This window comes from Trachurus trachurus (genome assembly GCF_905171665.1).
Source record: "Trachurus trachurus genome assembly, chromosome: 21".
Taxonomy (NCBI): Eukaryota; Metazoa; Chordata; class Actinopteri; order Carangiformes; family Carangidae; genus Trachurus; species Trachurus trachurus.
Window position 1 is genome coordinate 15,804,268 of NC_139899.1, and position 280,707 is coordinate 16,084,974.

At 40.8% G+C, this 280,707-nt stretch overlaps 23 protein-coding genes across 28 annotated transcripts; 15 read left to right on the top strand and 8 right to left on the bottom strand.

The window, feature by feature from the left end:
* Positions 1 to 32,391: 32,391 nt before the first annotated feature.
* Positions 32,392 to 33,387, top strand: b3galt1b (UDP-Gal:betaGlcNAc beta 1,3-galactosyltransferase, polypeptide 1b; the record flags this gene model as incomplete). Its single annotated transcript, XM_083996503.1, has 1 exon — positions 32,392 to 33,387. Exon 1 carries the CDS (start codon positions 32,401 to 32,403, stop codon positions 33,385 to 33,387), a length of 987 nt encoding a protein of 328 aa, XP_083852629.1. The 5' UTR covers positions 32,392 to 32,400.
* A 3,088-nt stretch (positions 33,388 to 36,475) lies between these two features.
* Positions 36,476 to 59,126, bottom strand: stk39 (serine threonine kinase 39; the record flags this gene model as incomplete). The annotated part of the gene is made up of 18 exons (XM_083996667.1): positions 36,476 to 36,664; positions 40,734 to 40,798; positions 41,175 to 41,243; positions 41,445 to 41,497; positions 47,504 to 47,565; positions 48,313 to 48,369; positions 48,817 to 48,846; positions 49,427 to 49,549; positions 52,596 to 52,661; positions 53,185 to 53,233; positions 53,381 to 53,514; positions 53,865 to 53,966; positions 54,215 to 54,324; positions 55,369 to 55,424; positions 55,943 to 56,081; positions 56,639 to 56,747; positions 57,035 to 57,147; positions 59,021 to 59,126. The coding sequence occupies 18 exons, from the start codon at positions 59,124 to 59,126 to the stop codon at positions 36,590 to 36,592; spliced, it is 1,518 nt and encodes a 505-aa protein (XP_083852793.1). The 3' UTR covers positions 36,476 to 36,589.
* Positions 59,127 to 61,125: 1,999 nt separating this feature from the next.
* On the top strand, positions 61,126 to 77,791 carry cers6 (ceramide synthase 6). The gene is made up of 11 exons (XM_083996324.1): positions 61,126 to 61,522; positions 62,357 to 62,462; positions 62,567 to 62,697; positions 68,369 to 68,426; positions 70,586 to 70,636; positions 70,764 to 70,856; positions 73,257 to 73,385; positions 73,667 to 73,773; positions 75,317 to 75,473; positions 75,653 to 75,676; positions 76,856 to 77,791. The coding sequence occupies exons 1-11, from the start codon at positions 61,353 to 61,355 to the stop codon at positions 77,012 to 77,014; spliced, it is 1,185 nt and encodes a 394-aa protein (XP_083852450.1). The 5' UTR covers positions 61,126 to 61,352; the 3' UTR covers positions 77,015 to 77,791.
* Positions 77,792 to 79,140: 1,349 nt separating this feature from the next.
* On the top strand, positions 79,141 to 84,545 carry nostrin (nitric oxide synthase trafficking; the record flags this gene model as incomplete). Its single annotated transcript, XM_083996543.1, has 16 exons — positions 79,141 to 79,236; positions 79,436 to 79,521; positions 79,623 to 79,706; positions 79,929 to 79,991; positions 80,092 to 80,173; positions 80,257 to 80,319; positions 81,066 to 81,164; positions 81,297 to 81,422; positions 81,967 to 82,065; positions 82,143 to 82,268; positions 82,739 to 82,847; positions 82,993 to 83,081; positions 83,192 to 83,317; positions 83,873 to 84,131; positions 84,232 to 84,321; positions 84,409 to 84,545. 16 exons carry the CDS (start codon positions 79,141 to 79,143, stop codon positions 84,543 to 84,545), a joined length of 1,734 nt encoding a protein of 577 aa, XP_083852669.1.
* Positions 84,546 to 84,918: 373 nt separating this feature from the next.
* spc25 (SPC25 component of NDC80 kinetochore complex) lies at positions 84,919 to 91,521 on the bottom strand. Its single transcript, XM_083996314.1, has 7 exons — positions 91,487 to 91,521; positions 90,230 to 90,404; positions 89,765 to 89,830; positions 89,356 to 89,502; positions 89,083 to 89,208; positions 87,354 to 87,449; positions 84,919 to 85,455 (listed from the first exon to the last, which is right to left on the bottom strand). The coding sequence occupies exons 2-7, from the start codon at positions 90,381 to 90,383 to the stop codon at positions 85,331 to 85,333; spliced, it is 714 nt and encodes a 237-aa protein (XP_083852440.1). The 5' UTR covers positions 90,384 to 90,404; positions 91,487 to 91,521; the 3' UTR covers positions 84,919 to 85,330.
* A 636-nt stretch (positions 91,522 to 92,157) lies between these two features.
* On the top strand, positions 92,158 to 93,908 carry LOC311004799 (glucose-6-phosphatase 2-like; the record flags this gene model as incomplete). Its single annotated transcript, XM_083996968.1, has 5 exons — positions 92,158 to 92,721; positions 92,803 to 92,916; positions 92,988 to 93,098; positions 93,182 to 93,303; positions 93,397 to 93,908. The coding sequence occupies exons 1-5, from the start codon at positions 92,504 to 92,506 to the stop codon at positions 93,906 to 93,908; spliced, it is 1,077 nt and encodes a 358-aa protein (XP_083853094.1). The 5' UTR covers positions 92,158 to 92,503.
* A 1,533-nt stretch (positions 93,909 to 95,441) lies between these two features.
* On the bottom strand, positions 95,442 to 103,216 carry abcb11a (ATP-binding cassette, sub-family B (MDR/TAP), member 11a; the record flags this gene model as incomplete). Its single annotated transcript, XM_083996970.1, has 27 exons — positions 95,442 to 95,695; positions 95,765 to 95,911; positions 96,567 to 96,773; positions 96,867 to 97,064; positions 97,157 to 97,313; positions 97,433 to 97,674; positions 97,792 to 97,995; positions 98,085 to 98,246; positions 98,358 to 98,462; positions 98,553 to 98,717; positions 98,807 to 98,915; positions 99,021 to 99,102; positions 99,445 to 99,634; positions 99,736 to 99,906; positions 100,010 to 100,213; positions 100,294 to 100,419; positions 100,502 to 100,612; positions 100,731 to 100,844; positions 100,935 to 101,109; positions 101,204 to 101,328; positions 101,925 to 102,096; positions 102,191 to 102,324; positions 102,417 to 102,501; positions 102,589 to 102,833; positions 102,929 to 102,977; positions 103,084 to 103,096; positions 103,192 to 103,216. 27 exons carry the CDS (start codon positions 103,214 to 103,216, stop codon positions 95,495 to 95,497), a joined length of 3,918 nt encoding a protein of 1,305 aa, XP_083853096.1. The 3' UTR covers positions 95,442 to 95,494.
* A 5,812-nt stretch (positions 103,217 to 109,028) lies between these two features.
* Positions 109,029 to 111,822, top strand: dhrs9 (dehydrogenase/reductase (SDR family) member 9). Its single transcript, XM_083997356.1, has 5 exons — positions 109,029 to 109,155; positions 110,181 to 110,497; positions 110,579 to 110,837; positions 110,924 to 111,087; positions 111,273 to 111,822. Exons 2-5 carry the CDS (start codon positions 110,185 to 110,187, stop codon positions 111,494 to 111,496), a joined length of 960 nt encoding a protein of 319 aa, XP_083853482.1. The 5' UTR covers positions 109,029 to 109,155; positions 110,181 to 110,184; the 3' UTR covers positions 111,497 to 111,822.
* A 142-nt stretch (positions 111,823 to 111,964) lies between these two features.
* Positions 111,965 to 116,828, top strand: rdh1 (retinol dehydrogenase 1). 3 transcript variants are annotated; one of them, XM_083997355.1, is made up of 7 exons: positions 112,393 to 112,422; positions 112,603 to 112,692; positions 113,329 to 113,364; positions 113,498 to 113,828; positions 115,086 to 115,344; positions 116,121 to 116,284; positions 116,375 to 116,825. In XM_083997355.1, exons 3-7 carry the CDS (start codon positions 113,347 to 113,349, stop codon positions 116,599 to 116,601), a joined length of 999 nt encoding a protein of 332 aa, XP_083853481.1. In that variant the 5' UTR covers positions 112,393 to 112,422; positions 112,603 to 112,692; positions 113,329 to 113,346; the 3' UTR covers positions 116,602 to 116,825. The 3 variants fall into 3 exon arrangements, with proteins under 3 accessions (XP_083853479.1, XP_083853480.1, XP_083853481.1); XM_083997353.1 differs by lacking the exon at positions 112,603 to 112,692 and having other exon boundaries at positions 111,965 to 112,422; positions 116,375 to 116,828; XM_083997354.1 differs by lacking the exons at positions 112,393 to 112,422; positions 112,603 to 112,692 and adding an exon at positions 111,965 to 112,153 and having other exon boundaries at positions 116,375 to 116,824.
* Positions 116,829 to 116,999: 171 nt separating this feature from the next.
* lrp2a (low density lipoprotein receptor-related protein 2a) lies at positions 117,000 to 161,957 on the bottom strand. 2 transcript variants are annotated; one of them, XM_083997351.1, is made up of 79 exons: positions 161,849 to 161,957; positions 157,023 to 157,130; positions 156,408 to 156,530; positions 155,919 to 156,035; positions 155,398 to 155,508; positions 155,179 to 155,292; positions 154,940 to 155,056; positions 154,204 to 154,347; positions 153,979 to 154,098; positions 153,322 to 153,450; positions 152,686 to 152,855; positions 151,131 to 151,354; positions 150,471 to 150,677; positions 150,116 to 150,318; positions 149,768 to 149,908; positions 149,403 to 149,606; positions 148,616 to 148,808; positions 147,788 to 147,913; positions 147,487 to 147,617; positions 147,159 to 147,296; positions 146,788 to 147,069; positions 146,419 to 146,658; positions 145,964 to 146,083; positions 145,316 to 145,432; positions 144,784 to 145,164; positions 144,419 to 144,433; positions 143,779 to 144,027; positions 142,951 to 143,162; positions 142,646 to 142,830; positions 142,316 to 142,544; positions 141,985 to 142,162; positions 141,641 to 141,769; positions 140,637 to 140,803; positions 140,247 to 140,390; positions 139,935 to 140,044; positions 139,380 to 139,557; positions 139,052 to 139,265; positions 138,706 to 138,945; positions 138,351 to 138,539; positions 137,066 to 137,998; positions 136,801 to 136,966; positions 136,308 to 136,466; positions 135,898 to 136,187; positions 135,590 to 135,790; positions 134,853 to 135,095; positions 134,639 to 134,764; positions 133,821 to 133,940; positions 133,058 to 133,189; positions 132,195 to 132,396; positions 131,796 to 132,091; positions 130,551 to 131,217; positions 129,767 to 129,937; positions 129,446 to 129,669; positions 129,089 to 129,266; positions 128,353 to 128,549; positions 127,949 to 128,194; positions 127,625 to 127,753; positions 125,281 to 125,400; positions 124,519 to 124,635; positions 124,010 to 124,126; positions 123,768 to 123,905; positions 123,539 to 123,661; positions 123,277 to 123,405; positions 122,867 to 122,998; positions 122,612 to 122,743; positions 122,344 to 122,487; positions 122,082 to 122,247; positions 121,863 to 121,991; positions 121,524 to 121,747; positions 121,221 to 121,400; positions 120,846 to 120,965; positions 120,565 to 120,655; positions 120,331 to 120,398; positions 119,495 to 119,612; positions 119,277 to 119,397; positions 118,975 to 119,085; positions 118,111 to 118,230; positions 117,943 to 118,014; positions 117,000 to 117,841 (listed from the first exon to the last, which is right to left on the bottom strand). In XM_083997351.1, exons 1-79 carry the CDS (start codon positions 161,916 to 161,918, stop codon positions 117,668 to 117,670), a joined length of 13,995 nt encoding a protein of 4,664 aa, XP_083853477.1. In that variant the 5' UTR covers positions 161,919 to 161,957; the 3' UTR covers positions 117,000 to 117,667. The 2 variants fall into 2 exon arrangements, with proteins under 2 accessions (XP_083853477.1, XP_083853478.1); XM_083997352.1 differs by lacking the exon at positions 144,419 to 144,433.
* A 1,741-nt stretch (positions 161,958 to 163,698) lies between these two features.
* On the top strand, positions 163,699 to 165,368 carry LOC311004802 (coiled-coil domain-containing protein 89; the record flags this gene model as incomplete). Its single annotated transcript, XM_083996971.1, has 6 exons — positions 163,699 to 164,189; positions 164,452 to 164,603; positions 164,689 to 164,825; positions 164,919 to 164,995; positions 165,087 to 165,186; positions 165,282 to 165,368. 6 exons carry the CDS (start codon positions 163,699 to 163,701, stop codon positions 165,366 to 165,368), a joined length of 1,044 nt encoding a protein of 347 aa, XP_083853097.1.
* Positions 165,369 to 165,504: 136 nt separating this feature from the next.
* Positions 165,505 to 168,802, bottom strand: LOC311004421 (ATP synthase subunit beta, mitochondrial-like). The gene is made up of 10 exons (XM_083996486.1): positions 168,630 to 168,802; positions 167,970 to 168,143; positions 167,687 to 167,861; positions 167,231 to 167,352; positions 166,951 to 167,135; positions 166,661 to 166,819; positions 166,431 to 166,553; positions 166,125 to 166,337; positions 165,849 to 166,050; positions 165,505 to 165,758 (listed from the first exon to the last, which is right to left on the bottom strand). Exons 1-10 carry the CDS (start codon positions 168,733 to 168,735, stop codon positions 165,661 to 165,663), a joined length of 1,557 nt encoding a protein of 518 aa, XP_083852612.1. The 5' UTR covers positions 168,736 to 168,802; the 3' UTR covers positions 165,505 to 165,660.
* A 3,596-nt stretch (positions 168,803 to 172,398) lies between these two features.
* col28a2a (collagen, type XXVIII, alpha 2a) lies at positions 172,399 to 187,190 on the top strand (the record flags this gene model as incomplete). Its single annotated transcript, XM_083996972.1, has 35 exons — positions 172,399 to 172,543; positions 172,849 to 173,423; positions 173,966 to 173,986; positions 174,132 to 174,191; positions 175,320 to 175,373; positions 176,275 to 176,319; positions 176,412 to 176,438; positions 176,523 to 176,567; positions 176,675 to 176,719; positions 176,876 to 176,929; positions 177,950 to 178,018; positions 178,159 to 178,227; positions 178,382 to 178,450; positions 180,368 to 180,436; positions 180,856 to 180,924; positions 181,045 to 181,113; positions 181,364 to 181,432; positions 181,534 to 181,605; positions 181,761 to 181,829; positions 181,919 to 181,990; positions 182,662 to 182,730; positions 182,851 to 182,919; positions 183,019 to 183,087; positions 183,182 to 183,250; positions 183,338 to 183,406; positions 183,547 to 183,615; positions 183,837 to 183,905; positions 183,995 to 184,075; positions 184,443 to 184,478; positions 184,563 to 184,599; positions 185,053 to 185,610; positions 185,720 to 186,105; positions 186,224 to 186,488; positions 186,904 to 187,095; positions 187,183 to 187,190. 35 exons carry the CDS (start codon positions 172,399 to 172,401, stop codon positions 187,188 to 187,190), a joined length of 3,813 nt encoding a protein of 1,270 aa, XP_083853098.1.
* Positions 187,191 to 191,753: 4,563 nt separating this feature from the next.
* Positions 191,754 to 195,249, top strand: bbs5 (Bardet-Biedl syndrome 5). The gene is made up of 12 exons (XM_083996307.1): positions 191,754 to 191,882; positions 192,055 to 192,137; positions 192,228 to 192,293; positions 192,731 to 192,780; positions 193,106 to 193,233; positions 193,335 to 193,470; positions 193,676 to 193,771; positions 194,056 to 194,118; positions 194,223 to 194,357; positions 194,530 to 194,613; positions 194,944 to 194,967; positions 195,046 to 195,249. The coding sequence occupies exons 1-12, from the start codon at positions 191,821 to 191,823 to the stop codon at positions 195,145 to 195,147; spliced, it is 1,029 nt and encodes a 342-aa protein (XP_083852433.1). The 5' UTR covers positions 191,754 to 191,820; the 3' UTR covers positions 195,148 to 195,249.
* Positions 195,250 to 196,053: 804 nt separating this feature from the next.
* On the top strand, positions 196,054 to 198,844 carry klhl41a (kelch-like family member 41a; the record flags this gene model as incomplete). Its single annotated transcript, XM_083997461.1, has 6 exons — positions 196,054 to 197,139; positions 197,219 to 197,376; positions 197,481 to 197,588; positions 197,687 to 197,872; positions 198,349 to 198,495; positions 198,612 to 198,844. The coding sequence occupies 6 exons, from the start codon at positions 196,054 to 196,056 to the stop codon at positions 198,721 to 198,723; spliced, it is 1,797 nt and encodes a 598-aa protein (XP_083853587.1). The 3' UTR covers positions 198,724 to 198,844.
* Positions 198,845 to 200,690: 1,846 nt separating this feature from the next.
* Positions 200,691 to 205,838, bottom strand: fastkd1 (FAST kinase domains 1). Its single transcript, XM_083996181.1, has 15 exons — positions 205,557 to 205,838; positions 204,917 to 205,421; positions 204,762 to 204,830; positions 204,267 to 204,392; positions 203,787 to 204,185; positions 203,574 to 203,684; positions 203,006 to 203,137; positions 202,423 to 202,909; positions 202,224 to 202,338; positions 201,999 to 202,127; positions 201,740 to 201,871; positions 201,544 to 201,657; positions 201,162 to 201,306; positions 200,945 to 201,059; positions 200,691 to 200,842 (listed from the first exon to the last, which is right to left on the bottom strand). Exons 2-15 carry the CDS (start codon positions 205,249 to 205,251, stop codon positions 200,747 to 200,749), a joined length of 2,505 nt encoding a protein of 834 aa, XP_083852307.1. The 5' UTR covers positions 205,252 to 205,421; positions 205,557 to 205,838; the 3' UTR covers positions 200,691 to 200,746.
* An 800-nt stretch (positions 205,839 to 206,638) lies between these two features.
* Positions 206,639 to 211,212, top strand: ppig (peptidylprolyl isomerase G (cyclophilin G)). Of its 2 annotated transcripts, XM_083996141.1 has the most exons (14): positions 206,639 to 206,743; positions 207,223 to 207,306; positions 207,624 to 207,698; positions 207,790 to 207,897; positions 208,013 to 208,057; positions 208,143 to 208,230; positions 208,349 to 208,378; positions 208,487 to 208,626; positions 208,719 to 208,896; positions 208,992 to 209,180; positions 209,286 to 209,376; positions 209,504 to 209,643; positions 209,960 to 210,780; positions 210,811 to 211,212. In XM_083996141.1, the coding sequence occupies exons 2-14, from the start codon at positions 207,246 to 207,248 to the stop codon at positions 210,939 to 210,941; spliced, it is 2,097 nt and encodes a 698-aa protein (XP_083852267.1). In that variant the 5' UTR covers positions 206,639 to 206,743; positions 207,223 to 207,245; the 3' UTR covers positions 210,942 to 211,212. The 2 variants fall into 2 exon arrangements, with proteins under 2 accessions (XP_083852267.1, XP_083852266.1); XM_083996140.1 differs by having other exon boundaries at positions 209,960 to 211,212.
* A 1,812-nt stretch (positions 211,213 to 213,024) lies between these two features.
* Positions 213,025 to 216,340, bottom strand: cfap210 (cilia and flagella associated protein 210; the record flags this gene model as incomplete). The annotated part of the gene is made up of 9 exons (XM_083996973.1): positions 213,025 to 213,381; positions 213,496 to 213,660; positions 213,756 to 213,948; positions 214,032 to 214,171; positions 214,252 to 214,408; positions 214,536 to 214,741; positions 214,820 to 214,993; positions 215,121 to 215,329; positions 216,292 to 216,340. 9 exons carry the CDS (start codon positions 216,338 to 216,340, stop codon positions 213,025 to 213,027), a joined length of 1,650 nt encoding a protein of 549 aa, XP_083853099.1.
* A 1,755-nt stretch (positions 216,341 to 218,095) lies between these two features.
* phgdh (phosphoglycerate dehydrogenase) lies at positions 218,096 to 224,354 on the top strand (the record flags this gene model as incomplete). Its single annotated transcript, XM_083996283.1, has 12 exons — positions 218,096 to 218,328; positions 219,433 to 219,584; positions 219,680 to 219,745; positions 219,841 to 219,895; positions 220,089 to 220,187; positions 220,300 to 220,432; positions 220,560 to 220,708; positions 221,101 to 221,253; positions 222,682 to 222,820; positions 223,033 to 223,160; positions 223,248 to 223,470; positions 224,200 to 224,354. Exons 1-12 carry the CDS (start codon positions 218,191 to 218,193, stop codon positions 224,352 to 224,354), a joined length of 1,590 nt encoding a protein of 529 aa, XP_083852409.1. The 5' UTR covers positions 218,096 to 218,190.
* A 1,731-nt stretch (positions 224,355 to 226,085) lies between these two features.
* Positions 226,086 to 229,857, top strand: klhl23 (kelch-like family member 23). The gene is made up of 4 exons (XM_083996186.1): positions 226,086 to 226,224; positions 226,443 to 227,675; positions 228,550 to 228,702; positions 228,798 to 229,857. The coding sequence occupies exons 2-4, from the start codon at positions 226,451 to 226,453 to the stop codon at positions 229,106 to 229,108; spliced, it is 1,689 nt and encodes a 562-aa protein (XP_083852312.1). The 5' UTR covers positions 226,086 to 226,224; positions 226,443 to 226,450; the 3' UTR covers positions 229,109 to 229,857.
* Positions 229,858 to 230,754: 897 nt separating this feature from the next.
* On the top strand, positions 230,755 to 235,492 carry ssb (small RNA binding exonuclease protection factor La). Its single transcript, XM_083996172.1, has 12 exons — positions 230,755 to 230,859; positions 232,024 to 232,087; positions 232,172 to 232,275; positions 233,299 to 233,473; positions 233,643 to 233,750; positions 233,847 to 233,950; positions 234,319 to 234,390; positions 234,477 to 234,519; positions 234,619 to 234,759; positions 234,852 to 235,038; positions 235,134 to 235,256; positions 235,349 to 235,492. The coding sequence occupies exons 2-12, from the start codon at positions 232,031 to 232,033 to the stop codon at positions 235,426 to 235,428; spliced, it is 1,194 nt and encodes a 397-aa protein (XP_083852298.1). The 5' UTR covers positions 230,755 to 230,859; positions 232,024 to 232,030; the 3' UTR covers positions 235,429 to 235,492.
* On the bottom strand, positions 235,450 to 237,714 carry mettl5 (methyltransferase 5, N6-adenosine). The gene is made up of 7 exons (XM_083996173.1): positions 237,554 to 237,714; positions 237,348 to 237,462; positions 236,850 to 237,034; positions 236,241 to 236,323; positions 236,109 to 236,160; positions 235,984 to 236,033; positions 235,450 to 235,565 (listed from the first exon to the last, which is right to left on the bottom strand). The coding sequence occupies exons 1-7, from the start codon at positions 237,651 to 237,653 to the stop codon at positions 235,524 to 235,526; spliced, it is 627 nt and encodes a 208-aa protein (XP_083852299.1). The 5' UTR covers positions 237,654 to 237,714; the 3' UTR covers positions 235,450 to 235,523.
* An 818-nt stretch (positions 237,715 to 238,532) lies between these two features.
* On the top strand, positions 238,533 to 275,390 carry ubr3 (ubiquitin protein ligase E3 component n-recognin 3). 2 transcript variants are annotated; one of them, XM_083996742.1, is made up of 40 exons: positions 238,533 to 238,976; positions 240,299 to 240,438; positions 240,772 to 240,924; positions 241,303 to 241,458; positions 242,008 to 242,048; positions 242,191 to 242,257; positions 242,340 to 242,470; positions 242,652 to 242,880; positions 244,025 to 244,204; positions 245,087 to 245,220; positions 245,382 to 245,468; positions 245,553 to 245,618; positions 245,712 to 245,801; positions 245,899 to 246,027; positions 246,178 to 246,230; positions 246,339 to 246,472; positions 246,829 to 246,914; positions 246,999 to 247,140; positions 248,228 to 248,324; positions 249,380 to 249,521; positions 249,796 to 249,900; positions 249,977 to 250,147; positions 251,357 to 251,389; positions 252,222 to 252,667; positions 254,083 to 254,171; positions 256,126 to 256,275; positions 257,303 to 257,436; positions 257,907 to 258,017; positions 258,316 to 258,516; positions 259,526 to 259,662; positions 263,337 to 263,422; positions 266,699 to 266,804; positions 268,579 to 268,679; positions 269,826 to 269,950; positions 271,901 to 272,008; positions 272,256 to 272,381; positions 272,525 to 272,704; positions 273,354 to 273,563; positions 273,701 to 273,840; positions 274,346 to 275,390. In XM_083996742.1, exons 1-40 carry the CDS (start codon positions 238,543 to 238,545, stop codon positions 274,461 to 274,463), a joined length of 5,568 nt encoding a protein of 1,855 aa, XP_083852868.1. In that variant the 5' UTR covers positions 238,533 to 238,542; the 3' UTR covers positions 274,464 to 275,390. The 2 variants fall into 2 exon arrangements, with proteins under 2 accessions (XP_083852868.1, XP_083852869.1); XM_083996743.1 differs by lacking the exon at positions 251,357 to 251,389.
* The last annotated feature ends 5,317 nt before the right edge of the window (positions 275,391 to 280,707 follow it).

A 280,707-nucleotide genomic window follows, 5' to 3' on the forward strand; every position in this document is an offset into this window, starting at 1 on the left:
CTGATAGTCGAAATATAGAAAAAGAAAATAGAATGAAATAATGGAATCTCATCATGAAAGGTAAAAACAGATAAAACTGTATTAAATGGACAGGTTATGTAACATTTTAGTCATATTGACAAGGGCTTGTATTCAGCATCACTTTGTACTTTATTATACATTACTTTTTATTCCTAACAGCACAGTGCTATATATCTTCAGACATTACATTAGCATGTCACAACAATCCACCAGCTTCATTCAAGTGAAAGTCTGACAAAAGGAACAAGACGTACACATTCAACGTTCCTATGCCATCGCTTCTCGTGAGTGTCCTCTCTCTAATGATGTCTGACAGGGACAGGTTGAAAGATAAAGGTTAATCACTCTGTGTGTAAGTGCTCAAGGACCCAAATCCTTTCTGCAGAGGCGTCCTTTGTATTCTGAAGGAGTACCTGCAGCTCCTCGTTTCCCTCTGTAATTGCTTTGAAGAAGGGCAATGTTTCAGGACAAAATATAGATAAAGGATATTTTGTTGGGTTTGTGACGGCCTCCTCATTAAAGCCTTTTCTCTCAAGTATTCCCACTCTCTCATCTGTTTTGTTCATTCAGTAATTCCCCTAACAACAGGGGTTGCAAGTATAACTTATTATTTTTCTATATTTATTTATATACATAAAATAATAATTCAGCTATAGAATGTCATGAAATAAGATGTTCAGTATAAGATCTTAACAAAACAGCATTCTTAGCTTCAAACCTTTTCAAAATAAAGTTAGTAAATGATAAAGAAGAATAAAGTACACTGAAATCTCTTAATGCAAACAAGACATACATCTCTGTCGACTAAATTACCTACATGCAGAGGCAATCTCAGGTGTCAGTGAGAGGAAAAAGGTAAATTATTGGTCCTTTATCAGAGGTGGGTTTAGGACTCTCACTGCAATCCATCATTTGCGTCGCACAGCGCTCCAAACAAATGTGTTTTTACTGCTCACATTTTGTGCAGTGTGATGCACCCAATAATTGCTCTCTTTGATTTATTACGATTAAATGTAGTCTGTCATGAAAGTCTTTGTTTTGTTTGAACTGGAAAAAATACTGAAGTAGAACAGCGTTCAGTCGAGTGCTTTCTTTAGCCAAAGCTAAAGACTAAAGAATGTGATGTGTTTTTTCTTCCTGGTGACCTGATGTGACAAAACATAACATTTTAGTCTTTAGTTTTCATGGAAGAAAGCAACTACTACTGATTGCCATTTATTGTGTGGCTCTATTTATTGTCTTCAAAACACAAGACAAGTGAGATAATAATATCAGAATCATACAGCTATATGGATGCTGGTGTCAGATCCACTTATACTTACTATTAATTATGTTCAACCCTGTGTGTAATGTGGATTCAGAATTTCCTCCCACCAGATCAGGATCATTATCTGGACTCAGATCTCAACACCATACATTTGTTTTACATCAAGGCCCATGTATCATTTCCAGAGGAACTGACAAAAATGCCAAAAAAAAATGCCTTATACAGTACAAGAAAGTAGAAAAAAGAAAAAGAAAATCCCTCCTTTAAATTGGCACCAAACTTGGTGAAAGGCTGTGCATTTCATTATCAACATGATTTTCAGCAACATGTTGTTATTTGAACAAGCAAGTCGAAGTAAACAAATAACTGTAACTGTAGATCCATGTATATAGTACACTACAGTGTGTTTTTCTGAGATATGAAGCTCTCGGGGCATATTATTGCTTATGAGCTTTTGTCTTAATTGCAGTACAGCCTCGCAGAAACATGAATAAACATTCATCCTAAACAAAGCATGAGCTGCATTTCTCTATAATATTCCAACTTCTTTTGTTTTGTTTTTGTTGGTTTGGTTTTTATTTTGCAATCTGGACACACAGTTTGGAATAAAACATTTTGTGAGATGAAAGGGAGATATCGTGAAAGCATCCATTTACACCTCAAGGAACTGACTTAAAGCAAACCTGCCAGCCATCGCTCAGATTGTGATGTTGAAAAGTGCCATAAAAGATATTAAGTCTCCGGTTTACATTGCAGCGTACGCAGAGGAGCCTGTAGCTACATTTCCTATTTTTCACACTAATCAGCTGACAGGATGACACTGTATAGGTTTGGATGTAGCAAGACAGATTTTTTTATTTCGTTTTTGAAGATTTTCTGCAGCGTCTTGCATATGCTGTGCTATCCAATTTGTCTCATGACTGAACTACATTAAATCTGCCAAGACATTATTACAGACAGTAACTATGATGAATCCAGTTCTGTAATTACTCTGCAGTTCTCTTTCATTCACCATCGACTGTCAGTAGCAGTTATCATCTGCATAATGAGACACTGTTTTGGACAACGTATAGTGGCTCTATAGAGGATTGTGGAAGCGTAATTGTATAATCATAATTTACCAAAGCAATCTTTCATCACTTTGTGTCTGCCCCGCCTTGAATAACAGGGAAAATCTGAGAGTCTGACAGGTTAAAGATTTGGCTTATGATTTTGTTGAGGTCAAATTATGAGTGAAAAAGGCCACGACTCATCCGTAGGCAAAATACTTCTACTAAAAGAGGTGCTGGAGCTGAACTATGAAACTTAGAAAACAACAAAATAGCAACCGCACACTCAAAACACAGTGCATACTGTATATCAATTTATTGCAAGCTTTCAGTCATTGTGACCTTCTTCAGGCATACAAGACAAGTGAATGTAGCTGTACATGAGGGAATGCAGCTGTACATAACCCCTATGTACAGCTACATTCACTTGTCTTGTATGCCTGAAGAATGTTACAGTGACCGAAAGCTTGCAATAAATTGATATATGAACAGTGTTTTGAGTGTGTGGTTGCTATTTTGTAGATTTTTTTTATGTGCATTCATACTCCATGGATAATATTAAAAGTTATTGAAGCCATCTCTCTCTGCTCCGCGATTCATTTATAAAGATGTTGGCTTGGACAGCTCCATCTGCCTTTCAGTGATTGTTTTTGGCTTGTTTAATAAACCTACTAACACAGTAAACCTCCCTATTGGCAGAGAATAGATTCAATAGAAATGGAACTAAAGCAAGTCTAACAACATGTGTAACAGTCTGTTGTTTTGGCAGACTTCATTTGAGCATTTTATATTGTGGAGAGTTGGGAAAAAACAGTAGATCTAAAACTTACTCCTTTATGTTTTTTTTTTTTTTTAATTCAATCCAGGATGTGAAAGTGACAACATGTGGTTATTCATGGAGTTTATGTGCAGGACTGTTTCTTGGCGGGCAACCAGCTTTATTTCCAGGAAGTCACTTCAGCTGGACAAGAAATAGTCACACACATACAACACCGCATAAACCAAACCATTTTTACACAGCTCACCCAAAAAAGGAGTTGGAGGACCACTTATTTGGGAGATGCCACTCCAAACACCGCATGTTAACTCCAACAGATCTTGTCCAGGTTTAATGCCTCTCTCCCCTGCAGGTGGAGGAAATTGATTTTGTTTTTAACAGCACCAACAACTGTGGGTGACAGACAGTGCTGGGAATGTATTCTCTTACTGAGCAGTTTGAATAGTACGGTCTATCTACACCAACAAAGTGGCCATGTTCCTTTTGGCAGTGACGATCTGACACCAACAGTGGCTTCATTTTTTAGGATGGTCCTGACAGGATTGTTCACAGAGCTGATGCTACCATCACAGATAATATGTACCTTGATCCAGCTGTGTGAGGCGGGAGGGATTGTTTGGTGTGAGGTAGAGTCTGTCTTTCATTGTAGCGAGCAGAAAGATAGAGCGCCAGAGAATATGGATTGAGTTGTGTTCATGTCTGGGCCAAGTGTTGTGTAGAGCTGGAGAGATGAGTGTAGAGGCTCAATAGCACAGTGACTGGACCTGAATCGTCTTGTCTTTTCATAAATTTGTCCATTTGTGGTTAAGTTAGCCTAGGTACAGTAACACAACTTAGGGTAACCTACTGCCAATGGAGGATAAATAAATATGATATATTGTCACACTGCTGTTAAAGGTAGGGTTGGAGATCCTGGAAAACCGGTTCTAGCAGGCCACATTTTCAGTGGAAGTGAAAAGTCCAAGCCTCTTTCCTCAGACTTCTCTCTAAAGCCACGCCTCCAGAGCTCAGGAGCACGCAGCGCTTGTACAGTACATACAGCATTGGGTTCACATCAAGGTGAAGCCTCGCTACACATGGTAGTACCGCAGAAAGCCGCGTAGCTCAAATTAGGATTACCATGGGTCGCCTTCGCGGTACGACACTGCGCAGCATCGCAAACTTTCCTCCAGCTTTTTCTCATGGCTCATTCACGTGAAAGAAAACACTTGACATCATAATAAACTGCCCAACATACAGTTTAAAGCTACATTGTCACCTACCAGACTGCAGTGTGGTACATTGTATCACTGGCGTTGTCTTTTCCGCGGTCGTTACTCGTTGAAGACTCTGATCATGCGCGTAATTAGTGTAGGAAAAGCGCTACGCACCGAGGAGGGAGAGACAGAGGCAGCAGCTTGATTGACACATCACGATCCAATCATCGAGAATGTCGCGTTCAACATGATTGGATGGTGTTTTATTCATATATTTATTAATTTTTGTGAAAAAGCATTAAATTACTTGCAATCGGGTGTGGAGAGGATTTCAAGCAATTCATTAAAAAATGCCACAGAATAAGATCCCCAACCCTACCTTTAATTTAAATTAATTCAAATTTGGTTCCTCGCAAAAAACACCACGACACAAACTGTTGTCCCCATTGACCCAATCATGTCTTCTTCTGACTTCCTGCATGAGTATACAGCATCATATTATACATTGTTTCACTAGTTAGGAAAACGTTTAAACAAACAACCGATGGCACCAATGGTGATGTTTTTGTTTGTTGGGATTATCTTTTCCAGCCATGATAATATTATCACAACAGAATGTAATAGTGGCTGCTGTCTGAGCTTGACAAGAACAGATTGACAGGTAAATTTGCTGTCAATTAAAACTGTGAAGAATAATAAATGGGTAAATAAGGGAGTAAACAGAGTGAAATAGAAATAAGCATGCTAATTGAATTTGATGCACCAACTCAGACTGTTATCTAGTTAAAATCCACAATGCATGTATTTGTGTCGAGTAACTCTTTTTATAAAAGAAAATGCCCATTCTATGAGAGACTGAAAAAGGTTTGTACCCACTTATGGTATATTCAGTATATCATGCTCTCAGTGCTGCAAAACTACAATACAACATAAAATACACAAAGTCCCAGAGTAAATTAAATACATAATTGGCCATAAATAGACAGTAGATGTTGGCAGATTGTCTGGTCATTGTGACTGACCCTGGCTTGAGAAACATCCAGACTGAGTGAGTACAGCCTGAATAGAAAACAATCTGCCAAACAATCTGTCCTTGAGGACTCAAGGAGAGTTGGAAACAGAGTGGTACTTCCTTTTTACACTAAACAGAATCCAAATTAACTTCAGCATTAATTACAAGTATATATAGAAACCTGCTGTTTTGTCTCTTCTTGGGAACATTAGTTGCTCATTCTGTGATTACACATCTAGCTGCTGGATTGAATGCCTTCCTCTGAGCGAGGAGGCAGATTCTCACAATTTAATTCACTGTAAAATGTTCTAATAGTTTTTGTAATAACTTTGTGCCGTTATTTGATTTCATTTTTATTTTGGACGGATCCTACCTGCCCCAAATTACTCTTTGCATAGTCACCAATTTCAAAGCCAGCATTTCATATTTATCAGCTGAATACATCCAACCATATGCCAGGTCAGAGTCACAGTGTCTCTAGAGGATCTTAAATTCTCTGTGCTCAGTGGAAGTATATTTTAGCTGTCCCTGTGGGCAAGCTCAGATGTGCAGCCAAACTGCCAAATGAAAACAAATGGCTGTGTGTATTTTCAAGTTCAAAGAATGTTTCAGTCAATTCAGGCTCTTTAAAGGAATAGAAAGTACACTTAAGTGGAAATACACTAGTTTGTTGCCTTGACTCATCATCATCATCATGAAGTTAATGTTGATTGTGCTTTGTAAGGACTGAAATGACACCGACCATGTTTGTAATTATAAGGCTCAGTTTCACTATGCAACCCTGAGTATGAAATCTACTGGGAAAATGAAGGCTTGCACAAAAGTATTGCATCTGCTATTGTGCAGCCGAAACAGGAAGAGGATAGTATAACCAGCCATAGATGATGGAACAACCAGAGTAACTGTAGAAGTTTACCTGGCAACAGGTAAGAGAGCTCAGTTTTCACAGGAGGTGAAGACAAAGAAAATAACCCAAGGTCCAAAAAAAAGGCAGTCACCCAACGGAGAGAGCCCTGAGACCTGAGAGGTCTCAAAACCGATATTCAATTGGCAGTGTTATTCTGCCTTTATCAGCACCGAGATCATTGTTTTTAATTGGGCTTCCTATGGTCGTGTCATTCATTGGACAGCTTGGCTGATAGTGGTAACCATGTTGCTAACACGTATTAAATGATGAATTTTACTCCACCTCTCCACTGGCATCATTCTCTCTCATTCAAAGCGCTGATCATTTGATGTTTTGTATTGAAAGTAGGCTCCAAGGAAAATGGAAAGCAACTCTGTCTTTTTGGCATTGGGTGTGGAGGAGACACGTGCTTATTTAGAAACATGTTCATATCTTACATGGTTGAGAATCTGAGTTTTGATTTTCTGCACAGTGGTGTGCCTGTATTTGTTCTCTTTTTAAGCCACATAGCAGCATTGTCTTTCATTTCTGACATAAAACCACATTTCTCTGAACCTGAAGCATTGGCATTTGATGAATAGCACACTGTTATTCTGTTCTGCATGTTATTTCTCTTGGCAATGGTTCTGTGGGCTCCTCTTTTTTTTAAAGTCTGAAACTTTCTTTTGCCCTGCTGTGATGGATATAGATTTAATTCTTCCGTGCCAGCACACCCAGACTTATGGACTTTTTACATGGCAAAATATCAAAGATTTGTTTATTTGGAAGAAGGTGAGCAAAGGTGAAAGAGATACTGTACCCTCACTTTGCCAAAATGTTTATTGTAAAGCCAGCCACTATTGACACAGTAAATATACACAGCTGATGTGCTAAATAATCACACATCCTTTTACAAATACATGTAATACAACATTTACAAATAAATGCTATGCGTTTTATTTGAGGGAAAAGTCTGATGACTTAATTTCATGGCAAGTCATCTTATAGCTGCTTAGTCATTTCACTCAAAACAACAGACAGGAATTTTATGGTGACACTAGAGGAAATGTTAGAGGATCACAAAAGACTTAACCATTTATTTTCTGGGAAACATGAATGACTATAACACATTTCATTATCATCCATTAATGAAATGAGTCTGAATCACTACCAGGAAATGACAGTGAGCCTTAAAGGGGCTGATAGGCTGATAGAGCTGGAATAACTACTGTAAGCTAAGCCTGTGCATATTCTCATTCATCCAGGTCATAGTTATCTCAAAGCAATTTCAATCGAACGCAACTGGACTTGGTTATTTGTCTTGGAAGATGTTTCACCTGTCATCCAAGAGGCTTCATCAGTTCCTGCTCGCATCTGACCAGCCTGGGACTGGTCCCTGGTTACTGTAAGCTAACCAGTCGGTGGCTAGCTCATAGCCTAGTACTAATATTGAACTGATGGGTTAAATTTATAGATTTACATACATTATAATGATCTTTAATTTATGAAATCCATTAAAATTAAATGGATTTATGCAGTTATGTTTTCATAGGTACTTAATGCCGGCTCCTTTTAGGTTCTCTCTCTCTAGCTTTGTGTCTGGATGTGGCTGTGGGTCAAAGCATTCAGTCATCATAAAGGGCATCCAGAGGTCATTTCACTGCAGACCTTTCACAGAGTTTAATGTGTGTTGCATTTGGAAACAGCTGTTGGCTCAGCATATTAACAATTTTTTTTGTATGCTGTGTTTTCATGTCCTTGGTGCTAGAAATGTGGTATTATGGTAATTTACTCTCTATTTGCACGCCACTTAGCAGACTGAGGCTCCCAGCCAAAATGGCTTAGTGGACGCATATATTATTACTGTGTATGCACTTTTGACTTAAAGCATAATAGCCACAATTCCCAACAGCTGACAGCACCAAATATCAACAGCAGAAGGTTTATACATCAACTAGGCTGAAAATATAAATAAAGCGCAGAGACCTATTCATGGGTTCTGTCACTTTCAATTTGAGTTGAAGGCTTTGTGTGCGTTTGTGCCTTTATATTTCAGGTGAAAGAAAATAGAATAGAACACATGGATTTGGTGCAACATTTACCACGTCTTTCTCCCCTTTTCTTTTCATTCATCATCTTAGGCTACTGTGTCCACAGCACTTCAGATGGCGCACGTGTTCTCTCTGATGATGTGGACATAAAATCACCTTCATTCGCTACATCACAGAGAATAAAGACAGTATTGATTTTACTTAAAATTGTGTAGCTTGCGGTTGTTTTTCATGATAGAAGTGACACACTGCATTTGCTGATATCAACTATAGAAATCAAAACTCTTATCTGTTTTATTTTTCTGAATATCCTTGGAGAATTAGTTTGAATGTTGGATCTCCGCTATGGAAGTCATCATCTTTTTAAAAGCAGAAGAGCTCCTCAGCAGTTTCATTAATAAGGTTTTTGCCTTGAAAAAGTATACGTGGAAGGTTCTTCGTGACTATTAATCTCAATTTCTTTACAGTATGTTTTGTATTTTATCTCTTGCAGTCATACATCTGAATTCTCCATTTACTTTCCACTCTCTGAAACAGTCTTTGTCACTTCACGTGGCACTGATGTACTATGTCAGAGCAATTGAAACTTTCTTTTTTTTTTGGGGGGGGGGGGGGGGGGGGGGGGGGTCTCTCTAGAGACACATGTTGGCTTTCGCCATCCTGCACCTGTAATAGGAGCCCTGGAGCTGCATATTTCCCATTAGCCCTCCCCATGCCCTGCTTCCAGTGGTGCTGAGTCTCTCAAACACCCCCTGTTGGCTCTCTGCGTCATGCTTGCACAAACACATGCCCTGGTTGCATGATGCAACACTTTAGAGGTACGTACTAGGATTTTTAGAGGGGTAGCAAGAAAAGCTGGATAATCACCATGTGTGTCCCACTTTTTATCTACCTTCTTTTTATCTACCTTCATTTGATGATCAATGGAGAGACTAAAGGTCTGAGTCTGTGACAGAGGGACTCATGGTGGCCAGCAGTAATTGTGTTTGCCTCTGTTTTAACTTGTATCATAAATTATCCAGAGTGCTTTGCTGATGAAAAGAGGCTAGAGGCTAGAAGAGGCAGATTTTTACAACTGGGACAAGCAGAGGAAATGGGCTTTTCCTTCAGTTCTGTGTGTTGACTCTGGATCCCAACATATTGAATTTGAATGCATATTTCATGACACAGCTTTGGGAGTGAGGCAGAAGGGAGCGCGATGAATCGAAGAGAACCTGCGCTTTTTGAGAGGCGCACACACACAGAGAGACACGGCGCATTATCGCAAAAGAAACTTGCAGCTTGCATTTTCACGTGCTGTGTGATTGTGTCTGTGTGTGGGATCATATGGTAATACAAAAAAAAAAGAAAAACACTTCTGTGTGGCCTCTCTGTGCATGTGTGGGTGCACAATGTGACATCAGACTCTGCATTCACACTTCATTTCTTTGTCTAGTTGTTTAACACAAGTGCAGCGCAATACAACTGGTCAAGAACATGTGTCACAGTGAAGTGTTTTAGATGACGGTTTGGTGATCCTCTTCACATTAGGATTCAGGCAGATGTGTCTATGAGGTTGAGGGGAAAGCTGCAGCCTGTCAGATAATGAGACAAAAATGCCAGATTCCCCTGCATAATGAATCATCATTAATGCTGATGTTACTACCGAAGGGAAAGGCAGCGGTGACAGAGAGGTTATGTTTGACTGTTTGCATTTACTGTGGTTGTGCATTTGAAGCGATGACGAGAGGAAAATCTTTACGATGGTGTGCAGAGATGAGCAAACTCTAGTCTGTAGAATGGAAGCTTAATTACTTCCTGTCACGTGTGCCGGTCCCGCAGCTGCTTTAACACACATCTTCCGATACGTCAATGCCTGACTTTATAAACCACACATTAAGAGACCCCCTATTAACCTGGAGATGAGAGTCATTAGGAACATGTCTGGTACATTGAATAAATAACCTTTTTGCCTTTACTATTCCCAGCATGCATATAAAATGAATAACAGCCAGACAGGCAAAGTGAAGTTATCTGTAGCATACTGTGTTGAGAAAATGTTACACTACCTCACAGTGTTTTAAAACTGCACTGTGACATTAGACTTGAAGCAACCTCTGCACCGTTAACGCCCACCATTATCAGTATCTTGCTTTATTCTTCCATTAAAGCCTCTAGGTCTTTCAATTTTAATCTATTTGTGTACCAGATGAGCAGCAGCCAAACAGCTCCTGCACCAGGAAGCATCTGCCTTGTGGAAAAAGTGTTTTGAAAAATCACTGCCAACTTCAAAGATGATGTCTGATTCTCCCATATGACCGCAGGGGTGGGATCCATTTCATACACAGTGGAAAAGCACATGGTCCATTTTGCCACCCGAGCTGTGATGAGGCAGGTCGCACAGTGCTTTCACGGCCATCTGGACAAAATAACCCACCAACTCTTCAACAGTGGAGTACACAGAGGCTACGGATGTATATTGTTCATTTAGCATTGAATATAGAAATTAAATATAGATACAATATTACTGTAGAAGGATAAGGATATACCACTAATAAGAGGATTTGTTCATTTGAAAATGATTTGACCCTCTGGATAAGGTAAAACTTTCTGTACTCCATCGTCTATTGAGCGAAACAGTTTAAAAAACATGAAAGAATTGTGCAGTGGAGCTTAGCTTTAGCAGAGAACTGAAGTCACGCTTGCATTCCTTTTTCATTTTTCTCACAGCAGACATTTTGATTTGCCCTATAGCAGGAAAAACCACAGGTGAAACAAATTTCGCTAACAACAGCTTAATTCCATAAAGTGACCCAGTAAGCTGTGACAGCTAGTGTGACAGAGAGAATGCGTGCACGGTGCCAAAACTGTGAAACTATAGCTCACCTAAATGGAAAACATGGCCATTATTGATGATATCAATTACACCTGTGCTTTTACCACTGCGTGACAAGAAGCTCTGTTATATTTATGTCGAACAATCACCAGCTCATTCATAAGCTCGGCCACAAGCTGGCTAATAAGGTGCAATCATATTCATACAGTGCACAGCGCAGCCATTACAACCTGACAAACCAGATTTCACTTCCCATTTCACTTCGGCCTCCTCCCGACACGGAGCTGTCGACTTGGTGCTCATCTGATTTAACTCTGACACAAAAAATCCGCAACGCTCGCCAATGTCCAGCCAGTTTGAGAGACACAGTGCAATTGACCTTTCATTCAGGAAACGCTGATTGCCAATGGGTTTCTTTTAGAGCTGCATGGTTAAAATACTACAAGCAGCAGAGATGGAGGGAGGGGGGAGGGAGGCTGCAGTTAGCACAAAGGCAGCCACGGAGGTTAATGACAGTAAAGTGTTTGATTAGAAGCTGCACAATTAACAACTTTGTGGACTGCTGTCATTTACGCTGTTTATGGTCACAATCCTACCCCTGTTGATACCTTCAACTTTTTCCTGCCGCAGCTCCTCGCACCACATCATCTTCCTGATGAGCTGAGATTTTGGTTTTAGTTGACTTCACTAAGATTAAATGTGGTTGTTATGGAGGGATTAGTCTTCCCAGCAGAGCAGAGCCCTTTCTACCAAATCTAACTGTGCCACCACTGCTATAAACCATCACAACAGTGGCATAAGCATCTATGAATGTTTATCTTAAGTACTGGGATAGGGAGCTCTTTCATAATTTTGACATGGTTGTGGCATCATAATGGACACAAATCTATAGTACTATCATGATGTGGGGTGCTGGCATAGAAGTGTAATTTTAATCACATGTTCCACACTCACTGCTATAATGTATGATCATGACTTATCTCAGACAACAAGGTGGTCCATGTACTGTAAGTTTGGCAGTAATTCATTCTGTACACTCCCAGTCTTGTCATGGCACATTAACGCGTCCTACAAGCATTAGCATTCAGGTGCATGTGGTTTCAAGAGATTCCTGCAGTATCTGTCCATGTGCATTCACAGTTGTGTATCTGAGGCCTTGTTTGGGAAGTTGTGAGCTCAGAGACTCGCTACATTGTTTTGATGTTCTACAGCCCTACACTAACGATAATACAGCGATATTATTCATCATACAGCCAATGACGACAGACACTTCTTGTCAATGCTTAAATTTCATTTGAGGAGATAAAAGCTGAGATACTTCAACAAATATGTTTTCGTTCTGTTCTGCATGTCTATAGCAAACTATTTTGTAAGGACGAAACACTTGACATTGCAGATTTAGAAAAGCTCATTCAACTGACTCACACTGAACAGATTTTATTTTGTAAATACAGAGAATGTGCAGAGGTATTTGATTTCCAGGCTCTGACCTTCTCACTCTTCATAAGCAAACACCAAACTCTGTAGAAAAAAGAAAACATTCCTTAAGCTAATACACAATATGCACACTACAACTGTCTCCTACAGAGCAAGTCTGCAGGGATCCATGTTGGAGACCCCCCTTCCAAAACAATAACACGTTCGAGAAATGCACCTCAATGAATTCATCTCCTAGTGTGCACGAAGCAATATGAAGGCGTCATAATGTACATGCAGCAGCAGCAGTGTGCATTCAGAAATTATCAGCCAGCAGAGGACAAGACATAAGAGATCAGCTTCAGTGCAGTAAAACAGCCAGCAGCACTGACAGTATTAAATCTTATTGATTTCCATGTTTGTGTTGCCAAGCACAAGAACACCAACGGAGCCAAGACAACACTTTAACTAACTATTATACTTAATTACTTAACTTTGCGAAGATGTGACATTAACAAGCCGCTGGCAGATAGAAGTATTTTCGATTTGGCTTCAAGTGTATATTTAAGGCAGGCAGCCTGACATGACAAAAGGACATCAGCAAATGTTGACAGCAGGGGGAACATCATAAAACATTGTTGTTTCCAACTCAGACTCAGGCTGAGGCAACATGCTGTGGCTGGTTAGCAACGGCTAGTTTTTGGGAAGGCTTAGTGACTGTTGTGGTGAGTTTTACATTCCCACTGACATAGTATGGATATAGATATAGATATGATATAGATATAGATATAGATATGATATAGATATAGATATAGATATAGATATAGATACACTCTACTATATACTTGTGGAAAATTTGGTTATGCCTTATTACAACATTACATTTCCACCACACACTAATCAAAGTTTGCAGACAAGGTGCATCCTGTTGAAAATAATATCCATGACTAATCTAAATGTTTCGAACACCTGTTTTCCCACCTCATGAGATGTTTATTTTGTGGTTCTAGGAAACAGAGGAAATGATAGTTTCCGTCATTCAGCATCAGGGAAGATTGTGACTTTCACACTCTTTGCTCTGTTTTTTGATTGCAGTGGTGCAGTGACAGGCGCTATAGAAATGACCCATAATTCCCATTTACTGTAGCACTCATTGTTCCTGTGGCGACTGCTTCCTGTTTCATCTTGTTCTGAAATGAAACTCGAAAGGCATTTGGGGAATGACACTCTTTTTTTTTCTTTTGGACTGCATGCTGTTTTATTTCTACTGCAAGTAAAAATGTTTGGCTTCAGCTATAAATTCAAAACATGGGAGACGTCATTAAGAGATTACTGGCTTTAGGTTGTTTGGGACATTTCTTTCTCAACAAGTTACAATCAGGTTGTCAAGGGGATCTTCACTCTGAGGATGATGCAGCTTCCTCATTTTGTCTACATTTCACATTTCACTCAGCTCATCCCTTTCTGTCGCACAAACCAACACAAAATCATCTTTACTCATCCAGTGCTGACATTTTCATTTTGCATGTAATCCATCTCATATCTTCATTGCAGATGATTTTTGTGCAAAAGGAACATTTTAAGATGGCAAACTGATAGCTGGTTTTATGGCTTCTAGCAATAAAAAAGACACATTTCTCTCTCTTTTTTTTGCCTTTTAATCATGAGTAATTCACAAGCTCATTGAGTGCCTTCCAGTCTCCCACACATCAAAGCTCCAATAGGTATCTTGGAGATTACTGAAGTGTACTTTGCATTTCTGTTTTTTTATACGGGAAGCACTATTTCCTACATTGCTCACTACTTCTGAGGAGAGGTATGATGAGGAAAAACACCTTCAAATAGGTCAGCAGAGAGACCAATCAGCCGCATCACCATCTGTCCCTCTAATGACTACCTGGCTGCTCTGTGATGTGACACGGTTGGCTGGAGAGGCTCCTTAGCAAACATCTTCTCATTAAGTCTGTGCATTTCTTCTCAACTCTGTGCAACGGCTGGCACGTGATCAGGCCCAACACACAAAAATGTACATTTATTGTGTCCCTTCATCAACCGGAAAGAAGGAGGTAATGACTTTTTAGTATGTATACAATTAAAAAAGCACAGCATCTTTATTGCCTTCAGTTCATTTAATAAAATTGGAATACATTCCTGAACTGCAGTCTCATTACCTTCAGATGACAATTTTTGCCAACACAGATTAGGGGAGACTGGGGACAGTTGCAACACTTTTTACATTTTTCTCAGTTACTCAGAGACTATTTGGACTAGGCTCACCAAACTTTTATAGATTAAACATACATTTGTCAGCTAATTAGTCATACCATTTAAAGATGGTTACATATAACACATCAATCACAATATTCATTTGAATGGAAGAATCCAGACGTTGCAACTGACCCCAAACGTGGGGACAGTTGCAACACGGATAAGGGACGGTTGCAACATTAAACATACATTAAATTTCACTAATTAACTTTAGATTTTTGTCTCAATAAGCATAGCATTCCTAAAATATGCATTGTCTTACAATAATACTATTATTTAGTTATTTAGTAATATTTATCAGAGAACAGTTGGAGTTTTGTTTTGCGTGGAACATAGCCCTTGAGTCAATGTGCAGAGGTTAACAGTAATAAAACTCAATAGCTTAGTGTGAGACAAGAAGAATGGAACTATTTGCAATACAAAAAACTTGTATAAACATGTACTCTACTTTTGGATGATTTATTCACTGTATGACATCAAATAAATGTACTTGTGGCTACTTCTGTCCCATAGAATAAGATACAACTAGGCTTTAGATACAAATTGCATATTTCATTATAGGAAGTTATCTGGGGAATTATTTTGAAATCGTCTCTCATGGTTTAATATAATTGACTGTTCTGTTCATCATGAGGAATAAAATACATATAGGGCCGGATTTACTAAGATCCCAGATAACGGGCGCTATATTGTTTGCGCCCTCTAAAATATTGCGTGTTTGGTTAGTGCACGCAAAACAGGTGATCTACTAAGAGTAACACGCTAAATGAAAACACGTGCAAACCGCAATATGTAAATGAGGGTTTTGCGCGTGGTAAGAGCTGGACGGACGAAGGGACAGAATGACATTTGATCCGATGCATATGACAGCATGTGTGTTTATCTCTCTCGCGCTCTGTTTAGATAAATAAACACAAATCGCTACAGGGCCCAACTCGTCATATACTGACGAACAGGCAGCAGCTGCAGCGACAATCACACACCTATAATGCGTGTGTGCCGCCCATGATCGAGTGGATTAATAGAGAGCTCAGGTGGGACACACGGATCTAAACGCTCTGACCACTGACCAGGGGGATCAAAGGCGAGTGAAGGCAGCGGTGACGTCTCAGTCCGGGACCGGGACTGAGAGACGGAGCTGAGCAGCCAGGTGAGAGGAGAGGAGGGGAGAGGAGAGGAGCGCACTGCAGGACAGACGTGCCCCGTGCGTAACGGCGCGTAAATGACTTTTAACACGGCTGAAAAACTGTTACAGATTTACCCAGACGTGAGGAAATGCAGAGATGTAAGATCATGAGGCTCTGACAGGTATCAAATCAATAAACGCATACGTTTTGGCAAAGTTGTATCAGTTAGTACATGCTTTCAGACGTGGTAAATAAAGAGGCAAAAACAGCCACCGCAATCTCTTCCTGGTTTGGTAAATCACATTGCGTGCGCTAAATGAATCGATTTGCATCTACTCCTCCCAGTATTTTGCGTGTTCTGGCAGAAACGCCCATATTTACATATTCATCAAGGCAAACACGCTAAATGGATTGCACGTGCTATTTTGCCCATTTGAGAGACGCAATCCTCGGTGCGTCCGGTTAGTAGATCAGGTTCCACGTGTGTTTGCGCGTGCAATCACGTTTGCACACGTTTTAATACACGCAAACCTTTAGTAAATCCGGCCCATAGTGTGTAATGTTTCATTTTATACATTTGCATTTGCATAGTGCTTCCATATTCAAATGGCAGCTGTTGCAACCGTCCCCACCCTGTCAGCCATGACACAACATCATATACTAGCTAGACATAATGACACTGACACATGCTAACTATGTCATTTGATAGTCAACAAAACAGTGATTCAAACTAGGTAGGTTTGGATTCATTCATACAAAAGGTCAGGACAGTATGACAAACAGCTCAAGAAAAAAGCTACTTTCATACCCTTAAAACAACTTTGTCTCAGTACAAGCAGGAGCAGATGCTGAATATGTCTTTTCTATTCTTGGTGGGTAGAGGGTCTAACTGTGAATGTGCAGTGTGAGTGTCATCATCACGTCAGCATGTTTCTGATTGGAGAAATAAGGCTTGTTGCAACCGTCCCTTGTTGCAACTGTCCCCAGTCTCCCCTCTGCTTCAAGATTTTTATAATCTGTTCTTTTCTTACAATGTTATTTTACCTATCTATTTTATTGACTGATTGTGGGTCTGAGTTGTATTGACATGCAAGAAGAAAGTATTTTTTATCAGTTCTTATTATATAAGGTACACTACCTTACTACGCTAAACTATTAGCTGATGTATGTATATCTAATACACAACTGCTGCAATACTGTAAAACCTAGCTTTTTACGCTTGTAATATTTTGTTTTGTTCAAGAAAAAAACGTTTAGGAGATTAAAGTTTAAGGTTTTTTCACATTGTGTGATGTAATACTGGTGGGCGTTTCTATTATTTTGTCTACTCTCAAGGATAAAATGAGAAGGACGCAACGTTAGTAGAACGATTAAACAAGGCTTAATAAACAGAATGTGTCCTGCTGAAGAAATAATTCATGGCCTTGTCTATGGCAGCGGGCGATAAGAGCTTTTCATATAGGTACAAAGGTTCACACTAAAAGCTGATAGATCTCAGTAAACCTTTCAGGCCGGTTATTTTATGATTCTGCTCCTTTCCTGTCAGTATTGCCATAGCAACACACCTTTAACTATAATGAACTATATAATGAAGATGTAGGCAGATCCAAGCATTTTATCTGAACATACTGACTAGATGATTTTGTTAAGATTTTTCCAAGCCACTTAGTCATGATGCTCCCAACTTTTTGGAGGCGATGACCAAAGTCTCTGCCTAGTCCTTGGCACTAACATGAATGCAGGGATAGGACATTAAGTTCTAAACGTAAAGTGAAAGAGAACAACTAAAGTTGGACTTCTTTCCCCTGCAGTGTAACATTTATACATGTCAGAGAAAAGGCCCAAAGTTTGGTCCTTGAGGACCTTGGAGTTGCAGAGGCTGATTATTCTGCTGCTGGCTGTTGAGGCCAAGAGAGACATCGAGGTCCTTCCTTGTTTTGTTGCGGGTTTCATCTGGGTGCTGCATTTTCTTCCCCCACTTATTAGTAAAATATTTCTCTTGAATAATAAATTGCTTGTGGTGGTGGTTCCCACTGGGACAAATCCATTCATGGGGTCCAAAATCCATGGCAGCACTCCTGTGTATCAAAATATCAGACATATTTTAGATGCTAGCCCAGTAAGTCCTAGTTTACCTCTGCTGCATGACTGACAGTGTGTGACTGACTGGTGTTGCTGCACGATGGACGATTAGTTGTCGTGTTAGTTTGGTATTGAAATCCATTTTTTGTCCATGATAATGACTAGCATGCAAACGATACATGTTTGTTTCTGAGGTGGAAAAGTTTGAGTGAATAATTTGCGTTGATGGAAGACATGTCAAAGCTTAGCTGAGGCTGATAATGTCTGGGAGCCTATGTGCCAGGGCCGATGCCCGGATAGCTCCAATCCAATTTATCCGCTGGCTGTGTGCTAATGCCAGGAATCCAGGGCACTCTCTGTAACACTGAACACATCACTCAAAGTTGTGTTTGTCTGACATTTGAGAACTGCTTCGTACATGTGCAGTTGGCATTTTGTGTAAGATAATCTGCATAATAACTTCTATCCAGAAGCTCCGAAAAGCCTCACCTGTGTCATTATTTTCTTTATTTGAAGCAGGGGGTCCAGAGTTAAATCTTCAAAATCTTCAAAGGGTGTCAGTCATGTTTGGAATAAATTATAAGGCCTGCAAAACACCCCTCTCTACTCCACTTTATTCACTCAGATTCACAGGATAAAGCTGCTGTTATAGTATGTTTTTCTTATTGTTAACTAATCTCATGCGTAGCCTAAAACCAATGATGTTAGGTAATTTCTTAAAACTACTAAGCAGTGTAAATGTTACTCAAAACACAAACAAATTCACATTTTGTGGCTTAGTTGGTAAATTTGGCATTTGTGGTAGAGAAAATGATAGGAAGTCTTGAGTCAAATGAAACTACAGTGCCCATGTCCACAGTAATGAAGGAACATGTCATTGTTAATGTGTTTTTTGATCATTTTTTTGACCAAAACTGATGTGTCTGCCACAAAAGAATAGGCTACATCAGGCTCTGACTACACATGGAAAACTAGTCAGTAGAATCAGTTCACTGCCGCAAGTGGACTAGACATGGACTACAGAGTACTGAGGGCTTATCATTTAATTGGTCAAACTACTCAGCATTTATCCAGTAGACAGTAAATAGGAATTAAAGGGTGAATAGCTTGCAAATATAGTTCCAAGTCCCCACAGTTATTCAAATAGCCTCGAGACTTTCTTGTATAATATAATACCAGCTCACTATAGAAGCTCTGCAGCTCAGTTGGGGGAAAAAGTGCAATAAATGTTTTGAATGTGAAAGAAAATCTTACCTTAAAGCTACAGCAGTACGTGCACATGTCTGTTTAGGCCTGAAATGCTTTGTCGCTCTGGAACAGACCAGTCAGTCAAGTAGAGTCCTCGTTATTCCATACTCTGTCATATGCATCAAACTCATTTAGGGGCCAGAGCTCTAAACCCCTGCTGTGGTTTACACACTTGTATATCAATTCATCGGGTATTCACTTAATCCTGGAGTTTGATTGCATTTAGACCCATGAATCTGTTGTATGTGGTGACCTGCCATCTGGTTGGCAGCATTTCCTGCAGTACTGTCAGCCCTGTAGGGATAATTTGCTAAGACAATGTAACCTGTGGTCACAACTGTGGCATACAGAAGAGGACATGGTGTTTCATCAAAACATTTCAGAATAAAATCTTCTTTTTTTCTGTTGGAGGGACAGTGACCAGGGCTGTAGAGAGGAATCAGAGGTTTAGAGTTTGATTGCTGCTCTGTGCAGTGTCACATCCTGTTTAATTTAGTGTCTTGGCCTCAGTAATGAGGGCCCTTCACATCATATTACTTGGGACAAGACACAGAAACACACAGGACAGGACTGGATCCACAGGACACAGGAAAAAAGGAGACACTGTCGTTACCAGCGCGCTGACAGTATTTTCTTTAGAAGTGAGTCGCTTAGGTTTTCCACACTCTTCCTTGGAGATTATTCTTGAATATACCACAACAAAGGAAATACTTCAATTTCTTGTGGACTTGTTGAATGTCTTTTGAAATAAAGAGCCACACTTTTGAGGGAAAGTCCAGGGAAACTACAGCATCCCTCTGTACTTCTGTAACATCTTATAAACACTGCAAAATACACTTCCACTATCTAAAACAGCAACTTAAAAGACTGCAAATAAGATATTTTTTTCTTCTTTTTACTCAAGGATTCAAGGATGCATGAACAAATAAATTCCATTTTGAGGGATAAAATGATCAATGAAAAGAAGGTTGTGCTTCCATTTTTTCAAGCACAGTAATGGCTGTTTGTTGCTTTGTCTGCCAGACACATTTAAGCTCAGTTTTTGAGTGCCTCTGCTCCCTGTGGGGTAGTTTACTGCGAGGAATCATTTGTTGGACAGCACATAGAAATATGCCTCTGGTCCAAACAGTAAATGGCCACTGCAGGAAACATTTATATGGAAAAATCACTCATTTCTGCGAGGAACGCCTGAAGAGTTCATGGACAATTCTGAGAAGATGAGTGTAGCGGAGAGAGGGAAGTGTGGGAGAAAAAGTCAAACAAATTCTTTTTAAACCGTCAGGAGCAGCAGGAGCTTCAGACATGTGTATTGATGTTCGATTGAGAATAGAGATGAGCCTATACATGTGCATGCAGTAGGATATCTACAGCTTTCCTAGAACCTATAGAGAGACATATATTAGCCACTGCTCTTAGGTTTACTTGTAAGTGACCATAACACTCCTGACAACTACCTAAACACCTAAAGAAGTAGCAACCTCTTTCCCTTCATTACAGACCTCTAAATATGTTAATATCAATCACAATCAATCACATTTTCTCCTTTTTTTTTGGAGAAATTACTTCAGCCAGACGTTTTGAGACTATTGAGCTCTACAAGCCCTTAAATATACATTACACAATATACCTGTATTTTATCTCTACATCTTTTTCTATCAGCAAAACTAGCACAGTTGTTGGTATCTAAAAGTAGTATCTATCTATCTATCTATCTATCTATCTATCTATCTATCTATCTATCTATCTATCTATCTATCTATCTATCTATCTATCTATCTATCTATCTATCTATCTATCTATCTATCTATCTATCAGATCAACATTCAGATCGTTAATTACATCATACACCGCTCAGGCATAACATTATGACTATTATTGTGTTGCTCCCCCTTTTGCTGCCAAATACACAACAAATTGTGATGTGCACTGTGTATTCTGACACCTTTCTATCAGAACCAGCATTACAGTAACTTCTTCAGGAATTTGAGCAACAGTAGCTCGTCTGTTGGATCGGACCACACGGGCCAGCCTTTGCTCTCCACGTATATCAATGAGCCTTGGCAGCCCTGGACCCTGTTCCTGTGACCACATTTGATAGATACTGACCACTGCAGACTGGGAACACCCCACAAAAGCTGCAGTTTTTGAGATGCTCTGACCCAGTTGTCTAGCCATCACAGTTTGGCCCTTGTCAAACTCGCTCAAATCCTTTCGCTTGCCAATTTTTCCTGCATTTTACACATCAACTTTGAGGACAAAATGTTGCCTAATCCAAACACTAACAGGTGCCATGATAAAGTGTTATTCAGTGTTATTCACTTCACCTGTCAATGGTCATGATGCCTGATCGGTGTATATTCCAGTTTTGTCTCTAATTATAATGTTTTTACTATAGAGATACAGATTATAAATTAGCGATCTCATGTTTTAATTAGCAGTTAATGAACAGATCAATTATCCACTGTTTTCAGCTGTACAGAGATACAGTATGTAGGCAATAGCACATTTTAGTTCTTAGAGGGGTTGATCTGATTGATGCAGGCCAGTGGACTTCATCATTTCACGAAGCTTTCCTAACTCAAGCACTTTAATTAACTGTATCATTATTATGTGGGGATATTTCCATCGAATCAGCTATATGAAGGCCATGTGTAATAAATTGCATAATCCTTTTTTACACTCTTCAGAGTGTTATAAATTGAGAAATGAGTATTAGTCATCAGCTTGTTTTGTCACTTGGTAGACAGTTGCTGTGTTATGCTGGTAATAAGGAAGAAGTTTTATTTTATTTCTCACACTTCTTGACACTTTTCCAGCACTTCTGTCCAATAACTATCCATCAGGCCGGCAGCGTGGAATGATAATCCATGTCTGGGATATTTCACAGACTTCAGACTCTCAATCCAGGATTACAGTAATAAAGAAAAGTTTAAAAGTAGCTCTTGCAGGCTGTGATTGTTTTTCCAAAGTAGCTCATCAAAAAATTGCAGTGGTGGCTGATTGTGTCCTTAATGGGCATCAAGGTGGGCATTTTTATTCTGCGAGCATGCAGTTTGCAACACAAGGTGCCATTGGGGAAGGGCCGGGGAGAAAAAAAAAAGAGTAGTGGATACCTGGCAGCGTCTGTTGAGGTATGAAGAATGCAGCCATCATCTCAGCAGGGTGCCAGCTTCCTGTTTGTCTGCAGATCTGCTTTGAAAACATCCAGCTCCCCCTACTTCAGGGCTAATACTTTTCAGACACATGTGATGGCAGCAAGGCGACACGGTCCACAACTGTAACAGAATCTAGATTGACTCTACCTGTCAACTACCAGTGAAACCGGCAAATTAATCTCTATGTTTCACCCCTAGTGACGTATTTACACACTCTGCTGTGCCCAGGATTAAAATTAACAAGAACAGTTTTACCAGCAAGTCGTAAATAGGATCACCTCCTCTTCAAAACTGCATGTTCTGTTTGTCCTCAGGTGATGAACAATTGAATGTATTTTAATTAGGAACCCAGTCCTGTTCAAAGTATAACATAACAAACACATAGCATGTTTATGGAGGAAGAGTCTTGGGTACGGATAATATTGCTTAATGTTTATTCCACCATGCAGTTTTTTAAATCTGTTTCTCCAGTTCCAGAATCAAAAGTTGGAGACATACAGTATAAGTTGTTTGAATAAATTACACTGAGTTCTTAAAACATCAAATTTGCCCCTCAATGCCCTACAGTCTTTACATTACAGATTCCATGGATTTACATATTCTTGTTTTTGTCAGCGACTGTTATACTTCTGTGGCAGACATAATCAACAATTGTGATACTAGTAGTTTAATTGTAATGGTGTTGGTGTAACGAAGGGTCCGGGTGCACTCACTCACCCATAAAAGACGTGCAAACCCGACTGCCAAGCGATCATTGATCTCTTGGCAAAACGGTTAGCATCGTCGCCACCGTGCGGGAGACCAGGGTTCGAACCCCACCTGGAGCAGTCCGTACCGAAACACAACGCAGAGGGCCAGACATGGGCTACATTGGGATTTCAAACAACATTAGACGGTATTACTGTAGTTATAATTAGGTATACCTGATAAACTGGCAGTTCAAGCAATTTCTAATTAAAGAACAATACAAAAATGCAGGCATAACTATAAGCACTGTAAATATGTCCTGTCATGTCATTTATGTTACCATTATATTATTAAAATTTGTATCAAAGGCAATAATGTTTTTTAACCGTCCTTAACCATGTGATGTGATCGAGTGCTAAATCATAACCACGACAAAAGCAGAAGTTGTAGCTTACAAATAAACATTTCCTGACAGTCCAGAAACACATTTAATGTTTCTTCTTTATGTTGATCTAAATTATGTTGTGTTTTTATATATAGTATATATACTGTATATACTGTATGTGTATATATATATACAGTATGTATATATGTATATATATATACGTATATACTGTATATATATATATATATAAATGATGATATTTACTCTGCAGGCCTGTCATGTCTTCTTGTGGTTGGCAAGTTATGACTGGACAATCACTGCTTAGTCACTTCTATCTAATTTCTTACATTTTACTGCACCCTCTAGTTAATTAAAATTAGCCATGCACTGCCTTTATATTACAGTATATGATTATGAACTGCCATTTCCTCTTGATTTAAAGTATAATTGTGCTTGTGATAATGAAACCTGAATGACTCTCCACCATCAACCCCTGTGTAGGATTATTTTACACTTCACTTCCTCAAGGAAAAACTGTTTGTACCTATTATAAATCTAATCCTGCATTTTCTGGTACACTGTACAGCAGAAAGTGGTCTTCCACCCAAGCGTATGTGTTGAAGAGCAGCATTCAGATAGCCTATCAACATGTATACATTGTATTCATTTTCTGTAAGACGTGGTGACACTCAAGGGAGTAAAGTGCGATTTTAGTTTTATGTTTTTCAATCTATCAAAAGTTTTCATTCAGCCTAATGTAGCTTTACTCATTTAATTGCTGTATAGATTTTTCCCCCAGTGTTTGGTTTGATATTATAGCAGAATGCTATTCAGATCAAGCCCTAAGAATAAAATATGTAAATGACAATATTCCCCTAATGTTTCAGTCAGGGAGCAATATAAAGGAGAGGAGTCTATGGAAAATGGAAGAACTGATCCTTTTCATCTGGTATAGGATTTCACACCTCAGAGGCAAGCTCTCACTGATGCAGAACATTATTAAACTGCTAATGTGGGTAGGTTATGCTGTGTATATGTCTCTATCAGAAGATTGTATCCTCATGTTGTTGTTTCAAGGACTGGATAAGAAGCAACAGACATTTTGCATCTTAAATGAACAATATTTCATATTCATATTCACAAGTTCAATGAAGGAAGTAAAGTTTGAAGAAGTTGTAACTTCAAGAAGTAACTTTCTAGTGATTATTTTATGTGTGTTTGTAAAAACCATCTCAGAAATCAAAGTATAACATTTTATTATGCCATAATATATCTGGAGGGTACATAAATATAGATTAAGAAATGTATAATTTGTATAAGTAGAGACTATTCGTCAATTCTTCATTCAATATTATTTTAAAAATGCAACGAATTCATATGAAATGTTATATAATCCTCCTTGCCGTTTATTGGAGGTCGTTTTAATTTCATTTCAGCAGTTCTTATTGTAAAATTTCCTTTTTCTAAAGTCAATTGTTATTTCACAAAGACATTTTTCCTATGACTGTTCAATTTCATGATGATAGTTTGCATTGCACCACAGAGTCTCGACAGACAAAGCAGCAGCCATTCATACAAGTGGGTGTTGCTTCAGTCTGAATTAGTGGACAAAAACTTTGGAGGTCACTGAATTGATTCCACTTTCATTTATACAACATCTTGGGTACCCATGGCAACTAGGGGAAATAGACCTACTGTATCAAAGAGTAACGGGCACAGCTCAGAAAAAAGTAAATAATGACGCACAGTAAGTGTCTCTCCAGTCTAATACGTGAAAGGGATGTGTGGCATTACTCAGAGGAAGCGTGTGTTTACTCAGTTGATATACTGAAGCAATCTGAGCGTCTAGAACAACAGATCTTATGGTGCACAATGGTCTTTCTGGAGAGGAGCATTTGTGCAGACAGAGTGATGTGCAAGCTTTACAGCCTTGTTTGTGGGTAAGGGATCTGGCACTATAGTTGAGAAAATGTCTTTCCAACTGGGCTTTTTGTTTGATTTATGTTTTCTAATAGGGCACCGGCAAGATTGGTTCATAAAATGTAGAGAGGTTCAAGTAAATGTTATGAAAAACATCTTTTAATAGCTCTGAAACTGTGCAGACGGTCACTTTCCTTTCTTCTTCAAGGTCACTTCAATCTCAGCTATAAGCTTGCAAATGTGGCCCTCAGCAACACAGTGCTGAGCAGGGGGATTTGAGACTTTGCCACTCGCTGTGTTTCAATTTTCATATCATTTTTCCACACATCTACACTCCGTCAGGCGATCTAGTCATCAGTGTTTCATGTCACTCAAAGACATGCATGCTGTGGGCGCGACCCATGCTAAGATCTGCATCTTAAATAGAGACTCTGCGAACAAGAGTCAACAGGAATCCAAAATCTCATACATTGCATTGATCACCAAATGCTGCAGAGGTGTTTCCATGAAAACAGCATGGTGCAGCTACACTGTGGTCATCATGCAGGGAGCAAATGCAAGGTGTGTGTCATTAAAAAGAATATTTTTAACTAAATTCATGCCAGTAGTGTGTTGTGTGATTAAATATATAAACCAGCAATATTCAAAGTGTGTGTGTCAAATAAAAGCTACGGTAATCAATTCGAGTTTTTTTTGCCACATGGCGCTCCCCAGTAAGCTTTGTATCGGGCAGTTAATTCAATCAGGTAATCTATTAGTTCAGAGAGGCTGCTATTGGTTAAACACTTAAGAGACCTGTCTATACATGGTCAGGGGCCCATGAATCAAAACATTTTTGTTGTGTGCAGAGGAGGGCATAATGGCTGTTTTTAGAAACCGGTCCTCCAAACAGTCAACCCAGAGGCTTAGAGAAAGAAATGTCACATCCTGATGAATGGCTGTCTTTGTGCTTTGTTCCCTCTGCAAGTTTACCTCTTGGTATATAATAAATCATGATAAATGAGGTCTCTGTTGGTAGCATGGGATAATTATGCCCCCGTTTAATTCCCTACCCTGCCGTGTTTTGTACTTTGCTTCATGTCCTGCATGTCCAGTGCTCAGAGGTCTGACCATTTGCACCTGTCCCCCTCCTTACAGACTGCATTTTACCATATTTTACTATCCTTTCTGCTAGTCACCACCAGCCCAGTCACACTGAGCAGGGGATTTTATGACCGAGTCTCAGTGTGACATCCAGCATTATGGAGGCTGATTGGAATAATAGCTCTGCAAAGGTCTGGCAGCCGGCCTGCAGGTTCTCCCCAATGTTACAGCCAGCTAACCATATCGAGGCTTCAACACACACACACACACAGAGAACCAGAGGCTGTCTGAGTTTTACCAGGTGGTGGATATGAGTTGACAACAAAAGTCACTGCCAGGTGCACATTTAATGAGCCGTTTAACAAATTGGGGTCAAAAGAGCATTTTCCTTTTTTGTTTGATGGATTTCTGACAGATGGTTTACATATTTCAAGTTCAGTACTCCAAAACAAATGCATTGACCCAGTAGTGGAGGGTTGTTAAACATTATCATCTCGACAGCCATGCTGAGTTACTCTAACCTATCTAGGTCGTAGTTACTTTTATTACACCATTACACCAAAAACGCATTTGGAAAAAAATCTTTGCTGTATTTGATGGTTTTGAGGTCAGATGTTACTTGGGAAACTGTTTCTCAGTGAAGGGGCAGCAGAGCAGAAAGCATCGTTATGCCGAATCTTTTCCACAGTTCAACCTGAACATCAGTAAATGGCAACCCCTTTGGCACCCTCTCATGCCCCCTGTATTTTCTACATCTCAGTGCTTTAAAAGAGCTATTTGTGGGTTTTGCTACAGTATTTCCACATGGGCAAAGTTTGCATTAACAGCTCTACATCAGTCTAGAAGAAATGTTGCATACCTTTCATTCCCATTATTCAGGAACTGTCTCAAGCATGTAGCTGAGAAGCATGTAGCTGAGAAAAGGATTTCAGTAATTAATTGTTAAATTAAAAAACAAAATTTGTTAATTCCACGCTCATGTGATGTTGATCTAATAATAATTAGCATTAAATAACTATTAAATGATATGTGATGGAATCTAAACTCAAATTTTAAATTAATCTTTTGATGTGTTCATGCATGTTTTACCATTGATTTATCAATTTAACAACCCACCCTGGAAGAAAAAAAATCTAAAGTGGTATCTAAAAATTGGCAAGTGTGTAGTTAGCATGCTTACCAGCTAACCACAGCCCTTTCCATCTCAGTTTACAGCAGTGAGTCACAGATAGATTCCCATCCTCCCTGAAGACATAGCACTTTTCAGAGAGTGTATTCTAACCTATTTTATTATCAAGACACAGATGGCTGAAGTTCTACAAGTGACATCTCCACCACCTTCAGAAAACTGACAAATATCCCCACAAGGACTGATGTGCTGTCACACAGTCCAGTGGCAAAGAGGCCCGTTTAATATCTCAATGTGTAAAACAAAACACACACACAAACATTTCATGTTGACTATCTATCGTGCGCTTTCTGTCACTTTGTTCAAGCTTCAATTTGTCAGCACATGAGAAACAGCTGTTTTCAGAAAGCGGTGCAACAGGACATTGAGTAATCCACTTCAGTTTTGCTTCTACGCACAAGAGCATCCCCAGTTCATTCTGAACTTCTTCATGACAGACGTTCGCAAGCTGTAAAATGCATTTTCCTCTGTATCAGTCAGAGTCAGGGACACATTTAGTAGTCTGTTTAATCTGGTGGTGGAGACGCACATGAGACCCAGATGAGAAGTGTTTGTTCTGAAAAGCCACTGGAGGTTATGTTTTACAGACTGCCAGCCAAATGCACTGTCACATAAACTTTGCCTCAGTTGTGTCAATGTGTGACAATGTGGGACACAGTGATTGCTTGCTACCAGCTGGCCCTGGTTTCTGTGCACTTCGCCATGTTGTACACATGTACACACAGCATGTGGCTTACGTTTGTGTAGGTTTTTTTTTTGTTACCGTGTTACTAATCTAAAAGCAAACAGCCATTGCTTGTTCCGTCCCTGTTATTCTGTCTCCCCTCCACCTGACCCTCCTCCCTCCTCTGCTATTATAAAATATTGGCGTCTGGGTTTCTCTTGCACCTGAGTAAACTGTTGTTAATAACGATCGTTTGCTTTTCCAAATCCTATGAGATCTAACAGTAATTTCGCAGGAAGAGAGCTCGGATATTGTGAGCAAGTACTCTCAACATAAGAGTTTTACTGAAAGACTCGAGGGGAAAAATGGTTCAGCAGAAAATAGACTGAGAAGCAACACAATTTGTAAGACAGTCTTAAACTGATCATCTACTGCCAGAAAATCTATTCTGGAGCCAACACAAATAAACAGTATAGATGCTGTCACAATGTAAGATAGGGCAGTATGTTTTTCATTAAAAGGTGTATGATTGGAGAAAAGCACTGTTCTAAGTGTGTGCATGTTTCTTGTTGCTAATGTCATGTCCTTTAGTCTAACAGGGTACCTTTGTGTACAATGTTGGTATATGCTGCAGGTAATTGCACTCCATGCGTCAATTCAAATCATGTTATTATGGCTTCATTTGTCTGCTCAAAGTGGATTTCGCTACTCTTCAGCTTTGAAGATGGATATGCAGACTTTTATTGCATTATGGCCATTCCCTTGTGAAGTGCATCGTCTGATCTGCCGTCACAGGATGAGGAAGAAAAGTCACTGGGTGCTTCAAAAGCCGGGATACATGATCTGCATGCTAACGTGCCACTGTAGGTGCTCAGCCACCTGTGCAAAGCCACAAACAAATGCTGCGCCGGTCTCCGTGCTGCAGAATGACTGTTCAAGAAACAGACATGCCAAATTTCTGTCAGCTCAGAGGCAGACAGTGCAGCAATGCAGCACTGAACAAACTGGGGGGAAGGAAAAAAAAATAAAACACCCCAGGGGAGAAGCATATCATGGCACGGTGTTCCCTTTGTGCCACCATATCACACTGTCATGCAGAATGCTGCCAACCCCACAGCTCCTTTGTGCCACAGAACAAGAGCTTCTTCCCTTTTTTTTTGGTTTGAGTTTAAAAGGGTATTTGTCTCCTCTTGTAAAATGTCAGCCTGCGCATGAGAACCATGTATCACATTTTTTACATTGTGACTCAAAGCATTTAACTGAGTAATGATTTAACAGAAATAAGGAAAATGAACATATTAAAGTGCTGTATTTAAGTACAAATTTGAAGTACCACTTCCATTTCTATCAATCAAAGTTAAATATTATACTTTCTGCTACACAACACTTGATTGACTTCACTTGATTTACTTGATCATGAAGAAATTAAACCAACGATGTTCAGTCTTTAAAGGGACAACGAGGAGTTTGTTTTTTGTTATAAAAAAGTCTCATATTACGTAATGTGGATGAATCTACCAACACTTACCAACACTTGTTAAAGGGACAACGAGGAGTTTCGGAAAAGCGAAGTGTTTTCACACTACATTTATGAGCCTCCGCGCGCACCGTACATTTCTTTGACCGGGCGCAAGACGGACTCATGTTTTCATTCATCAATAATTAAAGTCAGAGGTTCAGAGAGGTTCACATACCACCGTAGTTCCGACCATAAACGGCGATGCGGCTGCGTTATTCTCATGATTCGCCACGAAGGAAACGCTGGTCGGCTCGACCAGCATTTCCGCCACCACTAATAATAACAAAATAACGATAGAGACAGAACGATGTATTTATCGAAAATGGGCCCATTAACAAGTGTGGGTAGCGGAGATTCATCCACATTAACGTGAGACTTTTTTATAACCGAATAGAAACTCCTCGTTGTCCCTTTAATGGGTCCATTTTCGATAAATGTATCGTTTTGTCTTTATCGTTATTTTGTTATTATTATTAGCGGTCGGCTCGCCCAGCATTTCCGGACGCTGCCCGGTGGGTCTTGGGAATAACATATGGTCGGAACTATGACGGTATCTGATCGTTTGAACCTTCGCTTTCGTCCGTCTTGCGCCGGTCCTAGAATTTCACCATGCGGGCGGAGGCTCATGGGAAATGTAGTGTGAAAACACTTTGCTTTCCAAAACTCCTCGTTGTCCCTTTAAAATTGCCTCCAATTTAATCAACTACAATAGTGAAGTAAAGACATTAAAGCAGAAGTAAGCGGAATATTTATGTTAATATAAGTCTTAAATAGTTATATCTTCCGACGGCAATCACTTCTATAGAGTGTTGGGTCCGAAACACGGGTCTGTCAGTCACTCTGCTCTGCTGTAAGCCGAGGAGAAAACTTTCCTTGTATCCTACAACCTTTATCCAATGAGGAGAGAGAACGGCATAAAGGGGCGGTCCTCTCTGTGTGTGCAGCCAAGGGATGCGCGTGAATGTGGTGACGTAGGGACGAGGGCGGGGACTGCTAACTCCATCTGCTGACAGAAAGTTAGCCAAAACGACCAGATCGCTTACTTCTGCTTTAAAGGTGTATAGAAATGGCCGTTTGTCCTGTTTGTCGCGCCGAGTTGTCACGAGCTGCAACACGAGTTTACCCAAGTAAGGAAAACGAATTTGATTGGTCGTTATTGAGCGGGCGGGACATTCAAAGCTTGGGGCGAGACCGAGCTCCGTGTGTGTGTGCGTGTCTCAGACGTTCGAATGACGGATTACGGATTCAATATCAGTGGCTGATGAATCGTGTACAGACTGACGTATAATTTGTGCGCCTGCATTATCCAATGCGGAAAAAAAATACACACTTTCATCCCGGATTTACTCAAAAATAGAATTTTGCTCAAAGTTTGGCCTACATCGTCTGATAGATGAGTTATTACACTCATTTTATGACCCAGAGTGGGCTTAAATTCAATTTTCTTTTCTGTACACCTTTAAGTATAGACATTAATGTATCAGATATGAAAATATAATATATGAAATAACTCACAGGGTCTGTTTTTCTCCATTGAAGCAAAAACATTTTTAGAAGAAAATGCTGCAGTTTTTCACAATGCTCTGAAGAAACCATCTGCAGGATGTTGCTGTTGTTGTTACTGTGTGTCCCTCATTTTTTATTAAAATAAACTTCATTATGAACATAACCATTGAATATTCAGTGTTGCTTATCACTCAGTGTTAGACAAAAAAAAAGAAAAAGAAAATGTGAATAATCACACAGCACATTTGGCCTGTTGCAAACCAGGGATGCAGTAATGTGCACACAATCCTCACATCACAATTCATGTTGCCAGTGAATAATAACTAAACCTCTGCAATGAATAATATAAATGTGTCTGACAATGAGTCACTTCTGCTAAACGGCTAATGGCACCGCGGTCTTCCCCACATGTTTTCTCCAGTGATGAAACTTATTAGATATTGATTTCATCAGAGTCCTCTCCTTTCTCTCTTATACTGGACTCACTCAGATGGAACAAATTAATTTTAGAAATTGAAATTGTGATTATATATTTTTTTGATCCCACCATCCAAATGATAAGTTTGATACAGAGAGTGCAATGTTTTCCAGAGCGTTGGTTATTTATTGTGTACATGTAATATTATTCATGCAGCATTTCCTCATCCATTTAACTTGTAGCTGATAGTCAAGTGGATTTAATTCACGTTACATCCACTGACAACTGTATTGGTTTTTGAAAAAAAACAAACTGTGATGGTTTCTTTCATGACTGACTCAAACATTTTAGACCTGTCTTATGTATATATACACCTGCTGTGTGTGTTTATATTCATGTCATTCCTCTCTCTCTCTCTTTCAGATATAAATGGAGAAGCTCCAGTGTCCCCAGGAGAAACTGGACATCCATACCACTTTAAAGTGCTTTGCATTGAAACAGAAACAGCATCACTTCTCTCTAAAGTAATCCATTACCGACAATTAATGTCAAACTGCACAGTGGCGCAGCTTAATGCTGCCTTGCTGGGTGAAACATTGCTAATGGAAAGAAAGCCTTACATGATCCAGCTCATCAAAATACACCTAAATGCAGCATAATGCCTTCAAAAGTGTCATGTTTATACCTGCTGACAGTGGTCTGCTGGGCGAGTGCTCTCTGGTACCTGAGTATATCTCGTCCGACGTCCACTTATGTCAGCCACATGTCTGTGTCCATACGGAAGACTGTGAAACCTCACAAGAACGTCACCTTCACCAACATCCGCACCCGCCCCCTCAACCCACACACCTTTGAATTTGTGATCAACGAGCCGAAGAAGTGCGAAAGCGTCACGCCCTTCCTGGTAATCCTCATCAGCACCACTCACAAGGAGTTTGACGCCCGCCAAGCCATCCGGGAGACGTGGGGGGATGAGAGCACCTTCAGCGACATCCGCATCCTCACCGTCTTTCTGCTGGGCATCAACACCGACGCTGTCCTCAACCAGATGGTGGAGCAGGAGAGTCAGATCTTTCATGATATAGTGGTGGAGAACTTTATTGATTCTTACCACAACCTCACCCTCAAGACCATGATGGGCATGCGCTGGGTGGCCACCTTCTGCCCCAAGGCGCAGTACGTCATGAAGACAGACAGTGACATCTTCGTCAACATGGACAATCTGATATACAAGCTCCTCAAGCCCACCACCAAGCCCAGAAGAAGATATTTCACCGGCTATGTGATAAACGGTGGTCCTATTAGAGATATGCGCAGTAAGTGGTACATGTCCAGAGACTTGTACCCTGAGAACAAATACCCTCCCTTCTGCTCCGGCACAGGCTACGTGTTCTCAGCAGATGTAGCTGAGCTAATCTACAAGACTTCATTACACACAAGACTGTTGCACCTGGAGGATGTCTATGTGGGATTGTGTTTGCGTAAGCTGGGTATACACCCTTATCAGAACAGTGGTTTTAATCACTGGAAAATGGCCTACAGTCTTTGCAGGTACAGGCGGGTTATCACCGTCCACCAGATCTCCCCGGAGGAGATGCACCGCATTTGGAATGACATGTCCAGCAAGAAGCACCTGAGATGTTAGGGGACCACTGAACAACAACAAAACTTTTCTTTTCTTTTCTTTTCTTTTATTTGCCTTTTGTCCTTTTTCAGTCCTCATCATTTACACACTGATTAATGTAAAAAAAAACAACAACAAAAAAACATTGAAGGCTGCTGCAAGTCTCTATTTCATGACAGATGTTTTCATTAACACCATCTCTGTCTTTTTCTGCTGATTACACCTCATGATTGTTAATGAATGCATGGGGCTTGTAGAGCGCCTATTCTCACGCATAATTGAAATGTGGTGTTGTTATTGACAGTAATTCTGTTCTTGTGTTCTAGCTCCAGTGCGACCACATTATTGTTTAGAAGCATTAAATCAGTGAGTGTCATCCATTTGAACAGCGTGGCCTAATGGGCAGGGACAGGTTCAAGCTCTCACACTGACAAACCTTCTCCCCCTACTGAAGTGTCCTTGAGCAAGACACTGAACCTCTACAGCTCCATGGCTGCTGACTCTGCACCCTGATATTATTAGCCAAAAGAGAAGTTCTGTGCAGGAAAGTATTAAGTAACAAATCACTACATCGCAGCTATAATGTTATACATTTTATTGTATAGTATTCACAAATGAAAGAAGAGTTCCTAGGCAACAAGAATGCAAATATTAATCTGTTCCAGCAACAAATCAGCTTGTCTGTTGAGATAAAAACTACATTTACACTCGCGCTGCTCTGCCCCTCTTTGCATCCTTCTTACAGTATAATGCAAAGTCAAATACAAAGCTTACAATTAGACTATTATAAATTTCCAATCTCCTAGAGATATAACTGGTCATTTTCAATTGGTCATTTTGCCCCAGTATAGGTAATAATGAAACCACATGGCAGAAATCACCGGATGCTTCTTTAAAGACTTTGCCTGATGACGTTCTTGTTTACATATAGTCATCATAATCTCATTGCCTCTTCTGTCTGAAATACTCAGATGTATATTTGGGGTTGGTTTTTTTGTTGTTGTTTGTTTTCTTTTTCTTTTCTTTTTTAGATGCACTTTGAAATTTTCAGACTTGAGGAAGACTAATTGAGTCTCTCAGCTTCGAGCTTCTCATTACTCCTGCTGCTTATGTTCGCTGTATGTCAGCAGCTCCTCCACACATCAAGAGAAACACAGTCGTGCAACTGTAGGTGAAACTATTACTGACTGGATGTATTATCATGTGTATCTGGCGTATCAGACTGAAGCACTGCTACTGACATCACGAAAAAAAAAGTTTTTGTTTCTCAGAAATTGAGGCTTTCAATAGCCACCAGTTTCCTTTTCTTTTCTTTTTTTCAGAGGTTTTGTAGTATTATAAGCTAATGTGACATTTACTGTGAAAGCATCTATCCCGCAAGGGGTTGTTGTTATATATTGTATGTTTTTTATATTAAAAAACAAATACTTGAATAATTAAAGTTATATTACTGCTTTTACTTGTTGCCTTTTTCGGTTCTCTAAGCTATCGTCATGTTGGTTTGTTCCTTATGGGATTATTAAAAATGATGTTATGTGTGTACATGTGACATATTTGGTCACACACATGTTAAATGACAGGTTGAGGATGAAGGATTAAATGCAGTATGTCTTGCACAACTAGAAGTCAGCAAGTCAACAAATTCACTCTCTAATGTCACTTGCACAGTGCGATCCAGCTAAAGTTTTCTAACATTAGCAACCTTAGTATTTAAGTTCATATTAAATACTCAACACCTTCTTTTTTTTTAATAATAGCAATTCTTCTTTATTTGTTGCTCCTCGTCAGAAATTTGACATCAGCAGATTACAGAGAGGGAACAGGGGTAATATGCTGAAATGGTACACGTACTGTACATAGAAAACACAATAAATTACTTCTTAAAATAAAGAATTTAGTAGAAGTTAATATTTACCACCTCAATACTGAAAAATAATTTCGAGCTACTGGACTTGTTTGAACAAACAAATGGCTCGTCACCCTTTCAATAGATGCCTTTTGGTTTCATCCTCAGATGCATTGTCATACAGTACATTTTAGTAACTACTATGTTTTTTTGGGAACAAAAAAAAAATCTCTTTGTAGTGCAGCAGGACAGAGCAAGAAGATTTAACTGTTGTGTTTTTTTGTTTATTAGCCTGGCATCTGAAAACACATTTACCAGAGCAGATTACATTATAAGTACAGGTTCCGTTATGTTGTATGAGTCTGGTGACGAAAGCACACGAGTTAACTTGTCTCCAGGGGCTAAGCATCAGCTTGTCAGGGGGAGCACACACTCAGCCCAAAAAAGTGCATTGTAGCCTGTCTCATTAAGATACTTCACGTGAACTGTGCCATTGCTGGAGTAATACATTTGTGAAATGGAAATCAGCAGGTCCTGCTCTTTGTGTGGTCTCACTCTTTGACTACTTTCTTAGGCACAGAAAAATGAACAAGGCACCTCTAGCATTTTTTGAAGCATTAACACTGTCGAGAGCAGCAAATTATACACAGTAACGTCCAGGTCTCGTTTTGTTTTTCTGCACACTCAAGCAAATTTTTCCCTTCTTGTCAATGTCAAACAGGTCTTGACACAGAAATACAACTCATTTTTCTTTTTAGACATTCATTATGTTATTATGAAAATGTGCTTGTCCCCATAAATTCACTAAGTCTTACATTCTGGGTGGGTTTGGTGAGGTGTGAGTCAAAGCAAATTTGTTTTTACTGTGGCAACAAAACAGCATGAGAGAAAAAAAATATATAATATATTTTCTCATTTCAATAAATAATGAGAGCTTTTGCTGAACACAGAGGTAATGAGATGTAAAATAAAAACGAGTGAAAGAAATAAAATAAATAAAACATTCAAAGCTACATCTTAATCATCTTCTTTCACCACCTGAGTACATCTTTAGGTTCCTGGGCTGTATCCTGATCCCGGTCTGTGCACTGGGCGGTGGAATGTTGTTAAGGTTAAAGGTCAGAGGGGGCAGTGAGCAGGGAGGTCTGTGCTAAGGGAGTGAAGGCGAGGGGGGGCGGAGGCATAGCTTGGACACGTGGGAGGTGAAAGGGAGTGAGGGAGCAGGGAGGAGGTGGAGGAGGTGGGGAGGTTGGGTGAGTTTTCGAGGGGGGAAGGTGTTGGGGGAAGATGTTGCAGGAGGTGGTGGTGGTGTGTTCCTCAGTCTGTCTGCCCTGAACTGTCTCCCTTGTCTCACCTGCTTCAGGCACGAAGAGAGCATCAGCTAACGCTCAGCTGTGCAAAGCCGATCAGCTTCACCTCGTCCGGGATCTCCGTGTCGTCGCAGTTGGACGCCTAAGCAAAAGGAGTAAAGACATCAAGAGCGTCAGCGGGAAGGAACAGGTTGCATCCTGATACTCGGATCTCCATCACAGGAACTGATGGTGTAAAATCTCATGAACAGCTGCAGGACAACACCCTGGATTAATCAGGCGATTGAAAATATGGCTCTTTATTTCACAAACCGAAGCTGCTTAGTATTATTCTCATAACTCTGAAAACAACATTCAGGCACACAATCCAGTAATTATTAACTAGGACCTCAGTTCAGTCAATTCACTTAAGAAGAAAGTTATCCAGGTTCAGACAGACAGCTGTGTGCATAGGTTAAAAAGACGACCATAAGAATACACTGTCTGTAGGTGAGATGATCTCTCCCCATATCAATAACTCAGGTAATGGTTGATATCAAAAACTGATCGGACACTGCCACCCTCTTCTGTCTTTTTCCTTTAAAAATATAAACACCACTATGTCCTAACTTTGACCCATTTTGGGGGGGGCTGGTAGAAATCACTATCTTTCAAAGTTGATAGGTCTGACTTGTTAGAAAACACAATTTAATCAATTACATCTCCAGCAGAGATATGTTAAATTGGAGTTATGTTTCTGGTCAATATTAATTCTGGTCTGGTACTTCTCTGTCAGTATGTTGCCACAAACGACTGCTCCTACATTTCATCTATTATTGAATAATTTGATAATAAATGAAAGGCCAATTACATTATTTAGGGGTGTGCAAATGTTAATTGTGTTCTTCTGGAAAGTTTAGAAAATTACACGTGACCGTAAGTAAGAAAGTGGTTGGTCACATCTGGACAATAATAATCTGTTTTTAAATTAGGTCATCATTGGTGCCAATGCTGCTGCAGTGTTTGAGATAACAAATCCGCAGCAGTTCAGGAGAAAAGAAAAACTAAAATGGAAATGAAAAGATTAATTTGCAGTTGTAAAAATGGAATAAAACACATATCCTCTCCATTTCTCTTTTGACCAGGGGCTGTTTTTCATGGTTTAGACAAGCACTGTGGTTGTGATGCAACTAAAGCAAACCTACAGCATACAGTGGTATTTTTAACAATAGTTAGTGTTAGTTTAACTTGTACAGAGTGAGAAAGTTTAGTGCAGAAGAACTTGAGTGACCTGTCTGGAGACCTGGCATTAACCCCATGCAACAGCAGTTACATGATTTTGGAGCACTGAATCACAGTCATGCCTTTTCAGCGTCAGTGGCCGACCTTACTACTGCTCTTGTAGCTGAAGCGGACCAAAATCAACAGGGTTAACAAATCTGCTGGAAATGTTTCCTAGAAGAGTTGGATCTATTACAGTGTTATATTAAAGCAGATATCAGTGGAATGTTTTTGTTAATATAAGTCCTAAATAGTCCTATTTTCCGTCAGCAATCACTTACATGAAGTATTTCAGCCTAAACACGAGTCTCTCCGTCACTCTGCTCTGCTGTAACCCCAGGAGAAAATTTTCCTTGTGGGATACAAGTGTTATCCAATGAGGAGAGAGAACGGCATGAAGGGCTGTGTGTGCAGCCAAGGGATGCGCGTGAATGTGGTGACGTAGCACGAGGACCAATTGATGCCTGACAAGGGCGGGGGCTGCTAACTCATGGTGCGTTCAAAGAAACTCGTACTTTGTGTTTTTCCTTCCTGTGAAGTCATACCAGTTCGATCTGGTACGAGTTCACGGGTCGGAAGTTACGAGTGGCCGTTATAGGGAACTTTCACAGACAACAGGATGGTAAAAACACGAGCTACGGGTTACCTGGAACGCTACCAAGTCGTAGTTGTGACTTGAAGCTGTAACTTACGGTTTCAAAAGCCTGCCTTGAACGCAGCATTAGCCGAAACGGCCGTGAAGCTGATATCTGCTTTAATGTTTTGGAATGAGATGTTAGCCAATCACATATGAGAGATATTATAAGGATTATGGTCATATTTAGGTGTCCGTATACTGTGTCGACCATGAATTCTACAATCCCTCGGATGAACAGCTCTCACTGACAAAACACAATATTTATTGCACAGACAGTTCAACCTTCCAGGAACTCATCTCACCCCAATTTCTACGCTGCTCAGATGCTATTCACTGGGGCCAGGTTAGAGGCAGTGAGCATTTAGATTTGTCAGTGTTCGCTGAAAACCTCAGAGACTTCTTTTTCATTCAGCTATTCTCACCTAGACTCAGTATGAATGGGTGACCTAACCTCCCGTCCTCCAACAATTCACACCTGATTGGAGACAGAAACTCCATCTCCCGGGGGTCTGAAAGCCCTGCAGCTATCTGATCAACACGGTGGGACCGTTATTAAAACAGGTCACTTTTTGTGAGCTCACAGAGTCTATAGTGACCTCTTGTTCGGTGAAGCCATAAAGCTGCTCGAGTGCCACCCACGCTATAAACTGTCTGCGTAAAAAGATATGAATTGTTCCCTTAGTGAGGGTAATTATTCTCACTCACTGGGTTTTGTGACACTGCTGCTCATAACTCTTGGTTTAGAAAGAGAGGGGCTGAGCCACAGTGAGGATTTTACACTCCCTGCAGTAGAGTAGAGTTAATATATGGAAATGTAAGCATACGCATATATCTACATGCCCAAAACTGCCCTCACTCTGGCTCTCCAGAGATCCATCCACCTGCAACACTGAGAAGCTGCTGATAAAGCAAACATGGCAACAACAACAAAAAAGGTCAGTGTGTAGCTATAACACTGTGACCCAAATCACAGATGTTGTTTAGCCACAACAGAAATGTCAATAAAACATAATTTACATATTTTTGTAAAATTCTGAGATTGCACTATTGATTTATTAATAAATGCCAGTGTTTCTCTAATAGCCAGGCAGAGGTGACTCCTTAAAGTGGCACATGATGAATGTATCATGCAGTTACTCTCTGTCTGCTGTGATTTCAGATAATGTAATTAAATGAGCCGGGATCACACGCAGACATTACTGTACTCAAAACAAGTGACCCACAGGTGAACCGTGCAACACGCAGATAAATAAACAGCTTCCAGCTGCTTTTGTTATGATTTAACAAGGTGCATCACCGAGCGACGCCTGCAGCAAGAAAACAGCGGTGGTGCTGTTGGTTGGAAACTGTCTTTGACCTTTAAGTGTTTTCTTCATGCTGGAGATGAAGAGAGGCTGTCGGGAATCATGACACTTATCTCCATGAATGTGGCACAAAACAAAGTCAGACAATACAAGAAACAATAATAAAAACTAACAAATGGAAGCTCTGGTGCGAGGCTCATTCTTTCTGATGCGGAGCTGCTCAGCCGTAAAACATTTCAATTACATTACTACTTTTAATATCGGTTTCCTGCGGGCAGTAGCTATGTAGCAGTATTACACAGGGGAAAACAAACAGCACAAAAATACACATTGGATCACACTCACTAGTGGCAGATACTCAATCCTGGGGCTAAATGTGATGTGAAAATCCATTTTTATCAATTTGTCAAAACTGTATGAACAAGAAGCTTGTTTATAACATAACACATATTAAATATGGATCAACACAATAGTCTATGTGAATCATTTGTATTTAAATATGCAATGGCTATTATAAATTCAGTGTCTCTTACTTTAGTCTGAGCACAAACAAAACAGTTGAAATTAAAGTATGTAACAGTGAAATGAAAACATATTATTCTAAAAGTTTTTTGTGTGTTTGTTTTTAGATTTTTTTGTTTATTATTATAGCTCTCATATATGAGTGACAGTGAGTACATGCTGTGTGAAATATGGATAAAATTATGAAAATTATGATGTGACATTGCGAACATTAAAAAACAAAGAATATTGGTATTTGATGAAAGTTCTGTGTTGGTAGTTCTTCAGCCATTTAGTAACATCTCGAATCTCCTTCACCTTCTCAACACTGTAATAAATTCTCAATGACAGCCAGCCAGCCCATGTTGGAACAGTTTGGTTTGTTTGTGGCCTTTCTAATAACTCCAGCTGTCACACTACGAACTGAACCTCTCATCAGTAAGCTGTTTGCGGCTGGGCACGACAAACCCCTGAGGCTTTCGTCGGCTATCAATCATCTGGAAACTCACCAGCTTGAAGGTCAATACTTTGTAGGTAGTCGGGTCATCTACAATCTTCTGAAGGTTGGCAGCAACTGTAACAGTCACAAAAATAAACAAACAAGTTTTGTAATATGCACAGTGCATTTCAGGACATGTCAATAACACAAGAAAGCAATACTTTAGGAAATCAGTTCCTAAAGAAAGCAGCATTTAAGGTTATTGTTAGATTATCTTATCATGTAGAATCAGGTGCAATGTACTGTATTTAAGAAAAACAAGACATTTCTAGATTAAATTTGACTTATGTCAGGTTCTAGGGGCCAAATGAAATAAATGTCTGTCTGTGATTATAGCACTTTTAGTAACATCCTATCACTAACACACCATTAAGTAATGTTTTACGGTAAATGGCTTTGGGTAGGTATTCAAACAACACAATATTACGAGAACAGAGAGGTGTGACATTACCAACAACCACATCGTGTCCGTTGACCAGACCAGCCGAGAACAGTTCCTGGGAAACGCCATCAGCCGTGTCTGGTGAGGGAATAACATGACAAATATTGGGCCTGCAACAATCCACTTACCAGGTAATTGTGTTAGATATTGAATTAGATACTGTCATGAGCATCCCCGTTCACACACACTGCCATTAGCCATTACACACATAACAACTCTCACAGCCTGAAGCTGTTATCACAAAGCGTATATAGCACATTCGGATCAATTTAAGCTTACCTCGCCCTGGAGTGAATTCAAACCGGATGTCATTCAGCTCCTTTCTAGAGTTCCTGAAAGGAGAGACAAGTGGGTGTGTTTGCACATGGTAGTTAACAAAATGATGTTGTAGCTCCCTCATAAAAGCGGAAAATACATGACTGAATGGCAGAACATCAGGAGACAGGAGAGGAGACCGAGGTTGTGCAGCAGACATGAAAATGACTTATGTGACATATAGGCGAAGGGATGATAAGGTGGACAAGCAGCACAGATGGTGTGTGAACACTGGAGGAACAGCTTCACTGAGCTTGTCAAACATGGATGAAAATGAGGATGAAATTGGTGTCCTTAAAACTAAATTAATTGATTTTTATTTTTTATTTTTAACTGAGCTTATTCACTAACATCATTTTGAGCAGCATTTGTGTATTTCCCTCACTTTTTTAGCTCTATTTTGTTCTCCACCATCTCCCTAGGGAAATCTCTGGCTATTTATCTGCTCAGTGCTGCGTTACACTCACCAACTCACGGCTCACCTTATGCAGCTGACCATATGACTGGGAATTCATTATTGGTATTGAAATTAGGATTATTATGATAGTAGTGGGTATTATTACTATAGTGTATCAATCATGGTGTTTTGATATATTGTGATAGTATGCATGTATAAATTGACCTGTGTGTGTGTGTGTGTGTGTGTGTGTGTGTGTGTGTGTGTGTGTGTGTGTGTGTGTGTGTGTGTGTGTGTGTGTGTGTGTGTGTGTGTGTGTGTGTGTGTGTGTGTGTGTGTGTGTGTGTGTGTGTGTGTGTGTGTGTGTGTGTGTGTGCGTGTGCGTGTGTATATGTGTATTGTTGTTGTTATTGTTGGTAGTGTTTATTAAGTGAAGTGTAGTTACGATCGGAATGTATGACTGTATGTATTGATGTCTTAGTATATCATTGATGTTATACTGTACTTTATGTACCCTATGCACCTCAGGAAGATTAGTGGTCGCCAAGGCGGCAGCTAATGGGGATCCATCTAATAAACAACAATAAACAACTGTTGGCTAAGTTTGTTGCTCAAAGCCAACCAGGTAGCGTAAAGTGGGTTTTTAGAGATTTTCTTGCAGAAAACAATAACCAAACTCTAATGTTTTAGACAGGAGGTGAAAAACATTCAAGTCATTTTTGAATAATTGTTTAATATAAATGTAAATCTCCTTTCCACAAGTAAAAGAAAAATAATTGGATGCATAGGTCATATAAAAAGTAATGAACATTCAAATGGATTAAATTTTGTCTGTTTGAAAACATAAAACATACTGAGGTAGAGGACGGACTTGTTCATTAAAATGTTTTGGGTTTTATTATCTCAAAACACAGTGCTTCAATTTGAAGTGATACATATCCTCAACCCAAGTAAAATGGATAAAAATAAGCATGTATACATCCAGCTCATTCGATAGCATTAATAAAATGTGCCCTGGCGTCTTTGCAGAAACAACCTGCATTCATTTGCATCACAAAATCTGTCTTCGATATTTAGTATGTGACAGAGGAGTTGCCCCTGAACAACTACAGTAGGAGAGTAATTACCTTCGACAAGGAGGTTATTGTTTCCTTTGTTTTGTTTTGTACTAATTATTGGCCAAATCTGGGTAAAGGGGGGTGGATTTAGTTGCTTTTTCTTTTCTTTTCCTCCCTTAAGGTCGCCACACTGGGCATTTAGCACCATTTTCTCTCAATGTTCGTAGTAGTGTTTGGCATTGGCAGTGTTATGCATTTGTGGTCTTGTTAAACCAATAACAAGACTAGCACACAAATGAGGATTCAATATCAATGTGAGTCAACTTCAATTTCAGATTTACAGCCAAAACAAACCAAATAAAAAAAGCTTCTGATAGATAGACTTGAACAACAACATCTCCATTCCCTGCAGCGGGGGCAGAGGGGACAAACTGCCAAGCCGGTCGAGCCAACATGTGTCAGAGGATCGTAACCTTGCCCAAATAAAATGTGCCTTAACTCTGCCTCCTCCATGGATAAACAACAGTGGGTAGAGACAGACTACCTCAGCACCACGTGGGATGAGCCTTTATATAGAAGACTTTCACATGACACGTTAAAGTTAATATTACCTTGTTAAATAGGGCTCTGACCGTCCTCATGTTTTCACAGTTGCATTAACATTTCACCCACCATCATCTACACCCTGTATGTGTTTGACATGTGAGCTAACCAGCGCATGTGAAATATATATAATCCCACTGGACAGCTGAATGGCAGCTTCATGACACATTATTTTGTGACAGACTGTTTAAAAAATAAGTCTATCATTCCAGGTAGGAGCTCACGAAATATTTAGTGACATGAATAGGAAAGCGATCTCCAGAGCAATTCATTAAAATTGATTCCAGAGTTTTTGTAAGTAAATCATCATATTGTTGATCGAAACAGTTACTGACAGGAAGTGAGGAAAATGTTCAACACATGATGAGGCCAAGGCCAACAAACAACAGATGTCCTACAGTGTTATAACATACACTCATAGTGACTGACAGGCAGCCACTAAACAATACTTCACAGTGATAATTGGAAAATGAGTCACTGCTATGATGATACTGTGAAAATAGCCAAAGCTCAAATCTTAACAGTGCACATGGGCTGGATGCACATAAAAGAGAATTCAGGCAATCACTTTTATGTAGTGGTTAAATATGAGGTTCAGATATCACTCAGAAAACAGTGTGTTAGTAAAAAAAAAAAAAAAAAACGTTTTGAAAATGTCACAACTACACCTACCTGGTAAAGATTTTTTTTTTTTCTAATAATTTCTGAATGGCTTCCTGGAGCAAACTGTCTTACTTGGCTTTAATTATAAGGAAATTGAAATAGCATTCAGTGTGACTCTGCAGACAAATTAATTAATTCTAAATTATTGCTAGTGTACCCTGAAGCGTCCTTTAGGCAAAGCACATTAGGTCACCTGAATAATACATATTAAATGTTTACAATACTTACAATGTTAAATTCAATGATAAGGTTTCCATTGAGTTTTTTCTTTCAAGGAAATGAATTCCTATGTTCCCTATAATGTCTACAAAATTAATGAATCATTTTAAGCCAACTTCCTTGGATTTTGATTTTAATTAGGGGGCTTTAAAATAGAGCATTACATAATTATATTACTTGTAATTGATTCATCTCTCTTTTTTTTTTACTTTGGCTAGTCTATTATTCATTTAGTCTATATAAATGTGAGGAAATCTGTAAATGTTTCTGAGCCCAGCTGACATCCTCGCAGTTCTGGTTTTGCCCTACTAAAATTCTTAAACCTAAAAATATATAATAGGCCAAACGGAGAGAGCTGCTGACAGACTAGTGACTAGTTAAAAAAAAGCACGTTGACATGGAGATGTCACCTCAGGACCCTGTTTAGTGAACCAGTTTGCATCTGTGCTATTTGAGCTATTTGAGCTCCAATGACAAAGCACCAACAGCCAAGTATATTATGCAAAGTCTTAACGTCCTCTTTAAACTACTGACAATGCCTTTCTCAGGAGTCCTGCCTTTATGAAAAAAGGAAAGGAAGAAAAAAGATTGAACAAGTTCCAAACAAAATGTTGACATAAATCCAATCATGCTGCTGCTTTTCCCTTGTCACTGCCACTGAGGGGATCGTATTACCATAAACTCATACTAATCAGCTGTAACTCATTTATTAGTAGAGAGCGGAGACCAATTAGCTGTTTATTTTGTTCTTTCAAATGTAATGACACTGATGGATTATTATTTTACCATTACTGTATTAAAACTATTACAAATTGTAAAAGCCATTGTAAATGGTTCCATCATGGTATAATTTTGTACCTGAGAACAAACAGTCAGATCCAGGGTTATTTAACTGCTTCTTGTCGACAATGAGGACTAATGAGAAACTACTGGATTGCTCATTTTAGCCAGCCAGCTTTAAAATGATAAATGGTCACTTCAGACAAATGACCTTGACTTAGTTAAAAACCACTCTCATTATTGGTGAATTTGAGCTATCTGAAAGAAAACCTCACTGATAATTCAGTTAACAGATCCTTATTTAAAATATAAAATATTTTAAACACATGAAAATCCATCAAAATGTACCATACATCTAATATTCCAGATAAATCCTTCATTTTAATCACCCTGCTTTAGAAATACTGCTTCTTATGCAGGTCTCATACTATTCGGGAGGACCATAAATATCTCTTCTGCCCCCAAAACATAGGAACACAGCCAAAGAAAAGCCCAAAATATGAATGCAGCAGCCTCTCATCGTATAATACCCTCTGTGCTGATTCACTTTAAAACATACCAGCCAAATCCTTCTCAACACAAAAAAAGTCAATTTTCTCCAAATGAAACATTCCCTAGGGAAAACATTGCTGCAAACCTGTTTGCTCGCTCTTATTCAAAAGAAAGCAAAATGCTGCTAAAACTTGATTCTAAGTCAGTGTTACACACCATCTGTTCAGATGGGGAGAGATTTGGCCTATTATAGAGCATTTGAAGGATAAACTGTACACAAAGAGGAGCTTGATGTTATTCATCCTTTCAAAGGGTTCCTTATATCTTGCTGCTACATCAAATAAAATGTCAGCTTTCTGTCAAGTATCTTTTATAGTTATGGAAAATATAAAACAAAATACAAAATTCTCATCGTCAACACATCTTCCCCTTTAATACTGAAAGGTCTAGGTAATCCACCAGGGCAGAGAGGAGCATCTAAACCTTTGGATTTCTGTGGATAAAAAAAATACTGTTAAGCTTTTGGACTTACATCTCAGAAAGCATCCACCACATGTGTATATCTCTAATACTGAATACTTGAGCTGAAAAACCAGAGAGAGGACCTGATGCAGCGGCCACATTAAACACAGTCAGCACAGTTCTCTGTAAAGGACATTCATTCATGTAGTGCACGACTCTGCTTTGACACATTTTCACAAGCGTCTTCTTTAAGTTACCAGGACCATTTAAAGCTACATATGTCGTAACTGTACAAATGATAACCAGATTAAATCTGTTTGTCGAATTGGGAGCTAGAAAACACACAGACTGATCAAACATCACTAAACCCAAGAGCAAATTGTGAAACTGAGGAAGAGAAAAAGCCCAAACTTTTAAAACTCTCTGTCTGTTCCCTCTCTGTTGTCGCTGCCAGGTTAGAAAAATGACTCTTTACCATCCACATAAACAGTTTGCCACCTCCTGTTGTGTCCAGACCACTCTGCTTTGTTAGTCAGCACAGACGGAAATGGTTGTCTGTGCTATGCTGGACGCCTGGGGAGGAACCTTCAGATGCCTGTTCAACCAAGAGTATGCTCTGCAACCAGCTCATCTGGGAGCTACAGGCAGACTTTCAACTGGCCAAATACACACCATTGTCTGTCTGCTGCCATCTCTCTTAAACTACACCACCCCCACCCAGTTCTCTCTTTCTTCCCACTTGTGAGTTTGCATTCTGAGTAACAATGAGACGAGAAGTAAACTACATACAAATACTGAGCAAGTTCATTTTCTGATCATATCTACTGTAAAAGGTGCTAATTCTGTTGTTTTCAAACAGGGAGTATCCTATATTGATGGCATTACTCTGAATCTTTATCAATATGACGATGTGCTTAGAAACAGCACTGTGTGAAAGAGACAGGAGGTGCTACAAGTCCAAACAGTCTAAGGCAGAGGAGCAATTTGTGGATGGCAGCCAGAGACCCAGTGGAGCGTCAACACCCTCCTCCCTAAGACACAACCGGTGAGACAGAGTGAGATGAGAGGGTCCACGGACCAAACCCCTCTGACGCAGATAAATATCGGTCATTATGTGTATTAGTAAGGTGCACGTTGAGCATAAAGTGGAGAGATGATGATGATGAATCCAGAAATGTAGCTGTACTCTGAAAAATCTGCTTCACATTTCTGCTTTTTTGCTCCATGGAAACAGAGAGATCTCAACACTGCTTTTTGACCCCTCCCCTCCCCGTGCTGCCTTTTCTTCTTAAAATTGCCTGATGTGCCAGCCTATGATGGAGGACATTATCTGAAAACATCAGTCTTACCTTAGCCGTAGTACCATGTTCACAGCACCTTGAATGTATGGTGTATCCACATATGGTTCAACCTGAATGAGAGAAGAAGAAAAAATCATCTGATGGTGAGTTATTTTTCATCTTGTGTAAAAAAAAAAGATGCGAAGGTCGGGCAACAGAAATGCTCTCCACGAAGGAGAGAACTGAGCTTTGCAATAAACAAGAAGAAAGAAATAAACCACAGGTGCATATTTAGTGACCACACACTCGCCCACATGGGTGATAGTGTCAGAAAACTGTCTCCAATTTATTGCAGCAGCGGGGAAAAGTTATGAGGGGAAAAAGGAAAAGGGACGATACATTAAGGAGTATTGTGAAAGAATCTATCAACATTATCAATACCATATTACAAATTGGCTTTTTTTTCTCTACAGCGAGAAATGGATTTTGGGGGTAAGAAACGACTGCTGAGTAGCTGTCAGAGTTAATTCCCGACAGGAGCACAAGACTACACCTCAAACTGCTTTGGCTCATTTTCAAAATGACAATAGCCTTAGAAAATGGGTTACAATGGCAGAGAGTCTTTAGATGAGATACACCCAGGCTATGAGCTGGCATTGTCAGGCAGACAGCCATTTACTCTGAGTTATTACTGCTGAGAGCATCCCTCCTGGAGAAGCAGCACACACACACACACACACACAGATGCATCCACCCACGGACACACGCACACATGTACAGTTATGCACATGCATACACGTACACAAACACCAAGACAATCAGTGCGGCATCAAGGTCACTGAATCGTGACAAATGAGTGCTGCTGCTGAATCCCTCACCTCGGGATGCTGAATAGACAACCCTTCAATAGGAACATTGTTGGCATTCTCCTCATTCTAGGAGGAACAAAATGAGAGGCATAATTGCACAAATGCTATTACATCGTCTGTAAATATCAAAGAGCTCATCTTATAAAGACAACACAGGAAAGTCAATTCACAATAATCAACGAGAAGAAATTTAGTGGCCTCGTCTGACAGTTTAAAACAGGTGCTTGGCTGTTTTCATTTAAAAATAATAATAATAATTTAAAAGAAAATGTTGGTGAAACAACATTCATAATTGAGTTCATGATTCTTATACAAGCTTCAGCCTGAGTGGGCCAGTTAATTGCATTTCCAAAAATGCCCCTATGCCAAGTTATCAAATCGTACAGCAGCAGAGAGGATAAAGCCTGTGTGTGTTTATGTGTGTGTGTGTCCATGACAACTCGTTTGCACCAAAATGCTCAACTTTTTTACTGCATGTTAAGAGTTTGTGTACGAGAGGGAGGACTAACTTACATCTTTGGCCTCATCTTTGACCCTTCGTGACTGGAGGGAAAAATCAAACACACATTTACATTTTCATACTCATGAGTGCAACACAACAATAATGATTTTTTTCCGAGATAATTTACAGGAAATTAACAACACATCCTAATGAGAATACTAGAAGCAACATTTTATTTTTTAAATCATTACTTTTGGTGACATATTATTTATTGCATCACACATTAAAGCGGAGTATCTTTATCAAAGAGCCCTTTGATCATAGCTGTCTACTTCCTCCTGCCTCAAATCCTTGCAGCTATCTTCCAGCTCATTAAAGCGACCTCATGACAGGCTCTCTCAGAGATAAGCCATCTGTTATCCAAAAAGCTAACTGATCAGGGAGGGAAGGAATGTACAGGGTCAAAGACATGAGGGGAAGTTACACAACGGTTTGATTTACAGCCTAGACATGACATGCAACAATAGCAACAAACACCTCCGTAACTGGTGAATTCTCAGTTTCTATACTCGAGAATAATCTCCAACAGGCATCACAAAAGTTGTTACTGATATACACATTTGAAGTGTTTGAAGAGTGAGTGCCCCCTGCTGTGGAGGGCCTCTGTGGCGTCTCACCTACCCTGCCCTGATTGACCGCCGCCTTGCCCTCCTCGCTGCCCTCGTCCAGCTCGTCATCGCTCCACTCCCAGTCGCCATCCTCTGTCTTGTGCAAGTGGCCGCTGGAGCCCGGGACCCTCCTCACCTGGACCACGACAACACACAAGCCGGCACACTCAATATCAGTGACATCATTCAGATTTTTTTTTCAATTGAATATGTAGGTGCATTGAGCTGTAACCATGAATCCATTCAGTTTTATGGTTTGTTAGATCACTCCTTGCTGACATGTGATGAAAAGCATTAAGCCACATTCAAGTCATTTAGCCAGTTGAATACGTCTGGTATGTCAATGTGTTGTTGCTATTACGAGAAAAAAGTCTTAGTTATTGAAAGATCCTTTTGATGTTGCAAAAAGGTTTTTTTCACATTGTCATTTATAAGTAATTCATTTATTGCTACTGTAATTTATTGCTTAAAATGTCTTACAATTAACTAACATTGACAATTTTTATTGATAGATACTATGAATACATTTCATATGGACAGCAAAATCCTCCATACAAAAATATTTTCATCTCTGATGAAGACCATGAAAGAATATTTAATCTTATTTTTGTATTTCTTTTTTAAGTTACAGTATGTATACACTAGCTGCTCAGTGCTCCTATGGAAACCTTAAGGTTCAATAAAAGTATTACAATCCATTTAGAGGGCACAGCCGGGGTACAGCGCAGTGAGTAAAAGGAAAACATTGTAAATCATATGGAAAGGCAACATAAGAGAGATATCCAATGCCATTTAAACCTGGTTAAACACCAGTGGTAATATAACTGTGAATGTAACCAGCATAACAAAGCACATAATTATGGCCTTGGTAAAAGCCTGTAATTTGTTGCACTTCCACATCCTGGCAGAGCGTGTAAGACATGCAACACACGACTAGTCCAGCAGCGAGGTGAGGTGAGGCATAAGAGCACCACAGCGTTACAGAAGAGACAGCACACAGAAGTATAGGCCACTACCACCATTGTTCTCCTCAGCTCTAGACAAGGTCAAAGTTGAAGAAGCACTACCCTTCTGCTGGTGTCAGGTTTATTTTCCAAACCTGACATAGAACCAAGGCTCCCCCGCTTCTGTTCAGAGTCCTTGAGCAGAACAGACACAGATCAATGCACTCTGCAGCCATACATGATAACCTGACCAACATTCACACACACACACACACACACACATATACACGAAAAGACGCCAAATACAGAACCACCCACTGTAAATGTACAGAAACACGTGGGAACAGAAACATCTGACAGAAACATCTCATATACGGATGTAAAAAATCAGCCATTGCACAGATAAAACTGCTTCACACTCGGGTAAAATGCTCTGAGTCTTGAAATCAGGCTTCAGAAAACGCCCATGCAGAACTCCAATCAGTATCCTATCATTGCTTGTGCAGTGGACCATACATTTGAACTCAATATCAATCCCCTTCTACTTCCCCACGGTTCATTATGTAACAAATCAATGAGAGCAGCCCGTTACCTTGGCTGTAAACCACTAATGTCTAATCTTTCAACAATATTCTTATCCAGCTGCTCTATTGTGGGTGTCAGTGTGCCCTCTGCTGGCTACTCAACGCTACATGTACTTACCGTCTCTACAGAATGACTCTGCATGTAATCTATTTTAGATTCATATTTCAAATAAGTCTTTTTGGTGACAGCTGAACAGAGAATCTGCCAACTGCTTTTCATTAGTGGGAGTATTTTCAAGGAGAAGCTACGTCCCCTGTTAAAGCCCATTTAAAACAGTAAAAAGTTTTATACCAGTTGCTTGGCTTAAAGTCTCATCTCCTAAATCCCCATAGTGTTTGTTTCCTTGGAGATGGATAGCATGTGTTAACCATGACCATAGAAAGTAAAAGAAAACTCTACAGAAACACAACATGAACGACCAGGAGCAGAAGGACAAAAGAAAGCTATTCACACTCTTCCAGTGCACAGAGGCTGACAGATGTGGGCTGGTTGTATGAGGAGGAGTTGAAGGTTTGGACATACCTGTGCAAGATTTTAAGGTGAGTAAGGACACAGTAGTGTTCCCATAAAGTGGTCACAGCATCCTGAGATGACTCTCTCTGCAGTATTGCTTGTCTCTGCAAGCTCTGTTTGCTGAGCGTATAACGTAGACGATTCTTTGAGTCAAATCAGCAAAAAAAAAAAAAAAAAAAAGGCCAAGGACACTGCCTCTGAACATTTCATCCACTCAGAGTATCGGGTGAATCAGGCTGTATAGGCTCTGCATGCGGTCTAATTTTACACTTTTAACAGGAATCCACGCGTAAAAACACATGAAAGAGCATTACACAAAGTGCCTGTATTTCCATTAATATTTATCATTTGGCAAACGTCTTGCTGTGAAATGCTGTAACGCTGCAGCTCATTTAAGACCCATTTCGCATAATTTGTGTTGGAGCTGTACCGGCTAAACCTAATAGAGGAAATTCATGTAGCGTATTAGCAATGGGTGCCCTTTCAGTCAGAGTTATGTGTACTACAGTTACCACATTAACCATCAACAAACCTCAACAGCACACACTACTCCCACCATGGGTGCCCTCCTCTTTATTGATACCCTGCCGTGTTCGTGCGTAATGTTCACGTCATACACAGTAACGGCCCCGCTCTCCACCATGCCCTCCATTTGCTCCCAACTATGTCAGTGAATTTCCACCCCTCCGCTCAGCCACTGTGCCTTTCAGCAATAGCCCTCTGTTCCCATTTCTGTCCTGGCCATCCAGGCGGAGTGCTATGTGAAGCCAATATCAGCTGTGCCTGAAAATCACATTTCCTCCTAATGAACTGCAAACAACTGAGCAAGCAAAGTGAACAATATTGTGTTCATTTCTGACACCAAATGTTAACAATTCATTTAATCCGTTCGTCTTGAGTGTGCCACACGCAGAGAGCTGCGCACAACTTGAGTACATCTACACCATTTGACTCTGCAGTGGCCCTTATTTTTAAATCATATGCACAACATGACGGGGTTGAGGTGCTGCAGAGAGTCAGAGTGAATAGCTTGTGTTGACTGTAAATGCAACAATCAGTCAATCCCAGCCCTCTGCCATAATTTGTTAATGTTTAGTCAATAACAGAGTTATTTTACAGGTGGAGTTTGTGTAAACATACCTTCTTAGCTCGCTGAGAAATCTTTGGTGCACGACACAAGAGCTTTTCAACTAGATATTCTCTGTTCTGCAAGAGAAGAATCAAAATATGAATCACAGCATCATTGAAACACAGTGAACTAACATGATAGAAACATGGTAATGAGTCACAAAGAGCTCACAGAGAGCTTTAATGGCAGCCCTCAGAAATCAGTCATATAAAAGTTGTGAAGTCATTTTCTTGAAATGTTAAATGTTAGACCAGTGACTACAACGGAAACAATACAGTGAGCTTCTCCCATGTGTTCGTACTGAAATGTACACGATACAAATTTTGGAACACACTTTTAAATAATCACTATCTTTAAATTCTGAAAATCCTATGCTTGTAACTCAAAAACATCCAAAGACTCTGAATCACTGTGTCACAGAGGAATCAACTTCAACTAGACGAGGATGGAGAAATGAATTTGAGATTATGAGATTCCAAGAATATATGACCACAGTAAACAAATCAGAAAATATTAAGATATAGGGCATAACAGAGGCAGAGCAGAGATAACAAAACCAAACAAAGAGCATGAGTCAGACATGTGAGATGAAACAAATACCTTGGCCTTCTGGAAGAATTTACACTTCAAAAGCTCTGCGGCTGTCGGCCTGGAGATAAAGAAAAGTACCATTGTTGGAAAACATATCTCAGCACAGCACTCGCAGAATGTTAATCAGTTTTTTTTTTATTGATCACAAATTGCATCAGCTCTCCTCACTGAAATATTTGGCTGATATGTGGAAAGCAGAGCTAACCTTTTGGCAGGATCCTTCTGAAGGCACATAGTTATTAGCTTTCTAAACGATTTGCCGTATTTTTTTAGCATTTCCTTGTCCTCCACACCCGTCTCTAGAGTGGGTGGATCGTTCTGTAGGGTAAGCATTAAAACCTGTAAAGACAGGAAAAACAGTCAGAGCTGCTCACAAAACCCAAATAGTGTAGATGAGGAAAAGAAACTCAAAGCAGGAAACTGAAGCAGCAACGTTGTGAAAACTAAAAGTAACTAGTTCCTTTAGATTAAAGGTTGAGTCTTTTTATTAGTTGGGTGGTTAGAGCGAAAGCAAAAGTGAAAAATGTATTTTCTTGCAAATAAAGAGACAGACTTTAAGAGAATGGTTATTGAGACATTTATAGGACCCTGTTTTCTTCTTGTCTGTTCCAGTGCCAGTGAAAAATACAAGTGCCGCTCTGACACCACACTGATCAAATAACACCCAAACACACATGCAGAGGACTCACCTTCATAGGAGGGTAGCGGTGATAGGGTGCAGAGCCCGTTGCTAACTCTATGGCTGTAATTCCAAAACTCCATATGTCTGCTTTGAAATCGTAGCCTCGTACCTGTGGACACAGAGTTACAATCATCTGTAACGTCACAGGATGACGCTCAAGTCTGAGAGACTTTAAGTTAATGTGGTTAAACAAAGGACAACAGATTTATAATCAAATTAATTAGCTGTGGAATCATGTCAGATAACGCATTAGCACATGCCCCACACAAGCAAACTCTGGCAAATGCATACTATACAGGACATTAAGTAGCCCTAATAAATGTTTACAATGCTTTGTATGGACTGAGACACACTCACCTGTTCCATCACCTCTGGTGCCATCCAGCACGGTGTGCCAACAAAGGTCTTTCGTACTTTGTTTCTTGTCATATCCCCTCCTGTAGCCAGGAATGCGCTTACCCCAAAATCTAAAAGAAAATGATAAGTAACGCACCATTAAAACCTATTGTAATATGAAAAAATATGGGTTGCGATAATGTTGTACTGAATTTGTCCTCTGGTAGGGCTTTTTTAATACGCTCAGATTCTGGGTTAAACCACTTTTCCACTGACCTGTTGCTGTGGGTAAAACATCTATGTCAAAACTGTCACATTATAAATGCAAAACCAAAAATATTGTATACATTTTGGGTAAGCTAAGAAGGATATTTGCTGTAAACATCAGTCTGTTTGTGCTACTTAGATTCTTCTGATCTGTGTCTTTAGTGATACACTACTTTTTCACAGGAAATTGCTCCACCTGTTCAAGTAGCAAAAGCACAAGTGGTGTTAGTAATTTCATTAAGTCTGCCAGAAATTACAGTGATAACATGATGCTGAGTAGAGATTCTGACAGAGAAAATACATTATGCCCCATCTGGTGAAAAGAGCTGCTGGGAGTGTCAGTGAACTGCTAATTAAATGACTGCAAAAGCCTCAATCAGTGGCAGCCACTGCCAAATGAAATATTGTTAACACAGACATCACACAACCAATTCAGCTCACTGACTGATTGATAAAAGCAGTAATAGTTTATCTTTTTGTATCTGATTCCACTTCATAATGTATTCCTCCAAGTAGGTACAAGCATCTCATTTTTATACAGTGACGTGTTAAAATGTCTTACACAGAAAGCATCCGTTGTAAAATATGTAAAAAATAAAAATAAAAAAAATTATGGTTTGCATCCAGTTATTAGTCCTTACTATTAGACTAAACTGGTAGATCAACTAGCTTTAAAAAGCAGCCAGTTTCAGTGTAGGGACTGAATAATTAGATATGGAGTTATTCATCAGGCTCATGTCAGTGCTGCTTGATATATGATGACAGAAAGGGTGTAAACATGCATTACCATTCCTCTTCAACTGATACAATCTATGGATTATATGACATAATCTCAGCGTTTAGTTTCAAACCAAAGGGAGGCTTAAGAAAGTTCAGCATTACAACTTGCGGCCCAATGTTCAACACACCTGCAATCTGAACAGATCCGTCCTCTCCCAGTAGTATGTTCCCAGCTTTCACATCCCTGAGGTCAACAAAACACAGAGTCACACACCAAAGTCATGTGGAGCAGCATTGATTCTTCCGTTCGTGTGAATCTGTCCCACCGCCCACCATTATCTGGCCCTCTGCCCAAAGGGGGCCGGCTCTCACTGACCTTGAAACCCCGGAAGTTTACACATCTGGAGGTCAATATATATAATTACGTGAACAGTTTTCATTTTCATTTTTTATACTTTTAAGCCAGTTTATAAAATCTTATCCAGGGCACCTGACAATGCAGTCATTACATTACTATATTATAAGTTTCTCAATTCTCATATTATCTAATATAATAGTGAGTGGATGTGTGTCTAGTGAGTGGATGTGTGTTGTGTGTGTGGGTGCCACTGTGCTGAGCCCCCCCTTTTCTAGTGCTTTTTGGGTGCTATATATTTTCCTGCTATGCTATGTATTCTCCTCTGTGGTATGTATACAATGACAATAAAGAAACTTTGAACTTTGAACTTAATTAAAAATAAAGTCACAACAGCAACGCGTTACCTGTGAATTTGTCCATTTCTGTGCAGATAGTCCAGGCCCTCTAGGACTTCTTTTAATATAGTTGCAATGATGGGCTCATCTAGAGCTCGGTTTTTGTCCTCGTCTTTGCTTGTGTGCTTAATAATGTCCAGCATAGAGCCTGAAAAATACACCAAAGGAAGACAGAAACACTGGGTTCATTTGGCACATTTTACAGGCACAAGACAAATGAGCTGCACGGTGCAGTCATTACATGATCAATATCTGCAAGTGCAATCTATTTCAGCATCTGATAATTGTTTGTTCAGCAGTTAACCATGACAGGTACATGGCAGCACAATGAAGTAACATCACCGCTACTCTTTCTTCATGGGGGACACTCGATGAACAAAGGTGCATCATCAGACTGCAGATGTTATTTATAATGGCAGGAAACCAAGAGTGCGTTAAACCCTCTCAATAATTGATTATGATATACAGTTTGATTATTTTTTTATGCAGTTTGTTATGTATGACTGTGCTATTATTTTCATTAGAGACGATTGAAGTGTAAGTCAGTTGTAACTCAGGTAGGTGTTAACCTAGTTTCCAGCAGATCAAAGCACAGACATGAAAAAGGGCATTTACAGTGTATCATCATCACATTCACTGAGTGCCCATGCATTATTAAGACAGAGGTGGGATTAGGTTCCACGCAGGTTGGGAGGTGAAGCTTACCTCCACTCAGAAGCTTCATGACTAACCAAAGTTCATCCTTGACCACAAACGAGGTGTAGTAGGTGACAACGTTGGGATGGTAGCACTGGCTCATTGCCTGAATTTCTTTCTGTTGTGGGGGAGAAATGACAGGACATGTCACTTTTTTTATAACTTGATTTTCAACAATAGAGAGGGTGGTATATTAACATACACGTTTATGCAGCAAATTATCCAATGAAACAACCTGCACAGTGCATTATAAACATATATTTCTCATTGATAAAAGATATCAATACCAGTATGTGTTTTAGAGGTGAAGTGGTGGTAGTAGTAGTAGTAGTAGTAAGGCATGAGCGAGGTACAAAAACACTGCGCACACATGCTGTGAAAATAGCCCGTATTTATTGTACTCACCAACAGCTCATCCATGCTGGTCTGGCATTTTTCCAGGTTGATTCTCTTTATGGCCACACGCTCCTGTCTGGGGGTACAGAGGGCCGCCTGCACCACAGCTGTGGCCCCGCTGCCTGGAATCACAGCCACAACAGAGCAGTGACAAAGTAGACCGGAGCAAAGAGAGACACTCCGCTCACACACACACACATACACACAGAGCTGGAAGACAACTTTTATTTTGTTAAATGAAACATCACGGCTTTAGGCTTCACAGCCTTTCTCTCTCCTCGTGTGTGTTTTCGTGTGTTTATGTTATGGGTATTCATCCTTCATGTGTGCTGGCTGAAACATTGGACACACACCATCACATAAGCTGACTTGAAGTACGTACAGCGCCTTTTTTCTTCTTCTTCCTCTCTTTCTTCCACCCCCTCCACATGATGGCTTGTTTACTTGGTTCATTACAAATCAGGCTTCACGCTGGAGTAGTGATGTTGTTCACACCACGAAGCCGTGACACACAACATATTGCTCGCCAACTGTTAGCGGCAGATAAGGAGTGAAGAACGCGTGAGATTGGACTGTTCGCCAGTTGTTTATGAGATCAGAGGGGGGGGTCTCACTAGGTCTCCACAGTCAGCAGCAAGCAGCTGTGGTGTTACCTCTTATCAACAGTGATACAACTTATCAGCTCATCTGCACAGTACAGGCGTTTGCCAAAGTTTTCTGGCAGCTTCCTTTGGTGACTTACAATATATTTGAGATTTCCATTGTTGTTTTATTGAATAATTGATATAATGATTGACAACAACAATAAATTAAGGCTTTCTTGACTTGTGCAGATACAGTTTAAAGAAGGTTTGAAGTTTTTTAAATGTCCAAAGGAAAACAAACGTTTAAAAAAACTCAAAAAAGAAGAAAGAAAAAAAAAACTACAACCAATATCCCGAGTCTGCATAGTAGTAGTGCAAGAAAACACACATTCAGTGGGTTTACCCTAATGATAACATGCACAATACAGTCACCATTGCTTAACAAGTGAGCATGTCTAAGTTCACTGTCTGTAATGTGTCAATCAGCATTTTCACAGAATATTTATCACCAACTCACTTGTTTTATTTAAACGTTGTGGTTTGAGTTGTGGTTTGTTGGTTGGACATAATGGCCAAATTCAGAGTTTTTCCTGACAGTTAACTAAATGATTACTAGAGCAAAAATAAATCAATAGATTAATCAATAGTGAAAAGTGTTATAGTGGCAGTCCTGGTGGAAAGTAAGCCTCTCACTTTTTTAGTGTGAGTTAAATTACTTGCCATTATTCAAATTATCACATTGAATAGGCTATAAATAATAATAATAATAATAATAATAATAATAATAATAATAATAATAATAATAATAATAATAATAATAATAATAATAATAATAATAATAGCTGTGTGGTCATCAAGGTATTTTTCTGACACTGGTCAGTGGTCACTTTAAAAATGTGATCGGCTAACCACATCTGTCTGTGTGTGTGTGTGACCACAGACAACACAACTAGCAGTGATGTCTCTCCACGACCACCACAGCATCTGTGATTTCAGTCATGTCTGATGAACTGGACACGTGCCATGAGCTGGCATCGCTGGAGTAGGTCTCTATTATCCATCCGAGCCGCCGAAAAACGCACTTGGGGAATGTGACATTTCCAACACCTCCCTCCCTCCCCAGCGCAGCAGCGGCAGCGGCGGCGGCAGCAGCAGCAGCAGCAGCAGCAACCTGTATTTCAGCCTCACCTCAGCCTCGTCTGAGTCACTGACACATCTGCCGCTACAGACCGGTAGTCTCTAAAATGTGCCTGTTAACATCCGCATTGCAAAGCATTGCAGGAGGCTACTGCACACACACGAGAGAGGAGAAAAAAGCCGGTAGGCCCTCGTCGTCATTGCCAGCTGATAACCCCATGCCTCCCCATGACCACAGTGAGCGGCCAGGACGCAGCTCCCTCCCGCTACTAACCTATGACTTCCTGCAGCTCGTACGACTCCCTGGTAATTGGCCAGCTGGTTGTCAGCGCCGGTTGCGGGTGGTGGACAGGAGCCGGAGATTCGCCTTGATCCGCCATGATGATGATGATGATGCGCTAGTTAGCAGCCTCACAGATACAGAGAGGGAGACAGAGAGAGGGAGAGATGGGGGGGACGGGGAGGGAGGGAGGGAGAGAGAGAGAGGAAGAGAGAGACAGAGAGAGAGAGGGAGAGGGAGGGAGAGAGAGAGAGACAGAGAGAGAGAGAGTCAAATTTGACCTCACCTCCTCGGTACAAGTGTCAGCTGGCAGCTGCAGCAGCACAACTACCGCTAGCGATGAGCACAACCCGGAAAATAACGGACCACAGACACATGCGCGCATTCACGCGCATTCTCAAACGCATAGGCTACACACTATACACGCGACACACAAGTTGACTACACAGTGGCTGAAAATGAACAGGAAGACATTTATTGACATCACTAATATGAACTGTGAGGCGGAGAGAGGCTTCAGTTCATATCTGACAGTGTTTTCGTGTGCGTGTAATAATGTAGCGACAGTATTAGATGACTGTGTGTTGGTTGGTTTATTATCATGTAAAACGACTTGACAGCTGCTTTGTGTGATACAGTGACATGAGTGGCTGGCGGCGCTTCAATGTGTCACATGCAGTCAGAGGTGCAGATGATGTTGTCGACACTGTCCAGTAGATGGCGCCATCACATCTTCATCCAGACTGGTGACAGACGACTGGAGGACAAAGACACCACACTGAAGAACTGAGCATATGAGCATTATTTATCATAAACGATTATAGATCAGTATTTATCCCTATTATAAATGTTTTGATATGTTTTGAGAAGATATACACTTTATCTATCAAGAATAAATCACATTGTCACATTTCATGAGAAGAAAACACACAATTGCCCCAGCTTCAGGGGCAATTGTGTGTTTTTTTGGACTATGATGAGAAATGACATCTCCAGCTGTAGGATGTTGTGACTGCAAATAATTGAGACTGAGCATGATCAATAATTATATAATCACAGCTGCTTTCCCATGTGATTGATTTTAATTTATGGCCTTTTTTTGTATTTTTTTATGGCCTAATCTGTAACTATTCCTCTTGGTTTATCTTTCATAAAAACAGTGTGCCATTTATTATGTTGGCTAATAGTCGCATGGCATAAAGTCTATGTTTAGTGCTCATGAACATTGGATTACCAGTTTACACCTAAACTAATGCAGTCCATGAATTCTGCTTTATTATGCTATTTTTTGTACTTAGATTTTAATAGGACATGTTTCTAACTTTTTACTGATGTAAATGTACTGGAAAGAAAATTAGAAACACTTAGGCTATTTGCATTTTTTTTTCTATAGATTATAATTTAATGTTTTAAATACAAGGATTTTACATCTAGTTCTCTTGTTGTTTTTGTTTTGTTGTCATGGATTATTGCTCTCATTTTGTTTTTACCTATTTTTATTTCATTTAATCTGTACAAGCACAGATTGTTAAATGGAGCGCCACGGAAATAAAGTTTATTATCATCATTATTCATATTACTACTGAGAGAAGCTTGGTGTTTCTTTGGCTTAAAAGGGGGCAGTGACAACTTCATTTATCAAGTGTTACAAGGTGAGATTAATATCTAGTGATTACTTCATCAAACCTGTCAGTAGGTGGCACAGTTTACCAAGCACACGCAGCCTTCAAGCCCATTCCTACATTGTTGCTATTTTATTTGTGCATAGTCTACATTCCCCTGTTTTACCAATATTGATTAACGATCAGCTGAGGTTTGACTGTAATAAATATAGATAACAGGTGAAATGTTGTACAGCAGCAACAGTGACTGATTCCTGCCGCAATATAACAGCAGCATTTTTTCAATAACATATTAACGCAATAAACAAAACATCCTTTTCCACCACGATGGGAACCCACTCCCACTTTCAGGTTGGGCTGTGTTACTACTCTAAAAAGGGGGGGTATGTGTGGTGGGGGAGGGAGGGGGGCTGATGCAAAATAAAAGTGTTTTACCTTGATCACACCGTGGTGTAGCCCGGCACAGCGTACACCGACCGTGCTGCATGACATTTCAACGCACCAATCAGTCGCGGAGGAGCTGATTGAGTCTACTTCCCTACAGTGGAATAGCTGAGGGGAAGCGGACGGACGGCGATCGCACACGGATATCTAATCATCAGCCCCAGTCCGCGCGGTCAGATCGCCGGCGAGAGACCTCCGAGATACAGCGGGCCATCGATTGATCTTCCAACCCCGGTCACAGTGTCTGCTTGCAGGGCGAGATGGCCGGTATTTTGGCGTGGTTTTGGAACGAGAGGTTCTGGCTCCCCCATAATGTAACCTGGGCTGACTTAAAAAACACAGATGAGGCTACGTTCCCGCAAGCGGAGGACCTCTATCTGGCGTGTCCTTTAGCGTTCTGCATCTTTATGATACGACTGGTTTTCGAAAGGTGGGTCTAAAGCACACATATATAATAGCGACGATAATGCTGATAATAATAACCCAGGTGGCCGCGATACTGCTTGTTATTATGTCGATGAAATTGTTCCGTTGGATGATGCAGCAGCAGCACAGCCCCTCTGTCCATGGTCGTCAGTCTGTTACCTAAACAATGGCATCTTATCTGGTTAGCCCACAAATCACCGGGGCTGATCATCCTTCTTTCGGCAGGCCTGCAGCATTACGCGCTGTCTGCATTTGATGCATCTGTCAGTGCACACGCTGTGCAGCCAAGTTACCCTGTACCTGCCCCAACGCCGGCTACAGCTCTCTCAGCCCAAACCCAAATACCACTAAATCACTAAAGATGAAAACAGGGTGTTTTTTGTTGCCCTAGTTGCAATGGGTGCATGTTGAATCACTATACATCCGACTGTTATTGTACATCAGCAATACAGTAAGGCACAGAGTCATGATGGTCACAGCATCCTTCCTCAAGCATATGTGGGTCAGGAGTCTCTTTAGGGCATGTAGTGACTGAGGCCTTAAATTTCCCAATGAGCTGAACCCTTCTCAAGTAGTAATGTTGATTAAAAAGTGAATCTAATATTGGCCTATAGGTGTTGAGTCCATGTGGTGCTGTGTATATCTTATTCATGTCCCCATTTGGTAACTCAGATGTGCTGATGCACATGAGTAGGTGCAAATAACTGCTACTCACTGAGGATTTATGGCCATGGGGATGATTGAATGTCTCCCTAAATGTGACTAATGCCCCCTATAATTCACCTCAATGATGCTGCCTCTGTTTTGACAGAATGGTGTCTTGATCTTTCACTTGCAGGTTTATTGCAAAGCCATGTGCGATGGGCCTGAAGATCCAAGCCAACGGGCCACAGAAAGCACAACCCAACGCCATCCTGGAGAAGGTTTTCACTGCTATAACCAAGGTGGAGCATGGGTTTGCCTCGTTCTTGTTTACGTTCTGTCATACCTTTGTCTTTTGTGCTATGAATCAAAACTGCATCTAACACAAGAGAGTTTGTCTCGCCAGCACCCAGATGAGAAGAGGCTGGAGGGCCTGTCCAAGCAGCTCGACTGGGATGTGCGGACCATCCAGCGCTGGTTCAGACAGCGGCGCAACCAGGAGAAGCCCAGCACTCTCGCTCGATTCTGCGAAAGCATGTAAGGCAAATTACATTTAACACCACAACGCACACACCTAACTTACAGACTGTAGCTAAATCCAATCCATCACCCTGCCCATCATGTCTGCTTTATTGCTGTTTTGTATAATGTGGATTTATTGTTGGTTGGCAGTGCCATTCAAAGTGAAGACTGATTTAAATAGACTGCAGTGCATTAACACTTATCAATAACTAAACCATGACAGTAGTGAAAGCAGACACTGATGGTGCAGTTAAAGACAACTTTTTCCCAGCAGGTTCATTTTCATACTGTATGGAAATTAATGTTGCCCAGTGGCACACATCCCCAAACATGTTTTCCTGTAAATGGCAGCAGCAAACGACAGCTCATTTAGTTATTGCTTACTACAGTATATACACATGTGAAAAAGGGCCTCTTCACATTGATTAATGTGTCAGACCACTTGTCTAAACCCAGAAATATTCAGTTTGCAATCAAATAAAACAGTCATCACATCAGGAAGTTGTAATGTTGGTATTATTTGTTTTAAAAATGCCAGAAACTATTTATCAGAATAGTTTAACTGTTTTTTTTGTTTATTCAATTACTCATCAAGTAGTGTTTGTTGCTTTTTAAATTATTTTTAATAATCACACAAAAACAAGCAGAAATGCCTCTATAGTCCAATACCTGCCATTTAAGCAGCTACTGCAGATGTGCTTTGTTTCTGTCTGATAACATGGCTCATGAAGATTGCAACATGAACGCTGGTGCTGCTGTGGGATAATAGTCAAATGTGTCCCAGTGCGAACCAACAAACCCACTCAGGCTGTAATAGAGAACTGGCTAATCTGCAGTGTGGAGGGTTTGCCATCAGGGAGATTGTAGTTACTTAGCAGTGTGATGTTAAAGGCCAATGAGCGAGTGTGGCTGTCAGAGCACAGTCATGTCTGACACCAGTAGAGCCAATCTGGCAGTTTGAGACACAGGGAGCCTCACATCTTCTGATCTGCCCGCGGCTGCTGTTCACTCAGGAGGACAGTGTCGGCTGATTAGACCACTGGACTCCTATTAGAAACTTTGGAGAGGAATCTGAAAATGCAAACCCGTTTCCTTGTTTTCACATGAGGAGAAGGTGGATCCGTGCTCCTCTCAGAACATGTATGGGCTTTCTGAACATGCATAAATAATAAGGCCTTCATTGCGCCAAAGCTGTTATCTCCATACAGCGCGATTGACTGCGGACGACATTGGGCTTTGCAACAGTTTGGCCAGGTTGTCTGTCTCAGTTGCTTACGATGCAATTCTCCAAACAGGGTTGGCTTCGGTCCTTTAGCAGCGATTGTGCTCTAATTAGGCCCTCATGCACAGCTGTTGCAGACTGATAGCATTCTTTGTCTCTCAGTTGTCAGGATGGCTGATCTGTTGTCTGTTCTTTTCATTATGCTGACAATATGTAGCAGACACATTTGTTCAGGGAATAATGAAGACTCTGCATGGAGTTTGTTTACCAGCTATTGTTATTGCCTCTCTCTTTTCCCCAGATATACAGCAAAAAAAACAAAAAACCACTCCAACAAGTACAAGTGTGTTTTTTTTTGTGTGTGTGCTAGTAAACCCAACTCTACAGTAACCTCTGTCTCTCACAACAGAAACTGAAGTCTTTCCAAAGATTTCTTACAACAGATGTTCTGCAGTCGGAGAAAGAAACAGGTCTAGAAACAAACAGAAACAGGCTTGAGTAGTATTATTTCACCACAGACATATGAATTGTATTTGAAAGAGACCAAATTAAGATGGAGCAGTATTTGCAGTGTAGTTTTACCTGTGAATCCCTCCTCTCTTCAGTGTTCATTGGTTAGGACAGGCTGAGGCAGGATCACGCTTTGATGTCCTCAGTGGCCCCACTTGTCTCATCTCATCTTCATCTGTCCTTTCTCTTCTCCACTTTCACACTAAGAACAAAGAAAGTGTCACAAGCAGAAAATAATGCAATTCACAGCTTCTTAAGACAGAGACTGGGTATTTCCGTGAAAAGACTTTGTATCATTACATAGTTTTTTTTGTTTGTTTTTTTTTGCTTTCTACCTTTGGTCTTTGATGTATGCTAAAATGTTTTGGGGAAATATGCTTATCCCATTTCTTGCTTTAGATGAGGAGATTGATACCACTCTTGTATCTGTGCAGTGAATAGAAACTAGTGCCACCAGCACCTTAGCTTAGACAAAGTCTGCAAACAGCTGGCCTGGTTCTGTCCAAAGGTAACAGAATACATCTAACAACTCACTAATTAACACATTATATCTTACCTGTTTTAACCAAACCAAGAGAAGAAGTATAAAAGCAGTAAGCTGTGGCTGTGAGGAGTTATTTGCTGCAGTCTTTCTTGGCAGGGCTCGGTGACTCGCCTGATGTCACTGTGATGATAAGTCTGCCAAAAGTAATTATGCATGAGCAAGAAATAGCCGCGGATATATTGAGATATATTGCATAAAATATCAGAGTACTTGGCAAAATGTTTATCTAAGTTTTTTTCTGTAGTTTTCTTTTCTTTTTTTTTTGAAGTGGCTGGTCATTGCAAAAAAAAAAAAAAAATCACATTCATAATTAAAAATGAACACCCACATTATGTGATGCTCTTTTGAATCATCCATTCCTCAAACCAGGTATAAAAACAAAGTCTGCAGTAGATTCTTAAAATGAATTCAGGTACTTAACCTCAGCAGAAATATTCTATTTATAGCAGCTGAGATCAGCAATATCCTCATTACTGCTCCTCCTCTGACCAATGTGTGTGATTTTCATACCTTTCAACCAACAGACCTCCCTAGAAGAAGCTCAGCAGCAGACATCAAGCTGACAGTTAATAAGCATGTTTGTGCTCGACACATGCTTCCACTCATCCTGAGAGATGAGCCACATACACGTGTTCTTGAGAGACAGACACACCCCTGTTTTTCTTTTGAAAATTAGTCGCAGTCTTCTGGTAGGAACCACATCAGATAAATAGCTATTAACAAGCTTTTTCATGTGGGCAATTGGAAGTCATCTGCCTAGTAATCAGACTGAATTATACAAATATAAAAAGGTGAAAAGGATAGCTATTACTGCCTGAAGTGTAATAGAGGTGTTACTGCTGATTTAACAGCAAATGTGGACTATATATCACGGCTTTCTCACAACTGAATTTTGATTAAAGCCTCATGACTGATTATTGTTGAACCATCTGGAGGTAAACAGAAGCAGTCAGCTGGTGCTTAGACTACCCACCTGGAAAAGTGTCAGTGTTGAATTAAATAAGCCAGCATGGCCTTTTTTTTTATCATTTTATCCCAAAGCTAGGTGCTACACTCCGACTAAAGCCAACCCTGTTACTTAGTTTTTGATCGAATCAAAGCCGCCCCACTACAATTATTCCCTCCCTCAGGCAATGTCCTGTCTAAACAGGTACATTTAGCCTAATGGGAATCAGTGGATCTGTCTCAGTTTAAAACTCACAGTGTCATCAGATATCATGAATGATTCATGAATGTATAATCAAGCTGTTATGAAAGGATGGTGGGACTGTATGTGTCCTTATTTATACAACCTTATTCTTATCATGTCATATAAATCAAAGTTTGGTACCACAGTTACTAACCAGCATCAATTAATTACAACTATGTTTGACTAGTGGCTGATACATTGTGAGCAGAAAATAAACAATGACCTTTAAATAATTAAATGAAAAACAACTGGTCTTTACCGACATAACTCATAATTGCAAAAAAGCCATCTGTTCCTGACTTCAGAAATAAATCTATTCACAGGAAGCTGTGTGAGTCACTGTGATTGTACATATATAGCAGCGATTCAGCAGCACTTGAAAAAGACTCTTGCGTGCTTGATGAAGCAGTTGCCATGCAACAGTTTTCACCGCATGCCAGGTAGACTTGTCCAGTTAATTTGGCTTTACAATACTGTTGATCGAGCATAAAAAAGCAGTTAATGACAGCCTCAACGGGCCACATGATAACATGTTAATCATTTCTCCTCTCAGAGTAACAACTGAATATCTGGAACAGGAATCCACATGATAGACTTGCTCTGTCAGATGTGACTAAACTGAGGAGCTGATATGGATTTTTCCTGCTCTCTTTTTAAGTGTTCATGTCGTGTTGTGCTTGGAGGCCGTGGCTGTCAAAATGTGTTTGATTTGAGGTCAGCTGGAAAACAAACGCACGGCACAACCTGCAGTGCCTCATCTCACATGACAAGCTGTACAGCTTCTGTCACAGCCACAGGAGCGAGTAGTGGCTGTTTTCCACACATGTCAGAGGGATCTGGCTGTGTTTTGTTCCTCTTCAACATTTTTACTTTATGAAACTATCACACTGTATCCAGATGTGTTTCTTATACACATACAGTATATCCCTTAGAGCATATGCTTCACTGGGAACAACATTAAATCTAATTGGTGACAAATTTGTCAAATTCTGTGACAGCTCGAGAACGCACAACAGGAGGTCTCTTATTCAAGCCTGGCAGTCAAAGTAGCTTTTGTTCCCTGCATAAAGATATTTGCTTTTGTCTGATGCAATTTACAGAGTTATGCAGAAAGGGACTTGCTAGTTAGCCAGTCTTAAATCCTTCCTCCCAGTTGCTGACTGCTATGAGTTGGATATATATTCACATCTCCCTGCCCAGCAAGGCTTTGATCACTGAAGTGTCAGCTGAAGCAGATTCTTCTTTGCCTGTAAGCTCAGACCTCATGATCACTTTCCCTACTATTGTGTAGCTGTGGTTACTGTAAATGGTGTGCAGGGTTATATAAAGCACAGAGTAGGCTGGGCTGGGACTGGACACAGTGAGTGTCTCATCTTTCCCTCCGGACTTCACCAATGTGAAGTCGGTGATGTCCCATTTTTCGTGAGTCACACTAGACTGCAGATGTGGAAAAGTAAAGAGGACCTCACACCACTTTGTGTGCTGCAGTGTTCTGCAAATGACAGCAAGTAAAATCTTATTTAGAACATGTCATACCAGGTGGAAACACAATGTGAAACACTAAACATGGATAAACAAGGAAGTTGCAACCACAAAAAGTGTAGTGTAGTCAGAGGGTTCAGATTATTGTGGGACATATATTGCATGTCATCAGCATAGTTATGGTATGACACATTTTGTTTTGAATGAGTTGACCCAGTCCCAAGAACTACAAATGAAACAACAGTGGGCCTAAAATAGTCACAAAACTATAAGTATTATACAGTAAGTTGCATCAGCTTTCACATCCCCTGGTGATGTTTATGTTTTGGATTGTTCTGTATTGTTGGATTAGAGGATGTGGCGCAGCCCCATTATTCTCCAGTAATTGGTCTGAGGACATAGAAACACTTTTCTTCTCTCTCTAATCGTGTAAAGCTTTAGTTAGATTCCGGAAAAAAATGCAAAAACAAAGAGGAAAAGAAAAAGCCAATTACACGGAGAAAATGTAAACTGCAAACACAGTGCTTGTCTGAGGGGTAATGTCGTTCACCATTGCAATGTGGAGTATCGCCATGGCCTCACAAAACCATTTAGCAGCACCCAAATATACCCCAGATACTATAAAGCAAATTATTCAGATTGCAAAAAGGATACGTTTGTGGATCAACCCATGGGAGAGAGAATTAAGTGTCATTGTATGTTATTGTATATATTGAACATTCTTCTTTATTTCTTTCAGGTGGAGGTTCACCTTCTATCTATACATATTTACCTACGGAGTGCGTTTCCTTAAAAAGGTGAGTTTTACTTAGACAATTGAGCAACAGCCTTCTGTCATGACTGCTGAAGTTAGTGTGACTCATTGAGGTCTGAGGCCATTTTCTGCAGAATAGTGTGTGGACATTCACGGGCAGCATGAAAATCCTGTGGTTTATGAACAGGACGTCATGGGACTGGGAGACACAATGGAAGTTATGTTGCAAGGGACCAAGTTTATGAAGTGAATTTGCATTACAGCCCAGGACAAGTAGTGTTTTTTTAAAGAATGGATCTCAGAAGGCTCTTTCGAAGTAAAGAGGAAACTACTGACAAATAAAGCACTTGTGCTAAAAAAAAAAAGGTGGTGGGTGGAGTCTATTTCTAGATGTCATGTTTTCCCATGTCAACAATTAATTGAAATGGCGCATGATAGTGCCTGCTTGCTAAATCATAATGGCTTCACTGAGATGAGTTTATTTATCTCTTGGCAGCGACTGTATGTTGTAAATTTTACATTACAAAAAGTGTCATTGCTCAGCAAATGAGTAAAAGTGCGGTGTAGGGCTAAGTTGCTGAATGGATAAAGTAGCTCTCCTTACGCCAACAGTGACAGTGTTAACGGGTGCCCGGTGGTTAGAGAGCACGTCCCATGTAGGCATAGGCTATGCCAGAAGTGCTGATTGTTGGTTTGACTCCCGGCTCCAGTCTCTCTCCCTGCTCTCCGGTCTGTCCAATCAAATCTAGGCAAAAAATAAATAAAAACGCCCAAATGAAGTGCATAATAAATTTGACTTTAAAAAAAATCTTGATTGCATTGTAGTTAAATGACTTCAAGGCTTTGATATTAGTGACATTTGGTAGCACCAGATGTTTTAAAGTCACTGTGCTTTCCATTTAGCACATGTTTCATAAGATAGCAGGCAGTAACAGTATTGTATGTTTATAAAAAATATTTAATATTATTTGCCTACTATGAGTAGCCTACTTACCAACCAACTCCAATGCTGATGCCATTGCCTAGTATTTTACACAGCTCTTCCCCCGTGTGGGTTAGCAATTGCAGCTAACATTATCTACAGTATGCTAAATTACATAATTGCAACTCCATATTAAACTTTATCACTTATGAAACACTCTTAACCTTCCAAATTTTGGCTAATATTCACTTGGTTCATCAAAATTGTTAAAGTCCCCCCACGTTTCCATACTAAGTATATTACAGGGGATGCTGGAAGTGTTAGCTATAGTTACTGAGGAGAAACCAGTAACCTTGTGCAAGTTCAGAAACAATGGTCATTTTTCCGAATGAGCCAGTTAAATACTGAAATCTGTGGCTGAGATGAATTAATATATTTCATGCATATATTCATGAAAATCCATAATTTAGCGTAATCACCAGAGCAATAGTTGAGATAGCAGAAAGAGGAAAATCTCTCAAAGAAACAAGTTGCATGACATAGCACTTTGTGAAAATAGTTCATTCCTTGGCAGTCCCTGCTGCTGGCTGCGTTCGCCGTGGGGTTTATTAATAGAGCAGGTCTGGAGATGTAAACTCACACAGAGCGATGGGTCACTGTTTGCTCATAACACAGTCTTTAGTATAACAGTTACCATTTCACTTTTCATCCTGATATCATGTCTTCACTCAGGCCTGAACCCCTGTGGCTCCTTGGTAATCCTGCTTCCCTTTTTACATTCAAATGTGCACCGTAAAAGAAATATCTTATACATTCAGAGTTTAATAAACCACATTGATTTCGTTCAGAATCCATCAAGGGAATGATGCATTTTGCAGTGGTTACATTGATATCTGTGTGTTAAATATTGAACTCCAGCGGTATGTGTGGGAGCACAGTAGTACTGCTTTTATATTGTAGTTAATGAACCCTGTTCTTTTTATGTTTTATTGAAATGCTTTACAACTTTGTGTGAAATACACTTTTTCGGTTTGTTTTGGGTCATTGACAACATTGTCTTACTTTTATAAAACATAACCTTCTGTCAGGGTCGGGATGAAATATTTCATTGTTTTTCATAGAGCTTTTGAACTGAACTAAAACAGTACTGTCTTATGCAATCAAGTCTTCTCATGTTTTATATTTCAAATATAAAATGCTATGAAATAATCTTACACTTGTTTCATAGCTATAGGTTAAAATGCTCTGATTTTAAGCTGCTGTTTTTGTTTTTTCCTCAGACTCCGTGGTTATGGAACACTAAAGAGTGCTGGTACAACTACCCCTACCAGGTAAACGTCTTTTAACAAAGCCATTTTCATCCATCCTCAGTAATCATGATACAACTAGACAAATTGCATCACCAACACTCCTTCTCAAATATTTATTTTAACCCTGTTGCTTTGTTTGTTCATGCAGCCACTGACTGTGGACATCCATTATTACTATATACTGGAGCTGTCTTTCTACCTGTCCTTACTATTTTCGCAATTCACAGACATCAGGAGGAAGGTAAGAACAACTGCAAGTCACACCAAGACATCTCTAATAACATGGATCATTGAATGTTTGGTGAAAGATTCACTGCAGAGCAAAAAGTGACATTATTAGTCACTTTTTGTGTCTTAACCAGACAACTTTGTTCTGTTCCTGCCACTGCAGTATAACAAGGCAATGGCATCATTATCCTTTTCTCACTGTCTCTTTTCTGTCACCATGACTCTGTAAGGTTTTTGCATATGAACATTTGCTTTCTGCCTCAGTGTATTCTCACTGGTGTGTGAAATAACAAAACATTGCGAGGCTAAAAAAGGATTAGCAGTTTTTCCAACATTCAGAAATTGGATTTGCTGTCAAACTTCATAAAAAACTTTTCTCAAACTCTCAGAAACCATTGGCTGGTTTAGAGATTGTTGATTTAATTGAACGTTTTTACGTAATCCACTTAGCAAAATTCTGTACTTTTATATGGATGGCGCCATTTAATACACAGGTATATTATGGGAAAAAAATAGATATTCCAGTGGTAGGAAAACTAATAGAGAGGGCACTGTTTTTCTAATATTGAATAAATAGAACAAAATAATTCACATCCACTTGTTACATGTACTTATGTATTCATTCTGTATTATGTCCACCATACTATAAACAAGGTTTGAAAGGTCCGTGTTGGTCAGTGTTTGTAAGAGCTGAGTTTAAGTGTCAGTTTGTGCAAACATTCAAAATGGGAAACAACAAAAAGACCCAAATCTAACTTCAGCTCACATTCTTGTTTTATATAGGTGTCTATATAAATGGCGACACATGGTTAATTAAATATCAATTTGCATGCCTTCCAGCCATGCTCTTACTCCTGTCTCCTCTCCAGTCCAGCTCTGCCCTCTCCACAACACACTCCACTCACTGCACTCACAGCAGCAGCTCCCATGATGCCATGCTGTGTATGCCTTCACTCTGTCATCTTCTTTGTTGACTGTTGGCATGTTGTCTGTTTTTGTTTCTCCTTTCAGTTTTTTCATGCACAGTACTACACTGAGGAGGTCCTCTGCACCCCCTGCCAATTCCAGTATGTTCTCCCCTGCACACTCTTGCCTTGCTTTCATTCTGTATCTCGCACCATTTGCTCTTCCTTCTCATCCTCCTTCTCATTCTTTCACTAGTCTGGACTGGGTCTGGCTGCTTTGAGCTGAGACATTTCATTAGCTTAAGATGTGCTGGAAGAATGCTTCCCCATGCCACCTGTCTGCATCCGTAGTCACCTGGAGCTCCGCTCAAGCAAATCTCAAACCCAATGGTTCATACCAAGACGTGACCATATAATAATAGGACGGCTCATATATTTTTATAAAGTGATTGTTATAGTTAGAACAGCAGTGGGATGTAATACCCAGGTACTGTAGTGCTGTACTTAACTTCCTATTGTAGCGATATATCATGCATACTTTATGCTTTCATTCCACTACAGTTCAGATTGAGGTATTATATCTTCAACTGCACTGATATAGTAGGCTAGCTAGTTCCTTTACAAATTAGGATTTTACATACAAAACAAATGACAAGCTTATGAATAAAGATAATTATTAAAGACTATGTACTACGCCTGATCATTTACATCAATAAAATGCTGCTAATTCATTTTACACTAGTAATAATAATCTAACATAGAGTACAATATATAATAGTGTGACAGTGACGGGGGGCATTTTTCTGCGGTCCTATTAATACTTTAAGTAATAATCCAGTAATAGAAATTTTAATACTTTTTCAAAACATTTTCAATGCAGCGCTTCTGCTTGTGGTATTTTACTTCAGTAACTCATCTGCATGTTCCTCTTTGAGACAGTGATTTATTATTTGACAGAATGACACAGAGACAGTTTCAACAACATAGTGTGTTCAAGAAAGCTCAGACATTGAGGATGTACATGCTATTTCTATATGCAGTGATTAATCATAGCCTTTCTTAGATATCTTTTCAATTGTGTTGCCAATCACAGTGACACATGATAACCGTGCCTCAACAAAACAGAGATCGCATTTTGAAAGACATGGGTCCACGCAATAATCACATGCGCAGCTACTAGCTTGAGCGAAGCACATTTCAAGGACATGAAAAAATAAACATGGAGTGCTTCTTCTGCTCCACTGTGTTGTACAATGCCTCCCAAAATTCAGCTGATATTATTCAGCAGTGGCAGCCTTGCCATTTTGAAAATACACAATTTTCATCAGCGTAAAAACACAAGGCCACTGTGTGCGCACACAGTAGTCAAGTCCCTTTTAGTTTGTCTTTTTTTTGCACTTTACTAGAAGCCCCGGATATGTCCTGCATGCAGTGACTCAAACAGCCATGAAGCAGTATTCAAAGTGCCTTCTATAGTTGTGACATTTCCTTGGCAACTGTGTCCTCAGGATTTCCTGATCATGTTCCTGCACCACGTGGCAACAATCTCCCTCATCACCTTCTCCTACGTGAACAATATGGCACGAGTGGGGACTCTGGTCATGTGTCTCCACGATGCAGCTGACGTGCTGATAGAGGTGAGGATGGGCAGAAGAATTAAATGTTATACAGTAGATGGACAGATAGACACGTAGAGGGAAAGCTGACTGGATGTGTGGGTGGGTTGTTTTGACATCTTTATCTATATTTAAATCCAACTCTCATATGATGAGCATTGCATCAGTTTGTATCATACAGGTACATACTGTACATTGTTGCTGGAAACAAGAACTCTTTTAAATCTAATGGTGCCAGAAATGTTTGAAGCAGTTGTTTACAAGATAAAATGTGATTAATTGTATGTTTTTTCTCCCCTCAGGCTGCCAAAATGGCAAATTATGCCAAATGTCAGATTCTGTGCAATCTTCTGTTTGCAATGTTTGCAATTCTCTTCATAAGTTCCAGACTGGGAGTTTACCCCGTCTGGTAAGTGCAACTCTCCTGTGTACCATCATTAGCATCCTGCTGGTGGCTGGCTTTAGTTAACTCATGTTAACCCACCACCTACAGTACTGTTTGCACACACTGCAGTGCATAGAGACATGTAGGGTCTTAAAAGATCTGTGCAGTAGATGTCTGAGTTGTTTTGAACATGTTGGCACGCCGCAGTGTTTTTTTTATTAACTACGGTACTTTCTCTGTAACAGCTTGCAGTTCAGACACATCTCTGTGAATTTTGTTGCTAAGAAATTGTTACTATGGATACAGCAGCTTTTACTTCCCAAAGAAAGCCATACAAGTGGAGCACAGATCATTATGATTATTGCTTTATCACTGAAAACAGTGCCTAGAGTTTCAGCTGATTGTGGAAACATCAAATGGTTTTTCACACACATGACGATTATTTTGGTTGTGTTGCATGTTTTTTGGTTTTTAAATTCTTATTGCATTTATTAAACATTATACATTGTAGCCAATCTTTCAGAAAGATGTCTGTGCCAGAGAACAGAGGCAGGTTTAAATATTTTAAAACATTTATTTTGGCCTTGTTTGGTCAGACATTTAAAAGTCTAACAGCAGCTGGTGAATTACAGTTATAATGGGCAATTCTGATGAGCAGAGTTAGCCTACTGCTAATCAGTTTTAGTCCTTTAAAGTGTGAATAACAGTCATCTTAAAGTCATCAGCAGCTGTGTTATCTTTTCCTTCAGGAGTGAAGGGAGATGTGATTTAGTTTCTAAATAAGGCGCAGTGTTGTTGGCTGCTTTTCCATGAGAAACCATTGATAATTGATCAGCACAAAAAAGCTATTTTGAGGCATCTAGATCCAAGTTTGTTGTCTTAAACAAGTAGGCCAGTCATGAAGAAGCATTTGAGAAACACAGAGGTTTTCGGATTAGTTTATGTAATCCCTGAGAAGATTTTCTTTTGTTTTTTTTAAGTCATCAATCTGCTGTTGTCTGCCTTTGTTGCCACTGTAATATGATGATCCAGCACCACATTTTAGTCAGCACCCACCACAGCAGTAGTAAAGTTGTCATTACTGCAAAACTGTTGCCATGGCTCTCAGTATCTGGAGTGTGATTCACACACAGCCATTTGCAAGAATTGGCCCAGGGATAAATTTATCACATGTACTTTTGATCGTATGTCATCAAGCCAAGCACGGCATCGCTTTTTCTACTCCATTAGCCGTTTTTTATGAGAACGTCTAGACTTATTGCCGAACCATAAACAAAACACTATTTCAAATACACATCTATTTGTGCTATAAACACATCATTAAAGGTGCTCCACAAAAGACAAAGAGCTGGAGCAAGGCCCAAATCATTTCTTTTCCCTGGCTACTGTTGGCATTGCTTTTTTATATACAATATCCCCCCCACCCCACCCCACCCCACCCTACCCCACCCTACCCCACCCTACCCCACCCTACCCTCAACTCAAAGTAAGTGCTTTTAATCCTTGTGTTTTTCTAATTAAAATGTGGAGTTAATTATTTCTCTCCCCTCCTCTGTGGCTATGAAAGGATTTTAAATACCACCTTGTTTGAGAGTTGGGAGATTGTAGGGCCCTACCCGTCCTGGTGGGTCTTCAACCTGCTTCTGATCCTGCTGCAGCTTCTTCACTCCTTCTGGTCCTACCTCATAGTGAAGACGGCGTGCCGAGCCATATCTAAAGGAAAGGTGAGTCACCACAAACACACACAAACTCACACCTCCTCTTTTGAGTCTCTTCACATGAATTCTTCCATTTGTACCTGTCCTTGTATAACAGTGTGTTTAGCTGCTGCTACATCTATAAATAGGTTTAAGTGTGTTTGACTTGTTCTTTCTGTTCTCTATGTTCACCTGCAAACCTCGAGGTGGGAAAGTGGAATCCTTTACATGTAAGTAGTAGAGTTCAATCAACATGGTGCACATTGCATTTAGTCTGATGTCATGTCTCTAGCAGCCATGTATAATCATTTGCATTCCTCATTGTCCTGACTGTCAATCAGCCCTAACCTAATCAGTGTATGTTTAGCCACACTAGCAGCATGGCTTCATGGATGGCGATGTCAGTCAGTGGGATGCTCCATTGCTTTGGTGCAGACTAAAATATCTCAGCAAATATTGGAGGGACTGCCATGACATCTGGGTCCCCTCAGGAGGAAATGTAATAACTTTAGTGATGTTCTGGCTTCTTCTGTGATGCCGATATCAGGCCTTTTTTTAAAAATTCATAATAAAATACTTGCAAAATTGAAGACATTTCCACAAGCCTCAGCTGTAGTTTGTGCTTAGTGCTCTTTAGCCAGTGTTAGCATACTAACATGTTAAATAAGTAATGCTGACAGTTGCATTTAGCTTAGAGTTCAGCAGACTCTCAGTCTTGTTAAAATCTTCCATCTCATCAGTGTTTAATGGTGTTATCGGTAATTATTTGTCAATTTATTCATGAATCCTGAATTGCTTATTACATTTGGATAAATTGACACCTGGCGTGATAAATTATGTAATCTGTGGTGCTAAAAAGATTATGTGATGCTCGGAAAATGAATTGCCAAGAAGTCTGGTAAACAATTAATCATTTATACACACAAGGACTGCCAAAAATTCACAGGTAGCAGCCTCAGAAATATGAGGATTATCTGCTGTTCTTGGTTTTATTTCAGTCTAAATGGAGCATCTATGGCTTTAAACCTGCTTGTTATGTAGGATAAATAAGATCTACCTCTGGAAAGATCAAATGGGCATTTCCTTTATTTTCTTATATTTTACAAACTAAACAGTTGAGCTACCGATCAGAAAAAACTAATCAAGATTAATCAGCACTGTAAATAAACATTAGCTACAGTCCAAATAATGTTTTGTTTAGATGTCTCCATATTTAAAGTCTGCAAATTGCAAATTGATTTTATGGCTTTTGCAGCTTGTTGCTTCACATTGATTGGCAGAACAGTTCCCTGTTTGATATGCAAAAGCCAATTTGCGATGCCACCATGCATGACTGCCACAGATAATGACACAGACAAGAATTTTAATGAGAAAAATCTCATCTGCGACCATCACTCTTCCTGCCGCAGGTGTCTAAAGACGACCGCAGCGACATCGAGTCCAGCTCTGATGAGGACGACAGCCCCCCACCCAATCAGAAGCACCACAACAGTGCCACCAACGGGACCAATAAAAGTCACGGGACCAACGGCTACCTGACAGGAGCCCCCTACCCTGACGAACACTGACTAAGCTGATATCACAACACTGGAGCCATGTTACAGACACCATCCATCAATTTGTGTGTTTGCGCGTGTGTGTGTGTATTTGAGTGTGTGTTGAAGACTTGAACAACATCGCCTGTCTGGTACTGGAAGTTCTTTCAAGATATAAGTGAATGCAGATTTGGTACCAGTTTGATTCTTTACTAATTTCCTCGCGCAGTTTCGTCATCTTCATCTATATATTTGCATCAAACTGCACTCAGTGAGTTATCAAAGCACTCCAATCGGTACAGCCCACTCTCTGTTTAGCCAATGAAAGCATTCCACTTTATGGTGTAAGCATGCTACTTTAACATACAGTAGTCTGGCATACTGGGGGTGTGTTATCCTTATGTTTAAGTCTTTCTATGTTATTTATTTTTTATAAATATGTTTGCAGATGGTAGTTGGACATCTACTCTACTTTGCTGTCATCTTGAACAACGACGCAGCTGTTATTTTTTTTCACACCACACATCACGACAAGTATTAGCAAAGTGCTGAAGACCTGGGTTTACTTTCAATGCTACACCCCCAAAGATTTGCCAATAAACGATGACTGAGTTTGTCTTCACTCACAAATGGATTGTAATGTGTGAAGTTTACTCACATTAAAAAAGAAAAAAACAAACGTTCTCCACTCAAACTGTATATGAGATGTCAATAACAGTATTATGTGTGCGCATCAGATATGGCTAGATGCTGTATTCCCTATTAAAGCATTTTGTTAAGTATTCTGGTACATTTCTGGTAAGCATTTCATTAAAGGCCATTTGCTGTCTTACATGGCAGACTTGCGTTGTTTTAATTATTCAATAAAAAAAAAAGTACATGAAGATTGCAAAAATGCGTGGGTATGTTTAATATGCTTAACCACAAAACCTATTTGTCAAACTATGGTGGTGAATGATAATTTTAAAAAGAAGGAATTGCTTTTGGAAACAAACATTTAAGTGCTATAAATCATGATTCGACATTGATTATTCATGAATAAACATGTGACAATTTGCACTCTGTCTTTTTGCCATAATACATTTTTATGTGTAACGGCAACAAAAGCGATGGTGTAAATAATGAAATTAATCATGGATAAATTCCACCATGTATGCTGCTTTGTTTTCAGGGTGTATGCTGTCTCAGTGCCATACTGTAAAAAAAATGTGAGACTTGAAAAGACCTAGCCATTGCTAATGTTATTAGAGGCACAATTTCCCACTATGATAAGCACAAAAGATGTGTTTTACAAATAAATGATCACATAAACAGTCTAAATATTGACCTAGTCTAAAAGTGCATCACCAGTGGAACCATTTTATTATAAAGAAGCCTTTGTGCAGGGTTTACTGATCAGTTTGTGGTCAGAATTGAACCAGGGGCATTGCAATTATGTTACGCACCCTTAGGAGACTATAATCAAGTTTCTTATCAGCCATCATTTTTTTCATAATTGATCTGAGAAGGGGAACTTCAAGAAATGGACCTGCAGATGATTATCTCGGTTCCCCTCAGTTCTATGCTGCATTTTAGCACCTTTCAGCTTTTTGTTTTTGTTTATTTTCACCACTCTCGTGGTGTCATTTGCATCCTCAGGTTTTTTTTTTTGTGAATTAGTTCATAACAGAAAACATTATACACTACCTGCTCAGCATGCAACAGCAGACAGACTAGTCTAGCAACTGCCTGGTGAACACAGTTTCATATTGAAGAACTTAAGAACCAGATTTCCCCCCTCAGGACTAGACTGAGATGAAAACAAAGATAAAGTGTTAGATTTCCATTTATCTGACAGGCACCAAAAAGACAAATGCATGCTTCATGCTGGTCTGTGTTTTCTTTATGTGTAAATAAACAACTGTTTAAACTATTCATAAAGGGTTACCTATTACAAAGTGACACTTGCGATTGCCCCACATAACTCCACAGCCAGGCTCAGATAGGAGCATGAATGGACGTTTTGTTTTGTGTTTGTATCTTTCCCTGTTTTTACACCTGTGCCAGACCAACTTGCCATCCAGGTTCAGTTTATATTTGTAGTTCCTTTTTTTTTTTGTTCCCTCACTCTGGAATTTTCCTTTGTGTAGCGCACCGACAAAAGCTCAGGTGATTTCCGCATGAGTGACTTTGGGAGGAGGGTGGTCAAAGTTCCAGGTGCAAAGTCAACAAACCACCACAGTCTTAAGATGAGGGATCCTATCAGCACCTGCTCTGTGAGTATGTCTGCTTTTTTTTAAAAAGAAAATCTGTGTAATGGAATAAAAGTAATGTTTTATACATAATTTTGTTGGATTAGAAAAGATATGAGGCTTTAAGAAGCACATCAAACTCTGTATCTGTTTAAACTCAGTTGAATCAGACTGTTATTGCTCCAAGGCAGAAATCTCACCCAGCCTTTTCACTGTCTTTCAGTACAATCAACTGTATCAAAATGTGAAGCGATTTTCAAAAACTGGGGAGTACTTCTGCAAAGAACTGATGACAGTTTTTCAGCAAAGGTAGGTTGGGCACAGTTACGGCTTTCACACTCAGTTTTAATGACTACAGAAGTTATTGTTTGACTTAGTTATCGTCCCTTTGTGCAACCTTTTCCTGTCAGGGCTGAACTGGAACACACTTATGCTAAAGGACTGCGAAAACTTGCTGGCAAGCTGATCAAGGCCTCCAAAGAAATGTCAAACAAGTAAGGGACGGTCACGGTAGTACATTTTTAATTGCCCACCTTTTTTTTTTGTCTGTTTGGTGTTTTATGTATCATCTCCCTGGGGGCTAAGTGCCATGTGCCGTACAGAAATAATGGTATCATGGCAAACAACATGCACTGAGCAGGTTAGACATGAGCAAAACATAGTGTCAAGCTAATTAGCCCACAGCTCTAACCTTTTCCTGCTGGCTCCCCACTCAGTTCCACCTACAGCGCCTGGTGTCATGTGTCAGATGAGATGTACTCAAGAGCCGACGCCCACAGGTAGTATTCAGTCAGAGTACACCTCATAACTGTGTCTGACTGCAGATTACACACATATAAGGGAGACCTGGAGTTAAACATAGCGTTGTTCTCATTTCAGGTCGTTAGGAAATGCATTTCAACAAGAAGCAACTCTGGAAATCCGACAAGTGTTGGACGAGCATAATAAGAGGAAGAGGCCTGTATGTCATTCATTCTTTATTTTTTAATCTCAGCTCCAGCCTCCATTCATTAAATGTTTCTAACCTTAAGTATATTTCCTCAGCTTGACAGTGCAATTGAAAGAACAGGTAAACTTGTTACCGCCAACTGGACTGAGCAACTCAAGGTAAAGGATCTACTCCAAAATAAAACAAGTAGTTCAAATAGTATATGTAAGATTCAGATGTTGTGGATCTGCTGTAGAGACAATATGATCATGTTAATCCATAGATCCTTAATCTAAAATAATATCACACACAACCTATAGAGTGCATCTGTGACTTTAGAAAGGTATCTGCATACAGCATCGCAAAGTATTTATCAGCTTTAATAATGCTTCATGTTGTATTAAAACAGTGACAAGACAATGCAAGTAGGATCTAAACACAAGGTCAACAACTCTTCTGCATGACAGGCAGTAAAGTCTGTCACAAAAGGCATTACAATCAGCCATCACTGCACTTTCTGCTCATCATATTTCAGAAAGCACCATAATGTTCATGTCTTTATAACCTTTTCCTATAAAATGGTCAGACTGATCCTGATGTAAATGGGCTAACAAGGAGTTGTAATTAAATAAACATCAAACTGTTACTCCTTCTGTATGTAGCTAAGTGTGTGTCATCTATCTTCTTGTGTAACAGCTTTCGAATCTGGCAGATCAAAGTTGGGATAAAAATAACCTAACGTCTATCAAACGTCCCATGAGTTTAAAAAACTTAAATCACAAGAGAAAACTTGACAAATCCAGAGAATACAAAATACTATTGAAATTAGCTCTATTGCTGTAGTTAAGTGTTGAATCTAATCTAATGTTCACCTATTTTTCTTATAGTATCATGAATGATTTCTTCTACTTCATTTCTACGACAGTTCAAGAAGAAATTGGTGGGACTGACAAGAGAACATGAGGCTCTATTCAACTTTGTCGAGAACAATAAACAGATTTGCACAGAAAAGGAAAAACAAAAGGTACGGTATATCGTTACCCCCTAAGTTTCATCACTATTTATGTATTTTTTTTACACCCTGGGAGAGAATAGATGCTGTCTAAAAACATCAACCTGCTTACTAGAAATGCTTTTTTTCTGTTCTTGACAACAGATGCTTAACCGGCTGAGTAAATCGGCAGAGATGCAGGCGCGGGTGGATGAGGAGTACTTTAACATCAACATCGAGGGTCATCAGATGAGACTCAAGTGGGAAAACACACTGAAAAACTGCTACCAGGTGCTGGAGAACAATTTGGTGGTTCCCGTTTTGTTGGAATTCAGCTGTTCCTCTTATCCAGAGTGGCTTTTTTTTGTAAAGTGAAGAGCTACAGTAGGAGCACGGTGTGACTTGCTCAAGGACACCTCATTTATGACAAGAGCTGAACCAGTGAGCTTTTGTTTTTCAGAAAATGGTTTATAAGCACCAGGTCGCACAAGTGCTCTGTTTGGTGCAGCAAATAATGTATTCTGCGTAGCAAACTCATTCTATCCATGCATGTATTTCTAATAGCAGCAAATATATAAACTTTGTTCGAGGACGTTTTCTGTAGGACACTGAGCTGCTGGTCTGTAATCTTTTAGTTGCTGTACAATCCGTGTCACAACGACCTTGTTTGTTCCTTATTCTAATTTCGCCTCAGGTTTGTAACAATAATCCAACAGGAGGTGATATAGTATCAGGGTATTACATGCTCCACAGCGTGAATGACAAGGCCCAGGATCTGGATAAGGATTGAATGTGCATACAGAAAGTGTCATATTGCTACTTTCTGCTTTTTCAGATCATACAGGAGCTGGAGAAACAGCGTATTGAAGTTCTGTGCAACATTTTGAATAGATACAACCTCCACATGTCAAGTTGTGGGCAAACCCTCAAACATGTAAGTCATATTGACATTCATCTAAACTAAATCCAGTGATAGATATCCTAACTAATATATATCTGTGCTTCTTTTAGGGCCAAAGACAGATAGAACAGTTGGTCCAAAGGGTGGATATGGAAAAAGACATCCAAATCCTGGTGGAGGAGAACAGAACAACAGCTGAAGATAACAAAGCTGAGTTTCTGATGGCCGACTATTTTGTGAGTTTGAAGTTTTACTCTCAGAATCTGCTTTTGCATTTTGAAGAGAAATTTGACTGCAGGCCACAGACTCACTCAGTGACTCAGACAGCCACAGACATACCCAGTCATCTCTGCATGGGGTGCCTCTTTGATGAGAGCGTGGAAGCTGCACGTAGCAAAAATGTACTTGTCATTCTGCGACATAGCCCGACACAACTGCTGTTTTTTTTTTTTTTACTGCATTCTAATACCTTATATATTCACATGTTACAAATTCATGGCACTCAGGTCTAACTTGGAACAATGACAGTATAAGCTCAATTGAATTCACCAGATTTAATAAAGGTTATATAGTGCATGCAAAAATGCTGTGCAATGAGGACAATAAGATGTTATTAAAGTGTTCTTGAAATACTCTATGAACACTAATATCGCAGCCATTGGTGTGATTTTAATACAGTCATATTATATGTTTTCTGGTAAATCAGGAGGAGGACAGCAAATCACTGATGGGAAAAGATCGAAGAAGAGAGGCAATCAAACTCAAACTCCAGCGTCTGGAGGACAGCATCACAAAAACAAAGAAAGACTGTGAAGGTTAGCAGCCTATCCATTTAAATTAAATGATAATATTTCATGGAGATGGAAATTTTGTCTTTCAGTTTAACTTGTGATTCATAATAGACTATGAAATTAGGTAACTCAATTTGTTTCTATTACACCTTTGGCATTTTTGTTGCAGGAATTCAAAAACTGATAAAAATGTACGCTGAAAATCCTTCATTCTCAAACCAAAAGAACCTAGAAGAAACTGAACAGCAGCTTGATGAGGTAAACAGTATTCAGGGCGGTAGAAGGGATAGAGACTGGTGTATACACAGGTGAATATTTATTCATCACAGGTCATTTGAATTAGATACGTTTCATCTTTTTTCCTGTAGAGTACGCTCAAACTGGATCTCCTCGAGGCAACTCACTACAAACTCTCTGCATCATTGTCTGAATTAGAGGGAAAACCCAGGTCCTTTCACCGATTTAGTGACAGCATTGTGAAATGGAAAGATAAGGTAAGACTACATGTATGTGTCACCTTCAGGACATGCCGTATGGGAATATTATGTGGTAGCTTATTTTGGTTAGAACTATGTGTTTGTGATTGTTGTGTCCCTGGTTTGTATTTGCACATCAAAAGTCCTGATGGGGATATCAATAATGAAGCTCTACTTCAGCATTGAAGCTACTGGCGGCGGTGTGGCGGTGGACTGGTTGTTTTGGACAAATTGTGAGGAATCATCTGCTTATTGTGACAGTCTTTAAAACAAATTTTGTAACAGAGTTGTGGTAGTTCCCCTAAGTACCCCTCCATAAACACAACATAACTATTATTTTCTATAGGTCATATCTTCTTATTTTACATTACCTCTGGGTCTGTAATGTTACACACTTTTGCTAATTATCAGAATAGTTGCTGTTTCATTCCCTATCAATTAGTTTTTTCAGCTCTGACTGACTTGAACTGGCACCAGCTGCACAATTTAGCTGTAGTATGTTTACTTTCTTAAGAGAAATAATGCAATGATGATCAATCCCAAAATCTATTATTATTTCTATAATCTATTCAGGACTGCGAGCACAGCGTTGTTCAGCTGACCCGTCAAGTCAAACTCAGGAGGACGCGGTTCAGATCCCGCCAGTCACTGAGAGCTTCCATCATTTACAAAGGGCCGGCTCAGTTTGTGACACAACAGTCTGTGGAGACGTCAGCAGGTACCAGGGACCGGATCCCCTCCACAGCGTCAACACATGAAACTGAAGCTATAGATTCACCCGACAGCGCTGTTAATGGAGCCTTACCCCACACAGATGATGACAAAAGACAAAGTAAGACATTTTAAGAGTGCACACACAGATTTATTTTTGATAACTACATTTTCTGATATGAAAAATATGTTATGTTTTGAAAAATATCTATACTTTGCAGGTCAAACATCAGAGATGAGCAGTATAGGAAAATGCAAAGCCCTATACAGCTTCACACCTGAACAGGATGATGAACTGACATTGAAAGAAGGTAAATTGCAACTCAGTTACAGATTATTTCGAAGAGCAGCATTAGATTAGGTTTTAACTAATATAATGGTCTGTTTGTGTTTCACAGGCGATCTCCTAGACATTTACACAAGAGAGGAGAATGGATGGTGGTTTGGTAAACTTAATGGAAAGATAGGCCATTTCCCGTCAGCCTATGTCGAGGAGTTGCCTGTTTTGAACAGTGTCAAATCATCCGATGCCTGACAACAAAATCAGCAAAAATATAAATCACCCTGAATCAACAAGATTATTAATTTCTATGCTGCCAAACAATGAAATGCCAAGGGATGAAAGTCACTAATGGGATTTGTGGCTTTGGAATAGTTAATAAAAACAACAGCACTCAGTTCAACTGTCAAGATTAGATTTTTGTCATTTGTCACTTTCTTTTTTTGTACTGTTAGAATTCACACTTTGTATTTGTATTTGTATAGCTAATATTCATACCAAAGAAGTCAAACACATTAAGATTTTAATGAAATTCATTTTCTGATATTATGTTATGACTAACATAAATTAAAATGGAGCCCAGGGAAATAAAACTGTAAACTGTGCATCAAATTGTTAATAAAATGAAAAAATATATACATATGTGTGAATGATTAATTAATTAATTTATCTTTACTTTTGAAGAACATCTGGACACAGGTAGCAAAACTCATGGTTTGAAACAATGACAAATTCAATGTTAAGTAAAGCTCCAAACAAGCACATATAAGACATCAGTAATAATGCATTTAGATTAGAAATTTATTAATATAACATGCTAACTACTGTCAACAAAGTTGTATTGTAAATCCATAAGTCTGTATATACATATTGGTCTTTACAATTAGTTCTGTCAGATAATGTGTTGGTTACAGGGCTGATTACACATTAAAAACTGCTGCTGTACATTTTAAATGATTAAGAGGAATATGAACAGAACCAACAGAACATGTCCTTCTTTCTTACATTAGTCCACAGCGCAGCAAGAACTTCTTCCAACCTCAGCGGCGAGCCAGAGAGATAAACTCCTTCCTTATGCTTGCTAGGAATGCTGCTAAGTTATTGGTCTCCTGAAGTCGGCTTTCCAAGACTGGCAAACACTCAAGTGCAGGATCACTAGACACAACTGGGGAAATTAAAGATTTAGTCGCAATGCCTCTTGTGGAATATTTTTTTCAATAGCAAGTTTGAATCAACCAATCAATCTGTTTTTCTATTTGTTTTAACTTCATTCCCTCACCCATTTGTTCAAACTGAAAATGTTAATGTTTACAAACAAGTGACAAATACATAGTTGTATTTTTAAGACTAAATTATTTCCTGAGGTAATTAAGATTTTAGCAAATGTTATTCAAAAAGGAGTAGATGCTACATTTTTAAGGGCAACTTTCAGTCGTGGACTAATACACATCCGGTGCATTAATGGGTATTTACAGTAGAGTGTTCATTTTGACGAGAATGATGGCACACTGCAGGAACATTTTTTGACAACAGCGAATCTCTATGAAACAGAGAAATAAGCTACAACAGGCTTTAGATCAGAGATACTTCATGCACAGTTCCCAGCCTTAATGCGACTTGCCATGCTTTAATCTGCAACCCGCATGGCAGCAAATGATAAAGCAGGAACAGCTACAAACACTTGACCTATCCTGGCTCACACTATCCACTTCTATATTGCCAGTTTTGGCTCTATGGAGCACCACCAAAAAAAAAAAGGAAAAGCAAGCAGAGGATACTTAGATCCAACCCTTTGTCCTATTATTACACCCAGCAAAAGAAGTAAAAGCATAACACGAGTGCCAGTTTCAGATTGATGCAGTTGTCATTTTCATGTCCAGTGGCCACTTTGTAGCAAATACACTTGCACCCAGCTGAGTGTCCATGTGCATGTTGGTCATAAAAAGAGGTGTGGTCAGGTGCATTGTTGTCCCACTGCCTGGGCAATTAAAAATGGTTGCGCAACTGACCGACAAAAACCTGGTCTTAAAAGAATAGTTCACCCAAAATTCAAATTGCACTCATCTACTCACCCTCATGCCGACTAAGGACTGGGAGAAGTTTCAGAGTCCTCCGTGGCTTCTCTGAGTTACAGGGGGTCTCGGCGTAGCAGTGCATGTCAATATAACGGTTGCAAATGGATACCAACTGTCTTCTTTGGACGGACCAGGAAGAGGAGCTTCCGTTACAAACAAGCTTGAAATATAGACTTATTTAATTTTTTTCGGAACAATTTCTCATTTCGGGGCTTCAATACAAGACGGACATTACATACGAGCACTATGGAGGTATTGTATGTTTTTTGGTGTGTCTTTTTGTTACGAAGACAGTTGGTATCCATTTGCAACCGTTATATTGACATGCACTGCTACGCCGATACCCCCTGTAACTCAGAGAAGCCACGGAGGACTCTGAAACTTCTCCCAGCCCTTAGTCAACATGAGGGTGAGTAGATTTCAATTTCAATTTTGAGTGAACTATTCCTTTAAGTCAGAGGAACAATATTTCACTGTTATTTTAGGGTGCATTATTGGCACATACATTCTGTTTGTTACGTACAGGTAAAACTGTGCCACAGTGTTTCCCAATTATCAGTCTTAATTTGTTACACCACTGTTTCAAAATGAATGAAATTTACTTCTCATAGTATGATAGAAAAGAAGTCTAACTTGGTGATTTGTACCATTGTGTGTTTGTAAAATTAATAATTATAAGACAAAGTACAACCCTTAATAACCATGTGCTGTGACCATTTTTTCTGCTGCTATAATAGTGTATGTAATATGGACATGCTCTACATTAATTTGTGCCAAAAGCTTTTGATCCAGCACTTCAAACTGTTTTTGATCTAAGTTAACTGGTTTAGATACATAAACAATATGTTTAACTGATATGTTTCTCTGGTAGACAAACTGTTGTCATAGGTATATGGTGAGCTAAATTTCATTACACTGCGTAAAAGGTTTGTTAGTACGGGGCAATTTTGTGCAACACAGTGTGAGTGTTTCTGCAATTTTAACTTACTTTGGTAAGATCCTCCGTCGATCCCCATCGTAACAACATAGGCGCTGTCCAGGTCTGATGGGTTGATATTCCGAAAAATAAACTGCAGCTTCTCACCTTTAAACGGGAAACAAACACATTGTGTAAATTCCTCAGTCATATTTATTTCAACTTAGAAGACAAGACAAATACATGAATTTATTAAAATGTAGTATAGCCATTTATCCTATGTAATCTTTGCTAGTGCTCTACTATAGATTTGACGTGCAACAAAACTAGTCTGCACAGCATAAATTGCTGATCAGGGGTCTCATTTATAACCGTTGCGTACGCACAAAACGGGGCTGAAAGTGGCGTACGTGACTTTCCACGCCAAGGTTGTGATCTATAAAAAACAAACTTGACGGGAGAATGTGCGCAGCCCTAAGCAAACTCTGAGCCATGCGTACGCATGGTCTGGAGGAAAAGGGGAATTGGCGACACAGACGGTGTGGTGGTGAACTGAAGTCAGACTCAGGAAATGATGATTGAGAAGAACGATTATGTTTTTATTATCAGCCGTCACACATTTAATTTCAACCCGTATGCGTTAGATCCATGTTGCCACGGTGATTTAATTCAACAGCGTTATGTTGCATCGGACTGATGCTTCAGAAACATCTTCTTAGAATCTAACTTAAAATTCAAAATCAAAATTCCTTCTCTATATTTAATCACCACCGTCTCTCCGTCATATTGTTCACTCCCAGAGCGCAGGAGGAGGAGACGACGGCGCAGCTGCATGGAATAAATACATGGTGTAAATAACTATATGTTCCTATGATACTGTGTGAACATATGATCGAGAGTCAATTAAATCTCAAACCCTGGGAAAAAAATCCAGTAATCGTTTGCACAATTGTTACATTCTGTTTTCTTGTTATCAAGAGAAGTGTCATGTTTGATCATTCCTCAGAATGTAACTGATTCGGCTAATTATTCAAAGTTTTATCGATCAGTCTAATTACTGTAAATAATAGCTCGTGCGTAATTCTGCACCACGGCACCGCTGGAGGAGAAAGGAGGGAGAGGGAGACCATGATGAATGGTTAATAACTGGTTTCAGATTAGAACTGTTGTCATTGTTGTAACCATGTGCCGAACCGGGTCCAGCATTAGAGAGGCAGCGAAACAAAACAACACCGCGTGCGCTCCGTGCCGCTGACGCCGTTAACAGCTGCAGCAACACGTCACGTTGTCACTTTCACACCTGCAGCTAATTCACAACAGCGACAGAACAACAGCACGTCAGGCTCATTGACATGCAGATCGCATTCATGTGGTGGTTTGCATTGACCATCTACGGTTAAAACAGGGCGTGTACAGGGCGGAACGTGAAGCGGATTCAGCTGCGCACACTTGTAGGAACTCTGTGATTTATAAAGGGAAGTTTGCTTGCAAGTGTGCGTACGCAGGGTTTTATAAGTCTGAATATTTACTGGCGCACGCAAAACTTGGCTTTTGGGCGTACGTACACTTTTAGTAACGATCCCACGCACAGTTTTATAAATGAGACCCCTGTTGTATTTCTAATTAAACCACCTTGTGTTGGTTTATCAGTGGGTGTACGCCATGACTGAGCAACCTGAGGCGGCTAAAAAAAAACTGAGCTATACAGGAATTGTACCTCGTAAAGTTATCATATCAATTGTCATTAATGCATAACTACAGTAAGAAAGTATGTAAATGTACATATCAGTGTTTGACATACCTTTTACCAGTTGTGTTTTGCTGAGGATTGTTCTTATCTCCAACCCCAAATGATCCTGAAAGACGCCTCTGGCTTTCTGGAGATTTCTCAGTCTGTCCTTGTTTGCTTTATTTTGAGACTTGATTACTGAAAGAAAGGAAATTTACTAAAACAGCTGCATTCAACAGTAACAAATTAATTCTTTGATCTACCGTGTAGATCAAAGAATTAAAAAATGAATGGTGTAGATTCTACACCATTCATTTTTTTAATTTAATTAAATTTTCAACTTACAGTCTTTTCTCTTGGCTTGGTCTTCTTTAAGTCTCTCTATCTTCTGAATAATGTCATCTTTCTGCATCTCCTTCTGCTGAATCTCAGATAACACTTCAGAAATGGCGTGTTGTTTCTCTTTCAGTGATGAATTTTTGTGTTCCGAGTCTGGGGAAACAAACATTGCAACAGTCCAAGTCTATCACATAAACAATGGAGCTTTTGAAGCTGCATTACAAACTTTCATCCCAAAAAACAAGTATAGGTCTATAAAACTAGATGAATTATTCAGCACAAAACAGTTTAGTGCTGGTACAAAAATACAGAGGGTGTAGGGCTGATACCAACTGTATCAGTCGTGTTAAGTTTATATATAGCACACTATATAAGGCACAAATGCAGTGGTTTGCAGACAAATGCTGAAACTCACCTCTTTTGAATGTTTGCATCATCTCAAACAGAATCTCATCATCCTTAGATTTCTTTAAACATGCATCTGTACCAAAGGAAAATATCCATTAATATCCAAACACAATAGCAACTCTTATATCAACTAAAACAACTGCATAAACTGATAGTCAAGGCCCTCAGCACTGATTTGCTGAGTCACACTCACTATCATAAAATACTTCAAACTTGTAAACACTTTCCTGTTAAATTGGAAACAAAGACACTTGTCACACTGACACTGTAAGCCTACCGTTTAGCCATAAATAGCATCCTTATATGAATAAACAATGGCATACATTTACTCAGTGGTGTTTCTCCAGTTTTATGTAAGAACTTGGCCACTTGCAGCCATGCTTCACAGTGATTAAGAGGGCTGTCTGCACTCTTCCCCGTAACTGTGACCAACACCAAATTAAGCAATATAACACACATAAATTCAACTTACCAAGTGCTGTTTTGACAAATTGTCTATGGGACTGGCACAGCTCTGTGGTAGTATCCATTATCTCCCCAAATGTTTTAAGCTGTTTGTTGTGGATCTCCTCCATTGCACTGGTGAACCTGACACTCATGTTTGGATCAGTGATGGACGTCATCATGATGTTCAGATGTTAGACAATCTGTAATAAGAAACAAGAGACAGCACAATGCCAATGTGAACTTAGAAGAAAACACGGCTGTTTTTTGTGATTTCCCCCATTTAATGGCTGATAGGAACAGGCCAAAGTTTGAGCTTAGGTCCAGTGCCCCAAACTGCTGATCACAGCAGTTAGTGTAAATTAAAAGATGAGCGCATCTGGCTACAACAAAGTTAGGTGGTCAATAAATTATCTACTTCTACATTTGATTACATATAAACTTGCAAACATGTATGGTAACATTTATGCATAGACAGCTTACCAGAAGGCAAATTACACCAAAAAAGAATTGGTAATTCAAGTTTCATCAATAGGTGCTAGCTGATAAAAACAATACATCTCTTTAGCTTATTATTATAATGCAAGCAAAAATAGTGAGCAATCATTAAGACATAAAGGTTAACTTCAAGATCAATCAAGTTTATTTATAAAGCACAATTAAAATCAACCCAAGTTGACCAAAGTGCTGATCAAGAAGGCAGCAAACTCAAAAAGTGCTTAGGATGAAATCAGACCTGCAAACACTAGCTGGTTGTTATTATAGAGCAAAATCTTAAAAAAAAAAAATCAGTTACAGCTAATGATTAGTTAATGCTGTCAGTTATTTTTCAAGCAAAACTGCCTAAATCTGGGGGGTTTAGAGATTCTCAAATGCGATACACTGCTACAAGTCACGTCTCGCTCTGCAGAGGGTTAATGTTGTTAGTCTGGTTGCTTAGTGTGACCAAAGACGGTTTATCTTTGGTATGACAACGACTGGGGCTGGTTTTGTTAGTTATAAACCTTACGTTACTCCGCACTAATTAGCGTACACAGTGGCGAGGTCACAAGGACACAGCAGCAGTAACTCGTACAGAGCATCAGCAGTTCACAGCTTGACTAGCGTGAACCCAAAGTGGAAACATTAGCAAGTTGACGCTAACGTTAGCTTGGAAACACGAGCAGGTCGTTAGCCGGAGGTAAGTTAGCATGCGCCACGAATTAAACCAAGTACCGTTACCGTGTACCACTGACTGACTTATGAGGGGAAAAACACTTCGTTTACATGTCGACTCAATACTTACACGTCTTTGGTGCTGTCTTTAAACGCCTCCTTTTGCTTTGTGTCCTGCAGCTCACACGGTCGTTATTTTCAAAAATCGGCGGTATGAGCTGCAGGGGCGGGGTCCGCTACCGGAAATGACATCAGATTATTTTCTTCCGCTTACAAGTCAACTGTCTAAAAACAGTCAGCTTTTGTAACTCATAGGCGCCGTGTTTTCCCTGCTTTCATTTTACTCTAAATTTGTTTCTTCTAAAAAGCAGCTACGTGTCTCCCAAAGGTTAAAATACAAAAGATGAGCGTCTTATATGATCACAATGTAAAAATTTACCCCCATGTCTTTATTTGCGACACCACCATGTGGTGAGTTTTGGAAAGTTCAGGTGGGTCCATAATATGAGGAGGCCTCATGTGAGACTGTGCATGCATGGTCCCAACCAGCCAGGCACCTCAGCACCAAGTTGAAAGATAATTTGTAGCAGTATTATATCATTGCCAGTGTTATGTAAGCGGATGGTCGCAAGATGATTGTAGTTTAGTGGAAAGAAAAACAAAAAAAAACTAATGATCGGCTCCAGTCAGTATGCTCAGCTGTGGATGCCAGATGGGCTGTGTTTTTCAGTTGCAATATTATGGGTAGCCCGTTTTGTTGCTACGTTCACAGAGAATGAGAATATTAATGAGGCTGAAAGGTTACGCAGGGCACTGTCCCTTTCAGTGTGTACAATGGCTAATATTTAACAATTGTAAAAGCAATGGTCTGTAAAAGATCTAATGGCTCCACAGTCTGGGTGTAAACAGTTTTTGTAACATGTCTTAAAATGCTGAGCCCTCATGACAAGGGAACACATTATTTTATTTCTCGTGAGTCCAAATAGAAGAGCTTGAAGTTGTTGCCATGGTTCTGCCGAATGATTTATGATGCCAGGTTGAGATATAAAGCTATCTGAGGTGCGAAGAGGGTTCACGGTGCTTTTACTGGTGCAGAGAAAGCGGCTGTTGCACTTGGTTAGAGAGGCACACAGAAAAGGAGCTTCAGATGGATTTTGTGCACAGCAGCGGGGTGCTGGTTATTCAGCACCTGCAAAGCAACTACAGGGAATGTCACGACTTCCTCAACTTCATGTCCACTGTGGGTGACCCTCGTAATATTTTCTCTGTTTATTTTCCTGTCTGGTTCCATCTCAGTCACAATGTTGGCACCAAGATGATATGGGTGGCCGTTATTGGAGACTGGTTCAATCTTATTTTCAAATGGTAAGCCAACTTTCAGGTTAATATTTTAACATTTTGAGTGTTCTGTGTGTTATCATTGATCTGGTGCCTGTTTTTTTTTAGGATCCTGTTTGGCCAGCGACCTTACTGGTGGGTCCAAGAAACTCACTTCTACCACAACAATTCATTCCCACATTTGGAGCAGTTTTCCATCACGTGTGAAACAGGACCAGGTTTGTATCATGTATGCAATATATTCTAACAAATATAAAAGTGGCGCTAATGCTGATGTTTCTGTCTGCAGGTAGTCCTTCTGGTCATGCTATGGGTTCATCTTGTGTGTGGTATGTGATGATTACATCTGCTCTCAACTTCACGGGGCCTTCATCCACTGCCACATCTGTCCAGAGTTTTCAGAGGTGGGCAGTCACATTGAACCATATCAAGGTTGTATGCACTTTTCATCATTAGTGGTCGCACATAAAAATGTCTATCCTTTCAGGTTTCGTCTTCTGAAGTCTGCTCTGTGGATGGTGTTTTGGGTCATTCAGATAAATGTTTGCATCTCCAGGGTTTTTATTGCAACACATTTCCCTCATCAGGTTATCCTCGGCCTTTTAGCAGGTGAGTTCCACCTTGTATTCACAACCAGACAGCGAGTCGTATGTTGTTGTAGTTTACATTAAACTTTTTTTTTTTTTTTTTTACATCTTTCAGGTATGCTGGTTGCTGAGGTGTTTGATCACATCCCATCAGTCTACACTGCTAGTTTGAAAGTGTACCTCCAAACCAATGTTTTTCTTTTTTCTTTTGCTGTTTGCTTTTACCTACTCCTCAAACTGATGGACATTGACCTTCTGTGGTCAGTTACTAAAGCCAAGAAGTGGTGCACTAACCCGGACTGGATCCACCTCGACACCACCCCTTTTGCAGGTCTTTTTAGAAACCTTGGAGCCTTGTTTGGTCTGGGCCTGGCTGTAAACTCTGAGATGTTCACTCAGAGCTGTAAGGGCAAGAACGGCTACAAAACCAGATTTAAACTCATGTGTGTGACAGCAACTCTCACTTGTCTACAGCTGTACGATCTCATCAAAATCCCCACGCACACTGAGTTCCTGTTTTACATACTGTCCTTCTGCAAGAGTGCTTCAGTACCTCTTGGTGTGGTTGCTGTTATTCCTTACTGTGTTAATTTATTGATAGGAGATGACGACAGGAAGCTGGCTTAGATTATGGGGGAATTTTTAATGATTCATCACGTTGCTTTTCAACTAGCATTTAAGGATAGAAAATGAGTTAATTCCTGTCACCAGACAAACAGATATACATATATCACCTGTCAGACGGTCAGCCAAAGTTATTGCACAGTCTAATAAGCACTGAAACTGCAATATATGTTGAAACAAGTTATCCTACTAGTTAAATGATAAAATATTTCACGTGGTCTATTTGCGATGTACATAACCAAGTATAAGTAGAGTACTTCTCTTTTTTGTGTTAGTTTTATATGTACAGTATAACCAATTGCATGAGTGTATATGTGAATCATAACTATGACATGGAAGACTGTTGTAAATAAACATATTAAGATTTTTATCAATCTAGAATTCAGTTTTCTTATTACATTACTGTCGTTTGGGTGAGAATTTTGCCCAAATTGTTTTTCCTACAAATATGCTCAATATATATATATATATATATATATATATATATATATATATACCGTATATATATTTAGCAAAACCTTATCATGGTTATATGATGTAAAATATTTTTCAATATTTAGATTGTACTGTGATATAAAAACAATAACTCAAGATTATGGTAAAATAGCCAGTCTTGGAAAACATAACAGCAGCTCAACAACATATTCAGTTTTTTTTTGCCACATCCAATACTGTATGTGCTGTACATCAATGTATGTACATCCCGCTCTGTCCAAATCCCATGAATTTTACAGCTTGGCTTCCCAGGCAAATTCAGATATAAATCAGCCAAATGTAATGAGGTAGAACAAAGTCTCTGCTGTTACTAGATTAGGCAGTTTAGTTAAAATCACCAGCAGAACCTATTTCCTCATCTTTTCCCACTGTCTCTCGTTGCTAAGCATTCAGTGGCACCTGAAGCCTGGCACTAAATGATATAACTGTCCTAAGTGCCCAGGCTACTTGCTACTGTAAGCCATGTTTGAAGAAACATCTGTGTGTGGGTACTTTATTATCTTGGTGCTAAGAGCAAACCAACGTTGGACCACTCAGCAGACAAAACTGTAGCAACTAAGACCATAATCACATACGTTAAGTAAAATAATAAAATAAAAAAAGACAAACATTTGTTAACAAATTAGAAATTGGAAAGCAAATGCATTTTATTTACATATGTTTTTGTTCGAATAAGGACTTTTGACATGGATCCTTTGGATTTCTCAAAAATTGTATGGTACAGTTTTCCACAAATTATGCAAAGAAAGAACAATTCAAGACAGTGATCTCAGTCCAACTATAGAAAAAACTCATAAACAAATAAAAACACAATAAATTCTTCCTCCACATTATTCACAATAAACCACATACCGGTAATTACAAAAAAACACATAATTCTTACCAGAAGATGAGAACAAATTGTGTTCTATATATTCTAACCGGGAAATAAAAGTATAATTTCTTTGCATTGTGTGAAGATGCAGGATGAATTTCGTGTCTGTGTCTGTGTCTTACTGTCTGTCTCGGTGTCAATTCATTAAATGACACAACATCGATCCAATGTACAGTAAAGCCTACACAATAATCATTGACAATATGCTCATGATAGGTGCCTAGCTGATAGAAGCACCTGTTGTAACCAGTTTGTAATAGGCACCCCTCTTGGCCATCAGTTTATCATGTGTGCCTTGCTCTATGACAACTCCCTGAGACATCACTGCAATGATGTCAGCGGTCTGGATAGTAGATAGCCGGTGAGCAATGACGATGCAGGTTCGTCCTTTTCTTGCCTCGTCCAAAGCAGATTGGACAGTCTGTGGAAAAAGAAAGCTTTGTCAAAACTTTGTTTTGTGTTTAACTTATTAGAAGTAGAAATGTATCACCTTTTCACTCTCTGTGTCCAGGGCAGAGGTTGCCTCGTCTAAGAGCAGGATCTTGGGGTTCCTGACAATGGCCCGGGCGATGGCAATACGTTGTTTCTGCCCTCTTGACAACTGGGATCCCTGAGCACCGACCTGAGTCTCATATTTCTATACGTTTGTAAATGTATAGAGAGAAGTGGAGAAAGCCAAAGGTCAAAAGGTCAGCCATTGTGAGCTTATGGAAGAATTTCATTGTGGTGCCAAATACAAGTCATCTGATAAAGTTTCCATGACACAGGCCATGCAAATATGCTAAGTATTCAGCTGACAGTTAAGATTAAATGTAATACTTTAACTAGAAAACAGCGGCTGACAGAATGACCTGACCTCAGGCTCCATTTAGTGATGTTCAGGAGCTTTTACAAGTGTCAGATGATCAGAATCAGGAGATTATGGAGACATTTACTGAGCATTACTAGGATATTCCACCAATGTTGGCTTTAAACTGACTCTGACTGAAACCTGAAACATTCAAAACAGCTACTAAATGCAGCTTTGGAGGTGAAAGTGTTGTCTGTTATATTGTTAGAGCAACTCATTATGAGTCAGCTCTATCAACTCTAATGGGTTATCACGGTCAAATTAGCTTCTTTTAAAATTATGCTTGCTTTAATTTGTATTTTTGGCTGTAGTCTCTGCATATGGGGCACCTGCTTAAATTGTGTTTTAAACTAAGAGATTGACTCACGAAATGAAATACATGCCAAGGTATTAATAGCAATTCTACCAAGAACAACTGATGAACTGAAGTACTTTTACTTACATCTGGTAGCGTCATCACAAAGTCATGAAGGTAGGCTTTCTTAGCAGCTTCTACAATCTCTTCCATGCTGACAATATGTGTGTTATCTCCATACTGTATGTTCTCTGCGATACTGCAGTCAAACAGCACTGGCTCTTGGGACACAATGCCAATCTGAGCTCTTAGGAAGGGCACATTGACCGTGTGAGATGGGCGACCATCAATGAACTGAAAATGAAAGATGACAGTGTGAATGTCTTTGAAATAAGATTAAACTTGTTCTGTGGTGACCACAATGGATTCTTACATTGATCTACTCACCACTTGACCCTCGTCTGGGTCATAAAACCTTTCCAACAGTTGAACACTGGTGCTTTTCCCACAGCCACTGCTCCCAACAAACGCCAAAGTCTGACCAGGTTTCACAGACACAACCAAGTCATTCAAAACCTGGGTATCCGGCCGCGTTGGATAAGTGAACTTGCAGTGGAGGAATTCTATTTTACCTTTGAACATATCCTAAAGATGGATAACAAGTCTTAATCATTTCACCATAACAAAATTACATCATACTATGCACGATACCATCTTATTCACTGAATTGAACAAACCCATTTCTCTCCGCCTTTAAGGGTTTTGCTGTTTGCAGGAACTCTGTCCAATAGTTTGAAAAGCTGTGCAGCAGCAGTTTTGGCTTTGGCATAATCTGGGGTGAAGGAGGAAGCTTTGCCTAGTGCTGTCCCACTGATTACTATAGATGAAATCACTCTGGAGGAACACAAACAAATGATGTGATCGGTTGATGTTCGGTAATCACATCACAAAACACAAAATAGAAATCTGCAAAAGTCTGATTTCTCTAGAGGAAGAATCTTTTTTTTACCAACCTGAAAACAATCATGTATTGTAGCCCCTCAGAGCTAACCAAATACCCTCCATATCTAAATGAAGCAGCATATGCCATGAAGATAACACACTGAGCAAACCCAAAACAGATGCCATAGATGTTGGCTCTCTTTTTGGCAGATTTATATGGAGGCTCAAGTTTCTGCTCATATAATTCCACAAATGAGCTCTCTTTGGCAATGCCCGCAATTGTCCTGATGTTGGCAAGAGCTTCGCTGGATACCTGGGGGAGAGAGCGCAGATCTTGTGTAGTCTGTGACTTTTACAGAGACTTTGACAGATTTTAAGGGCTGTTAAGTTGTACAGTAAATGTTCACATAGTAGAGGAAGAGGAGCTTACCCGCCCTGCTGCTTCCATGGCCTTTTTGTCTTCATTTGCAAAACCTGTCAGCATTTTGGCTTGGAATACCCCAGATAACCCAATGAATGGCAGGAAGCACAAAATTACCAAAGTTAACTTCCAGCTGTAGTAGAAGGCAATGATGAAAGATGCTCCAATGCTGGTCAAAGAGTTAACAATCATGCCAATCTGAGAGCCCGTTGCCTGCAAAAGTTATATCACATATGAAACAACTAGACCAGAACTATGTGTTAGAAATAATGTGACATAATGCCTGTAAATGTGCTCCTTACCCCCTGGACCATGGAGGCATCAGTAGCCAGTCTGGTGGTCAGAGCTCCTGGACTGTTTAGCGGGTCATCAAACCAGCCAATCTCTTGTCTCAACATGGCCTGGAAGCCCATTTTCCTCAGACGGCGGGTCAGTAGCTCCCCAGACTTGGCAAAAGCAAAGCCCTGGGATATAAAATCTGAGTCAGTTTGAAATTGAGTCCTTTCTTATTCTTTTCATTCTTTGTCTGATGAGTATATGCACTATACATATTAACTAAAAATGCTGATGCCCACCTGTAAAAACTGTGAGAAGAAACTAGTCACAGCCACAAGGCAGAACAGAACACATATCCCATTGATTTGTTCTCTCTGTTCCTCCAAGTCGCGGATGGCAAAAGTCTGCAAACACAATGTAAATCATTAAACAGGCTACCGAAACCGGTAACAATACAGACTAAATCCATCATAAGCCTTGGGAGCAGCTCTTACACCAAGAATTTGGCTGAATAAGATAGCATATATGGGGCTGACAGAGCCGTTGACACCGGCTCCCAGCGAGCCCGCCAGCATGTAAGGCCACTCTGGTTGGTTGTACTTAAGGATGCGTAGTACTGGGGCAGGCTCTACATGTTCATCTTCATTATCTTCACATTTCTGTAAAAAAAAATGCATTAGATTTATTTGCTTCCTACTGGACAAATGGCAATTAAGTTGATGCATTAGAAAACCAATAAGGGAAGTACATATTCCAGTGTGTTCTTCATGTTCGAAATGATCCCGAGGCTGCCCGGTAATGCATCAGGGACAGAACCATTTGACAATGTGCTCTGAGATCGCAGCCGAACAGTGCTCCTGCAAGAGTGATATTAAGAGCATTACATTATTTTAATGTTGATATAATGTTTTGTTTTTTTCTACATTTTCTGGTGTGGTCTCTTTCAGCTGGATTTACTGTACCTTTTACTGGATCTGATGCTATCACGGCTAAAGTGCCTCACTTTCAGATCAAAGTCGTCTTCCTGAGCTTCACTCACTCCATCTGGTGGAAAAAGATAACAAATCAATACAACTTTAATACGAGCACTGGAGCTTCCACTGCTCTCCAACACAGACACAGGAACAACGATCAAACGCACTCTGACGGACTGCCCAGTGCCTCCTGCTGAGGGAGGAATTAGTGAGTATAAGAGAGTTAAGGTTAGGGAGTATTGTCTTTCACAGAACCTGCGTTTACAGTACTTGTTTTCTTTCTTTCATACATAGAGACTCAATAGGTCTTTTCACAATAGGGATTTTTGGTTTGTCATAGCAACCTGGCTAGAAAATGCTTGGAACATGGTTAGTAAGTAAGTAAAACTAATGCACTCTGTATCAATCTTACCATTTTTTGTGCTGGATGTGCCTTGGTTCTGCAGGGTGACCAGGGTGAAGTAGACACCTTTCTTTTCCAGTAGCTCACTGTGTGTCCCTCTCTCAACAGCCTGCCCATGCTCAAAACCAATGATGACATCTGCATTTCTAATGGTGGACAGACGGTGGGCTATAGAAATCGTTGTCCTGCCCATGTGCACCTGCACATATTCCAGTTATTAGGGCCTCATTCCACAAAACAACAATGTGTTAATCAAGTAAAGAAATGTGTTGTGTTGTATTCTGTAGCATAGTGACTCACCTTATCCAGAGCTTCCTGGACAACAGCTTCACTTTCATTGTCCAGTGCAGATGTGGCCATATCCAGCAGTAAGATCTTGGGGTTTCGGACCAGAGCTCGAGCAATGGCAATTCTCTGTTTCTGTCCTCCACTCATTTGTCCTCCACCTTCACCCACCATTGTATCAAATTTCTGGAAGATATGTCTCTTATTGGCCTCCTGGTTGGTTTCATTGATTGAGTTTTGGCAGTTTCAGAATATCACCATAAAATATAGTCATAATATGCTAACATACCTGGGGCAGTTCCATTATAAAATTATAGGCATTAGCCCCTTTGGTTGCCTGGATGATGTCTTCCATTGTAACTCCAGGTCGACCAAAGCGGATGTTTTCAGCTATGGTTGTAGCAAACAGAACTGGCTCCTGCTCAACAATACCAATGAGAGAGCGGAGCCACTGGATGTTTAAAGTGCGGATGTCATGGCCATCCAAAGTCACCTGAGAAGGAGAATCATATATGTGAAAAAGCCTTCAAATGTCTACAGATGTTGTGTGTCGTTGTGCAGGTTCTTGGTTACCATTCCTCCTGCTGGGTCATAAAACCTCTGGATGAGCTGGACTGTGGTGCTCTTTCCTGCTCCGCTCGGTCCAACAAAAGCAGTGGTTTGTCCTGCTTTAACCTGCATGCTCAGGTCATTTAAAATCTGCAAACGTAGTTGGTTTTTCATCAGTCAGTTTAGAGAACTGAGACATGAACATTAAGAACTGCAAAGCAAAGACAATTACCGTGACTTCAGGCCGAGATGGGTAGAAAAAAGTGACATTATGGAACTCAATGTCACCTTTAACTTTGTCTAATTTGTGACCTTCTTGTGAGAAACAATCAATTTCTGGTTCCTGTGAATGCAACAGAACAGAACTTTATTCTAATGGTGAAGAATTTGTCTCTTATAACAGACGGTTTCCAATCTGGACTGTATCTGCAATAAAGTCTTGAATAGCATACTGATTTTACCCGATCAATTGTGTCAAAGATGGTCTTTGCAGCTGCACGACCTGAGGCAAAGGCTTCCAAACACGGTGAGGCTTGACCAAGGTTCATTGCTGCCATGAGTACTCCAAAAAACACCTGCAAACAAACACCGCACACACATGATCAAACAACTGCCACAGTCTCTGAAATATTGAGTATGGGTTAAATGCAGTGAAATGTACATACCTGAATAAGGCTACCAGGTGACAGTTCTTTGGTCTCGATGACCAATTTAGATCCGTACCAAAAGGCCAGAGCGTAACAAAGGAAAATGATGAACCAAAGGTATCCCTGAAACACTCCTATGATTGTGCCTTTTTTCACACCCCAGGTCTGAGCCTCCACAAGGTTTTGGTCATATCTGTCCAAAGTTCACCAAGTTTTTAATCCCATTCCTAACACAGAGGAAGCTGCCCTTCATTGTCAACTTGTGATGTTAGAAAATGAAAAAATACCTTTCAGCTTCTTTTCCTTCTCCACCAAACGCTGCCACTGTTCTGATGGATGACAGAACCTCATCAGCCACTGCTCCCGCTTTAGCGTAGGCCTTCAGCTCTTGTCCTGTCAGCCTGGCCACAGCCTTCAGGAAGGAATCAAAAAATACACAAAACATTAAAAAACATGACTTTGCCTGTCCAAAAAAAAGTCACACACTCTAATATTTCCTTGGACCACCTTGAGCTTTAAATACAGCACACATTCGCTGTGGCATCGTTTCGATAAGCTTTTGCAATGTCACACCTTGTTTTTTTTACAATTTGATTTCATCAAACGTTTAAGTGACCACATTTCTTCCTTGAAGATGGTGGTTCCCTACTATCCTTCCAGTTTTATTTAATAATGCATTAAACAGTTCTTAACCCAATTTTAGTTGTCTCAGTAATCTCCTTAGATGTTTTATTTACTTGATGAATGCCAATAATTTGACCCCTCTGAAACAGATTAATAACTTTCCACAACCACAGTATGTGTCTTCCAACCTAGCTGTTTAAGAAATGAGACTGCATCAGTTAGGGTTAAATAACTTGTTGATAACTGAAACATAATCCATGCAGTAATTATCCAATGGGAGGCTCTTACCTATAAGCTTAATTAAATCCAGGTGGTGACTTTTTTTGGGGGGGACGGGCAGTGTATCATTCATTCATTAAAACATAACCTATGTGATTCACGTACCACAGCCATCAGTCCAGCAGCTATACCAATCAGCGGGCTCACAGCTATGACCACCAAAGTCAGCTTCCACCCACCAATGAATCCAACCATGAACCCAAACACAAATGTGGAGAGCCTCTCAATGAAGATAGACACTTGGTCGGCGATTGCATTGTTGATCTTATTGATATCACTGTGAAGGAAAGAAGTCAGCGGCACTTCTCACTGTAAAACATTCTCCAAGTCACATTGTCTCACTGATCTGCAGCAACAGTTGTCCAACTCACTCTGAAATCCTTGTGTTCAGTTCACCAACAGAGTTGCAGTCAAACCATCCAATCTCCATTTGCATTACTTTTCGGAAATAAGTCTTCCGGATTCTCTGAGTTTGTCTTGCAGCCACGTACACCCACAGAACAATCTGCATTGAGGTACAAAATTAACTCTGTGAAAAGATATAATGTACCACACTGTTGGGAGACATAGGGGTAACAATTAAATAAAAAATCTTACTTGAAAATAACTAAGACAAAGAACTCCTAATCCAATTCCAATATAATAATATGAAAACATGGTCATCTGTGCTTCAATGTCCACCCTGCCAAGAGAGTAAAGTTACAACACAACAACAACAGCTCTAACACACTGTCACAACAATCGCATCAACAATAAACTGATGACTCACCCACAGTAAAGTCCACTGCTGTTTTCAGCTGTTTCATAAATGGAGCCATTGATCCAATAAATGGTGTTGTTGCTGCAAGTCTTGTTTGGGTCTTTCAGTTCCTGAACCTCAAGCTCATAAGCCACAAATGTGTCTGTCATCTTGCCATAGACCAGAAGCATGAGAGGCGAAGCTGCACCATGAATGAGGGCACACAAGCCCCCCACTACCATCATCATAGTGTCTTTCCAGGTGGCGAATCGAAACTACAACATAGAATTTGTGGATTAAAACGACAACGTGCAATAGTTGATGAAGATAATGAGTGGAATAATGTTGAATTGTATGGGTGGATGTTTACCAGTTGAAAGTATCCAACACTAAGTGTGTTTTCTTTTTCCTTGTCATCTCTGCAAAATGTTTAATTTACATCTTAAATAAATAACTGTAGATATATATTGTTGTCTGAACCATAGAATATTATGAGTAAGGTCAAGTCTCTTAATACAAACTTACCCATCTTGATTTTCTGGAGGAGAAGCGTAAAATTATATTTAGATTTGCCTGTTTAGATTATGATATATAACGTTGTTGTATTAGTTTTATAGAAATAAGATCACTTACCTTCTGTTTTTGTTGATTCCGTCATGTTTGTTTTCATATCCAGTTTGGCGACTGGTCGAAGACAAAAATAACATTGTAGTAGGCTACTCTCAGTTTTCAAAACAGGTTCATTGGAGCTACCTTTCAGATTCAATATGTAAACAACTCAAAAGTTAAATCTAAAAAGGTATCTTACAAGTTAATTTTCAATTTGTAAGTTATCGATCAAGTTAAAAAATGGTGAATTCACTGACGCCACAGACAGGCACAAAAGCATGACACATCTGTTAACTTGTTTCCTGATAACTACTGAGAGTTTAAACATACGTATTTAAGGTTTGAGGAAAGAATGTATTAATGTTCAGGTGAAAGATTTACATTTGTTCATCAGGCATGCAACATGGACATAAGATATATGGGAGAAAGTTACAGCTTTTCTCAACTTACTGTACCAATGTCAAAAAACTGCAATCATCCTTGCCGGATCCTGGTTGAGTATTAATGCAGCAACAGTTTGGAAGAAAAGCAAAAGTGTACTGTACCTGGAGCTCTCTCAATAAATCTCTGGTTTCCTCAGATTTCCACCAGCAACACTGAGGCTCATCAGAGAAAATTCCTATCTTGTTTGCAGGTAATATATATGCCCCTCCTCAGCCATTATCTACACCTCCATTAGACTGATAAGGGTCGCACCACCAGTACAACCTTTACTAGTCTGCATTTGTAAGGCAAAATTCAAACACTTGGCCAAGTCAATACACACTGATTGCTATTTATCACACCATAACATCTTAGTTTTACCATTATACAATGAGACATTTGTGAAAAAAGAAAAAAAAAGTGAATTTTTCAGCACTTCTCACACAAAATGTGAGAAAAAAAATTTGGCACAAAATTTAGCATGAATGTGTTGTTATCACAAGTGGCTGTAAAATGGGTGAATGACCGCAAGGCCATTAGTTATGGTCAGGTGCTGTCTCAATAACACTCCATCTTTACATCAAGCTGTGGATGTAAAAAGCTTGTTTCCAAGTAATTTGAATAGTAATGTAAAACTTTCTTCATTATCCAATTTACTGTTTACTGTATGTACAGTATAAAGGCCCCAGTTAGATTAGATATGTGACACAATTTTACACCTCACTTTTTTAAGGGGTATAAATTTCAGATTGTGGTGATTTCTTTCTTTTTTTAAGCAAAGGTAGCCTACTATTACTTTTATTTGAAAAACAAGACACAGGGCAGTCTCCTACACGGCAGCTAAAAAACACAGCGGGGCGATAGGTCTATTCAGTTTGAGGTTTTTTCTTCATCTATGTTGAAGAGTATGACCTGCCATTGTGACAAGATTCACAAAGTACATTATGTTTGGGTTTAAGATCAATAAAAAGTCAACAAAAAAAAAGTTTTGCACATGTATTTCATAACACCGTAATTTTTTTAACCAGCCAACATCATGGAGCGTTCTTACTGTATGATTATAGAAACATTGGTATGAACATAAAGCAAATAAATAGCTTTCTAATAGTGGAAATGATGAAACATTTACATTATAAGCAGCTGTTTGAGGGGGTTAATGCCCGCTAGAACAAGTAGTAATAGTGACCTGAGTTCGGAATTTGCTCCTTTTTTACAACCAGTTATTATTCACAACACAGATGATTGATAATACCACAAGAGGGAGGGAGGGGGCTCCAGTCAATGACACTGTGATAAAGAAAAAAAAACTGTCTGTTCTTCTACAGCTCATAAACCTCATAAGCTGAGGGCTATCTGGCATGGAGAAGCCTGCACTCATTCGTGATCAAATGTGGGAGAGGACAGAATTCAAGTATATGAAACCATATCTCATTCTGGTGATATGTAACTGGCATATTGTGGTAACTTTTGGCTGCAAAAAATAGTACATTACTGTATGTGTTTCACTAAAAGTGTTGTAGATTAAATTTTAAACAATGATAAACCAGCAACAGCTGTTTTATTTGGTGTCAGAGAACCAAGTAGTGTTCCTTTATATGTAATCTGAGTTTTATTTTTCTGTGTTTTGGTATCTGGTCTGACAACCCATGCATGTTGGTCCATGCACATGTCCGCATTAGCACACGTGAGTCCGTCCAACATTCATCTTCCACACGTCAGATAGTGCAGTAGGCAAAGAAGACCTTCCAGGTTTTCCTCCACTGAAGATGTGATGTGCCTTTTTTTAAATTATAAACCCAAGTTTCAAATTAATTTAGTCATGTTTTAAATGCAAGGACAATCAAGAATCAATCTATCTAACATGCAGTTACTCATATTTCGAATCTGTTCAGCAAATTGGCTTGCTGCCAGTTTTGTTGTGGTTGATATGCCAGTTAAGGTGTTAAGGTGGCCAGTGGTTGTGGCTGGAAGTTGTGCTTCTTGTTTTGTGTTTAGTGAAACATTCACTGGACCTCACTCCACCATGTAAAGGGGTGTGCATGGCAGGTGAGGGTAGTAGAATTAAGGCCAGAGGAGGCATCTGCTCTGCTCTGAGATGCCAGTGGTCTAGTGCAACATCTAGTGGCAGTGAGGATTGCTTACTTTTAAAGGAGTTGGTTACTTTGGGAATTACATAAATTCTTGCTGAAAATTAGATGGAAAGATGTAACCACTGTCACATCAGTGGAAACTGTTAGTGGAGTTGACTTGATGGTAGCCTAGAGAGAAAAAGAAAAAAAAGAAGAAAAAAATCATAATCCACCTACTGGCATCCTCGAGTGATTCAAATTAAATGTATTATTACCAGCACGCACCTCACATTTTGTATCCTGCAGGGTAGACAGATCTAAAGAGATAAATTCTTACTTTACTGTTTGACTTTAGTATTTATAGTTTTTTTTAACTATATCTTGTGTCCATGCTGCATGCCTGATGGACAGATGTAAATCTTTCACCTGAACAAATACATTCTTTCCTCAAACCTTAAATAATATATATATATGTTTAAACTCTCAGTGTGGACAGTTATCAGGCACAAGTCAACAGAATGTGTCATGCTTTTGTGCCTGTCTGTGGCGTCACGGAATTCACCATTTATTAACTTGATCGATAACTTACAAATTGAAAATTAACTTGTAAGTTAATTTTTTGAGATTTAACTTTTGAGTTGTTTACATACTGAATCTGAAATGTAGCTCCAGTCAGTCGCCAAACTGGATATGAAAACAAACATGACAGAATCAACAAAACCAGAAGGTAAGTGATCTTATTTCACATACGAAACTAATACAACAATGTTTTATATCATAAGTCAAATCTAAATGGGGGTAATCGGAGGGTATTGGAGGGTAAAGGGTGGAGGTTAGAAGAGCGGAGGGACTTGTTGTTCTTCTATTCCTCCATTGTCCTTCTTTCTCTTCTACTCCTCCTTCTTGTCTTTCTCTCCTCTCTCTCTTCTAATTCTGTTCTCTCTCCTCTCTCTCTTTTCTCTCTTGTTATTTTCTTTCTATCTTTTCCCTCTTCTCATTTTTCTCTCTCCTCTCTTTCTCTCCTCTCCCTCCTCTTGTTTTTCTCTCTCTCTCATCCTTTTCTGCTCCTTCATCTCCTCTTTGAGCCTCTTCTCTTTCTCCTTCTTCATCTTTGCTTTCTCCTCATCAGTTTTGGAGACCACTTCCTGAAGCTCAGTGTTTTCACTGGTCCGGCGCTGCATATATTAGCTATTAGCTGAGCTCTTTTTAGTAAGAACTTTAAACTTTATCTATTTTCTTTTATTTTACTTTTATTTGCTCTTGCTTTTAACTCTGTTTTTAGTGTTTGTTTGTTTTTAGGGGAGAGTGGGGTAATTTGTGCCATGGGGCAAGTAGTTCCACCCCTGTTATCTAGAAAACCATAGAAGAAGTTGGTCATGTGACCACATATTTTTGAAGGGGCATCCATTTCACTCATCCTATCAAGAAGGGAGACACATGGCTTGAGAGGAAAGCACATTTATGTTCAAAAAACAAGTTTTTGCCCTCCAAAGTAACATTTCTATGATCAAGGTTTTTTGATTACCGTGTTTGAACAATTATAGATAACTTTGAAAACAGTTCACACATGTTTCAGTGCTTTATTAAGCTACACCATGAGTCTATACAGTTAGCATGATGCCAGCTCAAAACCGCTGGGGAATCCTTTTTTCTCAAAATGCTGGGCTTGCCGGTAATTTGTGCCAAAGGGCCTGGGTTAAGTTGTGCCAGTGGCAGTGCTGTCTGTGTATAGGAGAAACATGGCAGTGGGCACTGATTTGCTTGAAACTTGTGTGATGAGGGACCGCCCCTGAACACACCTGCCCAGTCTGGTTGTGCTTGTAGCCTGGTGGATGAACAAAACATGGCGCTTCTTTGCGCCACAGCCCCCAGCGTGGCTCAGGCCTCCGCGACTGCATGGGGACAAGCGAGGGCCCGATCATCGCCGCTACTGGCTTTAATTTTGTATTGAATGGCTTGCTTTTATATAGCATTATCATTTGTGAGATTAAAATGATCTGTTTTACTTCAATTATCAATGGCACAATTTACCCCAGTGTATTCTCTCTAATGGCACAACTTACCCCACACCGGGGGCAAGTTGTGCCACAAAACCACTTTTTTTTTCTAAAGCTATATTTCTGAATCAGTTTATCTAAGATTCAAAGTGATTGTTCCCAGTGATGCACAACATCCTAAACTATATGTACATATATTAGTTGGGGGCATTATTTTAATCCCCTTGCTTTAAAGGCAATTTAAGTAAAAATTGGCACTACTTACCCCGCTCTCCCCTATTCTGTTTTATGCTTCTCTTTTTAAAAAAAAATATTTTGTCTTTATGTAAAGCACATTGAGTTGCCTTGGTATGAAATGCGCTATAAAGATGCCTTGCCTTGCCTTGCATGTCCTCCTCCATCCTTCAGGTCTGTAACAGCCGGTGTCTCTCCTTGTTGAGCCAGCTCTCCTCCATGTCTATTCTCTTTTTGGGCAGCTCCTCTTTCTCTATCTTCTCCTGTGCAAGTCTTTCCTGCAGGGCGTTGACTTTGGCCTCGCAGTCAGTCTCAATATCCTGGAGCTTGGTCTTCATCCTGGAGTTCCTGCGTGCACTCCAGGTTCTTTTGTTCCAGTGTAATATTTTCAATCCTAGCACTGGTGAAACTGGGAAAAGGGGACCTCCTTCACTTTAATCTTCTCTTCCTTCTCTTGGAGCTCTGCCCTCTCCCCCTTGGCTGTCATTTGGTTGATTGTAAATAACACATAAGGCAGGCCATTGCTGAACTCCATCTTACATTCAGGGATTCTCGTTTTGTGGAGGAATAAATGGTCAGTTATCAAGCAGCAGCAGCAGCAGAATTAGCTGCTACTTTTAGTCATCATACATCATTTATTGTTATGAAACACACACCTTCTCACCCACTGGGTTGGGTCAAAGGAACAACCCGTATACTCTGAGTCATATGGTAAAACCCAAGCCTTGGGTCAAACCGACAGACTGAGTTTTCTGTCTTGTGGTTACCCAACAATTTCAAGGAAACATTTTAAAAAAGAAAAGAAAAGAAAAGAAGCATGTGTAACATTAGGCCTATTTGCAATAAAAAAATAAAAAAAACAACAACAACTAGGCCTATGTTTTCATGAATGTATCTGTAGGCTATGTTACTTAGAGCTACTAAAAACCACTTGGTAACTTACACATTCATAGTTTGATCCTATGTATGTAGGAAGAAAAACTAATTTCGCATAACTGAAATTATAGGCTAAATGTCTGCGGTCGAGTCACGTCTGACCTTTACCTTACTTACCATGGGACATCCGGCAGGTGGCGCTCCGCCCACGTCATGATCTCCACGGCAACAGGAGGCGGCCGACCGACGGACGTTCCCGGAAGTGGGAACAGGTTTGGTCTTAACCGGGCAGGTTTACCGCCTCCTCCTCTCCGGGATGTTACCTCTTTTGGAGGTTCACCACCTGCAGTGAAAGACACCAGTCCGCGCCGCGACCGCAGAAAACACACGTAAGTTTATTCTCCGTGCTCTAACCGAGGAGTTGAGCTCGGCTCGGCTCGGCTCGGTCCAGATACGGACCTTCGTGAACTTTGTTGATCCTTTTCACCTGGGAGTGGGCGTTCATTGTCAACAGTCAGACTATTCACATGTATTTTTTTTTTTTCTTTTAAAGAGAGACTTGTGTGGTTGGCCTCAGCAGACTTTATAGCTTGGTAATTCATCCCTCTTGTCAAATTAAGTTTATTCTTTCAAAGCCTGAGGCCACTTCAGACGTTCAGTCTGGGAGACCAATCTTCATAAAAACCGGTGTGAGAACTATGTGATTTGCTGATAAACCTGCTGCAGCTACTCCAAGGGTGGCCTACATTCCTGGTTTCCACGGGTGCATTCAAACCCACCCTATAGAGAAATGGTTTCAAACTGTCGAAGTTTACTAAATAAGTGAAATGCTATAGGCTTACCTTAATTGGATATATATATATATATATATATATATATATATATATATATATATATATATATATATATATATATATATATATATATATATATATATATATATATATATATATATATATATATATATATATGCTATAGGCTATATTACAATATTTGGATGCTTGCTTACAAAGATATTAAAAAAAAAAAAAAAAAGCAGATAAACATTTAAAAAATGAAATTAAATAAAAACAAACAGGTAAGTAGAGGTTATAATCACTAAACCTGAAAGTTGCCTGATGTGGTCTCCAGTTCCTCCTTTCTCCTTTTGCATAAGCAATAATGTAACTCATATTCAGACACAGTCAATATTGGGGTTGAAATTAATACTTATATCCAAAGTGGACTACCAATCTTGGAAAAATCTCCAGACAAATGGGCCTGTGCAGCATCATCAGTAAAAACAACATTTTATTGGTGGGTTTTGAGTGGCTTGGTGTTTTCAGAGGTTTTAGAGTAGCTGTCTTCTCCTTATTTTGTTGCTCTATTTAACTATTTGTTGTTCTCCAATCACATGTCTCCTCTTGTGCCCTAGGAAAATGTTCCTGTATATCCTCGGGCTGGTGGCTCTTTGGTTCATCTATCGCTGGTTCAAGGAACTCAAAAGGGTTTCCAACAAGGAAGATAAATATGTCTACATCACCGGCTGTGACTCCGGGTTCGGGAACCTCCTCGCAAGACACCTGGACAAGCTGGGCTTCCGCGTGGTCGCAGCCTGTTACACCGAGAAGGGCGAGGATGAGCTGAAGAAGAGCTCGTCCGACAGACTGACGACGATGCACCTGGACGTCACCAGCTCTGAAAGCGTCGCCAAAGTAACAGATATGATCAAGACTTTGGTCGGAGAGAAGGGTGAGTGGGTTTGTTTTATTACATTTTATTTGTTATTCTCACAATAAAGAGATCTTACAACACTTTGTGGATTTTCTTCAGGCCTGTGGGCTGTCGTGAACAACGCTGGAGTCGCTGTGCCATCCGGCCCCTCCGACTGGCTCACCATAGACGATCATAAATCCATGCTGGCTGTCAATCTGTTCGGAGTGATAGATGTGACACTGAGCGTCCTCCCTCTCATCAAGAAGGCCAAAGGCAGGGTTGTGAACGTTGCCAGCGTGTTTGGGCGAATCAGCCCGTTCGGCGGACCGTACTGCGTGTCCAAATACGGAGTGGAGTCCTTCAATGACAGTTTGCGGTGAGAGGTGACATCAACTTTTTCATTGCTGGATATAAACTGACACTGTGTGTTCCTAACTTTCAGCGGTTCACTTTGTGTTGCAGTTTGGACATGGCACCATTTGGAGTAAAGGTCCTCTGCATTGAGCCGGGGTTCTTCAGAACAAATGTGACTGATACAGGGATACTGAAGAATAACTTGAAGAACCTGTGGGACAAACTTCCTCAGGACATAAAGGACGACTACGGACTAGGTTTCCTTGATAAAGGTGAGTTGCAGCAAAATCCAAGATGACGGTGTCTGTCCCTGACAGTACCTTGGTATTTTACCAAACATGGATCTTCTCAGTAAATTATGCAGAAATTATTTGGAAGTAGAAACGTTATGTTAAAGAGTTGCCCTAATGGAAACTACTGCATAATAAACCACTTGCATTACATGTTTCTCTTTCAGGCTACAAAGGGATGGATGAGAAGTTCAAGCTGTTCACAGACTCGGACCTGATGAAGGTGGTCGGCTGTATGGAGCACGCCGTCTCCGCCGTTCATCCTCGTACTCGCTACTCTCCAGGATGGGACGCAAAATTTATCTGGCTACCTCTTTCATACATGCCAACCTGCATCGTGGATCGCATTTACCTTAGCGATAGCCCCAAACCCGAAATATCTGTGCTGTAATTTAGGTCAGATTCTTTATGCAAAGGTAACTTGTATGTCAGCATTAATAGTGTCACATGAACATATTCTGTATTATAAAATGTGGTTAACAGGCATCCAGACATCATGCCTGCCTAATCATTATAACATGTCAGTTAATGGCCCCTGATCACAGACAATTGAATTTGCCGCTAGTCATCTTGAACACAGTGTCGCACCCCGTTAACTAGTACAGTTTTTGTTCTTGACGGACTTTGGCTCCACCGCAGCGGTTTCAAACCTGCATGTCTGATCATTAACGTTCTTCTCTTCTTGATATCAAATACAGCACAGTGTTTTCTCTTCAACCTTTGTTCTACATTGTTGTGTTGTCAGAGTGCATTTGAGGTTAAAAAGGAAAAGAGAGAAAAAAAAAGAAACACTTTTCAGACCAGGGGTCGCGTAACCTGGTGTAGTTTATTACGCAATCTCAGGCTGGTGAAACAGTTTGACCTGCTGTTACATCCGCAATGGACCTTGACTCTGCAGACACACTGAAGTGAGTCCACAGAAACTTAAGCACAACTTCTCCTGGAGCGTCCAGTGTTGACTGAGAAAGGATCGCCACTGCTTTACCTTTACCTTATCTCATTTTCCTCAAGTCGCATCTAAAGGTTTCTCTGAAGAATTGTAGCCATGGTATGTGTGCAATATTATTATCATTATGCATGCTACATATTTTGAAATGGAATTAACTTTGACTTTGATGTCTACGGGGATTACCCAAGTTCTGGTATATTTAAATTAACTTGTTATTTTAACCTGTTATTTTTCTTGATTCGACATAAATTTGTACCAGAAATGAACAGTGACAGACAAACATGGACAGATTGAGCGGCTTTGCAGTTGTGTACACCTAAATGAAATCTGATGCCATCTGGTGGTCAAGTAAAACAAACACATTAAAGGTTAAGTTCAACCAAATCTTTCTCATCTTACTTTGGTTCTACCTCGCCTGTGAGGTCTTTCATTTTCATGCCGAGATGCACCACAATGGAGATGAATGAGTTTTTAATGGTGTTGAACGCAACACAAAGTGTCATTTCCTAGAATGACTTGAGCGGTTGATCTCTTTACCACTTTGCTAGTTGTGTTGCCTGTGGTCGAAAAAAGTATTTAGAAACTGCAGTACCCCATGGCAAGTTACTCTACAGCTAAAAAGATCCTGAAGTGATCAGGTAAAAAGGCCCTTTTGTAAAATATAATTTTTATTATTTGATTAATATTGTTCAATATTGTAGATTAATGTAAAACTGCATTTAGTCTTGGTTGAGGTGGAGTTTGTAGGAGCCAAAACCTGATGTTGAATTGCCCTGTCATTTCAGCTGATGGTCTGTAAATGCTTATTCAGTAATGAGGGTTAATGCAGTGTTTTCAACCTTGGGGTCGGGACCCCACATGGGGTCGCCTGAAATTCAAATGGGGTCGCCTGAAATGTTTGGTATTTGATACTCAAAAAAATTACTGATAATTTTTTTTTAAACTAATTATTATTCTTTTTAAAATTATGATTTAAAACACCACACACAATCTTAAACAATAGTATTCTATACTTTCACTTTCAATATAAATCGAGTTCAAATAAAATGCAGCATTATGAAAATATCTGAGCTGGCTCTTGATTGAGGGCGTGGGGTCGCAGAAATGTGTGATGTCAAAATGGGGTCACAAGCCAAAAAAGGTTGGGAACCGCTGGTAGAAGTGTGTAGCCACATAGATGCCCTTTGTGTATTTACCTAACATGAATCTTCAGTGTGTGTGTGGAAGTCTAATGTTTTCAACTGAAGAAACTCACCTCAGGTCTCTCCACTCAGGTGTTTACTGACAATCTAATGACATCCTTACTAGAGGTAAGTAGATTTCTCTTTCTGTTGGCACGAATTGCAATACACACCCCTAGTTCCACCACTTTGATGTGATAAATTGCATTCAGATGTTTGTTTTAGTCAAATTGTGACTTAAAAGTGTGTTTGTGTGTTTTAGGTCATCCTGTCACACCTGGTCTTAACCTCTACTTTGCTTCTGCTCGCTCTCGCTGCCATCCGATGGCGCATCAGAGACTCCTACAAGGTTGGCGGCTTCAGCCAGAAGCACGTCTTCATCACAGGCTGTGACAGTGGCTTCGGGAATCTGCTGGCCAGGCAGCTGGACGGAAAAGGTTTCCACGTCATAGCCGCTTGTCTGACGGAGAAAGGTGCAGCAGATCTGGCAGCAGAAGCCTCTCCCAGACTGAAGACCCTCCTGCTGAATGTTACAGACAGTGAGAGCATCAAGAGGGCGGTGGAGTTTGTGAGACGAGAGGTCGGAGAGCGAGGTGAGCCGGGCGGACAGCGGGGGGTACGCACAGATAAGGTGCCAGTCAGAGTGAGGCACCGGAGGAGATAAGGCAACCTGGACCATCCCATCATCAACCCATCATCCTCCTACTGATAGCATGTAACAGCCAGAAACACAGTAAAGCTTCTGCAGTGCAGACATAAATCTGTAATACAGATTGATAAAAAAAAAAGTTTATCCTGACTTCATTCTAAACGTCTTAGGAGCTTTTTAAACCTCACGTAATTTGTAGACTGGATTTAACCTCCCTATTTCTCACTGTCTCAATCCTACGGTGGCCCAGACAGCTTCAGTCTGTAGTCCACAGTATTCTCTATATAACAACATTACACAAGCAAAGTCTTAGTCCATTACTCCATTAGGATCTTGGACAAACTTCATTTAGGCTCTCATTTGGTTTCTGCTGAGATTGGTGCCTTTCAACTTTTAATCATAAATCAAATTTTGTCACTTTTCAGAATCATATTTTATGTGGTTAAAGAGCCAAAATAAAAAGGGGAAACCGTAACAATGATAACTCAAGGACATAGGAAATGTGCAAGAGGATTCAGTGGAAATACTATGTTGAAATTTCTTTATTTGGATAAACCCCTTGAGATGTATCATCTCGTTTTCGAGGAGGTCCAATTCCAATCATTTATATCTTAGTGGGACAGAAAATGTAGGTGAAAATACCTAAATTCCTGTGGCTGCAGCCTCTAATGAAACACTTTAATGTTTTTCTCATAGATGATAAATCATTGATCTTTTTTGGGTTTTGACTGTTGTTCCAACAGTTAATTGTGATAAGAACTTAAAGATTGATTATAAAGATTATTAGTTACAGCCTAATGTAAATACCTTACACTTAATTTACAGAGGGTGTGGGGCTCCACTTTGGAAAGATAAAGGAGCTTATTTGGATAAAATGTACTGATTTTTAAAAATCAAGGAGAGTCAAATTAAACATAACCATATTTCATGATAATATGCTTGATTTACAGCTTTTGAGTAACTGAGGAATTCTCAACAGAAGATAGCAAATTATTCAAATATATTTTCTTAATTAAAAAAAAAACCTTTAACAAACCATTTTCATTTTATTTCTCACACACATGCACCTGATCATAATGGAGACATAATTTCTGATATTTAAGAAGATGATATAAACACTCACTTATGAACAGAAGAGAAATAAAGATGAGATGCTGCTGTCAGTGGTAATAAGTAACCACCATGTCTCTTTCCTCTGAAGGTCTGTGGGGGCTGGTCAATAATGCCGGCAGGTCCACACCCATCGGCCCGCCAGAATGGATGCAGTTGGAGGATTTTACAAAAGTTTTGGATGTGAATCTGATTGGAGTTATCGATGTGACTCTTCAGTTCCTGCCGCTGCTGAAGAAAGCCCAGGGCAGGGTGGTAAATGTGGCCAGTATCCTGGGCAGACTGTCTCTCACCGGTGGAGGATACTGCCTGTCCAAGTTTGGAGTGGAAGCCTTTTCTGACAGCCTCAGGTACAGGAGCATGGGGTACCCCTCGGTTAAAATATTGCTGTAAACGGGTTAGCAGAACCAAAGATAACCTGTAGAGCAGAGTAGATCCTACTCTACAAGGGGCAACTTGGTATAAATAAAAAAACTGCTGTCATTGTCACTTAAAACCTATTAGAAAAATGAGTAATTAGAAGAGGTCAGAAATCAAACAGGCCAAATTACATTGTGTTTGCAAGGATGGAATAAAGGACTCCACCCTGATGAAAAAAACAGTCGATGTCTTAAGTCACCGAGAGTCCGTTAAAAATAATTTTCAGCTTTTCCTTTGGCTTCGACAGTGGTTTTACAAAACACACCATATTATTTACTGTAAGAATTTCCTTTTACACTAGTTTCACAGTGAATGTTAAGAGAGAAAGACTGACCATTTCTGAACTTAATTAAAATATAAAAACGTAATTAAAACAACAACAACAACAATCTTTGGTTTATCAAATACTTAAGAAAAAAAAAATATATATATATATATAGTTACTGCCTTTAGGTTGGCCCAGTGGTTCCCAACATAGGGGTCAGGCCCCTCTCTAGGATCCATTTGGGTGGCTAATAAGATATCTCTTCTGTGAAGTAGGCTACTTGAGCAAACCTACGAGTAAATGTTATTTACATCTACTGTATTCAGGTACAAAAAATAGCAAATTTGTAAATAAACATCATGTAAAACTACTTTTAAAGGAAAAATGGAGTGTCTTTCTGATACTCCTCTCTAGACCTTAATATCTGCTTCTTCTGTCCAGGAAGGACATGCAGCACTTTGGTATCAAAGTGAGTATCATCGAGCCTGGTTTCTTCAAGACAGCAGTGACTCAACTGGATCTGATTGAAGCTGACCTGAGGAGGCTGTGGACTCGCCTCCCTCAAGACGTCAAAGCCTCATATGGAGCCACATATTTTGACGAATGTGAGTGGAAGAAGTATAGTTGATTTCATTCGGAATCAGTGTCGAGTGAATATCCTAAGATTCCTCTCTTCTCTCTTTCCTCCACAACAGATGTGAAAGCTCAAAGTTTCTCCATGGGGATCTTGTGCAGTGCAGATATCTCCAAGGTGACCAGGTGCATGGAGCACGCGCTGACCGCTTCTTTCCCTCGTACGCGTTATGGTGCAGGCTGGGATGCCAAGCTCTTTTGGATCCCTCTGTCCTACCTGCCTTCATTTGTTTCAGACTTTGTTGTCGGTGTGCTTCTCCCTTCGCCTAAAGACGAGAGGAACATCTAGCAGATAACTTCTGCCTCTGTAAATACAGTTCGTGTGATTGCTTTTTACTGTCAGCAAAGAAAATATATTATAAAATGAAACATATTGTGACGACTGCGTTACAAAATAGGAAATTTATTCATTCATCTCTCAGCAGCAGCAATTTAAACCACATGGGCAAGTTCTGGATGATCACAGGTACAGTTTTTATTTGTCCACATTATGATACAAAATAAATCATTTATGAAAAGAATTTATTCAGTGTTTGTTTTTATAAAACAATTCTACATCCTGCTTCCTCAGGTCACGTGTTGATCCTTAAAGATAATCGACTACATTAATTCATCTCCATGACACAGACATGGGCACGTTCAAGTATTGCTCCAAACTATTTTGGCCATTTAATCCAATATCATTACTTAAAGAAATGATCATGTTGATTCAAAGAAGTCAGGGAGCATAGGTAGAGGTTAAGTACGGTGAGTATGCTTTGCACACGTAATTTAGCTCATGTATCTGTTTATACTGAAGCACATGTGAGTTTAAGTCCAATTACTTTTGTCTTGATTTAATTTTCCAGCCCTGAAATGAGGTATATAAACATGAAAGATGAAGTAAATACATCTTCAGTTTTGTTCAGTGGAAAAAAACGTCATTATCCAACATATTTCTCTAATAACCCTTCGATCATACCAGCACTGTACATTCAGAATGCAGATCACCTTTTACATGTGTTACTGTGTTTATGTTGAACTATTCATAGGATCTATTTCAAAGATATTTCCTGACAAAATCTTACTGTTCAAATTTACAAATATACAACATATTTATTAACATTTCTATCAGCAGCTTCAGTGCAAAGATATACATATTGTACATCAGAATAAAGAAAAAAAACATTAACACAAGAATTGGCATAAGAAATGTCAGAAGGCATAGTCACAGAAGATGTCTTTCTTCATTCTATAGAAATGTATTTCTCTTTTCTAAAACAATTTGAGTTTTGTACACAGGCTGCATAAAAAAATAAATTCTGTGCAAAGTGTGTTTCTTTTTTTTTTCTCGATTCCCATCTGTGAGAGAGGGGTTATACGTCACTGTCCTCTTTAACGAGGTTGGCCGTGTCTTTGAAACTGTCCTCGGTTGGCGAAAAGGTGCTGGGACGATCCCTCTTGTGAGGTTTGGCAGGGGGGGCAAACGGAGAGGGTTCAGGGGCAGAAGAGCTGTCCCCACTGCTGCCTACAGGCTTTTCATCCTTCATCTGTCAAGTAAAGCAAAATATAAAGCAAAAGATTTAAAAAAAAAAAACTTCATTATTTTAAAACTCATACAGTAGGCTATCTAAAAAATGTCCAAACTCACCTCTGAGTATGAAGGGTTTTCAAACGTGGTGCTTGGCTTTAATTTTCGTTTGAATAAGTTCCACTTTGACTCCTGCAAACAATCAGACAGTGAGGTCACATTTAACTTCTGTAACACTTCTTCTGTTGTTTTAAAAAGGGTCCACAGTGTTTTAAAAGAGACACACACCTGAACAGGTTTGGTGCTGGTGACAGAGGAGGTGTTTACAATGCCCACATTGTGATCCCCACGATACGCCGGGTTCACAAAGTTGTTCTCCAGCTGTTCACCGCTCACGTTAACAGTGACCTGATTAAAAGGAGAACATTTCAGATGTCACACCAACTAACCGCGTTCTGCCACGTTCAGCAGAGCTCACCCGCTTAACTCTAACTGTGAGGGGCGAATGAAATATTGAGTCAATGATCAAGAGGCACTTTCACTACACAGTGTCCTTGTAGGTGGGGGAACAATTATCTTAAAAAAGAAAAACAATATTGGACCAATCAATAGATGTGTCTGTGTAGAATCAAAGAGGAGCTGAAAAGAGACAGTAGTCATTAGCAGCAAATAAATTTCCCTTGTGTTCATAAAATATTAGGAATGATGAAACCGGCCCACACACTTTGATGCTAACACTGAACAATCTTCTGTTCAATTCAAAAATTAAAATCCTCTGATTCTATTGTGAAATTGTATTTCTGACCCTGGGAAACATACACACAACATTATATCTGGAAAAAAAAAATCTATAAAAGTCAGTGAACTGTTTTTTTTTTGTTTTTTTTACCCCCAGTCTTTTCATTCACTATGTTTGTGATCAGCTCATGGTGTTCGTTGACCTCAGAGACCTGCTCACCTACAGACAGGTGAAATGGCTTAAAAAATGACTTAAAACTAAAAAAGCATGATGGAAGTTTAAGCATGTGCAGTGTGTGATTTACAGGAATAATTGGTGTTATTTGGTGCCATGCAATTCATTGTGCAAAGGTCTGTCTGAATGGGCATGACAGAAAAACAAAACAGATAACTTATTAATTCAGGTGTGAGTACCTGTGTGGCATGAATGACAGCTGGAGCCCCGGACACCCCAGGAGCGGTGGCATATAATGGGTTCTCAAATGTGATTGGCTGCCTCCCAGCTTCCATGGCAAAGTTATCATCCTATGGGGATATTGATAGGAAAGTTTTAAAGTTAAGATTAAACCTAAAAAGACCATAATCATATGTTAATCATTCACAGTTGATGCTGAAGCAAGCAGTTTAAAAAGGAAAACCAAACTAAATGCTGACAGCACATTTTTAATAACGGAGGAGATTATTAATTACTAATATAGGATCCTTCCTGGACTCACCATCTGCATGGCCGTGTCAATGAATGACACTCCAATGTGTGTTGGCCCGAGATCAACATTATCACCCGAACGAAACGTCACCCCATTCCCAGTCTCACCAGACTTCACCAGGCTGCTGAGGCTGGACAAAAACAAAAAAAAACACTCCAAACTTTGATCTAAACACTCAAGTGTGAGTTTCTGTAGAAGCAGGAGTCAAAAGACGAGAGCTGACGTACCTAGGTAGTTTGGGCATGGAGGGGATGAAGGATCCTGTTCGTTTGTAGTTGAGGAAAACCCCGACAGCCAAAGCTCCAGTGATCAGGATGATGATAGCAGCCAGTAAGACAGCAACAGCTAAACACACAAACATGGAAAATACTCAGTTGTGTGATTATGAGATACGTGGAACAAAGAGCTGTCCTCAAACATTCCCAGTGATATTATTGCTGACTTGTCTCACACTGTTAATGACCTCTGGATGACCTGTTGCTGAAGTTAAACAGTGATCAGCTGTTGTATTTATTGAGCAAAACTGTGTTGGCCAGTCAACATCTTCAGTTTGTGCTGATCCAGACTGTTTTCTACGCTGTTGCCTGGAACAGCCGCTGGTAAGATAAACAAGAAGACTGACTTCATCACTTTTGGCCTTGATCAATGTCAGTAAAGCTAGCAGATCATGACCGTTAGTGTGCAGCAGCTCCCACACGTCAACCAGTGCATGTGTGAAGGACTCCCTCAGATTGTTATTTAGTCACCTTTAAACTATAGAAAAAACCAAAGTAGACACGCACATCACTCCAACAAGGGCAGGTGCTGAGTGCAAACAATAAGCAAATTAAAGAAAACAAAGGTACTCGCAACTCTGCAGGACTCAGCGTATAAATTTATTGTGACGTACGTTTCGAGCAGTAAGGATATGCTCTTCGTCAGACTTCGTTGCGAGTACCTTTGTTTTCTTAAATCACCTTTAAACTATTCCATTCTAAAAAATCACGTAAGTCTTAAAGAGGATTTATGAGCTCTGAATGAGAATCAATAAATCAAAGGATAGATAATCGAAGAAGCACCATACCTGTTCCAGCTGGAGCTCCCCTTGATTTCCCCATCTCACAGAAGCTGCCCACATAACCGTATGGACATCTAAACAAAATAACCACAACAAATATTTAATACTTGGGTCAATCTTAATGGGAAAACAGCATATTAAAAATATATACGTATATATAAACAAATTGATTAGAAATGATAAGGTTTGACTGATGGACAATCATTGGCTGGTGTACATGGCACCTGCAGCTACACTCACTTGCACTTGGGCAGACCACCTTCATCAGTGTAGCAGGTTCCACCATTCATGCATCTACATGCAAGGGGCATTGCAACAGGTGCCTCAATGGCTGCAGGAGCAGAAGCCGGCCATACACAGAGTCAGAATCAGAAACAACAACATCACAGTCTCACAAAAAACCATACGGGAGCAGCCAGGCACGTGGGGGAGAATGGGCTGATGAATGTAAAAGGATGATGCAACACAACAGGTAACACAAGACCATAGTCTGTACATGCAGCCAGACTGTCGTTGTTTACCTGCATCACATTTGTTGGAGTCAAAATCGGCCTGAGAGGAGCCCTGTGGGCAGGTGCAGGTGTACCCACCAGGCCTGAGGAGACAGAGGTGGCTGCACACGTTCTTACAGGGGTTCGGCACTGAAGAGGACAAAACACAAGGAATTACAAACACTGATATATTTGGTTGAATGAGAAGAGCATTGTGACATTCTCAACCTGTTTTATCTGTCATATGTTGACTGTAACTCATTACAAGGACAAGATCCTCTTGAAAACAAGATATCGGTACTTCCAGGTTAAATACAGGTTAGACTGAAAACTCATACAACATGTATGGTATTTGCTTTCTTAACTAACTTACAAACATGACAAGAATTCCTTCTGTGCTCTGACCTGACAGGTTGTGCCGGTGCTCCTGGTAAATGCGAACTTGAGTCAGCCAGGGGTTGATGGTGAGAACCTTGACTTTGTTTCCTTTCCCAAACTTATTCGTCTTCCACACTTCACCTTTCTCTTTTGTTGTCCAATACACATGCCCCTCAAAGACATCCAGACTGTAGGGATGTCCAATATCTGAAGAAAAAAAAAACAGTCCTTGGCTTTCATGCATCTCATACTCTTACTTGTTAATCGACAAATACATAAAAAGTCTGAATGTATCAGTGCCCTCTCTGCACTGTCTCTTAGTGTTCTGACCTCCTGATATGACGATCTTCCTGTCTGTGCCGTCAGGCTTCATCGATTCAATGATGTTTTCTTTTGAGTCGCACCAGTAGATCCTATTTCCATTCACATAGTCCAGTGCCAGTCCAGTAGGCCAGCCCAGATCCTCCTCCTTCACCAGCACCTCTCTGTGTTGACCGTCCATCCACGCTGACTCTATTCTGGGTTTCCTGCCCCAGTCTGTCCAGTACATCATTCTGCCATGCAGAAGAAATGACAAACATTTTTCACCATGAGATAAAGAATCTTTATGTAACTTAAAGGAATAAAGTTTGTCAGTGACAGATTTTCAATATTAGATAAGCCTCCTACCCCAGTGATGGATTTACAACAATAGCAGCAGGCTGGTCAAGGTCATTGTGGATCAACCACTTCCTGTACCGCCCATCCAATTTGGCCACTTCAATTCGATTGGTCCCTGAATCTGTCCAATAAATGTGCCTGAGAAAGGTTTGATGAGCACATCGTGAGCAGATAAGAGAAACTTTGAGAGACCTTTACAAATAATAAATCATAATCCTGGTGAATTACCCGCCAACCCAGTCCACAGCAATGCCGTCAGGATTAGCGATGTATCTCAGGCTCAGGTCCACCTCTTTCACTGGGTTGTTGCCGTGATCGTTGAATGTGGTCATATAGGCACGTTTGATGGAGCCGAACTGAGAGCCTCGACCCAGAACTGTCCAGTATACAATACCTACAGCACATTTTGGGGATAAGGGTCATCCAAATCTGTTGTTTGTATATGAACGGTAACCACACACTATTAAAGACTTTACAGCAATGGTCTTACTGAGGCCTTGTCCCTCTGGATCCCACAGGTAGTCCAAGGCTTGAATGTGCTCGGCGTTGTCCACATAGTCTGAATACTCCTCGGACGACAGGTTGAAGCGTCGGATGCGAACGTTGTCCGGCAAAAGCAGCACCGGTGCATTTCCTGTATAGATATTGAGGTGTGGTGAAAGCTGTGAGTAATTTCAATTCAGGGTCTGGCTTTAATGAGAAATAAAAGAGAGCATTTGCAAAGAATTTTCTCTTTTGAACGAACGCCAAGCTCTTACCCTGGGCAGCACACTCAGTCCCATGTGGCTCACCAAACGAGTGAAAGCCCTCAGCACAGAAGCACTCGTAGCTGCCCTTTGTGTTCTTGCACTCCTGAGGACACGTCCCATACACTTCACACTCATCCACATCTTTACCCAAGAGGAGGAGAAATTGAAAAAAAAAATTGAGAGGAAAACATTAATTGAAGGTAGAAAACTACTTTTGTTTTGGTGTTTAAACTGAGTACATGACTGACTGACTCTCTTGTTTACCTTCACAGGTGTGTTTTTCTGTTGCTCTGGGCTTGTAGCCAGGCCTGCAGGAGCAGAGGAAGCCTCCCTCTGTCAGGTCGGTACAGTTGTGTTCACAGATGTTGTCACTGCACACGTGCCCACTGCCATGGTCTGACACCAGCAAATAAAAAAACACACAATTAGAGTTAAACTTCATTAAGGCAACTGTATTATGTGCTGTTATTATTCTATCCGCTAGTTTGATGAGTTAAGTTGGCCAGGACAGCCAAAATAGCATTGCATGAAACTCACTAAATACACACCATGACTAGACTGGATTTTATTTTTCATTTTGCTGGTATATTACACTTAAATCATCGGCTGTTTGGGGAAATGAAACAATACATTGGATTTTTTTTTTTTTAACTAATAAACACTTTTCTACTTACGGCAGCCGAGCTCATCTGACTGGTCTCCACAGTCGTCATAATCATCACAGGCATACTCTAGAGGGATGCATTGTCCATTACTGCATTTGTACTCATTATCTGTGCAGGGGCCATGTGTGGGGCTTTGGCCTAGAGAAAGAGAGAGAGAGAGAGATACACCAACTTAAGAGAAGCTGTCGATGCATTTGATTATGCTCAGAAATAGTTTATATAGCTGCATTTTAAGGAGGTAAGTGCAACACAGGGACGTCACCACACTCACAGTTTTCCTGTCTCTCATCAGAGCCGTCACCACAGTCGTCAACCGAGTTACACAGCTCATGGCTGTAGATGCAACGGTTGTTTTCACAGCGGAAACGGAACGGGGTCTCACACTGGATGTCCACTGTGGATGAACAGAAACAGTCAGAGGGAGAGACATGTACTGTATACTCTCGAGAACTCGACAAAATGCAATAAGTGCTGGACTTGTGAGTGTTTATGTTACTCACAGCAGAGGTGAAGCTCCTCGTCTGAATTGTCTCCACAGTCATTGTCTCCATCACATTTCCACTGAGGCTGAACACATACGTGGTTTTTGCACTCAAACAGGAAGGGGGGGCAGTATGTGCCGTTGGGAAAGCGGGTCGCTGAAAGTCAGAATCGTTCTGTCAAACTAAATCTGGATTCACATCCAATCAGCACAACCATAATGAAACTGCATTAGGTAAAAGATTAGAGGAGTGCCACTCACGGCATGACATCTCATCGGTGTAGTCCAGGCAGTCTGCGTTGCCATCACATTGGAAACGCTCAGCGATACAGTGTCCACTACCACACTGGAAGTATCCAGGATGACAAGTCCGCAACTCTGCAACACAGCCAAACAATGATCATTTGGGACACATTTTACAATAAAGATACTTTTAGTTGAACAAAAGACAGTTAGACAGAGTTAGTCTCACATCACCTTATATCCCCAGAATGTCGTCTTTGCTCCTACATCATAACATCCCGGAGTCTTTGGATAATATTGTTTATTTCATAACAACATTTAGGTGATCTGCACTCTGCCAGTGCCACTTGGAACCAATCCTGCAGCTGCCCCAGATGAATAAACTCTTTGAGTAAATACCTACTGCTGGTCCTGTCTGTCTGCACTAGCCTTCAAAACTTGAAGTTTTATTGCTTCTTTGTTTAGTGCCGCCCTCTGTTACTGACAAACAGCCAGAGCCTGAGCCAAAACAAAGAACCTCCACTTACCACAGTCCCTTTCATCGGAGTTGTCCTCACAGTCGTTGTCATGGTCACAGACCCAACGGTCGGGAATGCAGCGCAGATTATCACAACGAAACTCGCTCTCTGTGCATGCGCGTGGAGCTGAGGGAAAACATCAAAACAAGGAATTTCAGTGCAGAATTAGAGAAACGTAGAACTCAACTATGTAGTTGTTTTACTAGAAACACATTAGTCAGACACTTGAAGCCTGAAGCCTCTCTTCTGTTCAATACCTTTCTTAGGCTTGCAAAAATATATTAGCATTACTTTCTTCAATATTATGACATAAAAAATACATGTGCAGCCAAGTTCACGTCACCACAGCAACAAGAGCAGCAGCACCGCCATGATTTAACCTGCTACATTATCCCTATTAACTGGCATGTTCTCAGACGTGTTTAAATTCTCCAGGGCAAGGGGCGACAGACTCCCTTACTCCCTCTTTCTGACACTCTGAGGACAGCCTGTTTCTCCAGCAGCTGATAAGGCTACCTCTCTCAGCACTCCACTGTTGGTAGAAGTGTCGAGCCTCTTACAAAATCTTCCTGCTGTCTGATTAAATCATAGCATGACTAGTCTTTGTTATCCAAACTCCCTTTTTCGTTTGGGCAGTTTACATAAAACTGAGCAGATGTCCCATAATAAGCCTGCTTAAAAGACACTTAGGCCACATCAAAACAACTGTCAGTGCTCACACTGAACCCTCAAACACTACAGAGAGACTTTATCGGTGATAACAGCACTCACTGCAGCTGCGTTCGTCAGAGTTGTCCCCGCAGTCATCGTCCCCGTCACACCTCCATCTAAGTGGGACGCAGCGGTGGTTGTCACAGCGGAAGTCTCCATCAGGATCACAGGTCAATTCATCTGAAAAAGAGCCAGGCACATGAATAAAGATGCTCTTTTAAACCATTGTGTGCAGTGGTATGGTTTTAACTTAATGTGAAACAGATTGGCTATGTGGCCTTTGCGTCCCTTTTTTCAGGAGGAAGAAAGGTTTGTAACAAAAAAATTAACCATACTTCTACCATAGCATTGCAAAATTCCTATGAGGCAAGACTCGAGAGGATGGGACTGTTTTTAGCAATTCCAGTTACACCTGATCCTACAATAAAATATTTGGGGAAAAAACAAGTTTAGGAGTATAATCTACTGTATATAAACTACTAATGCCTGGTTTCATAAACTCCTCATTAGACACTGATACACTGACATAGTACACTACCAATTTTTTGCACTCAGGATTTAATTTTTTTAGGATCTTGTTATTTTTTTAGGCCATAAATGGCATTAACACAACACAATCCAACAGCACTGCAAACTACAACCTGACCATACACCACAGTTTTTACAAAAAGATTACATTAAGCAGGAAGGATTTGTAGCAGGACTAATAAGGTGACAACTTAGAGCATATTTAAAAAGTTCATATAGTTCAGCTCCGTCTCTTGGCCAAAGTGAAGCCTTTTCTCAGTCGGCAGGGCCGCGAGAAGGCAATCCATGCATTCATCAGTTCAAGATTGGACTACTGCAATGCCCTTTACGCTGGCCTCGGCCAGTCTTCAATTTCACATCTCCAACTTGTACAGAACGCTGCTGCCCGATTTTTAACAAGCACGTCCAGACATGAACACATTACCCCTGTGCTGTCGTCACTCCACCGGCTTCCAGTTCATTTTAGAATTGATTTCTGTTGTTTGTTTTTAACGTCATTAATGGCCTGGCTCCCTCCTGCTTGTCAGAGATTTTAACTATCTGCGATTGCGGCAGAGCCCTGCGTTCTTCGGGTCCGCCTCTGTTAGAGGTCCCAAGGTCGAGATACAAACAGTGGGGTGACCGTTCTTTTGCTGTCGCTGCTCCCAGACTGTGGAACAGTGATCTCAGCCTTTTTAAATCGAAGCTGAAGACCCACTTTTTTAGATTGGCATTCAATTCTGACGAGGGCACTCCTGTTTTTAGGTGTACTCATTTTGTCTGTTCTATTTTATGTACTTCTTTTATACCCTGCAGCACTGAAGCACTTTGGGTACCTTTCGGCTATTGTAAAGGGCCATACAAATCAAATTTGATTGATTGATTGATTGATTGATTGATATACATTATCACTAAGATATAACATAATAACCTTTAAATGTCCAATTGAAGAACAAAAATCCAATCACTGTTTTCTTCAACGCACCGTCAGAGATGAGGAAAGACGAGATGTTCCCGCAGATAAATGTATCAGTAACAGCTGCACAACAGTCGAGATTTAGGTCTTTTAACTAATAATGAAAATGTCAGTTTGATATGAAAGGCATCTTGTTTTTTTAATTAAACTGCAATAGCTGCTGAGGAGGGAGAGGAGCATGCCTAAGACAGATGGGTGACCTCTCTCCAGTATGTGTCTGTGGAGGATAAGACTACAGGAGATGAGAAGCACAGAGGGGAGAGGAGTGGAGCAGAGCTGGTCTGAGCCGTCTCTACCACACAGTGCTGGGGGTCAGAGATAGCTAGTCCTGCCCTCGTAGCCCTCCACCTGGCTCATCTACAGCTACATTCTTACAGGAAGATTAGCACGGATCTCCCCTCCAGCGCGGGCATGGCACTAATGGAGTGAGAGCCTCTGATAAGACACGGGAGGGCTGCGGTGAGTGTGTTTGGATTGTAGCAAATTACAAAGAGGCTTGTATGAACCCTGCACCCCACGCAAGGACAGAGCAGCTACACACACACACACACACACCTACTCACATACATGTACACCCGTACCGCTGGACAGCTCATATATCTGTGGTGCTCTCCGAGAGTGGCAAATTGTGGGGGAGGGTGAGTGGTGAGACCCTCTCCATCAGCACCTCCCACTACCTCACTATGTAATGTTCCACAGGAGGCTGAGGAGGAGGCTAATTGCCCTTCACTCACTTTTTGAATACATGTTTCCACACTGTAATTCTTTTTTAATCTCCTCCAGAGTCATCTAACCATCAGTAAACACCAAACATTACTAAATCAACCACTAGAGCTTTAACATGAGGTCTAATAGTGTGATAATAACAGACAGTCTTCAAATTACAGGACCTCATTTGGATGTTTTGTCAGAGAGACTCACCACAGCCCTGCTCGTCGCTGTTGTCTCTGCAGTCATTGTGGCCGTTGCAAACGGACCACAGGGGCACACAGCGGTAGTTGGTCTTGCAGTCAAACTCTGTGTGGTTGTCACATCGATACGCTGGCCCCACTGTGGAGAAAACACCATTATCAAGGACAGGCTATAAGGACAGAGGGTAGAGCAGTTTTTGAAATATCAAAATCCTTGGAGAGTCACACTCCATCCAGCTGCTGATTCGAGGTGCAGCTTCTCAGTCTGGGAACATGTGTGCAGTTCTGACTGTAAACTGTATTTGCTGTATTTGCTAAACTGTATTTTACTTACTGCACTCCTCTAATGGCTCATCAGAGTTGTCACCACAGTCATCATCCACATCGCATTTCCAGCTCTGAGGGATGCAGCGTCCGTTGCGACACTTGAACTGTCCAGGGCGACAGGTCCTGGTGGAGCAGTGGGCGGGGTCTTCATCAGACTGATCACCACAGTCATCCTCACCATCACACTGCCACGACTCTGGGATGCAACGCTTATTTGCACATTGCCACTGGTGGCTTTCGCACTCATGTGTAGCTAGAGAAAAAACACATTCACAATGAAGCCATGAGAAAAATTGAAATGTCAAAAAAAGACACAATTTCTTGTAAAAAAAAAAAAAAAAAAAACTATATGAGCGGCACAAAAGATAAAATAATATTTCACCGAATAACAATGCAAATGAGACAACCTACCACACAACACGGGGTCTTCGTCTGAGCCGTCATGACAATCCTGGTTGCTGTTGCAAAGGAAGTGTGGACTCGTGCAGTTTCCATCGTTGCACTGAAACTGTCCGAGTCTGCAGTGTCGATTCGGGCAGGTGGAGGGTTCATCTGAGCCATCTCTGCAGTCCCTCTGACCGTCACATTTCCACCAGATAGGAATACAACTGTTGAGGTAGGAATAAAGATGAGCGATTTGTCCAGAGCAGAGCACTCAGGTCCTTTCAGCACCTAACTGTGGGCATGTAGCATGTCGATCAATTCATTACCTCATGAATTTACAAACACACTTGCCAAGAAGATCTTGAGTCTCTACTGACCCCATCGCTGCATTGTGTATGCACAATACATGTCATCAAAGAAACAGCAGGTGGCGCTGTTCTTTTGGTTCAAAGAGAATGTACTGTATCTACTGTATTCTTCAGTGTTTTGAAGTGACATAAAAAGTTAACAGTCCATGTAAACGCTGCTATCAGAATATTTTCACTTTCACTAGTAAATAATAATAAAAAAATATAATGCATTTATAATGCGATGTTGAAAGCAGCAATGTTTTTTGCAACTGCAAAGCTAATTATGAGAAATGTCTTCCTAATTTTGAATGACAATATTAACAAAACCACTGCAGCTAACAATCTCCACAATAATAAAAAAAAACATATTTTTAAAATGATGCACATCACATACTGAAGAATAAGTGACAGACCGTTCATTGTTAGCACATCTGTACTGGGTGCTGGTGCACATGGGAAGGCATCGGGTCACGCCTCCTATCTGGACGGTCAGGAAATGATCGGGGCACTCGCAGGTGTATGCTCGCCCCCCGTGACGGATCAGGCACAGGTGAGAGCAGCCTCCATTGTTCACCGCACAGGGATTGTTTACTGTCAAAGGGACAATGACAGTCAGGAAATCTCAGTAGAGAACCGCTGGGCAAACACAGGCCAGGCACTGTTCAGCTAATAGTAAATACCTGGACTTAAATCAACTTTGGTTGGACAAAAAAACTATTTGCTGGCAAAAGTTGGATTCTGACCATCAGATCCTGAGATATTTGACTCACCAATAGGCTGTCTATAAGGATGGCAGACATGGATGTCGAATGGCCTGTGTGTGGTGTTTGTCAGGGCCTGACGACCTGAGCCATCGTATTTGTTGCCTTTCTCCACCGTGCGTGTGTTCCAGTCAGTCCAGTACACGCTGTCCTCAAACACAGTCAGGGCGAATGGGTGTGGCAAATTTCCATCATACACCGTGTGTCTGTGTTGACCATCCAGGTCTGAGAACCTGAAGAAAAAGAAAAGGAAAAAAAAGTCAAAGCCTCAAAGTGGTCACTGCACTATAGGCTGAAAGAGTGTGGTCATCTCTCAACTAATGTACTTACTCAATGTAGTTGAGATGGGCATCAGACCAGTAGAGCATGTCGTTGGTGTAGTCAATCGTGATCCCATTGGGCCACTCTATCTTGGTGGTAATGATGGCTGCTTTGTTATTTCCATCCATTCCAACGCGCCCTATAAAGGCTTTGTCTCCCCAGTCTGTCCAGTATACATATCTAACAGAACCCAAAAAAAACATCACATTATATCACATGGTTTCTACATATATGTGAGGACATAATATTTCCTCATGTCATATGTTATATATTATTATATAATGGTAATTATTAGACTTCAGTAGGTACTTCCATAAATTGTTAATCATTCCAGAAATTATTGTCATCCAATAATAAATTAATAATAGCTGACTATTAACTTCCTTCTTCCTTCTTTCTTCGTTTCCTAGAAAGTTACTAACTGCAACAAAAGTCTTTGACTTTTTACAGAACTTTGGATCTATTCTTCCTAAAAAATGTTTTTTTTTTTTAAACAAACAATTTACATTGCTCTTTCCTTGGTAGTTAGTGACAGATTTAAGACCAGACAAAAAGTGTTTCCATAAACATCAACAATGTCAAAATTGACAATATAGTCAAGTCAAACATGAAGAATAATTCCAACTAAGAGACTGCTTATTATTTCAACAATTGCTCTACATGCTCTAAATGTCTTCCAACATCTACTGACACTGACACTGACATAATGAGATAAATAGAGAATATAGGCAATAACACCAGCCTTGATAATATGTCAGTCTATTACCAGATTTGATTCATATACAGTACTCACCCATATTTGGGATGCAACACAAGGGCTCTGGGGTTTTCAAAGCAGTAAGTACTATTGTCATCCACACAGTGTTCAGCAAGTTTCTTCACAAATCGGCCATCCAGTTCAGATACTTTGAGACAATCCAAGAAGCTGTCCACCCAGTAGAGTTTCCTTGCTATCCAGTCAACTGCAAGGCCCTCTCCGTGTAAAACTCCATTGACCACCACCTCTCTGTTACTGCCGTTGAACGACATCCTCTCTATCACTCGGCGGCTCACGTCAATCCAATAGAGGCGCTTGTCAACACGATCAAAGTCCAGGGCCACCACACTGGTCAGGCCCTGCAGGATCAGAGAGTAGGCCTGCCCGTCCGTCGACAGGTTCCTCAGGTAGTAGCGGTTGCTGAAGATGAGGTAGGGTGAGATGTTGCTGTTCTGACGGCAGCTGCGGCCGTCTGGCTCTCGCAGGAATCCCGGTGCACACTTACACACGTACGAGCCGACGGTGTTCTCACAGACCTGGCTGCAAACACTCGGGGTCTCTGCACACTCGTTGATGTCATCACACGTCGCGCTGTCAGACATGAGGCGGTAGCCGGGACGACAGGTGCAGATGAAGCTGGTGGGTGTGTCGGTGCAGTTGTGATCACAGTGATGGATGGATGGGTCTGTGCACTCGTTGATACCTACAGTCACAGAGGGATCAGAGCAACGATGATTTTTTAATATCAACACTTTGTCAGGATAAGATACTCATTAAGAAGATAGTAAGTGATATCATTTGTGTTTTTGTTTTTATTTTAACTATTAAATAGCTTTTTTTTTCACATTTTCTGATTTTTCCATACTCCATGTTGTAAACTGCCGGTCGTGGGTGAGGGATCCCTCCTCTGTTGCTCAGCCTGAGGTTTATCCAGTTGTTAAGGGTTTAATTGGTTGTTTTTCCTCATGATGTTGTAATGATGCTATTGAGACAAGCTGCTTGTAAAAATGGACTATACAAATAAAATTGCCTTGCCTTGCCTTTTACTATACATATGGGATTCCCAGACATAATATAACCCTAGTTTTTAATTTTGAATGTAATCTGTGCAGTAAAAATGCTCCATCTACAAAGTACATAAAATCTCCCCTGTCACTTCTTTGACATTTCCTCTAGAGGGAGCATGTACCAGCTGAGCAAACCCCAACTGCAGACACACACCACCTGCTGAAGGGGCAAAAGTTTTTTTTTTTCCACAGCACAATTTCTCTTCGCACTCACCGCATCCTTTCTCATCACTGTTGTCGGAGCAGTCGTCGTTCCTGTCGCACACCTGGGCCAGGGAGATGCAGTGTCCATTGTCACATCTGAACTCTCCCGGGGGGCAGGTCGGTGCTGGTGTGTGGCACATGTGCTCCAGCTCATCAGACTCATCACCACAGTCGTTGTCCCCGTCGCAGACGAAGTCGTGTGACACGCAGCGGCCGTTCTGGCAGGTGAACTGGTGTTGCTGGCAGGCCGTGTAGGTGCAGCCCTGCTCGTCACTGCTGTCCCCGCAGTCATTACGTCGATCACACCTGAGTTTTTTAGAAGACAGGTCACAAAACATTAACTCCATTTCCAGAGACACTGATGGCAGATGACGCTATTCATGCCACCGAATAAAAACCTCTCTCAAACCTGTAGGAACTCCGTATGCAGAGGCCGTTGCTACAGGAGAACTCATTGACGCCACAGGATCTGCGTGTGCAGTTTTGATGCTCATCCAATGCATCTGCACAGTCTGCGTCTCCATCACACACCCAGTCGCGCGGGATGCATTTCCTCTGCGGTGGCTGGTTGTTCACACAGGTGAACTCTGAACTTGAGCATGTGCGATTGGCTGAAGAAAAACAACAACAACAACAACCAACAAAATCAATCAAAAATCAGGCAGGGGGGGATTTAAAAGAAGTTAAATAATGATAGTGATGACCAAATGTCAACCTGCATTTTTGGCAAGCCAAACATTCCAAACTGTATTTCAAAACACACAGTCATGACCTCAAATTCTTTATCCATCTAGTCTGATTGATTCACATTGTTTGAAGTGAGTCTCCTACAGGGGCTCAGGCCGTACTGAAAACCATAGCTTCAGGCATCTTACTGTTAAAGCACACATTGGTGAGACATAAGAGTCTTGATCCTCCCTGAGCCAGGAAGCCAGAGAAAGGAGACATGCACAAAGTAACGAGTGAGGCAGGAGAAATCAGGAATGTCAGCTCCTTGGACTGGAGACCTTCTACAGGAGACTAAGATGCTGGAAAGTGACTGCCAATGTCTCCTCCATAACACTCCCCCAGTGGTGTGTATCCTAATCCATTACAGTCCTGAATAATGGCAGGATGAAGGAATCAGGGGGGGGGCAAAGTGGTAGGAAACAAGAGGATGTCCTACGAGGGGAGGAGATGAAGCACTGGGAAGATGCACAAGAGGATGGAAAAACACAGAGAAAATGAGGGAGAAGTGCAAAATAACAGAAGTGGCGATGAAAGGATGCATACCACAGTTGTGCCTCTGGTCTTCGTCACTCATGTCACCGCAGTCATTGTCACCATCACAGATCCAGGATGAGGCAATACACCTGCCATCGTCACAACGGAACTGGTCTGTGTTGCAGGTCCTGAGTTGTGTGGCTGCAGAGACAAAACATATAACATTAGACTGTTGACCATATCGCTGCACTGCCAACAGTCTAATATCGACAATAAACAAACAAACAAATAAATTGTTGCCACTGTGTAATGTATGACAACTGACTTACATCCAATATTAATGCAAATCCTTAAAAAAAAAAACTTTACCCTTTTGTAATTACCACTTATCTCAAGTACTTCCCCCCACTGCTTTGCAGCTGATAAAGAAGGCACAATACAACACTGGCAAAGCTTTCAAAATAGTCATGGCAGCCCCACATTCCCATGCATGGTGAGCTGTCTAAACAAAAGCCAAAGTGAGGCTCTGTAACCCCTGGTGGACAAAGGGAGGGGGAGGTGCTGTTTGTCAGAGGACACTGATGGGCGTCACCACAGAGGAATGCAACACACAATAGGAGGCCTGACTGACCACATCGTCAACAAAGAAATACACCAGTGACTCGCACTCCTCGCCGCATCACTCACAGCACTCACACCCAGCTCACAGATGCAGATTGGCCGACAGACACAGACACACAATAACCGAGCAGCTGATAATGGCATGCGGGGGGCGGACACACAAAGGCAACAGGTCCCGTTTTTGGGGGTGAGAGAGTTGTGGGACACTCACTGCAGGAGAGGGGCTCATCAGAGCCGTCGGCACAGTCAGCGCCTCCATCACAGTACCAGTGGGAGGGGATGCAGCGTCCGCTGGAGCAACGGAACTCAGTCTGGGAACATGTGGATGCAGCTATGCAGAGGATGCAAAAAGGCATGAGGTCACTTGGAGGACGTGGGGACAAGGCAAACATCCTGACTCTTTTTTTCTCATATTCACACATCTATATTTATTCATCTGGGAGATGCTTTAGCGACTTACAAGTGAAGGACAACACTGAGGTTCAGTTATTTCTAATAAGTTGAGGCCAGTAAAATTTGTAAATTTAAGTTGAGTTAAAGACACTGCAATATGTAATGTTCAAAATTACTTCTGATTACAGACCGCTGTGGGGTAAATCCAAAATATTTTTAACTAAATGAATCCTGTTCTGATGAATGTGAGGGGCGATATGATGTAATGCTATTTCCTTTAACATACAAGACTATGACCAAAATCTCTCTGCATTATCGATCCATTGATCTAACTCCCAGTGAAAGCTATTTGGTGTTAATTATGTCGGGAATACAGATTGAGTGAACAAAGGAGTGACACTGATGTACACTAGCAGGAATAACACAGGTGTTACTCGTAACATTAACGAAGGCTTTGTTCTGTGTGAGCCATTCACAAAAGCAGGACCCTGGCACACTACAACTGCATGCGACGATGATTACAGTTATTACTAACACCTGTGCAGTTTCTGGTATGATGTCTCCGAACAAAAAAATGCCTGTTCAGGCCATAACTAAATTAGTATCAGAGAAACAGGAAAAACATAATGTTCTCACCACAGTGTGTCGGGCTTTCGTCACTCATGTCCCCACAGTCATTATCTCCATCACACAGGTATGAACGTGGGATACAGATGTTGGTGGACTGGCATTTTGTGTGCTCTGGCTGGCACGTTCTCTCCGCTGTGATGATTACAATTAGACAATATTCACTACAGGCAATCATTTTTCAGCTGAAGATTTACCTCTGTTTAATTTATGACAAACTTACGGCAGTTTTGTTCATCCGAGGTGCCGTTGTCGTAGCAGTTGTTGATGCCATTGCAAACATAGTCCTTTGCAATACAGCGCCCATTGTTGCAGGTGAACTCCGTGTTGGGGTCACACGGCCTGAAGAGACAGCCCTCCTCGTCACTATTATCTCCACAGTCGTCATAGTGGTCGCAGCGATAGTGGTAGGGTACGCAACGCCCGTTGCCACAGGTGAACACCGTGGGCTCACAGGTGTGGAAGGCTGCCAATCAGAATCAAGAACAGGTCAGGAAAGAGAAAGCCACTAGAGAGCACGGTCAGGAGAAAGTGGGATGATGCATAGATGCAGCAGACACTCATTTTACCTGACAATGCAATAAAGGATGACAGCACCTGTGGGACTGCATGCAAAGATACAAGCACATTGATTCATGTGTTAGTGTTGATTTGTGTTACACTTAGAGAGAGGGAGCATGTTAATGGAAATTTAATTGCAAACATACACACCAACAAAGTTGAAGTCAGGTTTAGAGCCTAAGAGAGAATTGATTAGAACAAAAAAGCTTAGTTAGTGTTAGTGAAGGTACAAGAAATAGACTTGGGTTTAATAGAAAAGAGAGGAAAGTTCTGGTTCAGATCACGCCTTCTATGAGAGCTACTGTTACTATCAATCAATAGAGAATTTTGGATGAATCAATTGAAAATAAAATGAAGTAGAAACACGGGTAAGCAGCGCAGCAAAGAGAAGGTCCCTACCACAGACTCTCTCCAACTCATCGCTGCCGTCTCCACAGTCGTCGTCATTGTCACATTTCCACTGAGCACGAATACAACGGCCGTTCATGCAGGTAAACTGGCCCTGCTGGCAGCGAGTCCCATTATCAGGGATACAGTGCTTGTTGTCCGCCAGGTACCAGCGACCCTCAGACGGACACTGGCACTCAGCTCCATTGGGTCCTGACAAGATTTTTTTTTTTTAGCAGTTTATACATTTAGGTGGATTGTTTAAATTACTGCACTAAAAATAATATCATGTTGATTTGACAATGACAAACTGTGTGTACCTGGGGTACAGATGTGGCTGCAGCCTCCATTAAACTGTTGGCAGGGGCTGTCGCACTGCTGCTGCTTCCTGCTGGCCAGAACATGGATGTCCATTGGCCGAGAAGGAAGGTTCTGGATCATGACCCTCATATCCGACCCATCGTGCTTGTTGGCGCGATAGATGCTGCGTGTGTTCCAGTCAGTCCAGTAGATGAACTGGCCAAACATGGTCATAGCGAAGGGGTATATGGCTGTGCTGACAATGACTTCCCGATTGGCCCCCGTGAGGGAGGATCGCTCGATCTTCTGCCTGATTGTAGAGCAAAAATATAAAACAGTTAGTCAGCTTAAGAATATGAAGACGATATAATAAACACAACTAAGTACATATTTCGTGCATATTTCAGGAGTGGAATTTTTCTGATCTTACAAGCTGGCGTCCGCCCAATACAGCCTCTCTTCCTCATAGTCCAGGGTGAGTCCATTGGGCCACACAAGGCTGCTGTTCACAACCTCGGTTCGGAAATTTCCGCCTAAGGTGGCACGCTCAATCTTTGCATGGGTTCCCCAGTCTGTCCAATACATGTACCTATAAAACAAGGAAGCATTTATTTCTTTAAGTTTCCTCTGTAAACTATTTTACACCTTGATTCAAAGTGGACAGGACATAAGGTGACAGGAAAAAAAAGGGTAAGGGTTAGGGTTAGAGAGAGAGAGAGAGAGAGATGGAGATTGACATGTAACAAAGGTTTACTGATGCCCTTCAGTTTTAAGAGGTTTTGGATAAAAGCATCTGTCATCTGAGTAAATGTAATTGTAAAGATCCCCGGCTGGTGGGTGCCCTTAACCATCCATGAGGTATTTAATTCTAAATCCCAGTTTAATCTAATGATCAAAGAGATTGTATGCTGTGTTAGTCTCACCCCCTGCAGGGATCCAACATGATGGCCCTTGGTCTAGACACATGGGCAATGATCGTCCTCTGAGAGCCGTCCACAGACATGGAGCTGATGCTCTGGTTAACATAGTCACTGTAGTAAATTCTTCTGTTTATCCAGTCATAAGCCACACCATCAGGAGCCCCGAGATCTGGAAAAACAGAGAGCAGAGCACAAAACATTAGTAATATCGCTGATCCGACATCCATATAACGCCTAACACAGCTAAAAGTGTGAGTTCAACTCCTACCTGAAGCCACCACTACAGGTGCTGAGGTGGGAGCGGACAGGCTGATGTAGCTGATCTTGCTTGCTCCTGCACCTGAGCTCTGCGTGAAGTAGATCCTCCTATCTGTGAGGTCGAAATCCAGTGCCACCGAAGTCCGTGGCACATTGACCACAGGGAAAGGCAATGCATGGTCGTCAGGGTCGAGGCGCAGGCTGCGCACGGTGCTTTCGGTCGTGTAGATGAGATAATCGTCCCTTGACACGACACAGTTTTCATTATCTGCTGCGAGATTCCCAAAAGCGCAGCTGCACTTCTTGTTCTGGTTGCTTGTGCCAGAACCTGGAAGGGCGAAGCAGAAATGGGCGCAGCCTCCATTGGCCTCTATGCAGGGGTTGTAGTTGAGCTCCTGAGCAGCGACGGGTTGGGTGCGCTGGTCGAAGATGGTGACATCTCTCAGCATGTTGACGTTGTCTCTGATGACAACAGGCTGCTCTGTGCTACCAGGCTCTTTGCTCGCTTGAAAAACCTTCTTGAGGTTTCTGTCCACCCAAATGATGCTACTCTCAAACACTGTGATTCCGTAAGGCGTTGGGTAGCGGCTGCCATACCTGACTATCTCTGTCTCCCCTCCTTGAGGGTTCACTCGGGCAATCATATCCAGGGAGTCATCCACCCAGTAGACATAGCCGGTTTGCCAATCCAGAGCCAGACCTCGTGGAGTGATAATGCCAGATGATACTAAAACTGTGCGATTGGTTCCATCCAACAGCGCTCGCTCGATTTTTGGGTTCTGACCATAATCGGCCCAGAACAAGTACCTGTTTCTGGGGTCTACAACAATGTGGCGCGGCATGTCCACTTGAGTCTTCAGGAGCACCCTGCGGAAAGTGGTGTTCAGCCGGAGCACCTCCACGTACGTCTCAGTCAGGAAAGCATTGGTGAAATACAAGTTCCCTGAGGACAGAACCCAGGAAGCTTAGTGTCAGTGGCATCACATATTGGTACATCATCAAGAATATGAGATTATCAGTCACAAACTGTAAACTATGATAGATGATACAGATCTTTTGTCGTATCTTCAGTTACAGTGTTGCAGTTACACATAGGAAAGAAGCATACAGATTTTCCTGCCTGTAGATGTAGTATCTTTTTTTTTTACTCAACTAGCTATTTAAATCTCCTCTCCTTTCACCAAACGTATGTGAATTTCAAGATGCATCACAGAGAGCACCACATGAACAGATATCATTTGCTGTTGTTTGTTGACGTTATTACACATTTGTAATTAAAACAAACACCAGCATACCTGCAGCCCAGTCCACAGCAATGCCTCGTATCCCGTTGCGTCCTATTCCAGATGTCACAATGCTACGTAATCCTGAGCCATCTGGCTTAATGCGTCTGACCCCGTTCTGAATCGCCACGGTGCTGCTGAAGTCACACCAGTAGATAAAGCCAGAGGCCATGTGTACATCAATGTGTAAAGCATTACGTCCTGAAAGAGGATAACAGGATAAAAGGTCATGAACTGTTGATTTTCAGTTGCTCAGTAAGTCTGTTATTCTGTTCACCAGTGCAATTTCAGACAGAGTTAATCAGCATTTTAGAGCCACTGTAACTTTATCATTGTTAATAATACAGTATATAAGATAATCACTGACCTCTCCCAGCCACAGGCACCATGGCCTCAGAGTGGTCCGACCCTTCTAGACTGAAGCCCTTAATTGCAGACAAGGTAGAGATGACAACGTAGGACTGGTAGGGAGCACAGGTCCTGTTGTCAGCGTGGAGTTTAAAACCTGTGGCACACGCACACGTGAAGAGACCCTGCGGCCGGGGCAGGCACAGCTGCTCACACGCTCCAACATTGTTGGTGCAGCCGTTGGAAGTACCTGCAGAGGCTGAGGTCGTGGAGAGAACACAGTGAGACGAACTAACCAAACAACAGAGGACAGTGAACGAGATCTGTGTGTAACTTCTTTGATGACGTTTCCTTGCGTTACTCACTCTCTCTGTAATGCACTTTCAGAACCCTGAGACCAGAAACGTTGTCTCGCAGCACAACCTTGTTGGCACCTGTGGACTTGTCCACACGCTCTATGACCTCGAAGTCGCGGTCGGTGAAGTAGAGGTAGTGTTGATGGACAGCCACCCCCCAGGGGTGAGACAGGCCTGTCACTATGGTGATGCGGTTAGCCCCATCTGGATCACCACGTTCAATCTGTCCAGGCAGGAAGTAAAATTCATTACCTACATCAATATTAAGGTAAATATCATTGTATAGTACGGTATACTTGTGAAAACATTTGAGAATGAACCAAAGGTGAAGACCCACCATGCCAGTGCTTGTTACAGCCCAGTAAAGCTTATTTTCTTGGATGTCTATGGTGAGGAACTCAATGTGATCGAGGTTGTTGGTGAACAGTGTGACAGGGTTTAAGCCGTCCATGTCTGCAGATGCCACCTTGGCAGGAATGCCACTCTCTGTTCCCTGATCTGTCCAGTAGAGTTTGCTTCAAAGACACACAAAATTGTTTTCAGTTGAGTCACGGATCTGCTGTCTCTGTTGGGTTATACAGTGGCTTTTCAAAAATGTTCAGTAAGTTAGAGAAAGTTTCTCAGTGATGAGGTCATGAACCAAAATAAGTGAGCTGAAAATGAATTGCAATGTTTTCAAAGGATAATGAAAATGGATCTTTTTATGAATCATTTGATTGTTGCTTGATTGTGCTTTATTGTACAGTGCTGGGGTCTGAGAGTGCAGTGTGGTATTCAGTAACACTGGTCAAGTTCTCTCTAGAGGCAGAGCAGGTGGCGATGAGGGGGCTGTTAGGGCTCAGTAGCTGTGGGGATGAGGGACGGTGCCAGGACTGTGTTAAATGGGGCTTACCCACGTGCTGGGTCCAGTGCAATGCCAACAGGATTGCCAGCGCCAGTTGGAGAGCCGTTATTTGTAATTAGAGTTTTCCGGTACTGTACCTCCCCTCTCAACTTCAAAACCTGACCGGGCACAAACACAAACAGATGCATTTATTGTTCGGCATAAATTTGCTGTGACACACCATTAAATACACTTTATCCCATATTTTTGCTATTGTAACTAATAACAATAAAAGATTGATTGGAATGATGCCGTGGGAAGCCAGTAATTACTGTTAAAAAACAACAACAACAACACAGGGCAAAGTATTATCTGCCTCACCTCAATCGACTGTGTGGCTGGATTGGTGTAGTACAGGTTCTCTGTTAACCAGTCCAAGGCGAGGCCGACGGGAGAGCCGAGGATGGCAGCAGGGGCAAACTCTGTCCTGTTAGTACCGTCGGATTTCACCCTGTGGATCTCACCCTAGTGAGGAGAGGAAGACAGACTGATTTCAATATCATGTTTTGATGCATTTTTTTACTGTTATGTCTTTTACCAAAAGTTTTTAATTAAGTTCTGACGTCCATAGTTACATGATATGTACCAGTATTTATTTTATTGTAGCACAAGTCTCTGCCCAACAAATAACTTCCCTGTCTACTGTTGCATGTTATGAAACTAGACTAAGAGCTAGGAAATGAGAAATAGTGTTTTTGGACACTAACTTACCGGGTGCTCCACCCAGTATATGGTCTGCTCTTTGTCATCAAAGTCAACATCATAGCCGTTCAGAAGCCCAGCAACAGGGACCATAGCATCATTACTCTTGTCATCTGGATTCAAGGAAATTCCATAAATGATACTGTCTCGTACAACCACCAGGAAAGGATCCTCAACTACAAGAAAGAGAGAGAAAACAGAAAGCAGTCAAACAGTGAAACAAGCAAACATGTGTTGTGTGTCTTGTAATTTCTAATCAAAATACTCAAACTAGAATTTTCCTTAAGGCTCTAAATGACTTACTAGTTTAAAAATGACAAACGTAATTCTGAAACTGAGCTCAGAAAGCATTTCTCCTGGATGTCAGCTTGGTAATCCAAAACTAACAGCTGCTTTCAGTGTATGATATGTGGTGCCATACACGAAGCACAAGATGACAGGCCTTTATCTATACAGAGGATTGACTGGTGAAAGTTGGTTCCACAATCTGATTTGCTTTGTCATCAGAGATTAGAATCGATGAATGGTTGTGGGGCATTTTCATTCTTGGATAATCGTTGGCCTCAGGGGGAGACTGTGTTCTGCTTGACTTGAATGGGCTGAAACCTGAGATGAGTTAAGCTGTTGACCTAAGGGGGACTCCTTGGACCTTGAATTAAAGGTCCCTTGTCTTCTTAAGACCTTGAAAGACACGCTCATATGATTCTCAATATTTATGACTGGAACAGCAGTTTATAACAGAATCTAAATGGGAGACTGTTGACAAGTGCCTGGATCGATGTACAATACGGGTTAAATGTTTTCAAAGATTTCTCTTCTTCACAACATTGAAATGGCCACAAATAAAGCACCATTATGTCTGAGAAGGCAAGTTTTCTCTTTTACAACAACAGCCACAGCTCACAGGATGAAAACATAATGAGTGCATCAACTTATCACCCTGCATCTGACCTGACTTCCTTTCTCATCAAACTGAGTGATGAGTGTTTTCCTCCATTTGGCAGGATGCATACCTCTGGTGCAGGTGATTTGGTCAGCTGCCAGTGTCCAGCCTGAGGGGCAGGCACAGGAGTAATACCTTGGTCCCACGGCAGAAAGCAGGCAGATATGAGTACAGGCGCTCCTCAGGCACTGATTTTCACCTACAAATTGTCAAACCACACAGATACACACGAGGTCACATGCAATAGCTGTAACAAGTATGAGAAAACAGTCTTCCCTGCTTCTGTGGGATTGTGCCTAAATGTATTTCCAAATTCAGTTGCATATTTATTCATCAACCAAATGTAGTCAGGTGGGCAAAACAGCGAATACTGGTGGAGCAGAAATTGGTTTATGTTCGCTATCTTCGCCATACCTGCTGGTTGCCTGGCTGGGTGTGCTGCCACCAGACCCATGGGCTGAGGGAGGTTGAACAGCATCACTGTTTGGTTCTCCCCATGCCACTTATGGGCTCGCATCACTCGGTTGATGTATCTGTCGGTCCAATACACAAAATCCTCAAAAATGGTAATTGCGTGGGGGTGTTGCAGTACCTTTTCATAGAGAGCAGCAAAAGAAAAAAAGTGTGTCTTACACATACAATTCACAAGGAAATTGCTTGTGCTCTGTTAACCTTTAGATTTTTAACATAAATGCAGACAATTAAGAAAACTTTTAAGAATAAAATCTGCCTTCTATACACTCACCAGGTCACTTGCCAGGACTTGCTTTCGGTTGTTGCCATTATAATCGCAATAGTCAATGAAATCCAAGTAGGCATCAGCAAAGTACAGCAAATTGTTTGGGTAGTCTATGGTCAGACCGTTGGGCCAGTACAGCTTCTCGCTTACAATTACAGTCCTCAATTTTCCGTCCATGCTGGCCTTCTCTATGCGGGGGTTCCTCCCCCAGTCTGTCCAGAACATTAAGTGAGCACTGCAAAACAAACGGCCAACAGCTTAGTTGATGAAAAACAGAGACACATTGCACTATGAGACACACAAATAAAAATGATTGATGACCTGAAAATCACTGACCTGTCTCTTGGGTCCAGCACCAGGGCTCGAGGATTGGTGACATTTTGACTAACTAATACAGTCCGATGGGTGCCATCCAGCTTAGACACTTCAATAGTCTCCAAGACATAGTCAGTCCAGTACAGGTTCCTGCCCACCCAGTCCACAGCAAGACTTTCAGTCACAGTCACTCCACTGTCAAACACCTGTTTGCAGGGGAATCATTCTTAGTCAAAGTTTACTTGGGATGCTGTTTACATGTATGGCTCAAAAAATGCATAATCACAAATATTTACATAGTATAACAAATGGAGCAGACAACTCACCACAGTTCTGTCGCTGCCATTTTTGTGAGCACTCCAGATTCTGTCCTGGCTGGTGTCTGACCAGAACACACGGTCAGTGACCGAGTCAAAATCTAGGGCCACAATGTTGCGTCCATCTCGAACCACTGAGCGAATGACGTTGGGCTGAGCCGTTATGTCATCTTGCACAATCTGATTTCGACTGGCCACGAGCAAAAAGGCCTGACGGGAATCTGTAAACAGACATCAAATCTCAGCCGCCTATTTTTCATGTCCTTTCTCATGCTAATAAGAACACTTATCAGCTTTCACATGTTTACCAAAACTATACAACAGGATTGTTAAATAGATCCTACTCGCATGGCAATCCTTGGGGAATGTGCTTTTGTCCAAAATAATGACCTATTGTATTGCAAAGCCTTTCAGCAGGTTATCTGTGTGGAAGAGGAGCCGATGTCAGGCACGCTCCTCATAAACAGTCCTTTGTTGGTGATTATGTCCTAATTATACCAGTGATGGCCAGTGAGTGACACATATGTTATTTGTCTTATCTAAAGAAATCAGAGCAGCAAAGAGAGACAAGGGAGAAGAAAGACAGTGTGTCAGTCTCGTCGTCTGGGGGCCTGGCTCCCCGCTTTAATAGCTCATTCCTGCCCCGCAGCCAGAACAGGAGAGAAAACTGATATATGTGCTGTATAGGCGAATCCTGTTGACATCCAAATCACAGTATGCACTAATAATGTACCTATTCCCTTTTTTATTGTATCACAAAATTATAGGTTCTTATTTACAACTACCAAGGGAGCAGGCATGTTCCCTGTACAAAAGGTCGACATAATCCCTCCTCACCTGAGGCCTTGCAGGTACGCTGATCTGCTTCCAAAGTGTAGCCATCCTGGCAGTGGCAGCGGAAAGAGCCTCTCTCATTAAAGCAGTGCTGGCTACAAAGTCCGGGGGGATTACATTCATCTATATCCTGGCAGGTTTTGGAGTCATTGCTCAGCTGATAACCCACAGGGCACGTGCACTGGGCCCCAAACGGCCCCTGGATGCAGCCGTGAGTGCAGCCTGCGTTGTTGTCGGAGCAGCTCTCCTGATCTAAGTTGAAAGCAGACAGAGCAGAATTCAATAACAAAAACTAGAGATCGCAAATTAAACCAAGCAAATGATGAATTCATACGACATAAGTAGAGAAGCTGGAGATCATGTCACTAATATGCACGCTGCACAAATGATAATGAACAACAGCACTAACTACTTTTATTAAGTGTCCTTAGCATTGCTATGTAACTGCTTTTAATGCATATTTACATGACATTTCATGGTACAATAAGCACACACATTCTAATACCAACAAAATTTTCCTGTCGATTATGCTTTGAAACAAATCTATGGCTATCATAACAGTTAATAGAGACATTGTTCGTGTTGAAAATTTGATTAAAACTACTTGCAGCATTTCTACCAATGATTGAGAGTTTGTTCCTACCTGGCAAAGGCTCATCTGAAAGTTGTGAGAAAGGCAAGAAAGGAAAATCATATATCATTCCCAGGTTAATACAGGTCAAATCATCAGTCACACATGCATGATTCTAACACAGAGACAAACAGATAAAATCGAACACAAATTTTCTGTGAAACGAAGCCACTCCTGTTTATAGAGTACAAGAACTACAAAAATGTTGTTGCATAAAACAAAATCAGTTTGATCCTGTTTATCATGTGATGTGAAAATGTAATTGAATTTGAGGGGACCAACAAACTTGGAAATGTAATAAAATAATCAAGTCTTTCTGGTAAACAAAGACCATGTTCCATGCTGCCTCAGGTGACAAAAGCAGAGAACAGACTTACTGCAGAGAGGAGACTCGTCAGCACCGTTGGGGCAGTCAGGGGTGTTGTCACACACTGTGGTGAGGTTGATGCACACGCTGTGGCCAGGGCACTGCCACTGCCAGCTCGGACATCGGAAAGGTGGTGTGGGGCATTCTCGTTCGTCGCTCATGTCCCTGCAGTCGTTGTCCCCGTCACAGATCCAGCTACGTAACACGCAGTTTCCATTATCGCAGCGGAATAGTGAGGAAGGGCAGGTGCGAGGTGGACAGGCGTGGTGCTCGTCGCTGCCGTCCTCGCAGTCTGGGTGACCATCGCACGCCCAGGTGGACGGGACACAGCTGCCGTCCGACTGGCACTGGAACTCAGTCTCGTGATGGCACATACCTGGAGGCCTTGTAGCTGAAATACATTAGTAAAACACCACAGACAGAAACAGAATGTAAGCATAGGCCAAAATGAATACAAATTCAAACCTCCTTGCATGATAATTCAAGGCTGAGTAATGGTTCAGTAATTTAGCCTATGAGGAAGAATGCATTTTAATACTTACGACAGTTTTGCTCATCTGAGCGATCACTGCAATCAAAGACTCCATCACAGCGGTAGTAGGAGTTGATACACTGGTGACCACTGGAGCACTTGAACTCATTCACAGTGCAGTTGTAGACTGAAAAATCCAGTTGAGTATGTTAATGCTGATATTCCATATTTCTGCTGTGTATGTATGCTAAGCTCCACTGTTGTGCAACACAAGTAATGAGATCAATACGCTAAGAGGCTTAGCAAATGCTTGTTGAATTTTACAGAGCATTCAATTGACCTCTACAACTTTTTCAGCATGTTAAGCTAGTAAAAACAGAGAGCTGCTTAAAGTATGGATGACTGGACAAATGAATGGATTCCCCTTTGGGAAAAGAGCAGATGTGCACTGCGATATGTCACAATTAGAGACCCGGCTAAAGAAAGGTTGTCAGTTTGGTCATGGGAATGTCTACATGGTCATGAGATCTGATGCAAATAGGGCTTATCAGCAATTTGAAGTGATTTTATTAGTTATTGAAATATGAACAGAGTAAAATATAAATAGTTTTTAAAAATTAGATCAACTAACACATTTGTTTGAGAAAGAAACTTCAGAAGATGAGACCAGCGACTATATTATAACTACATATACAGGGAACACGACTGCGGTACTCACTGCATCCCTGCTCATCTGCTCCATCCACACAATCTCTGTCCCCATCACAGACGTAGTTGGGATCTATACAGCGGTGGTCTGGACACTGAAACTGTCCTGGATAGCATGTGTTTCCCAGATCTGTCAATACAAATGTTTGAATTAAGTCTTAATCGATTTTTTAAAGTGACTATTAGCTAGCTTTTATCGCCATATTTTTATGATTCATGTAATTTCATCAATCAAAAACCCACTGAATTCATGCATACATGCTAAATACATATTTAATTCCCTCTGTGGACATTATGTGTTTTGTTTACTTTCAATCATATTTGCTTGTGGTTGGCTTCTTGAAACAGAGTTCTGTCAGTGTAATGAATCTGGGTTTCTGCCAATTCTGAGTTCAGATTTGCCAAAACAAGTCCTTAAGCTAATTCAATCAATTTTAAGCCATTGGCCTCTACACGGATACTCACGGCAGTCAGCCTCATCTGAACTGTCCCCACAGTCATTATCCGTGTCACAGCGCCAGGTATGTGGGATGCAGCGGCGGTTGGAACAGGTAAACTGATTGGCGGGGCACGTTCCAGGCACCTGTGTAGGACAGTTGTTCTCATCGCTGTTATCGAAACAGTCGTTGTGCCCATCACAGCGCCATCCTGCGGGCACACAGTGCTGATTGGCACAGGTGAATGCAGAGGGGGAGCAAGTGGTGTCTGAAAAAGAAAAGGAGATAATTTTACACATCATAGTACTGATGTGTATTCAGCCATGCCATAAAACTGTTTTTTGCTCTGGTCAAGTCAGGACAGTACAATCAAGTGGATTTACAAAAAGGCCATTACTGTTAATTCCACAGTTGACTTCGTCAGTGTTGTCATGGCAGTCGTCAACACCATCGCATCTGTAGCTGTTTGGGACACATTTGCCGTTGCCACAGGAGAAGGAGTTGGCTCCGCACTGCAGTGTGGGGGGCTCGTTGGAGGGGTCCTCCACACACGTCTGTTGGTTGGGCGACAGCTTCATGCCATATGGGCAGCCACACACCCGCTGTGAGTCTGGGGCTGGGAAGCAAAAGTGGCTGCAGTCTCCGTTAGGATTTGTCTGCCTGTTGCAGAGGTTGGAACCTGAGAGGGGGAGCAGGGGGTAAATACCAGGAATATGACTAACAAGTGTAAAACTGATGAGTAGCATTATGAGAAGAGAAGTGACTGACCGATCTGAGAGTTGGAGTTGAAAGACTTGACGTGCATAATGTGGCTGATTCCTCTTCTGATAACCACCATCTCCCCACCATCAGTCTTGCGCACACGTACAATACCACCAAGACGCCAGTCAGTGAAATATGCATAGCCTTCACGGGACACAAGCAACAGCACAAACTCAGTTATTTTATCATACATCACCTCCTGGCAACAGTAAAGGCACTTTTGACATTTAGAAAGTCAATTTTAGTGCACTGAACTCCCTCCTATTAGATTTAGATCAAAAACATTGTTCTGTACAGGAAGTTTATAACTTGTTGTTTATGCAAGAATTATCACCTTCAAAAATGGTGAGACCAAAGGGATGGGACATCTGAGTGATGCGGTCCAATGAAACCCTGTTCTTTCCATCAAAACTGCTGTGCTCAATTTTGTCAAAGAAGGCGTCCACCCAATAGAGACGCATTGAGCTGGGTGGAGAAAAAGGAGGAGGCAGGGGAAAGAAAAAATAAGCAGTCACCCAACTACTCACATACAAGGTCATTTAAATATGAATTATGAATAAAAAAGAAACATTAAATAATCTTCTGTGTAATAAAGAAGGTGTTTTCGGCACATGGCTGTAGGACACTGGACTCACCTCCAGTCAATAGCTAGGCCATTTGGCCAGCCAAGAGTAGTGTTTACAATAGACAGGGCATGTGACCCGTCACCCCATGCCCTCATAATCTTGGCTGGTCGGTACCAGTCAGTCCAAAAGATATACCTGTCAAAGCAAAACAAACAAGGATCAGTGTCATATTTCATCGAAAATCTACCCACTCTGATTATTTTGAAATATCTACCACAAAAACCCTGTTTATTTAGATTTATTTTTGTATTCTTCTACTTTATAGAGCTTTTCAGTTTAAGCCAACTTCTTAGTGTTTGCTACAATACTGCCCTTCACGCTGAACTAATCTCAGCTGTTGGACACAGAGGCCTTATGACTTTGAGGCTGTTGGGAATAACAGCTTGTTCTAAATAAGGATTCCTTTTATCAGGTGGGGGCTTAATTTGAGGACATTTTATGAATGGCTGAGTACATCTTACAATGTGTAGCCAGATTTCACTTCCATTAAAAGTAAAGAAACATACAAACGATTAATATCATAACCTCTTGTATATTTTCCATCGATATTCATACGATATTCTAAAAAAATATTTTCACAGATTTAACTTCAGAGTATTCAGTATACATTACATAGGCTGTAAACTAACCTAAAGCTCTTTTTCTCAGATATACTGGGGTAGTATCATGGTCTGATGATTACTAATATTGCCCTATTCAATACACCTTAAAAGTGCAGTTTTAAAGGTGGTGTGCATTGCCCACATAATCTACTTCTGAACAAGAGGGAAAGAAAATGTAAATATTTGTTTTGGAGCCACAGTCGAAAAACTACAATAATTTTCTTATTTTGTTTACCCGATGAGAGGGTGCACCACTATGGCCCTCGGGTTGTTGAGGTTACGTATGATGGCTCTCCTGGACTTATCAGCCAGCCTCATGACAGATATGCTCCTGTATCGTGGGTCAGTCCAGTAGAGGTTTTTTGAAATCCAGTCGTAAGCCAGGTCCTCCACTCCATCCACTCTATTGGCTGCCAGTACCTCCCTGCCTGTGCAGATCAAAGGAGTCAGACCACCGTTTACCACAGAGATGAAAGAGGAACACATTTAAATAAATAGGCTGTCAGCTTGCATTTTCACCATGCGGCCTGGGCAGAAAAAACGAGAGCAGCTCCAAAAACAACATCACTGATCAGAGCAGTGGTGTTTCTGCTTGTGGATTATCACATTAGTAACTGCTTTTCCTTATTAATGCAATAATTTAGAAACTAAATACCAAAACTGCTTGGTAAAACAACCTTCATTAGTCTGCTCTAGCCATTTCAGGTGATTAGTTTGAGATGAACGTTGATTATGAGATCCATTTCCACTGTCAATTCACTCCCCCATTGTACCAGTCGGCCCCATCAGGCACTCCCTTAACTCCCTGTATAAGCCTGGCTGAATCACATGGTACAGCTCCCTGCTAGGAAAGAAATTATCCAAGGATGTAAGCACAGAGAAAAAACTGGAAACATTTTAACTGCTGATAGTTTGTCATACTCCAAAACATATTTTTCCTTGTACTAATATGCTGAAGAAACACTGTGATTACATAAGGATATTCTAAAAAGTTATTCTACGCCAATAGACACGATGCTCACCAGTCCCATTCACTTTCTGTTTGTAGATAATATCTTTGGCTGTGTCTGAGAAGAAGATGGCATCATCTTCAGCACTAAAATCCACCCCAACGAAGTAGGAGGGTGATCCAGTGACAGGCAGGATGATGTCTTCCTGAGAGGAGAGGTTGAAGGGGATGCCTCTTACCGCCAGCTGGCTGGAGAAGAGCAGAAACTGCCTGACGGCTGCAAATAGGATATCAGAAGACCTTTTTAAACAATACCACGGCAAAGATATTAAGCCTCACAAAAACATCATGACAAAACAAAAATGGAGAGTTGATGATGAAACTATTGTTGGTTGCTGTACAGGTGAGTTAAATACAAAAATAACAAGGTCTGTTTACCCAAGCATCGCTTTCCATCAGCATGTAGGTCATAGCCAATGCGACATTTGCAGCGGTAACCCAGCCCTCCATTGTCACTCCTGTGACTCAGAACACAGATCTGCTCACATCCGCCTCTATCTACACCGCAAGGGTTCGACACTGGAGACAACACAAAAAATTCCCCTTAACTGACATACTTACAGGAAATAAATTACAGATTGTGACTGCAGCTTTGACTGTGGCTATTTGTTGCTGGATAAGTAAAATACACTGTAAACACTAAATGGCACAACTGTAGCATGAACAGTGTGGACTACGAGATGTGTGAGCAGTCAGTAAATGTGACTCAGTGATGGGGGGGCTTACCATGTGGCTGTTTAAGCTGATGAATCACTGCTACACCATGTGGAGTCTGGGATGAACTGTAAACCACCTGAGGATTGCTGTCAGTGAACTTGTTGGCTTTCATCACAGCCATCTTGGTCCAGTCCGTGAAATAGACATTGTGTTCAAACAGACTGATGCCGAAGGGATGTGGGATCACAGAACCTCCATGGACCACTGTTTTTCTGATAAAGAAATTGGTGATGACACTGATTTATTAGAATATGAAACGCATTCATCTTTCTCCTTATTTACCCTGAAGGTTCATTCTTGGGATTTAGCTTTTATGATTGTAGCAAATGTATTTCTTTTGAGGAATAATGTACGACATATTTACCTGTGAAGGCCATCGTATGTCGCAGTTTCAATGTAGTCGTAGCGACTGTCAACCCAATAGATGCGTTTGGCCTCTATGTCCAGTGTGATACCAGCTGGCCAGCCCAGTTTATTGCCTATGATCCCATAACGGTTTGTGCCATCCATGAAAGCCCGCTCCAGGCCCGGTTGTCCATTGAGTGCCTCCCAATCAGAGAAGAACATGTAACTGTGAAAGAGGGGGAAACATTTAATCTAATAGGACTGTTACATGAGGACCGCAATATACAGCTGAAGCCAGGAATAACATTACATGTATTGACCTAGGGAAAAACATACAAGTCATCCCTTTTTTAATTAAGTATCCAATGCACCACATAATGTCTCCAGGTGGGTGGCACTGCAACTCACCGGGCAGCTGTACATTAATTTACGATATGTAATTCCTGTAGCCACCTGGCTCTCCTCCCCCCTTGAACTATACTATTGGATTACAATGAGGGTCATCACTTACATTGCTCCTCACTAATCCACCCAGGGCAATCTCCTAATCTCACACACACACACACACACACACACACACACACAACCCCCCTATTTTTCCGTGCCGATGGAGCACAACAGATACTGTATGTGGAGATTGGGAATAGATGAATGGACAGAAGCTGGAAGATGTGTTTACCCGACAGTGGGGTCCACCGCCAATCCTCTCGGGTTTCCGAGGTTTTCGGTGATGAGCGTGACCCGGTTACTTCCATCAAAGTCCACCATGTCGATCCTGTTGACGCTAGCCTCCACCACATACAGTTTATTGTTCACCCAGTCCACGGCCAGGTTCTCAGGGTAGTCAACTGATATGTTTAAAACCACCTGCACGTCGGAACCGTCCATATCCACAGAAAACACCTGTAGACAAAAGATGCCATTGTTGTCAGAAAATTTGCCCGTAGGTGGCCACTGCGTCCAGAAATAAAGGGAAAATATTAAAGGGCAGCTTTTTATCAAGTGTCTCATTTTACAATACTTACATACATACATACAGTACATACATACAGGTAGATTGGAAGTGTTACTGGCTGCTGTAATTGCAATCCCTGTCCATATGACCTCCTTGATTGATTTCAGTGTTAGTCATGGGAGATAGATCCACAGTCCTTGTTTGGTGTTAAAATGACTTCCAAAGTTTATCTATCTTAAAATCTGCATCTTTTTTTTTTTAAAGCAAAAAACCTCTTTGAGAATGAGCAGTCCAAACAGGAACAGGAGAAACCATGACAAGGGACAAAAACTCTTTTACTGGACAAATGTGCATGATTAATGGTTTGAAATGTAAAAGTAACAATTAAAAAAAAAACATTTATTATAGCACATTTTGTTAAATCTGTAACCTAGTTTTCTGAACCTGCCTCTATACTGATACTGAGATGGCACTAGTTTCTCACACCGGATGCCTTGGCACCATGCAGTTGGTCAGAGGGGCACTACTCTTAGCAGCTCTGCTTCTCTTCTTTTGAAACAAGATCCAGAGGTCTAAAAAGCAGGATTTTCAACTGGCCTGTTTAAAGAGAAACTGAAGATGTGGAAATAGCCTGACTGTTTAACCTTTCCCATTACATTCACATGCCCTGTTTGTGCTCTCCCTACTTTTAATCTGACATGCTGCCATGGAGGTGGCTGATAGACATAGATGCTTAGTCAGAGATGTATCCAAGTCTTTCAGCCCAGTGGCTGCAGTTCAAACCATTGAGAGGCCAAGGCATAAGCTGAACAAAGACTTTTTAGATGGCCAAAGAATGCATATAGATGGACAGTGCCACTGAAAACAAATACAGCATGATTACTTTGAACAAGATCGAGTTACAAAAATTGCACCCTGGTATGTGAACATCATACCAGCCTATCAGACAGGTTTCAAGATTAGGCCATTTGGATTCCATTCCACATCTACTTCCCGTTCATTATGACCCAGCCACAAAGGAGCCAATCCCATTATTATAGTATCCACATTGCTGATATTTTAAATGATAACACAGAGAATTTGGTCCTGGCCAGCTCCAGTCTACAAAAAGAAACTGTTCTACTCCCCATAAATTGTCACCATGGGACTGCGCACTGCTCTGAGAAGGTAATATCATTTGTCTTATTTGTTTATTTTATCTCCTTTAGCTGATGCTGTAACATTCAACTGTTGTGACTTACACAGTGATATATATATAGTATACACTGTTTAAAAATACCTTATTCTGAATGGTATCAGTCCAGAAGATCCTATGGAGATTATAATGGAAGTCCACTCCAACTGCAACCCCTCTGTGCTGTGAATGAATCAGAGTGCGCAGATTGTTGCCATGGATGTCACCTATTAGCAGGTCTCTGCCGTTAGAATATATTAAGGAGGGAACTCCGGCTGCAGGAGAAAAGAACATAAAAACAAGTCTCAAAACATGAAATAAAGAAATCCTCATCTTTGAAATGTTAAGAGCTTGATTTGTATTGAAACAGAGGTTTTGAAATACTCATGCTCAACTAAAAGATCACTGGGAAATTTACAGAATAATGAAGGTCGGGGGATTTCTAGCCATTATCATTTCACACTCTCTTTGCTAAAGCTAAAATCAAAGAGGTCAGCCTCTCAGTCAACACTCTTTCTATGTTCAGCAGGCAAGAGACTAACTAAAACAACATTTGGTACGCAGCAATGCACCACAAAGAGGCACAGACGCTCAGTGGAGCAGCCACAGAGGTCGGCAGTAAGGAAAGGGGGGGGGTCTATGCTAATGGGCCTCATTCAGGTGATTTATTCTTACAATGAAAATCTGAGCATACTGTATGTAAAACACACTGTTCAGACAGAGAGAGAGAATGACACTCACTTGAGATGTCAGCTCTGCAGTATCGGTGCTGCTCCAGCGTGTAGCCCTCTCGGCAGCTGCAGCGATGGGAACCTAAGCGGTCTTCACACAGCTGGTCGCACACTCCCCACATCGAGCAGTCGTCAAAGTCTTCAGCATGAAATCAAAACCAAAGCAGATGAGGATTATAAAACAATTTGTTCTGTTTGAGTCATATTACACCTTCAACAGGCTTTTTTTAAAGAGACAACATAAAAGGACAAAGAGGTGCGAGTCAATGATACTTCCTGAACAGTCTGAACAGCGTGCCTCATTCTCTGGGTCCAGCAGATTTTATATGCCCAGCTGTAAACCTGATTTGAGTTGTTAAGTCTCTGGGCAAAGACTCTGGACACATTGCAAGTGTAAATGGTAACATGCACAAAGTATTTGGGTACCCTATACTTTTCATGTCTTGTGATTGAGGACCTATTTTGTTCCACTCTTACGCAGAAAACCCCAAATAAAAGTTATTAAAGGACTGACCTACTGCCATAGTTAATGCTCAACAAAAGCATAAAACTTTTTATTACTTGGGAACGTGCCAAGCATCCCTATTTATCCTTGTCATTGTCTCCATATACAGAAATTCTCCAATATTGTGCTATGCTGCAGTTAAGTTTTAGGAAGGTTAAATACCTATACATGAGCGACTATTGTTGCTGCTGACAACGTATCCAGAAGGACAAGAACAGGTTCCTCCTTCAGGAGAGGCATGACAACGATGTTCACAGCTTAGAGAGGCACATCTCCAGATACCTGTTCCAACACACAAACCAGAATCATGAGGACAAGTGTGGCACAGGTTTTGTAATATATCAGATGTTCTAATATGTAACTGCCACTAGTTTTGTTGGTACTCACTGCAGTTGCGGCCAGCAGTGGTGTTAGTTTCATCCTCTCCATCGGGACAGTGAGCTGTTCCATCACACAGGTGATCCATGGGGATACACAGGCCGGAGGACGGACAGGGCCACTCTCCTGGGTAACACTCTCTCTGCACATTATCTGTAGAAAAACCCCAAAACCATCTTTGTCTGTGGTTGGCTCGCACATAGAAAAGAAAATCCAAAAAGCAGCTCAGCAGAGTTTTAAATGCGTCTGTTGGGAAGTGAAATATATTCATTCAGTGGGCGAGGTGTGTATTAGGGACAGGCAGCCTCCACAGGAATGTGTAGCTGATCTTAAGAAAATTGTAACTGGGACTTCATTGTCAGGGAAATTACTGTCACTTTAAATCGATGCAGGGGAGTGGAGCTTGGAGGGGGTCACATGGGGGCTCAGAGGGCTTCTGCAGCCCATCCTCTAAAAACACACACTCTTCACAGCCGTGTGAAGGAATTCTAAAGCCCTTTGGGGGGCTGCGCAATCTTGTGTCACAAAGAGGCATTTGAATAACACACTTAAAGGAGCACAGGCATAGCGCCTTGCTATCCAGAACCGACCATGGTGACTGGAGATGAATCAGGCTCACGCAGAGAGCTCCAGTTGTAACCAATTCTGGTGTTGTTTAGCTGGCCAAATATCTAACATTACTGATTTCCAGCAGTGAAAATAAAGTACATTTATGAGAACTGGTTTGTAACGATCATATCCATACCACAGCCTTTCTCATCAGCGTTGTCCTCGCAATCATCCTCTCCATCACAAACCCAGACTTGATGGATACAGCGACCACTGGGGCAGGTGAAGTAATTCCCTCTACATGTAGGGTATGCTGCAGGGGGGATAAGACACTAAGTTACATGTTTATCTATCTGGGCAAAGATAAGTGTCATTAGACTCACAATGAGGTTAGATTAAAACAAAAAAGAGGATATGGAGACAAAGTCTACATACTGCAATTTAGCTCGTCACTTCTGTCCCCACAGTCGTCATCATGGTCACACACATAGCGTTGAGGAATACACACTCCGTTACGACACTGAAACAGGCCCGTGTTGCAGTGCTGTGCTAAAGAAAACACAAAACAGTCGAAGTAGACAAAAAGAACCATTTAATTGTGTGGTTTTTTTTAGGCTTGAGAATGCCTGTTTTTGAAATTGACTGGTTTCTTACTGCAATTTGCCTCATCAGAGCCGTCACGACAGTCAAGTATCTGATCACATCGCTGTGTCCGGTTGTAACAGGCCCCATTAGCACATCTCAGTTGTGTACACTCGGGGTAATCTGAAAGATTAAATCATCATCAGGGAAATGCTCTGCATTCAAATCAGCCTGACAACCGTTTTCCTTTCAGCTCATGTGAAAAGCTCGGCGAATGGGAAGGATAAGAGACTCAAATTTAACGCCACCACCATAACAACAGCAGTCGCCACAGCATTCTTTATGCAATTGTGAGATTACCACAGTGTGTAGTGTTGTGAGTCTACCATGTCGGCACAATAATGGCATAGCAGCTGAACTTCAGCTTGACTAATCCACCAAGGAATCTGCAATCAACCTCTGACAACAAGAAGCATATTGTGGCCCATTCTGTCAGTCAGCGAGCCTCTTAATCTTAACAAATTGATTAAAATGCCACAGGAGCCTGAGATAAAAACTAAAAAAAAGGGGAAACCACCCCAGAGAAGACTTACGGCAGTTTCTCTCGTCAGATCCATCTGAGCAGTCCGCGAGACGGTCACATCGGTATTCTCCTGGGATGCACGCCCCATTACTGCAGCTGAACTGGCCGCTAGTGCATGTCCTTCCAGCTGAGGACAGGTTGGAGAATTGCTTAGCAGCACGTGAGAAACTTTGAGCCACACATGTATTATATGTAGTTGCAGTCTGATCTACTTAACCTAATATAGTAACTTAACTCCGTAGCCTTTGAGAGGCTAATTTCTTGAAGATTTTTTACAGACCTTAATAAAAGTAACAAAGTTTAATTTGTATCAAAATTGTGTTAAAAATGACTACAGTTGGTGTATTGTAATGGTGCAGTGCAACCCTAAAAATCCGCATCCATGTATTTCAGTTAAAACCAGTGATTTCATTGTTTCATCTTGGTGTGATATTGAGGTCTACGTGTCTATTAGAAATACAGAGGTTTGGGTGGTTAAATGACTGTAACATGTACTCACGACAGTGTTGCCTCTCATCTGAGCCATCCTCACAGTCCTCCTCATCATCGCACACCCACACATCTGGGATACACTCGCCGTCGCTCAAGCATTGGAAATGACTGTCATCACATGTTACCTGAGCTGTGGGAACACACACAGAGCATTTCATTTTCTGTAAGAGTTTAAATCCTCTGTTGCCGAGTTAATATGCTCAGTTTCACTTTGCTTAACGCTATTTCAGCAACTGCACTTACTCATACTTAACCAGCATACTCATTTCATGCTACTTTATATACTTCTAGTCCACCACAACTCTGAGGAAGAAATACATATAATATACTAATTGAGACCTTCATAAAATATAATCAGTTAATCATTTATAATAGACATATTGTTATAGATTACAGACTTAAAGAGGAGTACTTATAATTTTGAGATTTAAAGTCTAATTAGCCAGTAATACACTCATGTATTTTTACTGAAGTAAAATTGAGTAATTCTAAGTAAATGATCTGAGTGCTTTTTCTCCTCTGCTGTAATTCAGGTTGGAAGACACACACATAAACATCATAAATGCTCCAACCCTCTGAGATAATACATAGGCATAAAGGTGTGAAACAAGAAATAACTCACGACAGTCATGCTCATCAGAGTCATCCACACAGTCTGATGTCCCGTCACAGTGCCAGTCCCCTGGGATACACCGGCCTGTCCCACAGCGGAACTGCCCCAGTTCACATCCTACACACAGTGATCGTTTAGAGTAGTTCAATACATTTCTAGCTTTTTTGTACATTAAGTTTTTTTTTTTCCAGATACAATTTTTCATTTTGCCATTTTAATGTTGATACATTTTTTTTGTTGTGGTATTAGCACTTTGTACAAAAACCTGTTATTATTAAATAATTCTCTAAAAAGAGGTTTTATAAATTCTTGAATATTCTAGATTTAACTCAGACATGAAAAAAATAGCATAAGGGGGCAGGGATGTCTTCCACTGACGAAGCATGTTGTTAAGTGCATTGACAAGCCTTGGAGACAAGCGTGCCAGCCATCCTCCCGACAGTTACACAACCTTTACCGCACTCATCCTGAGCCTCCTTTTGATGTTCTCACTGAGTGGCATCTGTAGAGATAAGGTACCACCACTCTACCTTCCCTGACATTTTCCAGGAGCGATTGATTCAGGCAGCATAGTTTAGTGGCAGAGCACTCCATCAGCCCCGTCCAAATAGGAATGTGCAAATTTGATTGTCTCTCTGACAGCCTGATTTATGGTGCATGCTGCTCCTGTCCGATCTGAAATGTAATTGGAATAAATAGTGGTACTGGGTGGTACCGCAACCATTTCAACCCAAATCTTTCATGAGAAGAGCTGTGAGGTGGTGATTGCTGGTGCATGCTTGGGGTCGGTGGTCTGTCTCTGCCCTGCCTTTGGAAACATTCTTCCCTCTTGTTCAAAATCAACAGCCTATTGACAGACTGGGACAACATATCTAAAATCAAATCTGCTTGCTTTAGCTACAGAATTCCCACAGCACCTTGCAGCTATTTAGGACCAAACGGGTGTGTTTATCTGAGCAACTATGCCAGTAAACAGTAAAAAATGTATTGTCTATCTGTGCTGAGAGTCAAGGGTTTATCATCAAAAATTCCTGTCTCTGATAAATTAAAACCAACATACTGATTTAGAGGCTCAATATTTAACTCCTGTGGGACCTATGAGGAAGAAAACTGTTTTTTCCTGCTCAGTTTACTAATGATAAAATTGCTCACAACCTGCTCAAAGGGAGCCTTTGTTGCAAGTCAGTGATCCCAGCATCATCTATACTATAGCATGGCAGCAGGGACAAGTGTTGCATACAGTATAACAATGGCTAAGAGATGTGCCCTATTAAACAGAAACACTATATTTCCCCTTAAAATGAACGGCTTGCTTAATACATTTAAGTATTGAATGACGGCATTATTGTATGGGTAATTACATATTAAATAAAAAGCTCTCAAATAAATATTATATCAGAATCAAAAATGTGAATAATAGCTTAACTAGTTAACGTCTGCTTTAGAAAAGACCAAGATGTTTATAGTTGCCATACATTCAGACCTGGGCTGACAACTTAAAACCATGCACGCCAAAGGAGAAACCAATCCGCTAGCTAGAGGCTTTCAAATGCAGGCAGTGTTCCCTGACAGTATTACTTCTGGGAAAGGTGACAGATACTCTGAAGCTGAACCTTTCAACAGCACTATCTTGTGTGGGGTTCCTCTTACATTCTGAGAAGGACATCGTCTTTGTAACTTTTCCTTAACCCTCAAATTTCTCTGTCCTCATCCTGACAAAGTTGTAAATTTGCCTGGGACCCGAACGGTGCAAATCTGTTAATAAAAATGTTTAGTCTAAAGGCGTGATGTCGAGTGCTTTTTTTTCTGTTAGTGTTTCCCCTCTCCGCTTTCTTGCCTTGTCTTTTCTAATTAGCAACTTAAACCCACAGCAGGAGAGAGCGCTGCACTACCCATGTGGGAAGATAAGGACACCCTACTACAGACCAACAAAGAGGAGCAGTAGAGGAATTTTCATTAGAATGAACCCCCCCAAACGCCTTAAACCCCACTGTGAAATTACAATGGCACAAAAAAGGTGCCAGCAGGGATGCAGACTCATAACTGGAAGTGTCACCCTAAAAAAAAGCCACTTTGTAGATGGACAGTGGAAAGCAGAGTACAGTAAAACTCGTTTCCTGAGATTAGTTAAACAAAAGTGAAACATAGGCTCGCCTCTCATGGCCACCCACGACGAAAACACCTGTACACTAACTGCCCAAACTCTCTGAACCTCCCTGTTGTCCCGTGGAGGGGAGATGTCTTCAGGCTTTCGTCAATATCGTCTTGTTTTGACGCAGCCCTCTGCAGTCACTGAGAACGGCTGCTGGCAGCATGAGACGTTGGACCCGTCCATGCAGTCAGAGCGAAGTGCTGCTGCCTATTTCATATGGAAATCAATGCGGCAGAATGCAGTCAATTGCCAAACAAGTGACTTTGGCTCTTACTTCTACAGACAAAACAGTGAAAAACCCAAGGGGCTTTGGCAGTGGCATGGGAGCAAAGGGAAGAAATAAATAGAGTGAGGGATAAAGCCTCAGTCTGGTTGGAATTGAGGAATACTCAGCATGATTATTTAGATCACGCTTTAACAAAGGCATGAGTGAAACAAATCATAAATTAAGTTGACACAGGCCCTGGACGACTTATTTTTCCTCTGTACAGTGAGTCACAGCGCACTACCTGGAAGTTGGAGGCTCAACTTCATCCTCAGTGTCGGTAACCTACACTGAGGGAGCTGCAGGAAAAAGAAAGGATTTGCGCTTGATTTGTGCCAACTGTGTTCTTGTTTCTAACGCTGTGTTACTGTTGCACAAGGATTTAGGCTTCGACACCGGAAAGAAGCCGGCATGTGTGAGCTTTAACATGCACATGTTGCCCAAGTTAGCATGTCTTTAAGAATTTAACGTCTTTAACAGGCTAAAACTACGAAACAGTGTGGTCAAATCCGTGACAGAGCAGCGCTGCACCTGACCAAACTACAAGCACACTAACAAATATGCTGTGTGTTTCACTTATTCTTTTTCTTCTTTTAATCTTTAACATCATTAGAGTTCTTCCTGTGCACTTTACATGTTATTTGGACATCAGCAGTCAATGATTAAGAGAGAAAAACAACACTATTTACTGACAAAATATGTCTGGAACAGCAAAAAATGGCAGAGGCTAGTTAATATAATGTCAGTAGGTCGTTAACAAATCAGCACCATGAAATCCCTCCTGACTGTCACATTAGCTATTATTGCAAGTGTAAGCATTCTGCAGCAGTGTCAAGGATAAGGCCCTGGATAATGTGTTACAGAAGGGTGAGGATGAGACAATTATCAAACTTCAGGATTTTTGTAGGGGATCAAGTAGAGATTAGTGACACCCTGCCCCCTCAGAGTAAAACTACATAAATAAACCATTACTAATCTTTTCACTATATTCTTAAGTGTCACATCTTTTCATTTGATTTACATTTCACCGGATAGGAATTCAGGAAGCTCCCGACATGATTATATTAAGGTTTTCCTACAACATGTTATGTTATTATAACTTCAGGTTAAAGGTGAGTGGTTGAACATTATCATAACCTGTATGACTCCATATAATTTTAGGTAAGCATTTGACATTAGTGTTGGTTAATTACAACGGATTAGTGCTAATAATCAACATGAATATGCTGACAAAGTCTACTTAGACACTGAGGTTTTAGCTAAGTCATCATCTTATTCATTTCAGTTGCCATCAGCAAATATCAGCTGCAAGTACTGAGACTGCTGCGATTCAAAGGAAATGCCAAGTGATTTTTTTTTCTTTTACAGATGCCACAGTCTCAGCATCAACATGGTTATATTGTCTTTTTAGGCATGCAGAGTTCACCTTTTTTTGTTTTGTGTGTCTGTTAGCCAGTGCGGAAATAGGCCCAGGATGTTTCATAATAAATACATAAAGAAAGCTGTAGCTGCGACTCATTTCTCTTGAATACAGTTTCTTTTCTTTACTTCAAACTGCTCCTTAGGTAGAAATGGTTCCATTCTGCAGCACCTGCAGTGTAATTAGTTGCTTGATTCACACTAAGGAGCTTACGTACTAAGGGTTGAGCAAAAAGAAAGCAGATTACAATTTGAGAAGTAGGATCTAGTTGGGCTACAAACACAAGAGACAAACTCAAGACTGTCATGTAAAATAAGACCAGTATCCGAGCATTTTGTGTGTCTCTGCCTTACACTCGGGGCCGGGGGAGGGAATAAAGTTCTTCCTCGAGCTGCAATCAAGTTTGAATCAGCGGTCTACGGCGTAAAATCGAATGAGATTTGTACCAGTAGCTCTCAGTCCTCACAGATTGTCTGCAAGTCACATGCTCTTTTCTGTTACCTAGCAACAGTAAAGCTCAGGCAAAAGTTCCTCAAGAGAACTTCCAATCTGTCTGAGGAAGGCTTTGTGCTCAACCTTTAAAGTAATACTATGTGCTGAAACATCCAGCCCCACAGCCACAATTACTGTACCTAATGGACACTTTAAAGCTACAGAGTCAGTCCATTAAAAAGGAGGCTTTTTGTGATGATCAACAAGGTTATTTTCATGTGTTCAGTTGATTCAGCATCTTTAATTTCTTTACTTGAACTTTACTCACTGGATGGATATTTTTGGTCTTAGCTTTGGAAAGAAAATACTATTTTAATTCAGAAAAAAAATCAGCTAACTGCACAGTAAGTGGTTTGTTTTGATTGAGCAACAAGTGCAATGGGTGAATCACTAGTAGCTCAACAGCTCTACAGTTCCCCCAATGAATCATTCAACTGCCAGGAAGAAAAAGAAAGAAAGTAGGAGGCATAAAAAAATAAAATAAAATAAAAAATTAGACCACTTACCCTCAGAGTTGACCCATCTAACACCGCACATGAAGACGAGAATGAGTTTAAGTAGCAGTGCTCTCCACATTCTGGCTGGTCCGTCCAGCTCCGCTGTGCAGATGGAGGAGCTGTAGGGACTGGGACTGGGATGCTGTTGCTTTCCTCTGTCTGTCTTTCTTGGCCCGCTAGTTGATGAAAAGGGGCGTGCACAAAGGCCAGGACGGCCGCTCCCCCAACCCAGCCTCGGCCCTCTGAATAAATCCCCTTGGCCCTGGAACCTGCATAATGCCATGAGAGTCCGGCTGGTCCGGGGTGCCACTGATTTTTCACTTGTCCATGTCTTTGATTGGTTGCTTGCTGTGGAGCTTTAAGAAAAATAAATAAATAATGACAGGAAATCAAAATGTATAAACTAACTAACGTTTTCAATTAAGGTGTCCAACAAGACCTATGTCCAACTAGCCCTGGTACATAACTTTACACACCCAGACAAGGTTTTATGTACATCTAATAATAATTGTTAGCTTGCATAACGTGTTATCAAACTGATATTTTGTAAATTTTGTAAAATTTTGTGTATTCTTAAACGGTGTAATAAAAGGTTAAAATGTTGCCAACTGCTATAAAGTTGGATTCATCAGGTCCCGTGGGTTCAATGTAACGTTAGTACTAGACCATGATGTGCCTGAAGATTTAGCCTAAATCGACGAAAAAGCAAGCTCTACATTTGAAATGCAACCTTTTAAAATGAGATTTTGCCACACTAAAACTGAGTAGCTAATGATGTGCCATACTGACACAGGTTTAAACACTGACGAAAGCTCTTGCACCGTGATTAGATGGTGTATTTATTTACCTCAGCGGCCGTCGCTCTGATAGGAAGCCAAACACCGCCATCTTGAGGCCGAGCACCGGAACCGACATTCCTCCTCCTCGTGCCGTTGCTATTGTTGCCATTAGCGACCGAGCAACTGAAGTTCAGAAAATACTTCCTACGAAGTAAAGAAGTGGAAGTGAGAAAGGAGTAAAAATAACAAGAACAACCGGGAATAAGCCGTCACCCATCATGTCGACCCCACCGAGAAACGCGGCAAACACGACAGAGGTAGGCTGCTGCAGTAGACTACGATGTAAAAGTTAATGATGTCAGCAGTAAATCAGTGCGTGTCTACTCTCAGCCAATGAGTCACTGAAATATGTTGAGTAGACATTTAATGTCACGTTTCATACTGTCACAACTGTGACATAAGTAACCTTGGATTAAAATGTTTTTGAAGACAAAATAGAACCAGCTATCAACTGCCCAGTAAATGTAGGCTATATCAAGACACGCCAAATTATTGTCAGCCTCTCGCATATTCATATTTTTTCTGAGATACTAAATTTGGGAGGTTTTGACTTTTGGCCAGTCAATCTGAATGTAGCCCATGTTGTAATTTGACCATCTTGGAAGGAATCAGTAACTTCATAAGGTTTTTTTTTTTTTTCAATGAGCTTTAATAAAACTCAGTGATACTGTAGCCTAAATGTTTCCCAATGACAGGGACTGCCTGCCTTGCCTACATTAAGCTAGGCTAATTATGCATAATTGTGTAACTTTTTATATTGTCTACCTCTTTTTACGTTTTATATGATGCAAAGATGTTGTGTATGATTTTTAAGGAGGGAGAGGGGCTTCCTGCAAAAGTGATTTGAGGTTATGCTGCTTTTACTGTCCAGACAAAAGTGGATTGGTTAGGCTGTTAAACTGGCTTATTAGCTAATTTATGCTTCTTTTTTTTATGTAAAAACATCCTCTTGGTTCAAAGCTTTCTAAATATTGATATCAGTGTCACCCTAAAAATCCATGTCATGTTTTAACACTGGACATGTCCCCTTGTCACCAGCATATGGACATGATCCAGAAGTCAGTGGACAAACTTCTCAGCTTTTCTCCAGAGGATGCCACAGAGACAGAAATGCTGCGATCAAGGATAGATGAACAGTCGAATCTAATTCTCATGTTGAAAGAGAAAGCAGATGAGATGCTTTTGCGATGGCGAGCCCAGCAAAAAATTAACACGGAGCTGGAGAGTAGTTTAATGGATTGTCAGAAAGAACTGGATGACAAAATAAAGAAAGCAGAGTTATTAGAGGAGAGAACGGTGTATTTAGCCAACCTCAATAAAAGTATAATTACTTTCATGGAGGAATACAAAAATGAGAATGCCCAGTTAAAGATAGAAAACAAACAGCTGCAGTCAGAAAATGATTCACTTTTCTCCCAAAAATTACAAGATAAAGAAGTGTGTGTGCAAAAACTGATGCAAGATATCAAACTCCTGACAGAGCATTATACAAATAAAGAAAATGAATATCGGTAAGTTTTGTTTTGTTACTATGATTGATCAATAGTGTCGATTTAGTGAATTCAAAGTTTTAAATTGATCACAGTAATTGTTTTACTCGGGTATCAATATAAAGTGCAGTGCAATCACTGGTTTAAGCTTCGTAAATCAGAGGATTCACTGTGTCTGTTGTGTTGAATTGTAAATTTAATTCAATGTGAATTGTGAATGAAGTGCCTTAGATAGTTGTTGGCCAGTTTACACTGATGAACTGTGTTTTACATCAATGCTTAGGGAGAAATTAACTGGATATGAGTCAAACCTCCTGGAACAGAGAAATCAGCATCAAGCCAAGGAGGCATTGCTACTTGATCAATTACATGATGCACAGCAACAATTACATGATGCACAGCAACAGCAAAGAGATGCTGCATCCGAGTTCAAAAGTGGGTAGTCAACATTTTATCATTGTCTCAAGTGTTATGAAATACAATCACTTGTAAACTTTGTGGCCTTTTTTCTCTCAATTAGATATGAAGCTGAAGCTAGGAAAGGCAGAGGAAAAGCATGCTTTGAATGAGCTCAACGCAAGAAAAAACATAGCAAGCCTCACCAAAAAGAAGGACGAACTATTGTCTCTGTCTATAGAGAGGGGGAGAGTTATACAGGTAGTCAAAGAATTTGTTCTCTTCACTGAAAAGCACAGCTCTGCAGAGTATGAACCAGTAACTTCATGTTTGTACAAATGGTCCAATATACAGGAGAAACAAGGAGAAATCCAGCAGCTGGAGAGGAAATGGAGAGAAGAGAAAAAATCTCGGGCTGAAGCAGAGGATAGGTAAAATCATGCATCAACAGCCTTTCTCATTGCACTGCTACGTATAACGTATAAGTAAGAAGCATCTCATTTGTCCTCGACTTTGCCTCAGGTTTGAACGGGAAGCACAAGCTGTCAACGCAGATGTAAAAGTGAAGTCTCTCCAGTGTGCTCTTGATGAATCCGCAAGGACGTATGAGAAGCTTGTAAAGGTTTGTTGAAATCTACAGTATGGAGAAGTGAACTTGACAGCGGTCTCTATAGTTAAGTACACTCGCAATATGTTTCCTTTCCAATCATTTCACAGGATTTCGAAGCCTTCAAAGAACACAGCGCCAGTCTCCTCGCACAAGAGAGGGAGCTGAATAAGAAAATTCGCCACATGATAGGCTAAACCAAAGTTAAACCAAACTTTGTCATTTTGTTCTTACGAAGGAAAAGACAGTAAGAGAAATTATGTAAGTGTTTTGTATTAATAAAAATGCTCAAGAAGAGCTCAAAGAAAAAAAGGAAAAACCATGCCAAAAAAATAAATTATAATGTTTTTAATTTTCTTCTTCACCTTTCCAGAGAAATGGTACCACAACACAACATACTTAGCATGACATGTCAGAAGTTCCTCAAATAGAAATCGTACTGTACAAATATTTATCTCATAAAACCTTACAACCTTGCAGATAAATCATTTATGAATGTTCTTCTGCTAGTTTCTCGGCCTTCTGGACCACTTCTTCAATTGCACCCACCATGTAGAAAGCCTGCTCTGGCAGGGCATCATATTCACCTGGAAGAGAGAAAAGAATAGCAATTTCCATCAAATCCCCATTAAATCCACCCCATTCAGTTGCATTTTAGCTTTTGTACAGAACCATACCTCCTAAAATGCTCTGGAAGCCGCTGATCGTCTCCTTGAGAGGCACCAGCTTGCCCATGTGGCCAGTAAAGACCTCAGCTACCTGGAAGGGCTGCGACAAGAAACGCTGGATCTTGCGAGCACGAGCTACAGTCAGCTTGTCTTCCTCAGACAATTCATCCATACCCAGGATAGCAATGATATCCTGCAGTGATTTGTAGTCCTAAAAATGAAAAGTTTAACTGTTTAGCAAATTGTTGACAGCCCAAATGTGTTAGTATCCAGCACAAGACTTACCTGAAGAATCTTTTGTACACCACGAGCAACATCATAGTGTTCACTCCCAACAATGTTGGGGTCCATGATACGGGACGTGGAATCCAGGGGGTCCACAGCAGGATAAATACCAAGCTCGGCAATGGCACGCGACAACACAGTTGTTGCATCCAAGTGAGCAAAAGTTGTGGCTGGAGCAGGGTCAGTTAAGTCATCAGCAGGTACATAGATGGCCTGTAACACAATTAACAATTTTAGCAAGCGTAATACAGAAAAACAAAGGGTGTGCCACTGTCAATATGTGGTTAGGGTTTGGTGTCTTCTTACTTGTACAGAGGTGATGGAACCCTTCTTAGTGGTGGTAATTCTTTCCTGCATTGTACCCATATCAGTGGCCAGGGTAGGCTGGTACCCCACAGCAGAGGGGATACGACCCAACAGGGCAGACACCTGAGGAAAGTTACAAACATTCAGACACAATATTAATATGCATACAAATCTATTTTGTTGATGAAACCTTCAAATAATGGAAAAAAAACTGGTCTGGTGCTGTGAACCTCTGATCCAGCCTGGGTGAACCTGAAGATGTTGTCAATGAAAAGCAGCACGTCCTGTCCCTCCTGATCGCGGAAGTATTCAGCAACAGTTAGACCAGTAAGAGCAACTCTGGCACGGGCACCTGGGGGCTCGTTCATCTGACCGTAGACCAGCGCCACCTGAGGATATAAAGACCCAAAAACTTTAGCATGAATCAACACAGAACAAACAAGAAGAATCTCATCAAAACTGAAAGATTTCATTTTACATTGTGGGCTATGCCATCCACTAACAAATAAGCATGTTTTACCTTTGAGGTGGTGTCTTTCAGGTTAATGACACCGGACTCAATCATTTCATGGTACAAGTCGTTTCCCTCACGGGTTCGCTCTCCCACTCCGGCAAACACGGAGTAACCACCGTGAGCTTTGGCTACATTGTTGATCAGCTCCATAATTAATACCGTCTTGCCAACACCAGCACCACCAAACAGACCTAAAGGAATACAAAATGTGAAATAATGAATTATCAATATAAACGCGTATGGAAATTGAGAGAGAAAAAAAAAGGGTGTAATATGGTCCACTAACCAATCTTGCCACCCTTAGCATAGGGGGCCAGCAGATCTACCACTTTGATGCCAGTGACCAGGATCTCCTGCTCCACACTCATGTCTGTGAACTCAGGGGCTTCAGCGTGAATAGGAGCGGTCCTGTGGGATAACAAGGGTCATGATTAAATTTTAAAAAAAGTTATATTTTTGTTTTCAATAAATCCCAAGAAAAAACCTAAACCACCAAAGTAAATTCACCCCATCAAATGTATATGTACTCCTTGGTGCAATTTGTCTCAAACTGTTTTAGTAAATTACTTTTATTAAAAACTAATACTATATTTTTGCAGAGCATTGTTGTAAAATTACATCTCAAGCCAGAATGCTATACAGACTGACTAGAACAGTGTTGATTTTGCTTGGTATATCAATGATTTTGTTAACTTTACAAAATATAGAATATATCCAGCACTGTGATCTTGTCAATACTTACTGTTTGGTGCTGATTGGTCCCCTCTCATCAATGGGTTCTCCAATGACATTCATGATCCTCCCCAAGGTCTCAGGGCCCACGGGGATCCTGATGGGGGCTCCAGTGTCCAGAACCTTTTGACCACGTACCAGACCCTCTGTACCGTCCATGGCAATAGTCCTGACTGTATTTTCACCTGGAGAAGAAAAAAAAACATGAGAGACATTAAAGGCGATGGGTTAGAGTTTAAGATGGGCAACCAAACACTTATTTGTTGAAAACCAAGGACTTAAAACCAACTCACCCAAATGCTGTGCCACCTCCAGCACCAGCCTGCTGTCACGTCCGGCCACTTCCAGTGCATTGAGAATAGGAGGGAGGCCTTCATCAAACTGAACGTCCACCACAGCACCAATCACAGCCACTATGCGGCCATTGGCTATTGCAGCCTGAGCAGCTGGGGCGGCATAACCCCTGCCTGGAAGGACAATGACAAGGAAAAGACAACGACAGTGACATCATATTACACTTCATTTTGCATAAGACAGCAGCACCTGGATCTGAAAATTTTAATAAAATCTTGTGTCATTGGAAAGGACTATCCTATCATCTGGGTGCTTCATGTTAGCGCTAACTTTATGTTTCAATGTTTACTGTGACTCACAGACTACATTGTGTCAAACTTTTGACATGTTGGGAAAGGTCATTGGTTGGACAAGTAAACCGAGGCATGACTTAACGCTACAAGGTCCGACTGAAGGAACAATATGACCACATGACCTCTTACATTATCACTTAGCAGCTTTTATTGAATAAGAATCCCTGTTGAATGTAGTTTCCACTGTAAAGTTGAGGCCTGACCTACCTAGCTAGCATGCATGCATTTGTATTGCAGACAAGTCATGGGGCATGCAATGTCACCTCATGCTGTCAGTCGAGCCATGTTTAAAAGGTATGCACTTACTCAAATTAAGGGCTGCATGTCTCGCACTGATCGTCTTTAAAGAGTTAATCCCAGGCTTAAAAGCCTGCAGAGCCCCGCTGCAGCAACGTCCCACTGCACCCAACATGGTTAAGATGGCTGAAGGTGAAGGCACACTGGCAGACAGCGACTGGCGATGTTTTTATAGCAGAGCACAACCAACCAGAGCATGCGCACTGCACTGCACCACGTCGTAGTGTTGTCCCCTCACAAACCACAAGAGGGCAGCAAACACCCATCTGCAGCTTTCCTCAGTAGATTTCATAGACTGTAAAAAGGTAGATTTACTTCTTCAGCGCCATCAAAATTAGTACTTTGTTAACTGGAAAGGGGTGGGTGGACCCCATCATCGGCTATCAGGCAAAGCCAGCTGACATGACAGACATAGATGGACACGTGCAGCAAAGTCTACATGAAGTCTCGGTCTTGAAGAGAGCAATCTATCCTGCAGCAGCAGCATGGTGCTCAAAAAGGTAACCCTATATCTGTCACACAGTGGTTAAGAGTGAGAGTTGAGACAAGTGGATTGTGGGACATGGAGGCATTTTGAACCAGCTCTATTATACAAGCCAGTAAAGCCACATACTAGGCTGTCGTCCTGCCATCTTCCCATGAGCCTCAGCCAGTGTTTTGGTGAAGGACTTAGGTTGGCTGAGGTAGGACAAGTCATCCACTTAACCAGAAGGTCATTGGTTTGCATGTCTCCTAGATAATGAACCACAAACTGCATGAGTTTTCATGATCATGAGTGTGTGAGTCAATGTGTGAAGCGGAAATTATTGCAAAGTGCACTCAGTGGTCTCTAATAGGAAAGTGCTATACGTGCTATCCATTTACCATTGAACCCATATGTCCAGCAAATCCTAAATTAAACTCTTGTGGACTGCAAAACAAGCCTTACACAGAAAGCCATTGTACTATAATGCAATGGCAGGCATTAAAAGGTCTTGAAGTTTTGCTGGAGAGCAGATAGATAACCTTAAATACCCAGCCTGCTCTGTCATCTTATCTATCCTAGGCCTGTACTGCAAAACCAGAGGCCATGCAGCTGTGAGCATCGGGTTTAGAAGTTACAAGATGACCGTGAATTGAGGCTCTACCGCCCCCCTGAGATCACTATGACAAACTTCAACATGGATCTTTTGCTTTGGTTTAATTAACTCCCATCTCTCATGTATGACAGTTTATAGTGTCCAGGGAGGGTGCTGTGGATGAAGCCAAAGAGCACCAGAGGCCTACAATGGCGAACAACATGGCTGTAACACTAAGGTTCACCCAGTTGTAGTTGGTTGCAGATACCTGTGCAGATCAACTACCAGATTGCTTAAGGATATGGAATCCGAGGCCAGGCCCAACATCAAGCCATCAAAGACCTCTCTGGAGTTGCTAAAATGGTCAAGCCAGTGGCAAGGGATTAAGATGAGAGAAAACACCTAGGTTACAAAACAGTATGTGAAGAATATGTGAAGGTGAGTAGACGAAAACCAACCAATTGAAGCCCCCGAGGTGACATCGACACAACAGTAAGATCTCAAGGTACATCCAAAGAAGGCATCAAATCACCTAGTCCTGAATGGTTGATTGATCTGCCAATCTTTTTCCCATGTCATTTTATATGACCTATAAACCCATCATTAGTGCTTTTACCACACTTAAACACAAATAATGTTCTTCTTCTGTAATCACTGGTAGACACAAACACAATGAGGATGACAAACACACTCAATCAGTCATAAACCTGTGAAAGTCAACGTGCCTTAACAGCCATTTTAGACTTATAAATGTCGCTGCTATATAGAAACACTATGTTTGGTTGTCATTCATCATAAAACAATGTGACGGGTTGTATTTTGCCAAGCCATCATTCAGTGCAACATTCCTTTGTGTCAGAGAGTCTCCTCTAATTACTTCTTGCCTGGAGCTTTGGAATACAAAGCTTCTTCACCTCAAGCACAGCAGGAAAAAGGCTCCATGAATCCTTAGCCAGTCTGCACAGGACCAGACCTATCTTTAAACCACATCAGGAGGAGTATGCCAAAAGGTCACCTCTACTAGTGAATGGTCAGATGGTCATCTGTTAGGGTCTGGGAGGTGAAGTGCCACCTGCAGGTTTCAGTAATTTATTTTCTGAAAGATATATTGCCATGTCATGCATCTTCTCATTGAAACCCTCACAGGGTATAGGATATTTAAATTAAAACAAATAGCTAATAAGTAACAGCAGATCATGCACTCATTGGTTGAGGTTATTGTGTAGCTGTCACTACTTGTACATTCATGATGTGTCATATTCACTCTAAGAAACTTCATCTTTCCATCTCAAGTGTTTTCCACAATAATTTTCATCCTTACATTATTCAGATCAATTTCTTATCCAAACAAAACTTGCTCATAGAACTCCATGGACCATTACAGGGATATTGCAGACCATTTGTCCTTTGCCAACCACAGTGAAGTTAGGGTCCACTTGACATGTCTAGTGGATACTGTGATAATTCATGTAATTCCTTTGTTTCCTAGTATCTCTACACTATTTCTCATGGTTTGGTCATTTGAAAATTAATTCAGATTTTTTTTTTAGACCTTTAACCCCTTTTCCCCAGGCAGAACTGTTATGGTCATTCCTATGTCCAGGGTGTAGACCAAAGGTGACCAGGCATTTTCCATCAGGGTCACTGGCCTTTAAAACATCCTACCTGCAGAATTTCTGCTGGCATCAATGCACTTTTATATCACCTCTTTACTCTTTACTTTCCTTTTAACCCAAATGTATTGTTGCAATGTCACCTAAGTGCTATTTTTTATTACATTGTAACTTCACTCTAGTTTATATTTAGATCATTTTCACACGTTCACAGTTGTTTCATTAACAAAATTACCACTTACATCAGCTGTTAAAAGTGTATGCTAGCATTAAATCATATCAATCATATGTGAAGAAATTCCACTCTTCCTTTTTATATGCAACTAAATCATCAAAACAAAGAGCTTTTAATCTATGTTATCTGAGCCTTCAAGTAAAGCTCAACCTCATCATAGACATTTTATCCTCCAGTGTAAATAATAAGCTGAACTGAATGGTCAATCTAATTGTAGTGTATTGTAGCCTATGTAAAAAAATAAATAAAAAAAAGTTAGTGCAGGTAATGGTTAGGTTTTAAAATTTGAAACATGACACAAAATTATAATACACTATACTCTGAAGTAGATTGTACTACCCATGGTAATTAAAACACCACATTTAGTAAACACGCACAATGTTGTTTCACTGTTGCACCCACCCATATCTCCAGCCCCCCACCCCCCGCCCCCCAATGCCCTGAGGGCAGAGCTGGAGTCTTGGCAAGGTTCCACAGGATCTGCCTCCCTATAAAGGAGAGGTGAGCTTCCTGGGGTCTCTCAGTCTCGGCTCCCCAGAATGACTGACACTGCTGCTGCTGCTGCTGTTGCTGCTGCTACGGGATCAATGAGCTAACTGGAGCCCGCTGCACTCTGGTCCTCTGCTGCTCCTGCTGCCTTTTCCAACTCGATATTTTGGGCTGCACTGAAACACTAGATTTGCAGTTTTTTCAGGGGAGGTTGGTAATTAGGATGCACAAATACTATTAATACATAATTTTGACATTCAACCTAAACTGTTGTACTGTTTACTGATGCAGCTAATCATAATCTGATGCATCAAGAACTTTTATGGATTGTAACACTGAATGATTTTGAATTGTTGTTGTTTTTCTCTGTAGCCGGGGCAAGGATGTTTCAACACTTGAAGTCGGTGCTGCTGGTCACAGCGCTGACCAGTGTCTGGGCCCAAGACTTTTATGATGAGAGGAAAACTAGCAAAAAATTCAGGAGCAAACCTCTGTCACCTCTTTCTGCAAATATTCATGATGGACAAGGTAAGCATGACAATCTCTCAGAAACAAAATGTTCCTTTTTCAGTCTTCATAGAGCTCATCATATTGCTAATATTTGTGTGCATGCTTTCCTTAATTTTGACTGACATATGTCTGATTGTGCAATTTTACTACATAAATTACTGCAAACCTCCTTTGTGTGAAGACTTAGATTTGTAAGAAGAAGAAAAAAGCCAGCTTTTGACATCGATTGAGTAGTAATTTATTTATTCAGTTTAGTCATAAGACTTGTAAAATGTGTTACAATGGCAATTCAAAGTCTTTCGTCTCATTGTTTGTGCACACAGCAATGCTAGATGAGGCCTGTGGCTTGGAGCTCTCCTTTCTCCTGGACAGCTCTGAGAGTGCTAAGGACAACCATGATCAGGAAAAGCAGTTCGCTATGGACGTGGTGAAAATACTCCAGGGGTTCCAGCTGCCAAACGGCCGCTTCTTGAGTTTGAGGGTGGCTCTGCTGCAGTACAGCAGTCATGTCATCACAGAGCAAACCTTCAGAGACTGGAGGGGCGTAGAGAACTTCAGGACCCAGATAGCTCCCATTGTCTACATCGGACACGGCACCTACACCACCTACGCCATCACCAACATGACCAGGATCTACCTGGAGGAATCCAATCCCGGCAGCATCAAAGTGGCCGTGCTGCTTACCGATGGCATCTCTCACCCGAGAAACCCTGACATATTCTCCGCTGTCGCCGATGCCAAGAACCAAGGTATTAAATTCTTCACTCTGGGCATCACCCGGACAGCCAACGAGCCAGCCAACGTAGACCAGCTCCGTCTGCTCGCCAGCTCTCCCGCTGCCAAGTTCCTCCACAACTTACAGGACGAAGACATAGTCGGAAAAATCGTCACTGAGATTGTGAGTATAATACCTTGTCTTTCAGCGGACAGCATTGAGAAAGAAAATAGATGCATTTGCTTTGAATGAGCATCTATTCAGGGTGTCAACATGGACAGGCTTGTTCAAGTATTTGTATAGAGATGGAATGATGACAATGCATCAGCCAGACAAATGAAAGAATGCGAATGACAGCTCTGGGTTTAAGCTTTTCTCCACAGCTTTACACCCCCCAAAAAACTAGTCAACATCTGTATGTGGTCTCATCCTGTCCATTGGGATTTCTTTTCATTTTTTGTCTCTTTTGGGAAAGACCATTTGTCTTGCTCTGTCACAAGATGCAACTTGTCATTCTTAAAGAATTTGAAAACTTGACGTACGTGCTGACATATTCAGGAATTGTCTACATCACCTTTTTCCTTCCATTTTTAAAAATTGTTTATACTCCACTGCCTGGCCCCGACACATTCACATCTTTAAGCAATGGATGTACAAACATCATAAGCATCTGCAATATCTTATATGATGTCATCTAATTATATCAACTTTTGTTTTCTTTGCAGACTGGCTTGGCTGATGAAGGAGTGAGTATTATTACAAACAGACAACTTATTTACAGCTATTTGACATTTAATAATGTGTAATTGGGTAGAGGTGCTCACTTTGACTATATAGGATTACATTCATGACAGCCTAGCAAAATTAAATCTTCTTTTTTTGTTGTTAAAGTGCCCTGTGGCGCAGAGATGTGCTTGTGAGAAAGGAGAGAGGGGACCCAATGGGCCTGCGGTAAGTATTTAGCCTCAGACTTTTCAAAACATCCCACAACTAAAGAAATGATTTCCTTTGAAGTGTCACGGTGGTTTGTCAGAAAGAAGGATTCCTGAAATCTGGTTCCGACAAATCTGACATGAGCCTGATATTTTCAGCATGGTAATTGTGTAGTTTTCAACAATTGGATAATTGTTTGCTTTTCCCTGTCAGTATATAGCTTGCAGGCGTTTTCACAAGCAGAGTAAGTGGACAGGTGGTCCTGTCCCACATTCTTAAAGCATACCTATGGCAACAGGGAAAGGAGAGGAGACAGTGTGGTGTGTTAATCCCAGAGAAATATGTTTGTGGTGTGCCCTTTCTCAGCCCGTTACTGTGCATTTCTCATGTAACGTAAGATGTTCCCCATGGAAACCAGAGGCACCACATTTAACACTCTTCTTTTCTTTAAAACTAGACCTTTGACCATAATAAATCCAACATCCAACCCCTAGCGCTGCAAGGTCAGTGACACAGTGATATGGGGTGTGGGAGTGCAGCATGGAGCACCAGACATTACACATCACTTCTGTGTGATGCTTGACAAAGAAGAAGAAGACGATCCCCTCTAGACATCCACTTGCACTTTTAGACGTATATGCAAACTTCCAGTCATTCCCCCGTCTATCTCGGATGTCAGATGTCAGAGGCAATGTGAGGCTTTTCCAGCGACCCGGCAGATAATCACGTTGCTGACAGACAGCTGCGTGGTCATTAACCAGGTGCTTTTTCCTTAGAGAGATTCTTCAAATTCTTACGCTCAGACTAAGAGGCTCTCATAATTGCGCTCATTAGTTTAATGGTCACAAACTAGCGATTTCTGGCGGATAGCAACAGACACACGCTGTCCAGGTGCATCTCAAGACAACGACTCCTGGCTCTGTGGACAAGACGCCTCATGTCCACCTATGTCTTCAGCTGTCAAATCAATAAGCAAGCACACATATAAGACTCATTCAGAAATTAGCCCAGTGACTTTTTCCCCTCTGTTGCAAACAATCTCTGTCTAGGAAATAAAAGAAACTTGCAAACAGTGTACATGGACTGGAGGGCAAAAATCTTAGGAGAAGAAATTAATCTTAACACGTATTTTGTTTCATTCCTTAGGGGAAGAAAGGTCGCTCCGGAGATGACGGAGCCCCAGGCCTTAGAGGGCAAAAGGTGTGCGTTTTTTGATGGACATATGTACTATGACTCTTTGACCTTGAGGGCTCTTTCAGGTGTTATATAATCCTTCCTGTGCTGCTCATCTAAAGTCTATGTGTCTTTTGGAGGAAGTTGTCAGGGTTCTCACACTGGGACATCCAGTTTATGTAAACTGTGGAGGTAATTGGTCATATTTTCAGCAACTGTCAAACAAGCCCATTGTAAACAGTACAATTAGTTAATCTGGTCTTCTGTTTGTATGATTATCAATTACATGCAGGTAATTTAAAACTGATGAATACATATTTAGTAATGACATTGTTAAATATTTGATTCTATATTTAAGACCACAATATTTCTGCTGAATTCTCAGTGATCTCCAATATTGATGCATTGATACAACCCCTATTACTGTTACATTGGCAACATATACGTATATGTACCCTCCCCTGAAGATAGGTGCGTGTTAATAAGTGGTAATCAAATCCTTTGAGATTGCTTTATAGGTGGTTTGACTGATCCATGAGTTCTGGTCAGGTTTTTAGTAGATATTTATTAGTCGCTGTCCTGCAATGTGCATAAACCTCTACTTAAAAGTTCAACAAATACTGGTAAACAGATCTTACTGAGACTTACCTGAAAAGTGTATTTGTTGGCTTTGATTGAGTGCTACTTTATACATCTTTGTTTCTACAATAGCTAAGAATGGACAAAATAAACTCTATTTTTCACTTTTATCTTCTGACATAACCTTAAGGCCAAAAAAGCTCCCGTATACTTGTTAAGCGAGAGGTGAGGAATGGTATTCAGTTAGTTGTAATCTGAAACCTCACCACTAGAGGGTGTCTACTTTTCTAACTATACCTCGGACTAAATGATATTGATGTAATGAACCAGTGTTATCCTGTCACATCAGGGCGAAGCAGGATTAAGTGGACTACCTGGACGAGAGGGTGCTGAGGTATGTTGTACTTGTATATGACCAAAATAAAGATATAATAAAATATTCATTCTTGTTTGTCCAACATCACTTTTTTTTTATTTTAATTGCAGGGGAAACCTGGCTACAAAGGAGAGCAGGTATGGCATTTCAGGCTAATACAATAACTATATCTTATGTCGCTGGATTCAGTTTAATGTGCAACACTTGTGATGTCTACATAGGGTGAGAGGGGTGAGTGCGGCACTCCAGGAATCAAAGGAGACAGGGTACGACTGCACAGCTGACACTAAACACACTGAAAATATATGCTCACAATTTGAGCATACTGTATTTAATGCTAATGTCTTTCTATTCCTGATGTATTGTGCTCCAGGGTCTTGAGGGTCCAGTTGGTGGAAGAGGAATCAGAGGTCTGCAGGTTAGTAATAATCCATGTGACTACAGGTCTTGTTTTTGGATATTTCAAGGCTTCATATTGTCTCTTCATACGGAGTGATACCAAAACTCACATACTCACATAATGATCCGTTTCTGGGTGTTTCAACATTAATGGCTGCATGTTGTCTCTGCCCAGGGGTTACCAGGACCACATGGAGACCATGGACCAGAAGGCCCTCAGGGAAAGCAGGTCAGCCCCTTTTGAACCACTCTCACCTACCTCGTTGCGCACATCTGCTGTGACCTTTATGTTTCCTTTTAAATTAGTGTAAACTAGAGGTTGGGAGTTTTACTACCCCAGACTTAACCATACAGCAGAGAGGGCTGTTTGTCTGGTAATAGACCCCTACGTGAACATTTGGCAATGACCCAATAGTCTTCTCCATCATTACTGTTATTTTCTGGCACAGGGATGAACCACCAGCACTAAAAAATCACATTCTGCGTAGGGCTTGTATCTTTTTTTCTGAAAACAGACTAGGAAGTGCCTACAGCAGTGTCAGCCTCTCCAACAAGATCCGCAGTTAATAATCTACACAGAGAATCAGTGTATGCTCGATGTCTCACCATGTGAGGACATGTAGGCAGCATTTGCAAAGATTGACAGCAGTCTTGGTGGTCTCTGTGTGGTGAGACCTCTGTATTTCTATAATGTGTATTTATGTACAGTATGTACCTATTCTATTCTATTATTTCTATAGAAAACTGCAAATTCAAATGTAAATTCTTACTTGTTAATCCTGACAATCAAATCAGCACATCTGGGACAAGATCATTGTTAGGCAAATTATCCAGGTTAAATTCACATTCACAAATAGGATATAGAAACTATTGTGTTAAAACAGGTGAAAGGACTATGGTATATCACATGTCTTTCTTGTCAGGCTCTTCATTAGTGTTTTTTTTTACCTTTAGATAAAAGTTACTTCAACCCCAAGAATCTTTGATCTTCCAACAGTTATTTGTGTTTGGAGTTTCTTAAACTCTGAGAAGTTCTTGGAGCTTAAGATTTGCTCATATTTGTCCTGACATGCAAGTAGAGATCAAACATCTCGCCAACTTTACAGTAAACACAAAGGATTTAGCTCAAAGGATCATCTTGTCTTTTCAGAGGAAGCCATTCTCTGAAAAGGTTCAAATCAAGACGTTTAAAAGATAGTAAAGGACAACGCAAAATTAATGACGAGTGTTATTATGTTTGTGATCACAGGGTGAACGTGGCCCATCTGGGCCTCCAGGAATTCAGGGGGAAACTGGTATTGGGCTCCCTGGACCAAAAGTGAGTCTTTCTATGATTCAACCTATAATACTTTATTGTACTTGCTTTATCGTACTAACCCTAACCCTAACTGTGATTATTTGAATGGTACGTTTCTTTTCGTTGCTGTTACTGAACTAATATACAACATCGATCTGCAGGGCGACATGGGGTTCCAGGGCAGATCAGGTCCTCCAGGTCCTCCAGGAGTGGGTGAACCTGGACTTTCTGTAAGTTTAGAGCAAACTGTGCCATGGCACATTTTTGGGTAGTTTTGTGTGTGTAATATTTGTGTCAGTGACATGTGTGACATGTTGAGAAAGTCCATATAGGTACTTGAACACTATTTGGGTGACACATTGCATACTTTGGCTTTGTTTACAGGGACCTCAAGGACCACAAGGTGTTCAAGGGGAAAAAGGACCCCATGGTGAAGGGTTCCCCGGACCAAAGGTATTATTTCGAGTGTGTCAAGACTTGAACACGCTGTACGTTGTTTTGCCACAGTTCTCTGTAGGGTAGATCAGCAAGAGACAAAAGCCATTCACCAAAGAAGAATAAAGTTAAGACCCCTCTATCACTTATACTGTTGACACGCCCTTTTGTAAGGTATTTAACCCCCTGTTTAGCTAAGGGATAAATGTGTGGAACCACAGTGCTGCTGGAAATGCATTCAAGGCCTATTATAAAATAAAATGGAAAGCAAAGAGCGGTGGGAATAACATGCTCAAAGCCTATTTGCACAAATATTGCATGAATCAGATGTTAAGATTAAGATCTACTTTATATATCCCAGGCTCGGAAATTATTGTGTCACAGCAGCAAGCATAACATTAGAAAAATAAGATAATAAAATTGAAAAGATTTTTAGTAAAAATATATACATAACTTAAAGCAGAAGTAAGCGATCCGGTCGTTTTGGCTAACTTCTTGTCAGCCGATGGAGTTAGCAGTCCCCGCCCTTGTCCCTACGTCACCACATTCACGCGCATCCCTTGGCTGCGCACACAGAGAGGACCGCCCCTTTATGCCGTTCTCTCTCCTCATTGGATAAAGGTTGTAGGATACAAGGAAAGTTTTCTCCTCGGCTTACAGCAGAGCAGAGCAGAGTGACTGACAGACCCGTGTTTCAGACCAAACACTCTATATAAGTTATTGCTGTCGGAAGATATAACTATTTAAGACTTACATTAACACAAACATTCCGCTTACTTCTGCTTTAAGAAAAAGTATTTATAAATGAGAAGAATATATCCTAGGGGTTAGATCCTAAGGGGATACTGGCTACAAATGTGTATCGCTGCCATTTCTAGTACATAATTCTCAGGACTGAAAATAACAAGAAAGACATTGCTAATGTTTGAGTGTATGTTTCAGTCTAGTTGTGTATGTAACGGGCATTCTGCAGTTCATGGTCTTCATCTGTCAAAAGCAGATCTCACTCTGTTCTAACTGACTGACTTGCAGCTCAGGTGTTCATTCAAGCATTAATACTCTCTGTGATGATATGTAAAGCCTGTGAAAACTATATCTCTTACCACATGCTGCAACATGCTGTACTATGGAACATACACTTTGCAAACGCTCCATCTCTAAAGGGAGATAGCTGGGATTCAGCAGAGGGTTTAACATCTCATAAAAGACTGAGTGTAACTATAATGATGATATATGGCTTACAGTGTAACATGTGCTTGGAGATTAATAGTGACAACACATTTTACTGTACGGAAACAAAATATAACCACAATGAAGTGAGATTATGATACTTAAATAAGAATAAAGACCCTCCCACGACAGAACTTGTGGGAAAATGTGACGATGGGAGGAGTTTATTTACGAGGTTGTTAGGATTAGTATGCACACTATTATTTGTTAAAGGAAGCTCATGGAAAAAGAATGCAGAAAATGTCCTCAGGCAATTACACATCTGTGCCAAACTGGCTGTTATAACTTTCATCCCTCTGCCGACTTCTACCTCTTGTATGAGCGATATGTCATAGGTTATGAAATCCTCTCTCCTCCACTCACTAACATGAAGTTAAAATGATCAGGTTTGGAATATCTGTATTTCGCTTCACATGTTGGTCATACTGCTCCTATCAGTACCGCCCAAAACTTTATTATTCCTTCGTAGTGGAAAAGGTCAAAGAATCTTTCAGCCATGAAGGAAGGAGAAAAAAACAGTACCATTCCTGCAGAATAGGATCATTTGGTATCAATCATAAGAGGCGTACAGGAGCCAACATGCTCCTGTTCCATGGTGTCTTCAGTGAGAACAATGCAAATTTGGCTGTGGCCCAATCTCAAGTGGTGTTGTGATGTAACTGATAATAATGAAACTGACACTGATGGATTGATTTTGTTCCTCAGGGTGATCGGGGGCTCGCAGGACCAAGGGGACCAAGAGGACAGCAGGGAGTAGGAATCAAAGGAGAAAGGGTGGGTGATAGATTTATCATCTAAGAAAGAAAATTCACTTCAACATACACTTCACAGTTCCTCCCTGAGAGTTTTTCTCTGCTATGTTGGAAAAGTCTATATGAACACAATTTAATTTCTGATGTATTTCAGTTAATATATATGATATAATCAAACATCATCACCAACAACAACAACCTTCTAGCTCAGAGCAGTATGTGATGGGCTGTAGTTTAATAATCTAATTTAAATCTTAAGAGAACTTGGCTGTAATGCAAAAAGGTACAATGCAAGATCTGAGGTGTTAGGAGTGCACAGGTGGGAGATGATCAGAAGGTGGGGGATGGTCAGGTATCTGCAGTCTGTTCTGTCATTCAGTTTCTATTGTCATATATAGAACAAATGTCTGTGCTGACTTGTCTATGCTGTTTTACTTTCAGGGTGATCTGGGGCCTCAAGGTGTTCCAGGGCCAACTGGACTGACTGGAGCGGGCATACAGGGAGAAAAGGTCAGTAGGATATTGTTACCTAAATGTTAATAAAGTCATGTATCTAATTTCTCTGGCACGCCCCATGTGCCACTGTAACACATCCTGCATTGATAACCCTCCAATCTTAATTTTGCTTAGGGAACTGAGGGTCCAAGAGGGCCACCAGGAGGCAGGGGTCTTCCAGGAGAAGGTTTACCTGGACCTAAGGTTTGTTCACAGAGAGCCAGCACAGAACCACCAATTATAGACTAAGATTTTGATTCCATTTGATTTTTTATATTGACGTAAAATCGATCTTATGCACAGACTTGAATGTAATCAGGGTCTGATATTGTGTTTGATATCATAAACAATATAAATTAATGGTAAAGTGTTCTAACAACATGGCAAACAAGTCCAGGACACACAACCAACTGTGTGTGTAAGGTACCAAGTTAAAAACTAATCCTGTTCCCAGGGAGACCAAGGATTACCAGGAGAGCAGGGAGGTCCAGGAGACAGAGGCATTGGTGAGCCTGGTTCAAAGGTAAACCAGCCGTGATGAGAACCAATTTAATTGTGGTCCTGTTACCAGTGTTAATGTATTGAATCCATCAAAAATGAAATAACACTTTTCTGCTATTGCAGGGAGAGCCTGGATCAGCTGGTCTGGGTGGTCTGCCTGGTCTTCCTGGAGAGGATGGAGCTCCAGGGCAGAAGGTAGAGCGCATAATGCCAACTGTGTGAAAAACTTCTTATGTGTAACCCAGGTTCCTCCTAGAATCATATAATCTGAACCATAGCTCCCTTTCTTACTTCCACTGGCTTACAATGAAAAAGTACTTCCAGTATCTCTTCTACCTTTTCTCTCTTAGGGTGAGCCCGGTCTACCAGGTTTAAGAGGTTCTGAGGGAGCACAAGGGATTGGCACTCAAGGAGAGAAGGTATGTTAGATGATGTCCTTGTGTGTACTTCACATTGTTTATCGGATCAAACATTAATCAGATGGTGTGTGGTCTTTACCTCCGCCCAGGGCGACCAGGGTCTGAGGGGTATCCGTGGGTTACATGGGCCTCCAGGTATTTCAGGACCCTCAGGACCAAAGGTAAGCATTAAAGCAGTACTAAAGAACTTTCAGTTTTGGTTGAGTTTGGCAGTGCCTGTGGACCAAAGCGGTAGTGTTTTGCCTGAAGAAAGACTCCATTTCCCATGAACACTAGCGTGAAGCCCTGTAAATATCCTGCATTAAAATTAACAGAAGACATCAAAACTAAGTTTCTGTTTCCAGTGGATCATTTCAAAGTGAAAACATAAACATAATCCATTGCTAAAGTGCTGTTTTGCCTGTTCCCTCCTTGTTGTGACTCGCAAAAGTGAAAGTGAAACTTAAGTGAGAGCAGGGTTCCTACCATGCTCCTCAAAGCTGCTTAGTGCCAGAGAAAGAGATACAGACCCCCTCAGGCCATGACAGAGGTGTCATTCAACCTGTTGTAAGTCAATGTATCATCACAAAAGTTATGAAAATATTTTATGAAGGTTGAAAAGTTACTTAGTGTTGGTTTAATGGAAGAAAACGCTCTTGTTCCCAACCTCATTCGATTAATTCAACAATGAACATGCTGCTGTTGAAGATTTATGCCACACTAATCCAACCGGTGAACAGAGCCCCCCCCCCCAAAAAAAAGTCATTTACAGGGTTTTGGCAGCTAGAGTATTGTTACAATAATGAAGAGCACCAATTGCATTGTAAATCTCTGGATGACCCCTTCTTGTCAGGGCGAACGTGGGATACCAGGCCAGCTGGGCATGCCAGGGCAGCCAGGACGCTCCATATCAGGTGCAAAGGTAAATAAACCCATCATCAGTGTTGGCAGGTAGTAGTACACCGCCAGTGAGTGTGATGCCATGTATTGCATCAAAATATTGTTGCTGCTAAGAATCACTGTGACTTTGTTTTGTCTCCAGGGTGATTTAGGTCCTGCTGGGCCTCCTGGTCCTGTTGGGGAAACAGGCCACGGACTACCTGGTCCAAAGGTAAACACGGCCATTTTAATTTTAGATAGATATAATATAAGTTTGTACAGGCTGCGTTATGTTGTGGGTTTTCATCACTGTGTTTGGTCTCTGAACTAGGGTGATCGTGGTTATCCAGGTTTACCAGGTCCATATGGTCCAAAGGGTGAAGGCATTCCTGGCCCTGTGGTTTGTATTACCAATTAGAAATCCTACCTTTCAGTAGTCAGTAACATCCTGTTCAAGCTGGTTCAGTCTCATCAAATCTCTGCACTTTTTTCAGGGTCCTCCAGGTATGCCAGGCTTATCAGGAGAACCTGGCCCAGAAGGGATAGGAATACCTGGTCCTAAGGTCATTGTCTACATGTTTTTTGTCTCTGTGTTTGTGTGCATATCGTGACATATCATAGTTCATTTCATAATATCATTTCTGTTCCAGGGTGACATTGGCTTCAGAGGATTGCCAGGTTTGCCCGGCCCACCAGGAGAGGGTTTACAAGGACCATCAGTAAGACATTACTAATCTGAATCAAAGCTAATAATTGAACAAATGATCCATTAACTAATTCATTAATTTGTAAGGTTGAAGATTGCACTATGCAAGTATCTGATCACTTACTAAATGCTCTTTTAAACATTTGTATTAAGGGTACTGTTGGAAGACCCGGACCTCCTGGGCCAAGTGGACCTCAAGGAGAAGGTGTTCAAGGCCCAAAGGTAAATGTTACCATCATTATCTTCATGATGAAATTTAATTTGCATTTGTACTATTTTGTCTACAGCAACAGTAAAAGCTCTGTGATGCAATTATTAGGTGCTGTTACATGCTACAGAATTGCCTCACAAACTGGCTGCAGGACAAATCATAATTTATGATCTTTCAAAAGTTTGGATGTATCCCTCCTGTGTACCTCAACTAAGAGTACCTATAATTTCAGGGAACGCCAGGATCTCAAGGTATGACCGGGCCTAGAGGGCCTCAAGGAGAAGGGTTTCCTGGCTCTAAGGTGAGGAATTCAGATGTATTTTTTCCAGAATTTTATTGATATGTGATGAACTGGTCTCTGAATGATAACGTTCTCTTTCCTTGCCACAGGGTGATCGTGGATTACAGGGTGAAAGGGGTATGAAAGGTTTAAAGGGAGACTTGGGAGATCACGGAGTCCCTGGTGAATCAGTGAGTACAACAGACTATTCATTGGTCCTCATGTCAATAATCAGCTACCCCAGATAGTTCATAAGATGTTATCAAGAAGTTTTAAAACTTAGTCTGCATGGCAAAATCCAGAAGGTGTTATTCATGGGGGACTGTTGTCTTACGATGAGCATCTCAGTTCCACCTTCTAGTAAAAAAGTATTGAGTAAATTGAAATTGAATGTTGCAAAGTCTCTTCAAGCCTTGATACTTTTCATAGTCTGGAGAAAGAAGTTGAAAGAAGTATGTGTCTAGTGTGCGTCAGAAAGTATGCAGCCAAAACAGATGAGTTGTTTGATACATTGGTAATAAAAAAGTGACATTGTTTTCAACTTTTCTCCAATCCCAGGGGAGGCCAGGAACTAAGGGAGAACCAGGCCTTACAGTGAGTTCCTCAATCAAACAAACAGTTGAGTTTTCAGTAAAATGTTGTGATATTATACTAATGTTAATGTTCCTTATTTTTCAGAGAGAAGACATCATTAAGCTGATCAAAGAAATCTGTGGTAGGAACACCAGTCAAGTCTATTTTATTAGTAGTGTTTTGAAGACACTCGTACACCTTTTGTTAGTCTGGTCTGAATTCTGGCAGCAGGATTTTGTGTAAGCTTCAGGTTTTTAAGCCTTGATGGCAGTGGTGGATGTTGTTGATGTGTCTGTGACTGTGTCTAAAATATCTTAACCAATGGATCAATTACCATAGAACTTTGTATTGTCATTCATGGGCCCCAGAGAATCAACCCTATCAACTTTAGTAACTCTCTGACTTTGCCACTGATAATTTGGTTTACAACCAAACTAATGACTAATTCTCATCTGCCTCAGCTGCATTTGTTCAGTGCTAATTACATCATTTTAGCAGCTCATCTTAGGATGGTAAATATTGTGTAGACCCTCTCTAAGATAGAAAAGGCTTTGTACAAATGCTAAAACCTATGGTTGGACCTTATTTCTTTCAGGATGTGGCGTCAAGTGCAAGGAAAGGCCCATGGAGCTTGTGTTTGTCATCGACAGTTCAGAAAGTGTCGGCCCTGAGAACTTTGAAATCATCAAAGACTTTGTCACACGGTTGGTGGACCGCACCACAGTTGGCCGCAATGCCACAAGAATCGGACTGGTTCTCTACAGTCTGGACGTCCATTTGGAGTTCAACTTGGTTCGTTACATGACCAAACAGGATGTCAAGCAGGCAATCAGGAAAATGCCTTACATGGGTGAAGGCACATACACTGGCACCGCCATCCGCAAGGCAACTCAGGAGGCTTTCTACAGCGCTCGGCCTGGAGTCAGAAAAGTAGCCATCGTCATCACTGACGGTCAGACCGACAAACGAGAGCCTGTCAAACTTGACTTAGCTGTGAGGGAGGCTCATGCTGCAAACATTGAGATGTACGCCCTTGGGATCGTCAATTCTTCTGATCCTACCCAGACTGAGTTCCTGCGAGAACTCAACCTCATTGCCTCTGACCCCGACACTGAACACATGTACCTTATTGATGACTTCAACACGCTACCAGGTGATAATCACAGTCAGATCTTATAAACATCATGCTTCAGCAGCATGTTTCATGAAAAAGTTTATAAGCTTATTATTAACCAATCTCCTGATTTCTTTTTTTTTTCCAGCATTGGAGTCTAAACTGGTCAATCAGTTCTGTGAAGATGAAAATGGTGCACTTATTTACAATCGTATCACAAATGGACACATGAACGGCAACAATGGTCATGGCCATGGTGTTAATGGAAACAATGGCCATGTAGAGAATACAAATGGATATAATAGTAATACTTATGGAAACAATGGCTATGGTAATAATGGTAACACTTACGGTTATGGAAACAATGGATATGGCAATAATGGTAATTCTTATGGTTATGGAAACAATGGCTATGGGAACACTGGGAATGGTAACGCTTACAAAGAGGAAGACCAAAATGAGAAACGCACCATCAATAGAGGCAGAGGGGACACATTCACACTTCCCATCAGTGCTGATCCACTCCCCATTCAGGTCTCTACTAAAACACTATTTTTGTTTTATTTAAGACTTTTAAGTAACTATTTTCTCTATTTTTGGTGCAGAATTCATCACCTCACTGATACATTTTCATTTTGTCGTCTTAATCTAGGTAGTGGAAGATGATGATGGCGAGGATTTAGACATCAGAGCACACATTCGTGGCAGTAGCACTGTGGCAGTCGTCAACAAAACAACATTGGTATCAGCTGTGAGAGAAAGCTCTGTCTCCAGTGAGGCAGGCTCATCACCTTCATCATCTTCTTCAACTTCAGTCTCAACTTCAGTCTCATCTTCAACATCTTCGTCAACACGGGATTCAGTTTTATCCAACTCTAATCAGTTGCAGCGAGTGGTGAATCCTGTCCTACCTGAAGGTGAGTGCTGCATCCCAACTCAATGTACAACTTAGTCAAATACAGACATGCTAGATAGACAACTATGAGGGTGTCAGTCTATTTTCATTCTCTTTGTCTATTGTGCCATTGTACTTTGTACTTTATACTAAAACCCTGATTGGCTGTTTATGAGGCACACTTTGCAAAAACGAATGCAATCTAATACAACTGTCCTACAAAAGATCCTACCGTTCTGAACAAGGCTGTTTTGAGAGTATGAAAAGATCCTTGGGGTATTTTGACCAAAGCATGCCATGTCTTCAAGACACCTGGGAACTATTTTAATTTTTGAAAAGGGGGAATAATATGTCTCCTTTAACACAATGTTAATAATAAAGTGACCAGTGAGTGTATATTATACAGTATGGATTAAAAACACAAATTTCTCCTTCAGAAGCCCCTGTTATTGATCCCCGCTGTAAGCTCATCCTGGATCAAGGCACCTGCAGAGACTACATCATCCGCTGGTACTATGACAAGCAGGCCAACGCCTGTGCACAGTTTTGGTATGGAGGTTGTGGTGGAAATGACAACCGTTTCGAAACAGAGGATGAATGCAAAGACAATTGTGTACTGTTCAGATCAGGTATGTTTTGAAGATTTTTTGTAAAGCAAAAATACATTTTCTCATTTTATTCATCTTTTCTGATTATTTTTACTTTCCCGTTCACAGGTGAATAAAAAGGAGAAGAAGCAGATCAGAACAAGGACTTTTGCTCTCCAGTGTGCCGATTTGTTATTCAAATGTGATGCAATCTGTCACTCGTGTTCAGAAAATATAATGCACTTTTCTAACACTTAAATAGCAAAGCAGTGTTAAATAGTCCTGACAAACTAATCAAATCCTGAGAAACTGCCAAAAACGTGACTCTTTAAGCCACTGAGCTCCAGAAAAAGTGACAATATACCTCAAAGAAAAGGGAGAAATGTTGTGTTTAGTAGACCAGAAGAAATCCTTGATTCAGGGTTTGACCTATGCAGGGTTTAAACTCTCAACTTCAGGGAATGTGTTACAATTAATATGAACCTATACATCATTTACCATATAGATCATATACCTCTGTGAGCCATGAACTTTATACACTGAATATATTTCTAGCAAGACAGCAGCAGAGTTGTTTGTTTACGTGGTGTCGATATAATTTGCTGAAATATGCTCTGAGTACCTTTGTGTACGCTCTGTCTGTTGTTGTTATAATCATATCTATGGTTATAATATGGTGATAAATCAGTCCTTACCTGGAAGCTGTAATAAACAGCCATGCCTGTGTGGACACTGCCCCCAGGGGTGTGCTGTGAATGTCACGTTTATGATGAAGATTTAGGCACTCTGCAGTCTATCCATCAAAGGCCAGTCTATTTTGGCTGTGTGTGTATATCTAGATGCAAGTTTTGTATGTTTTGTAATAATAAAATGTAAAATAATGGTGATTGACTGTTTTTGCGTGTTTGTTAATCAAAGTAACAAAAAAGAAATTATGGAGAAAATATTTTTTGTTTTTTATGTGTGACAAATACTGTAATACAACTTAATTTTCTTTATCATGTTAAGTATACTGAGTATTGCCTTTGTATGTGAATTGTGCTATAAAACCTCTACACCACTCCTTACTCCGTCCATGCGGAACATCTTAACGGTATTTTTGGCACACCTGCCTTTAATAACACACTAATTAGGAGCCCCTTTGGATTTAATAGTTTGCTTCAGGGTATTCCTCTTCACATTCACGGGGAGAAGAAAGACAGCATGTTTCAAATTTTGTTTTATAGCACATTAGTGCCTGATAGACAGATGTTTTTCAAAGCAAACACCAGAAAGAAAAACTTCTTTGAGCAATATGGCCAGAGGCGGGACTTCCATGGAAAATTTGAGAACTGACCAGAAGAACAAGAAAGAAAAGAAAGAGGAGAGAGAACAGAGAAAGAAAAGAACAAGAGAAAAAAGAAAGGGAGGAGAGGAAGAGAAAAACTGAGAATGGAGGAAGAGAAGAATAACAAGCCCCTCCCCTCAAATCCCCTCGCCCCTTCTAACCACCCTCTACCCTTTACCCTCCAATACCCTCCGATTACCCCCATGACAAAACCTCTCCCTAACCTGCCCTCTGCCATCCGATTACCCCAAACATAACGCTGTAGTAGCCTATGCTTTTGGTTTGAACGCACAGTGCAGAGTGCAAACCATAGCTTCAACACTGCCATCTACTGGGTGGAAATGTGTAGAGTATGTGTGAATCATGAGCTATTTGTTTGTGGATCTGAGTGGTTTTCAAAAAGAATGTCTCAAAATTGCGTCAATGAGGAAATCGCATGTGCAAAATCCCCTCGAAAATGAGATGCTACATGTCAAGGGGCTATCCCTCAGTAAATTCAATTCAATTCAAACATGCAAAGAAATATTTGCAGATCAGCCTCTGTGCATTTACAGGTAGCCTATTGAGACAAATTTAACCCCATACATAGGTCACTTACCAGGTGATGCCAGTTTAGTCGGTGGATCGGTGTTAAAGTAGCAGCTACCTATTTTATCCAAACTTAAAGCAGAAGTAAGCGGAATGTTTGTGTTAATATAAGTCTTAAATAGTTATCTTCCGACAGCAATCACTTATATGGAGTGTTTGGTCCAAAACACGGGTCTGTCAGTCACTCTGCTCTGCTGTAAGCCGAGGAGAAAACTTTCCTTGTATCCTACAACCTTTATCCAATGAGGAGAGAGAACGGCATAAAGGGGCGGTCCTCTCTGTGTGTGCAGCCAAGGGATGCGCGTGCATGTGGTGACGTAGGGACGAGGGCGGGGACTGCTAACTCCATCGCCTGACAGGAAGTTAGCCAAAACGACCTGATCGCTTACTTCTGCTTTAAAGCTATAGTGCGTAACTTCTACGTGTCTGTAAATATCCGTTTCACCCAAGCCACTACAAGAGGAGATGATACAACGCTGATTAAGCCGTTCAGCTCCTCAAACGCCTCGCGGTATTTTTCAGTATTTGTTATTTTTGTATTTACTGTCTTGGAGCGACTTTCCCGCGCTGGCGGACAGGAAACGACCGAAACGACGTGTTTTACTCGGTTTTGGTTTTACCTGACAACGAGAAGGGAGGAGGGAGGAGAGCGCTCCGCAGCTGCTAGAAGCAACACCTGTTAGCAGCCTGGTGTTAGCCACTAGCCTGACTCTCGCCAGACCCTTGTAGTTCCGCAAAGCTACGCTGAGCTCCACACAAGGGTCTGGGACTGCTCCATAGGCGATTCATTTCAGAAGGCGGGGCCTTGTAAAAAAATCTTGTATGTGATTGGATAAACCACTTGTCCGTTATCTTGAATGACGTGCTACTTCAATCAATCGGAAGAAGAGCGAAAACATCCTTGCCACCAATAAATGCCTTCAAAACCGTTCTCTGTTCATCTTTCAAAGAATTAATATTCGATAGATTCGACAAAACAGTTGAAATAGCAGAATCAATGCCAACGCACGACTCCTCACTGCGAGCTGCCATTGTTGTTTGACTCAAACAGTCGCTTCAGCGCTACGTCACACCTCAGAAAGTCCCGCCCGGCGATCCTGATTGGTTCATTATTTTTTGCTCCGGGGAAGAAGTTTGCATTGGCCTCGAGTCCAGACCCTTGTGTGAAGCTGAGCGTAGCGCCTCTGGTGGAGCTTTGCGGAACTACAAGGGTCTGGCGAGAGCCAGGCTAGTTAGCCACATCGTTAGCAGTAAATTACAAGGTGTGTAGCCCGTGTTGCTGTGTCCGTGTAACTTACTGCGGGGAGTCTGTGTGTTGTGACGAGCAGTGTTATAGTCCGTGAACCGCAGCATGTGGTGTGTTGCGAGTGTTACTGTTACTGTGTGTGATGTATCATGCAGCTACAGGGGTAGCTGGGGAGAGGAGGGGAGGGGAGGGTTACACCGGTCCATAGGTGCCGGCCGTATCGTTTTAATAACGCAGAAATCCTTTAGGGGGCGACAGAAGTTACGCACTAGCTTTAAAGGGATAGTTCAACATTTTTGAAAATTGGCCCATCGCCATGATCCCCCTAGTAATAGCAGTAGGTTCGTTACCTTTAATTGTTGGTCCAAGCTGCTTTTAGATCGGGGGAGAAGAATACCGAGCGGCGCAGCTACACTACGGAGGCTAATGGAATTTCTTGGTTTTGCTCATCAAACTCAGCAAATACACAACCAAAAAACTCAAAAACGCTGTGGTGGACAAGTTGTGACCTGCACATTCACCACGCTATGAGATAATAGCGGAAAGTTGCGAGATGGAGTTGTTTTAGAGGCAAAGTCGGACTTTACACTCTAGACGGCTGCTCGGCGGAGTGATTTCAAAAGCGCCTGTTTACTGCAGATACGTCCGTATACTACGGCACTGGCTGAGGTGCGCACACTGTGTCCCTCCGACCAGTGGTTCACTGAAGAAAGTAGTTCCGAGTATTTGCTTCACTTCTCTTAACTTTCCGCTATTATCTCATAGCGTGGTAAATGTGCAGGTCACAACTTGTCCACCACAGCGTTTTTGAGTTTTTTGGTTGTGTATTTGCTGAGTTTGATGAGCAAAACCAAGAAATTCCATTAGCCTCCGTAGTGTAGCTGCGCCGCTCGGTATTCTTCTCCCCCGATCTAAAAGCAGCTTGGACCAACAATTAAAGGTAACGAACCTACTGCTATTACTAGGGGGATCATGGCGATGGGCCAATTTTCAAAAATGATGAACTATCCCTTTAACATAGCCTACACAAATCTAGATTTTCAGGCAAGAAGCCACATTTTCTGGAACTGTATGTTCATGTCTCCTCAATATGTTTGTGAAAATTAAAAAGCTGTTAAAACATGATCTTTGTAAACTTTATAAAATATTAATTTAAAAGGTTTTTTTTCTTTGTCTTGTTATCACCCTTAAAGCCCCTGGCGTGTTTATTAGGCATATTGTTTGTGTATCAAATTTGTATACACTTACCCTTTGTAGGTTATTCATCCCTGTGTACTAGTACCAAAGATATTCAATTCGGTTTATAAACCGTCTTTGCTAGTACTCCTGTGCTGTTGTCAGCAGGAGCAGCGGGAAAATAAAAAGAAGCAGTTACGGACCTACAGGTGCCAGTGGACGGCAGCAGCGCTCTCCACCGGGCGCAGTCTGCCTGAAAGACGACGCAGACGAAGAAGAGCCGCCGCTGGTTGCCACGGTGATTGTGACGCTGGCTTCTTCAGATTAGCCAGCAGCAGCAGCAGCGATAGTAGATATTTAGCTGGAAGCTAAACCAGCAGCAGAAGATTAACGCTGCAAAACTAACAAAAGAGGGTGGTAACCTGCGATCATGGCGTCTGTTTTAGATGCTCTGTGGGAAGACAGAGATGTTAGATTCGACATCACCGCACAGTAAGTTTAACGCTGAATTAGTTTGGGAGGGTTTCACCATCGTAGAAGCTGGTTAGCTCCCGTTAGCCTGTTGCTAGTACTTGGCTGTGGTTTGTGTTTAACCTTGAAAAGGGGGCACCTTAATGTTAGATTTGCAATATAGTAAATCACTTTCGTCCTCTTAATGTGACAGGCAGATGAAAACTCGTCCAGGGGAGGTGCTCATAGATTGTCTGGACTCCATAGAAGACACGAAAGGAAACAACGGAGACAGAGGTAAGTAGTTAGTTCACACTATCTGGGCAAAGTGTGTGTGGCTGGATTGTAAGACTGTTGATAACTGATGATGATCTTTTTTTTTTGTAGGACGGCTGTTAGTAACAAACCTGAGGATCATTTGGCACTCTCTGGCCCTGCCAAGAGTCAATCTGTGTGAGTACACCTGCATGGTTAAATCCATTTATTGCCACAAGCTGATTATTTCTCCCCGGAAAGTGTTTGTATAAATGTATTCAAAGGTCAGCATTGTAGGTTTAATTGCTTTCGTGTGCATCCTCTTATGTTAATAAACCAATTTGGTCAACTGTAGCTCATCACAGCTTTATTCTAGTTGTCTCCCCAGTCCTCATTACCATTCATTCATCACTGTCAATTAATAAGTTTGAAGGTTCATAAGTTGTTCTCATTTTTTGTTACAGAATAACAATATATTCAGAGTGCCTTTTATTTTAAGTGCTCACAGTAGCCAGTGCACAGCAACAAAATACAGTGTCATGATGATTGCAAGAGGTGATGTGTGAAACTATGTAAAAAATAATAATAAAAAAAAATACAGTGACTCTAAATCCAAATCTTCTTATTTGTTTTAGCTGTGGGTTACAACTCAATTATTAACATCACAACAAGGACAGCTAATTCAGTAAGTACATTATTACATTGTTTTTTCTTCTATGTTTCTGACTAGTAGTCAGAAAGACTATTACGAGTGTTGTTGTTCAATGTTTTCCATAATGATGCTTCAATCCCATAGTTTTTATCCAGAATCTACAAGCTGATACTTAAGATAATTAGGCTCCTCTTATATTAAAAAGGTTTGTGTTTGTCTTTTTATTTACTAGTGGAAAGAATTTGTAGACTATGCAAGAAAACAGCTAACAAAAGCTCTGCTGGTTCACTGTGGTAATGCTTGTGGAAAATAATATAAATAATGAGTAATAATTAAAGTCTTTCATATTTTTTTCCAGAAATTGAGAGGCCAAACTGAAGCACTTTACATACTGACTAAGTCCAACAACACAAGATTTGAGTTCATTTTCACAAATGTGGTTCCAGGAAGTCCACGACTCTTTACTTCTGTCATTGCTGTGCACAGGTAAAACAATGCAGAGGAAATCTTCTATTCTTTGTTTATGTTGCATACACAATATGACTTCATAATAGTAAATATTCTACATATGTTTTGTTTTGTCGCAGGGCCTATGAGACATCTAAAATGTACAGGGACCTGAAACTGCGAGCTGCTCTCATTCAAAATAAGCAGCTGAGGCTTTTACCCCGGGAGCAAGTTTATGATAAAATTAATGGAGTGTGGAATTTATCCAGCGATCAGGTATTGATGTTCTCCATGAAATGTGTCCGTTTTCTAATGTACACACAAATGCAGTGCAGTGAGATATTTAAATGTAAATTATCTTATTACTCCTCCATTAAATTCATTAAATTGTTCTTGAGAAGACCACATCCAGTGCATGGAGTCAGTACAGCTGCAGCATGAGTAAATTATATTGACTCCATGTTTGTTTTCTTTCTTTCAGGGTAATCTGGGGACTTTCTTTATCACAAATGTTCGGATTGTGTGGCATGCCAATATGAACGAAAGTTTCAATGTCAGCATTCCTTACCTCCAGATTGTAAGTGTAATACACGACATAACAATAATAATGATGATAAAGATGCTGTTTGACTTAACTAAATGAGCAAATTGTAGTGTTGCAAACATATTTGCTGTTTTGACTGGTTGTAATTTACAGCATTCAGTTATTTGCATTTTGAGTCCAAAATTTGTACCAACATGTGAAGTAATTAAAATTGAGGGTGATTGACTTCAGTCACCAATACCACTGAATCCTCACACATGACTTTTCTTCTAATGATTTGGTCTCTTTTGTTTTTTCAATCCCCTTTTCCCCCATAGTGGTCAATCAGAATAAGAGACTCAAAGTTTGGCTTGGCTTTGGTGATAGAGAGTTCACGTCAGGTAACACGTTTTGTTTGATGGACTGACGAATATTTATTCGAGTAACAGGGGTTCTGATTTGTTTTCTGGAAATCTAGACATATCCCCTGTCTTTTTGGTTTTAGAGTGGTGGCTATGTGCTGGGATTTAAGATTGACCCTGTGGATAAGCTTCAAGATGCACTGAAGGAAATCAACTCGCTGCATAAGGTGTACTCTGCCAACCCTATCTTTGGAGTGGACTATGAAATGGAAGAAAAGGTGGGAATATGAGACACTTCAACAGTGAACAAACAGACATCAAAAATAGTAACAGCTGATTTCTTCCACCTAGGCTACTATTAATATTTATGAATACTTCTCTATAGCTGCACTATCACTAGTCCAGTTGATCCTGTTGTCATAGCGTTGTTTGTCCCAACAATGATTGTAGCCCCAGCCGCTGGAAGAGCTCACAGTGGACCAGCCTCCTGATGATGTGGAAATTGAGCCTGATGAGCAGACAGATGCCTTCACCGTGAGTGTTTCCACTGGCTACTGTCATACTCCTCTGGGTGTCAGTGGCTTAGTTTTCAGACTCTCAGAATAGCTGTTTGCTAATGCCCTTCAGCACAATGAACAAACATGAATTTTTGTTGCCTAGTGCTTATGTTTGTCGGAGTGGTGCTCTTCTGACAATAACCTATAACGGCTCATAAAATGTTTCAATTGCCCCGTTTACATGAGAGCTTTAATTCCGAATTAAAATATTTTAATTCCGAACTATTTAATTCAGAATAATTAATTCCGCTTTAAAAAACATCATGTAAACGTGGTAATTGACTTGTTTGTGTTTGCTTTCTTTCAGGCCTACTTTGCTGATGGCAACAAGGTAAATTCTCACAACTAATGAGTTTAATTCTCAAGTATTTTGTACAGTTTGTGAAACTTGTTTATTGTCATTCCAAAGCAACAAGACCGGGAGCCGGTGTTCTCTGAGGAACTGGGCCTCGCCGTTGAGAAGCTAAAGGATGGCTTCACGCTTAATGGACTGTGGGAAGTCATGGGCTGAGATAAATGAAATGTACATTTACATGGTGTAACTATTCAAGAAATAATGTATGTATTTATAGCTCAGGTTAAAAGTTGTATAGCTGATGCAAACATACTTTTTTTTATAATAAGAGAACATTGTTACAGATTGATTGTGCGGTACGTTGTAAAAAGCATATTTTCTTTTAGCAAATAGATTGTGAAATTAAATGCAGTTTGTGCTGTTATAACTCAAATAAATGTATTTAAATAGATATTGGAGAGTACTTCTCATACATACAGAACCAAATGATCCCAGTAAAAAATAGTACAAGGTGCTACTATATTAAATATGTTAAAAGAGGACAAACTGTCACCTCCTGTGGCAGCAGCTGTTCAGTGACCCTGTCTGCTTGTTAGGTAACACCCCTTTAGTTGTACTCACACACTAATACTGAATCACACAGGAAATAGTCATTACTATCAATGAATAATGACTCACTCCACATGTAGAAGTTACTAGAATATACACACAGTAAAGCAACTGGTGCTGCTACCTTTGTGTCTGTTAAGAGAGCTGTGTTTTTTTATTACATCCTTTGCTGTACTTTTTGTGTGAATTTATTGTCACAATGTTGCATAAAGGGGAGTAAATGAAATGAAAAGATCAGAGGTTATTTTTGTTTGGCCGTACAACAATGTCGGTACTAATCACTGGGGTGACAAGGCCATCACAGTTGTTTCTACTCTGTGACAGCTGTGTGAGCTCACCGACTTGGCCAACCTGAATTCTTCATGGATGGGATGGTTGGCTATATTTAGAGGGGCACAGTTATATTGAAGTGGCTTCAGACCTGACTCCCTATAGTTCTCTGTGTGTTCACCAGCTCGGACGGTCAGTCAAGAACTGCCTCACCTTCATTCACTTCCTGTCCTCAAAGAAAGAATGGATCCCCAAGGCATGAGGGAAGATCTCCGTCTTTTTCAGAGCACTTTGCTGCAGGATGGACTCAAGGAGCTTCTGAATGAGAATAAGTTGATTGACTGTATCCTAAAGGTTGGGGACAAAAGCATCCCCTGCCATCGGCTCATCCTGGCAGCATGTAGTCCTTATTTCCGGGAGCTTTACTTCGCAGAGGATGGCAAGGAAGTGGACCAAACGGAGGTTACTCTGGAGAACCTGGACCCAAACCTTATGGAGTTGATTGTGAATTACATGTACTCGGCAGAAATTGACATCAACGACAATAATGTCCAAGATATTTTGGCTGCTGCCAATCGCTTCCAGATCCCCTCAGTGTTCACAGTGTGTGTGAATTACCTGCAGAAGAAGCTGTCCAGGAAAAACTGTCTTGCCATCTACAGGCTGGGACTGATGCTGAACTGTGCCAGACTGGCAATGGCAGCTCGCGATTACGTTGCGGATCGGTTTGAGACCATATCCAAAGATGAGGACTTTTTAGAGCTCGCTCCACCAGAACTATTCGCAGTTATCGGAGCAGATGGATTGAATGTAGAAAAAGAGGAGCTGGTGTTCGAGGTGCTCATGAGTTGGATCAGGAAAGACAAAGATAAGCGTGTAAAATCTTTAGGGGAGGCCTTTGACTGTATCCGCTTCCGTTTGCTCCCAGAGAAGTACTTCAAGGAAAAGGTAGAGAAAGACGACCTGATCAAGGCCGACCCTGAGCTCCTCAAGAAGCTCAAAGTCATCAAGGAGGCCTTTGCAGGGAAGCTGCCAGAAAGCAAAAAGGGACAAGGTGATGAGGAAGGAGAAGAGGGCAAGTTACCTGGCTACCTGAATGACACCCGCAGATATGGCATGTACGCCAGAGACATGCTGCTGATGATCAACGACACTGCTGCTGTGGCCTATGACGGCCCGGAGAATGAGTGCTTCCTCGCTGGGATGTCTGAGCAGATCCCCAGGAACCATGTCAGTCTGACATCAAAGAAGAACAACCTGTACGTGTTGGGAGGACTCTTTGTTGATGACGAGGACAAAGAACACCCACTGCAATGTTACTTCTACCAGGTAGGAGAAAGCTCTGTTGAATATCCAGAAAATGAATTTCCTCTCTTTGTTTTTGAACCTATTTTACTGTGCCCCTCAGTTGGACACTCTTGCTTCTGAATGGATCGCTCTGCCACCGATGCCCTCCCCCAGGTGTCTGTTCGCTATGGGGGAATGTGAAAATCTCATCTTTGTTGTAGCAGGAAAAGATTTGCAGTCTGATGAGTCACATGACACTGTTTTGTGCTATGACACTGAGTGAGTTTGACACATCGACCATCTGGATGTTAATTCCCTGGGTTCATATTGAAAGCGTTCATGTGGTTGAACACATTCTCTGTTTGCTTTATCTGCCCCTGTAGGAAAATGAAGTGGAGTGAGACAAAAAAGTTGCCCTTGAAAACCCATGGCCACTGTGTGGTCTCTGAGAATGGGCTGGTGTACTCTATCGGAGGCAAAACAGATGAAAAGTAAGACTGCGACGATGGAACATTTAATATGAACTCGAAATATGATTGTCATAGTTTGTCAACCCTACCTCTGACTCATTTTTGTCTTGATTGTAAAGTAAAACAACCAACAAGATGTTTGCATACAACCACAAGAGGTCAGAGTGGAAGGAGGTAGCCGCCATGAAGACACCCAGGTCCATGTTTGGAGCAGTTATCCACAAAGGGAAGATCATTGTGGCTGGAGGAGTCAATGAAGAAGGCCTCATCGGTACATGTGAGGCCTATGACTTCGGAACCAACAAGTATGTACCTTTATTTCTATATTAACTATACACCAATTTACAAAGTATATTCTTGTTGTTTTTACTAAGACATACTTTCCATCAAATGTGTTAACTGTGATATTTTTTGTATATATCTCGTATCAGTTTTTTTTGTCAAATATCCATTAAATTTGGCAGTTGTTTAACTCTGAGGTTGCTAAAGTTTGAGCTTATGACCACTCATCACAGGTTATGACGAAGCAGTTCACACTTAAAGATTTCTTCAGGATTTTTAGAGTCTTAAAGAGATCAAAGTTTCAATTTATGCTTCATCAAAAACCTTTTTCTTTTCTTTTTTTAAATTTGTCTTTCATTAACTTATTTACAAACAGCGATATGGTGATGGCAGTGAGTTCCCATATTAAATCCATATTGAGAGAGAAGTCAATGAACAATTTAAGGACCAACTAATGCAGAGATATCATAATCATCAAGCTGAATATATCTTGTTGCAGGTGGTCACCCTTCACAGAGTTTCCCCAGGAGAGGAGTTCAGTTAACCTGGTGAGCAGTGGAGGGCTGCTGTACGTTGTGGGAGGCTTCGCCATAGTGGAGAATGAGAACAAGGAGTGTGCACCCAGTGAAATCATTGACATTTGGCAGTATGTGTTACATTTGTTGCATTTTACAGTATAATTATGGGATTTCAGTTCCAGATTTCACTCTCCTTGCACTTTTTCAACTGTCTAACGCAGTAACATTTTAACTCTCTTACCAGGTATGAAGATGACAAGAAGGAGTGGAGTGGTATGATCAAGGAGATGCGCTACGCAGCTGGAGCCTCGTGTGTGTCCATGCGTCTGAACACAGCCAAAATGCCCAGACTGTGAGGACAGTTCATGTGTTCTCAAAGAGTTGTATCTACAACAGTGGTTCCCAACCTTTTTTGGCTCAGGACCCCATTTTGACATCACAAATTTCTAGCCGACCCGTTGATCAAGATGCGCCCGCTCAGATATTTTTATATGCTGCGTTTTATTTGAACTCGATTTTTATTCGAGAAAGTGAAAGTATAGAATACAGTTGTTTAAGATTGTGTGAATAATAATTACTTTTTTAAAAATCAATTACTAGACATTTCAGGCGACCCCATTTTAATTCCAGGTGACCCCACGTGGGGTCCCGACCCCAAGGTTGAAAAACACTGATCTACAAGCTTCTATCATTTTGTCATGAGACACGTCTCCTTTGCCTGTATTGAGTTTTTGTTTTAATAAAATGTATCTTGACAACAATTTGAATTTGGACCAGAAATTGTTGCTTCTTCAGATCCTATTCATGACACGTAAATCTTATTGAAGCCAACAGGTATTAGTTTACACATTTAGATTTTCTTTTGTCAGTCTACAAATCTTTCTCTACCATGCAGCTACAATGTCGAGTTTGTAACTCATCGCCACTGCTCATAAGATATTCAAGTACAATAGTAAGGACCTGAAGCTCTGGGCATATGCCTGACGAACTTCAACATAACACTTTAATCACTATTCATCCCAACGTTCATGTGGAAAAGCTCTTCAATCGGTGAAAACATTTGAACATACATGTACCTATGTGAATTTCTATCACCGTACCAAAAGAACAGGCCTACCAGCTCATGTTCTGATCCACTAACATACTGTACACCTCAACTCCTGTTGATGGATGTCTCAACTTTATCATTTACACAACCACCACACCACACCACAAACCAGTGGTTCCCAACCTTTTTTGTCTCTTGACCCCATTTTGACAACACAAATTTCTGGTGACCCTCTCTTCTGGTAGCCGTCAATCAAGATGCACCAGCTCAGATATTTTTATGTGCCGCGTTTTATTTGAACTCGATTTATATTTGAGAAAGTTAAAGTATAGCATACAGTTGATTGTGTGAGGTGTTTTTAATCATTATTTTAATCAGTAATTTTTAAAAAATCAATTACTAGACATTTCAGGAGACCCCATTTGAATTCCAGGCGACCCCACATGGGGTCATGGGGTTGAAAAACACTGCCATAAACCTTCAGTGGTAACACACATCACACTAATACTGACAGTAAAGTCATTATTGTTAGATGTGTACAAAACATAATACAACACTTGAGCTTTTATTCAAATAAAAAATATTTAATACAAAAGCACATGATATACAATCTCACTTAAAGCAGATATCAGCTTCACGGCCGTTTCGGCTAATGCTGCGTTCAAGGCAGGCTTTTGAAACCGTAAGTTACAGCTTCAAGTCACAACTACGACTTGGTAGCGTTCCAGGTAACCCGTAGCTCGTGTTTTTACCATCCTGTTGTCTGTGAAAGTTCCCTATAACGGCCACTCGTAACTTCCGACCCGTGAACTCGTACCAGATCGAACTGGTATGACTTCACAGGAAGGAAAAACACAAAGTACGAGTTTCTTTGAACGCACCATGAGTTAGCAGCCCCCGCCCTTGTCAGGCATCAATTGGTCCTCGTGCTACGTCACCACATTCACGCGCATCCCTTGGCTGCACACACAGCCCTTCATGCCGTTCTCTCTCCTCATTGGATAACACTTGTATCCCACAAGGAAAATTTTCTCCTCGGGTTACAGCAGAGCAGAGTGACGGAGAGACTCGTGTTTAGGCTGAAATACTTCATGTAAGTGATTGCTGACGGAAAATAGGACTATTTAGGACTTATATTAACAAAAACATTCCACTGATATCTGCTTTAACATGAACGAGGTAGATTCATGTCAATCTTAGGCTCTATGACGAAAATATAAGGAGCACTTGAATCTTTGCATTCAGTCACTCTGTTGAAAGAGTCTTTCAAACTAGGCTGGAAGCTCAGTGCCAAATGTAACATTTCCTATACCATTCAATAAATAATGCCTTCAAGTAGAAAGCTCTCTAAATATCTTCTTCTTCAGATATTCCTTCCAGGCATCGTGTGTTGAAAGCTCCATAGAGTTCCATTCAAAATGAGGGATCTGTTAACAAAAAAACACACTTATTATTTCACTGTCAGCATTTTTACATAAGATTACACTGACATTTATTAAGACACAAGACACAATACTGGGTCTTCTTACCTGAACAATGCGATATCCCAGAATTTCAAGGTGTCTTTTTCTCATCAGGGTTTCACCTTTCATGTGATGAGAGTTTTTACAGAAGCACTTTGAATCCAGGAAGTCCACAGCAACTCTGAGACATATGTAGAAACAAAACATCATTATACTTCATTTCTGAGTGGTCTGGTTATTCATTTTCAAAATTCAGGTTGTGTTTGTGTATTTGTGTGGCTACCGCTGAGCTCCGGGCGGCAGCTCATCCTTGATGTCTTCCAGTGAGCTCGTCCCCCAGTGAACCGTCCCCCTGTCTGAGATTTGCAGTGTGCTCGAGGAGCTGTAAGGCAGCGGCTGTAGGTGTGCGTCCAGAGTGCATTCAAAGTCTGAAAGGACAAAACGTGGTCATAACACACCTCTATCGTTTGCATCATGCCCCACTCAATTCCACTACACCATAATTTCATTAAACAGAAATGTCATGAATCTGTATGTTAGCAAACTGAAACAGACGTGAATAAATTATGGATAAAAACAAACCACTGTATGAGCATGAACGTGCTGTCAGAATGGAATAGAAAAGGTTTGATAAAATATCAATGAAATTATTCACCACTACTCACCTATGGTGTAAAAATACGGAGTGACAACTGCTACTCGGACACAGTTAATGCCACCTAGAACTTCACCCAGCATTTTGTGTATCTGCTGCTGTACAGAACTTGCAATGGTGTTCCCTGAAGAGAAATTACAGTCAATTGTATGAATTGATTTCATTCTAACACTTATAGACCCTTGGATATTAGTGCACCTCATTACCTTTCCTTTGCAACTGCTGGCAGTAGCGCTCATGAAACCAGGGCACCTGGAACTCAGGACATTCGAGACATACGGCGCGATTGAGCTCCATGAGGCGCAGTCTGGTCCGCATGTTGAGGGCGTCAGGTAGAGCTGGAAGTAGTAGTGTGAACAGTTACATGAATAAAATTCAGTTAAGTGTTTGCATCCCTAGGTGAATATTTTGCCACAGAAACAAGGGGGGATGTGTATTTTTAATCCAACTCTATAGGAGACTCACTTTCCAGCTGAGAATCTAGTTTTCCTAGAAAGTCGATACTGAAGATTTCTCTGACCAGTTCCTCCGGAAAACAGTCGGCAACGGCCAGGGAGTACGCCAGGAGAACTAGCAGATGTGGGTCGAAGGAGCCTGCACATACGTACATGGAGAGATGTTATGCATTAATGTGATCTTAAAATAAGAGAAAAAAAGAAAAAAAAGTCTAGAAACTGACTCTTCACTTACTGATATGAGGAGTGAAGCGCTGAATACAAGCATCATACAACTCGTCTGCTTGTGCAGGATCATAATTCAGGACAGAAAATGGTAGCAGGGTGGCATATGTGGCCGAGTAGTGAATCTTAAAATGGATACAGGAAAAAAAATTGGTTAATATATATTTAGTTATTCCAGGCTGAACATGTTGTGTTGTCTCTTGAAGCACCTTGTCAATGTCTTTAATGGCCACGCTGGCGATGCGGTCCATCAGAGGAGGGCAGAGGTGATTCATCCGGGTTAAGAAGAGGGACAACTCTGTTACACTGGTCCAGTTTATCTGGTCCATCATCCTCTGCAGCATCGCCAACGTCTCCTCCAGCAGCATTTCTTCGTACCACTCCCCTGAGATGTACTTGAGTTCCTCCAGCACCAAATCCAGGCGGTCGGCCGTTCGCAGCCTTTCGAGGCCGCAGCGGTTCAGAGTCTGCAGCAGGCGTACGTACTTACTGGGAGTGTTGTGGCGGTAGGACGGGTCGTTCCGTATCCACTTGGCGATGGCGAAGGAAATGGTGTTGAGGTCGTTGAGGTTGCACTGCGTCACCACGGACTCGACCCGAGACGTCACCGCCTCCTCGAGCCGCGGGCAGGGCAGCATGGACAGAACACGGGTCAGCATGGTCACCTCGTAGGGGAAGACGCTGCGCTGCAAAAAGCTGCAAAGTAATAGATAGATAGATAGAATGTGTAATGTGTAATCAGTCAATATCTTATTCAATCAATATGCGTCAAAGGCTCAAATAAACACTTACTTGACCAAAATGCCTCTTAGTTTGGTGAAGAGTTCAGGGTTCTGGTACTGCAGCAGGTAAAGGGCCTGGGTGATTCGAGCCACCTCCACTGGTTTATACGCATGAAGGTTCCTCTGGATCACTGATCCGATTCTGGAAAATAGTTTAGTAATGATTACATTTCACAAAATATTTAACAAGGGATTTTGACGCGGAGCATTTTCAGTGTCAGGAATGAACTTCCAATCTCAGCCTTTAAGATAACACATGTGGAAAGTGCCCAGTACCAGGTACCAGGTACGAGGGGCTAGTGGAATAGCAAAAAAAAGAGTAGAGCCGTGCCATGCCGTGTTAGTGGAAAACCGGCAATAGAAACATGAAGATCTCCCAATACATAAAAACAGGACAGCTTGATCTGCCGAAAAAGATAGTGTCTTCAAAATGGCCATGTCAAGAATGAGCTTCCAACCTCTACCTCAAAAATGTTTGTTTTGTTTTTCTGGAAATGCAATTTCTTGTAACTACTCAGCTGACATACTGGCAATGTTAATATATCTGCAATAAATTGATATATGAGATATAAACCCACTTGTTCAGTAAGCTAAGGTTCCTGCTATGAATTTCCTCCAGTGCTTCGGCTACAGCCAGAGCCTGGTGTGCATTGAGCTCATCCGCCAGCAGGAAGGCAGTGTTCTCCAACCTGGGAGAAAAGACAAAACAAAGCAGACCAGTCAGACTCAAGGACTGATGTACACAGCTAGATTTATATTCATGTTTTTCCTCCACTAATAAAGACACAGACCCTTCTCTGATCTCCGGACTGGCCATGGGAGCCAGAGCAACAAACAGTTTGCAGAAGGAGAAAGGATCGGTGCTTGAATCAATCAGCTCGATCAGTCTTTGTTTCATAGCCAGCCTGAAGTCACAGTTGTTGAACTGCAGGGACTGATACAGCCCCATGATGATGCTGATATTTTCCGCGTCCATCCTGGGAATATTACACAAGATGATCCGGTTGCACTTCTCCAGCAGAGGCCGGTGGCTGTACTTGATGTTGCGCAGGAACTGCACCACTCTCCGGGGATTGTTGTAGTGTGAGGGATCCATGTTGTCCAGGAGCTGATCCACCCTGCTAATGATGACGTCCCGCAGCCGAGGAGACACCAGGGACGAAATGCTGATCATCAGTGTAGTTAGGACCCTGAGAAAACAACACCACTGCATAAATGCACAATATAAAGATGCTATGCTTAAATGTGATCAAATTTGTATTATGACCAACCTGGCATCATCAATAGACGACAGTCTCTGATCCACAATACTGGTGATGCGGCCCATTAGAGGACTGTGTTGAAGGTGCTGATCACTTAGACAAATAGCAAACTTGGACAAGGATGCCATTGAAAATCTACAAGAAAATAGAAACAATTAGATCAATCAATACATCTATTAATGAAAAGTTAAGTGACACGTTTGATACTGAATTATGAAATCCATGATGGTTTCAGCCTCTATGGTGTGAGGATTAGCTGTTTGTCTCTGTTTTGTATCACTGTGAATTTAATATTTGGAGGTTTAGCACCGACTTGGCTTTTGGGCTTTTATAGCTTTTAGCTCATTTTGAAATTTCACTATTCACTGATCTCTTTTAGTCCAAAAAAAACAAACCCTACTCCATTCACTGAAAAAAGATTAACTACTAAGTACTGACTTATTAATTAAATCGCATTTGTTTGAAAACAAATATGAAATAACAAAAAACGATTTAATGCCATACCCATCTATTCTTCTCCAGGCTTCTGAGACCAGCTGTTGAACAAGAGAGTCATGTGGATCCACGTTCAGCCTGGGGACAATGATTCAATAAATTGTTGTTACAAGTCTATAATTTAACGTATTCTTTGAGTTGATGATGCCTGTGTTTTAATGTACCTGAGGAAACTGTAAAGCATGTCCACCAACATAAAATCATCCATGAGAGCTATTTTGTTCTCAGCCAAAACCCGGAGGGTCAAGAACTGTGGGTGACCCCTGATGAGCTGCACAGTCCTGAGCAGCTGAGGCTTTTCTCTCTGAAACTGCCACAGCATCCCCACGGCAGAGCTGACGTGGCTCACTGTGAGCTTGGCCTTGTTCTTGCCCACCACATCAAACACATGGTCCTCAGCCGGGCAAATCCGCAGCTGCTCCAGAACCTGGTCTCGGACCGCTGTCCCTCCATGAAGGAGCCTACGAAGGCTGGAGTTCACACCCCGGAGCCGAAACATAATCACAGACCAGTGCTCAGGATGAAGTGTGCCCTGAGGTCTTCATTGTCCACTGTCCACCTCAATGTCAAAATATCAAGCAGGTTCAGCCAACAAGTAGCCTATCACATCCACCAAATGACAGTCCAGAGGTGGAAGGTGTTTGGAGCTCCTGTAGGAACCTCTGTCACCTAAGAAAACACACAAAAACACACATCAACTTAACTTGCATCCTAACTGCATGACTTTAAGCCTTGTTGTTATAATGCATTGGAAAAGCAAACACCTGACATGTCAGTGAACGCAGCTCAGCGTGAGATGCTCACCTCAGACACTTTCATCTCTCCAGAAAGTTGCAGAGAAACAGTCAGAAACCTCCTGCGTCCTTCCTGTGGTGCTCCATCAGACAGCGGACAACCAGGAGCTCAGTTCAATTTTCTGACGCGGTTTTCACGTGGATGAAGAAACAGTCACTTGAAATGACTGAAATGACCGCACTGCCCTGGGAGGCCCAGGTCCTAGCTAGATTTCGGCAGTTTATAGAGTTTAAACACTGTATATCTTAGAAAAAGAGAAGACTGGCACTAAAATCTCCCATTCAAAGTCAAAATTGCCTAGCATGTGCGCTGTAATGTTTCACTTCCGTAGCAAGTGACATAAGGAGAACTGGCACTTTGAAACCCTGGGTTTTGTCCTTCAGGCAAAAATTCATTCACCCCGGGAGATGAAGGCTAGGAGTTGGTCTGGTGTTCTTTGAAGTGTTTACTGGACATAAACTACCTTCTGTTATCTTGCTGCATCAAAAAATACCAATTTTGTTATTATAGATTTGTTTATTTTTTTACCAACAAATAAATACAAAAGTTCTATAAAAAAAAAAAAAAGAAAGAAAGAAAGAAGAAAAGAATGAGAGGAGGTGAGGGGGAAAAAAAGATTTACTGTAAAAAAAAAAGAAAAAAAGAAGAAAAAAAGAAGCTAGCCTACATGAGGTTTACAAAATCAATTGTTTGTCCCCCTGTGAAAAGCAAGACATTTGATATACTGTATGAATAAATATGAGCCAGGTCAAACTAATTGAGAATTAATTACTCAATCACCTATAATAACTAAAAATAAATAAATAAAATTTCACATTTGCACATAAAAACAAATTAAATTCCAGGCTTTTTAGGGGCCCTGACCTATTCCCCTCACTATACTTTCCTATTCAGTACTGGAAACATTGTGGCATCCATTATGCTTTCCTCGTTTTTTTTATGAAACCTCATGCTACTTGCATGCTGAGAAAACGTCGTGTCCTTACTCCTTACAGACAAATCTCAGGGTGTGAAGCTGCCCTTGTACCTGCTGCTGCGTGCACCGCTGCGTTGACTGGCGCACGAGCCTCGACATACGTTGACGTCCTCGCCGCGCCATCTTTGGAAACACTGAAGCTCAACACTGAATGAAACTTCGTCTTCGTCGTTTGTTACGAGCCGCCCGCTGCTGTGGAATAACATCCTCATCTTTCCAGGTGATGTTGGGTCACACTGTGGACGTTTTAGCGACGTGTGTGTGTAGTTAATGAACTGAAACGCTTCTCGTTGTGTGGCAGCGCTGCTCTATTATGCTATGTGACCGGGGGTTAGCCGAGCCTGCTAATGCTAACAGCAGGCCTGACGATGAGGAGATCGATACTGCTGCGTGAAACTGTAAAGGTTTATTACAGATACTGCACGCTGTGCACACTGGGACACATTAAACTTTAATGTGTAAGACTTTATTTAAGCGTTTCGTTAATTAGATTAGATTAATTCACAAATTAACTAACGCTTGCTCGCGCAGTGGTGTTTATAATCCAGCTGTGTCTGTAACGTTTCTGGTACACTTGCTAAATTGATTTAAAACTCTACATCTTGATCACTTTTTTGTGCAACAAATGGATTTCAGCAGGTTTGTAAGAAAGCTGGTTTCGCCCGTAACATGGGGGGATGTGTTGTTTCTCGTCTACAGGTGTGGGATCAGTGGAGGTGATCATGGGGATCAAGGTTCAGCGCCCTCGGTGCTTCCTTGACATCGGGATCAGTAATGTGCTCGGTAAGAATCAAACCTCATCTTTCTGCTATGATGCATCAATGAGCTAGAGGTTAAATAGGTAAATTAATTTAATAGATAATGCACTGTAGGTTTGCATTGCGATCCCCATCTTCATGAGGGTTGTAAGAGTTTATGATATTTGGTGTATCATCATTGGTATTAATTGGTGCTGCATACATTTGTTTGTGTAATACAATAGCATCCCTCTTAATTTGTTTAAACGAAACCTGATCATTGAATGTATTGTCCTTGATGCACAGACAATTCGCCACAATTTGAAGTTAAAAAAAATAATGTAACTTGGTGTCTCTTCGCAGTTGGAAGAGTTGTAGTGGAGTTGTTCTCCGACGCTTGTCCCAAAACATGTGAAAACTTCAGATGCCTCTGTACAGGTATTTGATGCATTTCCACTTCAATAATTTGGTAGCAGTCTTTTTTTTGTTCTTTTCAAACTTAAATCATAATTACTGTTGTTTCATCCAGGCGAGAAAGGAGTTGGTAAAGGAACTATGAAGCCCCTACACTACAAAGGATGTCTGTTCCATCGAGTTGTAAAAGACTTCATGATTCAAGGGGGAGACTTCAGTGAAGGTGAGTAAAAGAAAGTTGAAGGTTATGAATGGTGCATATAACTTAAAATGAATGTGATTGCAAGCATGTCCCAACCTCTTTTCCTGCTTCACCTCTTTGTTCTCTGATATCTTAGGCAATGGGAGAGGAGGTGAATCCATCTATGGAGGCTTTTTTGAAGGTACGGACCTCTGTCAGAGCTGTCAGTTGTTATCCAAACTAGTATTGGCTTCAAGCTGACAGTACATTCTTGTCCTTTTCTCCAGATGAAAGCTTTGCAATGAAACACAACAAGGAGTACCTGCTGTCTATGGCCAATAGGGGTAAAGATACCAATGGATCCCAGTTTTTCATGTAAGCATTAAGTCTACATTTATAACGATGTGGTATATACTTAGTTATTTTTATCACCGGTAAAGTCTCTAAATAATGATGTGCTTTTTTTCTTGAATGGCTTGCCGGGACACTTCAGAACAACAAAACCCTCACCACATCTGGATGGGTAATTGCTGCTTGATTTCATCTGAAAATCTATTTGATTGCACAGTGCACAATCTACACAATATATTGGCATCCCTTAAACCCCACAGCACTTTCTTTTTTTTCTCAGTGTCCATGTGGTTTTTGGTCACGTGATCTCTGGCCAAGAGGTTGTTCAAACCATGGAGAACCAGAAAACGGATCCTAACAGCAGACCATACGCTGATGTGAAAGTTTTGAACTGTGGCGAGTTGATCCCCAAATCTAAAGGTTGGTTTGTGTGCAAAGCATTCGATTGTTTTCACAATTAGTTTCATTTTATGCATCTTGTAAAGCATTGCATGCAACTCTTTATCTCACAGCAAAGAAAGAAGCAAAAAAGAAAGAGCGAGCCTCCCCCAGTTCCAGCAGTAGCTCGAGTGACTCTGACAGCTCCTCAGATTCCTCCTCTGATTCTGAAGAATCTGAGAAAGAATCCAAGAAGCGCAAAAAGAAGGCGAAAAAGCTGAAAAAGAAACAGAAGAAGAAGGAAAAGAAAAGGTACCTTTTTTTTATTCATTGTTTTTACTTAAAATTTTCACTGAAACACCAACATGGTAGCTTGACTGTGAACTTGATGCTTTATGGTTTAACAGTTCAGAAGCCGAAAGTGGTGCTGAAGAGAAAGAACAAGAGGAGGTGGTCACGTCTACTGTACGACCTGAAGAAATACCGGCCATCCCAGAGAACAGATTCCTCATGAGGAGAAGTCCCCAGGCTGTCCAGAAGGCAAAGGAGGAGGCTGAAAAAGATAAGAGACCTAAAGAGGAAAGGCCAAGAGAGAGGTTAGTCTGCTTGAAAAGTGTGCATTATATTATCTGTCCTCTGTGTTATACTGCACATAATTGTCACCATCCATAAATTTTCGTCACTTCTTTTCCCCCTCCCAGCACTGGCACAACATATAACTCTCAGTCAGCATATCATAGAAGACTGGTGATGACACGATCAGGCAGAAAAATAAAAGGCAGAGGGCCGAGGGTAAGTGCAATAATGTGAAAGTAAAAGTTTGTCCCAGCATATACGAGACTGGAATATATCAGTCTCTGAAAAGATGCTTTCAAATGTATTTAGAGTAAGTGAATGGTTTGTCCTCTCTCCCATCCAGAGGTACCGCACTCCATCACGCTCTCGTTCAAGGTCCAGGGATCGTTTTCGGCGCAGTGAAACTCCTCCACACTGGCGTCAGGAGCTGCAGCGACAGAGGATGAGGGCAGTCACTGGAGAGCGCTGGATTAAGGGGGACAGGTAAGATGCTCCAACTTTAATTTATAGAAGGATTATGAAAATACACTGTACGTGGTCCTCCTTTTTTGGAAAAGGAAGTTATAAGTAATGATGTTTGTCTGTAATCATGGATTATTTATCTCCTTGATTGGAGATGGTGAAAATATTCTGATTAATGAGCAAATTCAATACTTTTTTATTTCTTTCTTTTTTTTTAACAGTTTTTTTTATTGAACCTTTTATTACCCACATTATTGAATGTATCATGTTGCCTGATGTTGACTTATTCTGTCTGAAGTAATGTTTACTTAAAAACATTTTTCTGTATTTTTTAAAGAGGTGACATGAATGAGGGCAAAGACGAGGCGGCTAAAGCTCCGAGAAGAGAGAGGCGGTCCTCAAGCACGAAGCACGAAAAAACTGCTGAGGATAAAAAAGACAAGAAAGCTCGGTCACACAGATCCAAGAGCAGAGATGACGATGCTGCAGAGAAGGATGAGAAGCACAGCAAACACAAGGCAAAGAAACGAGATAAATCTAAAAGTCCCAGTAAAAGCAGGGAAAAAAGTAGGAGATCCAAAAGCAGAGATAAAGGTCATAAGCACAAAAGTGACGACAGGAGAGGCCGGTCAAGAAGCAAAGACCGTAGTGTTCCTAAGAAAGACAAGGAATCAGAATCCGATCATAGTAAAGATAGAAATAAACGTCAAGAGTCTGAGAAAAAGCATAACGAGGACACAAAGGGAAATGGTGAGAGGACTAGGACAAAGTCAAAAAGTAAAGAAAGATCAACTACAAAAGATGGACGCAGATCAAGTAGCAGAAACAGGGACAGAGGAGCAACTGCAGCATCAAAAGACAAAGAAGAAAAACGAGAAAAAGACAAGGAAAGGGGCAGGGAGCGCAGCAAGAGCCAGGAGAGACGGTGCAACAGCGACAGGGAGAGTAGGAGGCGGGGATCATCTAGGGATAAGGAACGTCGAACAAGAAGTCCAGACAGAAGTAAGACCAGAGACTCGCACAGAAGCAGGCGCTCCAGAAGCAAGAGTAACAAAAGAGACCACAGCAAAGATCGATCATCTCATAGAAAAGAAAAAGACAGCCAAAGGAGAAGACGTAGTAGCAGTTCTGATAGTGACAGAAATGAGAAAAGAAAGAGTCAGAGGAGCCCCGATTCCAAAAGAAGAGCAAATAGTACCTCTAGATCCAAAGACAGAAGAAGTCCAGCCAGACCAAGACCAGACAGTACAAAGGGCAAAGACAAAAACGATAGCAAGAGAAATAAATCGAGCTCTAGCTCCAGCTCTGACAGCGACTGAGCCTGTGATGATGTCCTAAAGAAATGGGTTGGGATTTCTGTCCCACTTTTATACCCATTACTCATGTAATATGCAGCAACAGCTTCCTATCTAGAGTGAGAAATATTCATGTTTCTCATTCATTGCAGAAACTGTGATAACCCTGATAAGAAACATGAAAGAGAAAAAGCAGTAAAACTATAAACGAGAGATAAGAGGGGAAGAGATATCGAGAGCAGAGAGGATGAAGCTTAGCAGGATACAAAAAAAAACTGTAAACATTGAAATCAAATCCACAGTTTCAAACTGCAGCGTCACATGATCCCCTCCTGAAGTGGGGACTGTATTTGGGCTCTGAATGTGGATTTGTTCCCCATTAACACTGTAACACTGTTGATCGGAGCTGTAGCTGCATAGACAGATTAGAGAAAAGGGTTTGTATCTGAAAAAGAAATTCACAGACAGTGTCCACTGCCCTGCAGTTACGATAAAAGGACCGGGTTTTCTTTTAATTGTACATGAAGTCAGTTTTAAAACAGTTTATTTTGTTGTTTCTTTGGTAAATTATATTTTGGCTTAACAGCTCAAATTTCTGACAATTTGTTTAAAAAGAAAATCATTTCAGATTTTACTGCAACAGATCCGCTCCTTTTTAAAAGTCTTTTCCCCTCGGGAGGTTTTCTACTGAAATTTGTTTTCATATTATTTAATACAGTTGGTTTGTGGGGATAAAGACTGCTTCTAACTGGCAAAGTCTGATGTTTACCTGCCAAGTTATTTTTTTACAAAAACTACAAATCTGGAAGATGACACTCAATTTCTTGAATGCATGCATATCCTAGATGGTAAATGAACATTGTGAGTTTTTTTTTTTGTACATCCACAACCTTACTGTAATCCTGTTTTCTTTTGAGATAACTCTGGATTGTTTTTGAAAGAAGAAATGTCACTGTCATGCTGTAAGTACAACATAAAACCAATTTGTATAAACTGTTTTGTGGAAGTTGGTTTTAAGAGGAACTCATCTACAGTATTGATTCAATTAAAACGCTCAGTTTGGATTTTAATTGGTTGTTTTAATATTCTGTAAATGCTGTTATAATCAGAACACAAACAAAATCACACAGTTTTATACATAACAGGCCTAAACATTATTAGCATCCAATATTATCGTGACAAACAGTGATTTATATTTTCATAGTAACTTAACACTGTTAACCAGGGTCCACGTTTTCAGCCCAGAGAAGTCTCTTCTCTGGTTGGTGCAGCTGATGTGAAGCATCCACAGAAAACATTGTTGTGTGATTGGTTAGTTTTGTGAGTGTCGACCTTGAGGGAGGTCTCTCTGAACATCACAGAAGTTTTTTTTTGCAGTGTTGGTAATAAACTGTTGACTTCAACCTTCAGAAGCCTAACAACATACATACTGAATAAAATGAACAATTTAAAGAACATATCTAAAAGTTAGTGTCTGAAATCACTCAGTGTTTACTCCTGCAAAGGTAAATGTACTACATGAGTATATATCACACACAATAGTTGACTAAAAGGAAATGAAATACTGTTTAGCATCCATTACTTGGTGACTTAACCCTCACTATCAGTTAACCTTCACAAATGGAAACAAAATGTCTTTGTAACATCGTTTTCCAATATCTTCTCCTTTGTGCAATGCATTTTGGGAGAATAGCATCTGACAAATGTCTCTTTTTGTGTATTCTGACTGGTTTGAGTTGGGTTTTCTAATGTGTGGACGTCACATGTAATCCCTGCTAAGAATTTGCATGTAGCATAGATTTGGGACGCACTGTTCAGTCTCCACAATATGGACACATCATATTTTGTTTGTTTTGGGCATTTTTATGCCTGAATATATAAAACAAAGAGAGAGAGATGGTATCTACAGCCAACAACAGGTCCCAGGCTGAACTTGAACCAGAAGACATTCTGGTTTATAGTGAGTGTTTGTTGGTAGTCAACGATGGAGCGATTTCAGACACAGACTTTGTGAAGCTATTTTAAGAATGTAATTAAAACATTCAGTATGTTCAAAGATGCTAAATTCAGGGAAAGGTGTGGATAAAATCTTCCTGCTGGGGGAGAACTAAGACCACATAAACCCAAGTCTCCTCTTTGCTTCTTGAATATCTACAGCCTCATTGAGCTTTTTAATGTTCTGTGTGACACCAGAGGCATGTTTAGGCATCCGAGCGCCACTAGAGTTCTGAACTTGGTAACTGGGCCTGACTCCGCTGAAAGGAGGACCGAGCCCTCCGCCAATCCCCTCCCTCACAGCTCTGCAAAGTGGATACACGTTCCTCTGAGCGTCCCCTGTCGCGCTGATGACGTGCTGTGAGTACTGCTGAAACTGCTTCTCCTCCTCGGCCATGAGCTGTGCGTTCTGTGCCATGAACTCCTGTTCCTCTCTTCTCAGCTGCTGATCTCTGGCCATGTTTGTAGCCTGTGTATGAAAAAGCTTCAGTTATAACTGTCACAAATTCACCAGCACAGAACAAAGGGCTCATAACTGTGAATGCTCTGTCTGTAATGATGATGAGCTGTGGTGTTACCGTACCATTTGTGCAGCATGGAAGTCTCGTAGTTTTCTCTTGTCCTCTCTGATCCTCTGAGCCTTCAGCTGTTGTTTCTCAGAAAATATCCTGTCAGCCTCTTTCTTGGCCTTGAGCGTGTCCTGGGCAGTCTGCTGCGCTACTTTGTCCCTCTGCTCCTTCTCTTGTCTCTGGTGAAACAGTTTGTTATATTGAGAGATTTAATTTGCCACAGTAATGTGATTTGGTGAGGTGCCATCGATCGCAGAATCTGAACCTGAGTTACCATTATTTCTCGTTGAGTGGCGATGGACTTTGACATGGCCATCTTCTTCTCCTCCTCCTCCCACCGCTGTTGGGCCTGTATGGCTTCCCGCTCAGCGACAGCCCTCGCAATCCTCTGCTCCTCACTGACACTTTTATCCTCCTTTTCCACTATCAGTTTGTCCATGATCTTCTCTCTCTGCACCTGGGCCTCTCTGAAGAATAAAAACACTCAGCAATTTTAATCATTAACATTAGAGATGCCAATGAAACTAAATGGAGATACTCTGGGTTTTACCTCAACAACTCAGCTTCTTTCTCTCTCCTTAACTTCATCATTTTTTGTTTGGCAGAGAGGAAAACCTTCCTTTGCTCCTCTTCAGCCTCCTGTTTTAGTGCATCTGCTGCTCTTATAACATCTCTATTTGCCAGATGTTCCTGCAAATACAGAGTACACAACAATAAACCTATATACTAGATAATAAAGATACAAATACCACGTAACTTTGCAACTCTACCAGGTGAGCTCGCATGACATTTCTCTTGTGCTCTGCTTGTCTTTCGTCCTCTCTTCTTTGCTCGTGCAGATAAAGTTCTCGAAGGCGGTGGATTTCCTCTCCTTCCTTCTTGCTCTCGGCCTTTTGACGCTCTCTCACCAACTCATTTTCCTTAATCCTAAAGAAACATATGACAAAATATTCATACACAAGCCTATTTCTCAGGCTCTCACTGCATATAATTGGAATAGAGAGAGACCAGTACAACTGTAGCCTGCTGAAACCTGGTCTGATGTGGGACTTACTTGTTTTTCAGGTCTTCTGCAACAGTCAGTCTCTCAAATTTCTTCTGACGTGCTTTCTCCTGCTCCTGCCTCAGAACTTCGTCCTCTTTGCTCTTCACTTTATGCAGGAAATCTTTGTCCACATCTTTAGAGGCGCTCTTTATTCTCTGCTTCAGTTCAATCTGGGCCTCCCTCTCCTTCAGCACCTCTGTCAGCAAGAGTGCACGCTGTGGGTGTAGTAAAAATGAACTTGTTATATGACAGTACCAGTGTATAAAAAGCCTAACAGTAATGCTGACACCTACATGTAGTCGTTTGACTTGGTCTGTTTGATAATACAGCTGAGTCTTGGCTTTTTCAATAGCCTCTTTACGCGTCTGTTCTCGGTATTGGGCCTCTTCTATATCAATCAGTTTCCTTTTCTCCTCCTCGATCTGCTCCCGAATCTTCTTTGCCTCCAGCTTCTTTTGCCTTTGCCCCTTCAATAAATATGAAAACCAGAAGTACGGTAAGTTAAGCTTTGGTTTTCCTGCAGGATATTGTGTTTTTTGAAACCTCTTAAGCACATCTGGAAACAATACACAAAACCCAGCACAGGCAACTTACAGCAAGCGTATTGGACCACAGTTTCACCGCCTCTTTTGATTGCAGGTGCAGGGCCTCTCTCCGGCTGGCTGCCTCTCTCAGCCTCTCAGTCTCTTTATTGACCTGGTTCAGTTCGTCTTGAATCCTCAGCCATTCAGCCTTGGGTAAGACCTTGACTTGTCGGAGATCAGGTGGCTGGATCCTCCTGCTGGCTAACTCTGCTGAAGGCGCTGTTTAAAAAGGGAGGGAGTTAACCACAGTATCTTATGGGAACTGAATAATTAAGCACCATGAAAGTTAATAATGCATGTAGATGAGGACTGTGAAGATGATGAAGACCCTTACAAAATGTAATATACATATGATTCCTTCAAAGTAAAAGGTGAACCTGTTGACATGTGCCAAAACTGGTTTATGTTTGTATAAGCAGGGCCATAGTTACCACTAAACACACAGAGGATGTGTCCTCCATAGGGTTTACATCCTCTCTGGCATTTTAATGACTGGAGCAGTTTACATTCTCTAGTTTTTAACCGAATCGTTTATTATTACAAGTCATAACTCATACATTTACACTGAGATGATACATAGCCAACAGAGTGACCCCCCTCATCATCAACCTTTTTCATTTCATGTCTTTTCTCTAAATGAGTCTATATCTGAGATAATATAATTGACCCCTTGATTACCAAAAAAGAAAAGACAGCCAATCATTATGTGCCACTGTATTTAGTTCTGTAATCTCTGCAAATTGTGTGTTAGCTATGATTCTTCAGTGTTTTCCCAGCTGTAGACTACAATTGTGCAAAACCTTTCCTCAAAAGCACGGCTTTTTGAAGTTGTAATCAGTTTATTAACTTAGTCTAAATTTTAAATAGATCTGTTTTCACCAGAGAACATGTTTTAGGAGGCTAGTAAAATGCAAACCCAGGTCAGATGTGATTGAAACACTGGCCATGTCTTTGCCATAAGAGGTAATAACTAGATGTCAGATACTTCTAGAGAGGCCATTACAAACAAGAAACAGTTTACACGGTTGTGCAAGAAGGTTGTATGCCATGACATTTACATGTTAAATGTTGTCAGAGCTACTCTGACATTTTCTAGTGAGTCAGTTGGTCATGTTTCCTGTGAGACAAATCAAACAGTTATCTCTAGAAACCTCAAACCTTCAATAAGCTAAAGCTCTCACCACTTTTACTGGACCTTCTCCGTCGGCCGAGCTGAACCACCGACGCCATTTGTGTTTGGTACATTCGCTATGGTTTAAAGAAAGAAAAAGTGGCTGCTTTAACGAAAAAAAGCGGCCTGTTCAAGAAACTTTTTGTGGAGCAAACGTTACACACACTACCGTGCCAGTCTGCGTGTGTTGCGCTGTATCCAGGCAACGGCTGGACCAATCTGAGGAACTTCCGGTGATTGACGACAGGTGCCGCTGTGGGTCAAGCGACACTGTCGATTCACTCCTACGCACTAACATTACCAGAGATATATAATATATAATACTGGTAAATGTGTGTTTTTTTATTTGATACAATAAAAAAAATTGAAATCTTACATCTTTATTTTATTCTAATAAAACAATATTCCTACAAAAAATATTCCTACAAGGGATTCAGGAGTCAGTAGGCTACAAGTCACAATAATCAATGCTTTTTTAATTCTCCTTTAATTAAACTCACCCCTGTAATTGTCTGCATTATAATAGCTGTGGGTGTGACAGAGGTGTTTTAAGATGTGGCTAATGTAAAAATGTTGTGATTAAAATATTCAATTGAGTCTAATAAGATTTTCCCATTAAAAGGTTGAACAACCAAGATGATATTTTATTACATTATATTTTCACCTCCTCCGCCATTGAAAAAAAAACTATACATTTTGACACAATTATTTTCTACTGCACTGTTAACTCCTAACTTTAAATGTGGAGAAGTTCTTATGAAATCCGAAGGTCAGTAAATCATTTTAGATTGCACTGTTGAATAGTGCCAGAAATCTGGGTCTTAGTATAACAAAGGGTTAGGATAACAAATAGGACAACATATGAAACTGGCCTGATGGGTCCCTTGTGGCATTGAAATTAGTCTAAGTGCGCCACTGAAGCATGGACTTCTATAATTAAAGCATTAAAGTGGGTCCCACATTATGATCATCACTGTCTTGAGACCATGTCTTGACTTGAAGAGTGACTTGAATACTGAGCCAACTCTGATATAAGAGGACAGCATGTCATGTGCAGCCTAATAAGTCAGGTGATGCACAGTGTCTCTTGAATTAAGACTGAAAAAAAAAGAAACTTGCCTGACCTTAAATGTTGAATGGTTGACAGACTGTTGTTTCTTTATGTCTGCTGTATTTTAACATCTAAGCTCTCAATTTCATTATAATTTCGAGGTGGGCTATATGTATTTTATGATTCCCAATACTTGTAATACTTTCCATTGTACTTTTAACTCCACTACATTAGATTGACAGCTTGGGGTGCAGTTTACCTAAAGTTTTGACAGTAAAAGTTTTCCCACGCCCTGGCCAACTCAAAATGTTGTTGATATTTGCAAAAAAGAAATAAATACAATTCTTGCAGCAGATGTAAAAAAAAAAACTGGACTCTTCAAACTTTAATGCACTAGGTCTAGATCTTTTTATTTCATGAGCCCCAGACAACTGAAAAAAAGTCTGCAAAGATGAGCAGGAGGAGCAAGTCTCCAGGTGACATAATTGAAACTGTAATAATATCAATTAGTTTGATGTTAATATACAAATTAACCAACTTTGTGTAGGCTGCTTTTATACACTTTTGCTGATGCTCATGTAGATTACTAATGTGACATTTTAACACACAAACAGTGAATACTTCTTCCATGGCTGACATATCCAGCCGGCCTCCTGTCTGGATGCAGCTGCGTCAGAGACTGCACGGGGAGGCGGGTTTTCCTTAGAAAGGGGGCTGTCCCCGATCCGAGATAACCATTCAAAACCTACAGAGGGAAAAGCAACTCCCCATGTCCATCATCACCTCACCCCGGCATCTACCATTTACCACAAGTTAGCCCCACCGCGAAAGAGCCAAGCCGAAGAACAAACTGCCAAGATGGCCCCGATCTCCATCAAAAGTGTCCTGATCAGTGAGAGCGTGGACCCCCGCTGCAGGAGGCTGCTGGAGGAAAATGGCATCCGAGTGACGGAGAAGCAGAACATGAAGAAGGATGAATTACTGGCGGAGATAAAGGTAAAGGAGAGCAGCCCGTGTTGCACAATTGCTTTCACGTGCAGGTTGTCTTTTTCTTTTCACCTTGCGCAACATGCATTTTTTCAATCTTTAGTCGCTTTACTTTCAGTCTGTCTACAAGCTCCAGTGATTGTGTCGCTGCACTTGTCTTGGGGAAGAAGTGAAAAAGGCAGCGATGTGTTTCTTTTTCTTTTTCCTTATTTCTCACACAAAGTTTAATAAATGGTGTGTGCACTTTGATTCGACCCACTGATTTCATGCTGTGTGTGTGTGTGTGTGTGTATGAATCGCATGTAAAGGGGTGCTTGCTGATTTTTGTGGTTTAGTACCGCCCCTAGCTTGTGAAGCTGATGCAACTCATCTCCGAGTTTACCCATCACAGCCACTTTACACACACCGGCAGCTATTATCACAGCCGGTGTGAGTGTGTCTGTGTGTGAGTAACAGAAGCAAATATTTGCTTTCCACAGATTAGACTTGTCATATTAGAAACAATAGGGTTGCATTTCTCAAACAACCTAAATGGATAGTAGTGTGCAGTGTGCAGTTCTTCAAGGCCACATTATGTCATGCCTTTTGGTCCCTGAGGGCAAAAATGAAGCCCTCGTGGCCGCCACCACCTTCTTAACCTCATTTTTTCTGTGCTTTTACATTTGCAAAGTATACTATATTGATAGGTATGTCACTGACTGAGTTATCACCAGTCAGCTGAATGCCACATGACATAGAGATATACCGTTTCCCCACTAGTTATTGGTCTCTGAAAGGTCATTCGGTGCCAAGAAGCGGTGTTGCAAAGTAAGTGTCTTTTTGTGATTAGATAAACTGACTTTTTCAACTGCGGAAGCAACTCTTTCGCACCCATCAAAAAGCGCCTAACATCAAATCTAGCAACTCTTTCGATGCACATTTGCTACTTTCCATAGAAGAGCATTAGCCTACTTGCAGGAGGTCAGGCTTCCTCCCACAGAAGTCACTGCTCTTTAAGGCTCTTTTCATGTCATGTTCATTCATTACCAAAATCTCGGTATTCAAAGTCTCACAAAGTCACTGATGCTGTGAATCTGTGCAGAGAGTAACATTGTGCCTTTCTCACCCTCCCAGGACTACGATGGCCTTGTGGTTAGATCTGCAACCAAGGTGACAGCTGATGTTATTAATGCTGCTGATAATCTCAGAATCATTGGGAGAGCCGGGACTGGTGTGGACAATGTGGACGTTGATGCGGCCACCAAAAAGGGTATAATTGTCATGAAGTAAGTCTTCACTCTTTGTTTTTGCATAAATTTGACTTGTACAGGTTCAGTGTAACTTACAGTATAGTCCAGTAACCGTCGACTCTTCTTTGCAGCACACCGAGCGGTAACACCATCAGTGCTGCAGAGCTGACATGTGCCTTACTGATGAGCCTCTCAAGGCAAGATGAGTCATGTCTTCTTTTTGTTATATACGTTTATTCATTATGATTGCATGTTTGAAACTTAATAAATAAGTATGTTTTCTTTTTTTCAGAAATGTGCCTCAAGCTGCAATGTCAATGAAGCAAGGGAACTGGGATCGCAAAAAGGTAAGCAGAGGGTCTGGTTTGCCCCCGTCTGCTGTTCGAGGGGACTGTTTGCAGTTGGCACACAAAGCAAATTTGCCATTGCATGGTCGACTCCATTGTTCATCCGGTCGGCACTAATCTGATGCGACACTCAGATCTGTGCAGTTTTGCATTTGGTGGTCAGGGTCTTTTGTTTTTGTTTCTAATTTTACAGTTCATGGGTGCAGAGCTGTACGGCAAAGTCCTCGGGATTGTTGGACTCGGGAGAATAGGAAAAGAAGTCGCCTCTCGAATGCAATCGTTCGGCATGAGGGTGAGTGAAGAGATTACAACAGGACAAGACCGTGCTCGCACTTCTCAGGTTTTAATAGCTCTATGATGTTAAGATTTAATGATCATGTTTATAAATCATTTTTTCTCTTCAGACTATTGGCTATGATCCAATCACTCCACCTGAGGTGTCAGCCAGCTGGGGGGTGGAGCAGATGAGTCTGGAGAAGCTTTGGCCCCAGTGTGACTATATTACTGTCCACACTCCCTTAATGCCCTCTACTGTGGGTGAGTTGTGTTCAGATCCTGCCCACTGAGCAGCCTTATACATGAAATCCTGGCTGATCACATGACTGTTGCAGCTTGAACGTGCACATTGTAGAACTTGCTTTTTATTTTTGCATGTGTGTCCAAGGTCTACTTAATGATGAAACATTTGGAAAATGCAAGAAGGGAGTGAAAGTTGTGAACTGTGCTCGAGGGGGCATCATTGATGAGGACGCTCTCCTCAGAGCGTTGGAGTCTGGACAGTGTGGAGGAGCAGGACTGGACGTCTTTGTGGAGGCAAGTTTTGTCATCCGTCATTACACAGTAATCTGACTACAACCGACTGCAACAACGTCAGGCTGCTTTTATATATTAAAGGTTGGGTTGGAGATCTTATTCTGGATCATTTTTACCTAAACTGCTCAAAATCCCCCCAACACCTGATTGTAAATAAAGGCTTTTTCACAAAAATGAAAAAAACACTTGCCTGGGGAACGAACAAGCTTTAAAAAACACCATCCAATCACGTACAATGTCACGTTGTAGTCAATTGGATCATGATGTGTCATGATCCAATGTGTGATTTTCCAGGATCTCCAACCCTACCTGTAAGAGGTGTCCTTACATCACTCTTGAATGACTATAATGGAGATGTCATAGTTTATATATGTGTTTATGTTTGGCCCCAGGAGCCACCTAAGAACCGCTCACTGGTGGACCATCCCAATGTGATCAGCTGTCCTCACCTGGGAGCCAGTACCAAGGAGGCCCAGGCTCGCTGTGGGGAGGACATCGCTCTGCAGATTGTGGACATGGTGAAGGGCAAGAATTTGGTTGGAGCAGTAAGTTGAAGTCGATGCTCAGTGTGATTTTTGTAAGATGTATGAATGCTTGAGGAAATACTTCGCAATTTGGTCACTGTCACGTGACATCCATTCGCACACACTCCTGTGTCAAAGCCTATATCCAGGTGAGACTGTGTCCTGAAATGTGCTGTTGTCTGTTGCACTCAGTATCTTAGCATGTGTCACACCATCTCATAAGGTAATTATGTTCATTCTGAACAACACACTGTAACTTGGGTTTTAATGATTGTGATAATCCTCTCTCCTCTGCATGGGTTTTACTCAGTAAAAATGTGAAGTATAAAGCAAGTGAACCAATTTTAGTGCACGTTCAATTAGTAGTGAGTATTGGGCTTTATCTCTCAGCAGGTCTTGACATTTATCTGTTGTTTCCAAGGTCAGCAGTCAAACTTTCAATCTTAAAATCAGTGCCTCCCATATGAATCAGTTGTCTTCCATATGATTAACTCAGTGATTGCCATGGTTACAACTCTATTTGCCTTTTTATTAAAAGTGCTCATGTGAGATGACTTCTTCCAGCATCAACATATTGCAGGTGATGACTTATTCATGGGATATGTGTTTGAGCGTTCTTCCGAAATGCACTGAGTGCAATAGATTAATGGAACCTAAGTATTATTATTCATACATTCCCCTGTATTTTAATGCTGTACTTTAGTTGCACATATGGTCATGAATGTGGGGCTCTCCCTTATGGAAGTGCAGGGGAGCTGCTTATATGAAACATGAAACATTTGATGTATAGTTTATTGTGGTTATAACAACAGTGGATCATTAGGGCTCTCTAAGGCTGCACAATGGATCACAATGCAATCTGAATCACAAACCAAATCACTGGAGTTGAATAAAATGTGACGCAACATTGTTATGCATTTTTAGTGCTACGTATACTGTAAGTGTTGAGTTGCTATAGCGACACCCTCGCTATCAGATCATATTCTCAAGACATGAAGGGATGTGTTTGTTTGGAACAAGACCAACAAAAATCACAGCATCATATATTTGAGTGAAAATGAAAAGCAAATTGTAATTGTAATGTAATAATATATTGTTTCACATTGTGCGGCCCTAGATATCACAATAATCTGCGTGTTCTTAAGAGGCATTTGTATTTGAAAATGAGTTCATTCATTGGCTTCACTCTAAAATATGATGATGAGTCGGCTAAATGTCAATATCCTGTTGGTTGTTGCTAGGCAACAGGCCCAGATAATCTTTAAACTAGCTTTTAAGAACCAAAAAATCCACACTGCATCAAACCATCAACAATGTAATCAATTCAACTAGCAATGAAGAAGAAGGAAAGTGGCTGAATTATGCAAAGTGCGGGAGAATCTGCATTTAAAATCTGATCACATTCAGTTCACTAACACTGAATCCATATATTTTCTTTTTTTTCTGTAGGTAAATGCTCAGGTTCTTGCCAGCACTTTCTCCCAGGAGTCTCAACCTCTGATTAAACTGGGAGAAGCCGTTGGAGCTGTTTTGCAGTCATGCACAAACTCTGAGAAACCTTTCAGCCAAGTTCAAATCACCACCCACGGTAAAACTACTGGTCGAACTAGTTTGCTTTCAAATTCATGCCACTGAATGGGGGAAGATGGGAGGTTATGTGGGGTCTTTCTCCCCCTAGTGGTGTAACAGTGAAAATGGTACAATATTTGATCCATTCTATGTATGTCTTGGCAGTTAACTATTTTGTTAATGTGTTTCACTAATGGCAGCTAATATTATGAACCGTTTTCTTTAAACCAGGTGATTGCATGAAATCCTCCACTGGTTACATGACGGCAGCGGTGCTGGTGGGTCTGATGAATCATGAATCTGGCTGCTGCCCCAACCTCATCAATGCACTGAGTCTTGCCAAGGAAACTGGAATCATGGTACTACCTCACCTCAATGTGTCTAATACAGTGTCTGTGTATCCTAACAGAATAATTTCACGTACGGTATGTGACTTGAACTTTCAGGTAAACCAGGCCCACTGCGCCTCTGAAGGGGGGAGCGGTGGCGTGTGCCGGGTGGAGGCCAAGGCCAGTGGCTCCAGCTACAAAGCCAGTGGTTCAGTTCAAGGTGGTGTGCCAGTGCTGCTGGAGCTCAGTGACAGTGCCTTCAGACAACCAGTCTCTCTCACTGGGAACCTGCTTTTCTTCAAAGCCTCTGCCGGCCCTCAGCTCCTGTCCTCAGTGGCCGGTGAGAAACTTTACGATGGTGCTTGAACACAGATTTGTTTATTAAGGGAAATACCTGAAGACCAACTGAATAAGACTAGGGCTAATAGATAGAAACCATTTTGTTTCTTTGGCTTGTTTTGGATGGATTTTTAAGGAAAACCTGTTTGTTTTTTGAGTCGGTGATAAGTAGTAGTAAAGAAATGACACCACACTGCAAAAACTCAAAATGTTTCCAAGAATATTTGTCTTATTTCTTGTCAAAATGTCTCATTTCTAGTCAAAACTAATCTCTTACCACTTAAAATAATACTCATCACCTAAAACTTAGATCATTTTCACTTGTTTCAAACAAATTTTCACTTAAAATAAGTAGAAAAATCTGCCAGTGAACGCAAGTTTTTTTGTGCTTGTAATAAGAAAGAAAAACTTTCCCCACTATCAGATTATTTCAAGTGAAAAAATGCTTGAAAAAAGTCAAAAGCGTCTAAAAACAAGCTACTTTTTTAAATGTGATGAGTCTTATTTTAAGTATAATGAGATTGTTTTGACTAGAAATAAGACAAATATTCTTGGTAAGATTTTGAGTTTTTGCAGTGCATGACGATTGGATGCATGGTAAGATGATTGTTTATTGTAAGCAGGACTCAAAGGAAAACATGACCAACAAAACCTGACTAACAAGTGAATAACATTTTTGTCTGCTTTGAATTCGCATCATATTTTCCCCCTTTGATTGTTCTTTGTTTAGGAGTGCTGGCCTCAGAGGGAGTGGAGATCGAGTCCTTCAGTGCTCCCTCAGACCGCTCTGGGGATCTGTGGTACTGCATGGGGGTGTCCTCTCTCCTGCGAGACCTCGGTGCCTTGAAGCCTTTGGTGAAGGAGGCAGCACAACTCGCCATTTAAACGACAGCAGCAAAGCGTGCACTGTGCTCGGGATAACGTTCAGTATCTGAAAAACATTACACGTTCCAGAGTGTCTAACATAACTGGTTTTTAGAGTTTACAGCTAACAACTTGTTGAGGAGTTGAACTCTTGTAGTTTAATACTTGTATTTTGATAACATTCCAGCGTTTAGATGGTTCATTTAGTGAAACGAAATTAAATGTTTAAATTGTTGTTCAGTTTCATAACAATATGTAAAATAAAATGCCCTTACTAAAAAAAAAAAAGGTGAAATAACGATTATTTTATTTTGTTAAATGAAATTTGACTCTGATTTTTTTTTAGAAGATTTATATCATTTGTAGAGTCCACATTTCAGGTTGACATTACATTGTACGGGGCAACACAATAGGCAAACATAATGGAGTAATAACGTAACTGACATCTGGTTCATAGGTTGTTTTGTTTTTTTAATGCAAAACAAGCTCATAAAATATGATGCATCATCCAATAAAAACACCCACCAGTAGGGACCCTAATCTAGCCAATACAACCAAGGTCAGTCATTTGGAAGTATTGTCCTCAAATGTTGCTCAATTCCAAATTTGATTTTGGTAATTTACTTGTAGTAGTTGTGTGTTAAGTTCTTCCTGCTTGAAATTCATGTTTATGGAGTCAATTTTGTTTTTCCACTCTGTACAAATATAACAAACAGACACATTAGCAGCCGCATGTTCTCTCAGGAATCAACGGTATTATTTTACTATTATTACTCTACTATTTACATATTTTACTGTATATATAGTGTAGATGCATAGTGTGTAAGTAGGTGGAGCTAGTTACACACTAAGCCTATAGTTTAGTGTTGTTGCTTTTTGTTCTTTAAACCAGAATAATAATTCTGACTCCTTTTATAATTATTTAAATGAAAACAGGAAAAGTTGAGATATCTCTTTGGTCACAGCCTTGCTCACAGTCAACTGAAGGGGGCTCAGCTAAACACCACCTTGTGGGGGTCGTCAGAAAAGGGTAAGGATTAATCTTTAACCAGCTATGTATTTTATTTTCAATCATATGTTTTGATGATAGGCTATAGGCTAATATCAGTTGAAGGCAGTAAAAGGTGAGTGTGTTTTATCAGAAATTCCCAAGTAAAAGCATATTTCTTCCACGACTAAAAAAACGAGAGTGAAGCAGCTCCTATAAGTCATATCTCTGAGATCATGTGCAGGAGTGAATATTGTGCACTGTGCAGTTAATCCCTTGGATTAGGTTAAAGCCGTCTTTACCGCACTGGAACTGGGTTCACAAACACCATGGCAACGACAAGAATTGGAGAGGAGGGTCGGGGGGTGGTGGTGGTGGTGGTCTGTGAATAGTGAACAGTGCAATGGCTCCTTCTTGTGCAGCATGTAGGACGATGCTCATTTGTATAAGATTTGTATTCTGTCGCTGCTGCGTCTCCTCCTCCTCCTCCTCCTCCTCCTCCTCCTCCTCCTCCTGTCCCTGTTGGATTCACTAATGCGCCGAGCGTGAGCGCATCACGAGACGTGTGGATGGAGGTGAGTCTATATTTAGGCTCAAGGCGCTGGGTGATTCCCTGTGAATGGGTGTTTGGAGTTTTTTCTCATCAAGGACCTTCTGGCGGAGAGGGAGAGAGCTGTAGCGGAGGAGGGGGAGGAGGAGGAGGAGGAGGAGGAGGGGAGGGTGGTTGGAGGTGGGGGTTGCTGCTGCACACACACAAATACCAAAATAGGACAGAGCTGCCTGCGACTGTCCTGCAGGAGCTATATTGAGGTTTCATGTGTTTTTGGAGACGAGCGCGCAGCCATCCAGCAGGCGAGTGTCAGTGTTGATGAGCGCCGGTTATTCATGGATAGAGGATAAGCGGTAAGCCTGTAGTTTAGTGTAGTGTAGTAGCTGTAGTGTGTGGTATCTCCACTTGTAGTAAAGCGGTAGATAAAGGGATAATTGCGTCACTATAAGACTGTAATTAATTATAAATGGGAATGTGACGTCACGATTTTGCTTTGCTCCCCCCCAGCACAATAGGTGGATTACTGACATGTTTGCATGTGTGTGTGTGTGTGTGTGTGTGTGTTTTCCAGATAGCATCATGTCACATAAAGAAGGTGAAGTCTACACGTATGACTTCTGTGACGGGGACCATGCAGCAGAGCTCCTGGATGCTCTCAGGCGGTTTTACATCAGCGGCCTCTTCACTGACGTCTCCCTCCAATGTGGCGAGTCCGGACAGGTGTTCCACTGCCACAGGGCGCTGCTGTCGGCCCGCAGCTCCTATTTTAAAGTCATGTTCACAGCTGACATGAGGGAGAGGTCAAACAGCGTCATCAAGCTGGCCGGGGTGGACTGCGCGGTCCTGGGCGCCCTGGTGAACTACGTGTACACGGCGCAGGTGCGCATCACCGAGGGCAACGTGCAGAGCCTGCTGGAGGCTGCGGACCTCCTGCAGTTCAACTCCGTCAAACAGGCCTGCGAGGAGTTTCTCATCCGCCTCCTGGATGTGGATAACTGCCTGGGGATGCACGCTTTTGCTCAGCTGCACCTCTGTCCCGGACTGGAGAGGGAGGCCCAGAGAGTGATGCTGAGCAGGTTCCCGGAGCTCGTGCAGCAGGAGGAGTTCCTGGAGCTGGACCATGAGAGGACGAGGTCGGTTCTGGCCGCTCAGACCCTCACCGTGCAGAGGGATGATGTGCTGATAGATGCTGTGGCCAAGTGGGTGACCCATGACTTGGATAGCCGTGTGCACCATGCTGCAGACTTGCTGCACTCCATCCACCTGGACCTGGATGAGAGTTACTTCAAGGCTACTTTAGAGGTGCACAGGCAACGCCTCATGAGCTGTGAGGGGAAATTCAAGTCTATGATAGTTCAAGCTTTAAGGTCCAATGGCAAAGAGATATCTGCAAGTAGAAAAATGTCCTCCAGCATGTACATCATCGGAGGATACTACTGGCACCCTCTTTGTGAAGTGCACATCTGGGATCCTATCAGTGACACATGGGTGCAGGGGAAAGACATGCCTGACCACGCAAGGGAGAGTTACAGCGTCAGTTTACTTGGGGCAAATATCTACGTGACAGGAGGCTACAGGACAAACACAGTCGAGGCCCTGGATACTGTTTCGATTTATAACTGCGACTATGATGAATGGACAGAGGGTTGCCCCATGGTGACAGCCAGGTACTACCACTGCTCTGTGGCCCTGCATGGCTGCATTTATGCCATTGGAGGCTACAGAGGAGGAGCTCCAGAGCGAGAGACTGAGTTTTATGATCCCTTGAAAAAGAAATGGTTTCCTGTGGCGAAAATGATCCAAGGTATGCAAAATATTACAAATTCATCATAATCACAATCATTACAAATCAAGGTCCATGTAGCCTAGCTAGTTCTTATGGGGCATCTGATCACATCCAATCTACATTGATAGGTGGAGTTTGCCCTGGTACGACCTGAAACTGTAGATGTTCATGTTCTGAGATGTTGGTTTAAGAGCTAAAGTTCACTCTGATCTGTCTAATCTCCTGATGAAGAAAGAGTTACACTATGACTAAGAGCTCCCATTCTCGCCTCTAAATAGACCTTACAGTGAGATTGTCCCCAAAAACTCTGATCTTATAGGCTCTTTTGTTGACCTAAGGAACAGCAGTTTGAAAAAAAATCTTTAAAACAAAGTTCACTCACTATTCTTCTTTCTGAGCAGTCAGACACGTTTCAGCTCCTTCATCAGCAGATGGAGTTTGCTCAGTTGCCATGGACTCTGAATTTAGATCTAGCAGAGGAAATGAAAAGTGGGTCAAAATGATGTATGTTCTTCATTATTTTCTTTTACAACTTAAGGCTAAGCTGCTAATTATTAGTTTCTCGAAGCACCACCACAGAGAATTATCATCCAACTTGACTGTTCTCCTCATGCCTATAGAGAGTTTTTAGCAGCTTTCAGCCCTCAATAGTTGGTGAATATAGTGGAGCATACATGTAGCAGATTAACTCAGGTGTTTGTGGTGAGCAAAGCAAAACAAATCACTAAAAGTACTGTGTTTGGTGAATGATTTGCTCACCATATCAACTTTAAAAGCTGATGACGTGGCAGTGATTATTGTGTTGCCCTCAAGCAAAATCAATTAATCCATGTTAATTTGCATACGTTAGTTATTGATTAAATGACACACATAACCTCTGTCCCCTTCGAAGGTGTAGGAAATGCCACTGCTTCTGTAATGGGAGATAAAATCTATGTGACCGGAGGCCACTATGGATACAGAGGAAGCTGCACCTATGATAAAATCCAGGTCTACAGGACAGATGTCAATGAGTGGAGTATCGTCACAATAAGTCCCCATCCAGGTATGAGAAAGAAAAAAAAAATCAAAATCAAAATGTGAAAAACAGTGATATCATCTGAATAAAGTTTTCTGATTCAAAATCTTCTGTATTTTCAGAGTACGGGCTGAGCTCCGTTTCCCTTAACAACAAGCTGTATTTGGTGGGCGGACAGACGACCATCGCAGACTGCTACGACACAGAGCGAGACGAGTGGAGACCAATATCAGTGATGAAGGAGAGGAGGATGGAATGTGGGGCTGGGATAATAAATGGATGTATTTATGTAACAGGGGGATATTCCTACTCCAAAGGGACTTATCTGCAGAGCATCGAGAAGTACGACCCAGAGCTGGACACGTGGGAGATAGTGGGGACTCTTCCCAGCCCGGCCAGATCACATGGGTGTGTTTGTGTTCACGGTGTTTAGTGTCAGAATCCGTATCACATATGTGTATTTCTTGTCATTTTGTGCCAAATGAATCAAATGGTGAAGTATTCTAGGTTTCTGCCTTTAGAGAATGACTAATTTGATAAACGGTGCACATACTGAAAACAAACATGTACACTGCACATACCTCAGGGCTGTCACAATTTATAATTTTTATGTAATTTTTTGTAGGTCATTGTTGTAATAGATTTAAAGGACAGACTGAAAAGAGGAAGAGCTTGACTACTTTGAGTATGATCGAAGTTCACATTAGAAATATGCAGAGCAGCTTAAACCAATGATGCACTTGGACACTCCAAACAAAAAAAAGCTTAGGCTATTCTTTTTTTTCAATAAACTGCACCACATGGCTGCTGATGTTTTCTTACAGTGCAGTGCATTGAACTCTCAGGGCCACGGTAGTGTGATTATTTTTGAGAATGTATTACTGTATGTGGTGTTATAGGCTACTTTATTGTGTTCTATTGTTTCTAATAATTTGTCTACCCCATTTCTTGTATATCAATGATGGAAGGGGTCAAAACAAACACCTTTCCAAAGTAATTGCCAAGAGAAATAAACATTAAACCTTTTGTGAAGGGAGCATTTGAGAATTAGAATCCAAAAAAGTTAATTTATTTAATGGTGAGGCAAATTAATAACACTTGTCAACAATAAGCTAATTCAAAGTGTTTCACGTCAGAAGCCACATTCACTTATTAAGACAATTTGTAGAAATCAATGGTTTAGAATTATGACATAAATGAGAAGAAGATACAGTAATGTAAACACAGAATTAAACAAAGAATAATGATGAATGTGTTTCTGTTTTTTGAGGGATGCTTGTACTGTATAGTGGGTTCAGTGCTGCATATGAGTCAAAGCTGTGGTACAGTGACACCCTGAGGAGGATGGCTGGTTAGAAATGACAGAAATACCACTGAGATGGAAGGACAGCACGTAGGCTACATCACATACTAGATAATTCTACAATGGCGTAAGCATCCTACAGTAAGTGCTGTTGAGGTATGCTGGGATCATGAACAAAAGCCAGTATACAGAGTTTTGGTCATGATCAATCAGTGTTAATCAATACAGAGCCACAGATTTATCCAGATGGCTCTAAAGATCCTAAACCAGGTCAAACAGTTCAGTCTATACGTGACTGGAAAACATGTGAATGTGGAAGCAGTATGTTTAGCAGAAATAGGCTACTGTATCTTTGAGATAGAGAAAGAGAAAGGCATCAAAGAAAACACCTAGATTAGGAGACAAAAATATTGTCACTAGGGTATCAAGTGTGACAAGGTATTTAATACATTAACAAACTAGATCAACAGAATCTTAGAAATAGGATCATTAGTTATTTTTTAATTTAATTACAATTTGGTTTGGTTAATTTATTTTCTTTTCTTTTTTGTTTGGTATAAATACAGTGTATGATTATGATTATTGTGATTATTATACTGGGTCTTCGGTGGGTGGAGGTAATGCACAACAAAGCAATTTGCCACGAATAGGGCACAGGGTGTTGAGGCTGCGGAGCTGTGGCCTACATCATATATAGGCTACCTGGCACTCACATGGTCGTCCTGCAGCTAGGGGAAGCTGTTGCACAAGCGTGTGGACGAGTCCTTTTTGGTCCTCGGTGTTTTCCGTAGCACGCAGTTCCGAATCCACAACGTGCGAGCAGCGAAGTGAATACTTTTGATTCAGAAGAAGTGCTGTAAACGTCGACCTAAGACAAGAATGTAAGTTTAAGTTTTCACTGCGGGTGGAAAATGCCTTAATATTTTCTTTATGATACCTGGTAAATGTGCTTTTTTTCCTCTCCAGGACAACAGTACTGCACAGTCTGTAGTGTGGCGTGATTGAACGGCATGCTGTTGCTAGAAAATAGTCAAAGAAAGTGTAAATGATTAAGATAACTTTTATACGCACGAATAATTTGTGCATGGTTAAACATTACACAGAGTAAACCTTGAACTTGTATCGCGTCTAGACCCAAAAGGCTGGTTTTGACTCGCGTGCTGCTGCATGCAGGCTAAGCTAGCATGTTAGCTATGAAGCTAACTGCATGAAGCAGCATGACATCAGAAGAAATGATGACTGACAACTGTTCATGTCGCAAAAGCTTCATTTCACGTTTGATTTAAATTGTCTTGTAAGATTTTGTTTACTTGGCCCACAACGCCCAAGATGGTGACCAGCTGACTAATGTTGTTTCCTAGCCGCGTCTTACCATTCAATTGCATCATATTATTACTATTATTATTATTATTATTAAATGTCAAATTACAGAATACATAGTGCAGATCTCTAGCTTGTCGAAAGAGTCTGTTCACTCAAATCTAAATAAAGAGATCAAATCCCACATGGTATCTGGTCTTCATATACTTCCGTTTTAACTTGCAATTTTTATTTTATTTTTTAGATTTGTTTTATGGCGTCTTTAAATAAAGTGGAAAAGGAAAACATAGGTTGCTTTGCTCACACTTGAAAAAAAAATCAGCTGTATCAAAACCTATCAAGGACCCTTTATTCTTTTTAAATGCAATTTTTTTTAAATTGCAAAAAAAAAAAAAAAAAAAAAAATCCAATAGCCATGTAATTTATGAAGTATATAAATTAATCTAAAGGTAGTGACTTTAAATTGTTTCATTTGGCCAACCAGCAGCCCAGAACACACATAACTGTTCGATTTGCATCGATAGAAATCAGAAAAAACTATTTAAAAAAAATCTCCACATTTGAGAAGCTTCAACCCATGAATGACACTCAGCTTAATTACTTAAGCCGTTTGGTTAAGAGCATTGTGGATGATGTGTGTTGTTTCAGTCCTTTGATTTACATCAAATTGTATCCATAGAAGAGTGAGAATAAAGATGTGATATTCTGGTTCCTGTTTTCTACAGAACAATCATGGCAGAAAAGCAAGAGATGTCTCCTGTTGAAATCAAAGTGGCACGGCAAATAGAGGTAATTCTGACACTGATTTGTAGTCTACATTTTTCAATAAGTTATCTTAGACTTGTAAATAATGAGTCTTTTTGTTACCTCTAGTACTATTTCGGAGATCACAATCTTATGAGGGACAAGTTCCTCAAAGAGCAACTGCAGCAGGATGACGGCTGGGTGACCTTGGAGACGATGCTAAAATTCAACAGGTTTGTTAATCCTCTTTATTTTTGTATTCTCTCTTTAGACTGCTGCAAAATGATTATTACTAGGCATTCAATAATGTGTTTCCTTTGCACGAGCTCCATATTATTCTTCAGAATGTGCAACCCACACTAGGCAGGTCATACAACAAAAGATATGTATTGGTAAACAGTCTGCTGTGATGTCCAGCAGTATATTTCATACTCTTTTTTTTTTTTTATCTATATCATCATTTATCAAACCTGTTTTCACTCTGATGGTTGTTGCTCTTTGCTATTGTCACCATCAGCCTCAAGGGATCAGTGTGAATCAGTCCTTGCAGTAGACCTCCACTTATTTTGCTGGTCATTTATCAAAATATGTATCTTATAATAGTGTGGTCTTTAAACTTAAAACAGCTGCCAAATGATAAGAAACATCTCACAGACTGTGTGGAATTAAATCCAGCTCTTAGCAGCTCATGAGACTATATTTGCTTGATGTCACTGACTCAGGTGTCACCAGCACAACAGTGATGAATCCAATAGTGAAGCTTCAATAACAAAGGAGGGGGGAAATCAGCTAAAAGAAGTGGGTCACAAAATGGTCACAGCTGACAGAACAAAGGAGAATAAACAATAATGACTAATCACTTGGTCTCACTTGGTCAATCTGGTGTGTGACTCATAACAGGCAGGGCAAGACCAGTGCATGTCCTCACCAGGACGGTGAAGTGAACTTGTTGCCAGGTCACTTTTAGCTACATCATTGGACTCGGACGTCTTTCTATTAACAGCTCAGCACAACCGGCTGCATATTTGGAACCTGTTCTAGTCAGAAGTCGGTGTGAGTCAGCAATCTTTTTATCAAGCCTCGGTCTTTGAATGGCAGTGGAGCAATAATTTAGAGGTCTGCTGCATTTGTAGCAGTGAATGTCCATGTAGGTCATACAGTATATACTGTAACTTACACACACTCTTGAAAGCAACTCTTGAATTATACCTCTACGTCCTGTTCAGAGTGTCTGATGACATTATTTCTCTTTCCAGACTGAAGTCTATAACCTCAGAGACCAGCGTCATCGTTTCAGCTCTCCAGAAATCAAAGACTGGTCTCTTGGAAGTCAGTGAAGACAAGACAAAAATCAGAAGATCCGCAGACAAACCTTTACCCGAACTGAATGATGATTACAAAGACGCTGTCAAAAACAAGTCTGTGTACATTGTAAGTGTGTGAAGCCACTCCCATGCACACCAATATATAGAACTCTGATGAAGAAAACATATATTTGTTGTTACTTTGTTGTGCAGTAACTATTTTCAAACTTTACACTTTGCTGCTGCTATGTCAAGGATCTGTATAAATCTGTCTCCTCTAATCTTTTGTCCTCTAGAAAGGTTTTCCTCTCGAGACGACTCTTGATGAGATTCAGGAGTGGTTGAATGAGACAGGCACCATAGAAAACATTCAACTGAGGAGAAACCTGCAAAGACAGTTCAAGGTATAATATGTCTTTGGCAACATTTAGAAGATAAATGTTTTTTCCTGTGTTTCTGGGACGATATCTGATTTATTTTTCTCCCTCCTATCTTGACAGGGATCGATCTTCATTTGTTTTGACACGGAAGAGTCGGCCAAACAGTTCCTTGAGCGATCAGACATCAAATCATTCAAAGACAATGAGATGCTCGTGTTATCAAGGTGAGTTGTGGTGTTAACAAATGCTGTGATTGCAGTGCAACTGATATGCATTCAAGCTCATCATAACTACATTTAACAGCACCCTTTTTAAAAACTCACTTTATCACTTTAAATTTATAACGATTTGAAAGAAAATTTGCCAAAGGCTTTAGTCACCATACAGGTCCAGAGCATAAAATACTATCCAGGAAAATTTGAGGAATGAAGAATTAGAAGAATGACTTGACAGACTGTTCACTTTCTAGAAAAGACATCTGAAGTCTTTGGCATAAAATATCCAATCTGAGTTCAAGGAGCTACAGATGGCTGCACAGATGCCTTCATTATTTCTGCATAGAATAATCATAAGATGGCTGCTCTGCTTTCAGGGAAGACTACCATGCAAAGAAAGCAGGGGAGCGAAAACAGTTCAAAGCAGAGTCCAAAGCTAAAGCTAAACAGTAAGTACATGAGCACTGCCCTTTTTTCCATAACAATGTATATTTTGTGAAAATACAATGAATGACAAAAAAATTCTGTTATTTAGAGACAAGGAGCAACTGCAGAAGCATGCAGAAGATAAAGAAATGGTAAGATCTCTTTTAAGTTTTATCAGCTCCTGTCACTGGGATGACCTCACACATACATGATGGTGTTGCCAAAATAATAATTTGTAATTTGTGTTGTAGGGCCTGCTTTTGAATGAACAGACAGGTTGCCTGTTGAAGTTTTCAGGAGAGCTTGAAGATGTTTCCAGAGAGGACTTTCATGAATTGTTCTCGGGGCATGGAAAGATAAAGTGGGTCGACTTCACAAGAGGGGCCAAAGAGGTGAATAAAAATCTCCACCCTCCCCCAAGTCTTAAAACTCAGGGTGAGAACATGTGATGAGTAACATCTTCTATTTTTTTACCTCCAACAAGGGCACCCTGCTTTTTGATGGAAACGCAAAGGAGGCATTCGACAAGGCCAAAGAAGCAAACGGAGAGGAGCTGAAGGTCAAAAACAACAGCGTTACCTGGCAAGTGCTGGAGGGAGATGAGGAGAAAGAGATGCTGAAGAAGATCATCGAAGCTCAGCAGGAATCATTCAACAGGTCCAAAAGCAGAGGTAAAAACTACCTTCAAACAGAATCATTCAGCTATCACGGATTATCAGTGGTTCATAGTATTTATTAGTACTGATGCATCTCGTCTGCATTAAAGGTGGCAGAGGAAGATCAGGCGGCCGAGGAAGAGGAGGACGAAGGGGAAGAGGTGGCAGAGATCATGGCAGAACTCACTACCAAGGCAAAAAGACTAAATTTGATAGCGACGATGAGGATGATGGTAAGTTCAGTAACCTCAGAGCCTCATAATTTGGCCGAATGGCATGGGATTTATCCACCAACATTTTTTAAATCTTTTTTTTTTTCCTCCAGCCCCTGCAGCCCCAAAGAGAGAACGAGAAGACGCCGATGGGCCTGCAGCAAAGGTCGCCAAAACCGAAAATGGATCCTAATCACGAGGTCACATGGAGAATTTTTCTTTTGTGGAAACATTTATTATATACAGTGAAAAATGCAGAGACATATTAAATCCATTCCAGAGAAAACTTCAGGCTTCGGAGAATCGTAGGAAGTCCACCTGGATGTCAACCTAGAGAACAAATTGCAATGCTTGGCATCAGTTTTCAGCCTTTTAAGTCCCTGTATTATATTGTGCCTCCCACATTGATTATGTACCTATGTTTCTCTTAAGATGTTTTGGTTTTATCATTCAAAAATTAGGACAGTAATTTAATTTCACCGGGACATTTTAGTTGCTTTTGTAAGACCAGTGTGACATCTAGAATCTGTGTGCCACTATGTGTGTTTCTTCTTTCTTTGTGTTGTAGAATTTCTACATTGAGTGACGAGAATATCCGCTTTGCTAATTTTTTAAGTTTGCATATGTGAATAGCAAATAAACATTTATAAAAATTCAATTGTTTTTAGATGTGTTTCATTTTACGCATGTGGGGGTTTCTGCTGGAAAACATGTATGTTTTGTGTGAGACGGTAGTGTATGAGCTTACTGATTTCTTTTTGTGGAACTTGTAAGACGCTGGCAAGTCGTATCTTAGTTCTGTAAAGAAAGAAACTTGTCAGATTGTCAATTATTTCAATCGTAAAGAATGCGTAGTGTGTTTTTTTTTCTTACCTGCTACTACTTCCATCTTGACTCCCCAATCATGAGCCTTCTTTTGTATATGCTGTAATCAGGTCATAACCATTAGGACTTGAGCTTTGTTTTCACTGACATTGACATGGTGGTGAGGGAACCTGAACTCACCTCTCGTGTTGATGTTTTATGAAGTGAGTACACTGCTGTCTTTGCCATCGTTAAAGCTGCCCTGAGGAACTTCATGTCCATTCCTTGGAAAAAAAAGAATAAAAGTAATGAGTAACTGTATTGACACATGACCAGCTTTTGGAGGTCTCTAATCTAGTTCATGTCATGAGAGTTCCTTTGATTGGTACTTTATAATATAATTCATGTCAATCCAGGTCATAACTGACTGGGAAAACTATATGTAACACTTCACTAGATAATACTGATGCCTCAAAAGAAAACAAATTTCGAGTCCACAGTTGCATGTAGACAAATTTAATGGATGAAATGACATAAGCCAAATGAAGGTCACTGTAAAAATATTGGTGTTAAAGTTTTTAAAATCAGATTCTGTAATGCAGTTGTCGTCTGGTGCCATGGAGTTATAAACTTTGGAATTGGCAACAGCACATCCACCATGGGTGTACTGTATAGGCAATAATGGTTTAAGGTGGAGCTACTGAATTGCATTGATTTACGCAAAATGCTGTACAAGTCAGAACATGACACACACATTGTGGATTTGCATTACTAAATAACCAGAGCAGCTCCTTTAGATCAGGCACTCACCTTGGTTGTGTTTGGTCCCAAACGGCGGATTCATTATTACAGTGTCAAACTTCTTGGCATAAGCATCCTGCTCCAGGGAGCACAGGTCACACTGGACCAGGTCCACGGTAGAAATCTCAAATTCCTCCACATTTCTTCGGAATATGTCCAGTGCGTCGTCGTCAATGTCGAAACCGACGCACAAACTGCAGAAGAGATCGAGATGAAAAGGCATTAAAGATGTATGTGTGTAAATTGCCACCCAAAAAAAAACAAATTTTGAATGAATTCAAAATAGAAACCCGATATTACATGCAACTACTACACAACATGAGAGACAGAAAAGCTATAAAAACTCTGGACTATTACAGATGTATATAATTGTTTATCTGTTTATTGCATGTATGTGTATTAATAAAAGGGGCAAAAAATTAAAAAGGGGAAAAAAAGAAAAAGATAAAGGGATGAGAGAGAGGTGGGGAAAAAAAGAGAGAAATAATGTGATGATGACGCTCTCACCCTGCATCGAGCATCGCAGCTCCGATGCTGAGGACGCCGCAGCCACATCCCAGATCCGCCACTAGTTTACCCTCAATGTCATCGAAGGTATTATGGATTGTGTAAAGCATGCATGCTACAGGCAGAGGGAAATAAACACAAGAGTTAATGAGAGCAGTGCACGATAACTACATAAACTTCTCAAATAATATCACATGCCCCCACACCTGCGATATGAGGACTGGTTGGATATTGTTCAAGAAGGATTTTCGGCTCTTCAAACACGTCCACTTGCTGAAGGCAACTCTCTAACTCTTTAAGTTTCATCACTAAACGAGGTGCTGTCTCACATTTATATTTTGGGCATGGTTGAAGACCACTTCCGCAGTGGAGTCGAGTGTGCACCAACCAAAACAATCCGACCCGGTATGAGTGACAGTAGTTCCTCCCTTGAAAACTAGTTGCTCCCTTAAAAAAATAAAATTAATCAACTAAAAATAAAACAAATATTCTATAATGATTACAAATAATAATAATAATCAAATCGATATTTATTTATAAATCACTTTTCATACAAATGTGCAGCACAAAGTGCTTTACATTATTAAAAAGCAATGCCATCACACACGCACAGACAAGCCTGTAATGATGATGATGATGATGATGATGATGTAATAATTTATGACGTTAGTGCTACCAGAGACGTATGGCCCTCTCTCACAGCATTATATTGCCTTACTGCACAAAGAGAATATTTTCATCTTATCTTATTTATCAGTCCGATGATAGTGGTATGGTGGTTACAGTATATAATTTAGATGTATATTGTGTATGGTGGGACAGGCCCATTGGCTGGATATAAAAGGGAGGGTCCCAAACGAGGCTATCAGTTGCTTAGAAACCAGAAAACAAAACAGCTCCGAGGAGGTGACCTTATAAACTAAGCTGTTTAAACAAGCAAACCACCACAGACGCTGCTGCAAGAAAAACCAATACGAGGCTCTGTGGGATCAAATACTTGAATGAGATTTATTTGTGTTCATTTTACACTCAGCGCAAATCAATATTGGAAATCCGCCAGCAGCTAACAACGAACCACGTAAAGCCAAAGCGCCGTTGTCGTGCCGAGAAGAGACTGTCTGTCGTATCGCGAGAAAGTCCGAGAACATGGACCCAAGACAACAAAAATAAATTTGTGGACAACAAGCCAGAGTGCATGATGGCGGCGTCGTTGCTGCGCCGGGACAAGAAAAGCACTGCCGCCCACTTGAAGGCAGACTTAAACCGGACTGACAACAGCACCGGGCTCCGGCAACTCCAGGAGCTGCTCGACGCGGTGCTAAATCCCGAAAAACCAGCGGCCGACACGGAGGCGCTGGACTGGTGTAAATGTCTGATCGCAGGAGGCGAAGGTTTCGAGGAGTTCTGCAAAACGGTCCGGTCCTATGACAACGCGACTCTGTGCGGCTTGGTCTGGACCGCTAATTTCGTGGCATATCGATGCCGGACCTGTGGCATCTCTCCGTGCATGTCGCTGTGTGCCGAGTGCTTCAATAACGGAGACCACACGGGCCATGATTTCAACATGTTCAGGAGCCAGGCTGGCGGGGCCTGTGACTGTGGAGACAGTAATGTCATGCGAGAGAGTGGGTAAGTCCGGGCTAGCTGTGGGCTAAGCTGCTATGCTAGTAGCCTCTGTCGTTTTTTTTTTTTGACAGGTCCCGGTGGGGAAAGGAAATTAAATTGACTCGGCTAGGTAGCCTCTGTCAGTTTCCAAATATCTCTGCCTGAGACATGTTTATATGTCACGGCCAACCTGCCACAGTTATGACCGTGGCTTTGCTGCTGGCATTTGTTAATAGGAAACCCACGGTTCAGGAGGAGAGTTAGCCTGACTTGCTAACCATAACAGCAATTGTAATGCTGCTCGCTGCCCTAATTGGAGCTTACACCAGGTCGTTATTGCACCGATATCAAACTGGTTAGGTTTGCTCCAGGTGTGTTTGTTTATGGAAACATCGTGTCATGGAGATGGGCCTTGATGCTGTGTAGCTGCTAATGTGAAACACAGCTGTATAACTAATCACAGCTTCATCTCCCTCTCCCTCAAATAATTCTAACTGACGGTGATGATAATGTGTTCCTCCCTAAATGCTAAATTAATGCAGCTACTGGATAATATTTTGTTTGAACACTTATATGACGTGGGTCAGAGTGTCAGTAGCTCCACTTTGTGCTTTTACGAGCTTGACTGTTTTGTCTGTTCCAAATACAGTCTTGAGCAAGAGATGTAGTAGCCTGTGTGTTGCAATGATTCACACTCGCATATGTGCAGAGATACAAAATCACAACCACCTGTAATACAACCCAACCTACTATTCAACTATAATTATAGATGTTACATCTCTAGCGAGCTTCCTGGTTAGTCAAGACAGTCACACCCATTTTTCTTGGACAGTCATACCCAGTTTCTCGTTTCACCTGTTAAAACAATTGAAACGGCACTTGTCTTCACAACATCTACAGTTACATCCCCGTTGGAGCTAGATATGCTAACACAAAGAGATTATATTGTGCGTATCCTGACAGATATCATGATTTCATTTGGAATGGTAATTTCTGGATTTAATATTCATTGAAAGGTCTGCAGGATTTATCTGTGAAGCACCACAATGCTTATTGTTTTAACAATACATAACAATGTCAGGACACATTTTGATTAATTGTGTAGTCCTACCCTCTGTCTTCATTTGTTTGTTGTTGCAGTGGTTTTAACTAGTCAGACCTGTGTTATTTCTATTTTAATCAATTTCAGGTATAGGGCTAAATAAAATGTACTTACAAATTTCATTCTCAATAAAAAATTAAAGTAAGAATGAATGATATAGAAAGAGAGACATGGCTATGTAGATGTCTGTGAGGTCTGCAATGCCAACATATGTTAACTTTTTTTTTTTTTTTTTTTAACACAGATTTTGCCGACGACATCGGTTGAGAACAGGGGAAAATGTTCCCTCAATACCTCGAGACCTTCTCTTGATGTCTGAGATGGTTCTTCCTCGGTTTATCCTCTGTATCATCCAGTATCTGAGGGATGGATACATCGAACCAGGTGAAAACAGTCAGAACATCAGTCTTCTCTTTTTTAAAGACGTGACATCATAATTCTCATTCCCCAATTTGAACAAGAATGGTAATTGTGAAAAATTACTTAAATAATATCCCTGTCTTTCAGGAAAAGAAAGTACCAAACATATGTCACCTTTAAGTCCCCTTCTATTTTTGAGCTTTTACATAGGGTGTGACTCTCCTGTTGCATATCAAATGCAAACAGGGCCACCCGTGCAGTCTGGATACGACTGATGTTATACAACTGTTTACATCCACAATTACGTTCACAAAGTGCAGGGTCTCATGACTTTTATCTGTTATCGTGCTTTACCAGACACCTCAACTGAGAGAGATCTACAGAAAGTCTTGCAGCAGCTGGAGCCTCAAATCTCTTTCCTGGAGGAGCTCACAAAGATGGGAGGAGCAATGAGGACTGTACTGACAAAGATCTTGACCAATCAGCAAACATTCAAGGAGTTGAGCATGGGTAAATATCTCCACCAGTGTTTGCAACGCGCGTTGATAATTGTCTAGAATTACCGTTCCACACAAATCGTACTAGTTCCTTTCCTTGTGCCTTGGGCCATGGGGCCTTATGTAACTGTACTATTCTGTCTTTATTCATCATAACCTAAGTCAGTTCCTAAAAACATCAAAATAGGAAATAAAGAAAATACATACCAAAATTTCATATGACTGCGGGAAGAGGGAAACGTTTTGGTGTGCATCTCTAAGTCAGGTTCCAGTTTTTTTGTCCCCCAAATTCTTCAAATTTGGTTTCAATAAAGTTTTCTTCATCCTCAGATATAAACATTACTGTAGTAGTTGTTGACGTAGCGCACAATATTTTGCTTTAACGTTGCAGGCCAAGAGGAGAATTTGTACGCTAAAAAGAACTATGACAAATACTTGTCAGCGTTAAAGAATTCAGGTCTGGTGTCTGTGGAGGAGAAATCCCAAGGTGCCACTGCTGATGTCACGGTTGGTGCTGAAGGAGGTGCTGGAGCAATGGTACTCCTGGGTAAGATAACCATAACACTTGATATGAAGTATATTTTCATTAAGCTTCTGTCAACTATTGAAATTGTCCTCTAAATTCTTGATAAACTGCAGGAGTCAAAGTCTACATGTGAAGGAATCATAATGTCAGGTTTTTGCAACAAGCAAACAGGAACTGAAACATAAAACATATATACATAATAAATAAAAAAAATAAATCAAATATTTGGCTTTGAATTATACAACTTTGTCTTATAAAACAACACAGTTAATAAACTTGCAATAACTGCTTTCTCTGACCCTCTTCACACACCTGAGGTGTTGCATCATGACTATTCAAATGAATCTTCATATGTGGTATCATTTAGTTTAGCTAAAGAGATAACATTTATCATTGAACAGTAAGTGACCTTATTACCTGAGATTATCTCCTCTCCAACTCTAACTCTCCTCCTCTAGCTCCTCAGGAGCTTTAGAGTTGGAACATGCCACACCTTAGTACTGTACTGCTTGAATACTAATAGCTAATTGTCAATGGTAGATAAATGTTGTGTTTTTCCTTTTTCTTTAGGTTCCACTGCACCAGGGAGCCCAGATGAGTCCAGTAAAGAGGTACAGTATTTGTGCATGCATTATGACTCCAATAATTATTAAACTAATATATTGATCAAAATGAACTGATTTACAGTTACAGCAAATATGTTTTCAGACCCATTTAATGGTATTTGTGTCTGTACTCTTTGTTTCCTTGCAGGAAGACCAAGATGCAGGGCAATCTGTTGGTCAGAGGAAGAGGGTTAAGCTGAGCAGCAGTACCAAAGGTAAATATAAAGACAATGTCATGCATCAAGAAGACGTGTTACCTGAGGTGCCATTTTCATTATGTGTCTTTTCTGCCTGCAGACCCTAGTATTATTGACTCTCTAAAGCATAAATGCTTTCTGGAGGAGTTGCTGTTTTGGACAATAAAATACGAGTTTCCTCAGAAGATGGTTACCTTCTTACTTAACATGTTGCCAGATCAAGATTACAAGGTACACCTTTCTTGTTATATAATACAATGTGACTAAATACAATCCATTATCCCTTATAATCATGACACAGGTTTAGTTAACTGAAATGATTCTTGCAAGCTGAATTTTCCTCCTTAAATGGGATGACATTGTAATATTAAGCTTTTAATGTGTTGTGCTTTTTTTTCTTCCTCTTTGTCAGATCACCTTTACAAAAACATTTGTTCAGCATTATGCATTCATCATGAAAACGCTGATGAAGAGCCACGAGTCGGACACCATGTCCAACCGCATTGTACATATTAGTGTGCAGCTGTTCAGCAACGAGGAGCTGGCTCGACATGTGACAGAGGAGTGTCAGCTTCTGGACATCATGGTCACAGTCCTCCTCTACATGATGGAGAGTTGCCTTATCAAAAGTGAACTTCAAGGTAAGTCGTCCAAATGTGCTGGATTCAGCACAGCTGATCACACTTCCAACAGTTTTGGTAAAGAATGAAGCAGCCGGTTGTGGTGAGGCTGACGTTTGCATCACACCATCTCTTTAGCAATATGCACGGGGAAACTGTCGCTTTCACAAACTGAACATTGAGTTTAAAGATGGAACTTTTATGTAACATATCAACATGTAAAATTGTATGCAGCTATTCAAAAGACCCCATGTTTCCGACTGGGTGAGGAGGCATAGATGACAAGGTGGTCATTATTTTTTTGTGGTTCCTCATTAGATCTGTATTCATTCAAACTGAACATATTTTTTTGTTTTACAAAAAATGGCATAGAAAGTATATAAAGTGTTGAAATAACGAAAAAAAATGAACAATTTCCCTCAAAAGAGGCAAATGCAACTTCTAATGTTGCTTTGCATCAATCATTACTCATTCTCATTGCAGATAATACATGCACCGATATTTCTTCCCCTTCTCATTTTTACTGTCTCTGGGTGAAATACTCTTGAATTTTTCCTTTTGAGTGCAGTCCTTTTTATCCCGCCGTGCCAAAGATAGCCAGGCCTGGAGGTATATTTTTGGGTTGTCCATCTGTCCATACATCACTACACGTGTCCCTTTCTTGTGAATGTGACATTTCTCTCACTTGAGGGAATTTCCTCAAATTTGGTTCAAACAGTCTGTTGGACACAAAGACGGAGGGAGTGGATGTTGATGGTGAAAGGTGGAGATCTCTGTGTTCTCATAAAACAAGCTTTTGGACACAACTCTTTAATTACACTTTAATGCTAATTATGACACAGTTCAACGCAAATGTCTAATAAGATAAAAAAAAAAAGTGATGAAGTTTATATCCAAATGGCTAATAGCCACAGTGATGTCATAATGTTTTGCAAAAACGCTTCTGGTCACTATTCAGTGCTCTAATTTATCTTGGCTGGTTAGCAGAGGAACAGTTCTGTGAGGTGGTAATTCTAGTTTTTAATCTTGCATCTTTATTTGGAAAATGTACTGTCTGCTGTTTCTTATTTGTTCCTTTTGATATTTTGCCTTTTTAAATAAGTAAATGCAATATGAACCAAAATATCCTCAACTTCATATGCCATTTTCTTTTTGTTTTTTCCAGATGAAGAAAACAGTCGTCATGTTGTGGTGAACTGCAGCGAAGCACTGCTGAAGAACAACACCTACTGGCCATTAGTTAGTGATTTTATTAACATCCTCTCACACCAAAGTGTAGCAAAAAAGTTTCTGGAGGACCATTCTCTGTTGATGCTGTGGATGAGCTTCGTGTCATTTTTCCAGGGTAAGTCATTATTTGATATGGTATGTGATGGTAAATTGACAGCACTTTTGTGCTATTTTTTTTTCTTTTTTTAACATGAGTGGGACGAAGCACTTCACAATACCTCTCAATCACACATTTGCACACACACATTCATGCACGGATGGTAGCAGCGTTTGGCGTTACTTGTATTCGCTGGAACTTGGATGATAACTGTATAAATTGGGACAGATGATAATGGAAGAGGTGTTGCTCTTGGATCTCACAGCATCACTTGTGTTTATCTTCCCCAATGTTATTTATGTCTTGATTAGCACTGGCTCACTTGAACCCCACATGTTCAGTTATGACAGTGCAGTTTAGACATTTTCCACAATATCTCTGTCATATGTGATGCTAACTCAACAGTTGATGTAAATCATATCTCAGTTATTCTTTATATACCAACAATATGATACCAAGACAAAGGCATATCTCGTCTGTCCTATTCTAAAAATACTACCTGGTAGTGAATGTGTGTGACGCTTTGTCACTGAATTAGAATTGTGCACAGTGCTGCTCGTTCGCCGTGTGCACTCGACCACCATCCTAAAAATAAGACTCACCCCTGCACAGTGGACCTGAGTATCCTCTTGCAGAAGTTATTTGCACAGTGTCACCATTGCATTCTATGCATGTCTGCTGCACTACTTTTGCATTAAATTCTCCTGGTTTATAGAGAGGACCTGGCTATCATCGTTGTATTTGCTAATTTATGAATATCTACTCGTGCATACAGACATTTTAATAGATACAAAAGTCCCATTCTTTGTGGCCCTTTTTAATGAATAACTTGCCGTATGTTAGTGGAAGCCATGTAATGTATTTGTCTAACTTTTTTTTAACCATTTCCTGCTGTGACAGGTATGAACCTGAATAAGCGGGAGTTGAATGAACACGTGGAGTTTGAGTCTCAGACGTACTATGCTGCATTTGCAGCAGAGCTGGAGGCCTGTGCACAACCAATGTGGGGTCTCCTAACACACTGCAAAGTCAAAGTAAGTCCCGTCGTTACTATGAGACCGCTCTCTCACTCAGCTCCTGTGTGCATTCCTGATGATCTTGATTAATGGAAGATGCATCTCAGGCTTCCTGTGCTGCATGCATTAACTGTATAACCCCATATGAATTTTTAACATGTTCAACTGTCTTTCAACAGGAGACACAAGAATATACTAAAACTGTGGTACGCTACTGTTTGGAGACCCTTCAGATCTGGTTTGATGCCATTGGCTTCATTGATGAGGTGAATTGAAAAACACAAACAAAAAACTGAACATATAAACAAGAATTCCTTTCCCGTTTTTCATGTCTTATATCTCTCCCACAGCCTGCTCCAAATCAAGTGACATTTCACCTGCCACTGCATCGCTACTATGCTATGTTTCTCAGCAAGGTATGACAGAGGCTCTCATCTCTTAAGACTTAACTGTGTTGTGTGTGTGTTTTTATACATTTGAAATTTCATTGTTTGGTTGAAAATTCTCAGGCTATAAAGTGCCAAGGCCTGGACCTGGACAGCCTCCTGCCTGACCAAGAGATGCTGATGAAGATCATGGTGCATCCACTCCAAATCCAGGTATGTCACTTAAGGGCAAATGAACAGATTCACAATTTTGTGTTCACTTGTAAATGTCTGTGGCCTTGTGTTTATGAAAACTTTGCGTTGTCCGCAGGCATGCCTGTCAGAGATCCACAGCAACATGTGGGTCAGGAATGGTCTACAGATCAAGGGACAGGCTATGACATACGTGCAGTCACACTTCTGCAACTCCATGATTGACCCTGACATCTATCTGCTCCAGGTTAGGGTTATTCATTATGTTGTGCGTTATGTATTTGGCATACAGGCTAATTTATGTGTGCAGTAACACTGCTGGATCACACATAGTGCTCAGGTTTTACATTTGCTTTTGTCCTTACATCCTTTTATTCATATGTATCTTACTTTACAGGTTTGTGCATCAAGGCTGGATCCTGACTACTTCATCTCAAGTGTTTTTGAGAGGTGAGCTGTCTTATACATATCATTTTTCTGCTACTGCGTAATTTAAATTAACTTGCGCAAAGTTTAGTGGCAGTGCAATCATTTTGTTCACCATTTTCTGCCACACAGGTTTAAGGTGGTCGACTTGTTGACAATGGCGTCTCAGCATCAGAATGCCGTGTTAGACTCAGAGCAGGAGAGGCCGATGCTTGAAGGAGCCCTGACCTTCCTGGTCATACTGACCAGCCTTCGCATCCATTTGGGTAAGTGATACAATAAAGGATCCATACAATAATGGTTAACAAAGTTAAATGAACACATTATATTTTTCCATCACAACGTAAACATTACCATGTGAACATCCACACATTAAGACTGGCATTTTGTGACTGTATTAGTTTAAATGACACTCACATAACTCTTGTCCATAATATCTCCACTAAAGACAGGAAACAGTATTATTGAGAGGGAAACTCTTGCCTAAACTGACTGAAACCGTAACATGATATTTGCTTAAACACAACCTGCCCTCGCAGTTCACCTATTGGTATTCAGTGTAGGACTGTTCTCCTTGTCAGTTTGTCCTTAGATTCACTCTTATTTTAATTCTCTCAAACAGGGATGACGGATGATGAGATCCTTCGGGCTGAGATGGTCTCACAGTTGTGTATGAATGACCGTACACACAGCACACTACTAGATCTTGTATCCTTCAGTACTTAACAAAGACATCAAACAACAGTGGTACTTAATCTTTCAGGACATTTTTTTCCTTAAGTGTTTTTATAGATTCCTGAGAATCCCAACCCAAAGAGTGGCATCATACCAGGGAGTTGTAGTTTTGAAGAGATGCTCTCAGCTGTGGCCGACTTCAAAGCACCGGTGTTTGAACCTGGAGGCTCTATGCAGCAGGGCATGTACACACCTAAAGGTAGGATGATTTAGTAACAGACCATTTCAACAAGGGATGAATGAATTGTGTCATGGGGAATATCTTTATCTTTACATAGAATTGCATGTGTTGATATGTGTTAAGGGGTTTGATTTGAATCTGGAAACCAAAAATAATCTGATGGTTTCTGGGTGATGGTTTTAGTTACCAGTTGTTCAAAACTCAGTGAGACATTGCCCTTTCATATAGTCTGAAGTGGTAAGTAAGAGCGTTATAGGAGTGTTGCTTTTTGTCTATCATCTGCACAACAATTTATCCCAGGGGGACAACATCGAGATGGAGATTCATCTGTTTACTGCCCTCCACTGGACAACTGTAGTGCTAACAGTAACAGTGACTGCAGAGAAGGGGGATAAATGGCAGGCAGCCCTGTGATTTTTATTTGTGTTGTCAAAATTATGAAAGTGTTTTTTTCTGAATTTACAGCATGATTGTGTCTTTGTGTCTTCTTAAGTTGCAGTGTGTCAAGCTCTCCTGGTTACTGTAGAACTGGGCATTTCAGTTGGGTAAAAATGGATTGAATAGATATTGGTGCAATGTCCCATTTAATATTAAACCATTCACAGGGCTCTGGTATTTTAATTTGAACAGAGAGCCTATACAGAAATATGGTCCCAACATGATTAGTACCGTAATTTAATTGTTATAAGTAAAATTGTGTAGAACTAGCATAGATGAGTAAATTCAAAAAATGTTCTATATTTGTGCCTAGGGACAATAAAATAATTTTGCTGTCCAGTGTGAAGAGCAATATCTTTTTATATCCTGACAGATACAGTAATGTGTTTAAGTAAATATGGCAAATCTGGCATATAATGGAAACAAATGTTTACTCAGCCCCCTCTTTAAAAGGACGATATCCTAGACAACCTACTGTCAGAGTAAATGTCTCTTCAAATCTCTTTCAAATTAATATCTGCTATGTAATTTTTTTTTTTTGCATCAACCAACCACTTGGGGTCAGACTTACACCACTTACATAGAGAAGGTGAAGCCAAGAAGGAAGTGAATCAATGTCACTTTGTGCCAGAGGTTGAAACGCATTTCTCTCCCTTCTCTCAATTAGCGGAGGTGTGGGAAAAGGAGTTTGACCCCATCATGGTTGTTCTCAGAACAGTCTACCGGCGTGACGTCCAGTCTGCAATGGACAGATACTCAGCATTGTAAGTCAACACTATTGCCTTCATTTCCCCCTAAATAAATGGCTATGTGTTTAAATTAGAACAGTGGTTATCATAGTAAAACCTCATCGCATCATGTTTTTCTGCACTACTACGTTCTTTTGTTGGCGTGTTTATATTCAGTCATCCCTGACAAAGCCAACCTGAATCATGCTGTGTTGAGTGTCGCAGGGTCCCCTCTCTCACCTGGCCCTAAAGGGACATGATAAGAAAGGTCAGGTCTGCTGGCCGCTAGAGGTGCTTCCAATTAGGTAGCTGTCGAGAAAAATCAATTTATTTCAGCCTAAATCGTAATAGAATTGAGGAAATCTTTCTTGTTTGATCGTGGTGCGGACGTCTCCCAAGACAAACATGTCAGTGGAGGTGGAGAAGGAGATACTTGGGGGTTAATTTTCTTTAAGGTCACTGGCCGTGTGGGGGATGCTAATTATAGTGAAGGGCCCCTCACAGAGTGTATCAGTGTTTTAAATGGTACAGCACTTGGGAAGATAATCCTTTTTATAATGGGATTTCTTTTGGCCATTTTTGGTGTTAATGTAATTGAAAGTGTGGATAGGGCACTGGTAGTGAACTGCACTTCTTTCACACACAGCTTATACTGTACATTATTCTATGGGTAATACTTGTCTGTCTTGATGGAACAGAACCATATTTCTCCTTAAAACACATTGAAGCTGCCATTGCCACCTTCAGAGTCTGATACCAGCCTCATGTTGCTCATTCACACTGTTTGCATTTGATGGATGGCCTGTCAAACTGGCCTTGGTTTTATATAATAATGAGCCCATCATCACTAATAGAGTGTGCGGCCGTGCTTCCTAGCCGCTATTCTGTTACATAGACTGAGATCTTTTGTCCAGAGAATTACTCTGAATGATGTTGGGTGTCACTTTGTCAGCCTCTTATTACTCCAATTGTTATACTTTATGTTGCTTTTCAAACCTCTGTAAGCTAGCCCACATCCTTATTGGTGTGGTAATTGCTGATGTTTTCTAATACTATATATTTATTTTATTGTTGATGATGATTTCTTCTAGTCTAAAGCAGTCTGGTATTCACACCGGCAACCCATGGCCACCTTACAAGGAGAGGACGCCCCTGCACCCATGTTACAAAGGCCTAATCAAGCTGCTGCACTGCAAGACGCTGCACATTGTGATTTTCACTCTCCTTTACAAGGTGAACCTTTCAACATCTATTCATATGATAATGTGGTCTCAGTTTAGCGCTTTAGCTTAATCAGAAGTGCCACTGTAATGTCTTGGCAATTAATTGGCACTGACATGTTACATAATACCTGTACGATTCAGGCCTGACAAAATACAGAAGGAGCAGCAATAAAAGAACAGACCACACTGTGAAGCTTTGCATCATTATCATTCAAGCTGTTTTCATCAACGGAGAACTGGTGATAAACTTGCAGACGATTCCTATGTGTTCTTCTATGTTTAAGATATGGATGGATCATCAGAACATGTCTGAGCATGTGCTGTGCATGGTGCTGTACCTGATCGAGCTCGGGTTGGACAACCAAGTTCAAGAAAATAAGGAGGACGAGGTGAGTTCCAGCCAGTCTTTTCACTTGTGTGGACTGCACACCAGCATCCTATATAATGTATATCTTATACCCCCAGGAGCCTTGCATTGAGGAGCACTGCCATGATAGCTGGTTCCCCGGCACCAATCTCCTCTCCAATCTGCACCATGTCATCAACTTTGTGAGGGTTCGGGTTCCTGAGACAGCCCCTGAAGTGAAAAGAGAGGCCCCTCCCAGCACCAGCACTGAAGCGTCCTCTTACGGCCAGGTAAAAGAAAGTAATTACAGCACCAATAACTACAACACAGTGTTTCTGGCTGGAGAAGAAATCTGAACACCGTGCTCAGGCCTAGACCATTTGTCTGGTTACCCAAGCTCAAAAGACGGTGATTATTAGACTTGGACTCATCAGGTGGCCAAAAATACACTCTAGGGGGATGACAGTGTTGTGGTACATCTGCTGGATGGTATTAGGAGGCAATTGACTACTTTTTAGATTAGCTATAAAGTGTTGGTAAGCATAGGGCATGCCAGGCCTGTGTTGCTGACAATTTTGTTTTTGTGTCTTTTTGTCCTCCACCAGCTAATGAACCAGCGCAGTGACAGCTGGATGTGGTTTCCACGATTAGGCACATAACATGGCACGTGTAGCTGTGTAGCTTATGCCCACTTAAATCAATAGCTCTGTGTGGCAAATAAACAAAAATAACAACAACAGATTCATGAACAATAAAATTCTATAGACAGATTTCACACAGTTTGTAGTGGGTGTATTGTGTGCACCGGTAAAAGCTGTGTAAAGATTGAATCAGAGTTACCATCACCCTCATCCGACTTTTCCATCCTCTTCACTATGTAACAAGCGTCATGCTGGCTCAGCCGAATGAGGTGCAGCCACAGATACAGTCTTGTTTTTGGCTTCCAGCTAGAAAAAAAACTCCATGTAAAACCATCTAGCAATGTAAATAACTTTTTTTTTTTTTTTTTAACATTTTGATTTTGTGGAGATTAAATAAATGAGATTTGAAGTATTAATTAGTGAGCTTTATAGAGTTGCTAGTGTGCTCAGCTAACTGGATCCTGGCTTCATTTATTAGTACCATTAACAAGAAATAAAGCAAGCACATTTCCAAAAATGTTAAACTACTGCTTTAAATAATTCACTAGCTTTGCAAGTACTAATTGAAATAGGCCTTCCCTACTCTTTGCAGTGCAGTGACCTAACATGAATACTTAATACAGTACATTAATCAGAAAAAAATGCTAGTTAAACTTTCTGGGTTTATTTTTAAGTTAAGAGTAACAACAACATTTCAAGACTTATATTGCACATGTTTGGTTTGTTTTCAGATGTTGTTTGAGCTCTGCCCTGCCATGAGTAGGCTTTATTTATCACTTGACACTGTTTGTGTGTGGTTCCTTCGTGTTCCATATCGTCTTTATTGTTGTCGCTCATTTTGCTGTACTCGCTCCACAGAATTCCAGGCGTCTTTCAGGGAATTGGAGAGAGGTAGTTGTCCTGCACCCATTTCTATAGAAAAAGGCTGATGGCTCTGCCACCAGCAGATGCATTTTTCCAATTTATCCTTTGTTATGAAAGAATTTCTGTGCACGTGTGTGTGTGTGTGTGTGTGTGTTTTGTGCTTTTGGAAGGAGGTCTGCCTTGGTGTGGTATGGCGTGTGTATAATGTCATGCTTCAGCAGTTCCCCTCCCTCTTGACTGCTGAAACTAATTACGTGTGTAATGCAGGTTTGAGTAAACGCTTTTTAACTGCACGTCAGTATGATTGATGTTGCCTTGACTGGGCTATATGATGTATGTTTATTTAACAGTGCAGCTCTGGGCCTTTTTTGTCAGGTCAGGTCAGGACAATCTTTCAGATGACTTATGTGATTTTATGTCAGTACGATTAGAATTTTCCTAGGAATTTGGTTGTTCTGAGCACTACTGAAAGTATTCATGAGATGTCAGCTGAAATTTTATAATGGACAGTATTGTCCCTGTCTGACTATAGCAAGGAAGCAACTCTCCAATCCATCACATTATTTGTGTTTTTTGGAGACGATGTTTGTGCTAACAGACATGTCTGTCAAAATGCCCAGATAAAGGTGAAATTCAGTATGATGTTGGTCCCAAGTTTTTCTCGTATCTTTTGGTTGTGTATCGTGGTGATGCAGTGTGGGCTTGATACTTGATATGTATCAAGGGCTGTAAGATGAGTTTATGTGTGTGGGGCTGTGGGTTCATAGAACATGGCAGTCACACACACACACACACAGGTGTTTCATACAAAATATCCACATGATATTTAATGAAAATGAATAAATGTGTGCTTTCCTAGAACCTGCGTGAAGCTCAGGTGTTCAGTCTTGTGGCGGAGCGTCGGAGGAAGTTCCAGGAGATAATCAACCGCAGCAACACCGAAGCCACCCAGGTCGTCCGGCCCAAGAGCTCCTCCACACGCTGGGTCCCACCGGGCACCCAGCCACAGCTGGTGACGGAGATCCTGGAGATCAGAGAAAGCATGCTGTCACTGCTCATCAAGCTCCACCAAAAGCTATCGTCCAAGCAGAACTCTCTGTCGGCGTCCTGGCTGGAGGACATGGACACGAGCCGTCACGCTCACGGAGACGGCATCACAGCCATTGAGCGCATACTCACCAAGGCAGCCACACGCAGCTGCCAAATCAAGCGTAGCATCCAAGACATTTGTGGAAAGGTGTGTCCTCCAGTGCCACCAAAGAAGAACAGTCCCACTGACAAAAAGACCATGGATAAAGAAGAGAGGTAATGTAGTCTGTAGCTCCATTTTGCATTTGATATTATTATTGTTGTAGCTGTTGCCCTTTGATATTATGCTCTTGCAGCTTTTTAAAAAAGGATGATGCATCACTACTGTGTGTATTAATCTAATCTAATCAAGACATAATCTTTGATTTTGTTTATAAGACTACAAGAATCTTACAGTTGAATTGCAACAACAGCTTAAAGCAGGTCATGTGGGCAAGGACACATAATGTGTATCTGCTCACACTGCTTTGTTCTTTATCTATCTGCTGCAAAGAAGAGGCTTGAGTCAAAGTGACTGCAAATCAAAGGGTGTTATAATTAATTACTGTTACAGTTCGTCTCAGCCTGTCACATTATATAATTCAAACTGCTGTACAAATCACAGTGGGGCATCAGATGTGCCGAGTGACAAAATACAAATGTTCTCTATGTCATCGTTAACATGCGGCCGAAGCAGCTGCCAATGAAGCCTGTTTTGAGAGCTACATTTTCATGGTTTTAATTAACCTCTCAACATATTAAATATCTGCCTACTATCTTCTTTAGTAAGACAATAATACCTACGCACTCCTGTTTTTCCATGTACAGTCAAACTCTGTGGGTTTTTGCCTTTTCACCTCAAATTCACCCACCAGTCTGTGTCTTCCATTTCCCTCCTGTAATGATGATGGAATGGGCTATAACCATTTGATAATGGCCTGCTTTTGGGGTTGGCTTCACCCCGCAGACAAAGGTAAAGGTAGAATCGAATCCCATTCACACAAACTCGGTTTCCATGGCAACAGCCAGGCAGCAGTGCGGTCAGCGGCGGTGAGGAGTGAGAAGCCGCTGCCCATTCCTCAGGCTGGTTGTCGGCACCCCTGAAGCCATCAGTGAAAATTATTGAGCTGTGACGCTCCTGTCTGCATTTATTTATGTCCTCTTATTAGGGACTTAATTTGCAGTCAGCTCTCGCCCCGTAAGTCTGCCGAGTGGGGGCTCAACCCACCACATTAGTTTAATAACCACCTTTTCAAACTTTCACATCACAGCTTTGTTGAAATCAGACATGTAACGGCGTCCCACGACACTGAGGAATGTGCTGCACATGCTCTGGGTGATCAGGGGACACATGCACTGCACAACATAAACTCTTAATCCCAGGACACTGTGCTGTGTTTGTTAGGTGGATAGGCAGTAATTAATTATCTTGCATAGAGCAGGTGGTTGCTAGGAGCTTGTATGAAATGAAATCCCTGTTTTCACTTACAGAGTGAAGCTTCTCTCATTGAAATTATTCAGTTGTTTCAGTACAGGTTGAAATGACTTTTAAAAGACAGTAGACTTATATGCAAAAAATATCATTTTCATTTAGTTTTGAGTTGTTGTTCACATACATTTAAAAATCTTTCTCTCATTGTTCTTCATTTCAGACGTCAAAGGGCGAGAGAGAGACAGCAGAAACTGCTTGCTGAATTTGCCTCCAGGCAGAAGAGCTTCATGGAAACTGCTATGGATGTTGGTAAGAAAAGGCCAGTTCACCTGTTTTTGCAGAGCAGCAACAGTGCAGTGCATGTGCTTGTACAATCTTTACTTGCATATAGTGTGTCTATCCGGTATCCTCTTCTCACTTCTCTCTACTCTGGTGAATTTAATAACACACATTGTTTTTGCCTGGTCACAAACTGTGAGTGCTCACTCACGTCTGAAATGTTCTAAAATAAACAAATTTCTTTGGGCAGTCTTTTATTCACGAGAGAGCTCGTTCTTTGAATAAACCAGCAGCACGGGCTAAAAATACAGAATGAAAATCTACAATGAGCACTGTTCTGGATATGTTTTCCTTCAGCAAGATCTGACTCTGCACTGTTGTACCATGCACAGCTACAACATCCAGTCTGATAGAGTCTGCTTATCAAACTGGGTCTGTTCTGACAGTGGCGTACATGACCTTTTCATAAAAGCATAAAACACATTAACATTTTTTGTGTGAAGGACATCTTGCTACCGTAGCGCTTGCAGAAACACGCTGTTGGCTAAACCTATCATTGCTATTCCTTTCTCACTGGGGCAAGGTGACAGCGGGCCACCTCGTGCTTATGGGGTCTGGAGGCCTGTTAGGAGGCACTGAGAGGAGAGTGTTCCTGTGGGATTGTGAGTGGTTGCTGGCTGAGGGCACATAGGATCAAAGCACTAATAGTGGGTTGGACTCCCAAGGCCCACCCTGACGCAGCATGGTTAGTGAGTGAATAATAGCTGCTGTGATCAGATGGACCGTTCTGGAAGGTCTGTAGTCTGACCTCTGCCTGTACACTTCTTCCTGAGCAGTAACTTAAGTTGCTTTACGTCAAGCTCACTGCTGGCATTACATCATGACAGTGAAAGATCAGTCAACCAAGTGAAAGTAGTGTAGGATGTTTAATCTTAATTATTTTTTTCAACAATAATAATTTGGCAATATTTTCTTCAATAAGTGTGAGATTGAGTGCCATTCTCCAGCACCAAGTTCTGGTAACTCTGAATTTGGAGCAGTATTACATTTAAAGCAGCTGAACTTGCTGTGTGGTTTTGAGGTCATCCCTGAAACCAAACTTTGATAGAGAAGAAAACAAAGTTCACTTAAAAACCTTGGAAATATATTTCTCATCGTAAGAGTAGCATACTTTGTGTCTTACGTGGACACTGGTGAGCGTGCATACAATGCTTAAAGGAGCAATCAGAAGTTTATGCATGAAGCAGCATCACACCAACACATTGTGTCCTTGCCATCCTACCTTGTGAATGTGCGCGTGTGTGTATGTGTGAGCATGCGCACCCAATGGTGGCTCTGTGCACCGAGACGGCCTGAGGCTAAAACTGTAGTGTTGACATCTAATGCAAACAGCTTTCATTTCCCCAGGAACACGGTGACCTCTCCTGAGAACATATTCTTTTCAAAAAGCAATAAATCAATTTCCTACACAGCTTGACATTTCTCCACAATACTTACTGCTCAAATTGAACATGGTTCTTAACATTTAAAACTAATTTCACATCAGTAATTAATTTCTGGTGTTGTGCCAATCATGCAGATGAGGAAAGCAGTGAGTGGATTTCCTTACTTTCCCAGTATTGATGTATGGAAGTTACGCACCTCACTGCCCATTCTGGCTGTGTGAACCCATTCTTCTTCCCGAAGTATGTTTTTTGGACTCTGGTCTCCTGGCCAAAATTATTTGCAACAGTGAATTTTTAGTATATAATTCAGAATATGATCAGAATTATTTCTGAATTAACCAGTTTTGTACAAGGAGAATAAAATATTCAAGAACACTGAACCAAAATGAATACGTGAATAAATTAAATGGTATAAATTGAAAAAATACAAAACACAAAAGGTACCCCTGGCCACACAAATTAAAACCTCTCAGATTTGTCCAATTGTTACAGTTTTATTTTTTACGGTATTAACAATGTTATATGACCATTTGTGACAGAATCCCCTGAAACGGAGGCGGCCATGGATCTAGGAGCATCTGAAGTGATGGAGTCTGAGGTTCTTTATGACTGTGTGATCTGTGGTCAGAGTGGACCTTCCACTGAGGACCGTCCCACTGGCCTAGTGGTTCTTCTCCAGGCATCCTCAGGTACTGCACTTCCCAGCATCCTTGAGTTTGCTGTGTAATTAACTTTCCCAGTGCTATGTTTGGAAGAGATTGATCAAGAAAGTTTTGAGAAGATGTATAAATATCTATCAAGAATGAATCACACATGATGAATATATACCATGTTTTCGTGTGTGTGTGTATATACAGTGTGTATGTGTATATGTATATATATATATATATATATATATATATATATATATATATATATATATATATATATATATATATATATATATATATATATATATATATATATATATATATATATATATATATATATAATCCTTCGTAGACAGTCACATCTTTCACATCTTTGTCCTTATGGGCAGTTATTCGTGGCACCTTTGATCCACCATATTGTGAATCAGAGTTTTAATAGGCGATTTTAACTATGGTTTTAATTAGGTCATTTATCATTCATGTTGATCCCTGCTCTCTTGTACATGGAGCCTTCTGTTGTAAGAGGTAATTTCTTTTCCATTTTTGTGGACAGGGCGGATCACTCACTGTCATCCATAAATGGCAGGTTTGATTAATGATTAGTCACTCTGTGAAAAGGTTCAGAAGGCTCTGACCTCAATGTCACAGAACGTCTTGTCCAACAGCAGGTCCATTCATTACGTTGTCCATTCTGACAACCAGAGACCATTATCAGTTAAAATTTGACATTGTCCTGTTGTGTTGTAAATTAATTGTTTTGCATTATGGCAAAAAAAAGTATAATCATGTAAATTTGAAGGCTGGATGGTAACAAAGCATACTCAGTGAATTGTTTTTTATCAAGCAAAAACAGCTTCTAACCTACAACTTGGAAAATGTGTTGCCTCTAGATTGTTTGACATCTAAATGTTTAATCAAACAATTAATGGATGAGGGAAAATATAATGATTTGAAAAACGCAGCCCTAAGACAGAAACTCTGATCGCAATCCCTGACTTTTTCATGTTGACGCTGAATAAGTCAGACTGATCATTACCCACCACTGATCTCTGCAATTGTCTTTCAGTGCTTGGGCATCGCTGCAAAAACAAAGAGGCTAAGAAGCTGCCAACGAGCGACGAAGAGCACATCTACCCTGCGGACACGTGTGGAGTGGCTCATGATGTCAGGCTCACGCTCATGCAACGGTTCTTCAAAGATGTGGGTGTATTGCAAAAAATATTACACCAGAGAGAAAAACCTCAACGTGCTTAGAGCATTTTGAGGCATATGGATTTGTGTGTGTAAATTGGCAGCTTCAGCAGCTCTCATCCTGTCTATGAATCTCTTGACACTGAGGTTACATGCATGTCATAAAATCACTTTGGACTAAACCTATTAAGCTAAGTTGAGGTGACAATTAACTTTATATATAACTAAATACTGTGCTGTGTATTAATTTTGTAGTCTGGTTCTTAGTTAAATTCCTCATAAGAAAGCAGAATCACATTAGCTGATTTATATTCACTTTGTTGTATGGTGTTTGCTAATTCAGATATATATTTATTTTTTATAAAAATCCATTAATTCATCAGCACCACAAAATAAACAAAAAGGTGCAGGAGGTTGAATGCTTGAAGGCTGGTTTTCATCCTCTAATTGATGTGATTTTTCTCTTTTGAACTCTGCAGAGTTCTTGTCTGCAGTCTGTGTCAATAGGTTGGGATGGGGGCGTGTACGTCCAGACCTGTGGACACACTCTGCATATAGATTGCCACAAGTCATACATGGAGTCTCTGAGGGTAAGAGAGAGCCTGGATGTTGTAAACTGATGAGCACGTTGACAGAAAATTCAATACCCAATTTTGTCAACAGCTGATTAACCATTCAAGTTATTAGTAAAGTGAGTTTGCCTGACACAATCTTATTCCAGCTACTTAAATGCAAGTTGTTTCTTCACTTCATTTTTGTGTCATTATTATTGAAGCACTTGACATTTTCAAAATATGTGCCATTCTTCTTCTTTTAAGTCTTTAAGAGTGTGGAAGGCATAGGTCAGATTTAACTTTCATGTGTCATGATTTTTTTCTTCTTCTCCAGAATGACCAGGTCCTCCAGGGTTTCTCTGTTGACAAGGGTGAATTCACGTGCCCACTCTGTCGACAGTTTGCCAATAGTGTCCTTCCCTGTCGCCCCGGGCGGTCCACAGAGGCTGGTGCGTGGCACTCTCCCACAAACAAGAAGCTGTGTGTGCTTGTAAAGGAGGTCGAAGATCTTCAGGAGAAACTTGGCCTTTTCCCTGTAAGTTTTACAAATCCATCCAGCTATTACTACAAGCATCTTGAATGTTTTACACAGCTGTGCTACAAACACAGTCAACTTATCAGTGGCTGGTGGGAACATAGACAGTGATTATAATTAGCACAAATAATCAGATTATGCCAAATCAAAGGGGGTGTTGACTGCTGATGCAGATGGAAACAAGGTGGTTAATTCCTTTAGGAATTCAGAAACAACTTCCTGTTTCATCAAGCACCTGCCATTGTTTACACGTCACTGATTCAGCAGTTCAATTCTGTTTCTGATCTTAGGAGATACATGTCATTTTAAAATGTAAATTTTATTTATTTATTTATTTATTTATTTATTTATTTATTTATTTATTTCGTACATGTTAATTGAATCATCACACACAATTTCGGTTACACAATACAAGCACATGACCGAAAGGGAAAACGGGAGAAGCATAAAGCTTATCAGGTCCCGCCCCGATTACCATTCAGAATACATTAATTTCATCACAATTTTGTAATTTATAGCTCTCATGTTTATCACAATGCTTTATGCTGTTTTTTGCTTGCAAATGATGTGTAGCTGAGCAGAGCTTTGATGAAAGGGGTTAATGTCTATATGAGCTCATCTATACTGCTCAGGGCAGATAGTGGAACCATCTGCTCTTTGATGAGCCATTACATTACGTATTGATTATTATAGGTGTTTGAGTCAGACGTTTTGATGCCTATGGCTAATGGCAGCTTTATCCTGCAGGAGAAGAATGACGTTTAGAAAAAGGCACAAAGAACACAATCGGTTTACAAAGGGACACACATGGAAAAACTGTTTCCTTTCAGAAAAACTTGGTTAAAGTTTTATTGTTATAAAAATCAGTGTGTCATTTAATGATTGAGTTTATTGTGAATCATTATTACTACATACCTGCAATTTTCTCTCATTTTGCATATTGTGCAGGTTTGCTTCCCAAAGTTCCTCCTGAAGTCTAAATTTATTTTAATCTCTTTTTTTTTCAAAGACGGAGTCCAATTTAAGTAAAGAGATGGAGTTGGTAATCAAAGACATCAAGAACACCACTCAGAAGAAATACATGGACTACGGCAGAAACCCTGGTTCCCCTGACAACGATTTCCTCTTCATGTACTCGGTGGCAAGGTAAGAGCAAAGTCACACTTTAATTAGATGGGGCTCAGCTAATAGAATCCCCTATAGCATGGTTATGTAAATTATTATGTCATACACAAACCTATATTCTTAGGGCTTTGAATGTCTGCTGAGTCTTCTGACCACCTGATCCACATGGTGGCGTGAGTGTGACCCCGGGAGTCTTCTTAAAGGGGCAACAGCCCGAGATAATTGGTCAGAATTGCTGGTTGCTTGGAGGGTGTGCCCTGCTCTCACACTGCTTACATTCCCTGAGAGATGTGAAGGTATGACAGGGAAATATAAGAGAAGGCTCGCTGTCATACCTTGTTTTCAGGAGGAGAGAGGCAGATTGTGTTGTGGTTGTGGAAGCATAGACTAAATCGTCAGTCTTGTAAGGATACCTGAGAGATGATGTGGTTTGGCCCTGAAGTCTGTGTGCAGCTTTCGGACCAGGGTTTGTGCTTCGTCACTGACATTTATAGACAGTATCCTCCAGCACATCTGAGAAGTGCTGTTCTGATGTAATTCTTCTTCTGCATCAGAAAGACCTCCAACTTTTCGTCAGGGTGATTAGACTATGAGTTGTGAGTGAGGTGCTGCCCCATGAGAAGGAGAAGTTTTCTCGACAGATTGGTACAGACTGTTGTGGTGAAGAGGTAACGGAGCCTGAAGCAAAAGCTCTTTGTTTATTGCTTGATCTGGCCCTCACCTATGTTCATGAGCTGTGGGAGTAGCTTTGCTTGGAGTCTTCGTTTTGCGTTAAGTAGAGCTGCAGCCTCTATGTCTTATTTGGAGAAAGCTGATGTTAGTCGAGCCTTGACATGCACACGTAGTATGTGGAGATGTTCCAGGCACATGATCCAACTGTGAGGTGACTGGGACAAACCCAGAGCTACGAAGAGAAATCTTATTTGCCATTTGGTGTTGGAGCTGGAGGATGCATTTGTGGAAAAGACTGTTTTGGCTGCGTGACTTACCCCGCTGCTGGTAACAAACCAGACCTGGATAAGTGGCTGGAAATGAATAGATGGAATAATAAAACAAATGGGTCACATATACAAGTGATTTAATGTCCTTCTTAACCATCCCATAACTGTTGTGGGTGTGGCAAATAGTGGCATTAATCAAGAATATTCATTCACACAATGTCCTGTTTGTTTTTTTAGGATCTTGAGAATTTGTGTGTGTGTGTGCGTCTGTTGTCAGAGTTATGAGCAATGACTGGGTCGTATTGGAGCAATGACTGGGTCGTATTGGGTTATCTCTGAGTGATTCGGTGTGGCCACTGACCTCTAAGTCTACAGCACGTCGACTTGGAGGTCCTCTTCTCTCTGCACCACCATTCACACTTTTACACTCACATACACACCACTGACTGTTGAGTCCAGTGGAATAAATGTCAGCTTGCTCTTCCACTTGACTTCACCAGGTCCTCATCTTGAATAACAGAAAAACGACAGTAGTGTCCTCTCTTCAGCGTGAGAGTCTCACTTTGTAGGTTTTTTACTCCTGAAAGGATCCTTGAACTGGAACTGAAATTCGATACTGCAGTTGTTGTATAGTCCTTGTATCAAGTATATGGATTACTTTGCCTTTTTTTTCTAAGTTGTTCAGAGAGCTGTGAAGGTGTTTGATTTGTTTTCTTCATATTTCTCATTAAGTTGTTGTATTGCTCCTGGAATTGGTAGCAAGAACTGTGCTGCTTTTTTTTTTTTTAGCGGCATCAGCAGGTTTGTCACTTTAGGCCACAATAAAGTTGTTTCAAGTTCTGCTTTATCTTCACTTATTGGGTCTGACCAAGTGTTGGATGTATTACTCCCACTATGGCTGAATTTTAGTGGTCTTTCTCAACCTTGCTGAATCCCAGTTGGAATTTTTTTTCTTGGGGTGGACTACCCACTTTCGGATGTAAAACGCATTGGATGCTACTGTAAATACTAGGACTAGGACTTTAAGTCCTAGGTATATTCTGGCCAGAATCTAAATTACATGTCAGACCCACCCATCCTTCATCAAATAGCCTGAATATACAAGCTTAGGGGGAAAAATGACATGGTCTCTTTCTCAGGTTTTTGTATCCCCTCAAAAGATTGGTCACAGGTATGAGAAATGACTGGCCCCGAGTTCACCTTGGGGTCTCTAACTCCACACCACTCCCACTCCCAATCCAAAAACTCTCGCCCTTCCTAGAGCGTAACTATTCAGACCTTTTGCCCACCCAATGCCGTGATTCCCTCAGCCCTCCACCCTGAACAGAAAGATCCCCTGAGTGCGTCTGGGTGCCTGTTGGCTCTCTGAAGTTCAATGAACAACGCAAATTGCCTGAGGAGTGGAAAATTCCTCTGTCACAGGGGCGCTCTTATCAGCAAAAGCCAGATGGAGCTTCACCGTGGCTGCATTATCTATGTGAAATTGCTTTTTCTCCCAGGAAACCCAAGGATTTGCCCCCACCTTCCCAGCCCATAGAAAGAAATGGCCAGTGGCAGGATGAAAACAGGCTGAGATCAGTCTTATTTTAGTAATTCCTATCTGTACTCACCATCTATACACTTTGTTAAAGGTTTTAGTTTATTTTTTCACTGTTATGTATTGGGGAATTAAAATTCAGGAGTAAAATGTGTTTGGATATGCATGGGAAATGCACACTGGGGATTATGCATGAACTGTGGTTGGAACAGCTTTTATGCTAATGGTCCAGCTTGTGCAAAATCAGTCTTGGAAAGCTGTCATTTATTTGATACGGAACTGCTGCTGCAAAACGGGCACACTGAACGGCAAATGGCTTGACTAGGCAACATCTTTCATCTTCCTAATCAAACTGGTAAAAGAGGCAGGCTACGCAACCAAAAGCTGAATATGATGATGCTCAGCCATACCAGATACAGTACCCACACTCTCTCTCTCACACAGGTATGCTCTGCTGTAGTGGCTGGCTCAAAAGGGACACTGCACCCAAAATTGATGTTTTTTTTTATATAACCTGCAATACATTGCAAAGAACCTTCGTACTGGCTTTTTGTTTTTAGAGACAAAAAGTCAAGTCAATGTCACAAATCACAAATTCACTCTAAGGGGCTGTACAATCTGTATAGCATACCATGCTCTCTATCCTAAGATCCTTAGAGTGTACAAATGTACCATTTGTGGGTCAATGAAAGTGCTTATAGACCTGCTTTAGAACAACGGTAAACTTTTATATGAATTAATAAACATCTCTTTAAAGAAACAGTCGATACAATGCTGAAATACTGCTAAATAACCATTTTCAAAGACCTCTCCTCGTAATGCTGCCACTTACTTGGCGAACAGTTCTACACACTGGCTGATGATGCAGATTCACTGTACCTGCATGTGCAGCCACAATGTGAAAGATGCTGTGTGTCAACTTATGTGATTTTTAACCAATGGAAAGCGAGGGATTCTTCTAATGTCACATTCTGCTGAAGCCAGTACAATGTTGAGACCAGACCCACAGCGTAGCGTTACATGACATGGTTGTGCATTTCTGGTTTGATCTTGAGTTTTAATCTAAAACGTTAACATAGCTGATAATAAACTACATTTGTATAAATCAAATTAGGAAGTGTTGCTTCTTTGTAAGCAATAAGATCATGCTTTATCGTTGCAGAGTTCCCATGTTCATACATGTACTATGTACTAATGCTTGGGCTCTGTCTCTTCAGGACCAACCTGGAGTTGGAGCTTGTACATCGGGGAGGAAACTTGTGTTCTGGTGGCGCCAGTGCAGCTGCCAAACGCTCATGTCTCAGTAAGTACTCACCCCCACACGTCCTCATCTTTTATCATGTCTATGGTATGGTAATTTAAACCAAGCCAGCTAATATAAAGTATGTTGAATCTGATATTTTTAGTCAGTTGGAATGCCTTTGGTCTAATTTGTCCCATGGGATCATTAAATTGAATTTTCTATTGAGACACAAATGAAAAAACAGGTAAGATTTTATAAACTGTCTATTTTTACATCACACCACGTGTACTTCATGTATCAGTATTAGAATGAACAGTGCTGACAGTAAAGTCATTCAACAGCAACAATTAGATTAGAAATTAAGGACATTTAGTAAACTAAGTGACTAATTCCTAAGTGACCAATTTCAATTCCCTTTTCCGCCACTAGTATTCACATGTGTCTCGTCACATTATACTGTATATAATGTAACAGAAACGTTAGTTTAGGTTAAAAATAAAAGCAGAACCCTTTTTAATCAATCAATCTGTGGGTTGTCTGTGACCTGCAGTTTTTTCACAGATTAAAGAAAAGAAGAAAAAAAGATGGTGGTTTACTCTGTTAACACAGGTGGCACTCTTCTATGTTACACAGTTAACAATGAACCATTAAAAAAACTGGTGGCGATTAACATCAGGCCAGGACAGGTCACAGGTGAGCTGTCGGGGGCAGTCAGGGTAAATGAAGCAGGCAAATGCTGTTTTAGCTGTTTTTGTCACAACCGACAAGGACGTGTGTCTAGGTGACGATGAAAGCTATGATCTTAAATTAAACCTTAATAAAAACAGAACATGAACCACCACCAACATTTTTAATAATTGCTTAAGTATTTGTAGATGAAGTTACAGAATAGAGCAATTGAAAGTACATTACATGTCAGGTTTGTTGTTGAGACTACATCTTTGTATTTGTTCTCACTCTCTGTTTAATTATTCTATCAAAGTTGTGACTGCTGCAGTCAGACAACCTGCCATCCTTGAGTGGCTTGAAGAGAGATTTCACACGGGAGGTTTGCCATTTTTGAGCTACATTAACCATGTAGTCGTGCTGACAGCCAAATTTACTCAGCTGCAGTACATTAGTGTTTGCTCCTCTTAGGGAAATGGATCTGAAAGAAAACGGCAGACGTGTGCTAACTGTGACAGCCCATGGGGTTCCTAAGCCGGTTCCCCCGCAGGCACTTGTTCCCTTGAACTGATGAGGATACGATGGACTAGGAACCTGCAGTTCCCTTGAAATAGGCTAAATCTAGAGAGTCCAGTCTCTGAATAGTTTGTCCTTGGTTTATTTAACTGCAAATATTTGAATTAATCTTGGGGACTTGGGTGGTGCTGTTCAGGGAGTTTACAGCTAAATCACATTGACCTCAGCAGTGCAGACTTGCAGTTCTTGTTGAGTGTTGACAGCTGTATTTGGTTTATTCGACACACCTCATTTTTTCTGTGTCTGGTGTGAGTTTACATGTAGACGTCATGCTGCATCATGCGCTCCAAGAGGATTCATGTAATCAAATATGTGCGATGAGAAGCGAGAACTGTGAAAATACCTATTTTCTAGCCGAGTGTATGGAGACCAAAATGTACACCACCTGACCAAAGATGTAAGTAAAATAGAAATACCAAACAACACAAAGTCGATGATCACAACAGCTGATCATGATCATCATGCATTGTGACACGGGAAACGGCGAACACTGATTAATATTAAACTGTGAGAGCTGCTTCCATGCAGGCATGTTGCTCAGTCAGGTGGATCAGAGCGAATGAAAGGCTTGTTAGCAGTGTCGCCTTTCAGAAACCAGGCAAATGGTCTTCAGAGCAGCCTTTTAGCTACATGGTGTTGACTCATCTCATAGCTGAGGACACATCGAATTACCCTGGAAGCTTTTTTTTTTCTTTCTGTCTCACCATCTCCTCTTTTCCTTTGTTCCTGTTCTCTCACAGCAGTCTTGGTAGTGTAGGAAGCAGAATAATGTGGTTTATTGTTAGATTTGTTGCTTTCTCAGAGGAGCCTAACCTTTTTAGGACGTATTCACCACACAAGATACTCCCTCTAAACTAAACTGAAGTACATGATCACATGGGGAAACAGGCGATTTCACTATTTCACAATTTGGGTTGACAGGACAGCCCAGATTTTCTTCACCTCTCTTCTATTTCTTATTTACCCCTCTCCCACCCCTGTCTTGCCTCTCTTGGGTTAATTCCCTGTAAGAGATTAGTGGTAGTGAGGGAAGAGAGGAAACAAGCCACACAGAAGACAAATGGGATGCAACCAACGACCGTCACAGACACCTTGCTTTAAAAAAGAAATGCTGCATCCATGATAGCCTGTGGAGGGCAGTATTGCTCTACATATTGATAGTTCACACGGCTCAAATTGCAGAGCTGATAATTGGAAGCACTTTGCTGCATTACAGTATCATAATTTGCTGTAAAACAAAATCAAATAAGATTAGTGTTGCTCATTGGAAAAGGTTTGGGTCGCACAGAAGGTGGTAACGTTCACCTAAAGATGAGAGTGAATGGAACAGATTGGTTTAGTGGCACTGGTTCCAAATTTGGTTTATATGCAATTTAAATCTATTACTCTGACGCAATTTTAATTTCTGGCTTCAAGATGACTTGGATCAAGTTCACAGTTTGTAAAAGTAGGTTGATTTATTCCTGGGCCATTAAGAGAAATTTTCCACTTGGAAATGCATTGCAACAACCCCAACATGCTAACACACGTTGGGGTCGTTGCTGTAGTGTCATGGATTTTGAAAAAGTTGTTGCACGTTTGCTCTACAAGACAAAGGCTTTAGAGGTTTTGAACTGTCCTGCTATTTAAAGCAAGTGTGTGTGTGTGTGTGTGTGTGTGTGTGTGTGTGTGTGTGTGTGTGTGTGTGTGTGTGTGTGTGTGTGTGTGTGTGTGTGTGTGTGTGTGTGTGTGTGTGTGTGTGTGTGTGTGTGTGTGTGTGTGTGTGTGTGTGTGCAGGAGGAGGTGGTGGTGGTGGGGGGCTCTCTTCATGTTCCATTAGTTTCACAACTAACAGGTGTGACCTGACCAAATACTTGCTCGAGGCTATCGAGCGCTACCATGCATCCATCTGGCCTGGCCCGGTTTTATCTGAGCCAAACCATTAGCCTGCAGTTGGTTCAAGTCAACTGCTTTCATCATTTGATCTGCACTGGCTGCTGGTGGGGTGTGACAATGGACACGGAGATAAACAGACACTTGCTGGTTTTTGTTCCCGCGAGGGCTTGTTGGAACATAACAATGACGCTGTTTTGTTCCCCCCCCTCCTCTTTTCAGATCAGCTGTTCCATGTGCTGGCCATGCACATGCGTCTGTACAGCATCGATTCAGCCTACAACCCCTGGACTAAGCTGACTCAGATCACACAAAGCAAAGAGGCAGAGTGAGTGACTTTCTCCCCTTAAGTACCGTTGCAAACAGTAAATCTATAAATCTGTTCATACGTTGCACACTCACCTCCCCAGTCTCTACTTTTCCTCCCCTCTCATAAACATGCAATCAAAGCGCCACTTTGTCCTCTCCTTAAACGCCACCATTTCCTCCTGCAGCCCCCCCCCCCCCCCCCCCCCCCTAAAGCTTTTCCTCCACACAAAGACAAGCTAAAAACAGAAAAGGGAACATGCGTGGTTTCCATAGATACCAATAATTGCTGCATCTGGCAAATTACCGGGCACTCCACAGAGAGCAAAAACGACCCTGTCAAATTCACTGTGCCGAGAACAACTGCACCACACCAAGACCATACCAGCAGTACGCCATGTCAGATCCCAGCTGTCCACCTGGCTCCAACTGAAACCGGCTTTAACAAAACACAAAAGGCACGGTTTCAACCTCAGCACACGCTGCCTTTTTTCTGTCGTGAATCACTCCTGTACGTTGGGCCATGCTGTTTCGTGTGCAGAAGGGGTTTTGGTTGTCAGATGTAGTTGCAGCACTTAACGGTACAAAATGAGCTTTGACAACCTTTCCTCCCTGTTAGCGTTGTAAGACAGCTTTTAGACCTGTTACTACCAAAGTGCTCATAGCTATACAGTATTCTCAAAGGGGCCATTTGCTGTTTAAAAATACTTTGTCAGGGTTTCAGGAGGGAGCACTGTCATTGACACCCTTAGGCAGTCAACCTGATCCAGCCTAGTTAAATAGGACAGAGAGAGATGTTTCTACATAAATGCAAAACATGGCTCTGGTTTTTATTTTATTAAATAGGCCACAGAGGAATGCATATAGATTTTCCCCTGTGCAAGTATTGTTTGTATGCAGTGGTCTTTGCAGGGTTGAACACTCTGTCCTCTGAGGCTTTCCTCTGATGCACAGTAGAATTAACTGGTGAGTGCTCTGGTAATGGAAGGTATTATTCTTTAAGTGCAGTTCCCAGCATTCAAAACCCCCGAGGCCTTTCAAGAGGAGAGTGGAGATTGGAGCCGCACTGAATTGTCAACAGTACAGGAGACATTTAAATGGAGATGGCACACAATATGAATATGTAACTAGGGCTGAAGGAAGTCGGTCTGGAAATGCAAGTAGTGGGCCTTTCCAAGCCGGGTGTTTGTTAAGCAAATTTAAAACTATATTCACAGCAAGACCTTTGCTCTCGTACCTTTTTCAAACATGGAGCACGTGACGAAGCCGTCTCGGTCGAGCTGTTATCATCCATACCTACGTGACTGTTACCTTGCTGTCATTCAAAGATGACAGGAGGTTTACCACAAACGCTCACATGATCTTTGATTCTTGGCACAAGAGGAAGCAGAGACGTGACTAGAAAATATTATGATATCAAGAAGAGTGCTTTTCTTTTTACTCACAAACTGTATCATGCTTTTAAATTTAAATGATTTCTATAGACCGATCTGATTGAGAAGAGTCTCGTCTTTCACCTAACTCTTTTATAGCATCTCCTCATTCCCCTCATCAGACATGATAATAATGTCAAGCTGCTATAACAGTAATCTGATGGGCAGTTAACTTTAATGGTTATGCAAAAGTAGTGTGGCCAGTATTTACTGTCTTTATAATGGATGTATAATTTCAGTCATAGTGTACCTCTGTTTTTACTACATGAATATATAACCTGCTTTTGGTAACTGAATACATGTTTCTGGTGTTTTTTCCCCACCACCCCCTGATTAAAGAAGTCTCTTGTGCTTGCTTCACAGTAGCTTTGATGAAGAGAGACCCGAGGTGCCCATGCTGTGTCGAGATGTCCCGTCCCTCCTGATTATCTTCGTGTTAACGATGCCGCAGCCTCTGAGAAAAGGTACAAATTCTCCGTCTGACTGCATCACGGCGCTGCTCAAGAGCAGGGGAGTTGCTCGGTGGCTGCTTCACAACAAGGACAACCCCATTATCAGTCATAATCAGGCCTGAGAGCTGGAAAGAAGCATTTCACATCTCTTATCTGTGCCCCTGTTGCTGCTATTTGGCTGCGAGAGACATGACCCTGGTTGATGGGAGGGCTGCACCTCCTTCATGTGCCCTTCATCTGTGGCTTGTTGCTGCACCTCCTCCATCTTAGTCCTTAAAAGGTGGCAGGGGGCAGAGGACCACCTAGAGACCCGGCACAGCACCCTACAGTCACGTTTAATGAGAGAAATGCTGCAGCAGGAAGATCATGCTGTTGATAACTGAATTAGCTTGACCACTGGCAGAGGCTGTTAGGAGCAATATATGTGTTGGAAAGAACAGCTTTTGATTGAAACCATTAACATTATAGTTGGATATTACATGCTATCATACATCATGATCATATTTAATAAGAATTGTTGGATCGATCAAGGTCGTGGTCCGTAATAGCATGTTATACATCATGGCTACAGGTTATATAATGTTTATGTAGTTAAAAGAAAAGCAACATTAATGAAGTCTTGTATTCATTTTTCATTACAACAGGATGAAAGAGGCACATAAATGAAGCAGGGTTATGCCTAATTTATATGCACAAAACGTAATGCAGCTTACAAAAACCTCTGTCTTAAATTACATTATCTTTTTTTCAGAAGAGAAAGAAAAGGGCGAGACAGGATGATTGGTCAGTGAAAGGTTCTTAGCCCGGGATGGCCTCCTTTTTTGAATTCTGCGTGCACTGTGTGTTGCCTGTGTTGACACTTGTCACAGTCACTAGGACATTGGTGCCGTCAGCAGTCCTTTGCTGTGGAAGAAAACAAATGACACTCTGTTCTTTTCAGGACCAATCTTAAAAAATCTTTCAGGCTGAATTTTCCACCTGAAATGCTCTGCTAATTATCCTGCGTGCTGTTCAGCCAGACTTCTATACAGAGCTGAGGGACCGAATACAATGCTGCTTTGAATGCCTGCCAACCTCCTTAAATCACCTTTTTTTTTAATGTGAGTCATCTTCTTTTAATTGAAAGTATACAAAATGTCACTGTGTCTTCCTGTGTAGAACACTTTACCTGTGTGGTGAAGATGCTGTACAACCTGCAGTTCACCCAGGCTCTGGCTGCACTGTCAACCAGGTTCAGCCCAGAGGAAAGGCAGGCCTGGGGCACATCTGGAGCACTTAAGAAGGTAAAAGTGAAATCACATGACGGTAATAATAACAACATGCTTGTGCTTCCCGACTCTATATTTCCTGGTATCAAACACAGGCCTTTTTCCTTTTATCCCTGATCTGCAATGGTCAGAGGCTTTAATGTTATAACTCAGGTTGTGACCTCTGATAGACATGTAATGTAATTTGTAAGTTCATGGCTTAAGTTGTTTGAATCTTTATTCTCTATTTTTGGGACTTTTCTTATGTCCGGGTTTGTACTTACTTCTTGTTGCTTTGATGTCTCCTTCCTGAGTGATTTGCCTTCACAAGCCTGTGTAGTCTGTGCATTCCTAATCAGCATGTTGAACCTAAAACAGCACTGTCTTGTTTTTATGTGAACAAAATATTTTGTGTTTACAGTTTTCTTATAGATTTGAAATCTATATTGTTTACATCCATGTTAACTCACCTGCGCTCTTCTTCTCTGCCTTGATTGACACAGTGCCACTGCCGCATTTCTTCAGTGCATTATAATACCTATAGATAAGTCTGAATGTGTGAAACGTGTGTGCGTATGGTGCACATACACGTCCAAGAGGCAAACAAAACCTGGACGGGATCATTGAAAAATTGGTTTGAAAGAAACCTTAAATCAGGATGTTTTAAATATAAATTGGTCCCAAACAAACAACATGCTCACAATATGAAAGTAATATAACCCAATATAAAACTAAAAACTTTTTCTGAAAATAGATATTTTCTACCATCGTATTTCTTCTGATTGTCCATAGAACCACAGTAGGTCCACAACCACAGTAAATCATTGTATATGAGTATTGAGATTAATTAAGCCCTTTCCGATTTCATTTATGTGTTCTCCACACTCGACAGTATCGATCTTCATTATCTGGAAAAAAAAAAGTGTGATTGCTGAAGAGTGTTGCATTAATTGGCAATCTGTCTTCACTCTGTTAAATCGCTGTATGAGGGAGTGGCTGGCTCGAATGTCAAAAGACAAATAGCTGAAACCTTCTCCCTTAAGGATGTTTCCATCCATAATGGATCAGTATCGTCCCACTACACCGTCATGAACAGCAGAGGAGGAATTCACAAGATGGATTTCAAATCCACGATGAGAAAAAACATCCATATTTAGCAGAACTCTGTTGTAATTAAATTGAGGTTGTTAAAAAAGATAGAGTCTGAGCAAAGATCAGAGCCTAAAGGAAGGAAATCCATGGAGTTGAAATTCCTCCCCTATAAATCTATGACAAAGGACAGAGGCAAGATAAGACTGCTGTTTTATATTCTACCACCTTCAGCTTGATAAATGCTCACAGCTTTTCCTCTTTATAAAATACTAGCCAGGCCAGTGGAATTTTTTATCAGAACACACGTTTAGTAATGTCTCAACCACTTGTCAGATGTTATATTATATTGAAAGAATTACCGTCCGCTAGTTATTATGCATAAGTCATTATATTCTACTGTGAACTAGTTCTAGGAAGAGACATGTGAATTAGTCTCTGTCTGAGTTATATATCTGGACATGTGAGCTTCTTGTACTCATGACATCTGAAAATCTTCTCTTGGGAGACTTTAGACCGCCATGTTAGGCAGTAAAGAAATATCTTTGGAAGAGCGATGTTTATCCCTCCAGTCGACGGCCTCATCCTTAATGTCATCTCTTACCTATTTTTTTTTTCTAAGTGGGAAAATAAGTGTCACTGTGCACAATACTAGACATTTTGATTGCTTGCACTGGGAGGAAACACAAACATATGCAATGTTTTTATCCAGCTAAAAACTGCATTAATTAAATGAGATCCTTTCATTTCACTCAAAAGTGGCACTTGGTAACTTGAAGCTTATACCTGTTGACCCACAGAAAAGATTATAGAGTGTAACAGGCCAGTGTTGGCCATTTGATTTTTCATGTCATCTATATTCTGACATTCACCTTTTTGATTCTTCTCCTGCTACAGAACACTGCAAATGCTGAGAAGTCTTTTGAAGCGCTGCTCAGTCACGTTATCAGTGAGCTCTCAAAAGACGAGAGTGTCTACAAGGTGAACACTGAAGAAACATCAATGGTGAGACATTAAAATGACTCTTCTAGCACTTGAGAACATAAATGCCTACAGGACGTCTCTCGTTCTCTCTCTCTCCTCGCCTTTTTTCTCTGCTGCTCTTTTTCATTTTTTCTTAAACAATGAGATGGCCGTTACCCTGAGAGACAGAGGTCCTTTTGCCGATCTCCAGGGGAGATATATATCACAGTATTATCAGTGAGCTGTTGGCCGTTTATTGATCAAGTGTTGCTACGGTTTCCCTCTCCAGTTGAGCTCCAGTGTGTGGTCCCCACAGTCTATTGAGTTTAGCCTTCAGCAGTTCTGCCTGCCCTTCCTTCGCCTCTCCTGCCTCCTGCAGCACCACCTCTACGGAGACAACCTAACTGGCTGCTTGGTATGTTATACCATTTCACCCCATACACATGTCGCATCTCACTTTACATGAAGTCTGATGTGACTTAGACACCGTGTGAATCTTGGATGTCGGCAAAAAACCAAGTGAAGTCATCAGCCGTCGTTTTGTTGTTGTGTTCTCAGGAGGAGGAGGAGTTCTCGTCCTTGGCTGTGTGTTTGGGGCTCTTACCTTCGGCCCCTCAGCCTTCCAACACCGTGCACAGTGCCTCATGTCTGGAGTGGGCGGTCGGCGCCTTTGACTTGGTGACACAGTGGTGTGCTGAGGTTACAGGGCTCTCTCAGATGGAGGCTGAGCAATCATTGGTACGTGTGTGAAATGTGCAAACTTTAAAAAAAAAAAAAAAAAAACAGTCAAAACAATTAATTAATTAAAAAAAAAAAGAGAATCGATTAACACTTCAGAATACATGAGCATGTCAAAAGAGAAGTTTCTCAATTTCTTTTTAATGGCCTTCCACTTTCCCTCTCGGAGCAATCTGAAAATGCAAGGTGCATACTTTGAGTTTGACGTCCTGTGAATGATTTATGTAACTAAACTGCTATCGACACTTTGAATTTAGCTGCAGCCTTGATTGACAAGGTCCATAGCCGTTACCGTCTGAGGAGAGTGACTGCACTACTAACCATGTGTCTCATACCCTCATCATTCAGTACTGCTTTTATCTTGGATGTTACACATCATTTGGTGAAATTTGGAGTGTCCTGCATGTAAATTTCCATTGAATCCTTAACATAGGTCACTGTTTATTACATTTTATTGCTGAAAGGGGGTTAAAGTAGATTAAACAAACAAGAAAGCACAGTCAATTGTATATTTCACGGTTTTTATTAAGTTGTTTTTTGAAGTTTAAAGCTGAGGGAGGAGAAGGGAAGAGTTCCAGGACAAAATGTATTCATGACCGTGGTGCACAATAAAGCTGTGTCCTGAATATGTCTTTCTTCTCCTCTGAAGACTTTGCTGGTCCAGGACCCTCAGTGGGCAGCCCCTCGCCTCCTGCAGCTCCCTGACAACTACAATATCATCTTCCAGTACTATCACAGGAAGGCCTGCACTGCCTGCAAAAAGGTGCCAAAAGACCCTGCACTCTGCCTCGTTTGTGGCGCCTTCGTCTGTCTTAAAGGCGTGTGTTGCAAACAGCAGGGTATCTGTGAATGTGTTTTGGTAAGTGCTTCAAAAGCGGGGCCGTACTGTTATTATTATTACTGTGTATGTAAATGACTGACTCCCACAGATCACAGCCTCGTGACAGTGTTGTGGTCAGTTTTTGTCAAAGCTTATTTGATGCTTGTCGTTTGCAGCACTCCCAACATTGTGGCGCAGCTACAGGCATCTTTCTACTGATAAATGCCTCAGTCATCATCATCATCCGTGGACATCGCTTCTGCCTGTGGGGTTCTGTTTACCTTGATGCCCATGGAGAGGAGGACCGCGATTTACGGTACGAAACATCGCACATGACCATAACAACACAATAGTGCAGTGAGCTCTATATGGTTCAAACGCTGTGATTCTCCTGTACTTTCATTATACACACTTGTCTAGAGCATACATTTCTTTAGATTGAGAATGGATACAAATAAATCTTTTATTATTTTACAGTTCATATATTGATAAAATAACAATAATCAGCTACAGGTGGCATACAAGAAATCAGTATAAATGATTTGAGTTGTGCACAGCTTCTATAGTTAATATCTATATACATAGATATAGATAGAGGGGCAATCTGTATGAACCCTATATGAATAAGGTTTTGTTTTGTTTTTTGAGTATACACACTAACACTTTTTGGTACATTTTAGGTTTTTCAAATACAAACATACAACCTACTCCAAACCGTCTCAGTAATTGGTTTGAATTTTGAACACAGCTTTTTGAAATACTTGTTGCTGCAGTGAAAAACACAGCTCTCACTCCTGTTTTCCCCTCTGGCCTTTCTCCAGCCGCGGCAAGCCTCTCTTCTTATGTGAGGAGAGGTATCGAGTGTTGGAGCAACAGTGGGTTTCACACACCTTTGATCACATCAATAAGCGTTGGGGGCCTCACTATAATGGACTCTAAGATCTTCCAAAGTCCACTGAAAAAACAGCAACCCGTGACAAAGAAGATTTTTTTTTTTCCTGGCTTACAGAATGTGTCTGCCTCGATCAAAGTATTCGGGAACTCTTAACGTGATAAACAAAAACATCCGGCGAGGGTTTTGCTGCCACAGCCTTGGTTTATGTGAAGTTTGGTGTACAATCATACCTAAAGATTAACACGTGTGTGTGTTTAAGTGATTTATTGTGTGGTTTTCAACAGGGAAAAAAAAAACAGAATTCGGTAAGATCAAATTATAAAGCACAACTTTGCCCAGAATTTCAATTGGTTTGGAACAGGCTTTTAAAGCCTGTCGCATTTATTTGGGTTTAAAATATATATATATATCAAGTGCTGAATGTCCCTGCAAAGTTTGATTACTTTTTGCACCATTTATGATGTTAATGCATATCCCTTTTATTTATCTAAATGTGCTCTGCTGTGCTGGCATGAGTTTCAACTCCTGATGAGTGCAGCACTGTTGTTGCAATTTGCACTCATTGTCTGCTGACATGTGATGGTAGGCAGGACAAGTCCACCCATCAACACACTAGAGTTTTTTTGCAAACAAGCAAAGACTCTTTTTATGGGTCTAGTTGCAATCCATCCTCAGGAATTTTTTTTTGTTTGTTTTTTGCTGTTTAAAAATACGTTTTAGATATTTAAATAAATGCTGCTGCTCATTGTTCAAGTAAGTAATTTTAACTTTTGTGAAGAATTTTTTTTTCTAAGGTTGTGCTTTGAGTTTACAGTAGATGGCTGGGAATGTGACTCAAACTCACTTTAATGTTTAAGGAGGTATGCGGTCACCTCATTTCGCTCACTACAGCTCATGTAGTCCTGCCCTATCTGTGCTTTTTTTTTTTTTTTTGCTTCTGGTTGGCTCTGAAGAAAAAAAGAAACTCAAAAGCCAACTCTGAAGACAGCTGAAAATACAAGTGGTCTAAAATTTCACTGTGCTGCTCCACAAAAAAAAGAGAAATAACAAAAAACCCAATATCCAACACATAATTTAAACAGTATAATTTGAAAGGAACGTCATTGCACAGATTTGGTGTGTCCTGCTGCACTGGCAAAGCTGAACGCCACACGAGAGCTGAGATCTTATATCAGTTCTGTTGAAGACATGAAACCCAATGGAATGTCGAGGGGAAAAAAATGCCAATACTCTACATGTTTCTGTGCTGTCAGAAGTTTTTTTTTCCTATTTGCTTTTGATTGTCGAGTCCTAACTGCAGTACAGAACTTTTATTGTGATGACTATCCCTTAATCATGCATCATCTAGTTGTGATTTATAGTTGCATTCCAACATTACAAGATTATCAAACTTGAGTATCTGCTATACACTGTGCATGACATCCTTCAAGCCACCATTATTTAAGTGTCTTAGCTACTTAATTTTCTGGTTTTTGTCATTCTTTTTTCTTTTTTTCAAAAGAGAGGAAATATATCCAGCCGTGCCTGCAAGATTTATGTTGTTTTTTTTTTCCGAGTGATAAACAGCACACCTCTGATATCCCTCTGATGTCTGGTTTTGCAATGCTGGGCCACGTTGTCGCTGCATCGAGAAAATCTTTAAGGAACAAGCTAACACTTGAAAAAAAAACTTCCTCTTGAATTCATGCATGCTGCTTTTCTGTTTACTGAGTTTCTCCTCTCTTTTTTTTGTTATTTTGCAGTACCCACTTTGTAAATGACCGCAACCAAATAGCCAATGAGTAATGGGTGTAAATTCTAACTGAAAGCTCTTGTGTGTTCTCCTGTATGAATGAAGAGAGAATACAGTATATTACTGTAGGTGCTGACTCAAACTTTCTGAGTTTGACCAGAAAGTGTGACTTGGACATTTAATGCAAAATGTAACATATGTGAATAAAATATAAACACACTGATATGTGTCTTCTTTTTTTTTTCTTCTTTTGCCACATTTGTTTAGTATGTAGACATTATTATTATTATTATTCACCATATTGGCGTCCTAGTACTGTGCTCCTGACAAAGTCTCTTTTTAGCTATGACACTCAATGTCTTTTGCAAAAGAAAAGTCAATAACCTTCACATTTACCTTTTTACGACATCGGAAACAGATAATAAAACAATTTTGTATCCACAAAACCAGTGTCATTTTCAGCAGGTGTAATCGATGTCATTTCCAAGAATCCTGACTGACACATGGCTGCCAGACAGATTTCATGATACTATTGATTCAGCTCCATAAAACTCAAATATTACCTTTATACAATGGCCTTTTCTCCAGTGTAAAAGCCACTGAGTCGAGTTGTGTTGTGGCTGTTAGGATACAGACATCCACCTCAAACTGTGCTCACCGGGGGTCTCAGTTCACTGGACCACATATCTGAAGCAGCAGACACCTTCCGAAGACTTATCCTGTGACCTTTTGAACGAATAATGATACTACACAAGAATACAACTTGTGTAAAAAAAAAAAAAAAAAAATGTGTCGCAGCATCTTTTTCAAAATGCCACAAGCCTGAAGCACTAGTACTGTACCAACCACTGAGACCATGTTTGCCAGTTGACACTAAGGTGAAATTATGGGTCGTAAAAACTCCTAAAAAGTCATTTCTTTAAAATGCTGTTCAAGTTTATTAAATAGTTCACTGCCCTTTACTGGTCTCAGATATCTCTCACCACCATGTGACTGAGTTTTCTGGGTAATTGGGTTGAAATTTCATAAACAAAGAGAGGCCCTATGGGTAATGGCCGATGGCCGCACAAAAGCCTCTGTTTTCTGCCAATTAGACCAAAAGAAACAGGCTTCTCGCACGGACCGGAGGAGGAGGAATGCTTTTCTCCGACTGAAACCACCGACACTGTGCCGCAGGTTCCCCGCTGAGATGTGCGGTGCTGCGGGGCGAGCGTCGTTTCCCTCATTTCCCTCCATGTCCAGGTTGGTTATCAGCGGCATGAATAGGCCATTGAGGCTTGTGTAAAGTGTTACAGGTCAGTTAATAGCTTCCGGCCTGCAGGACAACATGCTCAGGTGTCTGTGCTGTTAATAATTAAAGTCCTCCGCTGCAGAAGAAACGGGGAAATCAGTTCGGACATGTCGCTATGGACGGTAAGCTGCATGTAAAGAGTTAGTTAAAGCCACTGCTGTGAGATTTGTGTGCAACTTTGAAGCGTTGACTTTGTTCATCACCAATATCATGAAATGGATGCAAGAGCAGTGCAGTGACCAGCTGCTGCGTGACTTTCTTCTGTTTTACAGATTTTAGAGATGGAAACACGGGGGCAGCAAAGTCAAGGTAGGACTCCTGTTTCCTCATCTTAATGCTGGCACAGGGCAGGCCTTCACTGTCACATTGTGGGGTGTGTGTGTTAATAACAGACTGTAAAAAATATAATTAATTAACAATTGACAGCACAGTATAGCTGTGCTGTAGCAACTTTCTATTTGCAACACATTAGTAAATCTGTATTAAAGATCTAATTGAAAAGAAAAGTTGAAAATACATCCAATACACATCACAAAGTACACGAGTTTAATACAATACAACAAAAGTGTGTCAGCACAAATGTGACAGATTTTTTTCATTTATTTTAAAATATTTTTTATTTAAACTTAGGCTATAATATGATAATAATAGCCTATGTATTTATGTATATATAGTATCATAGGACCTATATAGGCAACAGATGTAAATATCACAATCTGCAAAAAAGTATTTTACTACTAATTTTGGTCTCACAATCTCTTCTTGTCCATAAAATATATATCCCAATAGTTAACACACTGGATAGTAAGACCAAAAATTCTCTCTAATCAGTACATTTTGATTTGCATTTCTGAATAATAAGGTCATAGGCCTAATCGAAACAAGCTGTGTAAAAAAGTAACTGCCTGTCACAAGTCTGCAGTGGTCATTTTGTCAAGATGGTAAATCGAAGACAAACATGTATTTCAAATGATGCAAAGTAAAATAAGTTCAACATGACCTTTCATTGAAAATGCTGTTGATTGACCTTTATTGGTTGTTTGCACAAACAGTGGTGTTGCACTCCACAATATTGTTCTGCATCACGTCACGGTTGCTGCTGAAACAGCTGTGATTTGATGACATAAATTACTTTTCAGATTTGTACATTGATTTTTTTTTAATATTGTTTTTTGTTGTTGTTAATAAGGTTAATTGTTGATTGAATAAGTGCCCATTTCAGATTCCAGTCATTTTAGTTTGAAAGATGTGCTGCTGCTTCTGGTTGCGTGTGGCTTTGGTCAAACAGGGTTAGAACAAGGGCACAGGGCCTTAGGTCTGACTCGTGGCAACTTGAGGTTTACTGCAAAGCCTCTTGATATCCCCTTAAAAGGGATTATAGTTCAGAGGTTTTTTTTTCTCTCTCTCCACAGACTTACCAAAGGGTTTACCAAGTGAGGTTCCCGAAAGGCTTTACCAGAGAGGGTGGGATTGTGTGAGTTTGATGGAAGCAGAAAATTAGATTACTCACTTTTACTTAGCACTGTTTCTGGTGACAAAGATGATGCCTGTGCTGCAGCTGGTCACATCATCTAAAGCTTTTACCACCTCCAACCATTTCTGAACCTCGGTTCACACGGTGTAAATGCAAATACTGGGATGTAATTTAACTACAGAAGCATCTGCATTTTGTCTTATCACAAAGTGACACATAGCAATACACACATCTCAGGGTTCCAGTCGTTTCTATTTGCAGTTACAGTAGATTTTTAATAAACAGCATGATAGAGCCACAGAGAAGCGCAGAGAAACAGCTCCAACGGTCTCTTTTCATGTATGCTGACAGAGTTTGGTAAACAAAAGGTAACCTGAGCATTGCATCTAGGAGCAGTGGTGTCCTGTTCTGAAGTACTTGTGCAGCATTTGTGTATCTCGTGACCATTTAAAAGAGCAGCATTTGGGTTTTGTCTTTGTTCTGTAGCATACAAAACAAATATTCCAGATACAACAACATCTGATCAGTTTTATATTGTCTCAGACATTAAAGCTGTGGTTCTTTTATGTATATGTGATACTACAAGGCTGTCATGTAAACAAACACGTTAGCTAAACCAGAAAAAAATTAAAAACCTTATGTTTCTCTGCACTTCAGTGATTTCCAACCTTAAATTATATTATGTATGTGTAAGTCCCCTCCTCACGGCTTGCATATACCGTATATATATATATTAATATATATGAATAACCAGCTTATCCAAAGCTTAATAATTCTTTTCAGGTTGCTTTACACTTTTTAGATATCTGGAGTCTTGCAATTAAGAGGAATATAAAAGAAAAGCATCACAATGTAAACATACTGTATATAAAAAAGAAATATGTTATTTGTCCTTAGTACTTTTTTTTCCAAATAGATTAAACCTGACATTTTTGTTAGTAGTTCACCCAATATTGTAAAAATGAATTATCCATACAGTATGCCAAGTAAGTTAAGATAGAAAAAGAAAAATCAGCTTCAGCTTTAAAATATGTGGGAAAAACAGAAAATCTGCCTGTTCCTGTTGGTGTGACTGTCTTCTACTGTTTTGGATCTCTGGGGCTTTGAACATGGCAACAGGAAAATCCAGTGTTGTTTTTCAGGTGGAGGACTGTCCTTTTTTTTTGCATTTAGGTTCTGTTATGAAGATGTAAATACCTTGTTCAAATAGCCAGATCAATGAGTATAAAGAGTGTAAATGGTGGAATTCCCTGATCAGGTATGGGCGTATATTTTGACTCAATTGAAAGATTGATCCTGCAGCAGCCACAGAAGCAAAAGGAGAAATGTTTATTACATCTTTGCCACTGACATTGAACAGGCTGAGATGTCAGAAGTCGTCAGATGAAGTAGCAACAGCTGAATGTTTGAGTAACGCCGTGTTCAGACGGGAGACGGGCACAAGTCATGTGACCTAGCAACCACCGTGAGCTTCCTGGTAACCTGTGTGCAACCTGAGATGCTTCATATCAGTCACCATTATGAGTGGATACATCTGCCACTTGAATATTTAACACAGCCACAGATCAGGTTGCAGATTACCGGTGAATTATTAATCTCCATAGTTTAGCGTGAATTAGCCCGGAACATTTTGGTTGCGAAGGAGAGAAAGAAACACTTTCACAGAAGCAGGTATGTAGGATGATTCATGGCTTTATGATCTCAGCTTTACTGATCTTTGGACACTTGTTTGAATATGAATAGACAAAGTTGTGCACATGCCCACATTATAGTCATTTGTGTATAGCTGCA

Excerpts from the sequence above, each read along its gene's own strand:
- cers6 (XM_083996324.1), top strand. The coding sequence starts at position 61,353 with ATGGCCGGTATTTTGGCGTGGTTTTGGAACGAGAGGTTCTGGCTCCCC. Across the intron at positions 70,857-73,256 it reads TCACAGACATCAGGAGGAAG|GATTTCCTGATCATGTTCCT; the intron begins GTAAGAACAACT and ends CTGTGTCCTCAG. Across the intron at positions 75,677-76,855 it reads GAAAGTGGAATCCTTTACAT|GTGTCTAAAGACGACCGCAG; the intron begins GTAAGTAGTAGA and ends TTCCTGCCGCAG.
- spc25 (XM_083996314.1), bottom strand. The coding sequence starts at position 90,383 with ATGATGACGTCCATCACTGATCCAAACATGAGTGTCAGGTTCACCAGT. Across the intron at positions 89,831-90,229 it reads ATTTGTCAAAACAGCACTTG|ATGCATGTTTAAAGAAATCT; the intron begins GTAAGTTGAATT and ends CCTTTGGTACAG. Across the intron at positions 89,209-89,355 it reads CCAAGCCAAGAGAAAAGACT|TAATCAAGTCTCAAAATAAA; the intron begins GTAAGTTGAAAA and ends CCTTTCTTTCAG.
- dhrs9 (XM_083997356.1), top strand. The coding sequence starts at position 110,185 with ATGTTCCTGTATATCCTCGGGCTGGTGGCTCTTTGGTTCATCTATCGC. Across the intron at positions 110,498-110,578 it reads GACTTTGGTCGGAGAGAAGG|GCCTGTGGGCTGTCGTGAAC; the intron begins GTGAGTGGGTTT and ends GATTTTCTTCAG. Across the intron at positions 111,088-111,272 it reads ACTAGGTTTCCTTGATAAAG|GCTACAAAGGGATGGATGAG; the intron begins GTGAGTTGCAGC and ends TTTCTCTTTCAG.
- rdh1 (XM_083997353.1), top strand. The coding sequence starts at position 112,375 with ATGAAATCTGATGCCATCTGGTGGTCAAGTAAAACAAACACATTAAAG. Across the intron at positions 113,829-115,085 it reads ACGAGAGGTCGGAGAGCGAG|GTCTGTGGGGGCTGGTCAAT; the intron begins GTGAGCCGGGCG and ends TTTCCTCTGAAG. Across the intron at positions 115,345-116,120 it reads GCCTTTTCTGACAGCCTCAG|GAAGGACATGCAGCACTTTG; the intron begins GTACAGGAGCAT and ends TCTTCTGTCCAG.
- lrp2a (XM_083997351.1), bottom strand. The coding sequence starts at position 161,918 with ATGTGGAGAGCACTGCTACTTAAACTCATTCTCGTCTTCATGTGCGGT. Across the intron at positions 143,163-143,778 it reads GCGTACCTGCAAGGCCTCAG|ATTCCCGTCAGGCCTTTTTG; the intron begins GTGAGGAGGGAT and ends GTCTGTTTACAG. Across the intron at positions 135,791-135,897 it reads CAGCCACATCTGTACCCCAG|GACCCAATGGAGCTGAGTGC; the intron begins GTACACACAGTT and ends AAATCTTGTCAG.
- LOC311004421 (XM_083996486.1), bottom strand. The coding sequence starts at position 168,735 with ATGTTGGGTGCAGTGGGACGTTGCTGCAGCGGGGCTCTGCAGGCTTTT. Across the intron at positions 167,353-167,686 it reads GGACCAATCAGCACCAAACA|GACCGCTCCTATTCACGCTG; the intron begins GTAAGTATTGAC and ends GTTATCCCACAG. Across the intron at positions 167,136-167,230 it reads TGCTAAGGGTGGCAAGATTG|GTCTGTTTGGTGGTGCTGGT; the intron begins GTTAGTGGACCA and ends GTATTCCTTTAG.
- bbs5 (XM_083996307.1), top strand. The coding sequence starts at position 191,821 with ATGGCGTCTGTTTTAGATGCTCTGTGGGAAGACAGAGATGTTAGATTC. Across the intron at positions 192,138-192,227 it reads AGGAAACAACGGAGACAGAG|GACGGCTGTTAGTAACAAAC; the intron begins GTAAGTAGTTAG and ends TTTTTTTTGTAG. Across the intron at positions 194,614-194,943 it reads AGCAGACAGATGCCTTCACC|GCCTACTTTGCTGATGGCAA; the intron begins GTGAGTGTTTCC and ends GCTTTCTTTCAG.
- fastkd1 (XM_083996181.1), bottom strand. The coding sequence starts at position 205,251 with ATGTTTCGGCTCCGGGGTGTGAACTCCAGCCTTCGTAGGCTCCTTCAT. Across the intron at positions 204,393-204,761 it reads GCCTGGAGAAGAATAGATGG|ATTTTCAATGGCATCCTTGT; the intron begins GTATGGCATTAA and ends ATTTTCTTGTAG. Across the intron at positions 201,872-201,998 it reads ACTAGATTCTCAGCTGGAAA|CTCTACCTGACGCCCTCAAC; the intron begins GTGAGTCTCCTA and ends TACTACTTCCAG.
- ppig (XM_083996140.1), top strand. The coding sequence starts at position 207,246 with ATGGGGATCAAGGTTCAGCGCCCTCGGTGCTTCCTTGACATCGGGATC. Across the intron at positions 207,898-208,012 it reads AGGGGGAGACTTCAGTGAAG|GCAATGGGAGAGGAGGTGAA; the intron begins GTGAGTAAAAGA and ends CTGATATCTTAG. Across the intron at positions 208,058-208,142 it reads CTATGGAGGCTTTTTTGAAG|ATGAAAGCTTTGCAATGAAA; the intron begins GTACGGACCTCT and ends CCTTTTCTCCAG.
- klhl23 (XM_083996186.1), top strand. The coding sequence starts at position 226,451 with ATGTCACATAAAGAAGGTGAAGTCTACACGTATGACTTCTGTGACGGG. Across the intron at positions 227,676-228,549 it reads TGTGGCGAAAATGATCCAAG|GTGTAGGAAATGCCACTGCT; the intron begins GTATGCAAAATA and ends TCCCCTTCGAAG. Across the intron at positions 228,703-228,797 it reads CACAATAAGTCCCCATCCAG|AGTACGGGCTGAGCTCCGTT; the intron begins GTATGAGAAAGA and ends CTGTATTTTCAG.
- ssb (XM_083996172.1), top strand. The coding sequence starts at position 232,031 with ATGGCAGAAAAGCAAGAGATGTCTCCTGTTGAAATCAAAGTGGCACGG. Across the intron at positions 233,474-233,642 it reads AAAACAAGTCTGTGTACATT|AAAGGTTTTCCTCTCGAGAC; the intron begins GTAAGTGTGTGA and ends TTTGTCCTCTAG. Across the intron at positions 235,257-235,348 it reads TAGCGACGATGAGGATGATG|CCCCTGCAGCCCCAAAGAGA; the intron begins GTAAGTTCAGTA and ends TTTTTCCTCCAG.
- mettl5 (XM_083996173.1), bottom strand. The coding sequence starts at position 237,653 with ATGAAACTTAAAGAGTTAGAGAGTTGCCTTCAGCAAGTGGACGTGTTT. Across the intron at positions 237,035-237,347 it reads GCTGCGATGCTCGATGCAGG|TTTGTGCGTCGGTTTCGACA; the intron begins GTGAGAGCGTCA and ends TCTCTTCTGCAG. Across the intron at positions 235,566-235,983 it reads AGTTCCACAAAAAGAAATCA|GTTGACATCCAGGTGGACTT; the intron begins GTAAGCTCATAC and ends TTTGTTCTCTAG.
- ubr3 (XM_083996742.1), top strand. The coding sequence starts at position 238,543 with ATGATGGCGGCGTCGTTGCTGCGCCGGGACAAGAAAAGCACTGCCGCC. Across the intron at positions 249,522-249,795 it reads TTTTCACTCTCCTTTACAAG|ATATGGATGGATCATCAGAA; the intron begins GTGAACCTTTCA and ends TCTATGTTTAAG. Across the intron at positions 249,901-249,976 it reads AAGAAAATAAGGAGGACGAG|GAGCCTTGCATTGAGGAGCA; the intron begins GTGAGTTCCAGC and ends TTATACCCCCAG.